The following is a 288,358-nucleotide window of genomic DNA, read 5'->3' on the forward strand; positions in this document are numbered from 1 at the left end:
AACATTGGCACTGACAATATTTTAAGATATGCCAGAGCAAGTTACTTTCAGTTAAAACAGCTCAAACATGCAGTTTAGTCTGGAGGCATTGTCTGTGAAACCAGGGCAAAGGTTATTTTTTCACAAATACACACCTGGAAGGCAAATTTAGAGCGCACTCTGTCTGTGATCTGATGAATAACCTGAGCATTTAGGCTCCCTGTGTTGTCCATGTCACCAACAATGACAGGAAAGGCCTGACAAAAAAAATGAAGGTAAACTATACATATTAGGGTACACAGCACAAATTCATTTTTCAAATCAAAAAGTACAATTGTATATTTATTTATACTGCACGCAAATATGTACCTCTGCTGGTCCTATTTGTTTGGTCCCCACATAGGTCGCTCCAAACCTGTAACTGGAATCTGCTTGAGTGCTTAACAACACTGTGTGGTTCACCTAGGAATTAAAACATGAGTTGATGGCTACAACCAGGGACTGACAGACTTTCTTCAACAACATGACTCCAGAAACGTTCAGCTCCACCAGTGAACACACTTTGACTAACCTGGAAGTGGTTGCTCAAGCCCTTGTTCACTGTTAATCTAACACCCTCCATCTGCATGGGAAAAACCTCTGAGGGACAAATAGACATTAGTGTAAAAACCATGAATTTGTAATCACCGAAATTCAAAGCAAAAGGTACAACTGAAATGAGAATGCCTTTTCAAATTCAAATGGAATAACTGAATTTGAATTGATTTTGAACTGGGGAAGCAGGATATAAAATACAGTTCAAACGGTTTATATTTACGGCCTGTAATATTTTTTAACGTTTTAAAAAAAGTATCTTATGCTCACCAGGGCTGCATTTAATTGATCAAAAATACCGTAAAAACAGCAATTTTGTGAAATAATATTACAATTTTAAAAAATAGTTTTCTATTTTAATATATTTAGAAATTTTATGTATTTCTATGATGGCAAAACTGAATTTTCAGCATCATTACTTGCAGGCTTCAGTTACATGATCCTTCAGAAATTATTCTAAAATGCTGATTTGGTGCTCAAGAAATATTTATTATTATCAATGTTGTGCTGCTTAATAATGTTGTTGAAACCATGATATGTTTTTTTTTCTCTTCTGGATTCTTTGATTAATAGAAGGTTAAAAAAACAGAATTTATAAAAGGTCTTTACTGTCACTTTTGATCAGTTTGATGCATTCTAGCATTATATATAGTGCCGGTCAAACGTTTGGAAACATTACTATTTTTTGCTCATCAAGTCTGCATTTATTTGATCAAAAATACTGAAACAGTAATATTGTGACATATTTTTTACAATTTAAAATAATGGTTTTATATTTTAATACACTTTAAAATATAATTTATTTCTGTGAGGCAAAGCTGGATTTTCATCAGCCATTACTCCAGTCTTCAGTGTCACATGATCCTTCAGAAATCATTCTAATATGATGATTTGATACTCAGTAGTGTATATTGTTACAAAAGATTTCTATTTTAAATAAATGCTGTTCTTTTAAAACGTTTTATTCATTAAATAATCTTTTTCTTTAAAGTATCACAGGTTATAAAAAATATATTAAGCAGCACAACTGTTTCCAACATTGATAATAAATCAGCATATTAGAATATTTCTGTACTTACCATAGTAATAACAGTAAATTATGCATAATTACATGCAACTAACCCTCAACCAAATCTTGATCCTACCCTAAGTCTAACCCTATAGTAAGTGCATGTAGTTGCTTAATATTACTGGGTACTTAAATATATAATTACACTGTAATAATGACACCTTAAAATAAAGTGTAACCGAGACTTCTTTCAAAAACATTAAAAATAGTAATGTTTCCAAACTTTTGACCTGTACCATATGTATACACACACACACACACACACACACACACACACACAGACAATCAACAAATTATAATGTAAATATTTTTGTGCACATACACGATGAACGTGGTACAATTGAAATGGCTTGGTTAAAAGTTTTGATTCCCTGATTAATCTTAGTTTATCAGGGAATAAATAGACAATCTTTTTTCTTTTTTTTTTATTAAGTAATTAATTATGTTTACCTTTGCATTTGCGATGGCACTCTTCAAAGCCACCGGGGTTTGGAAGGGGAGGCTCGGTGTCCTGGAGCCCAGCTGAAGCACTGCCCGGGACAGAGACGGGTGAGACGGACGGCATCGTGAATCCTGGGGGCATTGACACCAAACCTGCTCCACCTGGCCCTGGTGCAGGCGGGCTGGGGGCACTGGCAGCCAAAACACTGCCCATTCTGAGACAGGACACATGAGAAAACAGAGATGGAGAGCACATTCTTTGCTCAAGTGATGAGCTGTAATCAGTAATTTGGGTCTAAACTCAGTAGTATTTATGTGTGGACGATAAACAATGCATGCATGTACGTTAGGGTTAGGCAATAGGCACTTAAATAGTCCTTGAAGGTCTTTTGTATAAGAAAATGACTGAACACTATTGTATTTAAACGATTAGTAGCTGCTGCTGTTTCGAGAAGCATCCAGCTCAAAATGCAACACACGTAACTTAACATCAACCAGTACGGCAACTTAATTCATTGATAAATTAGCTCGAAAGCTAAATGCCACATGCTTTTTGTTATTCGTCAAACACATCTATTGGCGATATAAATGCCGTTTAGATGTGACAAATAAAAGTGTTTCTAGCTGATTTATACATAAGGAGTACACTAGAATTAATAATAAAAAAGAAGCTCAATGACAATGAATCATTGACAACTCACGTTGAGCTTCGCAGTTCGCACTCGCAGAGGACGGTTCTCCTGGTTACAGAACCACGTGTTTCAAGCGAAATCCGATTTGAATCATTCTTTGAGAGTCGGATCTTTTCAATGAATCTGTTCACAATGAATCACAAAACAAGTCTGAGCTAGTCATTTACGAGCATGTTTACGAGTCGGACTGAATGGTTCAAGAAGCGGGCTGAGTTATAGCTGTTTTAGAGTCATTTTTATGCATTTATCCATTTTTTTGGTTGCAATCGACTCTGTGTGTTAATGACTTGAATCTAGGCGGCAACAAACTTAAAATTAAATCATCTTCCTCATTAATAAAATGTAATAGAAAAAAGGTTCTCAAAAGCGAAATTACGCAATTGCGTCAAGACCATAGACTGTAAAGGTCAAGACGTCAAAGAATTGTTTCGTTCAGATGAACTGTTCGAAAGAACCGATTCGCAAACGTAGTCCTCCTACTTTCAGCTCGACAAAACCCAAGCTGAATGGCTATTGGTCTGTTTAACTGTCAATCACTACGTAAACATGATGAAGCAGGTTTGAGAGAGAGGGGCATTTGCGTGAAGGTCATGAAATGTGCGTTGGAGGTCGCTTGTGGTCTTTTCTTTTAACAAGAACTGTGAGCTTTAAGTAAAAGTAAAACCAAATAAAAATAATGTTTAGTCATTCGATTTGTGTAATGAATCGCCTTCTAGTGTCGAAATGAAAGAAATGTTGACAACCCATGACGAGATGAAAGCTGGTTAGTTCAGTTGAACTGTTGAACTAAAAGAATATTCCCTATGACTAATATACATACATACATACTTATGTATTTGGAATATAATAATATAGGAATTTGTATTAACAATTTAATACATTCATGAACACATTTGAGTGGCAAATTTCAGATAAACCACCCGAAAAGACATTTAGATTCATAAAGAGCATTTAAAATATTTTCATTCATTGTTGGCGGAACATAAACTGTAGTATTTCAGGAGTTTAATAATTTAGGAGGAGTTGCCTCTGCAAAATACAGAAATACATCCCCCGGTAGTTACTTAAATCAATATATGGCATATGTAAAGGAACACATGCAGGTAATGGCCTAGGTTTTCACATTGAGTAAAACAAGTAAAAAGCCTGTATGTTATCTCTAATTTGAATGTATTGAATTTTGGGAGAGATTACACATTCATTCTATTCCAAGTCTATACATATAACCTCAAGCTATTTAAATGAAATAAACAATAAAGACAAAACATAAATCAATCAGACAGTCACACACACTGTCATGACCATTAAAGCATTCTTGCATCAATCAGACTTACAAACAGGGTATCATGCATGTCTGCATATTTGTTGGATGGGCATACGGTACATACATATGGTACACACACACACTTTTGGTTTGCTTTAGTTTTTATCCTGAAATCCAATATTAAGTAAACATTTGTCCCCACAAAATCTGCTTCCCCATTTATTTATATAACATATACATTTTTATTTTCAGAAACACCCTCACCATAAACAACAGCAACAAAGAAAAAGAAAACAGAAAAAAAAACAGCTCATCACTGCAGGATGGATAAAGAATTAAAGTTTGTCCATTTTGAAATATGGTAATCTTACAAATTTATTTTTCAACAGCACATCATCATCAGCAGATATTTATAATCTGGCTCAAGGTTTCCTAATTTAACTCTGCAATAAACATTTGCCTGCGCTGTGCTGTTTTAATAGTTAAAGAAACATGCAAACTGAGGTTTCTACACTAAAGCTCCACATATCCCTGCGTAGCAATAACTATTTTTCCACAATAAAGAACAAATCTTGGGTAAAAAAAAAAAAAAAAAAAATCACAGCTGCCTCTGAGAAGATGCTACAATTTTGCTATACAAAAATACTCTGTCTTGATAAAAAAAAAAAAAAAATCATAAATGAAACACAAGGTTATGAAAAGTTCATCTTGCAAACATCCAAATAAAAATAAAACAAGTTACCTCCTTACTGCCAAGTAATATGTGTATATTTATGTACTTATGTATTTTTTTGTATTTGTATCACTAGACAGAATATGAATCAAAGGCAAAATTCAGTAAAAGATAAAAGCAAACATTTTAGCAAAAAAAAAAGAAAAGAAAAAAAAGTTATTATCTGGAAACAGCATAAAGTCCATTCATTAGCCACTTCATACATTCATTAATATCTAAAGAAATGAAAACTGTCAAATATGTAACGTAGAGGGAACAACAAAATGCTCTACTGATCAATCTTTGAATGAATGAAAATAAAATGAACCAAACAGCCCCTTTTGACAAATATTTGACGTATTTGTGCATACAAATGTGAGGATTTGATTTTTAACATCATTTGTGGTGACTTAAATCAACTTTCATGTAGTAGTCTGACATCTTTTACATTATGCCAGTTTTGGCATGCCCATTTAAATTAGGAATAGCTTATATAGTAGTTTCAAAATTATATAAAAATAATATCAAAAGATACAAAAAAAATTCCACAAATTGTCTATCCGGTTAAAAACCATAATTTACCTCCAAGTTTCTTAATGATTTCCAATGAACAATACTGTCAACCATTTGTCAATGACTGCCAATGAAACTTCAAAAAGCACCAATATTAATGCAAAAGATGTTTTTTTTTTCTCAGGCAGTTTAGTGCAATGTTAGTGTTGACACCTCAACCCTGAGCTCTGCAATATTTGAATGGATGCTGGTTTCTAAAGCTGCCTCAGACTGAATATGAATAGAATTTCATGAATTTCTCATGTTAGAAGTAAATCAATACCAATGATTCTTTCACAGAATCAGGTAGCACCGATGTGCTGCAAAACCCTGCGGTTTAGTCTTTGGGAATACTTCAACATAGCAATGACATATACCAGTCTAAGACAGAGACGATATATATTAAGGCACTTGGGTTAAACATGTTTTGTTGAAGGGTTTGAGTATAAATTCTCAACTAATGATGCAAGCATGCTATGCTCTATTTTCACCAATACAGTTTTCGATCAAACAGGAACTGTTCTCTGAATGCTTTGTTTTTATTATTGCAAGTCTCAAATGGAATGTGTAGAGTCATTTATAAAGAGGCATAACTCCCCCAAAATGAACAATGAATGCAAACAAAAGAGCAAAACATAAGCAGGGACTAAAAAAAAAAAAAAAAAAAAAAAAAAATACTGTGGAGGTGGAAAAGATGAGGAGATATATGAGCCGAGTAGTAACTGGTTTGTGCAATAGGAGATGTTTGTGCAAAAGTCAGGTTCAATTTATCCAACTGTCCTAGAAAGAGCAGATGGTAAAGTCACTCCAATGATCTCTGATTCAGATGGAAATAACACACATTGCAATATTAGATATCAGATCAATAAAGTAACTTTAGACTTTAATGAATTTCCCCATTACATGTGCATAATGTTCTTAACATGCCCACCCAACTGTATGCCTTCACCTGCTCTCTAATGTTGCTCCCTAAAGGGCGTCAGACCCTCTGGCAGGCTTAAACACCTCCGCTTCCGCCTCTGCTTCGTCCTCACAGTCAGGGTCCACCGAGTGAAACTCTGCCACATACAGGCTCTTATCGATGCTGCCGGGAATGGGCTTTATGTCCGTCACCAGCTGGTCCTCAATGGTCTTCAGGTTAAAACGATCCTCAGCAGTAATGAGATTGATTGCCAAACCCAGATGTCCATACCTTCCTATAAATTAAACACAGAGACCGTAAAATTATATATTATCAAATAAAAGCAGTTGAATTTGAATTTGAAGTGCTGCCCGCTAATAGATTAAACGTTAGTCGACTAGAAGAGGCTAAGTCGACCAAAATTTAGTAGTAGAAAAAAAAACTTGTAGCCAAGTAAATATTGCTTTCAATGGCAGCGTTCTCTAACGTTAACCTAGATAAATGTGCGCTATTAATAGTTGCATATCGAAGTGTTTGTGTGGAGTGTGGAAGCTAAAGTATAACGCGCTTCATGACATGGAGGCGCAGGCGCGATCCCTTGCATTTTTTCCTGACAACAGCGGAAACAACTTAAAATACTCAATTTTTGGCAATACATCATTCGAAACTGTAAAGGGTCTACTTTTATTTGTGCAGTCCTAACCCTAACAAGAAAACACTGTGCCTTTGTAAAATAAAGATAAACAGGATGCGCTTTCTGCCGTCTCGGTCTCCGTGAACTGGAGCGCATCACACAAAAATGAACCGAAACTCAGCATATAGGCCACTTGCCTCACAGTCACAGACATGAGAAATATATCTATAGAAAGCTTGAAATGTCTACTTTTAAATGAACCAATTCAAATCGAAAACAATTGCTCCCTGCTTAAGTAATCCGTACATACCAGACATAGAAAACACCAGTTTATTAATACATAATTAAAATGTCTCTTTGCTATTTTTTCCGTCACATTAATAATCATTACTTTTGCTGGTGCTTTGCGGCAAGCTTTATGTGCGCTTGAGCTCGGAATAGGCTATATTACACCGATATATATATATTAGTGCTGTCAATCGATTAAAAACTTTAACTAGATTAATCACAAATTTTTTCTGTGATTAATCGCAATTAATCGCAATAAAAAAAGAAATGTTTTTGTACGTTTTTAATATATTTTATAATGTAATAATTTCACAGTTAATCAAATTAATGTAGAAACAACATAAAGACAGTATATTTTAAATACTTGTTTAATGGCATCTTTTTATGAATGAAGGCCAGTATTACTGATATTAATACAGCTAATGATTTTTTTTTTTTTCACATTAATTAGGCTTCAAAAATATAACAGTTTTTAATTTAAGTGAACTTAAAACAATGCTAACATAAACCCATAATAAATGTCATATTTATTCGTGCCCTTCCTGTCTTAACAGTTAGGAAATATACAGAAATTTAATAAAGTTATCAAAGTTATATGCAGTCTGCACTGCATAAACTATAAATTAAATAGTTAATCCTTATTAAAGCTACAAAAGTTATTTAGTCAACAGCAGTGAGTCATTTTCTCTGTTCCCTTTGTTCTTTAACTTTACTGACAGGAAGCTTTATTGGCTGCTGTCCCTTTAAGAGCAGACACACACACACACACACACACACGCGGATCTCACCGTTTATATACTGTCTATGGATCTCACACGCGCCTCATTCTCTCGCAACTCTTTGTTCATTTTAGACTTTATATAAATCATTTAAGACTGCTCTTATGAGGATAATCGACAAAACGGACATTTTGGGATTGTTATTGTTATTGTTAGTTCAAGCGCGAAAGAGAACTGGATTCTGGCGCCCTGTCTATGTGTGTGTGTGTGTGTGTGTGTGTGTGTCACATAAGGACATTCACAGACAGCGCTTTCTCTTTTGTCTTGCCGCGCTTGAAATGTTTAAAAGCATTTAAATTAATAAGAGCGTGATCATAAAATGTAAAGCTAGCCAACGGATGGCAGAAAAGACGGATGCTGCGTTAATTGCGTTAAATATTTTAACACGTTAAACCAGACAAAAATTAATCGCATGCGTTAACGCGTTAACGTTGACAGCACTAATATATATATATATATATATCTTTTTTTTGTTTTTTAAAGGCTCATTATGGTTTAGTATTCCCCTCAGTATATATTTAAGCAATTAAATTGATATAATCGTGCGATTAGTCAACTAATGGCTTAAATAAATGACTACTAGTTGACTAGAAAAATCTTTAGCCAGGGGCAGCCCCTGCGAGAACACATTAAAAACTAAAATTTAATGTTAAAAACATTAAGTGGTATTAAATATATACAAAGTGTTCAAATTTTAAATATAAATGTAAATAATTTAATCCAAAACATTAAGCATTATTTATGCTTGTCAACTTCACCTGAGCGTCCTATGCGATGCAGATACGTTTCTGCATTCCTGGGGAAGTCAAAGTTGATGACCACATTTACTGCCTGGATGTCAATGCCTCTAGTGAATAAATCTGTTTCAAAAGCACACATTCACTGAATTAGGAATAACAAAAATATAATATAATTAGGAAAACAAAATATACATTTTATTTTTATGGTTGGGGTTTATGCAAAAGAAAAGAGATAAACTCACCTGTGCAAACAAGGTTCCTGCAGAGTCCATTTCTGAAGTCGTGGAAAACACGGTTTCTGTATTCCTGCCATGTGAATGAAAGGAAGCACAATATGTTTTGCAGTCACAAATAAAGGTTCAAGCATTTGACTGAAATAAATTAATCACACTGAACAGATCTGAATTAAACTGGAACTAACAACGACAAAAGACGCACCTGCATCATCTTTGCATGAATGTAGAAGCAGGAGTAGCCCAGCTGCGTGATCTTCTTGGCCAAAAGCTCCACTCGCTGAGTAGAGTTACAGAAGATGATGGACTGATTGATCTGCAACTGTGGAGAGAACAAGAGCGTCAGGTCATGTCAACTGTAGAAACAATGCATTTGGTTGTAATTCACTAAATCACAACACCACAACTGACAAACTTAGTTGGGGTCACGTAATATTCAGCAATATTACTGATTTGACTGTACTGGGACTATCAGAGGAGTTGTTATTTATTATTGTTGTACACTTTATTGTTGTTATTGATGCACATGCATCGTCTGTATATTACTTTTACAGTAATATACAGTAGCGATGCTTCATACACTACAATATGTGTTCTAAAATCGACTCAAAATATCAAACGTGTTTTGATATCCTCGGACTGGATGGAAACATAATCTGAAGCTAAAGAAAATGGAGTCTGTGCCTATTATACACTACTCGATTTTCTGTGAAATCTGTCAACTCCAAAATCTGTTTTATCTTGTAAATCTGAAAATTAGGGCAAAAATCTTTGCAAAAGTTGTGTAGTGTAATCCAGTGTTCACACTTGGCAGGTTTGGTCCAATTTAAACGATTGATGTTAATACGGTTAATTTGAATAAGTGTAAACACTGCCATCCAATCCTTGGTGCGCAGACTTCTGAAAATGTGGGTCTCGGTCCGCTTCCAAACTAACTCTGGTGTGTTTTGACTGAAATATGAACGCAACATACATGGACCAAAGGCGGCAACGAAAAAACAGGACGTAATGTCACAAGACGCTACCCTAAAAAGGACTCAAGCATGCCTGTTTTTCCTTGTCGTAGTTGCAATATTGCCCACAGTGCTGTTGTCAGAACTTTGTCTTTCTTCTTGCAGCAGAACTTTGTTTGAATGTGTAACAGAGGAATTTCTGGTGCTGTTTTGACTCCTTGACTCCTACACATTTTATAAGCCCTACATGAGTTCTCAGCTGGTAAAAACTCCATATGTATGTGCATACTAATCCAGCACACAGCAATGTTTTGGAAGTTCGGCCCAGTGCGTTTTTTTTTTTATCTATAGGTTCGGTGTTAAAAATGACAGTGTGAACGCTAAGTGAATCAGGACAAAAATGTATAATTCTATTTTTTAAAACAAACCAAGAGAACAGAACTACGATTGTGAATACGCCCTAAATATATTTATAAAAAAAATAAAACAAATCTAAACCAAGCTACAAAAATGACTCATCAAGGTTGTGACATGACATTTTACCCAGCCTAAATATTACCCAATTATTAAATGTTCTAAAGTGAAATTCACTATTTACCCTGGAGAACAGTGTGTTGAGGCAGTGGACTTTCTGTCTTTCTGTGACGTAAGCATAGTACTGGGTAATGCCCTTTAGGGTCAGTTCCTCCATCAGATTAATCTCATAGGGCTTCTGCAGGTGCTTTGCCTATAGACACACAAAAGCGAATAAATGGAAAATCTTCAGACGTAAAGAGAGAGAAGCAGAATGTAAGCATAAATGTGTTTAAAAGATTTCTCTGACCATGAACGTCTGCACGCTGATGGGGAACGTGGCCGAATAGAGCAGTATCTGTCTGTTCTTCGCAAGGAAACCAATGATGTCCTCAATAAGAACCACAAAGTCCCGAGAGAGCAGCTTATCAGCCTACAATAAAACAGGTAATGAACAGCTTGAACTTTGATATTGGTGGTATTAACATCTAAACACCTAAATAACTATCTTAAGATGTGCAATTATGACAGTGTGCAACAGGGAATAACATTTTATTAAAATTCTGATGGGCATGTAAGCTTGTGCAATGCTCACCTCATCCATAACCATCATCTGAACTTTATCCACTTTGGCTATGCCCTTTTTTATCAAGTCCAAAATTCTGCCAGGTGTTGCTATAACAACATGAACTGCAGAAGAGAGTTTTAAAAATCATGTTTTTATTGCAGAAGATGATCAAACTGTACGATTAGGTATCTTTTATGTGGTTACTGAGCATTACCTGTCTCATCCAGGCGCATAATGTCATCTCGAAGGTTTGTCCCACCTGTGGTTGCCATGACTTTGACACCGCCCAGGTGTTTGCTGATCTGAATACTGATCTGACTGACCTGCAGAGCTAGTTCACGAGTGGGAACCATCACAATGGCTGCAGGCAAAGAGAAAAATATAGCACAGTAAAAAAAAGGGGGATAAAAAATGTATATCTTGTGTAAAAAGTTTTGGGAGAGAGCGATACCCTGAATATGATCCTTTTTCATGTCAATTCTCTCCAGTAGGGGGATCAGGTATGCACCACTCTTTCCTGTCCCGTTTTTGGCACGAGCCAGTATATCACGTCCAGAGAGGGCAATAGGAATACTCTCCTCCTAAAAAAAAAAGATATATATTAATAAATATATATATATATATATTAATTAAGCATAAACACTGAAGATACCAATATTTTTCGGAAAGATTGGTAGGTTGATTAAAAGATTGAAAATAATAATTTGTAATAATACAAATAATAAGTATACATTTTATATACAGGGCTGTCAAGTGAATCAATTTTTTTATCTAATGACATGATGTTTCATTATAATCTGTATTGAGATGAGAAAAGCATCAAATAGACATTACAAAAAGTAGCTTTGGAAAGACAAATTGTATTTGATTCGACATATAATTTATAACACAAACTTTTGGGCTACAACTGCCATGATTTATTTTTTATTTTTTTAGAAGCTGCATCTGAATTAGTATTTAGATACATTTACAGACCGTTTATTGCCGCTCAGAGGTGGCATGCATGAATGCATTTACACTGCAATTACAACTAAATAATGCCAAATAATTAATGGGTTTCAAATGGGATAGTTCACTCAAAAATGAAAATTCTGTCATCATTTAGAATTTAATTTAAAAAATACGTCTCAGTATTGTTGTTGTTCATACAATAGAAGTCAATGGTAACCATAACAGTTTGGTTTCCAACATTCTTCAAAATATCTTCTTTTAAAATCCGCATAAGAAAGTCATACAGATTTGAAACGACATGAGGATGAGTAACTGATCCTTTTTTTTTTTATGAAGTTATACCCTAAATAAGAAACTGAAATTGCTAGTAGGTGGTGGTAAATGTCTTGAGTAAGTTATAGTTATTCATTCATTCAATAGTTCAAAAGGCTGATTCATTCAGGAATTAAGTAAACGGCTCTCTCGTTCAGAACGCTCTTGCTTGGCGACGCACAACAGTTCTGCTCTGGCTTTATAGGTAATATTTTCATTGGCAAAATAGAGCAAAAACAGACAATATTGTGTCTACAAAACACAATATTAACTAATTTATTGAACTGTTGTATAAAATTAATATCCAATTTGCACTCGTGCTATTCAGGACAAATATCATATGTTATAAATATGAGACAAAATCTCATACAGGAGAATCTTTTCCCCAATATCTTGAATTTTAGGGGCATTCTAACTATAGGCTCCATTACGCAGTGAGTTGTTGCCCAGCATCATGTTTGTCACCAATCAGGTCTGGGGTGGGGCGGGCATTCTTTTTCCATAACCAATTAATTCAATTAAGAGCCCTAATAAAAGAGCCCTAAAAACCATGGCGCTATTGACTCCTTGAATCTGATTGGATGACAGATGTTCTACAGTGCTTATTAATATTCTAGATAAAAAAAACAGATAAATAATTTAAAAAGGGAGGGCATTGGTTTTTATCTAGCATATTCTAATGCAAAAATGGTCTACTAGTCTAGGTTTTGCATCTATTACCTGAATGGGGGAGGGCTTTTCCCAACCCATCTCAAAAATGCCCATCAGCAGCTCTCTCTTTAAGCAGTAGTCCTCAAACTCATTTCCTTTGGTTGCAGTCACATCCTTGAGAGAAAGAAAGAGCATGGAATAGTTGGATCATAAGGAGATTGTATCAGCATTACACTATTTGAGGACTCTGATTACACTGTTTTTTTATTTTATTTTCAATTTCACTAAAAGACTTACGGAAGTTTTGACTCTATTGTCCTTAGAGGGAAGCTGTAGGCTTCTTTTCCAGTCGTCACCAAACCTGTATGCAAGTAGTGTATTTTATGAATATATACAGTATACATAAACAGATTGCACACCACTATTTAAAAGTTTATTTTTAAAGAAATTACAACTTTTATTCAGCAAGGACACATTAAATAGGTAAAATTTTGACAGTAAAGACATTTATAATGTTACATAAGATTTCTATTACGAATAAATGCTTTCTAGAAACAATCCCATCAAAGAATCCTAAAAAAAATTGTAGCATGGTTTACTTTCCATGAAACTGCTTTTAATACTGATTTTAAAAAAGAAAGAAATGTTTCTTGAGCAGCAAATTAGCATATTACAAAGATTTCTGAGAGATCATGTGACACTGAAGAAAATTCAGCTTTGCCATCACAGAAATAAATTCTATTTTTAAATATATTAAAATGGAAAACAGTTATTTGAAATGTTAATCATATTTTAACATTACTGTCTTTACTGTCATTTGTCATTTATCAAGAGAGCATAAGAGACTTCTTTTAAAAACATTAAAAGGTTCAAAACTTCTGAAAGGTAGTGTACACAGACACATATATACGAGACACATTCTAGCTAAGCAATCAAGTCTGTTGAATATGACAATGATAAGCTTACCTGATGCCAGGTCCTTCCTGAAATGCATTGGTTTCAGGTTTCTGGGTCCCCATGGGCTGAGGACTTGCAGTTTGGGGTCCTAATTGAGGAGGAGCTTTAGGCTGTCCTACAAACTGCCTGTTGTGTGTGTTCAACCCCATGACAGCTGGGCCAGCATTCTCCATCCTTGTTGCCATTTTATCACTGCTTTGTGGGTGTTTTCAGTTTATATTCTTTTTCACTTTCGAATGGCTTACCAAGGTCTAATAAGATCTAATGAACCATTCAGTGTCCACAAGGTCTCAGTAAAAAGGTTTCACTAAAGAATTTTTTTTTTTTTTTTGATATTTACAAATTCAACATATAGCTTAGGCTCTATTAATAAGAGCAATGCTGCCACCCAAGGTGTTTAACAAGAGCTCTTCCAAAAGAAGAGAAATAAATATTTATTTGCATAAATATTGCACACCTGCACGCAGTATAGAAAATTATACCTGGACAGGTGTGATAAATAACTTGTCTGCTAAGGCAATGGGAAGTACAGAAAGACCTAATGCTCCTAAGCCCAGAACTTTCTTTTTGTTTGTCTACACAATATTTGCACTGTGCAAAACCAGTGCTTTGTGGTCTTTTGGCTGCCGATTTTCACTCTTTCACTCAGTAAAACTCTCAAATGTCCTGATCAGGGAGACCAGTCTCGGTTCATTTATACATTTGCCTGGCAGGTAGAATTCATTCCAGCACATCTGAGAGTAGAATCACACGTTCAAAAAATGTATAGACAAAGTAACACTTCAGGGTGACGCAGTTCAAAAGTCAAACAGCGCTGAATACAAGCCAGTTCTTTGAATAGCCAGTTGAAAGTCTTGTGTATGTCCTTTCCTCTGTGTTGCCCTCCAGTTGTGTCCACACCTGTTCCACCTGCAGGGAAACAATATGGAAATCAAAGACATTTCACTCAGCAAATGACAAATTACCTGGAAATATTCTGGAAGCTTTGAGGGATTCCAAATATAATTTTTTTTAAATGCTTTTACAAAAGTAAATATATCAACTGTTAATTTTGTGGAACAAATGGTTATTTCTGTAATTTTAATTATTATTTAATTGTATTATTATATAATATAATTTTTTTTTTTTTTTTTTATAAAACTGTGAAATGCTTCCCTGACAAAAAGTACTGTGGTGGCAACTTACCGTGGTAAAGTGATGGTAATAAATGGAAATACAATAGTATCTTGATATGCACCATAATGATGATTCCCATATTAAAAAAACATCGTATTTATGTAATACTTAAAGGAACTACATTGAATTAACACGGTAAAAATAAATAAAAACATAAGTAACATTATTGTACTTTTTTGTCAGCGTCATTAACAGTAACGTTACAACTTTCCAGTTAAAATGTCTTACTTTCCAACAGTTGGTAAATAAATGTCACTGGCTTAGAATCATATTTACTTTCCCTTCTTTACAAATAATTAATTTTTATTCAAAACTTTTACATTACCACCTTTAAACGGACAAATACAATAACGGGCAGCGTGTCTCTTCAGTAGTTTTCACAACCATCGAATATTAAATAAAAGTCTGGCTTTAACTTTTTAAACACGAGCATCTCAAACACAGAATGAGACAGATTATTGTTTCCAGGACACAAATAATATAAACATCGCTTTACATTTTAGTTACTTTAAGGCAAATCATTAAAAATCCCGAACAGACTGACATCAAATTGTTTAGTTAGCAGATGACTTGTGCTAAGCTAGGTGGTTAACCTTACAATATTACTTCATAATACACGACAGTAAAAACCAAACATTTACCTTTATTCGTATCAATATCCTATGCTGCCTTACATATTAGGTAAATTACTTGGTTATCAACGTGGTATTTATTTCTCACGTCGCTACAAGCAGCTCGTCTCTTTGTTGTATTTCTGTCAACACGGTCGACATGTATTGAACGTCATTGGGGTTCATATGAGCGCTGCACATGATGTGAAATGCTGCCATCAACGGTACGGAGGCTCTTATGACCCTAACTTTACAGCGTTTCTTTCTTTTTCTCCTTAAAACGACTATGGTAACCATAGAGTATTTCAGGCATTCTTAGTCATAATAAATAATGCACAATAACAATAAACACAATTAAATATAATATTTATTATATTGAAATACAAAAAAATTATATTAATTAATAATGAATGATTTCAGAATCCTACTGTTACTCAAATTTATGGTGACTAATACTTACCAAGTTACCACAGTTAACAATTGCTAAATTTAGCCAAATACACATGCAAAACAGCTCTGGAAACAACGATGCTTTAATGAAAATAGTTTATTTATTACTTAGCCTATATATTTTATTTATTATATATTAAAATATTTATAACTGCATTTGACATTCAATTTATCAAAAACCAGAACAAATATCTAGTTAGGGGGAAAAAAGCATTTAATCTAATTTGGTCATGTCATGAACACCTTTCAGTTGTTTAGTTTACTGCAACAGGAACTGCAACTGGTCACAGCCAAAGTGAACTGTAACTAGTCAGAGCAAAAGTTTCATGTGCATCTGGCCAGTTCTTTTTTGAGGAAATGATAAGGTAACATATATACAGGTTCAACAGTATGAAAGTCTGGGACATAAAGCACATAACCACATCCTTAAAGGATAGTTCACCCAAAAATGAAAATTCTGTAATCATTTACTTATCCTCAAGTTGTTTCAAACCTGTTTTTTCTGCTGAACACAAGCATACATTGTAATTTCATATTAGAGTAGGGGTGTCAGAGAAATTAGGTCATGAGCATTGGACTAAATGGCACCTTATGTGGACCAATTCATATTTTTTTAATTATGTGTAAATCCATGTAGAGTGTATGCGCAATACATGCTCACTAGTGCGGAAGCAACTTCATGCTGCTTTAATAAGCAATTTTAAGGTACAAAGCACAAATCAGAATTGACTCATTTAATTTAAAAAATAAAAGGTTACATTCTGGTTGTGTTTGGGTCATTTTGATGTGTTTGGATTTTTTTCCCAGAAAAATGCTAGTTCCCCAAACATTTTTGAGAATTTTTGTAATTTTATTTAGTAATTTTTTTGCCCCCACTGTTATACTTGTGGTGGTTCTGGTCAAAAATTTCCAGCCTACTTTTTTTTTGTCATTATTCTATATTATCACTAAATATTGGATTCAATCTTTTTGTCAATTTCTTTCAATTAGCACAGGTTTTGTATTTCTTCAGGTCAACTGGGAAAAGTGCAGCGTATAGGCCCTTGCACACGAGTCCGAAATTCGTATCCGAAATTTCCGCACGTTAAAAAATAAATACGACCTCAAGTTATGTCAATCACGCTTGCACACTGCCTCCGAAACTTTCGTCCGTCAAAAAAAAATTCGGATCAGGTTCGATTTTCTGCGTTTTTAGCGTCCATAGCAAGCATTTTGAATGGTGTTTTGACAATTCAGAGCCACCGAATCACGAATATTCACGAATACGAAAAAACGCAGGCGAAAATTTCGGACTCAGTGTGCAAGGATAGGCGTCGATTTCGGGGGGGGTAGCCTACCCACCAGATTTCGTCATGAGTCATTTTGTACCCACCACTTTTAACTTCTGTCTATATTAATTTGACTTTTGGTTCGATTTTTTTGACCGTTTTCAGTGGTTGTGAGGAGCAATATGAGAGAGAAATTTGGTAATCATTGTCTGACCCAACAAAAAAACATTGTAATATTCATTTTATTTTATTTTCCGTGTTTGCATTTATGAGGGAAAAAACAATGTGTCAGTTCTCGGTTATGGACGTGAGCGCTCTGAAAGCGGCACTAAAAGACTGCTTTAAAACTTTAACAGAGATCTCAAACAGAACAGCTGCCTTTCTTTAAAGTGAATTTCGTTTTGTATTAATTATATCTTAATTTTAATCAATGTTTCATGAACCAATTGCCTGGATTTAATAAATATAGCAGAATCACAACATGGAGGCGCCGGCGAGTGAACTGGAGTTCGTCTCATAAATGAACCGAAACTCAGCGTATAATGCACATTCACATTCTTTAGACACATTTAGACGCAGTCATAATCATTACTTTTACTGGTTCTTTGTGGCAAGCTTTATGCGTGAGGTCGTGCGCTTGAGTGCGGCTATATTACATAAGCTCATCCTGTAGGCTATATAAGTAATTAAATTAATATAAAGGGGCGATTTGTCCACAAATGACTTAAATGAACAAGCCTACTAGTCGACTAGGAAAAAAACTTTTAGTCGGAAGCAGCCCTTATTCCACATATTTTCGACCCAGGCAACAGGACATCTGGGTTGAGCGAGCGACCCTGCGTAATGAACGAGTGGAGCGGAATATTCAGAAATGCGCTCTCCACCCACGAGCTCTGATCGGAACAAACCCCCTCACTGTCTGCTGAACTTGCGCAGAAACATCAAAATATAATCTATATAAATATAAAATGGTTTTTAAAACTAAACACTATTTTAGCACAAATTATGAGCTTATTGGCGATTTTTGTACAATTATTGACAAAATTAGAATATAGTAAAAAAAAATTTTTTTTTTTTTAAAGTTTTGGTTTGGCCTGTTGAAAAGTGGGGCCGTGCCTGAGCTACAGGACATCGTCTTTCAAAACATAACCTGCGCGAAAGAGAGAGAAAAAAAGAATGCTTCATTGTACCCAGCACTTCTGAAAATGCACTTCCGAATGCGTCTCTGTCCCCAGCACATTTCAAACCAAACTGACGCCCATGGCAAGGACCTTATCTGCCCTCTGCAGAGTATCAGAGCCATGACAGCACGTCTTTCCTAAGACCGTGCTCAGTTCAAGCAAAAGACAACATTTCCACTGAAATATTTTCAGAGGCTCCTGGGGCATATAGCATCCTCAGCCATGGCCATACCGCTGGTGCTGGTGCATATGAAACTGCTACGAGCATTGATTCAGACTCGATTCCTGAGATTACATTCAGTCCTAGGTCGGACCTTGCATTTCTACGGGTGGGGGTTTCCTTAGAACAAGTGTCCAGGCATGCTGTTGTCACAACAGACACCTTTCAAGACAGGCTGGGGCGCCGTTTGCTATGGCCGTGCAGTTTTAGGGACCTGAACAGGGCTCCGCCTGCACTGGCACATCAACTGCCTAGAGTTTCTGTCTGTGCTATTGGCCTTGAGGAGGCTTCGACCGTTGATTTAGGGCAAGGACATGTTGGTCCGGACAGACAACACTGTGACAGTGACGTATATAAATCTCCAGAGTGGAATCTGCTCTCATCGCATGTCACAACTCGCCTGCCATCTCTTCCTCGCCATTCACACCCCGGATGACCTCAATCGCGCAGCCAACATGCTCTCACTCGGCATAGGTTTCACTCCGTGGAGAATGGAGACTCCACTGGATTGTGGATGCCATTCTCCGTGCTTATCGAGCCCAAAATCTACTGTGCACATTAGGAGGGAGAGCTTACTCCACTCGAGGCATTGCTGCCACTTAGGATTTGTTAAACGGTGCTTCACTAGCAGACATATGTAGAGCTGTGGGCTGGGATATACCCAACATTAATCTCAAAGTGGAACCAGTTTCATCTTGAGTTTTTGGTGACATCAGGGAAGTCTTGAACAAACTGTCTGGGTGTAGTGCTTGCACTATAGGCTCTTTCGGTCTAGTTGAGTTCCCCTTGAATTGTGAACCCTTCTCCATCATTTATCACTCTTACTCTAGTCGAGTTTTGTGGAGGAAACCTTAACAACTAGGTGTACGCAGCTTTTTTCCTAAAATTACTTCCAAAATCAGCAACAGGCCCTACAGTTGCAGTGACCTCTTTGAGGTGAGTTGGAAGCGAGACCTGAGGTAATTTACCCTGGGTGTTAGAAGGTTACGAGTGAGTGTTGTTGCACTTGTCATTTGCACGCAGAGGCTTGCCAACATTTGCACCACTTTATCTCGTGACACAGTACAGCACTTGTGGCGTTTAGTAGAGGGACCCCTTAGTGTTGGTTTGACACCACGTTGAACGTGACCAAGAGAAAGGGAACGTTTGGTTACGAATCCTTGTTCCCTGATGGAGGGATCTCTCCTGCCACAACTCTGTGATGACCGCTGAATGGCCGAGATGCTACCTCGGCTCCTCAGCACAAACCTGAAAGATGTATTGCATTCCAACGGCTTTCTATACTGATATGTCAGGGGGGCATGGCTTGGCATGCAAATTCCACATGCCAATTTTTTGGGCTGATACTCTCAGTGGTGATTGGGGCTCCCAAGGACGACCCCCTTAGTGACTTTCTCAAAAGTTTACAAAACAAGCGGGAACCCAGTGTGCCTGTATCTTTCTCTATTGCTGCTCTATTACATGATAGAAAATCTAAGGCCTTCAATAGCCGTACAGAAAACCCAACTAATCTGGTGCCTATTACACGTCAAACTAAGATTGCTGTGGGGACAAAAAGTAAGACTGTTAAGACAGCTGCAGTGCAACAATCCTCAATGAAACATCCCCTCCTAACTTTACTTTTATGAGTGTCTGCAGAGCATGTAGAAGAGGTGGGGGTGTATCTGCTCTTTTTAAAGATGTCTATCAATGTAAGCAAATATCATTTGGGAATTACCCATCTTTCGAATATCTGGGTATTGTGTTAAAAGGTGCTCCACGCATTTTACTTATCATTAGGCTATTTACAGGCCTCCAAAATACTCTCCAGCCTTTGCTGAGGACTTTACAGAGCTGTTATCAACAATTACCTCAGAGTTTGACTGTTTTGCTATTGCTGGAGATTTTAACATCCACATAGATAATGCAGAAAACGATATGGCAAAAGATATCAAAACTGTTTTAAAAACTTGATCTGACTCAGCATGTACATGGACCCACACACAATCGTGGACACACTCTAGATTTACTTATCAGTAAGGGTCTAAACATTTCATCGATTGTTATTAAGGATGTAGCACTGTCTGATCATTTCTGTATTTTCTTTGATATATTGATCTCAAGAAGAGATGCTTAAATGAGAACACTAGTGTACTATTTATGAAGGCTATATCTTTAACACCAAGCATATCTACTGACTCTGTTGATTTTCTCCTTGTTAAAAGTGTAATTGATGATATTGCTCCTGTGAAAGTCAGGAAGAAGAGTGGCAGACTAAAAGCACCTTGGAGAAACTCAACAGCAAAATATGAAAAGACAATGCAGAAAAGCAAATTCTGAATTTAGGTTTCCTCATAGGTTTCCCCCTCCCAGTAGTTTATCCCCACCTCACTGGTCCATAGGTGTCGAATCAATTAAGATTAGGTTAAGAAAAAAAAAAAAAACACTATACGATCACAATGTTTACTGTAATATAGTTATATGTAAAAACTATATGGTCACAATGTTTACTTTGATAAGAGTTAGACGTAAAACCACTATACGATAAACAGACTTATGGAAGAATGAAGTCTATGCATGAATATTGCTGGTCTGCCGTTTCTTTGTTTTCTTGTGTTACAGGTATGTGTGTATGCCATGATGTCTTCGCAAGCGGCAACCTGGTGTAAAGCATCACCTAAGATTTCCATGAACAAGCCTCATGAGGGACGAGTCATCAGAACGACTCTACGTGGGAAATGGACTCTACAGGAAACAGACTTCACAGCTATTCAGGTGCCATGGACTTTCCAGACTTCCACTCTTATGCTACATGGTTTTCTGTGTAATCATGTAGTTTATACGACATTTTATGTGTCAACTGTTATGGTTTTGAGAAGAACTATGACACTCATGTAAATCAAGGACACAACACAGAATAAGTTATATGTGCCTGTAACTTTTTCAAGTTACAAGAATGAACTTTTAAGTGTCTAAATTTGTATTTTGTAAGAGTTTTTAAGAACTCTCAAACAGGGGACTGAAGGATTACAAATTTAAGAATCTATTTCAGATGCTTCCTTACATAACATCATGGTGAATAATATTGCATTTAGCTTTTAAGGTTAAGATGATGATATCACACGAATGATTCTGCTCAGCAAAGTTGCAATTCCTGTTTTCTCCATTGTCACCTTTTGTTCTGCAAATGGCTTTCGGAGCCCCTGGCCCAGACGTTGAATGGTTGGGCTGATTGGATTAGCATATATGCGTTTGAATAGTTATGCTGATTGGATTGAGACTGGTAACACGCTGGAGTCTAGGAATAAAGTTTCCAACACCGTCATGGGGAAATATCAGAGTCAAAATAAGATACACCGGTGTTTTGCCAGATGAGAAGTTTATTTGCTATTTTAATTCATTTTACTCTAATTTATTGTATAACTGTATCATTTATCTCTTTTAATTCCTTTTATAACTGTTTTAATTTCCCCTTTTTTATTTTGTGTCTATTTTCTATGCAAAGCTCTATGAATTGCTAGTGTGATTATTATAATTCCTTTATGTAAAGCTTTTGAATAACTGAATTTTCCTTGCTTTTATTTTGTGATTATTTTTATTCCTCTCTTTGTAAAGCACTTTGAATTGCCATAGTGTATGAAATGTGCTATATAAATAAACTTGCTTTGCCTTGCCTAGTGTCAGTTTGACACATCTCCATTGCCTCCATTAGGGACGAGGGTTACCATACGTAACCGAGATGTTGTTGTAGATAAACTATTTTGAGGATTACACACTTTATTTTTCAGAGACTGAACTTTGTCCTATTCTGAACTGCATACACGTGCACACACACACATAAACACAAACTCTGTTTGCTCCACAATGACCCCGCCAAGTCTTTATTTCTTGTTCTTCATTTCATCACATCTTCCAGACAAAATATTATAACAATGTGTTTTGGGATTTTCATGTTTCACAATAAAGCTGACAAAAGTAACAGCACAGAGACGGTATATAAATGTCACATAGCACCCTGCTTATTCATTTAGTGCCAGCACAATGGTCAAGACGCTGTCTGTGCATGAGCTTCTTGATCAAAGACATTGCAACAAATGATGAGAACCAATCTTCTGATGTTGACTTTGAAAGAAGGACTTTTCTGTAGCAGGGTCACTGCAGGGCAAAGACAGTTCAAAAGTGTGGTGCCACATGTGTGGTAATGTTGAAAGTATGAATGGATATTGGATGCATTTCAGAATAGGATAAAGTTCATCTCTGTGAAAAGGAAAGAATGTAATAATCAAAATAGCTTGTGTACATGAACGTGTTTTGTGTGCGCACACGTGCTTGCACTTGTGTGTGCCTACAGGTTTGGTAATGTTGGATGGATGAATGGATATTGGATGCAGCTCAGAGTAGGATAAAGTTCATCTCTGTGAAAATACTCAAAATAGTTTGTGCACAAGAACATGTGTGTGTATGTGCATGTGCGGACGTGTGTGTGGTAGCTGGGGTGTGTACGTATCCAGGCCTTTATTGTTGCAAGCACACATGTACATATATGAACATGAATATGAAAACTTTTCTCTTATTTTCAGTCTCCCCCATTGACTTTTCATGGTTGGTCATTTTTGACCAGGAACAAAGTGTGACTGTACCATTTTCTACACAATAATATCATTTAAAAACAAACTTCCTAGTTAAACATTAAAGCACACTAGTGTGATACATTTTGTTCAAATTTTATTCAGTATTGCCAAAATTATCCACAAATACTGCTTTTTCCGGTCAAAAATTGAGGTACATAAGCTCAGATAAACGAGGCCTACGATCCATCAGATCCAAAAAGAAATGCAAAACTTGTGCTAATTGAAAAAAAAAAGACAAGTAGACAAAAAGACTGAATCCAATATTTGGTGATAGAGTAATGAGACACGTAGAAGCAGTTTTAAAAGGCTGGTCATATTTGAACAAGGTTTAAAACACAGAACAAGGGTTAAATTAAATGAGAGAAAGTAAGGCTGTGTGTTTGACACCCCTACGTTTAAACATTCAAACCACTGGATTGTAGCTAAAAACAAGAAAAACAAGCCACAGTGCTTAAAAAAAAATGTGTTGGTTTGCAGTGCAAAAGCAACTTAGATCTTATTGCATCACTACAGGCACAATGGTGAAATTTTGGTGGATGCTTAGACATTCTGTTAGGGCAGAAAAGAACAGTGAATGGTCATTGCGGACATCTAAAAATGAATCGCTTTGATGCAAGACTGCAAATTAAGCTTAGCAGATATGATGATGTTGGTACTGCAAGCTGGATCTACAGTTGTTTCCAGAAGTTTAGATGGTGGATGGACTACCCTAATTTTGGGTTTCGAACCTTTCACTTTATTTATTATTTAGATGTATTCACTGTAATTTCTTAGACCTTTGTGGTCTAATTAAGCCCTGGCTGCCTCTTATCAGCAGGCAGTTCCTCTTGCTGGAAGACTTCTCTGATTCGTTTCACACATAGATCTGCTGCTTCCTGGGTTTCTTTGGAGAACTGAAATAGGCTCAGGAAACCATGAGGGAGGTCTTCAACCACAGTGAGCGTCACTGGCTGGTTCATATTCCTCAGCTTTTTGGCAAACATTACTGAATCATCTAACAGGGCATCCAAAGCAGAGGCCTGAGGAAAACAATCAAGGCATTAAAATAAGAGTTACAGCACTATCTCTGGAAAAGCAGATTCATCATGTCTTACCACTATATGCACTGGAGGAAGGCCCCTGAGAAGATTGTCTGGAGCAAGTAGTGGAGAAACAAATGGGTTCTTCATTATTGGTGTGCGAGGTGTCTGTATATCCGCCAGACATCTAGACCGTAGAGGCTCAAAATTTTCTGGGTAATCTTGGACTTCCTGTGGTCTCTTAAGATAATGTGACTTGGAAGGTGAAGGACCATTTGATGATGTAGTTGCACCATTTGATGTAGTTGCAGAGGATGATGGTGATGATGGTGGTGCCTTTGGATCTATTAAAGTCTGAAGCCAATTTGACGCTCCTTGGGCAAAGTCACTCAACATCTTTACAGTGTCCTGTCCCAAAGCAGTCAGGGTGTCTAAATGCTGAGCTGGCTGGACTGACTGACAATTCGCACCTGAATAAGAGGGCGACAGAGACCAAAAAGACAGTGTAATTATGAAGGTGCTGTAGATAGACAGAAGGTTTAATATTACTGTACATTCTGTACATAGAGCATTTTGGAATTGTCACGACTAGGTGAAACATACAGTGGGGTCTAAAAGTCTGAGATGAAAATCTTTAAGCCAGTAAACCTGTTTTAATGAATTAGAAGCGTTTAAGATTCTTGCACTATTTGACAGTGAGCATATGAACTCAACATGACAACATTGGATCCCATTGACTTTCATTGCAAGCACAAAAACACTGCAGAAGAAATAAAAGTCGTACAGGTTTGAAACAATATGAGGGTGAGTAAATGATGACAGGGTCAATTGTTCCTTTAAAAATAGACAACCCAAATACTAAGACATTCTAAAATTCATGTTAATTTTTCAATTCAAACTTTCACTCAACTACTCAAATTGTCACATTAATAACATAAATTTGAATGAAAATACTTTCGAAAAATATTAAATATCTTCGTAACGCTTTACAACAAGGTTTAATTTGTTAACATTTACATGAGTAAACATGAACTAACAATACTTCTAAAGCATTTATTAATCTTAGTTAATGTTAATCTCAACATTTACCAACACATTACTATTATCAAAAGTTCTATCTGTTTATATTATTTAATGGACCTAAGCTAACATGAACTAACAATTAACTTGTATTTTTTATAAACTAACGTTAACAAAGATGAATAAATAATATTGACACAAATGTATTGCTCAACCAATATTTTGTTCAATTGTGGACTCTATATAGTTCCTATATTTTTTCTCATAAATTTTTTTTTTTCTCGTGAACAAGTGAATTGATTTGACACTATTGTCTAGTGTAAAACTGCTTTATAGTTGAAACTGAAGTTGGAAATACAACCAAATTTATTGTTTCCAATTTGAAGAATATTGCTACATTGATGCTGTTTTTGTTCCTGTTTATTACCGTAAAGCTGCTTTGAAACAATCTGTACTGTATAAAGCGCTGTATAAATACACGACTTGACTTGATCCAAAAGCTCACCAGCGTAGGCATCGATGCACTTGTAGAGCACAATCAGAGGCAGCAGAGGGTCGATTAAAGTGAGTAGTCTGGATGGTGAGGCGTCTGTTGTTAGCAGAGTTGCTGGATACGCTGCCACAATCCCATCAGGAACGCGTACACCATGAGACACTGCCCTCATAGAGACGGTTATGCACAGGTTACCACCTGCACTGTCTCCCACCAAACAAACCCGCTCTGCAGTCGAGCCTGTGTAGCAAGATCAACATTTAGTCCTGAGGCATGGTTGGTATGGATTGCTTGTCATGTCCACACCTATTGTTATGCTCACACACCTAAAAATAAAGTTCAAATGGTTCTTTGAGGCACCTTAAGTTATTAAGGTGCTACCCTGTTATTCATGTCTTGGCTTTAGGTTTCTATGTAGATTAAATTAAAGTTATCCTTCGCATCAACATTTATTTCACTAGCACATAGACTAGAAAGTAATATTCCATAACAGCTATGCCGTATTTTTGTAACCTTAATTTGAGAGTGTCGCATGAGTTATCACTTACAAGTTGATTGGGTTGTAATAACTGGAAAGTCATCAAATTTAAAAATGTAATTGATTCAGCCATCAAATTTGGGGCATATGACATAAAATACTTTTTAAAAAAAATACTTTTGGGAAATTTTGTAGTGTGACGTTGCACCTTATCTAAAAATATTGAAAAATATATTTTATAATTATTATAACTACCTTTCAAAAGTCTGGGGTGAGGACTTTTTTTTAAATGTTTTTGAAAGTCTTTTATGGGTCACCAAGATTGCATTCATCAGTAAAAACAGTAATATTGTGAAATATTATTACAATTTAAAAGAAATGTTTTTTATTTTAACATATTTTAAAATGTAATTTATTTCTATAATGGCAAAGCTGAATTTTCAGCATCATTACTCAAGTATTCAACATTTCTTATTATTACTGCTCAATGTTTTGGTGGAAACCATGATAAAAAAAATTCAGGATTAGAATAGAGATATAGAAAGTTGAACTGTATAGAAAGTTCAAAATCTATTGTAATATTATAAATGTTCTTACTGTCACTTGCATCCTTGCTGAATTAAATCAAATTTATTTACAAAAAAATCGCATTCACCCCAAACATATAAACGGTAGTGTACATGCAGGTTTTTAATGTTTATATTATCATTTACTATTAACAATATTCTCATATTAATTGAGAAACTGTATGGAATGTTTGTATTTTAGATTTAATTTGTCATGACATAGGACAATTTACAATGAAAATGTAAAGACAAAAAGGTGCTTAAAATGGTAAAGAAAAATCCAAAATGCATCTTAATACCAGGTGTCAACAAATTTTTCTCTGTGAAAAATTCATGCAACATCAATTCACTGACAGGAACAAGAGAGTTGCAAAGTCGACAGCATAATTAAACAAGGGCGGCCTATTTAGACGGCATGTCCCCATGTAAAACAATCACTGTCTGTATAATAGTTGCTTCTATCTGGTGAGGGGTGTGTGATACAAACCCAGCAAATGGCAATTCTTCAAGGCCCAACAGTAGGCATAGAAACATTCCTCCAGAGCCCGGGGGAACGGGGCCTCTGGAGCCAATGAGTAATCCACAGAGAGAATAGGCACATTCAGATCCTTTGACCAGCTCTTCAAGTAATTCTACAATAAAAAGAGAAGAGAACAAGAGGGCCTTTAGCAACAACAACAACAACAACAAACATTTATGTGAAACTTTATACAGGGAGGTAAAACTGCCACAGCCATGCCTCATGTGATTTTGAAGTTTGTGCTACAAAGCCTCCTCCGTGGAAGTGTATGATCAGGCAAGGAGAAAGAGGAGCCGTCTGACGATTGAAACTCCCCGGCAGAGACAGCTGAGGCCCCTCAGGACGAGAAAGTGCTAACAGTTCTGCACTGTCCTGTGGGAAGAGATCAAATATGGAGGAAATTCAGCAGAACCGATTATTGAGCGCTAACTTTAGCAGCCGTTCTAACTAATTACAAGATTGCTGAAAACATTTATCATGCTCACCGTACCTGAAAACATACCTCAGAGACTAAGGGATAGCTGCTTGTCCTAAATGTAATTATTTCTTTTTCATAAAAGACACGAACACAAACCTGTCCTTGTCGTAGTGTGTGTGAGATCAAGCGCACGTTGACTGGCCCAGGGCCCCAGTGTGCAAGTGGAGGGTTCACAGCGACTGAGAGATTGGGGTCAGAGGCCAGTGGCAAACTCAGACCTTCAGCTGGCACAGTTAATGTTACATTCACTTGCACCACACTGGAAGAAATCCTTGTCAAACTCTTTAGAGAAATACAGAATAAGAAAATACCATTTGAACTCTTCTGTCTTATTTTGTACACTTCTGTTCAAAAGTTTCGGGTCAGTCAGAAATTGAAACAATACACTGATCAACAGTGACGGTAAATACATTTATATTCTATTTCAAATAAGGATGTTTTCAACATTGATAGAAGCAAATCAGCATATTAGAATGATTTCTGAAGGAAGACAGAGTAATGATGCAGAAAATTCAGCTCTGCCATCACAGGAATAAATTACATTTACATATATATTCAAATAGAAAAACTTACTAGCATAAGAGACATTCAACAACATTAAAAAGCATACTGACCCCAAACAGTACTGCAAATATCATTGTGAACCTACAGTTTAACTTCAAGAACAATATAACATACATACATAAACATACATGTACTTACTGATAATAGCTCAGACTCAGTAAGGTTCCAAAAGGTTTTCCAAAACTGCATATCTAAATTTTGAGTGATGCGCTCAAACTCTTCCCCCCTCAACTCAGGGTCCACCACATATTTGCCCGATGTGAAGAAAGAAAGAGCAGCCATGCCTGTAAATAAATCAAACTTTATTGACAAAAGGGATAAGTAATTGTGTAAAAATTGAAAGAGACTAATTTCCTCATTATTTTATGGGAATAACTATGGAAGCTTGTTTCTAAATAAAATCAGAATTGCGAGAAAAAAGTCTGAATTTCAGAAAGTCTGAGAAAAAAAACAAGATTTGTGAGTTTATATCTTGCAATTCAGACTTTTTTCTCTGAATTTTGATACATAACCTCACAATTCTGAGAAAAAAAGATAAAAAGTTACCTTTTTTATTTATATTATTTTAGATTATTCCGTGGCGAAAACAAAGCTTCTATAAATAACAGACATAAATGCATGAGAAGAATAAATCATGTAGCCCTAATATTATGAGATTTTGATGCAACCCATCGAGTCTACACTTACCAAGCCCAGTCTGCTGTTTCTTGTAGTTTTCACCAAAGGACACCATACTGATGACCACTGTCTGTAGAAAAGGCCTGAGAGAGGGGGGAAACTTGTAGGAGAGACAAAGAAATAGAGACTTTGTGTTTCTGGAACAAATTTGCATAGACATCACAAACTGTGTGCATCAGTGAAACGATAAAAACCTTTATGTGTGCTTGTTAATACTGTTTCAAAAGAAATGTTCACATTATCTCACCTGGAAGCCTAAGCAGCGGCCATAGAAACAAGCTTTGTGCATGGAGATGTACTCTTGCACAAACCTCTTGCTTAAACCCCCTTCGTCCTGTGAATAGAGCTGACCGTGGGCATTGTCATTGAGTAATATCTGTGCCAGGTAAAGTAACGCTCGCAGCTGGCACAGGGCACTACAGTATGCTTCCACTTCTGTCACATTATGGTCCAATCGGAAAAAAGCTCCAGTGCAGTTTGATGCGATGTAACGGGCCTTCTGGATGATGTGGATGACGCAGGAATGGACCACCTATGGAGAAAAGGAAAGTCAATGGCCTCCTTTTGTGGATTTTAAGGCAAATAAATAAATAAAATAAATAAATTATCCTGCTCATACCATGGTCATTTGCCAGCATTGACAAATTAAAGCTGTTATTGATGTTTGAAGAGCAAAATTAGATTTTTACATCAGTTATGGCTTTTTAGATCTAGCATTCAGCCTGCTTTAAATCAGACACAGAGATACAGATGTAAATAGAATTTATGTATTTTTTGTTTATTATTATAGAATTTATTTGAATTAACACTTAAACGCATACCTTGGGTCTTTAGTGACCCGTGACGACATTCACTACCCTACTTCTCATTTTTTTAAGTTAGACATCAACCTTCTTAGTATTCCTCAAACAATATAACAAGAAAAAAATTATAAAATGATAAAAGAATGCCTGTTTTCCAATTCATATTAGATAAAAGTTGTATAGGGTCGCTAACGACCCGAGGTGTACAACAGTGTATACACTGTATATTTTTTTTCTGCACAACAATAATTGAATCTTTGATGACTGAATAAGTAGGGCTGTGCCATATCATACCGTCCACGATAATACCGGTATACTTTTTTAACATGATAAAAATGTAAACGTCATATCGCGATGATAGCGACGCGATGATGTATGGCGCTTTACGTTCCCTAGCGCGCACAACAACACCTGTCTGATAGTAGCAGCATGTCAGCCTCCGAAGACGATTTAGTACATAAAAAGGGAGCCACTTCAATAGAATGGAAGTGGTTTGGTTGGGTTTGGTTTGGTTACAAGTCAGACCTCCAACAAAGCACAATATTTTGCAAAATATGCAAGAAAACCGCTAAAGGTTGAACCGCTAAAGGCTAAAAATACACACAAAAAACTTGTTTCTGATTGAAGCAAAAACACACCGTTCGAGTACAACCAGGCTATGAAGGTACGCGAGGAAGAGATACTAGCACAGGGCTCGAATTTCGGCGCGGGTATTGCACATCATTTTAATAATCCCCCCCCCCCCCCCCCCAGTTGTTTTAGCAGAACCAACACAGATAAAGTTAAATCAATCATTTTCAAACTATCTGAGACGCAATTTCACAAACAGCTTGAGTGTTCTGCGTCTTCTCTCTTTCTCTCTCTCTCTCAAAATCGGTTGAACAAGGCAAGCGTCAAGCACAACAGGCGGCTATACTACACTCTCGCGGGACATGACGGAATTGTCTCTTGCACAATCGGGCCAACATTGCATCGTAACAAAAGTTGATAATTTCCACGTCTTTTTGAGTCTTATCTGTTTAAACATTCAAGCGATTTTAAACTATCCAGTACTAGCGCGCTCTCTGAGAGATGGTTTTCTCTGCGTGCAAACATACAGTAGGCTAAAGCCGAATCACAAACAGCTCGCGAGTAACAAGTTATATTTCGCGGATTATATCGCTTTTACATCAAAATTCCGGTTTTGGTTAGTATTCTCGTAAACACAGTCGGTTATACAACGCACGTGACAGTGTGACAGGCATGAAAACAGTAATGGATCCGTGCACTAGCTCTTAACGTGACAGTTGTGTCTGGCATTAATGTTGTCGTCAAAACAACAAAAGATAGCTTTAATTGTAAGGAATCAGAATAGCAGCATATCTATTTAATTTAGTCAGGACTAAAAGACTATCAGTGTTATTTTACATTTGATTACTTTATTCACTTGCTGTAGTGTTAGACCTACCCCAAATTGTTTTCCCTATTTGCATTTACATTTAGATTTACATAATAATAATAATAAAATACTTTTAATCATTAAAACGATCATTTAAATTAAACTTCAACTGGAATTGATATACCATAATAAAGCATTAACAGGTATAAAGTTACTAAACAACTAAATTACAGCCAAGAGCACTTATCTAGACCGCTTTTTTTATGACATGCCATTATTTGCATCTAACCCCTAATTTGCAAATAAAACATGAGATTTGAAACTTTAAAAAAAATCTCTTTTTTTTATCCACTCATCAGTTTTGCAACCAACTAGCAGTTACCTTGACTAAGGTCCGATATCCATTGCCAGGTGTCTGCGCATCCAGATCAAAATGGTGATAAACAGTAGTAAAGCCAGTGATCAAGGGTTCCACAGCACGACCATGTTCCTGAACCTGCCTCATCACCCCCAACAGACGGTTCGTAGCGTCCACATGTGAAGAACTGCTGACGGATCCATTAAGAGCCAAGATAACATCTGAACATACTGTCTGCAATGCTGCGAATACATCCTTATGGTCCATGTCTGACAAACTGAGAGAGGCGAGAACAGAGACATCAACAATGAAAATGTCAAACAATCCAAAACACCTTCAAAAATATACAACATCATCTCTATGAATGTGAATGGAACAGGTATCAAAGCACAAATAAACAAAACACAAACAATAAAACTGTCAGGCAAAGGCCAAACTATCATGAATATAAACTATTGTGTTCTAGAGAGAGAGCAGAGACCGGCCTTTGTCAACAGACACAAAGACTCAATGTGGGATCACAGCATATTCTTGCAGCATTCAACCCTTGCGTCATCAAAGTCCACAAGAATGTAAAAAACTGGCCACTCTCTGGAAACACATGCTTGGAGGAAGTCCACATTACAGTTGTAATACTTATAAATGATATTTAGTGATGTGTGACACAGACTCCTAAAAGGATTTGATTATCATCTGCGATAATTATTGGAATAGGAGTTCCACGCAGTGCTAATGGATCATGTCATGACACTGGATTTCAGTAGCCAAATAAAAGACCCGCTTGATCATTAGATGCAGTAGACTAATCAGTTGTGACCTGTAATATATCAATTTAAACTCTTTGCCTGAGGAAATGCAAAATTTGTAAAGGAAACCAGACTCAAACACGGCTGGGGAGCATAGCTTAGAAATGAATTATTCACTTACACACTGCAGCCACTGTTACAGTTGAACTGATCCCTATTCAGAACTCTACTCAATAAACACATAAACACTCGGAGATTCCAATTTGCTTTCACTGTTTCACAATAAGATTGTGTGGTGGAGGAAAACAATCACATCTGATCAATAAAAAAAAAAAAAAAAAAAAACTCCCCATTGCACTTTGAACCCACCACCATGAAAGAATTTTCCTTATTTAAAGTATAGGTCTTATTAGTAGATGACCAGAAAGACAAACATACTGCTGCGATGTCATGTGATGTGCAAAATAAGGGATTTTGTCAACATTGTAAAAATCCATGAATAATTATGAAATACTTAAATATTAATCTTTTTTTAATAATTAAAATACAGTATTAGCCTAAAATATTTAAACATTCATTTTTATGAATCGCTTGCTTTGATATAGACAAGGGGAAACAGGTGATTTTTTAGAGAAAATGTCAGAGGTTTCACCTAAAGCATTCAACATGTTCATTTCTTGATTGACAAACGTTTTTCAGTTGTGTCGCCCGTTTTCTTCAGTATTTATCAATAAAGGCTATGGTGTGGCCTATTACAGTAACCAGTCCTGGAAACAGCATGAAATAGAAAAGGATCTGGCAACCCGATTGGCGCGACGCAGCAGCACTTGCCGAACAGCTCCAGTGTGCGATAGGTTGATGCTCATTAACTTTCTATGCGATGAAATTGATATCACGCAACGTTTTTGTAACGTGCCCCACCACAAATTTAGGCGACGAAGGCCAAAACGGCAGCCCGCGCACTTAAAAGTTTTACCTAAGCAAACTGAAATGTTTGTAAAACAACGCTTACCTGCTTACCTGTCACTCAATGAACTGCGCGTTTGCAAGTTGCGTCTGAAAGGCGAGCGATCGCTGACAGCAGCACCGCATATCGAACAGCACACTGTCGCGAAATGCTATTGACACTCGTGCATTTTCATATCCAAATAGTATGGTAAAGGATGTCTTGTGTTTTTGCTTGCTTGTATCCTCTTCCGTGCCTGTCAAAGTTTCGACTGACTCACAGCATCATGGGTACACGAGTTCAGTGCAGAGTCCTGTGTACGCGAGTGACGCGACGCGACCGCTTCCATGGCAATCAAGGGGACTTTGCCACTGACACTGTGCACTATTCCAGTTTAGTCGCATAGATGGCGTGGTATAGACGAATCAAATAATATACAATAATGCTAGTAGGCCTTTATATAAATATATAGTCTTTAGCTAAATACATAGCCTACATAGGCCTAAACATAATCATATATATATTCTTTTATCAGTACAGTGTAGGCCTACTGTTTTCAGCACAAGAGTATTTTACATTCATTTTTGTTTGGGGTTTTATAATCCTATATCTGCATTTGACATATTTGCTATGCCTATTAATAGGCTGTTTAATGTATGTTTAACTTAATAAAATGTTATAAATTAATAATAATTAATTTATAAATTATATTAGTAGATATAATACACTAACAGTACATATACTAATAGCTATGTTAACCTTAAGGTATGTGCATAGAGAAACTGACATCCAGAAAATAGGCCCAGCCTGTGAAATAGGCTATTCACTAAAGTAAAAACTGTCTTACCTTGCATGGAAAATAAACAGAAAAATGAGTCTACAACTATAGTAAAACATTATTTTTTTAAGTAATCAATTAGATAATAATACAATTCTTTAAATGAGTTTTAGCCTACTATTACTGTTGTTATCCCCCCCCCCCCCCCCCCCCCCCCACACCCACACACAGATAAATGGTCACAGTGAGCACAGAGTGGCAGTCATTACCAAGATATTTGATTCCATGTTCAGCCTCATTCTCACGTGACACCCTCTGGTGGTCAAAGAGAAAACTGGCTCCTCTCTGGATGATAAACCAGTGTGTTCTGAATCAACATGCAGAAATATATATTTTATCATTTTGAGACCTTGGATTAAAATACCATGCGAACATAATGTGGTCACATGCATTTCTTACTAGATTACATTTTGCTGTAAGACTTTATTTTCTCCAAGGGGATGAATAAAGTGTTATCTTATCCTTCTTATCTCATCTATAAAGAGGCAGCTTCCATTCTGTGTCTATTTTAGGATTTCTTATAATACTTTAATATCATACAGCCCTCAATGACTGAAATGACCTCAAATTCTTCACATCTTTAATAGCTTCTTTAACAGACAGAAAATACTTCAGGGCCATGAAGCACTCAATCTCTTAATGTCCCACCACTATATATATATATATATATATATGAAGAGTTCAGATGCAAAAGCCTCTAAGTGCCATCTGAAATTTTCTTCTTGAATGATCATTTTTATCAAACTCGTATATTTAAGTTCAGTAATTTCACTTAAATGACAATTAATAGGTCATTTTCATTGCAATTTAAGCGAAATTACTGAACTTAAATATACAAGCTTGATAAAAATGATCATTCAAGAAGAAAATTTCAGATGGCACTTAGAGGCTTTTGCATCTGAACTCTTCATATATATAGTATATGAAATATTATTATGCAAGCCATGTAGTTCTTTAATATAGGCTACTTCCACTTAAATCAGAGCTGAAAGAACTGTATGTCACATCTCTGAGCTTTTAGGTGTGATGCCCTAACATTTTACACTAACATTTGAATCTCTTTACACCTGGCTTAAAGTGTCATTCACCAGCTGTCACCAGCTCAGGCTCTATTCTTTTGTTTCTCATGTTACAGATGACAACTCAGTTTTCATATCCAGCATGCTCTGGCCTGGCATCACCCATACTGATGGCTACCTAAAGAGAGCATCAATAGCATCACTTTGCTGTTCCAGACAGTAGCTTACTTAAAAGTCATGGAAGCTAACTGGATGCTTTAGTAGGGGTTTAGCTGATAAGAGTTCAAACCGAAAATAAAGAGGTTTTCTGCCAGCCCTGTTTGTTAAACAGTTGGTTTTAAAATAGAATTGGAATACAAAAAGAAATGAAATGCAAACTGAAAAGTGGTGGACATTTTTTTATAGATCCTTCATACCTGCTGCTCAAGATGTATAGTAATAACAAGGAAGATATTTAGTAAAATCACTCTTTTCTTTATAATTTACATTTTGTAAAACACATAGGCTACATCTGTAAAGTAACAAGTTTTCTTTTTTTGTTTGTCTTAGTCAAACTGTCTTATCTTATATTTTCTTATCTCATCTTATCTTTAAAGGGGCAACAAATGTCTATTTTTAGTACTTAATACAGTTTCTATTTTTGGCAATTCTTCACTGCTTAAAGTAAACTTTCAATTTCTTAATGCAAATTGCTTTAGTGCTCTGCAATGCAATTATGAGTGAGAAAGGCCTGTGGTTGAATTTAATATGACTGTATGAGAGTTATTGACACCTCTTGCGGAAGGCAAGTATCCAGTTGCAAAGTGAGGTGGTTATTCCAATTATCTAAAGTTTGTTTCTTAGTGTCTGTGGGATAAATGAGTTCAGATTTTGTCACTTATTGAACCAAAATGCAAATCCGAAACAAGGATTCACAGTTTTGATGGATAGCATGACCCCACTACACCTGGTAAAACATCTACAATAATATAATGACATTTTGACAATTTATATGTTGCTTGCAAAATCAGCCTGGACAAGATATTGGTTGGTATAATTACCCTAGGTATAAATAGGTATAATTTACTATTTTAAAGCTACATTTTAGATCCCTTAACCCTACCCCAAAACCCAAACATAACCATTTTTTTTAGAGGATATTAAAAGAATATATAAAAAATAATGGTTGGAAATGAGTAGGAAAATTAAATTTTTAGTAACAATATAGCATTAAAAATATATTTTGAGCTGCTAATCCCCCTCCTACCTCTAAACATACCCATAACCATTTCTTAAAAAATATGTACAGTTTATAAAGAAAAACATAACAGTGTAAAAGTGTAATATATATATAGCCGACTTACCTCTATCCCATGACAGTTTTCCAGCATTTGGCCTTGACCGATTGCTATCATGTCCGAGATTGAAATCTTTTCCTTCGCTGACGAGGCTCACTTCTACTCTGATCCTCCGCCGTAACTAGCTGGCCCGAGGATCACTCTCTGTCTGATTTTGCCCCCGTGCCCCAGGCTTCAGCCTGTTTAAAGATGCCGAGGACTACCCTCACCCCCACCTGCGAGACATCCGCCACACTCCCCGGCGTCCTCTTATACTTCCGCCATCCCAACAATACCTCCCATCGAAAAGTGGACAGTACTAGGAGGCAAGCGTTGATCAGCTCAGAAGTCCATTTCTCATGCAGAATGGATAAAGCTCAGTTTTACAGTCTGTATGTCTCCTTGCAATCAGCCTACCTCTCACCTAAATACAGCCTCCAAGGCAGCCTATAGAGCAAGCAAAGCCCACAGGGCCCCGAACTTGCATCTCTCGACACCACCATGTTCCTCCTGCACAACATCCAGCCAACCTTGAGTGTCATGCCGCAGCGGCAGGGCTTCAGCAAACATTGCTGCAAAACTTGCTCGCCTCCCTCTCCTGCTCAGCACTTGACCGCAGTTCCTCCTGTGGTGGTACCGTACGTAGCAATGCCCGCCGGCCTCCCATTGCAGCCCTGGCTCCTCACCCTCCTAACTCCCTTCTCCAGTCTAAATCACAGTTTACTCTCTTCACTGCAACACTTCTGCCTGTCCCACCCCATCTCGGAGCCACCCACAGTGGCTCACAACATCAGACCGCAGATTCTTGCAGAGATTCAGGGTGCTGGCTCCAGAGGCGGACCCATCCCAAACTCCAGTTCCTCAATATTCAGAGATAATATTCCCATAACCCACCCATTAAAACCCCTCCACGACACATCCATCTCTCGTATAACATGTTGTTTCCCGACTTTTCCCTTCTCTACATCACCTCATTTATCTCATACCTCAACAGTATTAAAGACCTCCAAGTTGGGTCCATCAAATGTTACCTAAGCGGTATCCAATTTTTCACTAGCTGATCTACGGCACTCCCTCCCCCGAGAGATCAATAATCCACAAACCTTCGTCCTAAACAAAGGCATTCAATGATCCAAACCCACCTGCCATGACCCCAGACAACCCATAACCCTAGAAATACTCATCAAATGTATCTCCGCTCTCAGATTAGGATACCATTCCATCAATACTGCCTACACTCTTGACGCTATGATTATTCTTCTCAGATGCTAGGAACTATCAGACGCTTTCAAAAGCTATATCAGATCCAGTCAGATCCATATCAAAAAAGCCCATCAAGCTCATCAGCTAACCAGTCCATGTTTTATGAAACTTCAAACCCACTGTATCTGCCCTCTTCAAACTCCAACATACTCAGCACACCGAACTCCAATAATAACAACAGCAACCGCAAGCTCCTACGTTCAAAGGCTCCCTCAATTACACCCGTGAAGCGCTGGTTGAGCCGTCCTATAAATAGGATGCAATGAGAGCTTGCCCATTCTTGTCACCAGACACCCCCTTCGCAATGCAGTGTGGGCTCCCTGCTCGGAAGCAGTGACGGGGACAGTTAATTACAGACCCAATTTTGCAAAGCCCCTACTTCAAGTAGGTGTCCCATTCGACTGCTGGCAGGGCTTACTGTCCAATGCCGTGAGCCCCAGCTCCAGTCAGATATGACATGTGCCCTCCTGGTCGGGCGGTGAGAATATCATAAGTCCCCTCGTGACCGCCGGCGGGGCCGACCTGCCTGATGCCGTGAGCAGCAAGCTTCCATCGGATGCTGTGTGAGCCCTCCTGGTCGGGTGGTTAAAAGATTTGAAAGCCCCTTTTTGGACTGCTGGTGAGGCCAACCCATCTGATGCTGTCTTCAGGCGGCTGTCCCATATTTATTTGCTTCTTTGGGGGAGTACTCTGAGTTTGGGCCAAATTCCAAGCTCTGAGCCCTCCCCCTGGACACCACGCCAAATATGCATACTTTTTACTATATCTGATTACATGCAAGGATGAACTCATGAAATGATGTTTTATTAACAAAGTTCGGGAGGAGCATGTTCAGATAATCAACCTAATTAGCACGAGAGGAGGTATATGTATAGCCAAATTACCTCTACCCCAAAACAGTTTTTCCAGCATCCCTCCACCACCCCAACTCCTCAGTCTTCAAGCCGTAGGCTTTCGCTCTAGGATTATGGCTGGTGATTCCACCCTGGTTCCTCCTCCTATTAACTCCTCCCTGGTTTCTGCCTCCATTGACTCCTCCCTGGACTCTTCCGTTGTTTGCTTCACCCTGACTCCTGTGTTTCTCCCCTGTGCCTGCCCTGTGCCCACCTCCTAAGCCCCCTCCTGCCCTCCTCTGTTGGACTTTGTTGTTGATGTTGTTTTTGTTAAGGCGTGTAGACGTGCCTTCTTGATGGTGTAGAATAGTAAGGGACTATCTAGATTTTGTGTCTGTTTGGGTGGGTTTTGCACGTGTTTAGTTCTGTTTCCTGTGTTTTCAGTTGGTTACCTTGGTTAATCATTGTTTGATTATCAATTACACCTGTTGTTCATTTCGTTGATTGGTTTGTCCTCTGTATTTAAGACTTGTTTCTTTCTGATTTTTGTCAATTATTAAATGCGACTAAAAACCTGTAATTAATATGACAATTGATTACAATAGAATCAAGATTATGCCACGATTTTAATATTCATAAATAGGGATTCGTACAAATTTGTACATCTGTAAAGTTCTTCATACGTAAATTATTTATGTTTTAGTGCTGTCAATATGCCAATATTTTACATATCAGTGTATATAAAAACGTAAGTAAATGTACGTGAGTAGAACCAAATATATAAGAATACATGGCTACTTTTGAAAGGAAAAGCATTTGCCAGCAGCTAACTAGATCATGCTAACTAAACCTTAACCTTTTCTTGAACATGCTCATCAGAGCCATCAAAGTAGTCCTGCTGACCTCATCTCACTCCTTTTGGCCATACTTTGATGTTGTTGGTAGTTTTGTATATGATTTGTAAATGGGTATTAAGAGCACAGTGGTCTGAATGGCCGAGGTGGGGCAAGGGAGTGGCTTTATGGGCACTGCCCCTGCAAGGTCATTCATCTTTGATCAACTGCACCAAGTTTGGCCATTTGAAGGCAGCACAAAGAGTGATTGTCTGTGATGACCAAATGGAAATTTTCAGTTGCCCATTTGAGTCAGTAGCTTCAGTTTTATCATGGTACTAAAATGCCAGTCATTAGATCCAGTTTAATCACCGCTCTATATTAATATGCTGCTTTAATTGAAGTGAACACACACACATCACTCGCACACAGAGATCGGAGATCACGCTGAAAACATCAATAACAGCTTAAACTTGTCAATGCGTGCAAATGACCAGCCATTTGTTTTTTTCCTGTCATCTTTTGGCTATCATTACATTGTATGATCATGCTCTTATTCATGCAAATGCTTTTAAACCATTTAAGAGTGAAAAGACAAAAGAGGGCTGCACGATTATGACAAAAATCATAATTGCCGATTATTCCCTTGAAATTGTAATTGCAATTATTAATTACGATGATCACAATTGAAGTGAAGCGATACACGGCGCGCGCCTCTGCATTTGCGCGTGCAATTGAAGAGTGTGCGCTACGAGTACAGTATAACGGCTGACAGGACAGGAACGGTCCGTTTTTCTGAGGTGAAATACTTTTTATTTCAGCGTACACATAGGTCACTGCCTGGTAGTTCCTATTGTGCTGGGTTTTCTGAAGTAGTTGTGATTCGCCTCTCATAACATAACATGCTCTAAATGCACGCAGAGTGGATTATTTTTTTTATTTATTTTTTGTAATCGCGGTTTTGAACGATTACGTAATCGTGGCATCCTTAATCGTAATCGCGATTAGAAATTCGATTAATTGTGCAGCCCTAAGAGAACGTGCTGTCTATAAATGTCCTGACTTTTTTTTTATGGTCCTCCTGACACAGACACAGCTCACAGACCTCTCATAAGAGCAGTCTTAAATGAGTTAAATAAAGTCTTAAATTAAGAGTTGTGCAGTAGCGGCAGGTCTTAAAGTGACAGCAGCTACTAATTCTATCTGTCATTAATGTTAATCAAAGAACAAAGGTAACAGAGAAAAGTAACTGCTCAATGACTAAATAAGTTTTGTAGCTTTAATAAAGGTTAATCTATATTCAATTTATAATTTATGCAGATAACTTATTCAATTTCTGTCTATTTCACAGGGCACGCAGGCAAATATGACATTTATTATGGGTTTATGTGAGAATTGTTTAAAGTATTTTTTGAAGTCTAATAAATGTTCAACAATTGATAGCTTTCAATTACACTGTAATGTTGAATGGCTATAATTAAGGTTAAAAAAATAAATTGAGACACCAATTACTGTCTTTATGTTGTTTCTACATTAATTTGGAGATTACTGTGAAGTTAGTACATTACAAAATATTAAAACTTATTAAAAACTTGTTTTTAAAAAATGTGTGATTAATCTAGTTAATTTTTTTTAATCGATTGACAGCACTATATATATATATATAGAGAGAGAGAGAGAAAAGAGACAGTATACTTTGTTACAAAAATAATATATACATAATAATTATTACATGCATGGTTTCATTGTGTTTTTGGTTCAGTCCTGTGTAACCTGATTTTCCTGAGTTGTCATCATTAGTCATCCATTTCACCTGTTGTGTCTTAATGATCTCATTAGCTCCCTTAGTTTGATCCGTCTACTTAAGTTCAATTTTCCTCCCATTCAACATTCGTCTTTGTCAATGTATCACCTGTGTAAGTTTAGTCAATGTATCACCTGTGTAAGTTTATTCTATCTTCTGAGTTTATCCTATTAAAGTTTGTTTCCTTGAACTTTTCCTCGTCGTGCGATTTCTACATTACCACGATTCCTGACAATAATAAAACAACAATTAAATGTTGTTCTTTTGAAAAAAAAAATGCATCACGTTTTCCACAAAAATATCAAGCAGCACAACTGTTTTTTACATTGATAATAAGAATTGTTTCTTTAGCACCAAATCAGCATATTAGAATAATTTCTTAAGGATTATGTGACGCTAAAGTCTGGAGTAATCACTGCTGAAAATTCAGCTTTGCCATCACATGAATAAATTATATTTTAAAATAGAAAACAGGTATTTTATTCTGTAATAATAGTTCACAATATAACACAACCTTGGTAAGCATTAAAAAATTCTTTCAGAAAAATCTCACCGACCCCAGACTTTAGTGTATATATTTAGTTAGGTAGAAGGTGAGTATTAATTAAATTAAACTTTTTATGATTTCCAAGAAAAGGAGAGAAGGTCAGCTTTCATGTTACCAAATTGACTACCCATAGTTCTACAATGACACTATTGCCACAACATGCTTTATTGTGTCAACTTAACTCATCTGATTTACCCCCAAACACGTTTTCATCCTCAAGTTGTCACTTTTAAAATATTTTCTCATCTTAGAAACATCAAAACATTCCCAGTAAGACGTGTGAATGACATTCTGCAGGTGTAAATGTTCAAGTTTATATCACAATCAAAATGTCCTGATTAGGTCCTGTTTGAGATAAGATTTTAAATTGAGCTCATGTTTTGGCAGTGCAATCAAAAGTCAGAGATTTCAATAGGAACTATTGGAATTAAAATTGTTTTAAGAAAATAATAGAAATAAAATCTGATTTGTTAAATCTTTTCCTTAAATAAGATTCTTAGGAGAAACATCAGAGACTAAATTTATTTATTTTTTTACAAAGATGTATTTTTAAAGGTACATTTTTATTTATTTTTACTTATCTGAAAGTCGGCACAACATTGACTGGTTGATAAAAATACTGTTGCAGGAACAACAACGGATGTTGATCCAGGAGCATGTCCTGTTGGTGTAAATCGCATGAAGCTTCAGGCTTAAATGCTCTTCCTATCATAGTGCCTTAAGTTACACATACCATCATTTACACTTAAACAAAACTGTAACTTTTAAGACTACAGTGCCCTCTTAGAAAAAAAGGTTCCATGGGGTTATATGTAGAACCCTATAGTTTTTGACTCAATTAAAAAAATATTTGATGCCAGAAATGTTCAATATAAGGAGAAACGTCTTAAATTGTTTGCATAATACTTTTTGTTTAGCAGATTATTTAGTGTTTGTCAGGTTATAAAGTATGTTCACAAGCTGTTTAATTCATAACATTTAATTGAAATAAAAAAATGTCCTCTCTAAAGCAAAATAAATGCATGTTTGTTCTTTAAAACATTTGTACGCTCATGAATTTTCTGAAAGCACACAGGGAGGAAAATGTCTACGAAAGTGATACACTACTCATCCTTGTGAGTCATCCTTTTATAATCCCATCAACGCATACAGCATACAGCGATGTTTGATTGATTTGATTTTACAATAAAATACACATAACGGGTGTGTCCCCGTGTAAATGCAGGTCAATGCAGGTTCATGGTGTTCTGACCTTCATCTAAATCAGCTGTAAAATGTACTTTCCTGCTAGCTGAGAAGTCCTTCACTGGTAACAGTAAATATTAGCAAGCCACTCAGGAGGCTTGTTAATGGCCAAGCCCTCGTTCCTGTGACACAACCAGTTTCACAAGGCCTGTAAAGCGTGTTCCACCTTGGGGCTGAACATGGGCTGAAAGACATACGCTCAGAGTGCATTGGGGAAACTGCCGGTACTGAAAAAGAGACAGTACATAAAATCTTAAGTTTGTTGCTTTCTTGTTTAAAAAAAAAAGGATAAAGAGTCTAAATCTTTGAGTCTGTGACGGAATTCTCTCTATGCTAAAAAATAAATGATGCGCACATAGATGTATAATTATGTATAGTTTCTTTAAATATAGGTGTATATACACGTATGTATATATTATTACTATGCATCATCAAGGTAATTTTATTCATTCATTTTTGTGTATTTTATTTTTCCTCATGTTTATATATTCATATATTTACGCAGTCTGTCACACACTCATTTAGTTTCTTGGAGTACAATGCGTACTTGTACTTAGAACATCTACGAATGAGGGCGGGGGAGGTTTTGTTTCTGACACTTATTGTAGAACATATTGTGATTGTTATTAATGTTTCCCTGTTTACGAAAAGCTAAATAAAAAATATTTTAAAAAAAAAATTAATTAAAAAAATTATGCTTTATGGGCATGCATGACAAAGCTTTTTCAGGTGCATTTAGCTGTATCATTTTTAACACTTCATATTTCCCTGGTCACACATACTGTGTGTTTATTTTTAAAGCTAATCTGAAACAAGCCTTGAGGTTTATCTGCTTTTCGGGTTGCAGTATCACAAACTCGACGGTCTGTCAATGCATTACCTCTCTTAACTGTTAAATAAAAGATTTCCTCTATATTGAACAGAACAAAAAACAAAGCAGACAATACTGTCTGTGGCCTATGATGTAACACTGTAAAAAGTGAACAGGTGGATCAACTTAAAAAAATCACTTCAGTTGGTAACACCTAAAGAAATTAAGTTTTCTCAACTTAAATTAATTAATTTTTTTAAGTTGATCCAACTGTTCACTTTTACAATGTACACAAATGTTGTCTGGAACAAACAAAACAAATGGGCGGATGCACAAATTATGCCAAATAGTGCATAAAGGTTTGCATCTTTATGCTTTTATTGCAATAACTTTACGTCAAAATTCATATTTTTTTTATATGTGACCCTGGACCACAAAACCAGTCACATGGTAGATTTGTACACCATATGAAATCTGAATAAATAAGCTTTCCATTGATGTATGGTTTGTTAGGATAGGACAATATTTGGCTGAGATACAAATTTGATAATCTGGAATCTGAGGGTGCAAAAAAATGATAATTTTGACCCATACAATGTACTGTTGGCTATTGCCAAACATATATCCGTGCTACTTGTGACTGGTTTTGTGATCCAGGGTCACATATAAGGCATTGTAGAGTAAATCACGCAAAGATGACATCTTCAAAGCGTCTGAGCCAGCATGGAACAACATGTTATACCCTCAAGCCTTATTATTTATGTAAATGTTTTCTACCTCTATCATAGCCAAACCAAAACCTTTGTAAACCCTGAACTCTTGGGATCCCTCTTGCTATTTCATTTTGAGGTGGAAAGATGACACTGCAACACATTACAGCACTTTTGCATAGAAGGATAGACCATTATATTAATTCTGTCTATGAATTTTGGATTTCTATTCTTCATGGACAAATTTGAATTGTGTATTCAGAAAAATAGTGGTTTAGGGACAGAAGTGAATACATTATAGTCTAAATGATGACAATCAAAGTTTCTTTAAAAATGACACATATACTCAATGAATTCATATGGAGTGAATTTAAACAAATAGCCCTAATTTAATAAACATATTTTAATAAAAATAATAAATGTATTTATTAAATAAACCATGAAATACAAATATGTGCAAATGTTTATTTCATAATATATATATAGTGAATATATATGATATTATATTATATACTCTGTGACTAAGAATCAGGCCTTTACAGTATTAAAAATCAAGGATCTAACGTTGGGTACGATTGTACATTTTACTTTGCGATTTGCATTTGGGTTGTAAAAAAAATTATGCTGTTATCAAAAGGTAAATAAAGTGGCACGAAAAGTGGGGGGATTGTGTGTACTTGTCTTAAATGACACTACTTTTAAACAACATACTTTTACATTTTGTGACCTATATTAATAGATTTCTTCAAACAGACCAGTGCATGAATCTATTATATTTGTCTGTCTTTGTCTGAAATCTGTCTTTGGCACAGGATTCACTGTAAAATAGGCCAGAAGAAAAATGTAGGAACAGACAATGAGTATGAATTCCTGATAGCAGAGTCCTATAAACACAGATCCATGGGGGTTATGGAGGCCAGTCAGACATTTCTTCCGGTGTTATGAGGGGAGAAGGTGGTTTTTACCTCAAACACAAACAAATTAACTGGACAATATGAACTTGCCATTATAATGCAATCATTTCTATTTCCACATATCTCCGTCATGAGTTGATGTCTTAATAATAACTTATAACGCAACCACTGTTAATTTGTATCAACAATGATTGCATTTTATAAACAGACAAACTGGAAATAGAAATTAGGTGTTTACAAATAAAAAGTTATAATATTTTTTTTCCCAAAATATTAAAATACATTTGGAGCAAAATTGTTTTAACACTTATTTTCTGATAATATGTCAAATTCTTAACCCTATTAACAATCTATCTAAAAAAATGTTGAGGTTTATGCTTAAAAGAAGGGAAAAAAACTAAATAATCAATTGCCAAATAAACTTAATTCAATTCATTTTATTTAAAAAATGAATCCAGTAAACGTATCTCATTTGACGGTTGTTTAGATATTTCCACTGGAAAACAAAACAATCATAAAGGTCAAATGAATAAATAATCAAAAGTGATAAAACTGAATAAAACCTTAACTCGGGCGTACGTTCCCAAAAGTGATGTCCGGCCTATAGGAAAAATTAGATCTTCAATCTTTAATTTTGTAATCATATTACGCAGTTGTGCATGCATAACGCAATGAAACATGCCAAATTGTGCGGACATAATTTTTGGCCAGGCTGAAATACAAAGAAATTATGAACAGATGCAAAAACAAGAGAGCATGAAATATTAATTGATTATGTTGTAGCCAATGTATACTTTTTCCTGTGAGCTTTTCTATGCATTTTTTATTTTATTTTTTTGTATAGTAAAATAAAACCTGTAGCTGTAGTTTGCATTTTTTGCCAAATATATTAACCAAGTTTAGCGTTTTGTTTTAAAATAAAAAAAAAAAGTCAAAAACTTGTAGGGTCATTTAAAACAAATATACCCTCTGAACATCACTTTCGGCCACTACTGTATTTGCACAGTATAGCTTTCAAGACATTCTGATATTTAGGAGACAATGGTTTGACTGTGTCTTTGCCATACTGTATGTATGGACCTCTGTTATCATCTGACTCTTGACCCAAGGTGTTTGAACCCGCCCCCTTCAATAAAGAAACATGTTGTACAACTCCTTCAGATGAGTCCCACACAAAATAAGTACACACCTGGGAGAGACAACAGGGAGGGGCCACATACTACCTCAAAAAAAGAATCTTTATTTTGTAAAAGGAGGGACAATAAGAGAAGGAATGGACAGCATATTCATGCCAGAGTCAATCTCAGACTGACAGAGCGAGGAGAAAGACACCTTTTGATGATAGGAGCTTAGAAACGCCCGGATTCAGGATTGGCTGCATAGTTACAACATCAATGAGAGCTAATTAATGCAATAGGCATCGGAAAAAATGTCTGCTATGGCGCTTCTACGACGGTTTGCACTTCTTCTAGCATTATTGATCGTTTTCAGTACACCATGCAAGGTTGCAGCATTAGAAGTAGATATTGCTGAAGTAGGCTCTGACTATTCTTCAAAGTCAACAGCCACTGAAACCTCAACCAACGTTACCACTACGACCATCGATACATTACCTATTGTCGTCTGGAAATGGCATCATGTAGAAACCCCATACCTGGTGGCCCTATGGATATTGACCTGCTGGCTCTGTAAATTAGGTAAGCCGAGCTCATTACTGCACTGATACAATGTTAGTATATTACAAATAGCAAAGGAAAATAAGAATCCACCGTAATCACTTTTGTCTGCAAATAAAATTTGACTCTGACTAAGCAAAATCCAACTTGAGGAATGCTGGTTAAGTTAAGGTTTGCTCAAATGTTCGGTATAAAGATAAAGTTACAGAAAGTTTTAAGATATTCCTTGTGAACGTTTTCTTTCCGGGATAATGCGGATATTTTTGCATGCCATCTGGAAGTCTGTATTGTGATGCTACCTGTTCACCCATTGAGTGGCAGCTTATTGTCAAATGGGAATCAGAAAGGTTATCTGATATCTTCAATATCAGATTACGGATTAACATACTTAAAGCCTGTGATAACAAAAATCACAGTCATTTTACGTCAGACGAAAGCTCCTCAAATTAAACCAATGCAGTCTCGACAAATACAAGCATTTTTAAACGGATTTAATACTTTGATGCAGTAACTAACACGAAATCACTTTTACGGATTGTGTTTATTTTTGTTAATGGTAATTAAATGAAAAAAAAAAAAGAAATTGGTAATGTTGAGAAAACAAAGGGGTGAGCTTCAGCTTTTGTCTTTTGGCATGAATTCACAATGAAACCTGGCACAGCTCAAAGACACAATGTGTGTGTATTCTCATAGTAATAGGGAAGGCCTGAAGTTTTTACAGCGTTTGCGCTCTTCTCACTTATCAGGCTATTTGTTTTTCTATAAAATCCTGCCACAAAGATAAAGCAGAACGAATAAAGCTTGCTGGCTTCTTGACACTTTTCTCTTATAAAAGTTAGACATATATGGATGATTCAGAAGGTGGATTTCTTCAAACTGAACAGTTACTCAGTTACTCAGGAATCAGTTTCAAAATAAAGTATGCCTGCCACTTAGAGGCTTCATGGAGGAACTGTAGACTAATACAAATTGAATTCCCTGACACTCATTTTTACATTCATGATTTTTACTGGAGTGAATGAGTATGTGTTTTGTACCTTTTTTTTTCTTTTTTTGATGGACCCTGAAGCACGCAACACGAACAAAGTGCCACTAAGAGCTCCACTGAATGGGTGTTAAATCAGGTGTAGAAGTAGGCGTAGATGGTATTAAGGGGTTTTAATGGCAGAGCTTGAATAGCCTTGTTGAAACACAAAGAACTGGGTGAAGATTTTGCTTTTGATACTGGCATAAAATGACGGCAAAGGACCAGAGATTTTCAAGTGTGAAAAAATGACATCAAAATCTTATAGATTTAAAAGGAGACCGAATGGACAAAAAATTTGCGAGAAATACAAAGTGAAGGTGATGAGTCAAGTTTAGATATAAGCGAGACCGGCTAAATGTTTTAGAGACGGAAAAGGGAAGTGTTATAGTATTTAAGAAGATTTTAACTTTATCAACCACAAAAATAGAATAAACTGCTAAAGAAAACACGCCAATAAAAATCACGCAAACTACAACTTTACACCTGTGATGCATTTCACAATAAAGTAAAATCCTGTTTATCTTGTTTATGTCATAATGACTGACTGACAAAATAAATGATGACTTACAGAACAGTCAATTTATCTTTAGTTTCACAAACTCAACTGTAAAATGTTTGCTAGGCCAATGATAGGCTAAAACAAATATTGACTGCTAAAGCCACATTTTGTAATGTCTTTTCAATAATTAATTAATTATATATATATATATATATATATATATGTACATATATACATATACCCATATTTATATATAATTATATTATATATATATATACACTGTAAGAAAAATCTGTAGAAATTACAGTATTACTGGCAGCTACTTGCCAGTAACTTACTGTAGATTTAAATTGATGTTATTTACTGGCAACAATTTGTTCAAAATTAAATGAACATTAAACATTAACAAGTCTTTATCTTTACAGAATAAAACTAAAATAACAGCCTCATGCAAAGCATTCTGGGAACCAAAATCTGAAGGAAAAAAAAACAGAAAAAGGTTGATGAAGATTTCTGGTTCCCAGAATGCTTTGCATTAGATTGTTATTTTATAGTTTTATTCTGTAAAGACAAAGACTTGTTAATGTTTAATGTTCATTTAACTTTGAACAAACTGTTGCCAGTAAATAACATAAATTTAAATCTACAGTAAGTTACTGGCAAACAGCTGCAAAACTACAGCAAATTTTTTACAGTGTATATATATATATATATATATATATAGCTGCGAGCAGTGATGACGGGCCCAAGACGGTGGCACCGCGACCCCGGTGCCTTTAGGGTAACTAAAGGCACCAGGGTCGCGGTGCCACCGTCTTGGTCCCCTCATCGCTGCTCGCAGCTATATTTATTTTTGTTTTGTTCAAGCAAATATCGAGTTTTGTCGATTAACTCCGAATTGATTAATAAATTGTGCATATCGTGTAATAAATTAAGATTCAAATGTTTCATAAATTGACAGCACTAATTCTAACTCAAAACATGTTAAAGTCTGAAGGTGAGTGATAACTGTATTTCTTCAAGTTTCATGTCAATTTGACCTGCAGTTTTATGTTCACATTCTGCATGTGCAAAGATCCAATGTTCATAAACTCACATAGACTCGGGTAATTGCCTGTTGGCAAGGAGCAAATGAAGTATATAATTCAGATTTAGTTCCAGGACATGATCTGTAACACATGCATTGGCAGTCATGGGTAAAGCTGGAGTGATCTACTCTCTGAGAAATTAGTGTTGAAACAATACCTTACTGCTAGTTAATTATGTACTACATTAAATAATTAATGGCTCACCTGAATCTTTGACTTTCCTCAAAGGCACAGTCTCAGGTCAGCTTAGTGCATGATATTGAAATAAGTCTGAGACTTGACATTAACACAGAATGTTTTATTCTATTTCTGCAATAGTCTAAAGTATAATGCTCATTTATTGATTAAAAATTGCTGTAAACCAGACTAACTTTAACACAGACACACTAAAATAACCAAAAAAAGCTAAAAGACTAAAACATAAAAAATAACTAAATGATATAGTTTAAGAGTTGTCTTACAGGAAATCAGAGCAGTTTTAACTTCATGTTGTCATTAATAAAGTCTCTATACAAACTAACTAAATCATTTGTTCTCATGTGGACAATTTATGTAAGAGTCTGGCTCGCAATTTTCTCAATCTGTTCTGTCCTGATCACCCCATCATTTCCTGCCGTCCCCAAAATTTGTATTATAACAGTGACAAGGCAAAAATATACAATACCTGCCTTTCAATTATTAAAATCCTTGTTTACAGTTAATAATTGCATATAAATCTGAGAGTAAGAGAGCATTATGGCATTTAAAAATGTGTCCCTTAGTTGAAGTGTGCCGTGCAACAATTGCAGCATGCGTCACAGAGGCAGCATAAATGTATTCATAATCGCAGGACATGATGTATCACGTACTCTAAAATGTTGACCATTGATTCGCACACACAGAAAACGATTTAAATTAAAATTCTGGTGTTGTCGAGCCGGTATGAGGACTGCATGCTCATCGTACAGGTTGACAATGATTCGAGACATTGAGAAAGAACGGCATCAATCATTACTTCAGATTTCCATAAAAGATGCATGCTGCTATTTTAGTATTCACAATTGTTAAATCATTTTAGCGCACTCGTAAAAACATCAAGTCAAGGTCACCCACAGCATAATGGATGTGAACGTCCCCCTGAAGCTGTAACTTTCCTGACTATTTTTAACAATGTGTTTAGTAGTTACAGAAACATATACAAGAGAGGGGTCAACAAGGTGCAGAACAGTATACTAGTTTAAGCCAGATCTGTTTAGTAAGCATTATACAGCCCTTAATGCTCAAACTACTCCAGACCCAATATTCCACATAAAAATCGAATGGTATAGTCTATAATTGTTTGTTGGTCAAACAATTGCAGGCTATGTCACGGCTGAATGGACCATGATAAAATAACGCGGATCAAAGTGAAATGATCCTGTTGCATAATATCACTTATATGCTACAAAGACATTGCAAAGTACAGTAATTGTGGACATTCAAAAGCATAATCTCATTGAGAAGAAAGCATGACGGGCCATGTCTGGCAGCGGCAAAGCTTTTAAATGCTGTAGAAATAAACCAGTAAAACGTGATCCCATAGGAAAGGACTCTCCACTGGTTTTCCTCAGTGTTTTGCTTAAGTCTTCTGCTTCTCAGATTTGTCTCCCGAGGATAAAATCCCAGTAATCTCACATCTCAACGAAAGATGCAGAATTTATAAAGCTCAGATTGTGAAGATGAACCAAAGTTTAAGATTTCAGTGTGAGCTTAAAGATTTCTCATCAGATACTTTTAAGATATCCATTGTGGAAGAGAAGATACAAGCAATCCATGAGACATGGTGCACAATATAGAAAATATCTTTAGCCTTACTATATAGTAACCTACCTTAAACATTGAGCAGGATGAGCTCTCCATCTGCCTCTAACTTCCTGTCCTGCGGAAGACGACGAAACACCAATCAGTGGCACAGCTTCACAAAGTGAGCTGTAGTAATTTATGGTCTTAAACATTAATTATTTAGTATTAAATATTAACATGTTTGCCTGTTGATCACTACAATGCTTAAAATGTGTTTCTTCAACTATAGGCAATTTTGGCCCTGTGGTTTTTTATTATACATTTAGAATGTTACTCTTTTGAACTTTATATTCATCAAAGAATCCTGATTCACAGTTCCCACAAAAATATTATGCAGCACAACATTGATATATTAGAATATTTTCTGAAGAATCATGTGACACTGAAGACTGGAGTAATGGCGGCTGAAAATTTAGCTCGTCATCACCTGTTTCTCTATCTTTTCTCTCTTTTTCTAGTGTGTCAACTAAACCATAGTTTCACCAGTGTGATCCCGGAGAGTGGCCTTCTCATCATGATGGGCTTTATTTTGGGAGGAATCGTCTGGGGAGCAGACAAGGCGCAGACTTTCAAACTGATCCCCGTCAATTTCTTCTACTACTTGCTGCCCCAGATCGTCTTGGATGCAAGTTACTGCATGCCAAACAAACTATTCTTCAGCAACCTGGGTGCCATTCTTGTCCATGCCGTTATCGGTACATGTTGGAATGCGGGCACAGTGGGCGTCGCTTTATGGGCTTGCTATGAGTGGGGGGCAATGGGTAAATATGAGATTTCCACCATAGGAATAAATTACATATTAAAATATATCAAAAGAGTTATTTTAAATTGTAATAATATTTCACAATATTACTGTTATTTTTTAATCAAATAAATGAATAAATGCAGCTTTAGCCAGAAGAAGATACATGGTATGAGAGAGAGTGCCATTTAATAAAACAAACAATTTGGCTTACCCTCAGGGGCCCTGAACATCGGCCCTCTGCAGTTCCTGTTGTTTGGTGCTCTGATGTCCGCCGTGGACCCGGTGGCCGTCATTGCCGTGTTTGAGGAAGTGCATGTGAATGAAGTGCTCTACATCCTGGTGTTTGGAGAGTCACTGCTCAATGATGGCGTCACAGTGGTGAGTCTTAGTTTTCCTCAACAACTCTAAATGTCACAGCTCACTTTTTGAGTAACCATGACCTGTTCATTTAGAAATGTACTTGACTGTAAAGAGTCTATTTGATGGCTATTGCATCCATGTAATATAACGCCTCTCTCTCGTTCTCTCGGACACAGGTGCTTTATAATGTGTTTGATGCTTTTGTGTCTCTGGGAGGCCCAAAGATCAATGCTGAAGAGATCATCAAAGGAATAAGTAAGGACACAGACCTTGGGGTCCAAAACTCTCTGATCACTAGTGAAAATGCTTCTGTTTTCTGCTGTTCCTTAAAGGGGACATATCATGCCAAATGCACTTTTTTAGCCCTTAAATGCATTTTGTTGTATATTTGGAGTGTTTAGAAGTACAGAAAATATGAAATTATTCTCTTCAGGTGCTTCGTTGATATCTTTATATTCTGTTTTGGTCATATTTTTCAACTTGTTCCGATTTTTCTGTTATCTATGACGTTTTTTGAACTATTACGTCACAGTATTTGCAGCGGAACTGCCAAATAAGGACATTGACTTCCGGCCCAACACTTCGAGCAATCCGCCATTTTTATTTCTCGCTGCAATTTTGTAGTCCAAGCTAAAGGATGCAGAAGTTACGAGAGGGTAAGTTAAAATGTTCGGTTGTTGGATGTAGTAACCCACACGCTTCATTACACCGTCTAATGTAGATAAACTGCCGCGCTTGTGACAAGGGCGCATGTTTAACTGAAAGAACGAGAAGAGAGAGAGACCCGGTCGCGCGCGCGCGCTCTCTCTCTCTTCAGAGCCAGGCGAAAGTGTAAACAAGACATCACCGTCTCCAAACTAGACGCTGTCTTGCTCTCTCTCCCTCGCACATATTAATCAAAATAAATCGACACGGTGGTAAAAGGTCAGAAGACCAAAGTTTCATGTGTAAATACAGTACACACCAGTGCGATACATCCATATGAAGACGTTGTTCTACAGGTTCGTCGTCTTCATTTTCATCTCGCTCCGGCTCCGACTCTGGCTCGAACATGTAAGGCTGGCTGGACAAGTCTTCCGTTGTTGACATTTTGTTAATAACGTGTGAATAAAAAGTTTCTGTGCCGTTAGATAATCGTACCTCTGCTATCAAACTACAAAAATGGCCGAACGGGGTGGAGTTGAACCTCTGCAACCTGGAGAGGGGGCGGGGTATGAAGTGTCTCAATTGTATTTAAAGAGACCGCACCAAAACGAGTTGCTCTCAGACGCACATCAGAAAAGGGGTAGAAAAGGGGCCTGTGGAGCTATAATAATGAGGAATTCAGACCCAAGCATTGCAGTTCCGCTTTATATAGACTACAAATGTATGATTTATATGTAAAAAGGAACAATTTAAAAGCATGATATGTCTCCTTTAATAAACATCTTGTCATGGCTTTTTATTTTATTTTGAATTTTTTTTTACAAATTGAGCCAACTGATGCAGTGTTATTTTAGGACTTTAAACTAAACTAAACCAAAATGAGAAATTATATTTCAGTGTATGCTTATTTTATTTCAAGTAATGAATATGTTTTTTATGGTTTAAGTTTTCATTTTAGTTAATAATAATAACCCTAATTGACACACACTTTTTTGCTCTCCTAGTTTCGTTCTTTGTGGTGGCATTTGGAGGCTCGCTTGTTGGCGTTGTGTTTGCCATGCTGATATCCATGCTGACCAGGGTCACCAAGAACGTCCAGGTCATCGAAGCCGGCTTCATCATCGTGCTTGGCTACCTGTCTTACTTGACGGCTGAGATGCTCTCCCTCTCTGCTATACTTTCGTAAGGAACTCAATGCTTTCCTGATAAATGCAGATAAATAAATACATTATAAATTAGTAAATGAATGTAAACGATTCCTTATACTGTGGATTTGTGCATTACAGTATCACTTTCTGTGGTGTTTGCTGTCAGAAGTATATCAACGCCAACATGGACGAGAAATCGGTCTTGACGTTACGTTATTCTCTGAAGGTGTTGGCCAACGGCTCTGAGACCATGATATTTGTCTTCCTGGGACTTTCGGCCATTGATAAAAACATCTGGGTTTGGAACACTGGCTTCATCCTCCTTACAATCCTCTTCATCGTTGTATTCAGGTTCATGGGTGAGACATAAATTCCTTGTAAACTCTGCAAAAAACTAGTATTTTGATGAAAACTGATGTTTTTAACTTCTTTTTTGACAGTTTTTATAAATCTTTTTATAAACAGGTGTTTTCTTCCTCAACTGGATCTTAAATATGAATCGACTGATTCCTATTGACATCACTGACCAGATTGTAATGAGCTACGGTGGTCTTCGAGGAGCAGTGGCATATGGGCTCGCAGCTTCTTTGAATGAGGAAAAGATCCCAGAGAAGAATTTGATGCTTGGTACAACGCTCATTGTGGTGTATTTCACAGTCGTTCTTCAGGTAGGCTACGTCCCTTCAACCACTTGTTCTGACTGTAGAGAATGCATGGTATCCCATTGCCATTGCCATCACTCTAATTCATAAGGTCTGCAAGAAATTATGAAAGTGGGCTTTTTGTGATGTTCCCAGTGGTCCCCATCTGACACCAGACATGGATTAACTTGAAGTCATTGTGTGTGTGTGTTTTTAGGGAATCACCATGAAACCATTTGTTCAGTGGTTGAAGGTTAAAAAAGCAACTCTATCAGATCTGACACTGAATGGAAAAATAAACAACAGGGTAAGCAACTGTAATGACACATACTGTATTTTAAATAATTGCATGTATGCAATATGCATATAAATAATTTCATCAAGTCATAATTATATGATATAGTGAGAAAGTCATATTGATAAAATAATAATAATGTGACCTTACCTCACTGCTATACTGTCAAGACAAAACTCCTACAGGATTACATAAAATTGTAGTGTAGGCTATAGGAGAGTCGGGTAGATTGGGGTAAGATGTCCTGGGCCCTGCCTAAACTAATATCTAAATATGTTACAATTGAAAAGTAAATCCACATTGTTATAAGGGTGGCATCTTCCCACATCCTACCACATATGATTCATATGAATTACCTGGCTCATTCATATGATATGAATGAGCCAGGTAATAGGTTATTAAATATCTATAAATAAGCACTTCCATAATAATTCACATAGATTCTTCCTTAAACACAATTAAAATGTATTTGGTGGTTCGTTCTATTTAAATATATGAACATTTTAATCTATATAGCGTGTCAGAAAATAGCTCCGTTTTTGAAGAGTGCGCAATGCGCATGTGCGTAAAATGCCGAGGGAACTCCGGATGGAGCATGACGAATGAGGGAACCCGCGATGAATCAAACATCAAATAAAGCAAAATGACATGGAACAAAAGCAGTGAAGCCATTAGGTGCCATGTTCGTTACAGCAGTAGGCTACATCGAAAATCAATAAGATCCTATTAACAGACTTATTAGCCCATCCCCTGCGGTGACGTCCTTAGCGACAGGCCCAAATTGTTGAACCATGTGATTCAAATAGAGGGTTCAAACCCTTCTTATACTGTCTATGGTTCAAACGACAGAGGTGCGACCATGTTGTACTACGATTTCGGGAAACGGCCATGGCTAGTTGGTAGTTTCTCCAACGATGAATGTATCGTTAGGTTACTAGTTCTGGAAACGCACCCAAACAATTCAAATTAAACTAGGCTAATTCATAAATCGATTCATCGAAAATAACTGATTCAAAAGAGTCATTCAATTCCAAATCGGACATCGCTGATTCTGAATCTGAACTAGCCGACAGAGTACAATCATAGTCTGAAATGTAAATATTTCTGCAAACTACCATGCTTCTTATAAAACAAAACTACTGCGACAGCCTTCTGAAAATATATATGATTTTAAAAATAGCAACACTGGTCTGACCTCAGTGCTGAGAAATTTTATACATCATTTTCTAGCTATACATAATAACACAGTGTACATTTTGTCATTATGGATAGAGTTTATACATTGCAAGTGCATGACAGTAGTTACACTTAGATGGACAACATCTGTAGTGGTAATTTTCAACATAAAAAAAAAATCAAGTATATCATTGTGTATGTCTCTCTATAGACTTTCGAGCACACACTAACAGCGATGGAGGACATCTGTGGCCGAATGGGAGATAACTGGTGGACCAGACAGTGAGCATGTCACTTTATAATATATATACTTTATATTTGAGCACTTTTATTGAGTTTTTTTTTCTCCTTTTTCTTAGTTGGAAAAATTTTGAAGAAAAGTATGTCTGCTGGCTATTAATGAAGAGCGATGCTAGAAAGACCAACGACAGTATATTTGGTGCCTTCCACAAACTCAATGTTGAGGATGCCAAAAACTATGTCACTGTGGTGAGAGCTACTAATTAGCTACTAATTCAGCATAGTACTGTCTATTGTATTAATGTTTAGTTTACTTGCTGAATGTTCTGTTTCCATTTTTACACACAGTAACTCATTTTATTTCATTATTATTTTATCAGCTACTGAATGATATTAAGAATGTACTCAATAGTGTTTTTCACATTTAGGGTGAACGCAAAGGTTCTTTGGCTTTCATTCGCAATGATGACAATGCCTCTGTAGACTTCAAGAAGAAGCTTGCATTAGAGTATGCAGATGTTATGTCTGACATGTCAGAATATGACTTTGGCATTGACAATGTTCCAGTGACCTCTGGCATGTAAGTATTTCATACTGGATGCATTCAACTTTCCCGCCTCACGGATATTGTTGCCCATTCATCATTGTAGTATACTATTGAATACAATTACTCTATGTAAAGAAAAGTGCAAAGGTTTTATGAGTTGAAAACTGCACAAATATCTAGATGGCTAAATGTGTGCTGCTTCTTTCAATCTAGGAAGAACCAGATTCCATCTGTATCCCTGGATATCCATGAGCAAGACCGTAAGAGCATGCCTGACCTCAATGCCCATCATCTACTAGAGCAGCACCTGTACAAGAGCAGAAGATATGTAAGAATTGTCCTGCTCACACAACATGATTATCTTTTTTTACATGGAGTATTGTTTCCTTATCAATATTTGAATCAAGATGTCTGCCTGAATCTATCTGAATCAATCCCATTTGTCCCATTTCTGAACAGAACCGTCCCACGTACAGTCGCAGTCACTATAAAGAATCAGAGAATCCAGACGAAATGCAGGAGATCTTCCAGAGAACCATGAGAAGCCGTCTTGAGTCCTTCAAATCAGCTAAGATGGGTGTCAACCCTGCTAAGAAAATCTCCAAACATCCCAAGAAGGATTCGACTCATAAGGTATTCGACTTTAATGTCCTGCTATCTGCCTTTGGTTAAAGATTTTTTGAAATGGAGGTTTAATGTAGAGTTAAATGTAAATGCAGGTTTTCACAGATTTTCCCCCCCACATTTTACATTATGACATGAAAAAAAAAACATGACAACATGCTAATAATACTTTAAAATGTATGTTAGATACAGAAAAAACGGGTTTAAAAATTTGTGGACTTATTTTTGTTCATAATCATGTATTTTTAGCCTAATGGAAAGCCAGCGGACCCAAACAGAATCTATCCATATGGAGATGAAGGTATATTTATATAATAGCTATCACTTATACATCACTGTTTAGTTTTAGCATTTAGCTTACTTTATTCTGAGTGTATGATTATTTTAGTATTAATATATTGATGATAAATGATTTTTTGTCCTATCAGATTTTGAGTTTTCTGCAGACAGCGCCTCTAGCAGTGAGATTGCTGGTAATTTCCGCAGGAGAAGCACAAACACACCTGCAGGTAAGAATAATACATACTGAATTTACGTGACGTATGAACGTCATAGTGTGGCGGCACAGTGGCTCAGTGGGTAAGGTTAGGTGGATTGGAAATGTCACATTGGCCGTAGGAGTGTGTGAGTGTGTCCCACGATGTAAAACCTGTGCCAAATCCAATGTGTGTGTGTGGATAATTCTGATAACGTATATATATAATAAAATGTACAATATAATCTTACATAAAGTTTGCAAGTGAGTAGAAAAAAACCTATTGTTAGAGGGTTGTTTCCATGGTGTCTCATTTCAACATCATAATTACTCTAATTACTGCAGCTGGTGTAGATAATCCGGCATTCATACCCGAGACGGACACCTCTGCACCCATGCGAAACCCACCCTGGCAAACAGAGACAGCGAACAACACGGCTGTGGCACCTTCCCAGAGAGCTCAGGGACGACTGCCCTGGACGTCCACCAACCTGAGACATCAAGCACCGCTGAGGAGTGACCGCTCCACAGACTCCATCGCGATGGCTAATGCTTCAGTTGATGAGGAGGCATCTGAGGAAAAGCCCGGAAAACATCATACTAGATTGTAATCTGATATATTTTCATTCACCAACATTAACCTGCCAAAAAAGTGATTAGGTTAATCCTTTCATGTCAGGCTGTTATTATGTCATGAGCCCAGAGATTAGGGAATCATAGTGTTGAATCATAACATTTCTCATATATCTTTAAAAGATATATAAACATGAAGGGAAGGAAGAGAATAAATACGGATTAAGCTGAGAAATTGTCACGGAAGTACTTACGTTAGTGGTTATTGAATGTTCTTGTGGGGTTTCTTTATACAAGCCCACATTTTTGTGGAAGCTATTATGGCACTTTATCGTATTTACACCATGCTAGAAAATTAGCAAATGTGAAACTCAAAATACAAAACCATTACTTGTATACATGTTGTGCCAAATCAGAACTGAGTAACAATTGTTCTATGTTCAGGTACATCTTGATATTTTTTGACCTTGGACAATGTTGAAATTCAGCATGTTGTATGGTTATTTATTATTATATGATTATTCTGTGGGTGCTTCTTTGTAGTATCACGATATCTGTTTCTGCATTTCTTTATCTTACAATGATTTATTTTCGAGTTTGACTCAAAGCTATTAATGTTTTATTAGTAGAATGAAGACCATTAAAATGTAAGTCATTAAAAATAATAGTTTAACAGTAACTTATTCATGTATGAATTTCATGCTTTATGAGAATTGGTGAAATCTGTAACTTGTAATCAGTTAATAGTGTCTGATAAAACTTGTAATTGAACTGTAACTCACATGTTGTTTGAGTAATACAATTTTAAATAGTTACAAATTAGCAAATAAAAAAATTGCAAAGAGCACAAGAACAAAATGGTTGGTAGTCCCTTGCATTTAAAGCTGATTTGAATGATATCAATATTATATTCATCATCCATTATTAATATATTCAGAAGTGAAAATGGTTTAATAATGGTTTAATGAAACCGTTTTGAAATGATACATAATATTATTATCGTGTGTACATTGCAGAAATCATGTTTTGTAAATCATTACACAGAAAAAAAGTAAAAATCACAGAGCAGGATTTGAACAAACACCCAAAACACCCATAAACCCTTAAAACGAACAATTTCCCATAAACCCTCACTTATTAACACACAGCAGAACATAAAGGAACGCATAAACTAAGCAACAAAAATGCAGTATTTACTCAGTTTACAGCGACTATAAAGAGTTATTGTGTCAATGACCTTTGTAGATATAAAACATTGTGGAATAATAATAATAATAATACTTTTTATTTCATTTTCATTTCTCTTTCAATAGGGTTCCCATGGGGAGTTGTGTTGTTTTGCCTTTAGCCTTTCCACTTATTTTTCAGTTCAGTAAGTAGTACAGCTGTCTTCTCAGGATCTACGATTAAAGCCAACACACGCATGAGTACAGGCCGTACCGATCACTTCCTTTTTTTTTTTTTACGTCACATTCAGACAGGGCCAAATAAAGTAACAGTTTAACTCAAAATGTGTGGAAACTTTTTTTTTTAACTGCTGTATACTAGAACCGCCAGAAGTCAGCAATATGATTTCACAATGGTTTAACATCCTTATAAATATTAAATTAATTTAGTAAATCTGTATAATGAGGGGGGACTTTAAATTAAGTCTGTCATCATTTACTCACCTTTCTTCTGTGGAACACAAAAGGAGATGTTTAGCAGAAAACCCAAGCTGCTCAATTCCATACAGTACAGGTGGAATTGATTAAAAGAAAATCATACAGGTTTAGAATGAGGGTGAGTAAACAGTGACCTTTTTTCATTTTTGGCTGAACAATCCCTTAAACTGGTCTAAATGACAATATTGTTTTCCTAGGCTATTGATTGAACTATACTTTAATAAAATGTACTCAACAACTTTCAACTTCAAATTCCTGTATGTATTTTAGAAAGTCTCACAATGCAATTTTCAGTGAACAGAATCTGGACAGAATATTTGCACCAAAATGTGCACTAAAAGTCTTCAACATAACAATGCAGCAGTACGGGCTGTTCAGGCTGGCTGAACACTAACCAGTGTAAAACTTTTCAACGGAAGCAGAAAGAGTAATCATCAAAAAACGTGACAGAGTAACAGTCCAGTGACGTAGATCTCAGCCCCCTTTCTATGTAACAAATTAAAGGCTGACTAGAGGTTTCAGCCCTACTCTTATTACGCTCTTACACTACCTAGATTGAACCGCTGCTCTCACCAGGACCACAAACGCAGAGGCACAACTGATGAAAGCACTACCAAGTCTACTTAGAGAGGGATAAACTTTGAAAATGACTGCAGATTTAAAAGAAAACTAACTAAAAGGGGAAACTGCAATACTTTGTTTCTCCGTGGACTTTTCATTTCAGGACAACCAAGCAGAAAGAGCACACTGGGAACCTTTACTTGGACTGGATTGTGAGATTTTGTGAAGGACAACTATAGTACACACAGTCGAATGATACTGTAAGTGCATCTTTAACAGTCATCCGTCACAATGTCGAACTCTTATCTCTGCCTGAGGGCAGTTTTCCTGGTGTGTTTTGTTCACCCTTTAATCCAAGGACTAAGCGCAGATGCAAATGTGGTGCAGAGTCCTCATCATCAACTGGAGACGAATCTCACTGGACTTCCAATTGTCACATTTGAATGGCATCATGTTCAGACCCCATACCTGGTGATAATTTGGATATTTGTGGCTGCACTGGCTAAACTATCAGGTATGTATCTTCCCAGGTAACAGGGAACATTCTCTGAATTTTGGCCAACGTTCTGGGCAAGGTTCTCTCAAAGTTACGAACAAATGTTCTTCCAGTAATAGAATGTTTGTTCAGAGTTATCTGGTCTTTAATAATGTTCTCAAAACTTTAGCACAAAAACTATATTTATGCATTGTTCATGCAACATTTCTCTTTTTCTGAAACATTTTAACTTGATGTCTTTTTATGTTACTTATTTCAGAACGTCCAGAGAACATTCAAAAGTAACATTCCCCTAATGTCTACAAAATGATCAAATGTCTTCCCTTAATGTTCACATAACCGAAAAACATTTTGAACGCTCAGAAAACATTCAGAAATAACATTTTCATTACTTAATCTTAGAACATATTTTTTGTTAGCTGGTTTGAACTATGAAGTAAAAATGTATTGACAGCTAACAAGTAAGAAATCAAATCTGTTGTGTAAGATATTTGAAGACTTGCGTACAATATAATTAGAGACAGTGGTATTCCTCATGAATGAATTAAAGAGTTTGTCCTAAAGTTGATGCCATATTTTAATGAGAGGTTGAATTTCAGCTCAGTTGAGTTCTGAGAAAGGAAGATGATCTCTTGATCTCCTAATACCTTGGAAGTATAGAAACAATACGGTGTAACTTGACAAGTCCTGCGAAAGCTCAGCGATTCACATGAAATAACGTTTTGCTACTCATGTAACGGGTTTATAATGTAGCATGAGCCTTGTGAATTATATGGTTTGTACTGGTATTCTTTCCCTCCTTCTGTTATCAGTATGGAGGGATAGAAACTGTCCACAGATGAAATATGTGTTCTTTCCTTACATGCTGTTAATGTTTGGGATTGGTTCTTCTTCCCTGTTCAATCAATATATGATCTCAAAAGTGTGGAAGAAAGAGGAAAAAGATTAAATAATATGTGCTGTGCACAATTATTATATTAAGAAAAAGATCATTTAAAATAAGTAAATGAAATAAGAATTAAACCCAGACAGCAACATAGTGTTGATACAGACGTGGGCCGGATCTGGGCCGACACTATGTTGCTGTCTGAGAATGGAATTAAATTAAACAGCGTCCAAATACCTGAGTATGAAAATGATAAATCATTTTGTTCAAATGAATTACAGATGATATTCAGCCATTGTCTGAAAATATAGAAAGAAAATGATTGATGCATATAAAGATCATCTGCCAAATGCATAAAAGCAAATGTAACTGTATACATTTTACATAATTTTGAATTGCAAAACCATTTATATAATCTTTGGTCATGGCTCATGATAATTAATTGATTTACATCTTTTAAAATTTAAAGCTCACAGAACATACATATGGACACCATATGAACTCTTGGATAATATGAGGAGACCCCCCAAAATACATAAACTAATTATAATAATACTAATAATATTAACCCAATGCACATCTTGAGCATAGTTGACTAAAAGTTATTTCAAAGCATTCATTTGAAGCATATAAGACTTAAATTTCTCATGCCCAAAACATAAGATCATGAGAAATATAAACTTATCATAAAAAATAATATCTGTCATCTGTTCTCTCTCTGTATCTAGTGATTGAACTAAACCATCATGTCACCAGTGTGATCCCAGAGAGTGGAATGCTCATCATCGTGGGCTTTATTTTGGGAGGAATGGTCTGGGGAGCAGACAAGGCACAGACTTTCAAACTGCTTCCTGCCACTTTCTTCTTCTACTTGCTGCCCCAGATCATTTTGGATGCAAGTTACTTTATGCCCAACAAGCTATTTTTCAGCAACCTGGGTGCCATTCTCATTTACGCCATCTTCGGAACCTGCTGGAACGCAGCCGCAGTAGGCCTGTCGCTTTGGGGCTGCTATGAGGCCGGAGTGATGGGTAAATTCAATTTAATGCACATTGTGTGTCTTTTGCACAGATCAAACCCACATAATTCCTCTTTAAACAAAACAAGGCTGTTGAGCCTCAAGTGCTCTGCCCTGCATTGTCTGCAATTATCAATTCAATAGCTTTTAGTATATATACACCATTATAGAGAATATTGAATTAATTTGACAATTTCTGTAATCATCAGGTAACTTGGACATCGGTCTCCTGCAGTTCCTGTTGTTTGGTAGTTTAATAGCCGCGGTGGACCCAGTGGCTGTGATTGCCGTTTTCGAGGAAGTGCATGTGAATGAGGTGCTCTTTATCTTGGTGTTTGGGGAGTCTCTGCTCAATGATGGCGTCACAGTGGTGAGTATTAATTTCCTAAAACGCTCTAAATGCCAGGTGTGTGTTTTGTTGTCTTGACCTGGTTTCTAGTCTGTGTTTCATTCAGTTCACCTGTTGCTTGTTATTTAACTCATTTGTTCCTTCGTTTAGTTCTGTTATAAATACTCCGTTTTGTTCAGTTCTCTGTCCTGTCTCGTTATTGTTTCTGTAAGAGGTTGTTTTCTGAGTTTCTGTTCTGTTTGGATTAAAAGACTATTTCCTAGAATTCTCCTTCATCATGCGCTTCCTTGCAGTTTTTTTCCCTTTTCTTTTTTCTTCCCCTCATCCTCATTTACCTACCAGCAGTGCTGCTGCTCTGCCTTGAGCAGAAAGACCGCTCACCTTTCTACCACACAAGCCTCAGCGGTCCAAGGCACGCCTTCCAGTGAGCGGACCCAGGGAAGATTTTTCCGCATTTGTAGAGTGGGTGCTGGTCAATAACTGATCAGCTTTCACCATCGTCCCTGAGGAGCCCACCAGCCCCAGAGCCCAGTCAGCCATCACCTAGAAAACACACAGAGCTGAAGCTGAACTCCACCGCAGACACAGAGCCAGCGTCTGCTGCACAGAACGTGCCAGGAAACAAACCTGAGCCATATACCACCCCGGAGCCTTTAGCCCAACAATGCGTCTGGTACGCGAGTACCACCCACACTCCCATTGTGGTGAATGTGCTAAGCCTAACCTCTGGGAATTTAATGTAGGATTTTGGAGAGGTAATTCCCCTGTTTCTCTCGTCCCCTTTGATCCTGCCCAGTCCAGACTGTTTCCTGTGTCTCCCGAGTTTCCTGTTTCTCCCAAATGTATTGTGTCCAGGCTTGGGAGGGTTACTTTAAAAATGTATTCCGTTACAGTTACAAATTACTTCATAAAAAAAGTATTCAGTAACGTAATACAAGTACTATAATATGAAAGTAATGTAACTGATTACTTTTGGATTACTTCAAGGTCACGTATATAAATAAAGTCAAGCAAGAAGAAATATTTTTTTTTTTTTAAACTAAAAAAAACTTTTATTTATTAAGAATTTGGTCCAGTGCACAATATTTGCAAAATATACACACAGGCCTGAATATATATTTATGTAAAGGGATATACAGACATCTAGTGGCTAATGTATGGTATTACAGATTATTTTGTTTTATTTTTAACAAATTTTTAACAAAAAAATAAAAACACAACATTTACATATTAGTTTATTTTAAAATAGGCCTACATGTTGACTAAAGCCGTGATCTTTCTTAATTTGCCTGACTGAACTTGGGGCGTTGGCAGTGGGAGTTCCCCTACGTTACCTAGACAGCAAAATTCCCGTTACATGAGAAAAGATTAAGAAAGGACATTTTGGGTACTAAAAAAGCGACTCTCCTAATTTCTACAAAATAGCAGCGGAATTTCCATGAATTAAAAGCGATTTTACCCGCAGGCAGCATCGTTTCTACGAGCAGCAGTGATTCAATCTGTGTCTGAGGAGATTGTAGAAAGCTGTTATTTGCACATGCACCAGCGCGTGGCACACGTGAGTCATTACTGGCAACAGAACCAGGAACTACTGTATAATCAAGCAGCGCTTAATATAGTGGTATTATGCCAAAATAATTATTTATTTAGTTTTAAATGAAACCATTATAATCCTGAAAGTATTCCCCCTTTTTTCAAAATGTAACTATAATCTGATTACTACTTTTTTTGACGTAACTGTAACGGATTACAGTTACTGGATTTTTGTATCCTGATTACATAACGCCGTTACATGTATTCCGTTACTCCCCAACCCTGAGTTGTGTCCCCAGAGTTTCCTGTGTCTCCCGAGTTTCCTGTTTCTCCCAAATGTATCGTGTCCCCCGAGTTTCCTATTTCTCCCGAGTTTCCTGTGTCTCCCGAGTTTCCTGAATGCCCACCCAGCCTCCCTCAGCCATCTCGCCCGACTCCTATACCAGAGCCAGCCAAGTCCCCAGCTTCGCCTTGGTACAAGGATCCCCTGTCACCGTCTCTAGCCACAGAGCCCCGAACTTCACCTCGGTCCTCCAACCCATCGGCTCCACTTTGGCTCAATGCTTCCTCAGCTCCACCATGACCCGTCATCCCACCAGCTCCACCAGGCTCCCTTGTCCACCTGTCTCTGCCTAGGTCAAACGTCACCCTGGTTCCACCACAGGTTTCCAGGCTGCCGGTTGCACCTCTGCCCTCCATCCCTTCGGCTCCACCGGCCTCCGTCTTCCCTCCGGCTCCAACGTTGTCCTCGGTCCCAGGCATCTTCCGGATCCCCGCCTTCTGCTTCTGGATCCTCCCTCCATCCAGTCCCCCATGGACTGTTTTGTTTGCCCTGGATGTTTTTTTCTCTCTCATGTTCCACATCCTCCTCCCCCATCTCCCCCAGACCTTGTATGGCGCGAGAACGCGCCTTTCCAAAGGGCATACTGTCAGGAGTATGTTTTGTTGCTTTGTGTTTGTTCCTGTTTTAGTACGATGTTCGTCTAATGTTGTTTAAATGTTTTTACTTTGTTTCTAAATGTACAGAGAACATTCAAAAATAACATTCCCATAATGTTAAAAAAAATGATAAAGTGGAATGTTTGCTTAACGAGCGCATAACCAAGAAAAAAAAAAAAAACATGTTGAAAACTGCATGTTTTGAACATTCAGAAATCATTTAGAAATAAAGCTGTAATAACTTTTAGAGAACATTCGCAAAACATTTTCATGTCATTTCATTGTCTTTCTTTTGTAGGTGCTTTACAAAGTATTTGATGCTTTTGTTGAGCTTGGAGGACCAAGGATTGATGCCACAGAGATTTTTAAGGGCATATGTATGAATACTCAACTCCACCCCTCAAACATATTTATGAAAACATAATAATATCCTTTCATTTAACTTGAAACTTATCACTGTTCATTTTTGTGTTCCTACAGTTTCATTTGTTGTGGTGGCATTTGGAGGCTCGTTTCTTGGCGTTGCCTTTGCTATCCTGCTGTCCCTGCTGACCAGATGCACCAAACACATTCAGATCATCGAAGCCGGCTTTGTCTTTGTGGTGGGATACCTGGCTTACCTGACAGCAGAAATGCTCTCTCTCTCTGCTATACTTTCGTAAGAGTCTCTCGAACAATGTAACTAACCGAGAATTTGAAAATATACACTAATAAAACATGAGTACTGCAGGAATTTAGGCTCAATGCATTATGTTTCAAGCAATTAATTTAGCTCATGAAAAAGATTGTCTTTCTGTGTCACAGGATCACTTTCTGTGGTGTCTGCTGTCAGAAATATGTGAACGCCAACATGGACGAGAAATCGGTCACGACGGTTCGTCATGCCATGAAAGTGCTTGCGAATGGCTCCGAAACCATGATCTTTCTATTCTTGGGCATTACAGCCGTTGATACAGAGATATGGGTTTGGAACACAGGCTTCATTCTCCTCACTCTCCTCTTCATGATTGTCTACAGGATCATAGGTGAGTTTTTTTTATTTATTAATTAAGCTTGAGATAGAACAAAGAATGATAGAACAATTAAAATACAGACAAAATAGGACAAGGCATCCTTCCTGTTCTTAAGACAGATTTATAGATTTGTTCTATATTTTCAGGTGTTTTCTTGTTTACCTGGTTGTTAAACAAGTTCAGATTGGTTCCCATCGAGGTCATTGACCAAGTTGTAATGAGCTACGGTGGCCTGCGGGGGGCAGTAGCGTACGGATTAGCAGCCATGCTAGACACAAACAAGATCCCAGAGAAGAATCTGATGATTAGTACCACACTCATTGTGGTGTATTTCACTGTCATTATTCAGGTTAAAAACGCACCCATCACTCTTATAATGATTATGAGACTCTAAATGGTTATATATATTGTGTTACTGTCCTGTAGTTAAATAATGTGTGTTGTTGGTTTTTAGGGAATCACAATGAAGCCATTGGTTCAGTGGCTCAAGGTCAAAAGAGCAGCTCATTCGGATTTGAAACTTGTTGAGAAACTGAACAATAGGGTAACTATGACTGGCAATTATAATAAAAATAACAACTGTAATTTAATATATATATATATATATATATATTATGTATTGTTTAAATATGATTTAAACATGTTTTAAAAAAAAATTTAATATGATTAGTTTGTTTAAATATGATACATTTATTTGCATGTTTAATTATATATTAATATTTACATGTATTTTTTTAAGTTTGTGTACATTCGTCATGTTTTTATTTTTTTTATAGTAAATGTATCTGAATGCTGTTCATAAATATTATTTTCAATATTTAATCTTGAGATAGTACAAAGAGTGATAGAGCAATTAATGCCAACATAATTTATGTATTAGTTTGTTTAAATATGATTTAAATATTTAAATTTAGTTAGAACTAAATTATGTATTTGTTAGAACTAATATAAGTATTTATTTATATATTAATATTTACATGTATTGATTTTTAAATGTGTGTGTGTATATATATATATATATATATATAGATATCATATTTGATAAACTAATACATTTAATATATATATATATATATATATATATATATATATATATATATATATATATATATATAGTACTGTGCAGAAGTCTTAGGCATGTTAATATCCCCCACCCCCCGTCCACCCCAAAAAATGGTTTTAAGTCAGTTATTTATATCTTTTGCTGTAGTGTGTCAGTAGGAAATATCAGTTTACATTTCCAAACATTCTTTTTGCCATTAATTGTAATAATCCAGTGAGATTTCTGAATGCACAAGGAGTCTGACAGCAGCCTGTATGATCTGATCTCACCATCATCGAGTCCGTCTGTGATTACATGAAGAAACAGAAAAAACTGAGACAGACTAAATCCAGAAGAACTGCGGGAACGTCTCCAAGATGCTTGAAGAAACCTTCCTGCAAAGCTACAGTACTGTGAAAAGTTCTGGCACTTGCTGTAAAGTGAGAATGCTTTCAAAAATAAAAATCACAAATTCAATTTATTTATCTTTTAACTTCTATTAACTAATTCAAATCAATATATGGTGTAACGACCCTTTGCGTTTAAAACGGCTTTTGTCCAGGTACACTTGCGCATAGTTTTTCAGGTAGCTTTGCAGGAAGGCTTTTGGGGGGGGACGGGGGGGGGGGATATTAACATGCCTAAGACTTTTGCACAGTACTGTATATATCATGTATTAGTTTGTTTAATATGATTTAAATATAAAAATGTAGTTTATTGGTTATGAGTTTATTGTGTTTATTTAAAACTATGTATGTATATATTTATAAAATTCTATGTATTTTTATTTATTTATTTGTATATGTATATTTTTATATTTTTATTTTATGTGTTCATTTTACAAACTAATTGTTTTATAATTATTATTATTTTTTAATTAGTCATGTTTTATGGTGTCTTTGTAGGCAATGGACCACATCCTAGCAGCAGTGGAGGACATTTGTGGTCGTATTGGAGATAACTGGTGGACCAGAGGGTATGCTTTCTTCCCTTCTGTGAATAACCTCAAATATTTATATAAATTAAATGTGTTAAAATTAAATGTGTTGATACTCACTCTCAGTTGGAAAAGGTTTGAGGAGAAGTATATCTGCAGGATATTGATGAAACCTAAGGCCAGAAAAAACAAAGACTACCTCTTTAATGTCTTCCACAAACTCAATCTGGAGGACGCTATGAACTACGTCAGTGAGGTGAGAGACTGGCTTCATATGTCGCATAATATTGCCTTTTTTTGTTTTGTTATCAGTCATTTTAATTATGCAACAATTTCATATACAAGCATAGTAGATTGCATTGCAATACACCTTTGCTTCAGTACTGTTACTGTCAACAATAAAGAAGATCATGAAAAATGTATGTTACCTCTTTCTTTCTTCGTGTAGGGTGAACGCCAAGGTTCTCTGGCCTTCATTCGTAGTGATGAAGCAGCCAACATAGATTTCAAAAAACAATATGGTTCAGAATTTGCAGATGTGATGCCTGATATAATGGTTGATATGTCAAATTACGAGTTTGGGATCGAAAATGTTTCAGTAACCTCCATTGTGTAAGTGCACTGACTATGTTGAAAACACATTTAAACAATTGCTTAATCAATGTTGATCATAAAACAATCATGACTAATGGAGGAGAGGAATAATCAGATCTAGCTACATGTGGGACTAAGAATCTTTGCCAGGGTTGCACTGCACAACGAGCTGAAATTTGACAATTCAATTCCTAGATGGCGAGACGTGGCAATAATAAAGGTTTGTTTTGCCTCTTGTTGATTAGAAAAGACAATATTCCCTCAATATCCCGGGATATCCATGGGCAAGACAGGAAAAATGCGGTGGATGATATCAACGCCCATCATCTTCTACAGCAGCACCTGTACAGGAGCAGAAAGAATGTATGAATCGCTCTTCACCAACACACATACACAAACACATGCATAAAGTTTGCATCTCATTTGGCCTATCTGATCTTCTCTTTCTGAGCAGCACCGTCACAAATACAGCCGCAGTCACTTCGGCATCAACCAGAGTGAAGACGAGGTGCAGGAGATCTTTCAGAGGACCATGAGGAGCCGCCTCGAGTCCTTCAAATCTGCTAAGATGGGTGTCAACCCTGCTAAAAAGATCACTAAGCACCACAAGAAGGAGCTAACACATCAGGTATCAGACCTCCATGACATCTCTTTCAACCAAATCAGTCAATTATAGGATTGCACCTCAAACTTTATACATATTTTCAGATGCCTAATGGACACCCAGAGGGCAAGGACCATCTATATGGAGATGAAGGTAACAATATTTTATTTATTAGCATCATTTATTAAGATTTATGACACTGAGAAACTGGCTACAATTATATATATATATATATATATATATATATATATATATATATATGTGTGTGTGTGTATATATATATATATATTATTATTATAATTTTTTTACATATTTTTAAATATATAAATTATACTTAAATATAATTATACATATAATTTAAAATATTAATATATACATAAATGTATTTAAATATTTAAATCATATTTAAACAAACAATAAATAAATTGTAAAATAATGTATAATATATAAAGATATTTCATTTAAACAATTATATATTAATATACACATAAATGTAGATATATTAGTATATAAATAAATAGATACATATTGAACATATTTAAATTGCATTATATTCCAGCGCATATATTTGAAAATAAATACATATTTTAAAAATGTTTTATATATATATATATATATATATATATATATATATATATATATATATATATATATATATATATATATATATATATATAACATTTTTAAAATATGTATTTATTTTCAAATATATGCGCTGGAATATAATAACATAAACTGACTAAATAAATAAATATAAAAAAGAAAAAAGAAAAATCTTAATCTTACAAAATACAATAATTAAAAAAAATATGTATGTATTTATTTTCAAATATATGCGCTGGAATATAATAACATAAACTGACTAAATAAACAAATACATCTTTTTTTTAAATAAAAAAATCTTAATTTTACAAAATACAAAACATAAACCTCCTCAACATGGTGTTCACTCAAGTAAAAGGCACTTTATATAAGCAATGGCATTTTCCACTATTTATTTAATTATTTATACTTATTTATTACATTTTTCTTCTCTATTTTTTATTTATATATTTAGTTAAAAGCATGTTTTTGTCTTTTTAGTTGACAGTGCTGTGGGTAGTGACACTGGTGCTGTGAATAGTGCTTTTATGAGAGACACATATACAGCTGGAGGTAAGAAAAGGGTCTGAACAGACGTTGCTTTGTACATAAAGAGCAATAAATCTATACAATAATGTATTGTTAACCATTCTAAGCTATTCGTTTGGGATGTGCTGTTTGGATCTCTAGAGACCCCTGACAATAAAATGTGATTTTGTAACATCATAATGTAATATTTTTAACACAAATGTATATTACTCACTTTATTAATGTTTTTACTCTACATTTGTGCAGTGTTTGTGGGTTTTAAGGTTTTTTTTATTTAATTTTTTTGTTTAATAAATATATATATTTTTTAAATAGGTTGTGTGCATCTTGTGTGTTTTCTGCATTATAACTGATTTTTTTGTTGTTGTTGACAAATTATGTAACAAAAAGCTATTTTTCATAGTCTCCTATTGAAGTCTCTGAAAAAAAAAAATATTTATTTATATAAATTTGAAAAATTCCTTAAATTCACCCAACACTGCACAAGTAGGGTAAAACATTAATAAAGTTAGTGATATTACATTTGTAAAAAAAAAAAAAAAAAAAATTACATTATAATGTTACAAAATCACATTTATTGTGTGGGGTCTCTAGAGACCCTGAACATCCGGAGTGTGACTTTTTTTTTTTTTTTTCATGCTAATGTACAACCAGATATCATTCCAATTTATTTATTTTTGTTTGTAGAGCTAGCAAGTGTCAACCAACATATCAAGTCTCATGCCATTTAGATGAAGGGATTTTTTTTTTAAGACCCCAAATAAACACATTTGCATAAGAAGTTAACGGTTTGTTTATGTTTCCTCCATATCTCATTAAAGCTGGCATAGAGAATCCAGCATTCATGCCAGATATGGACAGTCCTACTCACAGCCCACCCTGGCTAATGGAGACTGAGATGGACATGGCTGTCGCACCCTCCCAGAGGGCCCAGAGACGCCTGCCCTGGACGCCCAACAGACTGCGGCGTTTAGCACCCATGAGGATCAGCACCTGCTCCACAGACTCCTTCCTGATGGCTGATGTTTCTTTAACTCTAGAGGAGCACGAGGAACAGCCCCAAGGAGACAATGAGGACATGTGAGTACACATCCACCTGTTTACCAACACTTATCTGAAAAAATACAGGGGTATTGTTACTGACCATGTTTATTTCTGACTACAGACGACCAGTCTTTGAATAGATACCACAGGACAATTAGGTGGCATGTCACAAAGCACATCCACAGACTTGACTGTTCCTGTACCGTCTACAGTAAGGGTGTCCAAATCCTGCTCATGGAGGGCCACTGTCCTTCAGAGTTCAGATCCAAACCTAATTAAACACACCTGAACCAGTTAAGCAAGGTCTTAGGCATACTAGAAACTTCCAGACAGGCGTGTTTAGCAAACTGGAGCTGAACTCTGCGGGACAGTTTGGACACCCCTGGTCTACAGATTACAGTCCTATCTAAACGAGGTGGAACAGGAGAGTTGCTGCAGGAAATCCCACCGAAACTGCCATATGCCAATGAAATTGCATGAAAAAAAAAAAATCTGGATGTTTCCAGCACTTTTGTAGAATTAATTTAGGGCAATATACTCATGTTGAGTGCATAAAGTAGTAGGAAAAAAGTACAGCTTTTCACGTTTCTTACCTGTGTTGACATATTTCCCACTGAAAAGGGAAGTCTGGGCTTTAAAGGGGTCCTATTATGCTTTTCTTTCTTTAGTGTGTAATGTTGCTGTTTAAGCATGAAGCATGCCTCGATTGTAGTCTTGAGTTTTATTCCGGGAACGGACACGTCACAATATCCCTAATTTAAATGATACCCGCCAAAATCATATGCAAAAATACGCATGTGTTGTTGAAACTTGCGGTTATGGTAACCAAAGCAACATCACCGGCATGACATTTCAGAAACTCGCTGGAAGTGGTTGACCAATCGCAAACCACTGGTCCAGCCGACCAATCAGAGCAGAGCACATGCTTTTTGGAAGGAGGGGCTTAATTGAGACAGGAACTAAGAGTGCTGCTGCAACAGTGAAATATGTATAAGATAAATTTTTTTTTACAAAATTAACATTGAAGTATGAAAACCTTCCAATAGACTCCAAATACAAAATCAAGACTTTGAAACAGGGCATAATAGGTCCCCTTTAAAATAGCCAAAAAACTTCAGTTTACATCCTAGCCATGAACATTATTTGCTTGTTACTTCTAGTCAGTTTTTAAATGCATACTGTAAATTTGCTGTTAGGGTATTCTTGTTAACCTTTACTGTACTACACTAGACTATAGATGGTCTAAAAACAAAATAAAAACTCCAATTTTGATTTCTTTAGAAACTGGTGTGTGGGGGAAAGGTTGAGAAGACGAGGATGTATTTAGTGAGGGCAAAGCCATTTTGTCTTTCTCGAGATCCACCTTGTGGTTTAATTTTTAATGGCACTTTACTGATGTCACCTCTACAAGGCACATTCTTCCCTGCACTGGAATATGAACTTATATGAATATGGATGTTTTAAGTAAATAATTATACAAAGTGAATTTTTCAGTCCTCTGGAAACTTGTGGAAATCAGTGGTGATGTTAGTATTTTAGTCTGAATGTGAGTGAATTGAGGTGTCAATTGTTATATTTGTACATGGAAAAGGTCATATTTTAAATCAGTTGGTTTTATCTTGTCATTTAAATAATGTATTTCTCTGGGCATTTTACTTTCTTTTGTGGGATTAATAAAGAATTTATAAAAAATTTTCTATGCATCTAATACTACGTTAGCCATTCTTGCTTCACTCATCTTAATCTGTTTGATTATATAACAGTTTTATTTACATCTATGAAAGGGAATTACACTGAAAACAATCACACTTCAGCTGTTGTTGCTTTAGTATTATTTATATATTATTATAGCATTTGTAAAACAAATAAATGAGCTTTTAATTTTATATTTTTAGTTTTCAAATAAATATTTAAAACGTTTTAGTTAGAATAGTTTTAAAAAAACAGAATATTTAGCTTTATTTCTATCCAGATTTAGTAATTTTAGTACTTCAACTTATTTCAGTTAGATTTCTAATTTTCATTTAAGTTTACGTTTTTCATCTAATATTTATATTTGATTTGCTCTCAGCCTTATTTAAATGTTAATAACATTGAGATACACACTCCTTCCTTGCACAGTAAACGGAAATGCATGTACATTCAATATTTATTCATATGTATATTTTTTTTGTCCAAGACAAACCATTCAAAAGACATGTCCATCAAAGTTTGCATACATACATTTTAATTGAAATATTGACAATTAAATAGAACAACCAAATAAAAAGACCCAAGGAAAGACCACAATTTGAAGGGTTGAGATAAAATAAAAAGAGACAAATATATATTTTAAAACTGGACAGTTCTGTTATCAATTATTATTTCATCACACTATAACTAAACCATTACATCAGAGCGTTGAATGTGTGTTGAATCACAATGGAGAGAGGGATAAATAGTAAATAGTATTTATTTATTATACAATGCAAGATTAAAGAAGCTTGCATAGCATGATAAATCTGGACGCTGATACTCCTGCTCATCTTTAATGTGCTGTATTTAATCACAGATATAAATATCATTTTATAATCACCAAATCAACCTAATTAAACATGTTAGCAAATGTAACAGTTGTATTCATGAAGTTAATTTATGAAAAGGTGTCTAAAATTGGAATTCAGGCCAAATATTAGTGAAATTACCAATTGCGTTATTGCTATTTCATCATGTATAGAGAACACAGATTTGACACTGGTTGTTAAAAATGGATTGGAGACAAAAATAAAGGGAAAACATCACTTGGGATAAGTTTCCAGGCTTCATACAGTATAGCTTGCATGGTCAGTGCTTGATCTATTAGTTTTGCAGTGCCAAATCTTTATAAAAAGTGTAGAAATTTTGGTCCAGAGACCCTGTAACTGGCAAGCTCTGTGATTTAATGTGTTCTTGGCGAATAAAGAGGCACAATCACACCCACACGTACAGTTTTAACACTCTTAAACACACATTATACAGTATATCATATCAATATAACTTCAATATAGGCTTGTTGGGCCCTTAAAAAGGGATTTTTTTTCTGTCTGAAAACAGCACCATCAGAAAAGGCACATTCCACTAACTCATCTGCCCAAAGGATGAATCTTCACCTCCACAAAGTCAGGAAAATTAAGTCAAGAAGCAAATACTCTAGGCTTGAAGAAAACAGTTTATCACTCATCTATTCAGACACCAATAATGACAAGTTCAAGAGGACCAGTAGCCTACAGGCCTTTTCAAATGTGCTTGTGTGTGAATTGCCATGTTTTTAAATCAACTAAATAGAAATATTTGAGGCGGTACCTTCATGTTTAAGTCAATAAAAGTAACGAAGCATAAGAATAAAAAGAGGACTGAAGGTTCATCCCTTTGCGAACAACATCATTTGTCATAAATACCGTAGGACGATGCAGAGACACTCACAAACGACTTTCGAAAAAATACGAGACGAACCTAATAGTCTATTGCATATTAGCCATTTTTTATATTAGTCACTATCATGATTAACATCTTTTGCTAAATATTTCATAGACTTTGTTAGCAAAAATAATTGATGTGCATTATGCAGTTATGTTATTTAAAAATATACAAATACACTTCTCTGAATTAAAAATGCTTCAAGGTATCCGCAGTCCAGCTTTAAGCCAAGGGGTGGAGAGTGTCGTGTCACAGTTGTAGTGGGAGGGGCCGTTTAAGCCACACCCACTAACTAGAATAGCACCACCCCTATGCAATGCCCCACCTACTTTTTTTTTTTTTGCTATTTATTTCGTGGCAACTTCAAAAGGCTGTATAAGCTGCCATCTAAAGCCAAACATGCATATGGGTGCAGGTTCTACTGATCACTCCCCTTTTTCAAGTAAGTTCAAATGCTGGTAGCGGCAGAGAAGTAACAGTTCTCAGCACACTGAAACAAAAGAAAAAGAGCACCGAAGCAAATTGACATAAGAGCAAGTTTTTTTTCTTTTTCGTACAGACCTAAATTCCAGTTAACTCTCTAAAACAGACATTTTGTAAGAACAACGTGTATGTGGGTCTGGTAATTTGCCAAAATGGAGTATTTTTGTTTAGAAAAATGAGTGAGCTAACCGAATATCACACTCTGAAAAAATACCAATCAAGGCCTGGTGAAACACTCCATGACAAGTATTCACAAGAAAATGTGGAGCAGACAGAGATTAGATAGAGATTAGTGTGGTTAACATCCCCCGAATTACAGCACCACAACCTCTTAGCACCTCGGGCGTTTCGCCAAATCTGAGACTGTAGAGCTTTTTAAGTGCAGCAATATATTTGTCAGTCATTTCTCAGAATCTCTCTTGCTCTTTCTCCACATACAAAAGCAGATGTAATTTGTTATGTAAAATAGCAGCTACACTGGTCAAGACGTATTTGTGGCTATAGGGCAAAAAGACTACAGTGCCATTCACATTAAGGGCGATGTGAAAGTGTGCCAGAGGGTTAAAAATATAACCCTCCACCTACCCCGCTACAATCCAAATGCCTTTACTCAATACTCCCTGCCACCCCTGTTTTCGGAGGCACATTGGTTTGGTCTGTGTGGAATGCAAGTTGAATACACAGGGGCTATGAAAAAGCAGGGACTTTGAAGAAAAGAGATCCAAGTAAAGAGAGTTTTGAAGTTGAAACGAAAGTTTGAAATTTTCAAAAGTTCAAAAGAAAGTTCAAAGAGCTTTTGAAAGTTCAAACAAATGTTTGAAAATTCAAAAAGAGCTTTTGAAAGTTTGAAAATTCAAAAGACAGTTTGAAAGTTCAAATATTTGAAAGAAAGAAAATGATCCGGGACTTTTAGTCAGTTCAACTATTCAAATTGCCCTTAACAACAAAATGACCTTAATAACAACAGTTTCAATAGCTAAATATCTGTCCAACCGTATGTACATGCCACTTACTTTAAATATATATTTCATTAAAACGTACCCCAATAGAATTGCATTTTAGGGATATTTCCTATAAAACAGGCACTTTGTCTCATTTGACTTTTAACATGAAAGGTCTGTCCAAGATCTTAACAGCAAACTGAGCCTTTTCCATTCAACATATCCATGAGAGTAACCATCTCCGCTGCAAACTCAACCCAGCATTCCAGCCATAAAACACATCATTCATTTCAATAAAACCTGCCAAATCCATGGAGTTCGAGTTCACTTACACAATGCCACATACAAAAAAAAAAAAAAACATTTTTAAAATGAAAGCATTCACTCATAAGGTACTGTTTGCATTGTATATGAAAGTCTACGACAGAGCCGTCAATAATTGGCTTATTGCACTAAAAGGCTTATGGGACAGTTTTTGTCAAAGATCACAGGGCTAAAATGCTAAATTAAGAAACTGATAAATTAAATAGATAATTTACAGATGCACTATTGACAATGCAAGTTAAAAGCAACATTATAAATAAGCTCATAGACCAAATGAGAATGAAATGTCCAACAGCTGTAAAGTGAATAATAATGTATAACAGGCCTCTGAGTTGCCTTGGGTGGAATTATATGTGCACACACATCCATCGAGTGTGTTACAGTCACGCTCTGACTGATTCGAACACTTGCGTTGTAAGCGCGCACAAACCGAACGAGGCACAAAGCGTTCAACGCACATACAATGACATATGGTTAACTACGTGGAAACTTTTTTACCGACCCTTGAGTTTCAAAGTTCAAAGTTCCTCTTTTGGTGATTCTGCAGCCCTTAGCTAATCTGTCACCTCTGCTTAATGAGCGAGCCGAGAGGAAAGACGACAGGAACCGCAAGGAGCAACATTTTCCAGGCAGTGCATGGACCAGAAAGTTAATGTATCACAGAGGTATAAAGAATCATTTGAAAGACTGTGGAATTGGAAGAAAAGTGGTGTCTCCAATGTTCAAAAAGCGGAATAAGACATGGACACTTGGTAAATGAGATGTAAAGGGACAAATATGGATCTCCGACTGGTTGGAACAAAATGGAATGACATTTCAGTTGTCTTTTTTGCAGATTATAGAGTAGATTTTTTCTGGAAAAACATGATTTGCTAGTAAGAGTTAGTGGTGAAGTATCAAGACTGGTCACAGATTAGCGCAATAAATGTCCAGAGGAACAGTGCAGGACCAACAGGACCAATGTCATTGCAAACTATTAGCAAAACCTTACACTGCCCTCTAGTGGCATTCCTCCAAAATCCTTCACCAAACCTAATAGAATACTAATCCTAAACCAAAGGTGTTCCAAAGATTAGTTTCAACTCTGTTCGAACACTCTTTTTCATCTGAACCTTAAGACATTGATGTCCAGCTTCATGTGTGTTTGATTAGTTGTGAAACTAAACTCGGCATGAGCAGGGCAAATCACTCCTGTCCTAAAGAAATAACACTGCCTCATTCGCTGATCTAGCACGATTTGATCGAGCAAACCTTTAAGCTTGGTTTTGTGACCTAAGCTGGCAAAATTAAAAGTTAAACAGATCTACAAATCTAATAAATAATGGTATAGCTGCAATCTACATATTAAAAACAATCAGTAAGCGAAGGCAATTGGAAAGATTGGCTGTTTTTCTATTGCATTCCTCCTGTAAGTTCTGTTACATTTGGTTCTCTTTAGCAGCCTGTGATTGGGAGAAGCCTTCCTCCGCTAAGTGCGTGATGACTGGTGATTGACAGGTCTGTGGAGGCGGGGCTAAGCAAAGTACATGGTCCTCAGAGTGTCGTGATGGATCTGCACAGCTTTGGCCAGGGCCTGAGGATCTCGGCCATTACTCTGGCCCGACACATGGCTGCCTTCCGCGCTGTGAAAGAGGAGAAAGCAATGAGCAGACGCCTAAATTTAACACTGTGAAATCATACATTTTCCCTGACATACCAAAGAGATGAAACTTTCCCTGCAGAAAAAGGAAAAACCTCTTGATTTTAGCGCTCAAGAGTTGTGAAAATGTTCCAATGTTCTGGTGTCCAAATAAAAGACTTTTATATGGTATTGCTGCATAAAAACCTGTGACTGACTGTATGAATCTGACTCTGTCTTTTAGGTGGTTAGCTTGAATAACTCAACTTCCTGAATTCAAACCAAGACTTTGAATCTTTGAAATGATGGATATTCTGGCTCACTTTAACAAAAGAGTGCCTATGGCAACCAAGAATATGCAAAGCCTATTCAAATCAAAGTGATTGACAGCTTCTAAAAGCCTTTCATTTAAACAAATAGAACTTCTACTTCTGTGTACCTAGACATCATCAAACTAGTCCAGTAAATCCCTCACCTGTCATGCTCTTTATCCACTAAATGGTAACGGGCTCTAAAGGCCACCAGGTGGGCATAGTAGGCTGGTGCAGGGATGGAGACAGAGCGGGTACAGCGCACGTATGTGTGGCACAGCTGGTAGGTCAAGAGCTGGAACTCGTCGGCTGTAAAGCAGTTGTCGTCCCATAGCACGTGGTAGTGTGAAGGTCGGCTTGTACCCTGGGTAAATGGGGTTAAATAATCATTTTGATGAGATGCAATAGACTCAAGTCTTCTAATTTATGTGATTGTGAATGCAATTAATCACTCAATAATGCCATAAAAAAAGGCCTAAAAATGCACTAATACTGTTGTCCTCATGGCTGTGTGTTCATACCTGTATTCCAGCATGACTGCACAGATAAAAGTCAAATTCATAAGGATGAGTGATATCAGTGTCCACTGTGGTACCTGCTGGAATGTTACCACTGCGGCCCACCTTTAAAAAGAAATAAACGAAAATTACAAAAAAGTGAGTGTGCGAGTTGCAAAAGTGAGAAAGTTTTCAAGAGAACTCTCTCATATTCACCCTCTCAGTACGGTCAGCGCAGAAGAGACGAGTGTGGTGACGTTTCTGTACGACGATGTAGGTGATTCCCGGCTGATATTCCTTCTCAAGGCTGATACAAGCTTCACGTATGGCCAGCAACTCATAGTACAGCACCTAGAAGGAAAGACATAAGATAGAGCAGGGTTGCTGCACATTTTTAAAAATCAAATGTAAAACTTTAAGATCTTTTTTAAGGCTGGGACACACCAAGCGAGTGCCTGTCGGGGTTAGTTTTTGCAGTGTGTTCCACACGTGGGCAGCAGTTTGCCCGATTCAGCATCGGGGCTGTCGGTGAGTGTGAACTCTGATTGGATGTTCAGTTTAGCGAACGAGTCAGTGCTCGAGAATTAAAGCGAAAGTGATGAAAGAGAGCAAGGAAGTCAAGACGGCACAGGCAGAAAGCTGGTCTAATGTTATGTTATTCTATCCGAGCATTCCAAAAAGCGACTAGCAGGTGCTGCTTTTTTTCCGTATATCCTTGTTTCAGTTCCTCTTTTTGAGTGACTAATATAGACTATTGATACCTGCTGATATAGACGGTTAATTCCTTACACGCAAGCGCAGAACGCACGTGCTAGTTTGCAGTCGGCTGTAGGCTGTGCTGTGTGTTCATGCACATCTTTTTGGTCCTGACGCAGCCAACGAGAGGCGACAAGTTCTTTAAAGTCGGCTTGGTGTGTCCCAGGCTTAAAGTGTAATTCACTTTAAAAAATTAACTTTTTTCTTTCAGACGAATACAATCGGATTTATGTAAATTCATCCATCATAAACGAACTCACACGGCTCCGGGGGGTTAAAGCTGCAGTCGGCAAGATTTTTTTGATCATATTCACTGAAACCGACACTATGCTCCAACAGAACAACATAAATCAGCCAGTTTTAGAACAAAACCTGCACTTCTACCTCCACCTAGAGCGTGTTATTTGTTGTGAGATCTGACTGTCAATCACAGTTTGTGCACACGCCACAGATCCCCCCTCGCGCACGTCACAATATCACATGCACACGCCTGAAGTTCACAGGTGTGTTGGATTGTACGAAGCGTGATGGCGGAGAGAAAATCTACTAACACGCTTCCAATTCCTCGGTTAACAACCAGAGCTAGGAGGTCTAAACCAACCAAGGAAAAGAAAATGATGCTTCGATGCTGAAGAGACAGGCGCATTCATAGAAAATCTGGTGCACACGCACTGACGAGCACAAACTCGATGGGAGGGTGCTCTGTGGTAGTGGGGGTAGTATGAGAGTAATGAGAGTAGTAAACATTACAAATTTTGGCTAAGTCCCCTCAATCTGCCAGACTTGCCGACTGCAGCTTTAATAAAAGCCTTCTGAAGCGAAGCGATGAGTTTGTGTAAGAAAAATATTCATATTTAACACTTTACAAAATAAAATTCAAGCTTCCGGCCAAACGGAGTCTACTTACGCCTAAAGCGCAACTTACACAACTTGTGACGTCAGAAGTAGCATAGTGCGTCAATCCGAATGTTCGTTTGCCGGAAGTTAGTTATTTTACTTTATAAAGTTTTAAATATGGATTTTTTTCATACAAAAACTCATCACTTCGCTTCAGAAGGCCTTTATTAACCCCCCAGAACCGTGTGGAGTTCGTTTATGATGGATGAATGCACTTTATTGAGCTTGAACTGTTGGTTGCAATTCACTGCAATTTTAAAGCTGGGAAGAGCCAGGATATTTTTTTTATATAACTCCGATTGTATTCGTCTGAAAGAAGAAAGTAATATACACCTAGGATGGTGAAAACTACTCCTTTAAGACCTGAAGAAATGAAAACGAATACTGTTCATAAGACAGAAACAGTGTAACTGGAGAGCCTCACCTGTCTGAACTGTCCCTCAGACACACCATCCCTGTAGAAGATGATTCTGGTGGGTTTGTAGTGGGTGGACTTGTAGAACTGGATGAGCAGCTCTCGCACCATGGACGCCAGGTCTTGAATCACTTCTTGTCTGGGCCTCTGGACACGGACTGTAGCACAGTACCTGCTGGGGTGAGCGTCCATGCTACCCACCACCTGTTCAGCAACAAATGCGAAGTGAGGAGAGGGAGAAAAATAGCAGTATTTCTTTAGTCACCATGAAATTAAAAATGCCAACTCGTATTTTTATTGCAGTGTTTACTATAAATGATTATTCCGATTATTTATGTGCCCTCATAATCTTTAATCAAAATAATTTCCCTCCCTTTTGCAATGGTCTCTCTTCTCTAATGACAGGACAACCTGTCATTCACATGAGATCATAGCAATAGCAAACCACAATGATCCAATCAAATTTCCGATGGACAAAATCAAGTCATTTCAAGCCATTTCACTCTTCCGACTTTTAAATATCCACATCTGTTCGACAATTTTCAGGTCCCTTATTATTATACGATTTGAGATGTTGCAAATTAGTTTTTTCACCAATGTGTATGATGTAGTGCTGTCAAACGATAAAAAACAAATTAACTAATTAATAGAATATTTTACCCAACATTCAAGTTGTTAATATAATTTTATATTGTAATAATTTCACATTTAAACTCCAAATTAATGTAGAAAGAAACAACATAAAGACAGCAGCCTATATTTAAAATATTTGTTTAATGGCATCTTTTTATGAAAGAAGGCATCACCGATACCAATACTTCTACTGATGTCTCTATGAAATAGATTTTTTCCCCCTCAATTTTAGTCATTTTATAATTTAGGCCCAGAAAGAACAGTTCGGATGTACACTTGCCCTGACAAAATGCACAGAAAGTTATTGTTTTTGACAATCTTGTAAACAGTGTTTTAAGATTTTCAGGTAGGTCTAACAGGTAGGATAAAGAAATTGCATAAAGTTATCAAACACTTTTGAAACACATTCTTCACTGTATAAATGAAAAATTAAACATAGATGAATCCTTATTAAAGCTCTTCTGTTCTTTGATTATTCTTAAATCCTTCATATTTAGCTGTCACTTTAAGACGTGACGCACATCACGTGGATCTGACACGCATCTCTTTACATTCATTTAAGACTTCATTTAACTCATTTAAGACCGCTTGTTAGGATACTCGACAAAACGGTCCTTTTGGCATAATGTTGTGTGTTTTTGTCTGTTCAAGCGCTGTCTGATGCGGCTTTCTGTGCGCTCGAGTTGTGTGTGTCACACAGACAGGAGATTCAGATGTGGCGCACGGCAGTAATGCACTGCGTTCTCTTTTGTGTCTTATCGCGCTTAGATGGTTTAAAAGCATTTGCAAGAATAAGAGCGTGGTCATATAATGTAACACTAGCCAAAGGATGATGGGTAAAAAAACGGCGTATAATTGCGTTAAATATTTTTAACGTGTTAAACTGAGTTAATTTTGATTGCACTAATATGATGTGATGAAATTGTAAAGTATCTGATATGAAAGGTGTGTATATGTGGTCTGTCTTTCTCACAGCTGCAATGGAGGGTTTCTTTCCATCTCCTGCGGGCGGATGAGTGACATCAGCTCCCAGAAAAATGACGGGCTGGTGGAAAACAGATGGGCTAAAAAACAAACAACATAAATGCACACAAACAAGGTGTTTAGTACATTTAAGGAAAGTGTGTCCTAACCAGAGAATTAAGTTTTCAGTGAAATGGAACGGACTTAATTCACTTTCGATTTCTCTTACCGCTGATGGGGTACCAATATGTTGTTGATGCCGCCAAGTTTGACATTGATCTTGAGACACAGGTTGGAGAGGGTCTGAGGGGAGGTCTTCACCACATTCTTCACCTGAACGCACTGAGTTGCCATTCCCAGAAGAGTGTCTCCAACACGTTTCACTTCCGCTGGAGAATGAGAGCACAGACTTCAGTGCAACAGCCAGCAACTCAAAGAATATATCATGGTAAAATAAACACCAAATTTAAATCATTTAATTTGACAAAAACAAAACAAAAACAAGATGGCGCCGAGTATGACTGACGTGTTACAAGTTCCAAACCAGTTTGGCAGTTTTTCGCGCTGGAGGTCAAATTGTATATTGTTTACTACTTGTATATGAGTCCCTTAACATGTATACTGTGTATATTGTAATTTGTATACTGTATATACCATATACTTGTTATCCATACTGATATGCGCTGTGGCGATTGCACACCTGTGTTCAGGGTGTTGTACGAATAATTTGATTTGACACAGGTACAGACTACAATATGTTGCAACTGTTACACACATCTGGGTGTCAATTATACAAACAACACATTTTTTGTGTATCATCCTGTATAATACTGAATCATATTGCATTACAATATATTATTACATATTTTACATATACACTACCATTTAAATGTCTGGGGCTAGTACATTTTTTTAATTAAAAGAAATTGATACTTTAATTCCGCAAAGATGCATTAATTTAATCAAAACTGATAATGATGTAAAAAAAAAAAAAATTCCAATTCAAATAAATGTTGTTCTTTTGAACTTTCTGTTCATTAAATAATCCTGAAAAAATGTATCATGGTTTCAACAAAAATATTAAGCAGCACAACTGTTTTCAAAATTAATAATAATAAGAAATGTTTTTTTGAGCACCAAATCAGGATCATGTGACAATGAAGACTGGATTAATGGCTGCTGAAAACTCAACTTTGCCATCACAGTAACAACAATAAAAAAAAATAAAAAAAATTGTAACAATATTTTACAATATTATTGTACTTTTGATCAAATAAAATCAGCCTCTTTGAGCATAAGAGACTTCTTTCAAAAACACACAAAAAATATGACCAAGACCAACCACAACATTTTGAACAGTAGAGTATCTTTTTTTTGTTGCAACCAGAAATATTTGTTGTAAATATTTTTTTTTTACTAACACGTGCATGAAAAACCCCTTAAATAATGGCGCAAATGCATAGTTGAATCAGAGGTTTGATATTGATTCTCAGTAAAAAGTCATAATTCAAAGAAAGATTCATGCCACTAATCTAATCTAATCACGAGGTCTTTAGGAAGTTGATGACCAAATAAAAAGCACATTAAAAAGTGCCTGCATCTGTCCATATATAGCTACCGTAGACAGGAGTTTTCCCAGGCAGTATGACGATGATGAGTTGTAGGCCAGCGTAGGTGTTTTTCAGGTGACGGAACATGGGCTCCACATTATCTGCTCCCTGAGCGTATTTGCAGAAACATGGCTGGCCTTGTATGGGCATCCCTGCATCCTTAGAGATCTTCCGCAGCTGGTCTGTAAAGCCCCTAAAAAAAAAATATAAAAAAACAATGTCATTTCGTAATCCAGTAATAAGTAGTGCTTTGTTAATGACCAAAAGATGGAGAAAGCTTTACTTGAGAACTTCCTCTCTGCATTGTCTCTGAGTGGCAAAGCAAGCAATGGCCCACATCTTGATCTCCACACCAGTGTGAAACTGCTTGCCTCTCATGTCCCACACGCCATGGCTTGGGGTGGCTACTGTACGATTCTGTAACACATGTATACAAAGGTAATTTACTGATATCAAATAGTGTACAAACGCTATAGGATCTAAATGTTAGGGTGAACTTTAGAGTATATAATGATATAAAAGCTGGCAAAAAAAGTTCTCACTTTGGGATCTTAAAGTGATAGTTCACCTCAAGTTGTTCCAAACCTGTATGAATTTCTTCAATGGGGCTCATCAACTGTTAGGTTACTCATATTCTTCAAAATTTGTCTTTTAGCAGAAGAAAGAATTTCATACAGGTTTGGAACAACTTGAGGGTGAGTAAATGATGAACTATCTCTTTAAAGCAAATGCTAATTGTTAGTTTAGACTGAAAAATATTGAACATTGAAAAATATTTTTTTAGTACCATACAAGTTATATAGTTCAAGCTCGAAGAAGTAATGATCGTTAACTCAAAATCTTGAATTCCCTTCTTCTATGGAACACAAAGGGATTTTGAAAAGGCATGTCAAACTCAAAAAAGGCCAAAATAACACCATAAAAAGTCTATATAACAATATTCTAAGTCTTGCTTGACAGCAATAATCGACTTCCACTGCATGAAAAAAAGCAGCTTAGAAATTCTGTTACATAAAATCATACACTAAATGCTATATTAAAGGAGCCGTATGTAAGATTGTGGCCAAAACTGGTACTGCAATCACTTTCAAATTACTGTAGAGCGGCGTATCCCCTCCTCCTCCCCCCTGACTCGAGGTTGCCAGATAGGCTGCAGGATCCAGCAGGAACGTAGGCTGCTACGTAGCTGTGGTAACTAGAGCAGAGCTGGCAACCCCGATGCCGAAACACTACTGACTTCGTGATTGGTAGATAGGTGGAGGGTGGGGCTTCAGGCCAAAACACAACATGACAACATCAACATCAGTTGAGGGCTGCAACTTCACTTTTTAAGTGACAATATCCTGGCCGGACTATACTGTTGTCAGTGATATAAGTATTTGAAATGAACATGATTTCTTAATGTCAAGTGACATATCAGGGCCATTTTATGATTAATTGAAATACATTTCTTACATACAGCTCCTTTAACATTCCTATAAATAGCTACACATATTCACAATATTTACACTAAATCACACATAACACACAATAAAAACACACATAAGAAAATGAGAAAATAAATTGTATTTTCCAAATGCAAAAGAAAAATGTGGAAACAGAACAAGCAAGCAATTGAACATGAGCAACAAACCTCATTCCATTTAAAGCAACAGACAGAGCAACTAAAGGCTCGTTCACACCAAAGACGATAACGATAAAGATGTAGTTCTAAAAATTGCTCTAAATATAAAGGAATAGCAGAGTCTACACAACTATAACAATAACGGCACAGAGAAACGATATCGTTGGAATCAATTTGAACGATAAAAACATTGACAGCCAATCAGAATCCATTCTGCTTTAAAGAGCTTGAGCATCTCAAGCAGAACACAATGTATCTGCAGTACGTGCTTAAAGTAAAGAGAACGATATCATCCACTGGAGTGGATGCTAATATAGTTATCATTATAGTTATCGTTATTGGTGTGAAAGGGGCTTAACTCTCCTTAAAAATTAGCATACACATTAATTATAATGTTAAATGTTAATTCTAGACACAAACCATACCAAATTTCTAGCCTTCTACTCAAACACAAACAAACATACGGCGCATGAGTGAAAGGGGACGGGTACCATAAAGTGTTCAGAGCTCACCCTGCCGCCGTACTGCAGCATGGGGGCGGGCAGGACGCGACCCGTCACCTCCTCCATCTCGTCCCGCACACGGAACTGGAACTCCTGCACGAAGGGGTCCGAGTTGTAGTTGGCACTGCGCACCTGTGGTTTGAGCAAGAGATTTCTACATGAGAATCGGGCCTTGTGACAGTGTTGGTTTTCCGCCACTGAGGATCTTCGCTCATTGAGACTAGCAGAGATGTTGCGGAGTCTCTTTTCTTTATTGTGTTAGTGCAGCGTTAGATAGCGACATGTTGAACTCACCAGTCTGCTGATCTCCTCTTGTCTGTCCGGTGCCGAGCGGGCCGTGGCTTTGATCATGGTGGAGGTTTGGTTGTCGGTTAATTTCTTAATGCAGCGCTGGCCTGCCACAATGTTGCACACCTGAGTGGTGAAGAGGATGGCCGATATGGGCACCATTAAAAAGGATCAAGACATCAAAAATCTTCTAAAAGGGCCGTTAAGTGTATAGAAATAATGTTCAAAAATCCACAAATCAGGGAAGAGATGACGGCTGCCATCTGAACGTGCGGAAGGAAACGGTAGCCAGCTTCCTGCTAACATACAGTAAGTTATCAGATCTCTTGACTCTCACCTCCAAAGGCAGGTACGTGTGTTTCTGCTCCTGCCCCACTTGCAGGCAGGGCAGATGGGGGTACTTGAGCTGCAAGTTGTACTTTTCCCTGAAATATTGTGCAACTGTTCTCTCTACGGTCTGTCCATTTTCCAGCTGTAGAGGAAACCTGACAAAGTAAAACAAAAAATTAATGGGGCACTGGAAAGAATATCTTTAAACAAAACTGAAAGGATTCTGAGAGAGTTTCTTAAGTGTTCGCTTCTTAACATAACAAACAGGACAGCTTTATTGACCTGTCTGCTTACTGAGACACAACCTCACATTATCATAAGACAAATGAACAATGCATATACTCTTACGTCTGGTGGCTGGCCGGCCGTCGAGTAACATTACACACCCTGTACTTCCTCCGCATGGTGCCACAGTGGGTGACCTCCACCTTTAGACCTGATGAGAGGAGAAGATCAAATTTACACCACTATACAGACACAACTGGTCAGTTTACAGCTCAGCATAATATAGGTCTAAGAGTATTTTCACTATTAAATCCACTACAGTGAACATCATGTATTACTCCAAGTTCCAAAATATAATTTATGCAAAAATCAGAGGAGCAATTTGCAAATAAAGCAGCATTTCTTTCCCATGTATCCAAGAGAACAAAATTGTCACCACTCAACCACTTTGTGTTTCCACTCAACATTTCAAAATGTGCATTAAAATATGTAAGTGGAAACCAGCTACTGATATATAACATTTAATTTAGTTTTTAGCAGTCTGCATTTATCTAATGTAAACAACAACAACAGTAGTATCAGTAATATTGTGAAATATTGTTACAATAACTTATATTTAATATATTTAATAATAATAATAATTTATTCCTGTGATGGCTGAGTTGATTTCCAGCATCATTACTCCAGTGTCACATCATCCTCTAGAAATTATTCAAATTTGCTGCTCTATCAGCTGCTCTATCTATCAAATTTGCTATCAATGTTGAAAACCTTTTAACAAGTTTAAAAAAAACAGCAATTATTTGAAATAGATTTTTTTTTGTAACAATATAAAAGACTTTACTGTCAATTTTGATCAATGTAATGCATCCTTGCTGAATAAAAGTATTAATTAAAAATCGTAATGACCCTAAACTTTTGAATGGTATTGCCTTCACGTGATACATATCATGAACTCCCAGGGAATCAAACCTGCAGTATGACCCATAGTCAAACCATTGGCACAGTGGCACTGCTAGCGTTGCACTCTAATGTTAGAGCTACTATAATTCATACTGGAGTTCTGACTATGGCTTTAGCAGTGGAAATCTATCAACATACAAAGAAAGTTCTATAACTGGCCACCATGTTTCCTATTCACACAAACCTTTGATCTCTTTGGTGAATTTGACTCTGTGGGAATCGGTAAGAGGACGAGGCTGCTCATCGATGTTGTGGATATCCAGAACCTCACACATAAACTGAATCACAGGTTGAGCTTTGTAGAAAGCCGTGGCAGACACTATGGGGAAAATAAAACTCGGTCAACGTTACACCAACAGTTAATTAAATAATTCATTTGAAGGCTGAATCCACCCAAAATGCACTGCGATGCTACTGAAAGTGGGACTTTCTGCTTGTTGGACCAATGACAGAATGATAGGGAAAAACATTTTTATTCGAAAACCATTAATGGCACAGATATTACACGCTTAACATCGCTGAGAGATGGTCATTATTCTATATTCCCCATTTATCTTTAATAACCACATCCAGATCATCTAACTGGATAAATCAAGCGAAACTGTGTTTTTATAATCTTCTCTGACTTACCATCAATGTTCAACATCATCTTCCACATAGCTGGCCGCACTGATTGGTGGAAGCCAAACCACACCTCCCTCCCCCCACCCAGCGGGTGATCATAGCCCTCGGGGGAGGAGAAAAAAGACCGTCCCACTGGGGTGTACCTGAAGCGAGAGAAGACAAATAACACAGATGTTACCTGCAGAACAAACATGTGCACTCCTAAATGATCCTTATCTAACACGCTACACACTAATCCTTAACGAAAACACTAGTCTCATTTGACTAGGTATGCATTGCATCGCTGAAGACATAACAAGCACTTTGTTTCTAATTGTATTAAATGCCCTTTATGATCAAGTAAGAGTACTCATGGGGAACTCTTACCTCATAGAGGGCAGATGGCGCAGAACAACATCTACAGCGTGTATGGGATTGGTGCTGATTGGCTTATCCAGCTCCAGTGGATCAGACGTGCTCCGCCCAGTGAGGACCTCATGCAGCATGTGCCAGCTGACCAGTGACACGAATTTAATGGAGACCTTGAACAGCCTGTCCTTCCCACCTTCACCTGGCAAGGTCACATCCAGGTCCACCTACAGATATTGCACAAATTTACATTGATATGTTTTATTCAGTCATACAGGATAAAACGATCAAGGCATAGTCATGAAAAACGTTCAAAAGTATGAGATGTTCCTTTAAGTTGTTATTTTATATGATTTTTAAATATAAAATTAGTAAAAATGCATTAGTCAGCATTAGGAATGCTAACGGTTAATTGACGATTGATTAATTGTCAATAAAAATGTTATCAATAAAACTTATCGATGTTAATCATTAAAATCGTGCGCCAAAAACACCCCGAAATATCGACTTTATTCAGTCATTTCTTCTCTTCTGAATCAGTCTCCGACACGCGTTCACGAGAGCACCACGACGCATGCCCGTGTTGATGATGCAGGAGCTGGCGTTCTGACATATGGGCCTTTAAAGTGTTCATTAATTAGCTGTCAAGGAGCCATCGGATTTCATCAAAAATATCTTAATTTGTGTTCCGAAGATGAACGAAGGTCTTATGGGTTTGGAAGTAATTAAAGACAGAATTTTCATTTTTGGGTGAACTAACCCTTTAAGACATTCAAGTAGCTTTTATAAAAAAAAACATTACTGGTGTGTATCTTGATTTGTAAAGAACTACATTAGGTATGATAAAAGGAATATCATAATGAACACACATTTGTTCATGACGTATCAAGGTCTAATTTATACTGTAAGGCAGTGTTGTAGTCGAGTCACCAACTGTCGAGTCCGAGTCAAGTCTCGAGTCCCCGTGTTCGAGTCCGAGTCCAAGTCCGAGTCACCAAAGAAGAGACCGAGTCGAGTCCGAGTCGAGTCACCATTACTTGAGTTCGAGTCCGAGTCGAGTCTCGAGTCCCCAGTGTTCGAGTCCGAGTCGAGTCATCAAGGTTGAGTCTGTGTTATATTTCAAGACTGCCTACATTTCTCTACTCTGGCACCTTTAAAGAGCTGATATAATTATAAAAGAGGGTCTACATTAAACAAAAATGACACCACTGTGTTGACAATTATAAATAATAAATACAATATAAATAAATATAAATAAAAACTTTTGATTTCAATAATGTAGGCTATTAGTTGGACAGGTCAGTTGTTTTAACCATTCATTAAAGTGAATCGTTCAAAGGAGTCATTAGTTCGCGAATCGGACGTGTCATTAATGGACGTGTAGCCTATACGGCATGCCGTGTGATTATCTCGGCAGTTTAGGACAGGACAAGATTTGTGTCAACACAGAAAACATTTCATCACTAGATAGGTCTTTTCGTTTATTGAAATTGTGGTTAATGTCAGCTGAAGATAAGATAAGGCAAAAGGTTGTTTTTTTTTTTAGCACAATTCACACCCCGCAGTAATTCAGGAGAAAAAAATCTTTGAATGATCCACGTGAAACTTCGGTCTTCCGACCTTTTACTATCGTGTCAATTGATTTAGATTAATATGCGTGAGGAGGGAGCACCGCTCGTGTTGTTTGAAGACGGTGAGAGCGCGCGCGCGGCTGGGACTTTCTCTCTGCTCGTTCTTATATGCAGGAAAAAAAGAGATCCCGTCCGGTCTTGGAGCCCAAAACAGGAAAAGTGTAACATCTTATATCAAATTTTAAAACCTATTTAGTCAGAAACTTCATCCAACGTCATTCATTTGATGAATGCTCAAGTCCGATTTTATATCCTCGAGTCCGAGTCCAAGAACGAGTCATCAGTCCGCGAGTCCAAGTCAAGTCACGAGTCCTGAGAATAGAGTCTCGAGTCGGACTCGAGTCCAGAGAATAGGGACTCGAGTCGGACTCGAGTCCGAGTCCAGGACTCGAGTACTCCATCACTGCTGTAAGGTACTTCCCACCAACCCTGGTATCCATTTATGTGTCTTACCCCCCCGGAGGCCACTGGTAACGGCTGGGCGGTATAGAGGCTTTTCTTGCCATCATAGACTGGTCTTCTGTCCCCAAAGATTGTCACCTTGAAGTGCTGAACCATGGTATCCACCACCTCCCTACAAGACATAACAGAAAGAGTCAACATGAGTTTAATCAAACCAGTTTTTAATTTGACTGTACATACTGATTAATTCACGAGTCTCTTAGTTGTAAATATGCTGTTTGTAAAATAAATAAGTGATGCAAACAATGTCAAATGATATATTCTCAGTCTTTGGCACCTGTTAACACGCCGTGGACACTTTTCTGGATTGATGTCCACCTCGTACAGGTAGACGTCCATCTTGGGGATGTCCACCTGGAAGCAGTTGGCCAGCAGCTTGATGGGCTTCCCCATGGTGCCATAGCCTGGCCTCCGAGGTACGGAGAACAGGGGCGCAGCCCCAACGGCTCCTGTCACGAAAATCACAGGGGATTTCCATCAATACGGGTTCTCAAAACTTATTAGATTAGCAAGAATTTCAACATCAGTTATTACCACTGAACTAAAAGTGAAAACCTATACAAGCTCCCACAAGAAATTACGTGTAAAAGCATGCAGCCGACACCATCATGATCAAGAAATTCAAGCCACAACCTTTGTATGGACATACAAGCGTTATTTCTCAACTGTCATCATTGACATTTCATGGAAATGAATTAATATCCAATTAATAATAGCACAGCAATCACCCATACATTTCTTGACACTGAGGTTTAAAAAGAGGGGGTGTTATCTGTCTGATCACGAAATTTCCACTAAACGCCTACTCACTGGAAACAACACTCAGCATCATCACACAACACACTACAGATTACCCACACCTTTTTATACATAACATTATAGACCTGCAAAACAAATAAATTCACAGTCGGCTAAGATTTCCAAAGAAATCCACTTTTAGATATTTATCAAATAAAACACAATTTTTTTGAAAGAAAACATGTAAATTGTTATTACCTGCTGCGGTTTTTACTCCACACGTGAACAAATTAGCATTTGCAATCAAATGATGAGACAGAAATTATAAAATTATTGCCATTAGTGTGTGACTTGACTGCACTCACACACACTCAAAAACATTGTGTTTTCATGTTTCATGGGGACATTCCATAGATATAATGATTTTTATACTGTACATAGTATATTCTATCCCCTTACACTAACCCTACCCACCACAGAAAACTTTCTGCATTTTAACATTTTCAAAAAACATCACTAAGTATGATTTATAAGCTGTTTTCCTCATGGGGACCAAAAAATGTCCCCACAAGGACAAGGATTTTGGATATTGCCATCTTTGTGGGGACATTTTTGTCCCATAACATAGGGTTTACCTGAACCAATTACACACACAAATCCTCTTTTTTCTAGGTGAAAAAATTCAGTCCCAGACTGAATACACGCAGTGATGTACATTTTAATCTAAAATATCTAAATAATTAATATTAAGGAATAGAGATGGGACGGAATGAAAATTTCATATCACGATTATAGTGACCAAAATGATCGTGATTATCAATATTATCACGGTTTTGTTAAAACGAGATGAAAGTGTTCAAAAAGAACTGATGCTCACACTAAAAACAGTTTAATATTTGAAAATCAACAAACAACAAATAAAACAAGCAGCTCTATGCACTTTTTTAAGCAGGAATATATTCCGTGGCATTTCCTTCCTGACCGTCGTCAATAGCAACGCATTATAACACAGCGCACATCCATGTATCGCAACCGCGCTCTGTCGTTTCATTCAAATACAACTTGCCGTCTTGCGTCTCCGTTTTTGGACGATTGTTTTGTACGCTGTACAAAATGGATTTATAAACAGGTAAGATTTAAACCATTAATCTTAATTCAATATGTCCGCGTAATTATGTGGTAAAAAAAAAAAAGAAGAAAAAAAAGTGTACAGTGATATACATGATTATCCCTTAAATGTCACTCTTAAAAGTCTTGTTTGAACTTGATCGTTTGTCTTTGGCTCAAACAAAGCCACCTGCTGCGAACATTTCTAAGCGGAAGCTTCACGTTTATTTCAAGTGAGTGAGATCAAATATTTCAACTCAAACCAACATTTTGTGCTCAGACGTAGTTTTGGGAGGTCAAAGTTAACTTGCCTTGCGTTCGCTAAGTTTTAAACAGTGGGTGATGGTCACACAAGACGACTCGGCAGATTTGAAGTGTTTCCCCCCTATTGTAGTGACCATCCTCGATTAAGTTTCACTCAGGACTTTTGTAAAAGCCAAAATATGACCACACCTCAGATTTGGTCCTCTTAAAAGGCTGAAAAATCTCCCGAGCACGGTCACTGCCTTCCGCCATTCCTTCTCGAATAAAAAACAACAACATTGCGCGCTGCGCCTGTGACTGCGACTGTTGTTGGCTTACACAGTGAGTTATTAAAATCGCGATAATCAAACACGGTTTTAATGATAATTAAATTTTAAACGATAATACTAACCGTCAGTACATTTTATCGTGGTTTATAGTGAAACCGGCAATCGTCCCATCCCTATGGAATTATTCACTGTATTTTAAAATGCCCACCATAACAATACCGTACATGTTCATTATCGCGATATATAACCGTATATCGGCACGTCAAGTGTCTATCAGTAGTCTAGTGTTTATACATGGTACTCATATGGTCTACTTTTTTTTAGTACCAACTGGTACAAGTAGTACCGTTTGAAAACCCTAAGTGGGACATTGTGTTATCACATCATGTAACAGTAGGCGAGACTGTTACTGCTTTTGTACAGATGCTTTAGACGGGGGTAACAGAACAAAACTGTAACTGAGAGGTGTGGAAGGGGAATTTGACTGCAACTGCTTCTTACACTTCCCAGTGTGCCGTTGCTATGCCGGTTGCACTCATGTGGCTTCTTTTCGCCATGGCAACCATGACTACACTAACAACCAATTAAAGGAAAAACAGCTGTTTCTATATATAGGCACAGGACCAATTGATCTCATAGGTCACACATGAACGTTTAATCTACAACGTCCATGAAAGACTTGATTGTACTGTTCACACACATTCATGCTCACATGAGTCTTTTTCTCACTTAAGTTGAAATCCCTGAGAGAGTGTGCTTAATATAAGAGTTTCTTGATATCACAGACTAAGAGGAACTGAGGGTTTGACAGTGATGTGGTAACACACTCAGCTCAGTTTGAAAGCCTATTGTGTTGCTTGGAGTGTAACGCTCACTTTACTGGCAAATGGGTGACTGGCACATTTACAGGGGTTTCACTCATTCAGAGAATGAGACACATCTCCTTTCTCATCATTTAATTATTCAAAGCTAGTCAAGCAAACGGATTTAAAGTTGTATGTTACTGTTCAGTCAGACAGTTCTGCACTAGACAACAAATAAGCTTTTAATAATGACATAGCCGAGGGAACATATTTTAGCAGGGGGGTGCTGCGGGTCAGGGTTTGATAATGCAGGGTGGTGGATTTTAAACAAAATCATTATATAAAACAACACTTACAGATGGAACATACAAATGAATGAGGACAGAGTTATGCGAGAATGCTCAGAATTAAATAAATGTTAAAAACACTGCATATTTCACTACATGACAGCACAAAAATCAGCATCTTACCTTATGATACCCAAATGTATTTAGGCGCTCAGGAGTTAGGGCCGGTTCACACAGAGAGCAAAGACTTTCAAAGCAAATACACAAGACGTGGGCAGTGGAATGGGGAAAAAGAAATGCATATTTTAGAGTGCCGCATTTTTAGAAAGCTGTGTCATGTGTGAGACGCTGCAAAAGCGTGCAATGGTTAAACAAGTCCGTCTAGCGCGTTTACATAGAAAAACAATGGTAGAAGTAGCACAGTGGAATGGAAAAAATGTGTTCTGTGTGAACGGCCCCTAATCCCGATGAATGCTTTAATCAAGACCTTAAGATTTAGTTTTTGACAGATGTCTGCGTGAACATGCATAAGTGTCAAATGAGTTCATGCTGGTCCTCAACCAGAGAAGTCACGTCACTCACTCCATGCCAGATCGGCTTTTGAAATAGCCATATACTAATTTCTCAAAGTCATAAGACCATATTCGACAACATATAAAAAAAACCGAAATAATCTTTTGAGTAATTTTATGAATAAAGCTGAAAAATTAAAAACATGTTGAAAAACAAAACTTTATGTTAAGTTGTGTCATCTTAAATTCCAATGTAGTGAAACAGACTGATATATCCACCAGGCCAGTTAGGCTACGTTCAGACTGCAGGTAAATGTGGCCCAAATCTTCTTTTTTTTTTGTGCTCATATGTGACTCAGATCTGTTTTTCTCACGACAGTGTGAACAGCACGAAACACATGGAATCTGATCTTTTCAATTCTGATTTGGGCCACCTCCACGTCATAAATCCAGTACAGCTCAGACGTTTTGCAACGCGACCTCAGTCTGAACAGTCAAATCGGAATTCATCATCATTCATCACAATTCTGCACTCATGGGAGTCACTTCAAAGATTTTACAAACCCAAAGTTCTCAAGACAGTTGCGAATGACAGTGATGTGTCAGAACTCATAACTATTGCAATGACAGCTCTATACAAGCAAAACATGAGGGCGCGTATTAGGGCTGAACGATATGGACAAATTTTCATATCTCGATTTTCATGCCAGATATCTCGATATCGATACAATACGATATGACTACGTAAGTACAAAAAAAACAATACATTTAGAGTTTGTAAAATACACACTGATGTCTATGGAAGAGGTAATAATAATCCTTTCCATTATAATTCGACACGTTTTATTCATATCAGATACACATTGTGTAAGTAACTTCAATGTTTACTCTATTCTATTCCCAGTTCACCAGCCACTTACTTTTAAGTATTTCGGGAGAAGTGGATGAATTCACGTGTTGTAAACATAGAGGTTGTAAATCCAACAGATCCGATTCTCTGAACTGCGTCTGCGGCACAAACTAACACGGCGGCGCCCGTCGCGCATACAGCTCAACTAACGCGATCGTTATAAAGGTGTTTAAACAACAATATACTTCCACTTGCATGTATTTGACAATCGGAATATCAAATATTTCATGCCATAGCTAACACATTTGTGAATATTCTGAATAAAAAAGGAAAAATGACATAAAAGCAGATCATCATTCATTCAGCGCTGTTGCTGCTGCGGTGTGTCACGTGACAAGCAATGACGCGTCACCATGGAAACGCCGCCCCCCCTCTCACAGTATATTTCCCACGTCCCTGGTAGTTTGTGCGCGCTGGCTTTAGCGGTGCATTCAAGGGCACTCGTAAAACTGATGTTTGTTGTGACTGCCAGAGTTGTATGCAGGGCGAGCGCGGAGAGGGGAAATCTATATCGTTGCTTTTTTTCGATAGTAATATCTTGAAAGTTCATTTCTCGATATAGATACGATAACGATATATCGTTCAGCCCTAGCGCGTATCATAATAAATGTTTAAAAACTCTGCTCTCTTTTTTTTCACATCCCCGTCTCTGTTTTTTATATTGCCTGCGCATGTATTCCACTATAAACAAAGAGTAATCGCTTACTTTAATGTCCTCTTGTGTTTATTTCCGTATGACAGTGTGCTGCGTGACGTCTTTTTATCATAATTTTGCGCATGCGGGTCAGTCCAGGACCATGTTCTGTTCAAACTTGAAAATCAACCAAAAGTCAACTATGTTAAAGCACTAACTTTTCTTACAATATTTGTTTATTATAATAAAGTCATAAATAGTCATTTGATAAGCGCTCAAGCAGTACCATTGCTATGGTTACCTTTGCAGGTGAACACCACTGATCTATGTAAATGATTTAATAATTTAAATAGATCAGTGCAGTGAATACCCACCAAGCCCATCCTTCTATAGAGTACAACCATTGGGTTGGCCATGGTATTTGCTTCTGCTGAAGCTGTCAGCACGCATTATTTCAGCTTTTTTTTTAAAATAATCATGTTTAACAGTGGAATTACCCATGATGCTGTTCAGAAAATTACACCAATCAGAGTCGAAACAAGCAACGCGCTCCAAAATAGCTCTTTAGCTCCACCCACTCCGACGAAGCACTGTGAAAGACGTAATTCATGTTGATCTCCCAGCGCTCTCAAAATACTGAAATATTTGTATATGCATATTTTGCAATAAATGTAAAATATATTGTTTTTAAACATATAATCAACATTTTTAACTAAGCCGTTTTATATCTCTATTTTCAAACTGATTATGCTGTTCGCAGTGCTTCATGGGATTGTAGTTCTTTCCCTCACATACGTACCTTTGTCTTTTTGTCCGATTTTCTAAATTTCAAATCAAAGTTTGTAGTGTTGTGATTAACCTTGTAGCTGATAGGCTTGGTTCATGTGGCATAACTCTATAACAAAGACTATTTTAATATACTTATGGGAAACCTTTATGAAAACATACTTGTGGGTGAAAAAATAAAAGTGGGTGGGGGCACTGTTGCACTCTAGACGGGAATCTTTAGAGAGAACAGCCCATTTTGCTTGAATGGTGACATTTGGGTACAAAACACACAGGCATCTCGATCTGTCTCCATAGATTATCGCAGAGCACCGTGATTTGACAAGTGGAGGGAAAATGTGTTATGGGGTGACGTCACATAGGCGACATGTAGTCTTTCTCGTTATGTCTTTTCCACAACTGCTAGCCAAATAATCATACAATATACTGTCAAACTCGTAAAATGAAAAATTATATAAAAAATTCACAGACAACATATGTTCACATTCATGGCACAATTCAAACGGGACCAGAAAATAATTATTTTCTCACATTCACTTGCATTGACGATTTTTCAACCTAGAGATCCAGTGGGGTTAGCGGAAGGGGCGGGACTTACCAGCTCTATAGAGAGCCTAAGTCCCTCCCCTTCCGGTTGACCACCATGGGACCTTACTTCGGAAAAATATTGTATGGTAGTCATTAGTCAATGGCACGGGACAACAAATATTTTGATCTCGTTTGAATTGTGCCCTGAATTACACATATGATATTTGTCAATTTAAAAGATACATTTTAAAGTCAAGAAAGTCGCAGTTTGATGTAAAACTGTTGAGGTATAAGACTGTGAAAATAAGTAATTACAGAGACTACAAACCCAAAAGGCGCACATGTGACGTCATACCTTTTCTCTCAATGAATGAAGCTAACTTTACTGAAGCTAACGTCTGTCATTTTTTCTATAGTCTTACGTTATAATCGTAACGTTACGCCGTCATGCCTGAGTGTTTTGTACCAGACTGCACACATACGAGCAACGGATCTTGTGACGTACATAGTGCGAGACGAGAGATGTAGTTCATTGAGCGATTTTCACATAAAACTAAATGTTGCTCTTCTGTTTTATGACAAACTGCGACTTTCTTGACTTTCATAATTATCTTTTAAATTGACAAACATCATATGTGTAATTCAGGGCACAGTTCAGACGGAATAAAAATAAGTTGTCTCTTGCCACTGACTACCATACATATTTTTTCCGAAGTAAGGTCCCATGAGCCGGAAGCGGAGGGGCGGGACTTAGGCTCTCTATACCAGTCAAGACAAGTGCTGCGTTCCAGTCCACTTTTAGACACGCGCTTGCGAACTTCCCTAAGCACTTCCCCTTGTGGGAATCCCCGCCGCCATTTTGAAGTGCGTTCCACTTCATGAAGTGGACGAGGGAAGTTTAGATGGACAGACCCTTGTTCCCTCGATTTTGACCAAGGGAGCGAGTCTACTTCATATGTACACTTCAGGCACCTATATGTCCCACAATGCAGTACGATTATGACGTCACCACAGATATCGTCTAATCACCGCCACAACAGACAACTCTATGATATATTAATTATATATATATTTTTAATTTAAAACAACCCAAATACACCTATACATTTGGATGCTGAATTAAACAAATTATTAAAGGGAAAAAAAATGTAAATAATAAATCAACTCCACAGCTGATTCCAAGTGATCAAGGGTTTAGGACGTTCCAGTTCAGGCCACCGCAGTTTCCGCCAGTAGTGGACGCACTCGTGCAACGTAAGCAATGACGTACATCCGAGTGAACGAGACGGAGGGAAGTTAACGAGTGAAGGGCATGACAATTTTCGACTGGAACGACTTTTAAAGTGACTTTTGGGCAAAATAATTTCTATAGGGTCTTATATGTACTTATTTATTTAATTAATTATATTTATATAGCACCTTTCAAAAAAAGGTTACAAAGTGCTTTACAATAAGAACATATAATAATACAAAAAAAAAAATTGTATTAGGTCCTCCCAGCACAGTAGTCAACAATGAAAGCCTTTTTTAAAAAACAAACTTTTCTTGAAATTTCCATATATATTCCAACGGACCAACAAAATTTCAACCCCAAACGTCCCAGATACATACATTATATCTGCACTATACATTATGAGTAATCTACAAAAAGTAAAGTTTACTTTGTAAATACAGAACGACTTCCAATTCAAAATCCTACGTGAGATCGTTCAGATTGATAATAAGCAGTGAATCGGTGATTCAATGACAGTCGTTATGGCAACGGACAATCAGAAACTCGCCCCTCCCCCCGGAACCTGACGCACGCCGCACCTGTGCGTGACAGCTGGGGCACAATTGTGTGACGTCAGCAGAGTAAGTGAGTCAGGAGGATCTTCCACACACGGCATATGATCGCAAAAAAAAAAAAAAAACCTACCCAAACTCTCACAAACATGTGGTTGCTACGCCCAGACGTAAATGAGCAGAAAATGGCTAAATCTAAATGCTTATTCATTCTCGAAAAGCAGTTAGTAGCAATTGACCAATAACTTTTGCTAAGCAATGAATGTGTTTTGTACTGACGGTTGACGTAACGCTAACAAAATTACACCGAGTCAATAGTACGGAATCGACAATAATCCTAAATCGGTCTGAAAACCTCAAGAGCGACGTACCTGTAGTTCCGATTTCCATTCATGAGGTCTCTGTCCGGATTCTAGCCGGCTCCGGGGATCAAATGCCGGCTAAAGGGTGTTTGTTTAAAGCCGCTGAATATCCTCCGTAAATCGACCTACAACCCAACTCCTACCGCGGGTGTTGAAGCGGGCCGCTCGAGGCTGTGCTCTGGTCGGAGGTCCACCCAACCAGTAACGTTACGAGTCAATTAACCAAAAGTCACGAACTCCCCCCGTGTCTCCTACCGAGTGTCGCAGATCCGTAAATGCTAACTGTTACCAGCTGACAAGACTCCAAAGAAAATATTTGTAACAGCCGTCGCGAAAACAGAGTTTGTCAGGAGCCTCGAACCCTTCGCTCTGTGTCTTCTAAAGTGAACAATCTCTTATAATTTAAAGACAAACACACATATATGAGGCTTATAGCTTAATATCCTTCACTGAGTCGAAATTGTGTCTTTTATTCCAGTCGCTTTAGACCGAGTTTGCCAGCGGCCGTTGACGTCTCATCGACTCTGTCGGTGTGTTACCGGTTTGCCTTGGTTCTTCTTCTTCTTCTTCTTCATTTGGTGTTTTATGGCGGTTGGCAAACCAACTTCCGGTGCATTGTTTGCCTTGGTTGGGTTTACCATCTCGGTACAGTCGGGCTATGTTGCCAGATCGCTACCTAAACAAGCAAGCTGGTCTGATAAAATCAACTCGGAATAAGCGACTTGCCTCTCCAAAATCAGCCTAAATAAGCTTATTTGTGTTTTGTATAACTGTGTTATGGAAATAAGACAACAAACCCTAATCAACCATTCCTATAAGCGAGTGAAGCAACAAGCATAATGTTACATTAAAATGCGCGGACATGGCAACAACGAATCAGGGAGACCCACAGGAAATACCAAACGCAGGAAACACCGTCACTTCCTAGATAATGCCATATATATTGATTTTATGTCCGTTTTTAAGTATGTTAAGTTTCAAAGTATTTTATAAAATAAAAAAATACTTATTTATTTTCACATTTAGTGTTCATCATTGTGGTAATCTTATTTTTTTGTTTTGTAAAATTTTTTTTATATATTTTTGTATCAGTTTACAAAAAAAGTTGGTCTACAGATGGCAGCAGTGTGCTTAGCATGCATGTCATTACGAGAGAGAGAAGAAGATTGTACTGGGATTTGTTCCGCACTGTAAACGTGAGAGCAGTAAATTAATTACTTTGTTCTATGATCTATAAAATAAAGAGGCATTCATTCAAATATGAAAGATTACATCATTTGGGCACAAAACAATGGCTACATTTCGAAATATGTGAATGCAGCCAGTATTGAGATCAGTATTTAACTCAAACTTTATGTAATGTATTCTCTTCAGGTGAACAAGTGTAATGCAGGTGATAAGTGTTCTTGGTCAATAACTTTTTTTCCATGTTTTTTGTTTATCTTCCGTATTTGCCATCAGTCCATAGGCACTGATTAGATAGACATATTATTTATAGGTGTTTTATTTATTGACATTTTGCATAGGATTAATTATTCTTAATGCATGTCGTAATGTTTCAGAGGGATGGATAAAATCATAACCTGTTTCAACAAGTGCCCAGATGCTTCTGTCCGTCTCATCTGTTTTCCCTGGGCAGGTGGAGGCTCGATCCACTATGCTCGCTGGGCCAAAGTTCTCAACAGCTCTATTGAAGGTAAAGATGAATATATAGCCTAATAGAGATGCAGTGATGCAAAATTTCACCGCCTCTCCGCCGATAGCGAACTTTGAACATTGGATAACTTTCGTGAGGTAAATGCAAAAAACATAGGGCCCATTGTTCACAAACTGTTAAACGATTACATGAGGCATAATACATTTCGGTAAGTTCTACTATATCTTTAAGCATTTTGGTGTTCTTGCATCTACTTTTGTGCTGTAACTCAAGCATTAAAGTGGAAGCTGATCTGCCACGTCACATTTAAGAGCGTCAAAACGCAAATTGCTGTTTGAATTTCGTGATAAAATGGACAGAATTTGAAAGCTGAGACTTTGTTTCTTATCAGAATTAACAAAGATCTTTGCGATTATAAAATGGGAGACAGGCTACAAATAATGTTTGATATAGGGAAAAACAGCGGACCTGGCAACCCTGGCTTGAACATAGTGTCACTTTAAAGGGTTAGTTCACCCACAAATGTAAATTCTTTCAGTTACTCACCCTCATGTCGTTCCAAACCCATAAGAATTTTGTTCATCTTCGTAAGACAAATGAAGATATTTTTAATGAAATCTGAGAGATTTCTGTCCCTCTATTGACAGTCTACGCAACTACCTCTTTTTGATGCTTCAAAAAGTTCACAAAGAGATCTTAAAACGAATCCATATGAATTGAGTGGTTTACTTTACTTCAAATTTTACTTTACGCTATTTCCACATTAGCTTTGACAGTCCTAAATTCAACACAAGGGACACTTCTTCACACACAGAATGACACCCCTTTTGATTAACAGGATATAATCGGCCCTGATCATTGGCTGTTTTTAAATACAGTGAAAGTTAAAATAATAGCTTTTATCAGATGATACTGAGTACTGGCCCGCTACATTGGTGCATTCCATGTATATATAAATATATATATGAATACATTTGTAATACATTGATTTTTAAATGGTTAGTTCACCCAAAATTTTTTATTCTGTCATCATTTACTCACATCAATAACGAGTCGACTCATGTCGTTCCAAACCCGTAAGACTATTGTTCATCTTCGGAACACAAATGAAGATATTTGTAATGAAATTGAGCGATTTCTGTCCCTTCATTGACAGCGGCGCTACTGCCAATATGAATTGAGCGGTTTAGTCCAAATTTTCTGAAGTGACATGATGACTTTATATGGTGAACAGATTGAACTTAGGCTTTGATTCACATATAAACATTCATCAACTCACACATCAGTTGTGATAAACAGAAGCTCAAGCATGTTCGCTTGACGTGTGAGAACCAATGAGGTTCATTCTCGTGTTACGCAGCACGTTTGAGCTTCTGCGAGAACCAATGAGGTTTGTTCTTCTCACGCGTCATCAGGTTCGGTTGAGCTTCTGCTTATGTTCGCTGATCGATGTTTATATGTGAATAAAAGCTTAAATTAAAGGCTTAAAGAAAATTTAAATATCTTCATTTGATGAACTCAAGATGAATGCAAGTCTTACGGGTTTGGAACAACATGAGGGTGAGTAAATGAAGACAGAATTTTCTCTTAACCTAATTTATTTTAATTGTTCACATATTTTCAGTATACTCAGTTAGACTGCCAGGAAGAGAAGGGAGAACCAAAGAACCATTTTTCCAAAATATGCAGGACATCATTGATGAGGTCATAGGCGTGATACTTCCACAACTCAGAGAAAAGCCATTTGCACTCTTCGGACATAGGTATGTGAGACTGTTGCTAAAGTATACAGGAAATGGTGACAGGGTTTAAAAAGGTATATAATGTCCTGATCCTGATGTTTAGGGCCAGGACAGTAACAGCATTATAATGCAAATATATGTATATATATTATTTATTTATTTTTCTGTAGTTTTGGAGCTATGACCTGCTTTGCCTTTGCCGAGCATGTAAAGAAAGTCTACAATCTTGAGCCGATTCACATGTTTCTCTCTGGAGCTTCTGCACCATATGTAAGTGTGATTTGCTCTGTATTGTTATATCTGTCAAATGTGAATGGAATTATGAGAAAACTGCCAGAACCATTTGCCACATGAAAACAAACATGAAGCATGATCACCCCACAGATTATGTGACATACACAGTATCTTAAAAAAACCCAAAATGAACAGATTTCATAAAACAGTTACATAACATTGAGTGGTTAATTTCGTTTGCTTTTTTGTCTTTGTTGATCTTTTCATTTATTAAAATGAACTTTTTCTTTATTAAAAAAGTGTATACTTGTATGTATAAATATATCTAAATGTATTTTTGGTAATAAAATGACATTTTCTGTAAGTCTGAGACTAGACTGAAGGCGCCAAAAAGAAGTGATTTGTCAGATCAAGAGTTTCTTATATGGGTAACTTCTATCGGAGGCACACCACCAGAGATACTGACCAATGCTGAGCTTGCCAAACTCTTCTTGCCTGCGTTGAAAGCAGACATCGGTGTATTGGACAACTATAGGTGGGTTTTTTAGAAGAAACAGACAAACAAAGTACTTCCTTAGTTTAAAAAACATCAGCATATGTGGCATAAGAACTTACATCTTTATAATATAATATGTTCGGCAGGTGCACCAGACCATCAACACCTTTCCTATCATGTCCAGTATCATGCTTTGACGGAAAAGATGATATACCCCACGACTTACAAGGCGAGTCTGGTTCAGTTTTTACAAATTAAACCAATGCCCCAACATGCATGGGTTTGGTTTTATAAAGCCGTCAACTCCAAACTGGTTATTTGTTCAATGTAATAATAATCACATGTCATGAATTTATTATCATTCTACAAGCTTTAGATTTATGTGTAAGTCTTGTATTGTGTCTCTTTTGCTTTATAGCTTGGAAAAACATGACGAGTGGTGACTTCACTGTGCAGATGCTTCCTGGAACTCACTTTTACTTGAAAGAAGCAGCAAATGAAAAATACATACTGGACCACATCACAAAACATCTTGAGACAGCAGAGATGGACTATCTATGAAAACTCGCTTTCATTAATCTGACTGCAACCATGATAAATATATACCATAACTAAATGTACTCTTAATTCATATTCACTAATGGAACACAGTTTGTTGTGATTGTAAAAAAAAAAGAAAAAAAAGAGAGAGAGAACAGACAGAGAGTAAACCAATTGATTCCAGAAGTAATCCATTCCATTAATTAAACACTGAAATGATCATGATTATTATATACTGATAAACCTATGTATACAGATATAGTAATTTTAGAAGATAAAAAGCTGCTATAGGCCTGTGAAAATAATTATCAGGTAATCAACCTCAAACCTGTAAAAATATATAGCTAAATTATTTGTATGAAATAAAACAGACTGAGCCTGCTTCGTGTTTTTTTTTTTTTTTTTTTTTTATAGAGCAGCCAGGGGTTAAAAAATGTTCTCGAAATGTTGGCAAAAAAATAATTGTCTTTTTTATTGTATTTGTATACATTTTCTAAAAAAAAAACGTGAAAAATGCAACAAATGTGGGTGGTAACTTGCCACGGCGTTTTTGAGGTGTTCTGGGTGTTTTTTTTAAGCGTTGCTGTTCTACGGCGTTCACATCGGACCAAACTCCTAAGTGATATTCGGTTCTATTTGCGATTCAGCAAAAGCACTTATTACTTGCAATAGCTGAGACGAGTGGTCGTAGAGTATGTTACGGTCATATGATGACACTGTCTCATTGAGTGAGTAATTGTTGAGCGTTACTATGCTATTTAAATTATTAAAAGAGCTGCGGTTGCGTCTCCCCGTTACCAGGAGACCTGCATACTGTGTTCCTGCACTCACAACAGCAGACAAACAGCACTTCTGGAAGTTTCATCCGTCTCGGTAAGTCAGATAAATGTTTGTGGCAGCTTACAAATGACATGTTGCCTATTAACTTTTTTTTTCTCCAAGATTTTAACTATAAAGTCAAATGGTCATATTGTAGGTGCTGAATTTCTAGGTCTCCACCTAACTTTGTTTTTTTTTTTTTTTTGTGCAGTTTGCTCTGTGACAGTACAAATATTCAATAGTCTCTCAATTACGAGGTCATGCAAAGTATAAGACGTTAGATGAAGTAGACTATATATCATGTCACTTCAGGACACATTTTTAGCCTATATCTATATATAATCTTTAAAATGTGACACTGAAGACGAGTATAATGGCTGATGAATTCAGTTTTGCATCACAGAAATGAATTATATTTTAAAGTATATTCAACTAGAAAACCATTATTTTAAATTGTAATAATATTTCACAATATTAGGCTACTTTTTTCTGTATTTTTGATCAAATAAATGCAGGCTTGATGAGCAAGCCTTCTTTTGAAAAGCTTCTTCTTTCAATAACATAACAAATATTAATGTTTCCAAACTTTTGACCCGCACTGGCTTATGTATAAATGTATTGCTGTGGCCTGGGAAAAATATCACAAAACTTTAAGAGCAAGACATAGCAAAAAAACAGAAGAATTGTTAAAATGTGCTCAAATATCACCAGTTTCACGACATTTTTATTATCATACACATACTTATCACAAGAAATAAACAATTAAATTGGAAAACAATATGTGGGTGTACATTTGTAAAGACTGGAGAAGATAAAAATTTAATGAATGTATCATTTTATGAATGTATTTCATGCATGAATAACCATCAGAATGGTAAAACACAAACAGAACCTAGGTTCAGATGGTTAACCATTTGCCTGTTTGCCAGAACAACTTCTTTTGTGTTTGTCATCTTGTTTCTATGGGACCAGATACCAGCAAACATGGCCACCCTGAGCTCGAAGCCAAGCTTGCGTTACAGTGTGTCTGACTGGGCAACTAGCAATAAACAGATCTCAGATGCTGCTGAGCACAAGCGCAGTATTTCACACGAGATACGGCAGGCAGCAAGAGATCTGCGCAATGAGACGGCCAATAAGGTAATGCATTAAAGATCAGGGTGGGAAGTTGTTTGAGAGGTAAAAAACAACAACTTTATTTTAAGGTGACATAGTTACATTGTACTTACTCAAATAAGTACTAATATTAATTAACTACATGCACTTACTATAGAGTTACCATTAGGGTTTGGTTTAGGGTTAGTTGTAATTATGCATAATTTACTGTTATTAATATAGTGAGTACATGTGGTTACGTGTAACTACATAACCTTAAAATAAAGTGTTACCAAAATTACCAATAATTAACACATTTGTAACTCTTTATTTTACAGTGTCCCCGTTACACATCTTACGTTTACTTACTATAGTAATAACAGTAAATAATGCTTAATTACAAGCAACTACTTAACCAAACCCTAACCCTAATTATGTCGAAAGTAGGCTATATGTAGTTAATTAAAGTCCCCCTGTGGTGAAAATCAAGTTTTTAATGTTGTTTATTATGGAAGCATATGGGTAGCAGTATTCAATTTGAAATGTAATATGCAAAATGGCACTGCAATATGTAAAATGGAAATGCATTTCTGTATTTAAATGTACATTTTCCATTACATTTGTGCAACGTTTGGTGCAAAATGAAAATTCAATTATATAATTTACATTTGCCATTTCATACTCTAGTTTTTATATGTAAATTGAATACATTTTAACGCTTTATAAGTTAAAATGAAAATGTATTACAGAAATTATTAGATATGTTTAACATGTTCAAGCAAAAAATGTAGCAAAATGATCATTTAAATGTTATTTTTCTTAATTGCATTTACACTCACAGTTAAGACACTTGCGATTGCATTTTCATTAAATGTCGCGCAATGAATGTAGCAAAATTCAATGTGCAAATTGAAAATGCATTCCGAGCCGTTAAAATATGTATTCAATTTACATATTGAAACTAGTGTAAGAAAAGGCAAATGTAAGTTGCTTTATTTTCATTTTGCACCAAACGTTGCACAAATGTAATGGAAAACTTACATTTAAATGCAGAAATGCATTGCCATTTTGCATATTACATTTCAAATTGAATATTGCTACCCATATGCTTCCATAGTTTATATGCCTATGTGGTGTTTTTAATGTATTGTCTCCTTAAAACTGCAGTAAAACAAAGACGCGGTTTCTGGACGTCACAAACTACCTTGTAACCAATCACGTCAATATGTGATCATCAATGTGTGGATCTCTGAGCTGGTGTGAGCGAGTGGAGGCAGGGCCAATTTCCATATTCATAGAACCGCATATTAAATGAGGCAGGGGTGTCGTTACATTCAAGCTATTTTAAGGCACAAAGAAATTTTTTTTTCAAGGAAAAAAACGCTTAAATATGTAATTTTGGTGATCAAAGATGAGTTTTAAGGGATAAAATGATTGACAACAGGGGGGCTTTAATATTACTCAGTGCTTAAATATATAATTACACTGTAACAAAGACACCTTAAAATAAAGTTTAACCAACAAATTATTTGTTGTTTTTCTCACTTGATCAGACGAACTGGCAAGAGTACGACAGCAGCCGGCGACTGAGTGACAGAATCAATGACGTCGTACGCTGGAAGGAGAATCTGAAAGCCTGTGCACAGGAAGTGGACACAGAAATGGACGCACTAACCCTGGTGATTAATGTTTCTTTTTTTCCATCTCTTGAAGTTATCTAATATGGCAAGCCGTTTTGACTTTTATTCATTCCAAGGAAATTAGTTCTTGATATCAACAATTACATTTTCAGTAGTTAAAATGCTAATTCTTGATATCAGGAATTAGATTTCTACTAGTAACAATGGCAGTTTTTGATATCAGGAATTACATTTCCATTGCACTGTAAAAATAATAATAAAAAGTATAATCACCTTGGTTGTTTTAAGTCATTTCAACTTAAATTACATTAAAATGAGTTAAAAAAATGAGTTGAATTTTTTTTTTTAAATTGGCTTAACTAATTTTGATGAGTTAAATCGATGTAAAAACATGTTTTCATATCAAACTTATTCAACTTATTGATCATTTTCAGTATATAGTAAAAATGTTAATTCTTGATATCCACAATGACGTCATCACTCGCAGAAATATGAATTCTTGCAAGAATTAAATTTCAATTATAATTCTTCATATCTGTAATTAAATGTCTAGTTAAATGTCACCTTAGGCTGCCATTGAAATTCAATTGTTGATATCAAGAATTGATTTCTTACTAGTTGAAATTCCAATTTCACATAATCAGAAATACAATTCTTACCAGTAAAAATCATCATTTTTGATCTCAAGAATTACGTGGTTACTAGTACAAATGTCTTGCATAATCTTAAGTATCAGACATACCTGGATGTCTTTACAACATTGAAAAAATTTTGGTGAAAATGTAGACACAATTTTCATTCAGAAATTGCTGTAAAGAAACCTCAAGTAACACATTGAATTAAACATGAAACTCTGAAATAGTCTTTTCTTGTAAAATGTACTCCAATAAACGTTTTTTTCACAGTGAAGAAATGTATTGTAAAAAAAATATAATGCAAAATAAATAAATAATGCAATTTAAGAAAAATGTGTCTTCTAAAAAGACACACAAAAAAATCTCAAGTGTATTCATGAAGCCATAAATCATTGCTAAGTCCAAGGAGGAGACAGAACGAGCCCTTGCAGCCACTGTTCTGCCCCTTGAAGTCACTGTGGAGTGCTTGACCCTGAGGGAAGGTCGTTGTGGCAAGGAGCTGGTCAGTGACCCTGTAGAAGCTGAACTTAAGAAGGAAGTAGAGGTGATTGATGGAGCACAACGCAGCCTTCAGCAGTGCATCGATCAGGCCTTTGAACAGCTGTGGTAAGTATAGTACATACATTCAGATAGATATTAATTATTTTGAAGCACTCAATAGCAAAATGACCGTGAAAGTTAGATACATTATTATACATCATATCTCACTTGATATTTGCCTGTTGATATGATGAAGATTAGGTGGTTTCTAATCTCGGCAGATCTTCTCAGTCGTCTACAGGAAGCACGGCAACAGCTGACCATTGACCTTCAGGATAAAATAGAGGCGCTCGATGTGGACATGTCATGCTTGTCTCTCACTATACGGTCACCTGAGATCTCCCTGAAGCCCAACCCCACAAGGGTGCTCCCCGGGTGAGTAAATGTGCTATCTTGGTATAATAATAATAATAATGCCCAGAGAGTATATTATAGGACAAGAAGGGACCTCAAATAGGTATGTAGTTTAAAGTTGGCATAATAAAGATTACGAGGGCACGTGAATTTTAAGAAAATCATGTGCACATAATAAATATTGCAATTTTGTTTTCATGGTGACTTTAAATCTCCATTTTTAAATAAATAAGCATCAATCCTCTATGAAAATAAAATGCAATTATTATTATTATTATTTAAATTATGATGTCATTAAATAAAAAAAATCTGTACTGTTTTTATATTTTAACATACTTAAACTTAAAAATAAACCACTTAAACATTATCAATATATATTTTCCAAATATTAGTAATTTGTAGTTTTTAGCAATTTGATGATGACAAAAAATAAACGATGTACTATTAATACAATAATGTACTATTTTGTCCACTTTGTTTGCAGTTCCACAACTCCTCAGCAGTGGGAGCAGTTCAGCCGATACAATGTTACCCAAGCCAAAGAAGAGATGCAGGCCTCTGTGCAGATACGAGAGAATAACAGCATCACAAGAGCACAGGTGCAACACCTGGACTACAGATTTAATCGTTTAGTGTATTTAAAAGCTCTATTTAATATTTAATATAAGGAACTTACTGACTTGTAGTTGAACAACAGTATTTAGTATGATCACCATTTACTACATATACATGCCTCTTCTCTCTTAGGTGCAGAATGAGCTGGAAGCCCAACGAATGGCCGTGGAGTTTGCTCTCCGTAAGCGAACTCACCACCAGGAACAAGCCCATCATGAAATGCAATGGCAGCTGAAAACTGTGAGGCTTCATCCTTATTCTCCCCCTGTTTTTTTATATTTTTCTGGTGGTTTAGAATATGCAATGAAGCAGCATCTTGGCCACAGCATACTAACCTCATATGAACTGTCATACAAAGTAATAATTGGTTAAAGAAAGTGCTTTACACTCAATTGAAATGTGAATGTGGAAGTTCAGTAATGAAATATAGGTTAGTTGGTCATTATTCCCAAACAAACCCCACAGGGTGATAAAGTGAAGCGTCATCCTGAGTTTATTTTGCGATAATGACCAGCTGACTGCAAAATATTGTCTTATTATATGACTTCCCACCAAAAAAGTCAATACATGGACATTGATTTGAGTGTATACTATTTGATTGTGTGAGAAGACAGACTGTGGCGTGATATGCGCGACATGATCTAGCACAGTGTTGGAAATTGGTTGTTAGGGACAATATAGGCAATTATTCCAAAATATCTGATAGCAGAATGATGCGATTGATCGATCAGAAACAAGTATTCCAGATTGCCATGTGGTAATGGATGAATGGAATGAATAGGGCATTTTTCTTTCCTCCAATTTGTCCCACTGTCTCTCAGACTCAGGATGAGATTGCTGAGCTGGAGAGGGACATTAGTGGCCTGGAGGAGGACATGCATGCCAAGATGGCTCCTCTAAAGCTGGTCCACACCCGTCTGGAGAACAGGATAAAGAGGCCCGGCATGGACTTGTGCCGAGATGAGGTAAACTCCACAACCAGTTGAGTGGAAACCCACATAAAGGTGCAGTCACAGTGAAATTTCACAGGTGAAATGTCCATTGTCTATTGTCAATATGTGGTGATTTATGAAGTACAACCAACAGTCACAGAACAACCCTCATCCTTCCTTCGGGTCATTTTTCTTTGAATTACATTGAGTGTTCATCAGAGTGGTCCAAGACCCTGGACTTTTGTTGCACTTGAACCATGAATAAACACACACACACACACACACATAAAATTGACTGGATTCGAGGAGTTTTGTGGTTGAAATGAAAAAAAGTAACAAATCCTTACCTCGTGGATCAATTTGACCCCCTTAGGAATGAATGGAATGCGAGGAATGCTTCAGTACATATAGAAAAACTTAAAAATGCTAAAACTTTACCAAAAATTTTTTTTATAATGTCTATATGTGTATCTGAATGCATACTGAAGTGAACTGATTTTAGGACCCAATGAAATGTAGAGCTATAAGGCCATCTAATGGCAAGAGTCATGAAATATCATGTTATATAATTTTTTCGAGGTTTAAAGAGGTCGGCAAAGACACCCAATGTTTTCAAAGATATTTTGTGCTGAGTTTTTTTTAATTTAAGTTAAAGGAATGTGATGAATTTGCTTAAATTATTATTTATTGATAATTTATTGATAACATCTAGTAATTTAAACGTTAATAGAATAAAAAAATTGCCAAAATATTATCAAAATGAAATAAGCTTTCTGAAAAAATAAAATAAAAAATATATTCTATTAATGGAAGGGAAGGATGAGGTTTGCAGCAAATCCATTGCAAAACCTTTCGCACTCACACAAAACACCTGAACGTGTGGATTCCTATTGAAATGACTATGTTGGCTGTGAAAATTCGGTGAACATCTCAAACCATGAAATTCCTGATCGCATGGATCCTTATCCACCTTATTTTGCACCGCGGAAAATAATATAATAAAAGAATATTTTCTGTGAATATGTGGACCTTCCGATTTATTAGCTGCAATGGATAAATTACTATAAATAACATAGTGCAGTAAACAGTAAATCTATCTGCGCTACAAATCACTGAGTTTATGAATATGATAATAAATAAATAATAAATACCAGTTTGCAATATCAAGCAGAATAATGGGCTGTTTTTGTACAGCTAAAATATCTGGGATGACACTGGAACCCTCACGCAATCAAGTTACAAATGGCCACGCTTGCAAAATGAACAACAGTAAATCAGACTGCACTTCACGTCATCTGCAATGATGCATGACCTTTGTTCTAGTTAATTAATATCATCCACTGAAAAACAAACACAATCCATCTTAATCTGCTGTTTTGATTGGTTATGTCATAACTTATTACTCCCAGGTACAGTTTGGTTTGGTGGATGAAGCCAAGCAACTGGAAGCCGCCATTCTAGCACTGAAACAGAAGCTAGCACAGGCCCAGTGAGTCCAATTCCTCCTTTCATTTATATAAATAATGCAAATTCAAAAGGAATCTGAACATCTTTGATACTGTGTTTTTGTCCATGACCAGGCACTCTCTGCAGTCTCTTAAGCAGCACGAAGCTCAAATGATAGAGGATCTGTCTCGTAAGCAGGATGCCCTGTCGTTGGAGCAGCGCAGCAGCCAGACCCGCCAGCACCTGACTCTGGGGGTCCAGACTGAGGGTCTGCGTTCAGCTGTGGTGCCGCTCACCAACTCTAGTGGCAGATTCAAGCTGGACCTCGCTTGAGTCGCCGTCCTGATTCTTACCCCATAACTTAAGGTGCGGTCACATTTACCGTTGCTCAGTGAAATTTCACAGGCGAATTCCAGTTATCCCAATAGGAATTTGCGTTTCACGAAAAAGTTCCCCATGCAGATTTCGCTCGTGTAAGTCACGCAAATTCACTACGTTTATAAACAGAAAGCTGTTTGGTTTGAAAGTGACGTCTGTGTGAGTTGTGCTTTTTACATCTCTTCGCAATTGACAATGGACGCCTGCGAAATGATGCTGAAATTTCGCAAATGTGACTGCAACTTTAAAGGGCTACTTCACCTCTGGGAAGATGAATGTGTATTTAAAATCATTTAAGGTCAGGGTCATTTAGGGTCATTTAAGTAGAAGAAATGTGAAGAAATTTTTGAATTTGGAGCTTTCTAGACTGAGAAAAGCCAGAAAAAGTATTTTTGGCTTATGTGGATGAAAGACAACAACTCCCAGAATGCACTTGCTTCGCTGCCTTAGGAGGCCACGCCTACCGGTAAGAGTGCGCAGATGAAAACAACAAAGCTAGCCTACGTGATAAGTTTGCGAGGGATAGATCGTCCAAAATGTCCGGGATTCGGCTTTTGCGTTCTACAGTCGCCATTCATCATGTTTACTGTGGCGAGCAGGATGACCCCCAATTTCCACCAGATGCGGAACGGCTGCGGAACGGCTCCGCTGCGTGACAGCTCCGTGTTCCGTCGTCCGTCAATACCCACCAGGTCCGTATTTGTTGCGGAACGGCTGCGGTCATGACTGACAGCTGAAGTCACAAGGACCCACGAGATCTCGCAAATTCACGTATGATCGCGCGATATAAGCGCTGAATTGCTGCGGAGCTCTCCGGCATCCGGCAAAAATAGAAGCTCTGCGTATCTGCTCCGGAGGGCTGCGGATCGTCGGAGTCGGAACGCAGCTGTACCGCATTCAGTGGAAATACACTCATTGACTTTAATGGAAACCTATTGACTCCGCCGCCGTGCCGGAGCCGTAACGCAGCCGGTGGAAATTGGGGGTTAGGCTGACGGCCGCGGGAGAACGGCGCGAGGCCGGTGGTGTCATTACTAAGACGCGCCGGTCTCGCATCTCACGGAGGAGCGGGAATTTTTCTTAGCAATGGTAAAACGCACATCAACCGATCACTTGTTTAGCGTTCATGTAAACACTACATTCAGATTCACCAATCAGAATGAATTCAGTTAGATTGAAAGGTGTGCATGTAAACAATGAATGGCGACCGCAGAAAGCAAAAGCTGAATCCCGGACATTTTGAACGATCTCGCCCGCCGGACAAGTCCGGGAAAAGGAGGATGGTTACTTACTCAGCTTTCTCCTACTATTCAGCTTTCTCCACAGAACAAGAGCCTGCTAGCTTAGCTTCCACAGAAAGACGGCTGACTGTGTGTACATTCTGTGAGTGAGATCCCACCCTGTATGGGCGGGCTGAAAACATGCGGAACAACGCCATCTACTGGCTGTAGTCTTTAGCCTCTGTCCAGAAAATCCTCCGATGACGCAAAATGACGATTTTTGCGTCATCGAGGATTTTTTCCAGACAAAAAATACATAAATCTCTTGTCTCAGGGGGATATGAGGGTGGAAAGCATGGTAATTTGAAAATACTACAGGTTTTCTACTAACACAAAGCTTAATGCTAAATCCTGAAGTAACCCTTTAATATAAAGCATCAATCAGACGGTCAGTCCAAATCTGAATTTTGTGCATATCCGATTGGAATTTCTCATATTTAGCAAGTGTGAACGGCAAAAAAAATCACATGAAACATTCATATGTGTGCGCATTTCTGGAAATCCGTTTCAGTCTTACCGCTCTAATCGGATTTCACATGGTTTGTGTCACTTTCTCACGCAACGTAAACCGTAAACATAAGTTGCTCCAGAAACAAGGTTGTGTTTATTCATATGCCGGTCGAGCTAAAAAAATTACAATACAATGGAGACATGTTGAATTTTAAGACTGACCGAGATGACAGCACGGAATAAAGCCGCGAAAGCCAGACTCCTACCTTTCTGCCACGGTGGCTACACATTTTCATATTGTATATAAGACAACATCTGTATTGCAAACCCCTCCACATTGCTGTTGTTGTTTTTGGCGTATGCCGACTAATGCAACGTCATTGCCATCGAAACCAATGCAGATATTCTGGAAGGCGAAAGAGAGCCACTGGACACACAAATCAGATTTGAACAGTCGCGACTGTGTGGACAGTCAATAATTTAGATCCAGATACAAAAATGATCAGATTTGGACCAACAGTGTGAACATAGCCTGAGTCAGGTGTGTCAAACTCAGTTATTGGAGGGCCACTGTCCAGCAGTTTGGCTCCAACCCTAATTAAACACACCTGAACCAGAAAATCAAGGTCTTCAGGATTACTAGAAACTTCCAGACAGGTGTTTTAGAGCTGGTTGGAGCAACACTGCTGGACAGTGGCCCTCCAGGAGCAGAGTTTGACACATGTGGTCTAAATTTAATCATAAGAAATCTAATTTTACTTTATCAAAATCATAATTCAAAACTTCCTCATCAGTCCAATGGCTTGTTCGGAACTTCTGCAACTTTTTTGACGTCACACAGATGAGCATATTGACACAGGATCACACACATTTACAAGTCAATGACAGCAGTTTGGTACTAGCCCAGTCCCGGTGAGGTAATAAAGAGGAAGTAGGGTAGATATTACATGTTTGGCATACAGTTTAATCCAAAGCAGTTTACAGTGTGTTCAAAGGATACATTTTTTCAGTACTTGTATTCCTGGGCATCAAACTCAGAACCTTTGAGTCACCAGCACCAATTTTGCTACAGCCAGTGCTGCAAAAATGGCTAGTTTAATTGGTAAGAGAGAGGGTGGAAACTAGTCAGGGACAACTAAATAAGGTAAATCAATACAGTGAATCATTATTTGATAACCTAATGATTACATTTAAAAAAAAAAAAAAAAAAATGTGGTATGACTTTTTTAAATTGCATTTTTTTTATTTTTTTGCTTGATTCCAGTATTTTACATATTTCTATTTCCTCTTCTTATGTCTTTACCAATCTTAATAATTATTATTATTATTATTATTTTTTTTTTGATGTGGTAATGAGTTTTGAGTGTAGTATTTCAAACATTCATTTGATTTTATGATTAAGAGTGGAGCAACCTCATAATACACACTAACAGGTTTTTCTTGTATAAGGTTTATTTTCTCGGCTCGTAAACCACATGTGGATCATTTTGTTGTATTGTTAAATGGTCTTTTTGGTTTCACAGTCCTTTCCAACAATCCGTCTGTCAACAGATTTTTATTTTATGCGAGGGAAGAGAAGCTTATGTCATATGAAAGGCTCCATTTAGACTGGACTTTGACTCTCAGTGATGAACGAGATAAAAGAATGGGTGACACAAAAATCTACGCAAATCCATTGGTGAGGGTTTATCAATTCTGTTGAAGTTAATAGCTACACTAATGTCTCTAAATGGGACCATTTGAGTCTATGTGAAATAACGGGGAGGAAGATATTTCTCTACGAGTTTAAATGCATGGCAAATATTACAGAGCTCAAATCATGGTTGCTCACATTTTATTAAAGCTTGTGATCAGTTCATATTTAAATGCAATAGACTTAGATGCTATGTTTGGTGTTATTATGTATGTTGTTTCATTCTGTTTATTGCTATTCTTGTAAACCTAAAATTGAGGTTGTACTTTGTTGCTGAAACTTTGTTTTGTGTGTTTAAATACATAATTTGATGTGGTTAGGAGTGGGTGGTTTGAGTTTTTTCCCTTTTTTTAATAAAAATATTTAGAATATACAAAATTCACTGTTTTTAATAGTTTAGTTATATATATATATATACAAACACACACACACACAAAGATAAAGATGCATGATATACAGCCAGTATGATCATGCTTAATAAACTGATCCAAAGGCTTTTTGCATGCCGCTATAAAAGTGTCAAGTTAATTCATTGTATGCAGTAGTCAATGCTGAATGATAAAATAAACCCCTAAACAGTCTCCTAGTGAGTTTACAGCTTTAATGGTTTAACCGTCCAGTTCATTTCATGTGACAGAGTCACGGCTGGATGGGCTAGGCTTCCTGTAAAGCCCAATTATTCTGAATCATTTCACTAAAGGGGCCTGATCTGATGTGTGCACCAAGGGCAAATAAGGCAACATGAGACCATATAAATGCCATCTTGCTGCATTAAGTACCCATCCCCTTGCCTCATATCAGACCAATTCAAGCTCTTAGATGCACTAACCACCCATCTTACACCCCTCCCACGCCCCCTTTTTCTCCCCACCCTACTTTGTGCTTTCCAAATAAATACAAACTTCCATGCAAATACGAACTTCTTCATTGTCTTCATCTATTTTTTTCTCTCACACAGATTGGAAGGTTTTTCAGCATTTTATTTGATTCAGGAACGGCAATTCTTCCACATGGAATAACGAGGGAATACTGGAGGCCAATGGAGAGCCTGTAAAAAGGAGGATCTGGTATTTGTTAACTGAGCAACAAATCTAGAAATTGACCTGACATGGAGCTGACTGCGTTCAGCTACGTCTCGATGTTGATCTACTTGTTCACCTTCTTGCTCGGACTTCCCGGCAACCTCCTCGTTCTCTTCGTGTACATCCGTAAGGCTCGAAAACACGGTGCCACTCCCAATGTAGTCTACGCTCTTAACCTGTGTGTGGCAAACCTCGCTCTAGTGTTGTGGATGCCAGTCAAAATGGCAGAGACGCTGCTTCAGGGTTGGGCGCTTCCAGCTGCCATTTGTCCCATTTACAGTTTCTTTCTGTTCTCCTCGGTCTACGGTAGCAGTCTGATCCTCACAGCAGTCGTCGTGGGCCGTTACCTGAGTATCGCCTACCCCATAACTTACAAGCTCTACCGCCGGGCCCGTACTTCTTGCTTAGTGAGCGCCATCTTGTGGGCTTTAGTGCTCTTGCACTTGGGATTTGCTTATCTTGCCGAAGGAGGGGGACATTTTGTGTCTTTATCAGAGCATAATGTCTCTGCATGCTATGAAAACTTCACCCAGAAGCAGTTGGATGTGCTAGTGCCTTTACGCCTAGAGATGGCACTGCTGCTCTTCCTGGTGCCACTTGTTTTGTCAGCTTTCTGCACGCTGCGCTGCCTTGTGCTTGTCAGACACTCTTCTTTGCCCTCTGGTGGGAAAAGAAGGGTATTAGCCATTGCACTCTCCACTTTAGTAGTATTTGTGGTCTGTTATGGACCCTACAATGTTTCCCACGTGGTAGGCTTTGTCTTGTACACTAATGTGGAGTGGAGAAGTGAAGCCATGCTTTCCAGCTCCTGCAATGTCTTTCTAGAGCCCGTGGTTATGTTGATGTTTTCGCCGTGGACGCCGAGGGATTTGGTTGACAGACTGTGCCGTAAGCGAAGAGACGAATCATGCAAGTTGTGGCATCAGCATCACTGCAGTAGGGCTTCCAGGAACCCTCAAACAACAACTACACAGGCAATGTCAATAATAAGCCATGGAGAATCTAAAGATGACAGAGCAAGAGCAAACAAAGCAGATTCGTCCATAAAAGTGACCTGATTAGGGTACTGCCATACACTCATGGAGCAAATGAGAACATGGAATTTTTTTTTATCTATGAGTCACCCAAACAGACCTATTTAGGGGAAGGATATGAGCCGTAAGATAATGTTTTGGTGGTCATTAAAGATATTGGATGAGAAAGTGCACATTCTTTTAAAATTCAGCAATTGTTTTTAGACTCCAGCTGTTTCTGCACATCTTCCCCTATTCACTAATGGTTGCTTCTGTATTACATCATTACATTTTTAGATTTGAATCAAAAATATAAACTACAGTAAATAAATGTAATTAGTAAATATTGTAAAATAGTAATATATAGTAGATCCTTTCAACATGCAAGAAAATGTTAAATACTAATAATGACCTGTACTTAATTTGTACCTATTCTGTAAAACTCTTATTCTGTAATTATTAGTTCTACTATGATTAATAATGTGAATGTATATTATGTTAAACATGGGTACTGTATATATAAATTAAATTGCTCTTACATTCTCTGGGATCATTTCATTTTCAGTGCAGTTTTTGGATATTTTGAATTGTAGGTATGAAATTTAAGTATGTTGTATTATAAATATTTCTTTAATGTGTACACCTCTGCATTTTACAGGTTTTACAGGCTTAACAAAACAAAACAAGTGTCCTCTATTTTCACATTACGGACTAACTGTGGATAAAAACCCATGTGACAGTTTGTGGTTTGCAATTAGGTACGTCCCTTGTGCGACATAATAAACATGCATGTTAAAAGTTAGTCTAAGAACGAAGGAAGCCTAAGCCATAACCTGAAGAGTCTTGGTGAGTATCTTTAAATATATTCAGATGTTTTAGAAAATATGTTGGACTGGAATACATCCGTTTTACTTATCTCTTCCATTGAAAGACTATAAAAACAGTGATAACAGTCAAATTTTGATAGAAGTGCAATAATGTTACTCTGCTGATTTGCATGATTTTCTCACATTTTGCTTTCACATCAACTTTCACCATTAGTTGTCATTTTGTATATGGGCATCAGAATATTATATGTAGTTATTAATTCAAATTGAATCTGAAGAATGCTAATTATTGTTCGCTGTTTGATTAACTCTCAGCTACCAAAACCCCACAACTTTATACCTAAACCTGATTGTATAAAGATTCGAATTAACATTTTCATTTATCTAATTTCATTTATATTTTTGTTTGCACTATGCAATTGATTTGTATTATCAGTACAGCATCTTTTTTCAAAAAGCTCTCAGTACTTTGACCCCAGCACATAGATTAAATTAATATTAAATCATTTTATGCAATAGTCATTTAAAATATATATATATATATATATATATATATATATATATATATATATATATATATATAAAAATAATAATGATAATACTTGTCATTCCCATCTTTTATGCTTTTAACAATATAGGACAAATTCCGATTAATATTTATGCTGCTCTTGCAAACAGTTCATATATCAAAACACTTTGGGAACATTAGGTAACTTTTATTAGGTGTCATTTTGGTTTGATCATTAAGATGATCACACTTGGGAAGAGTTACACAAAATGTGCACAAAGAATACAGGTTTGCAACAACATAGTAATAACAAAAAATCACTTTATTTCAGCCTCCAGACTAAGTAATTGCTCTTTTGCTGATCATAGATCATGGAACATAAACCAGTCTGATGCTGTGTATTTTATTAGTATTAGCTAGGCTTATGAGTATAGCCCTGAGTATATGGACGTGCAGTGAAAAAAAAACAATGGCTCAATTATAAACGTGTTTTCATGAATGCAAATCATATACAGTGTGCTGTACATCCATGCTGTCCAGGTGGTTTGAGTGTCACGAAACTGCATATCAAAGGAGCCCATTGTCTCTTGATTTCATCGAGACTGATATATAAAATATATCTTGGTAAGTCACAAATTAAACCAAAACAGCTTTTTAGTATCTTTCAATAGTTTAAATAATATTGAAAAAAATGAAAGAATACATCTAAATAATAAGTGCATGTATATGTTACAGGTGGTGTCTTTAGAAGAACCCACAGGGCTGTTTACTAAAGTAAAGAACATCACCACAAGCCGACAACAATGTCAGAAGATCCATCTCCGACGGTGTTTCTTGCTATTTATATAATCACATTCCTGATTGGGTTTCCTAACAGTGTGTTGGCGTTCTGCTCATGCATTCGCAAGATTCACAGTAAACCCATCCCCATTGACATATTCATGCTGAACCTCGCTATTTCTGACCTCATCCTCCTCACCTTCCTGCCCATCAAGATGAAAGAGGCCGCAGATAACATGCCCTTTTTTACGTGCCACGCCGATCTGTTTGTCTACTACCTTCCCATCTATTCCAGCAGCCTGTTCTTGACGGCAATAAGTGCTGAGCGCTATGTATGTGTAGCGTTTCCATTTAAGTATAGAAGTCCGAAGAGAATCATTTATACAATTCCTATATGTGTTGCCATCTGGGTGCTTGTTGCAGCAAGTGCTATATTTGTTTACAAGACAGTATACACGGATTCTGGTGTAGCGGACAACACCACAAATCAGCAAACTCAGGTGACTGAATCTCAGAGATGTTACTTCACAGAGAAACAGCTCACAGAACTGCTTCCAGCGCTGCTGAGTATAGCAGTGTTGTTTTTCTTTCTACCCCTCCTTACCTGCTGCTTCTGTTACATCAATTTCATTCGTATTTTGTTAAAGCTTCCACTCATCAAGCGACAACGTAGACTCCGGGCAGTTGGAATGGCTCTGGGGACTCTCCTTGTGTTCGCCAGCAGTTTTGCACCCTACAATATATCACATTTAGTGGGCTTCATCAAAAAAGAAAATCCAAAGTGGAGAGCGACAGCTTTAATCCTGAGCACTATAAATGCATGTTATGATCCTATTATATTTTTCTGTATCTCTAAGGAGATGAGAAGTGCAATCAAGTATGTGCTAAGGCTTTTTTTTCGGTTTTATGCCTATTTAAAGGGTTAGTTCACCCAAAACATCTGAGACATTTCTGTCGCTCCATTGACAGCTACACAACTACCACTTTGACACTTGAAAAACTTCATAAAGAGATCATAAAGCTAATCCATATGAATTGAGCGGTGAAGAGTTCTGAAGAGACACGATCGCTTTATATGCGGAACTGATTTAATTTAGGCTTTTATTTACATATAAACATTGAAATTTGAAGTTATTCACAGGTTCAAAAAAGAACTATGATGAGAGTGAACACCGGTGAAGCTTGAAAACAGATGTTGCGCTTGCTTTTCTGCTGCTTGACAGGTAAAAATACCACGGTAACAGCAATATGCAGGGTGAAAAGAGGGTGATAGCAGCAACTTTAATGAAATATTTTATCATTTTTAAAAATATATATATTAAAAGCTTTTGGTTTTGTATTAACATTTTATTTGACCTCTTTTATTGTTATTATTTTTTTATTTAAGGGGACCACATTTCTGAAATGTAAACCAGGGACATTTCCTAGTTCAGAGGTCAAAATATCTTTGAAATCTCACTTGTAAGTAAAAAGTGGCACTGATCTATCTGCTAGATAAAATAATCAAATACAATATAGCTTGATCTCAGCCAGTGGACCATTTATTCAATCAACATATTTATTCAATCAACCTAATTATTAAATAATTATTATTATTATAAAAAAAAAAATGTTAAAGTATTAAAGGATTAGTTCACTTTCAAAAAATGTTCTTGAACTCTGTTATGGAAATTCTGTATAAACCTTAATTAAGCAATTTTATAATCAATTAAAAAGTAATTTATACCTGTATGATATTAACACTATAGCCACATTGGACCAGCGGATAGATGGATGATTCAGCTGCGGGTGTCATCTCCTCGTCAGATGCGGGAATAGAGCATCACAGTCCCGCCCACAGCCGGTGCCGGAAGTAAAAATTCAATACAATTTCTCCATTGACAGTTGGGATATAAGCCATAAAAACGTAACCATACATGGTAAACTTAAAACCAGCTACGGCTGTACTAAGCGATTGTATATGCTCATATAACCGCCTAAAGTTCATGGGGCACTAACCTTGTTTTGGGATAAATGCCTTTTATTCGCGATGTCTTGGAGAAGTACTTCATTACCCACAATCCTGAACAATCCCACAATCCCACAGTGATGCATCTGATTGGTGGAGCTCGTGTAACTGTCTGGTTAAACCCCGCGAAAGTCCGTGAAGACTGAAGATCATTAAAAAAAAAGACATGTGTTGACCACTGAGCGGTGATTGCAGTCAGGTACACATAGATATAAACACTAGATGTCGCCTTGGGGTTCTAAACATGCGTCAAAACCGCCGCCATCTTTGAACAGGGGTCTTGCCATAGGAAGTAGCTAGGTAACGCTGCTATCTCCGCCTATACTTCAATTTTATGGATGATACCGGACTTTTGTGCTGCGTATGGATGTTCACACGAACGAAATCTAAACCAGACAGCATGGGATTAGATTTACTCTGTGGATGGTAGTAGTCAAGTTGTTTTTTTATAAGTTCAGTGTACATTTCTCTGCTTGGAGGAAGAAAATGAACTGTGATTCTCGCACAGCTAATGAACTGTGAATATTCTTTAGATATTATTTGAAATAACTCTTGTGTTTAAAATGTACAATATGCAGGAGTTGATCCTCAATACCCACTTTTGGCTGTGATGTGCTGTGTTGTTCCTAACTTTTGATTTTTTACCGATTGTACTCAAACCTTTTAATAAAAAAATAAAATAAAAAAAACCTGTAAGTACAGTCCTAATAGTATGCTGGTCCTCTCCCTGTCAATCTTCAAACAGTACATCCATGATTATTATACATAGAATTCCGCAAATCTTGTGTGCGTTTTGCACAAGGACAGTGGGCTCAAGGGCTTGTTTCTTTTCCTTGCAAACTGGGGATGGAGGTGTGGAAGGACACTGAAATTTGTGAAAATGTCAACTGTTTAAATCCTTTCTTTAAAGTGAATTTCGTTTTGTATAAATTGTATCTTAATTTTAATAAATTTTATTCATCAACAAATTGCTTGTTGATATAATCATGGAGGCGTCCGCGCGGTCACTTACTTATTGCACGTTAACTGGAGCGCATCTCATCCTAACTTAACGAAACTCAGCCTATGCCTCACACAGACAAGAGAAATACATCAAATACACAAAGCTTAAATAGTCTTTAAACGAAATAATTTAAAACGAAAGAAAAAAGCTAGGCTACTCTCTGATTATGTAATCCATTATGTGCATTTCTCTCTCTAGGCGCGTTCACTACGGAGATGGCGATCGTCAACTTCATCTCTGCAGCCGAGTCGACACTGTCAGAAGTTTATTAATAAAAATCAATGCACGCGTCACCGGATTTACAAATGCACTTCTTGCTTGTTGCACGCACACATATTATGTCGAAATAACGAGATATTATGTTGAAATAACATTATTCTTAATAAAACATCTTTTAGAATATTTGATTGAATGCTGAATGTTGCGCTTGTTCAATTTAATAAAATTAAAAATTTAATTGTGATCATTAAAATAATTGAATATTAAATATTTAGTGGCCAAGTTTTGCTCATTTATATATGTATTATATAGCAATAGTTTATTCTAAGTTTACTCAAGTGGAAGAATGTGACTAATAAACGTAGGCCTACTAGCACTATGCATTATATTTTGAAAAAGAAGTAATTATCTTAATATCAAAACCTTAAATTTCCTCTGGACTCAATGATAAATACATGACTGACCGTTGGAACGAACCATAAAAACTAGAACATCGCATTCATGACGATTTATGGTGATTTTATTTCCGTTAGACCTTTGCCTACATTGACGCTGATGCATTAAAGAGGAGGGGCTCCCCTGTTCCAAGATGGCGGCTCTATTGACGCATTCGTTCCAATGAACTGCCGTATACAAGGCGACATCTAGTGTTTATATCTATGTCAGGTACAAAGCACTGCACCATGTTGCTAACGTTATCGTTAACCGCTTTTCACACACGCACACAATATAAAATACACGATAAAATACACGATGATAAATATAAAATTCAATACACAATACATATAAAAAACACAATTATTTACACGATTACTACTGAAAGAACTGCTATAAACTGCACAAGAAAAAGTTCGCGTGGCTGTCGTCAGATTTGAAAGTCGCTTTCGCGGTTGTGGCTTCAGTCGACTTCAGTGAGGCGCGGTGGTTTATGGGATGAGTAGTTCCTTCGCTCGGAAATGAAAATATGTACACAGTCTTGTTGTACCTTTGACTTTTTGGGGATTTTCTCGTCGTTTTTTCACTCGAAATAATATGTTGTATGCCTATGAGTTCAGCCGTAGCTGGTTATCCTCAGACATGCTCTAAAACTCTTTAGATACGGATTTTCCAAAACGTCAATGGGAGAAATGAATGGGAAATGTACTTCCGGCACCTCAGCGCTCTCGGGCTGTGGGCGGGACTGTGACTCTCACAGTGCATTATGGGTATTCTTGTTGCGGTGCATTGTGGGATTGAAAGTGTGCACTCGATAATGTCCACTATGGTTTCGGACAACACTACAAATGGCTGTCGCTTCAAATAGTGCCCTATTAAAGGGTATAGGGGCGATATGGTCACTAACCGGTTTACAAGTGCGGAACAAAACTCTGCAGGAAGTTAACTCTCCAAGAATGAGTAACCCTGAGATACAGGAAACAGGCTCTTTTGTGAAAATTGTAAAAAAAATTATCTCATAATGAACCTACTATATTCATTTTATAAATAGCACATACTGCTGCTTTGTTTAACTTTAGATATAGGCCTACTTTAGTCAAGTTGTGAAATGTTGTTGTCTTACCCTTTGTATTTTTTTGTGTGTTTTGTTTAAAAGGACTCACCATATACACATATTACAGACAAAGGAAAAGGTCTAAAATAAATAGCCTATTTCAAATGATTTGCCTGTCAGTCAATTTTCACATTTTAAAGGTATGGTAGGCAATTTATTTTATAAACACTTTTTGTTATACTGATTGAAACTCTCCTCACATCCTGATAGCAATCAATGATAGAAGTGGTCTAAATATATATATATATATATATATGTGTGTGTCTGCAACTCACACTGTGTGTGAAGAAAATCTCTCGTGTTGAGTTAGTTAGGGCAAGTATGTGACCTCAATAAGTACAATAACGCATTAACAGCTAAAAAACAGCTACAAAAAAAGCAGGCTCTTTTCGACCCTATGAATCACCTGTTGTTCAAGCCAGGGTTGCCAGATCTGCAGTTTTTCCCTATACTAAACATCATTTGTAGCGCGCCTCTCACCCAATTAATCGCAAATAGCTCTGTGCTTTGTTACTTCTAAAAAAGAAACAAAGTGTGATCTTTATCACGAAATTCAAACCATAAATGGCGTTTTGACGCTCTTAAATGTGACGTGACAGATCGCTGTAGCGCCTCAGTTCAAGCAGCAGCGTGGAGCGTGAGTCTGTTCTTCCACTTTAATAAAAAATATATCTAGAAAAACATGCATGAATATCAAAAGGTAAGTTGAAAGTTACAGTACAACTTACCGAAATCCGTATCATGTCTCATGTAATCACTCAATCTGTGTTTCAACCGTGGAAAGATGTCAATAAAACTTTTGGTCAATGGCCTCCAAAAAAAGATTGTGAACAATTTCATTTAAAGGTGCATTGCGCGAGAGTCTGAGTTTTCGCAGAACTACGCCCCCTCTGGCGGCAAGCGAAACTGCAACCAGAGGTGTGCACGCTCACGGACCACACGCACACGCACGCTTGCACGAGCTCGAGCTGGTCATAACCCAAGGAGCATCAGCCGCACAAATCTTTTGTTTACAATCATAATGTCTTCAGAGGTAATAAAGTTTTAAATCTGCAAGTAATTTAAAATATGTGAAAGGAAAGGCAATTGAGTAAATAACACACTTATGTGTGAGGGAAAAAATGGGGGTAGTAGAAAAATTCGTTTTTTATTCCCATCTATCTCCATGTTGAACTGTGTTATGTGTTTACTGTATCCACTTATGACTATTATTATGGAAACACGTTCATGAACAATATAAGTTATAACTTTGTAAAAGCTCAAAATTGTAATCATGATACCATACCATACACAGTCGGTCAACAAAGTACACCCAAATGTCTCAAGGTAATAAACAATCAAGTGGCACTATGACGTTACCATAAAAGCCAAACAGGCTAATCCGCCGAAGATTTGCGGGGGTTTAGCCTGTTTTATTGATCAGCTAAGTAGCATATTCCAATAGCAATACATCGTAATTAAGCAGTAATTTGCTCAAAATTTGTGTCTAAGTATCTAACTTATATATCAGCATTTTATATCACAATCATTCTGAACCCTATCACTGACAATGGTAAGTTAGTAAAACCTATTCCGATTGTACATTTATCTAGCTTACGCTAAAGCATTACACATTTTATGGATCGTAATTATTGTCATTATTGGCCGTATCAGACATTAGAGAATGGGATATATCTTACCTTTTTATCAAGAAAAAAGCCAACTGAGGATCCCGTTTGAGCCCTAGAGCAGACCGGAGATCTCTCCATTTGTTGAAAGCCTTCCCTATGTTTACTCTCGTCTTACCCCGACGCCTGTCTGACTCCAATTTGGACCTTTTGGTTGCACTAGACAAAAGTTCTCTTTTTTTATCTTACGTGGAGTTTGCGTTGGTGTTTGAAATGAACTACAAGCCGGTCTCTTAGAATCCATTTTCTACGGAGAATGGCGGCGTCGGCGCATACACAAACCTGCCAGACATATGAGCGTGCCGTGAACGCGCATGACGTCACGCCCAGTCTCAGATTCCGACCCGAATCCCTCTTATTTATTTTACTGTACAGGATTATAGAGGCAATCGCAGTGATCAGAGAAGGGCTCAGTCAGCCCATCAGGCAATTGTTTAAGCATGTATGGGTTAGAAAACGGGTATTTTTAACATGAAAAGTTGCGCAATGCACCTTTAATGTAGCATTTACCTCAGGAAACTGTTAATTATATTGAATAAATTTGCCATGAAGGCAAGTACTTATGAAAACTACCATATATGTGTAACTGAGTTGTTTACAAAACATTTTAGCTTTTATTTGAGTGTAAATATTATATCTGTAAATAAATAGCAGTTGAATATAATAGTTCTGTTGTTAATTTTAACCTCTAATTTTATGGTGTAGCAAATGAGACGGTTATCTGTGTCATTTGCACAATTATTTGGGAGAGATTTTTTATCCATAAGAAAAAAACAATCTATCGGTATCGGCATCGGCCGATATCATTCTGATAATCGGCTATCGGTATCGGTTGAGAAAATTCATATCGGTGCATCTCTAGTGGGATCTCACACTTTCAAAACTAGCTTACTAGTTACTAGCTTACTGCTACCCTCTCTGAAATTGCCGACTCTACCTTTATTTACAGAGAGGCTATCAAAATGTTGTTGCAAGAATCAAATTTGATACACGAATCAACTCAGTATACAATGGCCTATAGCAGATGAATCCTTTCACATTAATACAAAATGTCCATGTACACACACACGCACACAAAACAAATAAAAAACATCACTTAGTATGATTAGCTGTTTTCCTCATGGGGATAAAAAAAATTCCCACAAAGACAAGGATCTCAGATATTGCCATCTATGTGGGGATTGTCACACACACACACTCACACACGCACACGCACACACACACACACACACACACTCTCTCTCTCTCTCTCTCTCTCACACACACACACACACAGAAATAAAACACTTGCTTATTAGTATGTTCCATATGTTCTTGGGGCGCCTCATATACCCCATATGTGGCAGTTATGACAACTTCCTGTGTTCTCACTGACTGTTCCCAGGGGGGTTGCCAAGAGACACTGTTTGATGAGCTTCAGTGTTGAAGATTATGCTCCGAATTGATTAAATTTCCACTCTTTTGAGACGTTGCACACATCACGTAGTCTAATTATGCAGTCGGAATGTCTAGGACAGAGGTGAGGGGAGCTTGCAGACTCTTTGTGAAACTGATGAGACACAAAATGCTGAGGATCCTAATGTTCCTACATTGTAAAGGTGAGTTTTTTTGTTCATTATACTTCTTGAACAGAGAATATTTCCTCAACTGTAGGCACTTTAGGAATGTTGCAAGGATTGATTTTTGACTTTGTAATAGGAAGATCACATAAAACTGGAAACTAAAATTGGAAACTTTTCCAATGCTTTTATAATTAATTGTTGCTACTTTATAAGTGCAACTTTTATGTTAATGTAATATTTTACACAAAGATCTTTTAAAATATAAAAATCAATAACACTTGTTTAAAACTAAGATAATCTTAACCAATTTAGATTTCTATTGTATGAAAATTATTTCTATAAATATTTCAGAAATGATGTCTGTACCCCAGTTGTGGCAGCATTTCCACAACACAGTACAATTTTGTTCTAATAAAGTTAGTAGACTTGTAGCCAAGGATGCAATATGAAGAGCATTAGCAACACGGTACGTGAAGAAAACAAAGTAAAAGCAGAGTAAATTGTCATAATTATTGTGCGGCATTTACTATTAAGCTATGATTTAGCAAAATATATGTAAAAATATGGTTTAATTACAATACATAAATAATGTATTTTACCACTATCATTTCCACTATCATTTCCATCGCAGAATACTATTAAACACAATGCATAATTTAAAATTTAGTGTTAATGACACTAAAAAAGGTGTGAGATGTCAAGACTTTCTGAAAAAGTGTATGTATAGCCTATATTAAATACAAACAAACCAATTAAATTAGTGAGAGTAGGTGTTTTTAAGTCAACAGAGCCAGACCATGCCCATAACTGCAGAAATATCCTGTTATAAAACCATTGTACCATATAATACCATGCAGTATGAGTTGTCACTGTCACCAGGGATTTTTACAGTTCTGTTGGCTGGATTTGTTTCAAAATTTAAGTACATTTAGAGTTAATTTTAACATTATTTTTATTGAAATTGCTTTATCAAACACATTATCAACCACATAAAAGTTGTGGGTTTATTTTCCAATTTGTCTGTTATCACCATATTGTATCTTATTGACTCCTGCTATTCTGTTCTCTGCACAGTGTTTCTACCACCTGTTGACCATCTGTGAGGTACAGACCAATGGCCAAGTTGATCTACCTCACTCTCTTGTTATTCTACATCCTCACCTTCTTGATCGGCCTTCCTGCCAACATCCTGGCGTTCTTCACCTTCTGTCGAAAAGTTAACCGCAAACCCACCCCTATTGACATTCTCCTGCTAAACCTGACCATATCTGACCTCATCTTCCTCGCAGTCCTGCCTTTCAAGATGAAGGAGGCCATTGACAGCTTCAACTGGAGCCTTCCCTATTACCTGTGCTCCATTAGCAGTTTCCTTTTCTTTTCCACCATCTACACCAGCACATTATTTCTGACTGCGATTAGCATAGAGCGCTATCTAGGCGTTGCGTTTCCGATCCGATACGCTTTAGGCCGCCGCCCGCGCAACGCTGTGATCGCAAGCTGCTTCCTCTGGCTTCTAGGATCTCTCAACCTCAGCATCGTGTACATCGTGCCATACATACCCTCGAGTGACAACTCGAGCAACAGCAAGTCACAGCCCAATCCCCACTTGAGAATTTGCTACGATAATTTCACCAAAGAGCAGCTGACAATTCTACTTCCTGTTCGTCTGGAGCTTTTTCTCTTGCTTTTCTGTATACCCCTCCTCATCTGCTGCTTCTGCTACATAAACTTCATTCGAATTCTCTCCAAGCTGCCCCATCTCGGAAGACGTCGTAGACTCAGGGCCATTGGGCTTGCGGTTGGGACGCTGTTGGTTTTCGCCATTTCTTTCAGTCCCTATAACGTCTCGCATGTGGTTGGCTTCATCCACGAAGATAGCGAGGGGTGGCGTAACTTGGCTTTGATCTCCAGCACCCTAAACGCCTGTTTGGACCCCATCATCTTTTATTTTTCCTCGGCTGCCGTTCGCAGTGCCATACGAGCATGCGTTAATGGTCTAAAAGAGAAACTGCACATCGTGACATGCAGAAGATGCTGTCCTTCTGGCCCTTCCAAAACTGAGGCCTACAAGGAGACAAACCCACCTATTGACCTGGGGTGAGCAACGAGACACAGAGAGTATTTCACTTAGGACTATAGAAAGTGTTGTGTGCATGTACTGTGAAGTTTACTTTATGAGAAGTAAATTAAATCCAAAGTTTATCAATTGTTTGGATTAAACTTGGTTTGAAAATGGATTTATTTATGAGAAGAACTGTGATGATCCCCCTCTCCCCCAACATAAATGATCAGAATAAAATGTATATGAATTCACCACTTTGTAAGTTCATTTTGGTTCTGCAGTGGGACTAACTACTTTTTAAAAGTACAAATTTAGTCTTAATTAATATGAGGTCATAAAGGCTGCAAGCATTATAATTATAAAGTAATTCACAAAATAGTCACACCTCAGGATACACTGGGAAAAAATGGGTCTAGAAACTATTTTCACTCAGAAATACATTAACAAAGAATTGCCAAGCAACACTCTGAAGTAAATGTGAAATTTTGATATACAAAACCTGAATTCTGATTGTATTTACAACAGTGTATGTTTTCTTTCCAAATACCCATTAATGGAGGTGACTTTCTTACCACAAGCAAGCATATGCATTCATGGGTTGTGTGTTCACGTGTTAGCATACAACATCAAATTATAAAAAATCACATTATGTAAGTCCCCATAAACTGACTTTCTCTATGGTAATAACTGTAAGCACATGAGTTAAGGAAGGAGCTGATAACCAAAGTTTATATGCAGACTTCATTAAATTGAGCCTTTGGACTCTTTAATGATGGCACAATATTTACATTTGCTGATAACAAATGTCTAATGAATACTTCTTATAATACAGATTGTTTAATTTTATTGTCTTACTGTTACTGAAATCATACTGTTATGTTTGTATTATTTTTTTCATATCTAATTGTTATCACCCCAACCATTTAATACATTTTAATGACCATAAAATGACAAAATGACAATTACAAGATAAATAAATATTTTTTATTAAAGTTATAATATTTATAGTTATAAAAATATATACATATAAATATTATAAATAAATAAACATTATGAAAAGTATAAATTGGGGGGCCCTCTTTGGGAGAGGGTTGCTGCGTGTTCAGCTCCCATACCCTAAAACCCTTAAAGAGCCCCCAAATTTATATTTACATTTTGACATTATCATTGGCTTATATGTAAGGGTTAATGCCCTTCGAGGTGTCCATTGACAGGTATTAATGGACGACGGCGAGGCGTGAACCGTCCGACGCGCAGCGGAGTCCATTAATACCTGACAATGGACACCTCGAAGGGCATTAACCCGCTTATACCATGGTCACTTGCCAAATAACACATTTTTAAAACATTAGTTTATATTTTAATTAGTTTTACAATCGAAATCTAAAGTTTTTACCAACAATAACTTGGTTTCCCTGGTTACGCCTGACGGTTTATTTACTAGGTGTCCTCTATCACTTTTTAATGGACACCCTGCAGCCAATCAGAATCGAGTATTCACCCAGACCATGGTATAAGCACATATAGCAGTCAGCATGAGTGTGTTCTCCAAGGTGCTTCTTCAAACTGTGGAGGTAACTTGGAATAGAGTGTCTCTTCTTCCCTGATTCCTTATCTTATCAGCACAAGACAAAATGTTTTTATCTTTTCTTTCTTCAACCTTGGACTTGACTCTTTTTTTCCCCTGATTTTTCCATGATCCTCCTGTTACCATGGGATGATAGTCACAAAACTCAGTCCATGATTTATAAAGCACCATCATTAAGATGTTGTGGAAAAACATGTCAGGATATCTAATCACTTCTGAGAACAAAATGGCACATATTGCAGTTGCATCCTGAGGGGTCTGTACATAAGATTTAACTTTGTCATGGTTCCCCACCATGTAGTTCCAAACTGTCTCAGAATACTTTTTATTGAACTGTTTTGATGTTTTCATTGTTGCATAATTAAGATTTCTGTCATCTTTCTCATCATTTTGGACTGGACAACAGTACAGATCGCTTGCTTGCAACCGAATTGTGAATCTACCAACTGATAAGATGATATCATGCTTTACCTGTTTATACCAAAATTCAAGTAGAAAAAGTATTATTTTGGCATAGTGGAAAAAATTGATTATCCGGATGGGCGTGCCGTTGTTATCGTTTAAGTCGAAGACTTCGGTGCTCCTGTCAGCAATGTTTTTAATTTTCTGAACCGCACACCCTTCCCAGGACGTACGCACTTCAAATGGTTGGTCAGGTATTTTTGCAGTGGAGTTTTGATTATCTGATTTTTGATCACATGTATCAGGGGTGTCGTTCAAAAACTTCTTCTCGTTCATAACCTCTTGCTCGAATGACAGAATGACTTGTGGCCTGCTTTCACTCCGCTCATGATTAGACTGCTAGTAAATAAAAAATAAATAAAACATGAGTTTGCACAGTCAGTATTGATATTGATATTTAAATGATAATTGCAAAACAGGTCTAACTTACATTGTTCCCACTTTCCTCCAAACATGGGACTATCTCAGGTTCTTCGTAGTCCTCAGGCTGACTGTCACTAAAATGTACAAACACTAGGTTGTGTAGTAGCCTCATACATGGCAAATACAACATGAGAATAATCTTGAACAGTAATGACTAAATAACATATTTAGTGATAATCAATTTCAAGAAAAAAATAATAATAAGAGTCAATAACTATTAAGAGATTATATGGTATGTATGATGAGTAAATCATTTTGAATGTTGATTTTCTTTTTTTGTATCTGGGTAACAGATTAAATGGTATTTTAAAGATTTTTATTTTATTTATTTTTTTTACCTTTTTTGTGAAAGGAAAGCAAGTGTCAATCCCAAATAAAAGTGTTGAGAAACTTTGATTTAGCCTACCCTTTTCTTTTCCTTTTGCCAGTTCCCGCAATGAAAGTTTTGTCTTTAGGTGGACAGTTAAATAAAGGTCTCCTGATTGTAAAAAAAAAAAAAAAAGTTCAGTTTGTAGAAGCAGACAACATTATCATATTGGTTACAACATACATCTGCTATGCATTTACATTATAAACATACAAACATGTGGACAACTACCATATTACTGCCTTGGCAAATTCATTACAGTAAAACTAAACTGAGGTACAATAATGTTTGAGTTTGAAATATAAACCTCCAAGAGAAATTATACTTTAAACTTCATAAAATTACCCAGCTAACAGGGAACGTTCTCAGAACATTGGCTAACGTTCTCTGAAAGTTCTCTAAAAGTTATCAAAAACGTTCTTGTTGTAACGTTTTTATAACTTAATGGGAACGTTATGGAAACGTTCTTATAACCTAAGAATTGAATGTTCCAATAACGTTTGAACAACGTTCTTATAACCAAGCAAGAACGTTAATACAACATTTATATAACAGGAGAATTGAACGTTCTAATAACGTTTTGAATAACGTTCTTATAACTAAGAAATAACGTTAATACAACGTCTAAAAAACTGGACGCTTTGAACGTTCCTAGAACATTCAGAAATAAAGTTTTTATAACTTAATGGGAACGTTATGGAAATGTTCTTATAACCTAAGAATTGAATGTTCCAATAACGTTTGAACAACGTTCTTATAACCAAGCAAGAACGTTAATACAACATTTATATAACAGGAGAATAGAACGTTCTAATAACGTTTCGAATAATATTCTTATAACTAAGAAATAACGTTAATACAACGTCCAAAAAACTGGACACTTTGAACGTTCCTAGAACATTCAGAAATAAAGTTTTTATAACTTAATGAGAACGTTACGGAAACGTTCTTATAACCTAAAATTGTTAGCTGGGTATGTAAATGATTACTATATAATCAAACTGAGGGAGTTAAAGAACCTACTTTGGTGACTTGAGAGATGACAAACATGGCTCCTCTTTATGAGACAGCGATGTGATCTTGTGAACATCTGTTTAACAGGCAAGGAAGAAGTAATTCAAATTCTCTATTGTGTCAAATTTAACCTGTAAGTTCATATTTGTGTCCAGTCTATGATAGCAATGCAGTTGCCATTATCATTTAGCAAGCTTTCATCCAAAGGTACTTGTCAAATATTACACATGCTTTGACAGAGTGCTGAATATAACTTATATGTATCCTCATATAATGCCTTGAAACATTTAGTAACATATGAATAACAATGGACCTCTTTTGTTCTGTTGGGTTGTGTCATCCTCCTCAGATGAAGGCCCAGCATTCAGGTTGATGTCAGGAAAACATGCTTCCTCTGAATCACAGCCCTGATGTTTGATGTCAAAAAGACTAAATGAGTATTTTTTGTTATCATCATCAAACTACAGTTCCATAACTAAATGTTACTTACCTCCAGGCTTTTGGTAGAGGAGTTTTCAACTGGGACTGCATTTTCAGAAGAGGTCTTCACTGCTTTGCTGATGCTGAATAATGAATGATGGTAACTGAAGATCTAAACTAAAAAAAGGAATCTATCACAATCGCACATTATTCTTACCTGGAAATGGTCTTTTTTGTTTGGTCTTTTTTGTTCAATATGCAGAACACTGAAGGCGATGTGGACCTTTGCGTACGTGTGTTCCTCGACGAGTCTTTGTTGCATGTTCTTGAGAACGACAACAAGAACATAGTGAGAAACTGTTCAGAGCCCATGCTGCACTGTGGTCCAGTTTTAATGATGAGGAATCCATGAAGGAAGAAGAGCTGAAGCAGAACATTTTCTCAGAGAAACTGAATCATGAGATGGATCAGTAACACACTTTTAAAAGACGTCAGTTCCTTCTCTTCAAAACAGGAGAAGTATCCCAAATAATTTTGGATAGAAGCTTTTGGATACATGCTGCCATACATGTTGGATACATTTTTGGATGTTGTTGCCAAGTAAAGCATCCCTTTGAGACAGTCAGATTCCACACCATACAATACATTCAGCGATATTAAAGTGGAGATCAAATTGCTTGCAGTTCTTGTCCTTGATAATGTGTTGGCACAGGGTTGGCTAAGCTTTGCTTTTTCAGAAAGCAATCATCTAGTCCTTTTAGTCTTAGTCCATCTTAGTCCTAGTCCATTTGACCAAATAGTGAACTTGTTCTTGCCTACCAAAGCAGGGGATGAGAAGGTGCGTGTCCTCCAGTATAAAGCATACTGATGGGTATTCATTTTTCATTACGTTGCCTGCAAGTTGCTATAGATTCTCCAATATTCGTGATTTCTGGTTAAGGTTCTCATTCCAAATACACATCTCTCACTCCTCTTGCTCTCAAATAACGAATAATGGCCTTATTTCAGAGATGTTTGAAATCTTCTAAGATGATGTGGCTTTTTATTTTAGTTTTTTTGACTGGTGAGTCCATCTTCATTCACCAAAATGATATGGCAGCATGGGCTACTGTGTATTGTCCTTGGTCTCCTAATACGAGTAGAATCGCGCCGAAGGTTGCACTTACATTTTTGCAGTCGCCTTCCCTTGTGAAGCCCCATCTTTGGACTGCTTTTCGTGCGTAACCGACACGTCTTCTGCGGTTCGTGTATCCAAGGAAAAAATGTTTTACTTATTCTTTTAAAAATGTACTCTGGTCATTTGTTGTAGTTTTTTATTCATTTATAGTTTAAAAGGTGGTTCCATTTGAATTATTGGCGCCAAAGAAAGAATTATTACAGTTTGAACAGATTACCTCCAGAGAGTACCACCCTTTTCATATCCATACATCTAGTGCTTGAAGTGAAAAGTGACCTAACGTTTACGCGCTCGCATGTCATGCACGACAGTGAACCTGCAGGTTCAGTGTCAATCACCGGACAGAAGAGTGTATACGCTTAGCAAGAATCATTTCTGGCACTGCATAGCCAGTACCGCATAAATCCCACTTCAAGCACCGACTACATCTTAACATGGCTTGATAAGTATCAACACCTTGGTGACAGTTTGGTTTGTCCATCACTGTATTCCTCATTTAGCTTGGCAAATGTTCCTTAGCAAACTGTTGGGGATCGGAGCGCATCATCATCATTGGTCGTATTGCTGGCACTGGCAGCATGTTATTCGTCAGCGCGGTCGTAAAGGCCTAAAAAAGACCAGAGTTCATCACGAGATCCTGAGAAGGGATGAGTTATAGCCCTGCCTCCTCCAAGACAACGTGGCAGCAAGATTGCTTAGAATGCTTTTTGTTTTTGTTTTCCTCAGACATTGTAGCCGGATTTCGTATATTTTGTAGTTCTTCAAAGCTGTCGGTGACCTCCAGAAAAGTTTTCCAGTTAGCAACCTCAGCTGTCGAGTTTTCAAAAGCAGGAGCCTTGACTATGTTCTCACATGAGCTTTCTGGTGGATGGAATGCAACTTTGAGATGTCAGGTGTCGTGTTCACCTGGTTATGGGAGGAGTGGGTTGAATACTTATCAAGCCATTTCAGTTTGCATTTCAATCTCTTTTTTTTTTATTTCCATGATCTATCTTCATTTGAATTTTTGTATGAATTAATTGATACTTATTTACATTTCAATCCTGTGCTGTAAATAGAATAATTGATTTTTTTTTCTTAAAGAATGATGACTCTCTGTAGGTGCTATGTACTGTATATCTGGCCGCAAAAACCTAATGTTTCCAAGAACATTTGTTCACATTACTAGTAAATATGCTAAGTATTATTGTTAGTATGATCACTTTTGTTTTAAATTCAGCAGCCAGAAATACACCATCTCCATCCAACCAGACTTCACAAAAAGAAACAAATCTCTCTAGAAAAAGCTTGGTTTCTTTCATTAACCCATTGGCAATACTGAGTTATTTGGGGTTTGAAAAATGCATAAATTGTGAATGGATCTTAAAATATATATTTTACAATATATAAAAAATTTTTTTTCCAATATTTCTAAAATATTAATGGTATTATACAATTAAAGTTTTACATCACACTTTAATATTATACCAGTAAAGAAATGAATAGGGTTAGATTTAAGTAGCCCATCTTTTGATCTAAAGTGTAATAAATTGGATGTTCAACCCAGCATTTCTAGAGAGCAGTTGTGGAACCACCCTTGAAACATTTACACAGTATAAAACATATAGTACAAAGATAGCATTCAAACATTTGACAAGACAAAACAAACCCATTGCACTTTTGTTGCTCTTGTTTCCATCCTTGGAGCAACACTGGTTTTGACAGTGGAGTTTTGGATGATGGCACATCTCATCCAATTGTGTTTTTTCTGATTAACAGAAACACATAATGCAAGTTGAATATAGTATAGTACTAGAAGAGTCTTTTTTAGCTATAGAGTAGCTTTTGTTAAACTGCCTATAACTGTGTGAATCTTTTTTTGGTACAGAGCATTGATGATGCTGATATTAATTCAGTTGTGGTTCTGCACTCCTTGCTCTATACCTTCATCATTGATGGGCACCCTCATTTTCTTGCTTCTTTGTGATTCCTGCAAAGGATTAATTCAAGATGGAATGAAGTTAAATTTCATTTGCAAAGAACAGAAAAGGCAAAAGAAACTCTTCCACTTTGACAAAGCATTTGCAATTTCAGTTTTCATGTCTTAAAGTCACCCTGCAGGCTGCAATCAATTATTTTACATCTTAAAACTCATCTTTGATCATCAAAATGACATAATTTAATGTTGTTTTTCCTGGGAAAATTATTTTTTTATGCCTTAAAATAGCTTGAATGTAACTACACCCTTGCTTTCATTCAATATGTGGAGTATAAGTCTCCGCCTCCACTCAGCATGTTGACGGGATTGGTTACATGTTTGTGATGGTAGAAAACGGGGCGGTTCCAAACTACATTTTTGAGACTGTCTTTGGTACGGTTAAAGAGAAAATACTCAGTAACTGACTGATCAATTTGCACATGGTTTGTCTTAAAGCATAAATACTGTATATAAATAAATAAAAACACATAGACATATAAACAACATTAAAAACTGGATTTCCTTTAATAGAATTCATATCAAGCACTGTTACTACTTTTATTGTTCAATTTTGATGGATTTCTGATGTGTCTTTGAAATATTTGTTACATTACATTAAACCACAATGCACATATCTGTCTGATGGATTACTAAAAAAAATGTAAATTATTTATTAATGTTTTACCCTATAATTAATCACTAAGAAATAAAAACTGAAACACTGCATAATGCATTATCACATCATTATACAAGTCAGATCATTTGCATGTTAAATGAAAACTATTTTTTTTTAAATGTGTTAAAAAAAATTACCATTTTTTCTGCCATGTGTGAAGATCTTTCTTTACTGTATCTGTGAAAAGATGTCAGACTGATGTCAGAACATCTTAAATGATGTTATTTGCAAATAGTTCACATTTTGTACATCACCACTGTTTAAATGTATTATTAATGATGGCATCTTTTACTGCTGTAAATGTCATGTAACAGTCAGAAGCATAAAAATGTATCATTGACAATTATCACTAAAGACAAGAAATTATTTTCTCTTTGAATACATATTAATGGCAATATTATACGTCACAGTGATAACATTTACAGTAAAAGTAACAGTTATTGTTTTCTTAAGATATTTTACACATACTAATCTATGAATATACAATCTCTGAAAATGTGACATTTGAACTGTAGAAGGTCATTCCAGTTTATAATTGAAACACTGCATACTTTGCAAGAAATGTTAATCAACTTTCATGCCACACAGTTTTCCATGCACTTAATCATTAGATACTGGTACTCATTCATTAGATACTAGTACTTATTTCTATATACATTTTCATACGATACTAGTATATATTAGTCATTGGAATACATACTAGTCAGAACTGAATGATTGATATCTGAATGACAGATCCCCATAGAAATCAATGGCAAAAATGTTAAATGTGTTAGTAACAAACGAAGAGTTTCTAGTCACTATATAAATAAGTACTAGCCTATAGCATCTAATCATGAACTATCCATTTAATGAACAAGTACCAGTTTCTGTAAATAAGTACTATTATGTAATGAATGTGAACTAAAAATGAGTACTAATGAGTACTAGTATGATCTAATGAATAGGTATATGAATGAATAATGATTAAGTACTAGCATCTAATGAATAAGTATCTTTTAAAAAGCCAACAGCCAGCAGCCATATCACCCTGTAGCCCAAGACTGGTTGCCCACTGAAGCTAAGCAGGGCTGAGCCTGGTTAGCACCTGGATGGGAGACCTCCTGGGAAAAACCAGGTTGCTGCTGGAAGAGGTGTTAGTGAGGCCAGCAGGGGCCGCTCACCCTGTGGTCTGTGTGGGTCCTAATGCCCCAGTATAGTGACGGGGACACTATACTGCCAAAGTGCACCGTCCTTCGGATGAGACGTTAAACCGAGGTTCTGACTCTCTGTGGTCATTAAAAATCCCAGGATGTCTTTCGAAAGAGTAGGGGTTTAACCCCGGCATCCTGGCCAAATTTGCCCCTTGGCCTCTGTCCATCATGGCCTCCTAATCATCCCCATATACTGATTGGCTTCATCACTGTCTCCTCTCCACCAGTAAGCTGGTGTGTGGTGGGCGTTCTGGCGCAATATGGCTGCCGTCACATCATCCAAGTGGATGCTGCACATTGGTGGTGGTTGAGGAGATTCCCCCCTTCTATGTAAAGCGCTTTGAGGTCTCAGAAAAAGTGCTATATAAATGTAACGAATTATTATTATTATTATAAAAAGACACTAGGCAACCTAATTAATAAGCACTAGTACATAACGAATAAGTACTAGTACCTCATGAATAGGTAGTACCATAGGAATAAGTACTAGTAGGCTACCTAATGAATAAGCACTAAGTTAATGGAATAGATACTAGAAGCTAAAAAAATAAGTAGCCTACTAGCAGCATGGAAGTAGATACTAGTAGGTTTTATGGATTACATGTAAAGATGGCTTGCCATACACAGCAACTTTTCGGCATTGCACCAAGCAAAAATCGATTGTAATCATTGCAAAGAGTAGATCAAGCGCAAGTTCTATGTGCGTTAATTCGAATACTTTGTTTTCCAGCATGGCATAAACGGAAACATCCACATAAAAAATAAAAAAAGAATTAAGGTAAGAAAAATAGTCAGTCATAACTTTGCTCATTAATTAGATGTGCAAGGCAAGCAGACACGTTTGTGGGTTGTTATGGACAATTAAAAATGAATATTCACGTTGCACAGTTGTGCGGTGGACTTTCAGCGAGTTAAAACATATATTTTTCAAAGAGCCGTTTGTGAGTCAAAAAGAGCCGGCTCTTTTCAGTGAGCTGAGTCAAACGAGCCGGCTCACGAAAAAGAGCCGGAATGCCCATCACTAGTGAGCAGACGGCTCCGTATGCTTTTGAATCGCTCTCGTGGTACTTTGAAGTCATAAACCGATCGGTCTGTGCAGCCCCGGTTCAAGATGAACAAGCCAATTGGCTTTTAGCCGTCATGTCACGCAGCTACTTCCTCGCCTCTCTTCTGCCATGTTGCCATGTCCGCTTATTATAAGCGACTTTTCCCACTGATACAGTTTTTTTTTCGCTTATTTTGCTGTGTTTTTCAGATTGAACGGCTTATTTCTCTTGTGCAACCTGGCAACACCCCTGTCATGTGATAGACACATTTCCTGTACACTAGCGCTAATACATCAGTGATGCCAGAGTGAAATTGAAACAAATCGTGTCGCTCGTAAAATCCAACACAAGAAAATAAGTAAATAAATAAAAATACCAAAGAAGAAGACCATAAACCACTTAAAAGAAGGACGAGATATGTTATTGATTTGAAACGGACACCTGACGTCTCTTTGTAATGTCTGTTGGTTAGCTGGTCAGTGTTAACCGTGATTTGTTTTGGTTAAATTGCGTTATAATAATCAGCTGTTTACTAAACTATATTTACTTCTTCCTGTAACTATCCGTTACGCAACACTGTTCTGGTCTGTAATTGGTCATCACGGTTAAGTTTAGCCTCTTTTTACATCTTGACCCGGGGGCTGTTCCATAAAAGCCGCTTAGAAAAGCGGGGATTAAACTCCAAAACCGGACTTGAATGAGCCTAACAAATAAGTTGGGGCTAAAGTGGTTCCATAAAAGGTAATTGAAGTTCACGCAATCTCACTAATTTGATCCAGGTTTATCAAGTCTAGATAATTGCGTGTGCACGCGTTTCTGAAGCAGCCCTAGAGGTCGATCGTGGATCAAATCGATCCACCATCAAACAGCCTATATTTTGTGCTGTTTTATGCGTTTGTGACATGTTTTTTCCCCCCTCAGTGCAAAACTTATATTTTACAGTTATATTCTCCATCTGTAAATGTTAGAAAGTCGAGCAAATGTATCCATTTTACTGCTAATCTTCATATTGAACGAGCGGCGCTGCGCGCATGCGCGGCAAATAGGAGCGCAATAATTCTGACTAAAATATACATTTTGCTTGGAAAATTAATATGCGATATTTTATAACACTAGAAATATCTTCTGATTATAATAATTTATCTTTAGGATGTTGGATAAGTTGCAGTGAACTTCTAGCGAACAGAAGTAGCCTAATTCTGGGAAGATTTTTTTTAAGAAACTAAATATATAAAGATACAAAATATAGTTTTGGGTATAGGACCTATGCTACTTAATAAATATGATGTATATTTATTTAGAATGCTGAGAATTACAGCTTTTAATGCAATAATTTTTTGGATAAAGCAAGAATCCCCAGTTTTAAATGAGTGGTTAGATTTAGTTTCTAGAATGTATTTTTTATATATTATACATATAATATAATATATTCTTAATGTACTTTACATTATAAAGAGGATAACATGAAATTAAGAGCAAATGTATACATTTTGAAAAGATATGTGCAACTCTAAAATCAAAGAATATTCCATAAAATAAAGGAATTATTTTATTTATTTGCTTATTTTATATTGGATATTTGATATTCAAATAATATTACTTGAATAACTATTAGGAATTATGTGTCATTATAAGAGTTTGATATAAATATGTGAATGTTAAATTTTTATTAATATTTATTTATTGTTTTTTTGTCTTTTCCCCCTTAAATCATATGTAAAAGTGTCTAACTATGTACTTCTTGGTTATTGTTCTAATCATGTGGGTATTATCACAAAAGAAAAAAAGTAGAAGGAAAAATAAGGAATATTTATTGGGGGAAAATATGATGTCTTTACAGGAACTGTCAATTTGTATAATTGTGTTAAATGTGTTTGAATTGAAAGACATATAAAGTACATAATATATATATATATATATATATATATGCTAAAATATTTGTTATTTGGACATTAGATGTGCCTTATTTAGAGTTTTAAACCTACAAGTGTATTTTTATGATATATTCAAATGTAGGCTAATATACTGTCAATTACTAAGCTCAGATTCGTCTTAGTTAAAATTCATACTGTGCTTTTGTAATTATTTTTTTTTTCATTTTTTTTAGATTGTGTTCTAATGTTCTTCTAATAATCATAAACGTACTACAGCTGCCAAACAAACCAGAGAGAAATGTATTCATAAGTCTATATTGTCTAATTTATCATTGTAGCCTTATTTAAGTTGATTTTCTGTATACTGTGTATTTATTTTTGGACTAATAATGGTTAATAAAGTCCAATAATGGTATGAGAGAGTGTCAGTGGTAATATCATTGTGTTCTTGTCGGTCAGTGTTAGAGGATCTGTGTAACAGCTGAGGCTTAGCCTGACAGTTAGCCTGCCCTGGACCAGGCAAGTTTCCCAGCATAAGTTGCCAGGGTAACTGAGTTTGAACTTTTTAAAGTTTGATTTATGAAACCGAATCTACCAAAAATAAGCCTGACTAACCGAAATAAGCCTGGTTTATACTCTAATCTTGGTTTATGGAACAGCCCCCCGATTTAATTAGCCAAATCAGCACCAGGATGTCAAAATACACCACTTTTCCTGATTCAGCCGATGATCATAATCCATTTCAGGTAATATATTGTTCAGGTTTTTGGAAGTGTACATTAGAAAAAACTGATGGTGTTTTTGTTCTCATTCGTGGCCTTTATTTGTGGGGTACTGTACGTCTTGTGATGCTGTCATAAGACTTTACGGTCATCAGACCAATCATATTAGATTACATGATAATGTTATTGTATGGTTGATCCTTCCACTGGTCCACGATTTGTATCGTTGCATTCTGGTCGTTTTGACCTGCTAGTTGTGGGGAACTTGTTGCTTTAAGTATTAGATGAATTAAGGGTACGTTTACAGGACAATGATGACTAAACCGCTGTATTATGTTGCCAGTAGGGGCGGGCGGATCGATCCTGAAGTATTGATACTATCGATACTGACGTGGTATCGAAAGGATCGATCCTCACATAAAAATATCGATCCAAATGTGTGTGTTTTTTTACCAGTCATTTTTTATTAATTTAGCACGCAATTCAGTGCGTAAAATAAGCTTCTAAGTGGAAAAATAAGCGAATGTTAGCGGCTAATTGTGTAGGATAGAACTTTTTCTCCTAGTCATCTGGATACAAGACGAAACCAATCAATCACAGACAGTGTTTGATGCTGGTGCTTCGCTGAGCTCACACAGGCCCAGTGCGTTTGAGAAACGAAACCTTAGATGACAGAGAAACAATCGGGAGTTATTTCGCAATAAACAAACCAAAAGTGTACATAACGGTTCAAAATGTTGACGTCAGTAAGATTTTTTTTAATGAAATTAATATTTTTATTCAACAAGGATCGATGCATTAAATTCATTAGTCTTTTCTGTCAGTCACTGTTAAAAAAAAATCTACTTCATATAAATGCTGTTCTCTCAACTTTGTTCATCAAATAATTCTGCATAAAATGTATCATGGTTTCCACAAAAATATGAAACTGTTTTCAACATTGATAATAATAAGAAATGTTTCCTGAGCAGCAAATCAGCATATTAAAATGAATTATCATCATGACTGGAGTAATTTCAGGAAAATTCAGCTTTGATCACATGAATAAATTACAGTTTACTATGACATAGAAAACCTATGTTAAATTGTAATATTACAGTTTTTACTGTATTTTTGATCAAATAAATGCAGAAGAGAATTAAAAATCTTACAGACCCCAAACTTTTGAACAGTAGGCTAGTACTATAATTAGGGTAGTTTTGTAAAAGTCACTGACTAATTCAGGCGAGTTGAGAGCACAAATCACAAAATATTTAGTAGGCTAGTCATGATACACCGTCTATACGTCACAATAGGGAAGAAAAGATGAACAGCTTTCATTTCATGCCGATTCAGTTTATGTTTTGCCTGCCTTTTAGTTATCTAGGTAGTTTTCCATTTGTGTTTCTTTGTTTCCTGCCACTAGTTTGTTACCATGGTTATTCATTAAGTAGATCACAACTGTTTGTTTTCTGTTCGTTATCTTGTGTATATAAGCTCTTAATTTCCTTCAGTTCATCATGTGGTGTTGCTTGTGTGTAGACACACTGTTTTGTTGTGTTTTACCTGTGTGGTTTACCTGAGTAATCTTTGTTTAAATAAACCAAACTTAGGGTGCCGAGCGAGGCTTCTGAAGCAGTGAGGCTTTTACAACAAACTGTCGGTTGGTGCGAGTAGTATGAAGCTGCAGACTCGGAGCCTGCTGCATCTACAGTCCCGCACCCAGAGTCCCGCATTCTCAGACCCCTCGTTTTTCGAGACAGCGCCTCCTATCAAATTAGATCGGATAAACATGTGAAGAACTTAAGCCGAAACGTGAGTATCGTCAATTTTATTTAGCGAATCATACCTCATTCGGTTTCTTTTTTTAATCAAACTACTTTATAGCTCATCGATACACCAACATATGAATAGTCCATTTAATATTTGTAAAGTAGTTTGTAACAAAATTTGAGCCGTTAATGTATGTTTTTTCGCCTTTTTTCCCAGAAAATATTTTGATAGCTTATACGTTAGCCTTTAACCTTGGACTTTTGGTAGACAAAATTGTATTAAAATTAGTTGACATTAAAGTAGACCAATTAAATACATTAAGTGTGTTAATATCAAAGAATGTAATCATTAATTATTTAATCAGATTCACCATTTTACCTTTTTTTTTAATTACCGGACCTTTTTTCCTAAAACTATTAAGTTGAATTAATTAATGCCGGAGTAATTATTTTACTTTATATAATTTATGTAGACTACTTAAATTAGTTATTATAAAACGTAGTATTAAAATTAATCAATATTAATTTAACTGATATGAAGTTGTTGCAGCCATTTCCTCCGTGGCCCTACTTATCACCCTAGGTATGCTTGTAATTTGCATTTGCAAAAAAAATATTTATTATTACACAATATTTTTGACAATGGCATTCATCTTTTATTTTAGTGAAGTCGAGGAATTTGACAGAGCGATTGCAAAAAGAAGGAACATTCGCCTACCAGAAATTGTTATACCTCATGCATTTACATTTTACATTTATTCATTTAGCAGACGCTTTTATCCAAAGCGACTTATAAATGAGGAGGTTTTTTTTTTTTATGCAACTGAAGACGAAAAGTAAAGTCACTAACACAATTCTTTCCTTTTTTCTTTCCTTTGTCCTGTTTACAGCAAGATGATGCTTAGGTGATCGTTAAATAAAGTACAGAATTGTTTATTATTGGTGTTTTGTCTATTCTTATTTGAGTTTTGCTTCGCATTCAAAATATCAAAAAACAGGTTTTGTAATGTTAGCAGGTAGCCTATAATGTTAATTAGACCATTATTGAACTGAAAGAAAAATTGGAATTTGAATAAAAAAAAAAAACATTGTAGCAATACAGTATAATATCACATAATATTTTTCAGAAGATAGTTCAATATGCAATTGCGACTTTATTTCTCAGAATTGCGACTTTATATCTCGCAATTCTGAGAAAAAGTCACAACTCAGACTTGATATATTGCAATTGTGAGAAAAAAAAATCAGAATTGTGAGATAAAAAGTCGTTATTATTATTTATTTATTATTCAGTGGCGGAGTCAAGCTTCCATAGTAGCCTAATTGTATCCCTTCCATCAGTAATTTTCTTTCAATTACACCCACGCTCAAAAAATAACTACTGGGTAATTTGTTAGTCAGAGAACACAATGAGTTTTTTTTGGCACATGCATTAAGCAGGGAACACAAATATTTATTTGGATAACTTTAAATAAAACGAGACCGTATTGCATCCTATTGTTTTCAATGGCATTTGAATAAGGGTGTTATACGATTTTCCGACCAGCAGGAGGCGCTGTCTCGAAAAATGAGGGGTCTGAGAATGCGGGACTCTGGGTGCGGGACTGTAGATGCAGGCTCCGAGTCTGCAGCTTCATAATGTTGGTTGGTGCTTCGAAGACACGGTGCTCTACTTCGCCATCTGGTGGTCAATAAAAATTCCTACACCAACTGTGTAATTCAGTTGTTTTGTTCATTGCGATGCCATTGTAAGTTTTATTTGTATATTTAAATATATGTCATTAGCAAGATGGCGCCACGTGTGTGTGCAGCGATAGAGTTTACAAATTTCATTGTATTTTGCACAATGACAGTAAATACTTTCTGTTCTTCATTTTTACTCGCATCAGACTTGTAATTTCACCTTACACACACACACACACACACACACACACACACACACACACACACACACACAATGATATGTTGGCTTTAATTAACTTTTTTATGTCAACAGGTTCCACATAATTGGGTTACGTTAAAATGTATAACGTATAGGTCCTATATATATATTTTTTCAGTGTAGAATGTTTAATACGCCAATAAATTATATGTGATTTTTCATTGCACCATTGTGTGATCCTTACAAAACAACACAAACATGCAACATGCACATATTAAAAAACACAAATGGACAAAAAGAAATGCAATTACATATTTTTATTTAATACACCATGTTAAAAAAAGTTACATATATAGGCTAGGCATGACCGATATAATTTGCACTAACTGGATAGCGGGTATGGGACAGCGCAATCGACTCGCTTTGTATTTCCACACCTGCCTTCGAAGCACTATAGTGTGTCGAAAACTCAAGTCGTGTGTCAAAACTGGGTGTCAAACTACCCGTCCCAACTAAACTATTATTTTGACCTTCGTCGTCAACAGTCTTTATCTTCGGACCCATAACGTGACAGAACACCAGACCTCAAGAAAATGGAAATCGCAGCAATTATTGTTGCGCCAAGAAGCTGTAAGGGACTATTTTTATTTCCCAGGGTGTTAGAAGTATTGAGGACCATGTGAAGGAGTTTCTTAACATCTGCCACCATATAGGTCACCTTATCCTGAACTTCCTATCTGCACGCACCCGTGTGTAATTTTTGGAATCTGATGTCCACCCTTTTGTGTCAATAGCCTACTGAACGTGTGACTGTTTGATTGTTTATTTTAAAATAGATTTTATATAGCGTAGGGGAGAGGCGGGACGGATGAAACACTGAGATTTCCTTGAAAACCACTCACGTCATGTACGTCAAATTTCGTCAGCACGTACAGCACGCAATGCCTACCATACCCGCGAAAACATTGTTTACGTCGTGCCGTTTTTGAGTTAAAGCCGCAGAGCTGTTTTTGAGTGCTGTCGGGACGGTTGAAACAAGTGTTTAAACCATCCCGACCGCGCGTCCTGCACGTTAAACCTGGCCATAGCCTATACTGTTCATAGATTCATACTGTTTCTATTAATTTTCAATTACGCAACACATGCTATCTCTGTAATAATCATCAATTGTCCAATCTTCAATAAATTTCATTTATCGTCTTCTGGTTGACCTCGTTTTCTTCATAATAACAGGCTATTCAACAAGCAAACACTCAATATGACTCAAGGAAGAAATGTAAGAAAATTAATTGTGAACGGATTTGTCTGTCTTCGTCAAAATAGCCTATTAGAAAGATTACAAAATGCGCATAGGCTTCGCCTATTGTTTGTTGGGCGACAGAACAAAAATGGTTAATATGAACCTTTAAAAAATTTTTTTTACAAAATATGTTTGTAACAATATGTAAGTTAGGCTACTTGTCAGGTATTGTTCACAAAAATAAGCACAGGCGGGACGATTGAAACAAAGCACAACTCCCGTTCAAAGTAAAATTTTACTTAAATCATTATACATTTGTACCGAATAACACATGATACTACGAGAACACATATATATGTGAGTTGTTAATCACAAAAAAATAAAAAAATCTATCTGTAACCTTATCTTAGAAAACGACATTTATCTGAAAAGTGTTTCAACTGTCCCGGCTCTCCCCTATCTATTAAAATTCCTCCTAAATATCCATCTTCTAACTGATTAAAAAACAAGAAAAAGACAAATCAACAAATCTGCTTAATCCAAAACTGTAGGAATGACCCATAACTGAAACTTTCAGAGTGCGTAATTTGTCCAAAAAAAAGAATTAAATGGTAAAGTTCTTTGACCTCCTAAATTCCCTTTTAGAGACAAGTTGCAATAGGCTATCGGTGAGATTTGGTGAAAACATTAAATTCCTTAGCACATCTATTTTACAATGCTTTTCAACTCTAAAACACATAAAAAGATCTTTTGATTCCAAATAATATTTAGGTAATAAAGCCAGTAGTTTTGTAGGTCTTACCTGTTCATCGTTTGTGCCTAGTCTGAGGAAGTGACAGGGAAGCCCCGCCTCTTAACATCTTTACTGTCATAGATTATTTACACCGTAGGCTATAGCCAAATCTAAAAGTGTATTGCGTAAAAGTGTATTGTGTAAATTTGTAAATTTTATAGGACATATGAAAACGGCATTTGCTTTAGAATTCCAATGTGAGGCTTAAGTTTCCATTTCTCGAGAAACTTAACTTCACAAACTATGGCAAGCCGCCTTAACATTTAATCCTTAAGACGTATCTATTTTCATGCTACTAGTAAGTTTTTTTTTTAGATATCCTTGTATATCTGACTGTTCCATTTGACTTATTAATTAGTGCTTATTCTTTGTATAGACCTACTACACCTTTTTAAAAGATATAGTAGGCCTACTTATCCATTAGATCCTTCTTATAAATTAGATACAGGTACTCAGTAATTAGATATTAATATTAATGTCCTGATCGGCCCAGTGCTGCATCTTCAAAATTATATCAAGTATAGGCCTACCTATTAAATAGATATTACTTATTCATTAGATATAGTATTTATTTTCACACAGAGCCCTGGCGCCCAGACCGGGCCCAAACTCGCGTCCGAGGTCCATTATAGTAAATTTCCAGCAGTACAGCACCAAGGAGATGGTTATCCAAAAAGCCTGGCGAAAGAAAATCATGATAGATGAGAAACCGCTGTATTTCTACCATGACTATACAGCCACCGTTCTTCATCAGCGTAAGGCGTACAACAATATCAAAAAGGCTCTCAAAGAAAAGGGCATCCGTTTCCAGACGCCTTTCAATCGGATACGCATTTATTGGGAGGACGGTGTGCAGGTGTACGGCAGTGCCTGGGAGGCAGCGCAGGATCTGCATCGGCGGGGTTACAGCGTGGAGGTGCCCGAGAGACCGCCCGGTAAGAGCCACCTGTTGGATCGTCTCCAGCGGGCTACATCGTGGCAGCGAGTGGGATCAACCACAAGTAGGGACACTGCCAGAAGAGCTAAAGAACGCCTACGGGAATTTGAGCATGGACACAGCAGTGTTTAAAAACCTATGTTATAGCGACCCTTTACATAAAGATGTTCAGTGTATATAGCGCCGGCTGGAGGGATGATGAGGTCAGCTGTGCCATCGGACACACGTAAGTGAATTGCGATACGATCTGTAGCGGACTTATTGGGGTGGGGGCCCTTTCCTGGAGAGAGGTTTTCCCCCACCTCAGCTGAAAACTGGAGAATGCTCTTCAGACTTTGGAAGTATACGTATACTTTTTTGTTATAATGCATGTTCTAAGCAGTTCCTGGCTTGTTACCGTGTTACAGTTTATTTTTTTATTTAAAGGGATACTCCACTTTTTTCGGAAATATGCTCATTTTACATCTCCCCCAGAGTTAAACAGATGAGTTTTACCGTTTTAGAATCCATTCAGCCGAACTCCGGGTCTGACGGTACCACTTTTAGCATAGCTTAGCATAGATCATTGATTCAGACGAGTCCAGTAGCATTTCTTTCAAAATGACCAAAGAGTTTCAATATTTTTCCTATTTAAAACTTGACTGTTCTGTAGTTAAACCGTGTACTAAGATCGACGGAAAATGAAAAGTTGCGATTTTCTAAGCCTATATGGCTAGGAACTACTCTCATTCCGGCGTAATAATCAAGGAACTGTGCGGCTGTACCATGAGTGCAGCAGGCGTAATGATATGACGCAGCGCCTGAAAATAGGTCTAATAGGTTAGACAAACTTAGTCCTGGTCACGTTGGAAGAAGTTACCGAGCTGGGGACTATTTTTAGGCGCTGCGTCATATCACTACGCCTGCTGCACCCATGTTACGGCCGCACAGTTCCTTGATTATTACGCCGGAATGAGAGTAGTTCCTAGCCATATAGGCTTAGAAAATCGCAACTTTTCATTTTCCGTCGATCTTAGTACACGGTTTAACTACAGAAGAGTCAAGTTTTAAATAGGAAAAATATTGAAACTCTTTGGTCATTTTGAAAGAAATGCTACTGGACTCGTCTGAATCAATGATCTATGCTAAGCTATGCTAAAAGTGGTACCGTCAGACCCGGAGTTCGGCTGAATGGATTCTAAAACGGTAAAACTCAACTGTTTAACTCTGGGGGAGTTGTAAAATGAGCATATTTCCGAAAAAAGTGGAGTATCCCTTTAAGGTTAGCCTGTGGAAACATAGTGGTGTAAGAATGACTCATTTTGACAGTCTACTGAGGTTAAACTATATGTGAATGGTTTGGGTAACCCAATTAAAAGGTCAAAGGTATTGACCAAATTTAAAAAAGAGAAAGCGGATATAATTTTTATGCAAGAAACACATCTTTCTCAACAAGAGCATGAGAAACTGAAAAGATTTGGCTTTAAAAATACTTACTATAACTCATATGTGCATACGCATAGAAGGGGGATTGCTATTCTTGTCGCTAGTAAATGTAAATTTGAATCATATAAGGAAATAAAAGAAAAGGAGGGGAGATATCTCATTGTTAAGGGTAAAATTGAAGAAGATATAGTAACATTAGTAAATGTGTATGCACCACCCGATACTAGTAAAATGTTCTTCAAAACATTAATGGATGTAATTGTACTGGAGGCAGAGGGTATCTGTATATGTGGTGGAGATTTTAATGTGGTATTAAACCAACATTTAGACACAACTAACAACAAAAGAAATAAAAGCAAAATATCAAAATTGATTAACACAGCCTGGGATGATATAGGATACATGCGATGTCTGGAGACATATTAATCCGTCTCTCAAAAACTACACTCACTTCTCAGCTCCTCACCGTTCTTACTCTAGAATTGATTATTTTTTTATGCCAAAAAGTGACTGTTATAGGGTGAGAGATTGTAGCATTGGAGTAACTGATGTCTCTGATCACAGTGCTCTGTACCTGAATAGAAGGAAGGAAGAGAAGGACAGGTTGGAGGTTGAATGTGGGTCTGTTAAATAACAAAGCAGTTACAGATCAGATAGTATTGAATATCAAAGAATATATGATGATAAACGATAATGGAGAGGTAGACCCGTCTATATTGTGGGATTCATTTAAGCCTGTGATGCGTGGGAATTTGATTGCATTATCAGCACAAAATAAAAAAAAGAGAATTAAGGAGTATAATACCCTGACATCAGATTGATCAAATGTGGAGCAACAACACAAAATCAACAGGGACCCAGAACTACTAACACGTATGCAGCAATTAAGGAAACAGATTAACGACTTGTTAGAACAAGATGTCGAGAAGAAGGCTCGATTCTATAAGCAGACATACTACGAATCCGGCCCTAAAGCAGCAAAATTACTTGCCCGACGCCTACGTAAACAGCAAGTTGATAGTACCATTCATAGGATACGAGACCCACAAACAAATAGTTTGATTCATCATCCACAGAAAATAGAGGCCATTTTTCTAAATTACTATAAACAACTGTATACGGACACCTCTGATTCTAAAATGGAAGCGACAAGAAATTTTCTTAATGAACTGGATTTACCAAGTATAGGCAAAATACAAAACGATTTCATTACAGCAGATTTCACACTAGAAGAAATAAATAAAGTGATTGGGAGTTTAAAAACATCTAAAACACCAGGTAGTGGCGGCTTTCCTGCAGAGTGGTATAAAACCTTTAAAGAACAACTAGCCCCACTCCTGTTAAAAACATTTAACTGGATTAAAAAAGAATGTAAACTTCCACCTTCATGGAATGAGGCAATTATCTCAGTACTTCCAAAGGAGGGTAAGGACAGGGAATTTAGTTGCAATTATAGGCCTATTTCAATTCTTAATGTAGATTATAAGATGTATACAGCAATTATAGCAAAAAGACTAGAGGCTATCCTTCCTGAATTAATAGACGAGGACCAGACTGGATTGATAAAAAGCCGCCAAACACATGATAATATTAGGAGGACTCTACATTTGATAGATAAAATAGAAAGGGAAAATAAGACGGCAGTATTACTAAGCCTTGATGCCGAAAAGGCCTTTGATCGGGTCAATTGGGAATTTCTTTATCAAACTTTCACTGTAAAAAATTAAACCGTGATTTTTACGGTAAAAAACCGGCAGCTGTGGTTGCCAGAACTTTTACCGTCAAAAATACGGTAGCAACTTTATTGGTTTTACAGACTTAACTTACAATTTACAGTAATAAACCGTATTTTATTATCTGATATAATGTGAATTTACCATCCTATTGAACTATTAATATCTGTTTTGTACCATTGTAATACACTGATAACCACCAATCACAGCAGTGATGAGAGTCACATGATCAATCAAAGCTCATCACAAGCAGCTCTTCCACAAGAAAGTTAATACTAATTTATAAAAGCTGCATAGTGTCATTCACACAAACATTAAACACCATCATGGTAACACATGAAATTTAAAAAATGCAATAAACATTAATTTAACAACATTAAATGTAACATAAAACCCTAATGTACATAACTGATTAGAAAAAATGAAAAAAAAAAAAACTATGAAGAAACAGTTATTTCAACAAAAATACATCAAATGTGAAGTGTCACACAGGGAATTGTGGGAATGCCAATTTACGGTTTTTCACTGTAAATTATACAATGAGTTGTTCTTTTTCACTTTCAAAAACTGTAAATTTAACGGTATTTTACAGCAAAATTACATTAAATGTACCGTTAGATCTATCACAGTTATTTACCGTATATAGTACGGAAACTTTCTGTTAACCAATTAACAATTAGCATTTTTACAGTCTTTTACCGTTAAAATTACGATCATTTTTTACAGTGTTGGACAGATTCGGCTTCAATAAACATTTTGTAAATATAATTAGATCTCTATACCAACAACCAACAGCCAAAATAAAAATTAATGGGTCATTATCTCCATCGTTTAATTTACAAAGAGGAACTAGACAGGGTTGTTGCCTCAGTCCCACAATATTTGCTGTTTATATTGAACCCCTGGCCCAGGCAATCCGTCAACATGAACAAATACAAGGCATTACAATAGGACATAATGATCATTTAATTCGTTTATTTGCGGATGACGTATTGATCCATTTAACAGATCCTGAGGCTTCCCTTCCCGTACTGATGGAAATCCTTGATGAATTTAATTTCTTTGCTGGTTACAAACTAAATATCGCGAAGACACAACTTTTGTCTTTTAATTACAAACCGTCTGAGGAAATCAGACAAAGACATAATTTAAGATGGGACCTGGAAGAAATCAAATATTTAGGGGTGATTATTACAAAAAACCTGAGCAGCTTGTATGGCGCTAACTATAATGTGATTAATCAGAATCTTAAAAGCGATATGGAAAGGTGGTCTATATCCATTAGATTTTGCCAGTAAGATTAACGTCATCAAAACAAACATATTACCTAGATTGCTATAGCTATTTCAAGCTTTGCCAGCAGATATACCTAAACACCAGTTTACAATCTGGGATAAACTTATTTCCAGGTTTATTTGGGATGGAAAGAAGCCCAGAATAAGATACACAACACTCCAGTTAGCCAAGCATAAAGGAGGAATGGCCCTGCCGAATCTCAAAGATTACTTTTATGCAGCTCAGTTCCGTCCACTTTTTCTTTGGTGTAACAATAACTATTTTGCTAGATGGAAGGAAATTGAGACATATATGGTGGGTTATCAGATTTAGTCAGTTCTCGGAGAAAAAGAAATCCCTTCAGTAGTCAAAAGTCAATTGGACTCAATAACCTCTGGAGCAGTGGAATTTTGGTTTGAATTTGCTAGACAATTTAAATCAAGCAAAGATCAAAAAGTACTTTGATGGATAGCCTTTGATACTCAATTTAAACCAGGTGAAACTGATGCCACATTTAAGCAATGGGCAACAAAAGGCATTAGAGCAATATGTACAGTAATGCTGGGTACACACCAAAAGATAATCGGGCTGATTTTGGGCCGATTTCCCCCCTTCCGACAATCCTAGCTATGTCCCGATTATCTTGATGGTTTAACAGATTCTTTTATGAGATTTTCCCTTGGTGTGAGGTGTGTTAAGAGTGTCCGAACCTGCTCGGAAGAACGTCGGAGCCACTCCGATCGCGAATCGTAAATATTAAACATGTTTAATATTTACGATCAGAAATCCTGATGTGTGGGGGGAACCCCGAGGACAAATGCGCGCATGTTCTGGAGATTATCACGTGAAACAAAACAATATCCAATCAGAAAGCGAGATGATGGAAGACACGAGGCTTGTTCGACTTGAACCGGCGCTGCACAAACCGATCGGTTTATGACATCAAAGTACCGCGAGAGCAATTCAAAAGCATAAGGAGCCGTCTACTTTCTATTCGCTCTCGCGGTACTTTGATGTCATTCACCGATCGGTCTGTGCAGCGCCGGTTCAAGTCGAACAAGCCTACGGTCATTCTCTCTCACACACACACACACACACACACACACACACACACACACACACACTTGCAGGAAGCTTAATGTTGAGATTAAGTAGGCCTATTCATAAGTGTAAATTTCGAGGAAACAAGCCTTTGTTTTTCATTTTAAGTGCAGAAATTTTACAATACCTAAACACAATATTGAGTTTGAAAAATAAGAAAGCTGCAAAGTGCGTTTCAATCTGTAAACATTTTCAAATTTTTGTTTAACTTTTAAGTTTGTCACTGTTTATGTATATGTCTTTTTATGTTTGTTTATCGGCTTTACTCTTTGTACCCCCTGACTGTAATTGTCATTCTTAAAATCAATAAAAAAAAAGATAAAAAAAAAGAAAGAAGCTGAGTGTTAAGGGTTCAGTGAGGTTCTATAGAGGGATTAAATAACTTTTTCTAAAGAGACAATAAATCCAATAAAGAATAAATAAAGACAATAAAGAATGAATATATTTCTGTATAAAATGTTATATATAATAGTAGGTACAATGTGTGAATTTTCTGTGAAAATCATTCCAAACACTATCGCAATTTCTTCCTGCATGTTGTCCGTCATGCTTATTCTGAAGTCTCACGATATTTTGCGAGATTTCCTGTGTTCATAGTCGAGACTCTGGTTGAAAATCTGTTTGTGTGTGGTGTGCTGTCTTTGTCACATCATGGCACACCACACACTAAAGGAGCAAAACGCTTAAATCTAGGATTTTTTTGTCCTCATGTTTGTGGTCTGTCACATTTTGAAAATCTTATAAGATGTAAAAAATCTTTTGGTGTGTACCCAGCATAATGGAAAACGAGGAATTACTGACTTTCCAAACACTCAAAGAAAAATTTTCTCTTACTAATTGGGACTTATTTAGGTATATACAATTCAGAGATTACTTTAACAGAGAAATAAAAATGGAAATTTCACACGAAATTAATCCAGTTGTGAAGATTATGATGAATGCATACAAATCAAATAGTAAAAGTGTAAAAATAATCTCGCAAGTATTATGGAAAGTAAGGGCAACTCAACATTATACCTTAAATCAAGGTGGGAAAAAGAATTAAATGTAGAAATTCTACCAGGTGTATGGTTTGATATGTGTGAAATTCAACATTCCTCCACAAGCTCGCAACAAATGAGGGTATTCAATTGGAAGAATTTGGTACAATTCTTTATTACACCTAAAATCAGCAGTAAAGCTTCTTCTACACCCCAACAATGTTGGAGACGATGTGGATGCTTAGAAGCACACCATACTCACATTTTTTGGAGCTGTGAAAAACTGAAGCCATTTTGGGAAGATGTGCATCTAACCTTAACAAAGGTGCTTGGGTATGAGATTCCACTGTTATGCATTGTCTTGTACTTGGGTCATATTTCACTGGTTACACTTCAGGAGGACCGATACCTGGTAAAAACACTCCTTACAGCAGCAAGGAAAACCATAACCAGAAGCTGGTATAAGCCTGATTCACCTAAACCACAACAATGGCTTGATATAATTCAGGAAATAAGGGCGTTGGAACATAGGACTGGTGTGTTACGATTGAAGGTGGACTTGTATGCCAAAAGATGGCAAAAATGGAAACTTTACTTTGACAAATCATAAGGTCACTGGCTCTCAGACTGTACTCACCAAAGTTTTGGACATAAATGTCGACTGTGCTCTTATATCCTCCTGGGACCCAGGAAAAAAAAGTTTTTTGAATTTAGTTTTTTTCCATGTCATCACACTGTTTAGAGCACAATAAACAAATGGTAAAAAAACATTTTTGAAAAATAATATTTAATTCATATGTTATGCTATGTCCTCTGTAGTGGACACCAGGACTAAGTTGTTTAAAAAATAAAATGACATGAAATTCTATGTATAGGCAAAAACAATGGGATTATTTTTTCAATCACCAATAAATTTGGGGGTTTCAGGATTTTTTCAACCAAAATTTGTATAAAGATTATTCTCAACTGTGTTATGAAAGAAATAACGGAATTAATTGATACACCATTTTACTTTATGCAATATGTGGGTAAAATGTCCATAAATTAATATTCCCATTCAATGCAATGTATCTATAAACTGTATCTAATTTGCACCTTAATGTGTTCTTGGAGCAACATTTAATGAAAAAAGAAGTGTAATAATTGGAGTAATAATTGGCAACATTTTAATAATAATATCTAATATTTCATAGGAATATTGATGTATAATTTATTTCCATATTCACTTGTTGTGTCTCACAAAATGCCTGATAAACATGATTTAAGTCTTGATGTCCTCTATAGTGGACATGTATGAAATCAATGCCCTGTTCTGTAACAGAAAATATTTTTTTTATTTGAAACCACATAACATTTTCCTGAGATGTTGTTTTATGAAATACAATTTGAAAAGTAGTCCAATTTAAATTATAATTACAATATATTATCATATTTCCATAAGAATGCTACATTTGATCACTAAATTAATGTCAGACATTTTTAAAGACCAAGGAGAAGTTGTTTTCATGGTGAAACCTCCAAATATTTGGTGTCTCTGAAAAGTCCTGAATGTGCTCTTTACAGGACACCCAGGTTGTGTCATGTGACATGTATGATGTCAGAGAAATTCACTAAAATATAATGTCCACTACAGTGGACAAAAGTCTATTCTTGGGTCCCAGGAGGATATACCCAATTGTCTTCCCTTTCGGTATGCACCATGTTTTTACTTTTTCTACAGTATTCTCACCACAGGCTCTGTTTTTATTGTATACTTTTTGCTTTGTTTTGTTTTAGTTATTTGCCTGTTATTGAAATGGCTTATCATGTCTGACTCAAATTAGCCTTTTCTTCTATTTGGAAAGTTGTATTTGATTGTAAACAGTTGTGACATACTAAAAATACAATAAAAATTAAAGTAAAAAAAAAAAAAAAGATATAGTATTTATTTTGATAGTGACTAGTAACTATTCTATTGTTACAAGTAACACATTTCAGATTTTTACCATTGTCTTCAATGGGGATCTGTCAGGTATCAACTATAGCAATGACCCAACAATAACTAAATCAAAAATAGCTGGAATGGTGGTCAAATTAATTTAGCCACTAATATTTTATTACTGGGACAGATGAAGGCGTGGATGAGACATTACAAAAACTGACAAACACATATTGTTTGTTTCCATATCACTGAACATAAGTCCTTGGTAAACAAATTATATGTATTATAAATTGATGGTATACTCATACAATGACACTATAAATGTGAACGGAAACTAATTCGGGTATATGCTATTTATTATTACTCTATTTGACAAATCTGTTCATATTTTCTTCTTTACAAATTATTACTCGTCCATTCCCTCATACAGTTGTAACACTCCCTCTGCTGCTTTGCATTTGCCCCACACGAGTCTCTAAGCCAGTTCTTAAATTTCCACTCATCCTTGTTCAAGACCAGGAATCGCCCCAGGACGTCTCGTGCTCTTATTACACCCCTGTTCTGCAGTCGTCCGCCCAGCACAGGACCAATTCCGGGAAGCTCATATACAAGTTTATCCCCCATTGGCTCAGCACAGAAACGTCTGTGTTTTTGGGACGTGGTCATTGCAGGGTCGACGGTGACATTTGTTGTCAAGTCTGTCTATAGAGAAAATAAACAAGAAAAGTGAGATCTGTATTTTGATAGACCTGTCAAAGGTTCATGATTACTAGATATTAATATGACATAAAGATTAATATTATAGATGTATACCACAGATAAAATGGATTTGTCATTTACATTATTCTGTAAAATATGTTACACATAGATAGTGCAATAGTTCTCATGCAAGAAGGGTGCATTTAATGCTGAATTTTAGTAATGAAGAATATATATAATATATATTAACATAATGATCGATGAAGCATAACATTAAGAGTGCCACTTGTAGTATTCATCCTATAAATATACACCAAACTCAGTACAAGGAGGCCAATGCCTGATATAAGTATTGACAACGCATCCTCCACAGCGCAATACAATTAGTTTTAGCTTTATCTTTAAAAATCTTCCGACTTAGCAATTCTATTACGCACTCACCCAGTCTTTTCCTTTGTATACTCAAGCACAAACATTTATGGCCACGCCTTTACAGAGGTGTTTCCTGCCTGTGCTGCTTTTCATTTCGTTTAGATACGTGAACGGACCATATAAAGAGTTCCTCTAGAAGATCGTATGAGCTAGCAGTGAGAACCAGTGAAACACAATAAAGTTTTCACAATGACTCTACATGCACGTCGTCATGCGCTTGTATTTAAGTGGTGACGTGGAAGATAAAAAAAAAAAAAAAATCAAATTTATTTAATCACTTTTGTTTATTTCAAAGAAAAGAAAAAAAAAACTACATATTGTAATTCTGGTTTTCTCTTTTTTATATAAGTACATACATAAACATCAACAGTCATTAGGTATAAACAAAGCAACTGTGTTGTATAGCTTATAGATATCAAACCAGTGGTAAGAATGCCATGCTAAGTGTTCATCAATTCAACCAGACGTACATGAATAAAAATATTCTCTTACTATACTTTGATTTTAAAAGCAGCAGTGCATTAGACTATGATTCTGGACTCTGTAAATCAACAGTCATTCAAGTTCAGCATTAATACTGTGAAGAGGACAGAGTGTTTAAGGGTTATCTGCGCGCTCTCTGTATTGCTATGTGGAATATTTCAAACATATATTGGTTTCACTGGTTCAACACATGGTTTGCTATGATCACACATCATTTAATGTTTTTTTGAAGATCCGTTTAAAATCTGATGCTCCCCCCCCCCCAAGACCAGAGAGAAGCGAAGATAAATGGGCGCTAGTACAGTCAAAAGTATTTGTATAATCCAGCATTATATCATTCAAGCCTTGCAATAAACCCGTCTGACTTGAAAGGGAAAAACAGGCCTTAAAAACAAGGAGATAAAACAACTAAAAGAAGATCAATAAGTATAAGAAAATAAATTGGTTAGCTTTTAAACTAGGTTTGGTTTCCTTATGCATAGCTCATTAACAATAACTCTCATTGCTGTCTGACATTTATGCTCATACTCTTCTAATTAAGTGGTTTTTCTTCATCTTTATAGTTCAACATGTTGTTGTCGATGAATGTTTAAACTAAATAGAATAAGATGGAAGATTTAGCTACAACAAAAATGAGCCAACACTACAAATAGTAGCATTTCTATCCGCTTCCAATGTGCATCTTCCATTTTATTTGCTGTAGATAAATGAGCCTGGGACTTATATAGGACTTTTAAAGAACATTTCTTTGAATTAAGTAATGACTTCAGAACAACTGGTTGAAACATATGATATATACAGTACATGTTTAGAATCTAGTATGTTAGAGCCAACAGGCAAAAAGTGCAGGGTTACAAGGTTAGCGGGGAGTTCCAGAGCCTCGGCTATTTTCCAGCACCTCAAAACCCTGAGCTACTCGTTCATCCTTCACTAAAATCACAGTGCATTAAATATGATGGACTCTGAAAACTGAAATTCGTAGGTAATGCAGTTTTAGGTATCATATGTCTCTATTTTAAATGAAAACATACACTTTCATTCGCATTCTAAGCATATTCATACTGTAAATTAGTCTTGATGTGCCACACAAGTCAAGTCTCTGATCAGCCTGATGAACGGGTTTCAGAAAGTCTGATATATGGAAAGACTGCAGGACAGAAAGACAAAATCAAATGCAAAGGTTTTGTGTACCTGCTGCTGCGCAATTTCTTGAAAGCTAATAAATACGATATAGACAAACCCTTGAAAAAAGACCTTCTGTCGTGTCAAGAGACAGCGGTAACATTAAAAAAATAAAATACACAAAATGTTTCAAACAGAACAAAAGATGACCATTAGGCATGAGCAGGCATATTACTGGTTCACAATTCCAAGATTCAAACTAAAGACAAAGACCTGTGGCAAGCGGGATACTTCTGGAAGAAGAGGGTTATTCCATACGGATCAGTCAAGGTTGTTGAGTTCTCGCGGGAGTGAAGGAAAAAAACAAACAAAGTGTGCTTTTACAGCAGATCTTATTTTCACAACGGTCAGAGAGTCTCTGTTCAGAAGGGAGTGTTGTCTGTGTATCAAACAAGCATTCATACACTACTTGAGTTGCAGAACATCTTAAGTCTGTGAAGAGGCGTGAGCAAGTGGGTCATTGAGGGGTTATTTCTCCACTTGAGACTGTTTATTCGTGATAATGGGTTGTTTTTTTTTGTCACTGTGATGTAGTTTCACTGATTTCCAGGCCATGCTGTTGTAGTTGAGCTCTGAGCAGTGCGTTGTCATTCTTCAGGTCTTCAATCTGCAGGACGATAGACATTCAACATATTACTATTTGCCCAATCAGACTTGGTCAGCAGAACACACACAGATCTCATAAACTCAAAACCTTCCATAATCTGTCAGAAGTCAAAAGTTAATATCTTAAAGGGATAGTTCACCCAAAAATGAAAATTCTGTCAGTAATTACTCACCCTCATGTTGTTCCAACCCCGTAAGACCTTCGTTCATCTTCGGAACACAAATTAAGATATTTTTGATGAAATCTGAGCCTTGTCTCACTCCTCCATAGGCTGCTAGGTGACCGAAACTTGCTGGCCCAGAAAAGTTATTAAAGAGATCGTTAATATAGTCCAAGTGACTCCAGTGGCTCAATCTTAAGTATATCAAGCGATGAGAATACTTTTTGTGCGCAAAAACAAACAAAAATAACGACTTTATTCCACTATTCATTTCCTTCTCTCTGGGCCTCGTAGTGTTTTTGCGCAGCGCGTCTGTGTTACACGTCACCACATAGGCTCACTATTGGCCGACGCTGGTCATGTGTGTGATGCGTGATGACGTGCAACACAGACGCGCAGCGCAAAAACACTACGAGGCCCAGAGAGAAGGAAATGAATAGTGGAATAATTATAAAGTCGTTATTTTTGTTTGTTTTTGCGCACAAAAAGTATTCTCGTCGCTTGATATACTTAAGATTGAGCCACTGTAGTCACTTGGACTATATTAACGATCTCTTTAATAACTTTTCTGGGCCAGCAAGTTTCGGTCACCTAGCAGCCTATGGAGGAGTGAGACAAGGCTCAGATTTCATCAAAAATATCTTAATTTGTGTTCCGAAGATGAACGAAGGTCTACGGGGTTGGAACAACATGAGGGTGAGTAATTACTGACAGAATTTTCATTTTTGGGTGAACTATCCCTTTAAGATTCAGCATTTATTTATATTTGCATTATTACTTGCATCCATTGAAGCACAAGATCCAACATGATCTAGGGCCCTATGAATTCTACAATGTGGAAAATGTGGATGGAATCACAGAATTTTCTGTATTTTCAGAATTACAAATTTTTTGTATGTAATATTGACAGCTTGCTGTTGAAATGGGTACTGCAGTCCAAATTCTAAATATTGGAGAGAGTCGTTTCCCCTGGTCCTCCTCCTCAGGCTCGACGCTCACTGGTTGCCAGATTGAGGACACTCAACAGGAAGGAGCGCAACTGACAATGGAAAGTGACGAGCCTTACACTGCAAGTTGATCAGTTTGCACTTTTTTTATTGCTGAGGCTTTTTAGGTCGAGTAGAAACTGTGATATCTGACCCAGTTCGTTTGCTGACTTCCACGGCTGCTTTTTTCCGACAACAAGTGTCGGCTGACTCTGGGTGTCGAAATGCTATTGGGTAAATTGGCAGTGGACGGGACCACATGGACCAAAACAAAAACAAACATTCTGACATGAAATGCACATTTCAAAGTAAAATAGCTAGCCGTAGTATTGTTTTTTGGAGAAACGAGTTTTTGTACTTGGCATGTTTCCTAAATCTCAGTATTTTTATGCTTTAGGACAGTAAAAAAAACAAAACATTACATTCAGCACCTTTGATTTAAACTGTAAACCTGCATTGTGCAGCACTTTGCTTGCCAAAAAATGTTTTTGTTCAAAGTTAAAATGAATAACAATGTCAATTTGATAGCATTTTAATTTATTTCATTAAATTATTGAAGGTATGCATTCATTTTATGAATCCACTTTTTTTTTAGCTTAAATCATAAAACACAGAATCCAGAAAAAAGAACAAGAAAACATTTCATGGGGCCCTATTGTTAACATTTTGATTAATTATTAAATTGTTAAAGCTTTATGAAGACAACTGATTAGACAACCTTTTTGAGTATTACAAATAAAATGCAATTTTGAAAAAACAACACTGAGATCATTAGGTTTTTACACAGTTCGTGCAGCTTGAGTGCTGCTCTCATTAAAGCAAAAGGAGTGACAAACTAAATATATGTTCATTTTTAAAGTCAACTAGCACTTATATTGTCATGCTTACAATACACTTGGCAATAAAAAAATATATATCTTACATATTCAGTGTTACCAACAAATATACCTGTTGTCTTAGTAGCTCATTGTCCACTTGTATTCTCTCCACCTCCTTGTAGCTCTCCTGTAGCCTCTGGTTAGTCTGTCGGAGTTCTCTAATGTAATCGCATGCTTTAGACAGGATGCCTCCTTTACTCTACGGGCGAAAGGTGTTCATTAACATTAGCAGGTGAAAAGAGGTTATATCGGTCCAAGAAGTAAAGATCTGGTACTTACTGCTCCTGTTTTCGTATTGTCCATATTGCAGTCTGGGATGATTTTAGACAGTGTGACAATCCAGTTGTTGATTTTGTCTCTTCTTCTCCTTTCCACTGCAGAAAAAAAAAAAAAAACATTTAGCAACAGAGTTACTCAGTGCGTTGCATAAAAGTAGATGTCAATATGAAATTAAACTTTTTTTTTTTGGCTAATACATGTTCTGTGTTTACTGTGAATGATTAATCGGTGCATGTTATTCCAAAGAAAAAAAAAGTCTGTCTTCATAAGGTTTTATTAAAGTGTAATAACTTCCTGTATTAATACTGGTAACACCCACATTACAATCCAATTCCAGATGAATAAAATTCCTATCCTAAATTTTTCTAGCTGCTTTAATTGGACACGTTAGGGTTGCAGAAGTAAGAAAATGCTGCAAATGACGTTTCATGTTGATTTTATATTGTACTGCCATGGTGTGGAGAATAGTTAGAAAGTAAACTGAATATATTCTGAGCTCTAAAAAGACATGCATTAGTTCACCTTCATTGTGCTGTGCTCTCCTCCTCTCATCACGAGGTGCCCGGGGGCCATCAATCTTCCTGCTCAAGCACAGAGAAAGAGAGAGAGAGAGACGAGAAAAAGAGGAGACTTGTGTTAGCTTGCTCTATTACACTATTAAACTACCAAAACCACCAAATGAATCTGCACAACACAACACAGCTGAAGCCTATTTGAAAACAAACATTTCTCCAGCCCGTTTACTGATATCACAACAGATGAAGCACTAATTTCAGTCAGGTCAATTACATTTTTTTTTTTTACCAAAGATTTGCTTAAATCTGGACAAAAAGGTAACAAGCCTGAAAGAAACATGTAACCCTTTTGATTTTTCCTCATTTCGTTTTATTGAGAGGCAAGAATTAATTCAGTTTACAATCGGATGTCTTCCGAACATGAAGAAAACTCAAACACCATCATTGAATTAAAAGCCAGCTGCCCAGTAGTGATTAATGGGCTAGTGCAGTGGAATCTGGAGGAGAAGGACAGGCTGGTGCTTGAAAGGGGGTGGGGATGTAAAAGGTCTTCCTCACCAGTCTGATCTGCTGTGTTGAAGAGTCTCATGTTCACCAAGGTCTCTGGGGATGGCAGGCAAGTGGGACAAATTTTTTGGTTGTTTTTCTGACTGCACTCAAACTGATTGGACAATACTTTGCATATTTGTATTTGAAATCATTGCATTGGACAGTTTTGTCATATTTAAATCAAATTCCACACTCATTGTTTACAGGTGTTCTGCAAACTGAAAAATTTCGAGGGACATAAAAGGGATCAAATTATGTTACGTAAAAAGCATTGGGTTCAAAGGATGGACTGGGCCGTGCAGACTGGGTAAAAGGGAAGGATGTTGACCCGTGATCGATACTTACGTAGAGTAAGTGTGCGTACGAGGGGCGATAGTCCGGGGTGTTCCAGTTTGTAAAACATCTGGCGGACTCATCATCACGTAAAACTGACCTAGAGTAAACAAAAAAGGTTAAAATAATGTTTAACATTGTATGAGCAAGAAAGCAGACAAAATACTACTGATTTTAGCAGCTATTACACATTAATTGCTATGTAATTATACATTATATTACACAATCTTACAGTGTACTAAATGCAAGGCAATGCCAGATGCTAGAGCTAGCACTGGGGCTGCTGACATACTAGAACCAACATTACCTACTAACAGTGTCAATTGCTTTGGCATGTGAAACTGACCTCCAGCCTGTGTGAGGGTTGGATCAGACGTGGCCTGCACTGAGACGGCTGTAGCTGTACCGTCACTGACTGTTGCTGCTGGGAAGTAGGCGAAGCGTGTCTCTCCCCCCACCGTTTCCCCTGCTGGACTGCCTCCATTACTAAAAGGGTTCTGGATGACAGCCTATAGAGATAGATATAGAAATATAAGATGTGTGCAGGCAAATTTGACACTGCACTCATATTACTTTTTGTATACATTGCTTCTTTTTCTCCATATTTCCTTCCAGTCTGATCCACACCTGTGCTACTGCTTGCTGCGCGCCAGCAAAGGCGGCCGTAGACACAACACTGACTGCCGCTTCTCCATCTCCTGCTGCCTCCAAATGGTCCTCTGTTACCTGGACCACGCGATACGTCACCTGTATCAGAAAAGAACACAAAGAACTTTGACGGAAGATTTTGATGGAAGAAGTTATGCAAAAAAGAAAATGCATTAAAGTCAACATGAATTGCCATATTTAAGTTAATCTACGACTTAAACAGGATGTTCAACAACAAAAAAGGCAGGGTGTGTGTGAATTCATCCTATCCATTAGAAATTGACTGCATAATGAACAGTGGGCGTTACATACTTACATACTAAAGCTATTTGCCTTCATCCAATCCATTATCCAATAAAAGCCAATTCGAAATATTAATTGATACTATATTGGATCAATTTCTCCCATTACTGGGAGAAAGTTCTCCAGGTCATGTTTTATTACTGAATGACCCCAGTTTGAACCCCGGAAAGGTCAAAGGTCGCACTGACCTGTCCACCAGAGTTCTCTGTGCGAAACTGGTATTGAACATTGTGGTCTCCAAACGCTGCTGCTTGTTGGACACTCGCTATGGTAACCGCTGCCTGCTCCTCCGCCCCCACCCCCTCTCCTGAGAAATACACAAGAAATGTCTAAATGAACTGCGATATATACATCTTTTTCTTTTAAACTTTCATTTAAGGCATACATCCTTCAGCGATGCATGTTTTACTTACCCTCTTGCAGCTGAACAACCTCCTCAGTTTCCTGTTTCTCGTGGCTGCAAAGAGAGAGAGCAAACGTTTCGGGTCATCTTATGAAACCACTCACATTTCTAAGGAAACTCTAGAGATGCCGATAAAAATCATATAGAATTTTGGCACATTCCATTGATGGAAAGTCAGACCCAACTCTGCCAAATGATTCATTCGAGTAGTTTGTTTTTAAAAAACAGATTCAAAAACAATAATATTGTTTACAATTACAACAATAGTGTTTTTTTGTAATTGTATGTGACTCAGTCTTTTTGTTAAGAACTAGTATGACCAACTAACAGTTAGTTAAAGGTAACTCAATCGCTCTTACTTTTTCTGTATCAAATTAGACCAATCTACGGTTTTATGTAAATGACTAGTTATGAACAGTGTTGAAGAAAATAATTAGATGACTAACTTGTAAGACTAGTCTAAGCAGCCACTAAATATAACTTGAATTCACAATACATTACACTAAAATTAATTTTCATGTCTCAATCACATGTACTGCTATGAAATTCCCTCTTTTTGTTGTTCAAATGCAAAGAAACCGGTTCAATGCAAAGATCCGGTTTAAAGAACGATTCGTTAAAGAATCGGACAACACTAGTAACGTTACATTCTCCAGTCTTTATGCAAAAAATTTGAAGGTATTTGAACGACTTGAAAATCAATTAAAAGCTCAAAATGAACGGAACAAGATGTTTTAGCTATACATCTAACCTCCATCATCTATTCTAGAGAGTCTAGTCAGACCTGTCAACTTGGCGAGGGAACGGTGAACGCCCCCTTCATTAGCATCATTAACTGTTCAGTTTTTAAAGTTAAATAAAAATGACCAACAGCAACGTTTTCTTCAGATAACAAATGTAGCCAAATAAACCGCACGGAACTAAAAAGAAAAGAAAAAAATGCTTCTGAATGCACATAAAGCCTCTGGATGAAAAGACTGGGGGTTGGTTGCAGGTTGAAGGGAATTTAATGCATTAAACTGCTGAAGAGCTTTTGTTCCGACAGCACTAAACGCGACATTTCCACTTAAATCCTTTAAAATGTATACATTTTATTTCAGAAAATATAAATATTGAGGTATCTTGTTAAAATGAAATAAACACCGGCTTGGGGTCGTGCATTTTTAATAACCAAAAATAGACAAAAATCACCAAATTAGCAACCGTGCTAATAGTGATATAAATACGTCGACGATCAATGTTAAAAGGCCTGCGATTTGTTGTTTTTCTTCCTGCTATTCATATCTTACGTTTAATCCACTATATTGATGGCATGCATAAAACTTAATAAAAGTAAAAAAATAAAGTTAAAAGATGATTTCTAACTGCCTAGCTATGAAAACAGAGCAGAAAATGGTTGACTGGGGCCTTGAGAGTGCCCGTGCATAAAGGACGCGCTCTCACCTCGTCGAGGTGTCCAAGCTCTGATCGAGCATATCCATGAAGGCGAGCGGATTTTAAAATGCGATATTCAGCGACACTTGAAATACGGGAGATGGAAGCGCTGATCACGGGGACAAACACACGGGTCATGTGAGAAAGACAGTCCAGGACACGTGAGGTGCAGGCTGGGCGAGGAGTTAAAATGGAGACCGCTGTGGAGGAAGACGGAAGGTGTACCGGTCGCTGTTGCGCTCACTGCGCGGCTTTGTTACTCCTCCCGCCCTTCTATCGAGACGAGCTCTCGACCTGTTGAGTCGCTTATGGTTTCTTTACAGACGATTTGCTTCTAAGTCAACGTTAGGCGTGTTTGTTGGTTCATTCTTAGGCTTTTAAATAATACTTTAAAATCTCATTGTCTCCTTATTTCGGAACCGCGCGCTGTATTGTTTCGCTATCGATCGTTCTAGTATCCTTCCGCGAGCGTTTTAATAGCGGCCACATTTTAACGCTGCCGCTAATAAGATATGGAGTGGAGTGTTTATTATAAACAAGTGTGGGTTAGGTTGAAATAAAAGAATGAAATATTTTTGGTTGACATGTGACAAAACGCTTATGGTTGTGTACGTATTCTGAAACTGGCTGTATTTCGCAGGTAGCCTACGGGACAGAAACATAAGGAACACGTAGATTAAACTGCAGTGATATACTTTCAACGTTGCAACTGGAAATTGAAGTTCAAATGATATATAACTAACTGTTAGCCTATTGCTATTACAACCTCGCTTGTTTCATTTGACACAGTGACATTAATGCTTTTTAGATCGCATTTAATAATTGAGTGAACTTAAAAACTTACATTGTGTCTTCGCCACGATTTAAAGCCTGTCCGTGTGTAAATTCACAACGTATAAAAAGTACTACATATACGTTTTTCCTTTGGTCATTCTCACATCAGCACAAGGAATCGCAAATATGACGAGTGGGGATTTTTCTCAGGTGACCCCTACGATCCAATCCGGGTTTTTGGTCAAACCACATGACACGAATGCAAAAGCAGTGGATAGGAAATAGACATTTATTAATCTCTGACATTAATAAACTGGACAAGAAAAATGGTCTACACTGATGATAAGAAATATGTATTCGATATACATGTGTAACACGTTAGCATTATTAAACATATGAGATTATGTTGCGTAAGAGCGTTGTTTCCCCACTTAGCCTACTATATTTTCCTGAACTTCCCCTGTTCTAACCACGAGGCTGTGCTGCATGGCAAATTGAGCTGTTGAAATCAACACAAACGTCTTTTTTGAGCCTTGTCATAGTTGCCATATTGCCATATATGTGTGTGTGTGTGTGTGTGTGTGTGTGTGTGTGTGTGTGTGTGTGTATATATATTTTTTTTTTTTTTTTTTTTTGAAGAGGTTGATTCTGCAATCCACTGCTGCTTCTATGTAATGAGTGATTAGAATAGAATAGAATGAGGCATTTATATAGCGCTTTCATATGTACTACTGTACACCCAAAACGCTTTACAATCATATCAGGGGATCTCCCCTCAACCACCACCAGTGGTTATATTATCAAGGTCTATATTTTTCCTTCTAAATATCACACAAGTTGAATGACTTCTCTATAGGCTTATAAGATTTTACTTTGTTATAGAAGTTACCAGTGTGATTCCTCAAATGTTATTTCCATGTATTCTCTAATGTCTGCATTTGATATCTGAGAAGTGACTGTGGGTCTAGCTAATGCTAGGAATACAGCAACAGTGCTTGCTTATTTAGCCCAGCTTCCAGAAATGAAATATGGACTTGTTTTGTTTGCGAAAGGTCTTCAAAATGTGTCAATACATACATCTGTTTTGCTGGGGTACCCTGACAGCAATGGTCACAGGGGTCATTGGAACAGAGTTGAGTGACCATTTCTTAAAGTCTTTACTTTACTGTGTTAGATTAAAGTGTCCTCTCACTGAGAGAAAGAACATGTTATCTGGATGTTTTGGGAAGAGTCTCCTGTTGATAGTTAGAGCCCGACCCACTCCAACCTTGAAGAAGCTGTGTGTGTGCGTGTGTGTGTGTGTGTGTGTGTTAGTATTCTTGGTTACAGGTTAAGGAACAAGTGGCATTATTGGAGATTGACTGACTTGTTTTCTTCGACATGTTGTCTACCTGTCTCGGACAGGCCGTGCTGGAGGTGTAGGTACCCCCACTAGCGGAGTGTAGTAACGCGATTGTTGTAGGCCTAAACAATTCTAAGTGTATCTTCGCAAACCTGACTCTCGATCTCTCCCATTTCGGATAGGGGTACCCCGAACTTAGTGATTCAGACAGGTAGGGATTTAGGTAAATTAAATAATAGAGATAGGGTTGTTTGCCAGGGATGCATCGGGAACAATCCAAAGAAAAATAAAAATTGTGACCCAAATTGGCATGGACCAGTTTATGTAACTGTGATTTTGGAGTATACTTTACAGTTTCATCACGCAGAAGCCAAGCTGTGTTGTTCAAAGATCGCCGCCTCCATCTCTGCTGTTATAACTTCAGGTGAGTTTGAACCGTGACTAAGATATGGCTGACGAATTGAGTAACTTGATCAGTAACCCGATCAGTCCTGATACAAATAGTGAGACGGAAGAGAGCGAATGCTGTAAGCAACTCTGAAGCTCTCACTTCAAAGAAATTTGGGTAGTCAGGATTTTTATTACGATTGGCCAGATAAACAACAACTTGTCTGGCTACAAAGTTGTACAAACAAAGAAAGAACCTGAAAAATCCGAATTTTTAGCCTCGTATTGCTTACGATTATTAATTATGGGTCTTACTTATTTTGTTGTTTATTTTTAATTAGACAACCATTGTGTTTTGAACCTAAAGGGTCTATAAGGGAGGTAGTGGAAGGAATGGATTTACCATCTTTGTTTATTATAAAATGAATTGGAAATCATAGTTTTATATAATAATAAAAAAAAAACTGTAAATATCCTGGTATTTATGATTAAAGACAATGTCTGTGTTTAGTATCTGTGTAGTGCTAGGAAGCCCATGCTAGGAAGGAATACAGCTTGTTTTGTACTTGTTTTGTAATCAGTTAAGTCGATGATAAAACCAAATTAGCAAAAATGATCAACAGCTGTGTTATGTCAATAGGTTCTGGAGATAAATAATGTACTATGTGCTATGTGGGATATTTTAATCATGTTAAGTCTTTGAAGGAAAAAAGATATTGTCTGTTTTATCAAAATTATAACCTGACAGGGGAGCATGGGTCAGAAATCTAATATTTTGAAGCAGCCTCTATGGAAAGACCAGATGTGGCGGTATTGGACCCCACATTGGTCTAAAACGGGGGACTGAAGGGGTTGATTCTGGAATCCACTGCTGCTTGTATATCTAATGAGTGATTCAAATCAAGGTATTAATCAATATTTTTCCTTCTAAATATCAAATGAGTTGAATGACTTCTCTAGGCTTGTAAGATTTTACTTTGTTATAGAAGTTACCAGTGTGATTACTGAAATGTTCTTTTCATATATTCTATAATATATTCTGTTTTAGCATTCTTGGTTACAGATTAAGGAACTAGTGGCATTATTGGAGATTGACTGACTTGTTTTCTTAGACATGTTGGCACCCAGCAACCCAGATCTGCGACCTGGAAAGGCACGACGTGCCTAAATTCAGGGTACGAGTGTCAGACGCATAATCAAAGGAGATATGCTTCAGACTATCTGTTTATGTGTGGAAAATGTGTGTTTATCTATTTCTTAGCCAATCAGAATCAATTCAACCTGAAGCAAGGACGTAGCTTAGACCTTGGTGAAGGGTATAACTACTGTGATCTTTGTAACTGTAAGCGGGGCGGCCTACAAACTCCTGTGTGAGTCTTGAAGCTGACTTCTGCCTGATGAAACTGCAAACTATCTTCAGTAAAACTTCTCTTTAATTTATTATAATTCTGTCTCTTGTCTTAAATTGACTGCACTTCTGACTCCGGGTCTTGATTAATCATATCTGGTCCTTGGGTCTTTAACTGTACATCCCCTAACAACAGTAATGTAATTCATAGGAATAAAGTCATCTACACTACACACAGCTGTGATCACACATTCCCCAATAGTTAACCCAAATATGAAAATTCTGTCATTAATTACTCACCCTCATGTCGTTCATCTCGATCGCTTTATATGATGAACAGATTGAATTTAGGCTTTTATTCACATATAAACATTGATCAGCAAACAGAAACCGAAGCCCGACCGAACCTTCATCACATAAAGCGATCGTGTTTCTTCAGAAATGTTGGACTAAACCACTCAATTCATATAGTTTTACAATCTCTTTATGAACTTTTTGAAGTGTCAAAGTGTCAGTTGCGTTGCTGTCAATGGACGGACAGAAAGCTCCTAGATTTCATCAAAAAGATCTTCATGTGTGTTCCGACGATGAACGAAAGTCTTACGGTTTGGAACGACATGATGGTGAGTAATTGATGACAGCATTTTCATTTTGTGATGAACTATCTCTTTAAATACATCTGGGTTCTCTATAGCTTGTTGCCTGGTTCATTCACTTACATTGATAGATTTTTTCAGATCATAATTTAATCCACGTGTAATTTTTCCTCATGTGTGAACTATATCGAAAAACTGATTCAGTAATTCGATTTGGGAATGGGAAACATTGGGTTTATTGCATTTTAAACTATAGGTATGCCTGCGTGTAGCCATGCTGTGGCCCCTGTCAAAGCAACCATGCAACTCAGCATTTTGCATTGACCGCTGCACTAAAGCAATCCATTGAATATGTGCAGCTACAGAACAGTCTACTCTTCAAACAAAAGAAGGACCATTGACATCATGCATACACACAGTGAAAAGTCAGACACACCAGGGCCCCTGCCCTAACCAGTTCAAGTGTATTTGTTTCAGAGACAGAGGAGGTAGCGTTTAAAGGATTTTGCCACCATCAACAAAAAAGGGCAACAGAGGTTGTCCATTTCTCTTTTGCCTCTTAACATCTCTCCCTCCCTCTCCACTCTCTCACTCCCTCTTTCCCGTGAAGATAAGCAAAGAGGGATTTGCCTCAGAAGCAACAAGGTAAGCGATGAAAAACTTCCATGGTTTTTTTATATTTCTGTAAATATCCTTAATATTTGATTCGCTGATTGAGACGTCAATGCAGTGTGAATGGAACTTGTTATTTTATGATGAGCATGTCCATTACGTTACATTGCAGAAATTTCGGTCACATTTTAGAATAGTGTCAGATTTTCACTATTAACTACGACTTTTGCCTCAATAAACTCCTAATAATTGCTTATTAAAAGTTAGTTGGGTAGTTGTTAAGTTTAGGTATTGGGCAGGATTAAGGGATGCAGAATATGGTCATGCAGAATAAGGCATTAATATGTGCTTTACAAGTACTAATAAACAGCTAATATCCTAGTAATAAGCATGTTATTAAGCAACTAGTTAATAGTGAGAATTGGACCCTAAACAAAAGTGTTACCGAAATTTCTTAATGACTATCTAACCTGGAATATCATTAAGTTCATATGTCTCAATGGGACAGGTTTCTTTTTGCAATATATTGAAGTATAATGAGAAGGCCTATAGCATCTGTATTTTTAATCTCCCAGTGCGAAGAAAAATAACGACTTAAGTATAAAGAAAATCGGTAACACTTACAATAAGGTTCATTAGTTAACATTAGTTAATGTATTAACTAACATGAACTAACCATGGGCAATCCATTTGTTACTATTTGTTAATCTTTGTTAATGTTAGTTAATAAAATACAGCTGTTCATTGTTTGTTCATGTTAGTTCACAGTGCATTAACGTTAACACAATTTTAATAAAGTATTAGTAAATGTTGAAATTAACATTAACAAAGATTAAATAAATGCTGTATAAGTGCAGTACATTATTAGTTCATGCTAACTAATGTAGTTAACTAATGTTAACTAACTAAAGGTTTTTTACCTTACAACATGAGTTAACTACATTAGTTAACCATGAAGAAAACTGCTACAACATTTATTATTCTTACTAATACATTTTTAAGATCAAAAGTTATGTTAGTATTAGTTAATGCACTGTGTACTATGAACATTTTTTATTGACTGACACTAACAAAGATTAAATAATGCAGTACAAATATATTCCGTATTGTTAGTTCATGTTAGTCAATGCATTGGCGAATGTTAATAATTGAGATCTTATTGTAAAGCGTTACTAAAATCTTGTTTTTAAGTCCTAAAAATTATTGTGAAGCTTGAGTAATGCTAATTTGCAAATTTATAATGTGTTTAAATTGAGTAACTGTAAAAAACTTGGATATTTAAGTAATTTCAACTTAAATCATTTGATTTAATTAGATGAATCTTGTATAAAATTGTTTTTGTGCCACTTTGTGTGCCATTTATGAATGTGTGTACAGTATAAGCATCTGTATGTGAAAAATCGAAACTTTTTCATGACTCATTTCTCATATCTCTTTAGTGTATATCTCCTTCCTGCATAGTCCCAGCGTGTGTCAGGATGTACAGCTTTATGGGCGGCGGCCTGTTCTGTGCCATTGTGGGGAACATCCTAATAGTGGTCTCCACGGCAACAGATTATTGGATGCAGTATCGCCTCTCAGGCAGCTATGCCCATCAAGGCCTGTGGAGGTACTGCATGGCCAACAAGTGCTACATGCAGACAGCAAGTATAGGTAAACTAATTTTATTCATGCAAACCCCAGAAACATATTTTTGTGTGTCTATGATATGCGCTATCGCTATTTTTAAAGTCCCCTATAACATTATACAAGAATTTTGGCACCTGCATTTGAGCTTTGAGACCATTTTTTGCCTGTAGATGGCAGTGGTTTATTCTTTTTGCTATGCAGAGCTCCTTAGACTGGTTTGTGTTGAACATTCGTATTCTGAACAGGCGCACCAAAGTGGTCTAATAAGATGGCATCTGAGATTACAGGAGCTGTACTGTGGGTCGTTCAAGGTGATTGCGCAGGGACAGTTTTTTAAAGATCAAATGAGAAAAATCAAACAAACAGTGACAATAATTGGTTGGGATTTTTGGGGGGATGATAATAGGAGGATGATACCCTTCTTTAGGATTGGTTTGAGAACATTTCTTGTCTCTTTCCTCAGCATATTGGAATGCCACACGGGCATTCATGATCCTCTCAGGAATAGCATGCTTTGCGGGCATCATGGCAGGCATCCTCTCGTTTGCCCATTTTTCTGCCTTTGAGAGATTCAGTCGTTCCTTTGCTGCAGGAATCATGTTTTTCATCTCCAGTAAGTCATAAACATATGCATATTTAAATGTGGATAAAAGGTCAAGGTCAAATATTGATGGTATTACTCTTCCTCTATACATTTTTTTAACCCATCGCTTTGTTCACACCCAGCCCTGTTTGTGCTGCTGGCTATGGCGATCTACACTGGCGTAACCCTAAGCTTCCTGGGCAAGCGTTTCGGAGACTGGCGCTTCTCCTGGTCCTACATACTAGGATGGGTGGCCATGCTCATGACCTTCTTTGCAGGTGACAGAAAACCTCATAGACTGCTATTTAACGGGCAAAGATTGACCCAGATAAGCTTCTCAAATGGTAGAACAGAGGGAGTGTTAAAAGTTATGCAATTTTCTACTGGTGCATAACGGAAAGAATCAAGGAAATGTGCTTTGATATGCCTCAGGATGTGGTTGAAAGACCTTATAGACATCATGATTAAGTTCTACACCAAAACCATGCAGAACAAACTCCTGAATAAATGGGTAAAACTTTACAAAAAGGTTTAACATTAGTTAGGCCTATAGTTAACATGCACTTCTACAGCATTTATTAATCTTTTGTTAATATTAATTTCAACATTTACTAATACATAATTTAAATCAAAAGTTGTATTTGTTAACATTAGCTAATGCACCGTGAAGTAACATGAACAACCAATGAACGGCTGGATTCAGATACAGTAACAAATGCATTGCTTCATGTTGGTTAATACATTAACTAATGTTAACAAATGAGACCTTATTGTAAAGTGTTACAAAAATGCATAAAATACTAAATAAATGAATCATCCTCATCACTTTTACACACATCTTTATGGTTAGCACAATAAAAATGTGAATGCTCTCTTTATTAAGTCCCATTAATGGTTAAAACTAGCAAAAGAGCTAAGTAAATCTATTTATTTCATTTTTGTCGGTCTCGAAGAAATACTCACACTTGTTTGCATGTTTGTGATTTGGAAATTGTCTGTTGCAGGGATATTCTACATGTGTGCTCACAGAATGTATGAATCCAGAAGAGTGGTTGGAAGTCGCTAACCTGAAGCAATTAAAACTGCAAGCAGCAGAAAGTTTTGGCCCGGAAATCATCAGGACCTTCATCAGATCTATGAGGATTGCTTAACGTTAGGCCTTAAAACACTAAACTTCAAAAATACACCATCTCAATAGCCTAAAACAGCATTAAAGGACTTGCAAATATATTTGTATAATTCTGCACAGATAAATATACCAGTTTTCACAAATGTTTATTTCACTTTTCATAATTTTTTTCAATAAAAAATCGACATCAAATCAAATAATTGTCTGTGTTTAAGTTTCTCTATTGATACACAATATGCATTGGAATATTATTGCATTGCATAAATACTTGCTAGTTATCATGTTTAGAGCATCTGTCCATGCTGTTAGACGTTACAGATTGCACATGCATGTAGTTATGTAATTTGTTTTGCAATATAGTTTCACCTTTAGTAATGCAGCTTCTTTGCGTTTAAGCATTTATTTCACCATATGGTCATAAGTATCAGACTCACAGTTTCACACTTGCAGCTTAATTACATAGTCAGCAAGTGGGGCGCATCCTGTGTTAAACACTGTGCATATGTGAGAGAAAAAGAAGAAAAAAGAAATTTTATATCATGTGTTTTTTTTTTTTTTTTGGTAATTATGCAGTTTTAACAAAGCTTTACTTTAATCATGTCAGCACTTTTTTTAAATACACAAAAAGTTATATATAAATGCATTACCAATTATTTGGTTTTTATTCATAGAAATGAGCTAGGGTCCTTCCTGTTCTGAACAATTCTTTAAATAAAATTGTATACCAAGGAAGGTCAAAAAAGTAGAAGTGGGTTTCAAATACTTAAAAATGCAATTCATTTCCTCCTTTGGGGTTTTTCTGAAGAAGGTCACATGTTTTAATATATCTTGCATCTTTACAAAAATAGTGAAAAACCGACAACTTTAAAAACTCAGTTGTGCTATTAGGACTTGAAAGTTTTGGAGAAATGTTTGTGTATGTTACATTTTATTACAAGAAACATGAATTGGGAGAACATTGATGACAGATAACAGGTGGTGAGATATCAGCAGGAAACATGTTAATTCAGTCCCCACAACAACAAAATGTTCCTGTTTAGGTTATGTTAAGCGAGAAACAAATGAATTCCCCCAAACTAGTCAAACACATTTGAACAAAGAATTTCAAATTGAACAATATTCCTGAAATGTTGTTTAATAATGTAATAGTTTAGTGATCGAACAAATTCAAATTTTCAAAGCAAAGTAATGGTACTAATTATTAAGACAACAGTTGAGAAACTTAAATCTGAATGCATCATATTATAGTTTTAACTTTTGTCAATAATTATTTAATTGTATACAGTAGGTTAAATACTTTTAAGTACAGCTCCTATTTGTATGGGGAAAGGCTGATATTTCCAATCTGACAATATAATGGTAAATGAACTTTGCTTATTTGGATCTGGGTTCATTTTGTAAATATATGTCTTTAGATTGAAACTGCAGAGGACGCAATGCAGGCAGCAAAGAACAATTTTAACGCTATAGATCTCATATAAAAACTAAAACCATAAAAAGCATTTCATATGGAAATTCAATAGGCAGCTTTTTTTCTGATATACATTTTATTTCAAATTTTTCAAAATGCCAAACTGGATAAGGAAAAAGTTTGCTTTAAACAAATTTCTCTTAAACATACGTCATACGCTCATTGCCTGCAGTCTTTGAAAAAGAATTACAGCTTTCGTTCCTTAAGCGTTCCTGGGACTGCAAAAAGTGACTTTCCTCCATAAGAGCTCTATGAAAAATCCCTGACAGGTTTTGGTTACATTGTTGTCTAACATCCAGTCCCATGCAGAAGTACAGCACTGGGTTAACGCAGCTGTTGAAATAGGCTAAGTTTGAAGCCAAACTCCATCCTATATATACTGACGTGTTGTCGTTATGCACCAATTTGACCAGTGCTAGAAAGTGGTAGGGGGCCCAACATAGGAAAAAGGCACAGACCAATACAGCAAGAATCCGCAGAGGCCTCGATTTGCCAGAGAGCCGTGTTCTGCGTATCCCAACAGCAGCTAGCATGTAACTGATAAGGATGACCAGGAAGGGCAACAGGAATCCACAGATGAAACGAATGCAGTTGTAGACATACTTTGTTGAATTGTCACCTGCTTCCGCTGCTCCCTTGTGCTGCAAATGAAATAAAATGATGGCATTAATATATTTACTAAATAAATACTCTTCCTTTCTCCTGTAAATGAAATCACAAATTCATATTCGCATATTTTCTATAGTACATGCAGATGTGAGTAAAAAATCATTTTAGGCATTTGTGAAGACACTCTGACCTGCAGTGAGCACTTGCTGAAGTTGTTCTTGCCAGGGAAGACATGTCGGTACACAAAGAACGGTGAACTAAAGATCACCGCCACAATCCAAACTCCCACACTGACCACACGAGCTGCACATAACGTCCGTCGTTTCCTGGTGAACACTGGGCAGCAAATGCAAAGCGCTCGATCCACACTGATGACAGCCAGAAGGAAAACACTGCAGAACATGTTGGCGTACTTGAAGAAACCATTGAACTTGCAGAGAAACTCTCCAAAAGGCCAGAGGTCAAAGAAAAGATCTCTGATAAGTGGAGTGACTCGTGTCAGGCAGAAGATCAGGTCAGCTACTGCGAGGTTGACCAACCACACATTAGTAACACTGGGCTTCATCCGGAAGCTGGCAACCCAGATGACCACAGAGTTCCCAGTGGTGCCGAAGAGAACGATGATGGAGAGGAAGACAATGTTGACTGCTTTTACAATGGCTTCAGGGTCCACTGTAGTGTTCTCATGGTGGTTTGAGACAGAGGGGGCATAATGTAGAAGAGTTGTATTGGTAGTCATTCTACAGCCAAGAGAGATAAAACCATTAATGTTCCTTCAGTTTTCTGTTTACCAACAGATCTGTTCATTCTTGACGTCAATTTGTAAGCCGACTACTTTGCCACAGGAATTTCAAAAATGGTCAAAGATATATTTAATATCACTATCAATTTTCATAATTTTGCACATAGAAGATGCTGTCAGACAAAATAAAACCCTTTCGTGATTGTTAATGTGAGGGTTCTGTCACTTCTGTTTTTTTATTTCTTGGTTTTGTGACAGAGCTCTGACACTCCTGTTTTGTCTTGTCTTTGTCTGAGCGCGGTATCGAGAGCTCACTTGTAATATCTTACCATGTGCCTCTATAACTCTATTATATGGTGGTTATCAGTGTATTACACAGGTATGAAACAGATTTTATTTAAACGGAATATGAACATTAATTAATTTAATTAAAAGAATGTTTACCATAAGATTAAGTTCAGTCCTCTAAAACCTAAAATGTTCTGGCAACCACAGCTGATGTATTTTTACAGCGAATTACACAGGTTTATTGTTTACAGTGTACAAACATTTAGGATTTCATAAATGTATTCTTTAGTCACAATTATGTTGTAAAACATTGCTTCAGATAAAAAGGTTTGGTAACAATTTACTTAAAGCCTTTATGTATAAATGTATTATAAACGTTTTTAATGCATTTATTATAGCTTGAAATGCACCTTATGATAACCACAGTTATAATATATTATAATACATTGTTACAACTTTATAAAGTATAATACATTATAACACATGACAAACAACCAATTTCAGATGTAATAAAGAATGGGCAAATATTATAATGCATTTTAACTTTGGTTACAATTATTATATATTATGAAACAATATAATTCACTACAGCATATATTATGAAAACATTTATAATGCATTGTACATAAAGGCTTTTAGTAAAGTGTTACCAGTTATAAAAGTAATTAGAAGCAGTTTACAGTAGATTAATAAATAATACAATCTGACACTTTCAGAAAAAGAAAATTCCATATATAATTCTTTCTTGAAAGTGTCAAATTTTATATATACAGTTATACAATATACAATTATATATTGCATGGCCTGGAAAATAAATAAATGAAAAGTTAAGAAATAAATACATAAAATAAAATATTAACTATTAATAAACTGTGAATGATTAGATGTGGGTGTTCTTACCTGTACACAGCATCAAGTGTTTTTTACAAAACTGAAACACTTCTGAAGTAATCCTTCCCGAAGGAGTCAATGGAAGCGTGAGTAATAAAGTTATATTTTGCTATGCTAGTAAATAAATCAGTGGCTGGTTCTTTGACATCACACCAGGGCGTGCTCATCTCTACTTTTCAGTAACTTTTCTGGCTATTAATATGTATATTTTCTGCAGACAAAGATGAGACAAGCAAGCAGGGGGAGGAGACATTGACAAATGTTTAAGTGTTTCTTATCTATCAATCTATCTATCTGTCTGTCACGATTACCCTATGTCTGTGTTTACTTTTTTGTACAATTCTTTTGTCTTGTATTGCCTGTGTTCAGTTCCTGTGTGTTTAGTTCCTGATTCCTTGGTTTCCATTGTTTCATTGATTAGTGTCTCGTTCCTCATCGTGTATTTTCAGACTCTCAGTTATCTTCTGTTCTTTGTCTTGTGTTGAAGTTTGGTGCTGGTATGTGTCTCTGATTTTTCCTGATGTTTATTAAATGTGAGTTCATCGTTCTACTGCAAAAGAAAGGTATGGAAATTGTAGATAAAAGGAGCTGTGCCGAGTAGAAATTTTGTTCCATTTATCAGAATTGGCACCTGATGGAGTATTTTGTGAAGGAGTTCCTGACCTATAGCCATATCATTCCTGGGATGTTTTTACAGTTTTTGGAGTGGCTTGGATTGGGATTTTAGTTGGCTGATGCCAGAGGATTGCAACTGTACCCTGGCACAGTACATAAACTGTTTTTGAGTGGCTCATCATTTACTGTGGGAGATGCAGATGAGGAACCCAGCAACTCCGCAACCTTCACACCATCAGCGTCTTGTCACGTCATGGCTGCCAGTCTGTCTATGTGTCTATCTATCTATCTATCTATCTATCTATCTATCTATCTATCTATCTATATCTGTCTGTCCGTCTGTCAACACTACTATTAGTTGATTCATTTCAGTGTGCTCAGCTCAGCAATGCCATGAGGACCTAAATGTATAGGTTTTTCGATTATCACAGAAGACATTTGAACTGGGACAACATGTTGAGGCCTTTTTGTTATAGAAAAACTGCAGCAGAAGCTTTATTTTCTTAGACATGTATTTATTTCACAGGTAAATATTACAGAAATAAAAGAAACAGAATGATAAGTAAACTCAGATGGATCCAATCATCATGCAGACGTGGTCTAAAATTTTCCACATGTTAGGCCAATAATAATTTCCTATTTCTCTTCCTGCCTCAGGTAATCTTATCCACGTCAGCTTAATATTTAACAAACCTAGACATAGGCTAGCATAAACAATCATTAAAATGTACTGTTGCATTAACATACATAAATTATTACATGTAGGCCTTATACAATACATCAATTATATTACAAGTAATACATTACAAATTATCTTAATTTTCATTTTACAATATTTCATGTAGGCCTCAACTACTGATTTAAGAAGACCACACTGAGGTAGCTACATTAATTTTTCGTTCTGTAAGTTTTTTTTTAATGCATTTAAATGTTAATCTATTTGATAGACCTGATAAATTAACAAAAAAAGAGAATAAAAATTCATAGGGCCCTATCCTACACCCGGCGCAATGCAAGTGTGTTTTGCTAGTTTCAGCCTGACGCAGTTATCATTTTCACGTCATGCGCCACATTGTTTAAATAGCAAATGCATTTGTGCGCCCATGGGCATGCTGGTCTGAAAATGAGGTGTGTTCAGGCGCATTGTTGACGCGTTGCTATTTTGAAGAAACTGAAATAGACTGTGCCGTTTACCAACTGAAACCTGGCCTAAAGTCAATGGCGCTTTTTTTTTTTTTTTTTTTAAAGAGCGTGTTAGTAATGTTCGCCTATAGGCGGGTCCACAACGCGCTTTAACCTCGCTCACAAGCAGGTCCGTTTCCTCGCTAGAGAAGCGTTCTGTTTTTCCACTTGCAAATTCACCCATGTAAATAACAAATCCGCCATCACGCGAGTGGATTGGGAGATAAGACTCTGACTGGTTTATTGCATGTGTAGCAAATTAGCACTATGAAATATTAAAAATCAATAATAACTGGTTATAATTGATTATGAATATTTGGATCAGTTAATATAATTAACTTAATGCTGTAAATTAATATTACAATCAATTAACCTGTTTGTCCTGTGAACACTCAATGTTAATTGTTTATTAATTCTAAGAAATTTACATTTCCGGGGCATGGGAAATGTCTTTCTTACTTTACAGTACTACTAAGAGCAAGTAGTCAAGATCCATGATTAGAGACTCCAGATATGAGCTTGAGACACAGACAACTTTACGTGTGACATGAACAAGACTTTATTAACTAGACTTAACACTTAAACTATTCTAACATACACATACATACATGCATACAGTTTACCAAGGGAAAGAGAATCGAAGCAGAATTCAGGAAAGCAAGAAGTTGTAGCATTGTTTGAAATTCAGCAGATCAACGGCCTTGAGCAAACCATCAGTTTAGTTCTAACACGCCCTTCTTTAAAAGGGGTAAGGATACTTAATGTTTCAAATAATGAGACTAAGTTCGATACTTGCATGTCTCGCCCATTTGAATTAAACTGTCCTGATGCAATTTGTTGAGGCTCCAGTTGATCTTTGCTGATGTTGTCTTGATGAGAGAGAACCAGTGGGAGTCAGAGGATCTTTGGTGAATGGAAAGACAAGACCGCAGCCTGGCACAAGCTTAGGGGTCCTTAGAAAACTTCTAGTTCAGCATCATCTTCACATCAGGATTCCAGAAAAGGACTAAGAGAGGACTAAGAGAGTAAGCGAGCTGATCTTGTGATCAGTGATTTTTAAAGCGTGAAGATGTCACACCCTCTGGGGGTGTGTGAGCCAATAAGAAGTTTTCCCTTTGGAGGGAAATTTTTACGACCCATTGTGTTCTAGCAGGGCATTTGAATATCTAATTTCATTGGGTGTTTAAGAAGAGAATCTTCAAGATTCTTATAATACTAATGCGTCACAAAGTTAGCAAAATGTAATGTAAATTAACAAATGGGGGACGAAGATTGGAGTTTATAGAGACCAAACATGCCACACATATGATTTTGGTTAACCATAGTATGCAAAGTCTGAAACATTAACCCAATAGAGTTTACAAGAAAACAAAGGCCAAACCACATAAAAGGAAAATCATGAGATGGGAAAATTGGATACATGTTTATACATTTCTCAAGTTGTTATATATAGAATATATAGGATTAACAGGGTTTATTTCTCCTTCTCAGTAAGAATTAAGTGAGAGTCACAACTCTCTGGAAATTCCTTTTGGGGTCATAAAACTTCTTATCAGTCTTATCAGTTACAGTTTTGCCAGTGTGTTAGATTAATTTGTGATGTTAGTTTTTGGGGGAAGTTTCATAGACCTTTGTTGGGAGAGTGAGTTTGCTGGATTATTCATTAGATATAATGAATAATTTGTGTGTGTGTCTGATTGGTCCAGACGCTACACATGTTACGCCCAAAACTCATTAGGAGAATAAGGACAACCCTTTTAGACCATGCGCTGTGCCAACCATTTTTCCCTGTTGCAAAAGAGGATTCAGACACGCCCTAAGTGCACTTGTGCCGTGCTCTTAAGGCCATGTGCTTTGATTGTTAAAATAGGGCCCATACTGCCTGCAGTCTTTGGAATGAAATTACATCTTTCGTCCCCAGTGCCCCGTTGGAACAAAGTTTGGCCTTCCTCCATAAAAGCTCTTTGACAAATCCCAGACAGACTTTGGTTGCAATGTTGACTAACATCCAGTCCCATGCAGAAGTACAGCAATGGGTTAATGCAGCTGTTGAAATAGGCTAAGTTTGAAGCCATTCTCCATCCTACTTTTACCACCTTGTTGTTTTTATCAACCAATTTGACCAGTCCTAGAAAGTGGTAGGGGGCCCAACATAGGAAAAAGGCACAGACCAATACAGCAAGAATCCGCAGAGGCCTCGATTTGCCAGAGAGCCGTGTTCTGCGTATCCCAACGGCAGATAGTATGTAACAGATAAGAATGACCAGAAAGGGCAACAGGAATCCACAGATGAAACGAATGCAGTAGTAGGCATACTTTGCTGAATTGTCACCTGCTTCCGCTGCTCCTTTATGCTGCAAATGAAATAAAATGATGGCATTAATATATTTACTAAATAAAATCATTATATAACAATGCATATGCATGATTATTTATATATGTGTGCAGCCATGCTGACCATCAGTGAGCAGTGGCTCAGGTTGTTCTTGCCAGGGTAGACCTGCCGGTACACAAAATACGGTGAACTAAAGATCACCGCCACAATCCAAACTCCCACACTGACCACACGAGCTGCACATAACGTCCGTCGTTTCCTGGTGAACACTGGGCGGCAAATGCAAAGCGCTCGATCCACACTGATGACAGCCAGAAGGAAAACACTGCAGAACATGTTGGCGTACTTGAAGAAACCATTGAACTTGCAGAAAAAGACCCCAAAAGGCCAGTAGTCAAAGAAAAGGCTTGAGATTAGTGATAGGACTCGTGTCAGGCAGAAGATCAGGTCAGCAACTGCAAGGTTGACCAACCATACGTTCATGACGTTGGGCTTCATGCGGAAGCTGGCAACCCAGATGACCACAGAGTTCCCAGTGGTGCCGAAGAGAACGATGATGGCGAGGAAGATAATGCTGACTTCATTCATGATGACTTCGATGTCCACTGTAGTGTTCTCATGGTGGTTTGAGACATCAGAGTGGGCATAATGGAGAAGTGTTGTATTGGAAGTCATTCTATAACCAAGACAGAAAAATCAGTAAATGTTCCTTTAGTTTAAACAATAGATCTGTCTTGACATTAATTTCTAAGACAACTTGGAAGACTAATTTGGCATAGGTTCACTCAGAAAATTCTAAAATGCTCAAATGGATACAATTTTCATAATTTTGTAAGATGCAACCATCAGGCAGTAGAAAATCACTTTTGGTGTTATGAGTGCTGTTAAAAGTACATTAGATCACAAAGTACAAGGGATAGCAATAACAAGGGATGCACCGATGTATCAGCCAATAATTGTATCGGCCGTTTGTTTAAAAACAGCTGATGATCAGGGACAATTGACACAAAACTATCGGAACTATCGTTGGCTATCGTTATCTGTATTGGCAGATGTCATTATAAATAATTGGATATCAGTACTGCCACACAAATTTTATATTGGTGCACCAAAAATAACAAGGTCAGTTATAGATTTTAAATTACTCTGTGAAATCACAGATACAAACATTTAGGTATTATCATAGTTACTTTATCCCAGTGTTGTTGTTGTTTTTAGAAAAACTGTTGCCCTGCTTCAGATATGTTAGCTGTGTTAACTGGAAAACTTGCAGAAGTAAATGTTCAAAATTAACATTAACAAAGATTAACAAATGCTGAAGAAGTGCAATTCATAATTAGTTCATGTTAACTAATCTAATAAACTAATGTTAACTAATGAAACCTTACTGTAAAGTGTCACCATAATAATAATATTAATAAATAAAAAAACTTGGTACAAAATGAGGACAGAAATATATATAATCTTGTGATGAATTGATGTGGATGTTCTTACCTGTACACATCAGTGTTTTCACAAATCAGACCAATCCATCAATCTTGAGGGAAAAAAACTGTGAAATCCTTTGTAAATGAGTCAATAGGAGCTGTGTATGACTGTTAAAATGTCATTTTGCTATGCTTAAAAAATAAATCTGTGGTTAGTTCATTGATATTACTTGTAGTTGCTCTCTTCCTTTTGCTCCTTAGCCGAATAGAACAGGATGTTCATGTGTTTTCCCTAAAGACAGATAAATGGAAAGGGGGAGGAGACTTACACAAAATAAACAAAATTGTTGTAAGTGAAGTGTGGCTTTGGCACATTCATATATTATTTATGTAACTTAATATATAAAAAAAACAAAAACATTATTGATCTGACTGTACTTACGCTGTTAAACGAGAATTGAACTAAACGATGACATCATTTTTTGTAGAACTGCTTCGAGACGAAATTAACTAATTTAATAATTGATGATCTTTACAACAGAACTGAATCAACACTGAACTGACTTCAGCTGAACAGCAGCCGAAATGCATAATTTTCCTGTTATAACTGTACAGCTCTGAAACATTGTATGAACCTTGAAATGTTGTATAAAGCTCTATATAAATAAAGGTGACTTTACCTGACTTGACATTGCATATTTAAGTATTCAAAGACACAAGTCCGAAGTCGGTACTTTTGACAACACTACAGGATAGCCTCAAATCCCAGGTCAGGTGATTATGCTGTCGACTACAACTCAGTGGCAGTTTATACATGACACAGTTTTCAACTAAAAACAGAAAACTTTTTATGCGTTTTGGCTGTTCATAACACGACAATGACATTTTTGGGGCCCGAAAACACAAACCTTTGACAGTAGGATTCAAATTGTAAGTTTTAGGAAACAATATTGGTATCATCTCTGTGTAAACGCATGCGTATTACGTGTTCAGTCCATAGGCGCGTAGTTTTTCTTTACAAAGTGACATCGCCAACTACTGGCCTGGCAGCATAATACAGCGTTTTTAGTAGCTTTCGTGGATTCGTGTGAATGGGGATAGTTTTGACAATGCAAAGAAAAACGTTTCCCATTTTAATACATCAGGGTAGTGTATCCTCAATCAGAGATGGGCATAAATACATGGAAATGTATTTAAAATACAAAATACTGTGTGGAAAAATGTATTTAAATACAAATACAAAATACTGTGTGAAATTTTTTATTTACATGTCTACAGAGACCGCGCTTTTTTACATTGTTTTCAGGGGACAGGCAGCTAGCGGATAGTGAGGAGATGTTTGCTGGATGTGACAAAAAATGTTTTGGCCTAAAAAACGTGTGATATTGCTTAGAGCACCTTTAAATACAAATACAGTGTTTTGTATTTTGAAAATACACAAAATACATGTGAAATTGGCCATCCAGTGCAGGTATAGGTGAATGAAGAAGCTACATAGGCCTACTGACTTTTAATTCCTAACCTTTTCTTTGCCCTCTCTGTCATTCTTTCTTTTCTTTTTCTTTTTCTTTTTTTTTTCTTTTTTTTTTTCTTGCTGGCAATTACAAATAAACTTATGCAAAATAGCAGTCATTTATATACTTATTTCTAACCAGGTTACAATGTAGTATATTACTTGTGGTGAACACTATTAAAAAATCCATACTGTATGTAAAACTGTGGGAACCTTTTCTGCTATTTAGCAAAGAATATAGATGGGTGATATGACCAAAATCTTAATTTTACTTCTCAGTAACAAAATATATCATGGTTTCACAATTCTCAATATCAGGTTTCAAAATTAGAAAGTTTATCTAAATTTTTAATTAGAATTCATTTAAATTAATTTGACACTATTTACCTATATATATATATATATATATATTTTTTTTTTTTACTATATTTACCTATACTATTTACTATTCACTATACAATTTTTTTTTATGAATAAAACTAAACGTTGAAGATGTTTTGTGGCGTAGGCTATCATTCATCGGTGCTTCTTTTGCCACTCTAAAGTTCCAATAAAAGCTGCACGGATAAATTTGCAGCTTAAAATTGCCCCACAAATAGGCCTATCTATGTAAACGATTTAGAAAAAGTTCCATCGATTCACACTTTATATCATCGCTATGATATGTAGTGTCATATCACCCAGCCCTAACATGAAGTAATGGTTTAAACACATTTGACAAACTATAGTTGATAAAAATCAACAACCGATCAAAACGCATTTTCCCCACTTGTCTGTGCTCTTTTATTCTTTCATGATAACTGAAGGCAAATCTGAATAATGCACTAATTTAACTTCAATCAACAAGTAGAATTGATCATGACATCCTCACCTTATTCCAGAAAAATCGCTGATCCAATGCTGAGTTGTACTGCAGCTCACATGCATAAATGTTGGGGTTGGGGGAAGGGGGCGTGTCTGAACTAGTTGATGCACAAAATCGGTAGCCTATAAACTGATAAACAGGTTGACTGGCAAAGGATTTTGCGTATTTTGAAAATACAAAAATACTCATCTTAAATGTATTTAAATACAAATTACATTAGATTTTTTTCCAAAGGCTTTAAAATAAAAAAATAGTATTTTGTATTTCAAATACGGATTTTAAAAACAAGTATCTGAAATACTCCCCATCCCTGCCCTCAATATATCAGTGAGTCCGAGTCGAGTCTCGAGTCCCCAGTGTTCGAGTCCGAGTCCAAGTCCGAGTCACCAAAGAAGAGTCCGAGTCCAGTCACCATTACCTGAGTTCGAGTCCGAATCGAGTCTCAAGTCCCCAGTGTTCGAGTCCGTTTTCTCTCTAATAAGGAAGCATCAATTAGAGTACTAAGAATTGGGTGTCATCTTTTTGCAATATTGCACAACCTTTAATGTTGCAGTGTCACTGCAGATATGTTTTATGTCAGTGTGCTGTGCTCAGTTAGGCTACAAGGACCTAAAGGTTTAGAAGACATTTGAACCAGGAAAAATGTGTTTGCTTTTTTCTGATGAAAAGAAATTGAATCAAAAGCTTTCATCACAGCTTCATACACTGTGCATTTATTGCAATGGTTAATATTAAAGAATCAATGAAAAATGTTCATTCCTTTATATTAGGCCACATATAATTTCCGCTTTCTTTTCCTGCCTCAGGTGGGCTTATCAATGTCGTCCGGTTAACAATCATACACATGTAGACAAGCATAACCGATCATAAAAATGCAGAATTATTTAATAAATTCAAAAACATCAATATTACGAATGATCTTAGTTTGAATATTTTATTCAGAAGACCAGAGGTATGTTCATTTTTCAATGTGTTATATACTAATAATAAAAAAAATGCATAAAAAAAAAATAGTTAGCTGATAAACCTGACAATTGAACAAGAAAAAGAGTAAAAACTCTTAAACTTCAGTGACACACTCAGTCTTTGGAATGGAATAACAGCTTTCCTCCCCAGTGCCTTGCTGTGACAGAATTTGGCCTTCCTCCATAAAAGCTCTGTGACAAATCCCAGACAGACTTTGGTTGCATCGTTGACTAAAATCCAGTCCCATGCAGAAGTACAGCAATGGGTTAATGCAGCTGTTGAAATAGGCTAAGTTTGAAGCCATTCTCCATCCTACTTTTACCACCTTGTTGTTTTTATCAACCAATTTGACCAGTCCTAGAAAGTGGTAGGGGGCCCAACATAGGAAAAAGGCACAGACCAATACAGCAAGAATCCGCAGAGGCCTCGATTTGCCAGAGAGCCGTGTTCTGCGTATCCCAACAGCAGCTAGTATGTAACTGATAAGGATGACCAGGAAGGGCAACAGGAATCCACAGATGAAACGAATGCAGTAGTAGACATACCTTCTACTTGCTTCTGCTGCTCCGTTCTCCTGCAAATTAATTTATAATTATATATTCAAACTAACAAAATCAGATTTTTTTTTATGCAAGGTGGTACATGGAGTAATTTATAAAGCCATTCTGACCTCACTGCACTTGCTGGAGTTGTTCTTACCAGGGTAGACCTGCCGGTACACCAAATAAGGTGAACTAAAGATCACCGCCACAATCCAAACTCCCACACTGACCACACGAGCTGCACATAACGTCCGCCGTTTTCTAGAAACAACTGGGCACCAGATGCAGAGCGCTCGATCCACACTGATGACAGCCAGAAGGAAAACACTGCAGAACATGTTGGCGTACTTGAAGAAAATATTGAACTTGCAGAGAAAGACCCCAAAAGGCCAGTGGTCAAATACAATTTTTTTGAGGAGTGAAGTGAATCGTGTCAGACAGAAGATCAGGTCAGCTACTGCCAGATTGACCAACCAAACGTTAGTGACGTTGGGCTTCATGCGAAAGCAGGCCATCCAGATGACCACAGAGTTCCCAGTGGTGCCGAGGAAAATGATGATGGCGAGGAAGACAGTGTCCCCTGTTGTTTTCTCATAGTGGGTTGTATTCGAGGTCATTCTACAAGCAAGACAGATAAATCTTTAAAATATGCTTTTCCAGGTTTTCTTCTGAAGGTCAACCTACATCCGCTTATGCACTCAACTTTGATCTGCCTACACATTCTGCACAACTTAACCATGCTAGTTTCACGAGCGTCACCACCACACAGTTAAATAAACATGATGAGATTGTCAAACATTGTCTGGCAACCAAGAGGGTATAGATTATTAAACAGATAGGGTTTACTTAGAAGTCATAATAAGAACATTGATTTCAGCTATAGATTTTGAATTACCCTGCTAAATCATAACCAGAACTTATTTGACTGCTCTGCTCCTATTTCATTTAGGATTTGATTCACATGATTCACTTTGATAAATGTATATTATTTATATTCTTATATATTATTTGTTTAAAACAAATTTTTAAAGCTTTTTTCAATATATGCAGTATAGAATATATATTTAATACATCAGATTCTTGCAATAAATTTGATTTAAGCTCATCCTTTATCCTATATTGTTTTCAGAAAATTCTTTCAAAAAGGTGAACTAAATCTAAATGAAAAGGACTAAATGTTCTTACCTGATTTTTTTCTTCTTCTTCTTCTTCCTCTTTTTTTTTTTTTGTACTAACCAGCCCAAACTCTCAGTCTTGGGATAAACAGCTTATAATCTTTTCTGAATATGTTCAGCATGGACTATGTTTAAGAATTAAATAGTCATTGTGCCACCAGTGTGCAGATAAACATACAAGCAACTTCATTGACATCTCTTGCAGTTGCTTTCATTTAATTCTGGACAGGCTTTTTTACGGCATCTTATGCACAGTCATTCTAAAACGTGCTATTTGGCAACAAAAGACAGGCAGGCAGGAAAAGGGAGGAGATGTGCAATTTTTATCTGCAGACACATCAAATTCTATTCTACACTAGATCTCAGTACTACAAAAAGCCATTTAAATAAATTGTTGTGCTAAAGGCTATTCAAGGGAAGCTCAGGAATTTTACTATATGTTTAATATCATAATTCTATGTAAATTGTTAACAGGTTTAACAGAACTAAAGAAAAATAGCAAGCCAATGCAAATTCAAAGTTAACAAGTAAATCATGAAATTGTCAAATTAAGTAAAGAAATAGGCCTAAAACAATCAAAATATAATACATCTAAGACACAAGGCAGTACCTAATAAAACAACAACCATCAGCGTCCAGTTGTCCACACCATAGACCAACAAACACATCTTAACCTCCAACACACTCTTCCCTCCCTCTTTCTGCTCTCAGAGGCAGAAGTCTCCAAACTCACCCTTTCAATCACCTATACGTGTCTGCTTGAGCCTATTAACTTATCTCCTTCAAGCCATTTCTTCTTTAGTTGTACCTGCACTCTTCCCACAGCATTTAAGCAGGCCTGGACAACCCCACTGCTAAAGAAACCCACTCTAAACCCAGACCGGTATCACTTCTTTCATTTATTGCAAAAACAGTTGAGCGAGTCATGTTCAACCTTTGCATTTTTCACACAGAACAACCTCCTGGGCAGCAAACAGTCTGGCTTCAAAAGTGGCCACTCTAAAACTGCCCTGCTCCCGGTTTTTGAAGCTCCGAGACTGGCATGAGCAGCTTCCAAATAATCAGTAATCTATACAATAATCTGTCTCCTGCTTTTGACAACACCTGATACACCAGTTAATCACCAGATCTACCTGTCAACCTTCATGACAAAGGACATCTCAGGAACCGCACTCCCATGGTTCAAGTATTACCTCTCAGGTCGGTACTTCGGGGTGTAATGGAGGGTTGAGGTGTCTAAGTTGCAACAGCTATTGGGGTGCCTCAGGGCTCAGTGCTGGGACCACTTCTCTTCTCTGTTTGATCTGTCATACAAAAACATGGCTTCTCCTATCACTGCTATGCACACAACTCTACCTCTCTAATCACCTACTGCAACTCAACCTTTCCAAGACCGAACTGCTTGTGGTTTTGGCCAACCCAACACTTCATCACAACTTCTCCTTGGAGTTGTGATTGAAGATCAGTTAAAATTCACATACCACCCCAGCAATCATTGGTCCGACGGCAACGTTGTGTCCCTGGCCAAAAATAGTCACGGTAGGATGGCATAAATCGGTATGCATGTAACATAGAACAGATAACATCAAAGACATCCGTTAAATTTTCATTTTGGAACTATTTTTCAACAATGACGGGATGTGACGTCTTTTCAACGGTCATTAAATGTCCAAATGTTTGCTGGGACATTGCTAGAACTGCCCCATTCAGATTTACCTCATACAATATTACGAAGATCCGGACTTCTTATCGGAGCAACTCCTTGTCCAAACTCTTGTTCTTTCCAGGCTGGACTATTGTAATGCTTTCTTGGCAGACCTTCCAGCATGTACTGTCAAACCTCTGCAACTGATCCAGAGCCATTTTCAAGAAACGGCTAAAGACACATCTTTTTAGTCAACACTTGGCCCATTAATACTAACACTTTCTGTTCTCTTTCTATTCTATCATTTCTTTTTTTAATAAAAAAAATTGCTGTGTGAACTGTTAGACCAACTGGGACTTGTCGCAGGACTTACGTACGTTTCCTTTTGTTGGTTTAGCTGCTTCTATTGCTCTCCTCATTTGTAAGTCGCTTTAGATAAAAGCCCCTGCTAAATGACTAAATGTATAATACGCACTGAAGATTTCACAATGAATATGACCAACAAATGAGTGACGTCAGTGGAAATTTAGCAGAGGTGGCCCTCTGGTGGTGAGGAAATGGAGCTACACTCTTAAAAATTAAAGGTTCAATTTGTGAGACATCTAAAACATACTGGTAGGTGGGTCGCCAGGAGTAGAGCTGAAAAACACAGAGTTAGATTAACCCTTTTTATGTGTATTGTGTTGCTAGAATCAAGTGAGACAAGTTTTGCCTGACCCTTTTAACATCTATGGGATATATATATTTTTTTTTAATTGGCATGGTTTCATCTTTACATTTCTTTCTGAGAGAGGTCATTTGTGTAAGCTTGTGGTTTCTCAGTTTCTTTAAAGTCAAGTGTGGTACATCCCATGGTAAATGCTGTGTATCGGTGTCCATGTGTGAGCATACTTGTATCTTTGTGAGAACAATGACCAATGTTTGCAAATAATGCTTTCCAGGGTTCACTTATTCCAGGATATACAGGATAGAAATAGCCAGTGTTTGTGGAAGTGTGTGTGTGGTCCTGGTTTTCCCTACATTTTAAAAAACAGCTTAAAAATCAAGTGAAATTATGTTTTTTGAAAATGTAAAAATGCTGAAAGTTTTCTGTGATGGATAGGTTTAAGGGTAGAGTTAGGGGATATAATATACAGTAAAAAAAATCATGTCTCTGGAAAGTCTCCATAAAAAATGGAAACCCAACAACGTGTGTGTGTGTGTATGTGTGTGAGCATGCATGTTTGTTCAGAAATCTGTCCCTTTTCATTCTTTGTCAGCTTTCAGTTCTCCATGTTTATCAGCTGTGGCAAAGATTTTTAAGAAGATGTTTAAGAAGTCTGATATAACTGCTTTCAAAAACACAATAGAACTTTCCACAAATATGTTGACACACTTATTTTTTTGTTACACACAACTTAAATGCACAAATCCCATGTTCTTTAGAAAGAGACATTTCAACAAGAGTTTGATATTTTAGTTTTTGATATTTATTATTTAACATAAAATTATTGTAGCATGAAAATTACCTTGTTTTAATCTTTACAGTTGACTGGATTCATCAAACTCAGTTCAGTCAAATATTTTACTTTAAATTTACGATAAAAATAGGTTTGTCATTAACTACGAACTAGCCTTTATACTGAGATACAGGTTAATGTAGGCTAAATCGGCAACCATACCCATTCTCCTGATGGATTCTTTTTTTTAAATCTTTTTTCAAATTTTGTTCAATATATATCACTTTTATATTTGGTTGTGGTTTTTTTTTTTTTTTTTGCAATTGCAAGTGCGAAGACAAAAATGGCCACACAAACCACTGTTGAAAAAAATTACCAAATTAGCTCTATGAAATATTAATAATCAATAATAACCTGTTATAATTGATTATTTCCTTTATAACTATATTGTTATAATCACTTTGATTATATTGAGATCAGTCAGATTATATTGATTATAATTGATTATTTGATTATTGATAAGGTAGAGATTGGCATGGTTTTATTTCAGTTAGCCTAATAGCTGGTTTGATTTGCATTGAGAGATGATCTTATGGAAAGTACTCCATGCCAATCTCTAGGTATGGTGAAGGCTATGTGATGATGTGGGGCTATTTTAATTCCAAAGGCCAAGCGAACTTTATCAGGATGCATAGTATCCTGGATCCATTAAGTAACTGGCCTTTAAAAATAAAAATCTGCCTGCCTCTATGGGAATTTAACATAGGGGTGGCCAGACTTATGCACCCTGTATTTTCAGGAAGAACATTTATTTATTTACGATACATTATTCATTCACAAAGAAAATTGGTGTCCTTAAAGGTTGGATTTTTCCTAATTTTTTTAATTAAGGCATTAAGTTCAATTTCCAAAAGATGATTTTTCATTCCTCTTTTTAGTCAACTTTAGCATGGGTGTCTAAACTTATGCATAGCACTGTATGCATGGACTTATCTAACTCTGGGGGGTAAGGTGAATAAGCTAAAGTCCCAAAAAGTCAGCGTGTTCCTTTAACCATAGTATGCAAAGTCTGAAACATTAACCCAATAGAGTTTACAAGAAAACAAAGGCCAAACCACATAAAAGGAAAATCATGAGATGGGAAAATGTGATACATGTTTATACATTTCTCAAGTGGTTATACATAGAATATATAGGATTAACAGGGTTTATTAAGAGAATTAAGTAAGAATTAAGTGAGAGTCACAACCCTCTGGAAATTCCTTTTGGGGTCATAAAACTTCTTATCAGTCTTAATGTGTCCTGTAACAGTTTTGCCAGTGTGTTAGATTCATTTGTGATGTTAGTTTTTTTGGGGGAAGTTTCATAGACCTTTGTTGGGAGAGTGAGTTTGCTGGATTATTGATTAGATATAATGAATAATTTGTGTGTGTGTCTGATTGGTCCAGACGCTACACATGTTATGCCCAAAACTCATTAGGAGAATAGGGACAACCCTTTTAGACCATGCGCTGGGTGCGCCAACCATTTTTCCCTGTTGCAAAAGAGGATTCAGACACGCCCTAAGTGCACTTGTGCCGTGCTCTTTAGGCCATGTGCTTAGATTGTTAAAATAGTATTTATATAATAGTACCCATATTGCCTGCAGTCTTTGGAATGAAAGTACATCTTTCGTCCCCAGTGCCCCGTTGGAACAAAGTTTGGCCTTCCTCCATAAAAGCTCTGTGACAAATCCCAGACAGACTTTGGTTGCAATGTCGACTAACATCCAGCCCCATGCAGAAGTACAGCAATGGGTTAATGCAGCTGTTGAAATAGGCTAAGTTTGAAGCCATACTCCATCCTACTTTTACCACCTTGTTGGATTCATTTACCAATTTGACCAGTCCTAGAAAGTGGTAGGGGGCCCAACATAGGAAAAAGGCACAGACCAATACAGCAAGAATCCGCAGAGGCCTCGATTTGCCAGAGAGCCGTGTTCTGCGTATCCCAACAGCAGCTAGTATGTAACAGATAAGAATGACCAGAAAGGGCAACAGGAATCCACAGATGAAACGAATGCAGTAGACATACTTTGCTGAATTGTCACCTGCTTCCGCTGCTCCTGTGTGCTGCAAATGAAATAAAATGATGGCATAAATATATTTACTAAATATAATCATTATATAAAAATGCATATGCATGATTATTTATATATGTGTGCAGCCATGCTGACCATCAGTGAGCAGTGGCTCAGGTTGTTCTTGCCAGGGCTGACCTGCCGGTACACAAAATACGGTGAACTACAGATCACCGCCACAATCCAAACTCCCACACTGACCACACGAGCTGCACATAACGTCCGTCGTTTCCTGGTGAACACTGGGCGGCAAATGCAAAGCGCTCGATCCACACTGATGACAGCCAGAAGGAAAACACTGCAGAACATGTTGGCGTACTTGAAGAAACCATTGAACTTGCAGAGAAAGACCCCAAAAGGCCAGTAGTCAAAGAAAAGGCTTGAGATTAGTGATAGGACTCGTGTCAGGCAGAAGATCAGGTCAGCAACTGCAAGGTTGACCAACCATACGTTCGTGACGTTGGGCTTTATGCGGAAGCTGGCAACCCAGATGACCACAGAGTTCCCAGTGGTGCCGAAGAGAACGATGATGGCGAGGAAGACAATGCTGACGTCATTCATGATGACTTCGATGTCCACTGTAGTGTTCTCATGGTGGTTTGAGACGTCAGAGTGGGCATAATGGAGAAGTGTTGTATTGAAAGTCATTCTATAACCAAGACAGACAATTCAGTAAATGTTCCTTTAGTTTAAACAATAGATCTGTCTTGACATTCATTTCTAAGACAACTTGGAAGACTAATTTGGCATAGGTTAACTCAGAAAATTCTAAAATGCTCAAATGGATAAAATTTTCATAATTTTGTAAGATGCAACCATCAGGCAGTAGAAAATCACTTTTGGTGTTATGAGTGCTGTTAAAAGTACATTAGATCACAAAGTACAAGGGATAGCAATAACAAGGGATGCACCGATGTATCAGCCAATAATTGTATCGGCCGTTTGTTTAAAAACAGCTGATGATCAGGGACGACTGACACAAAACTATCGGAACTATCGTTGGCTATCGTTATCTGTATTGGCAGATGTCATTATAAATAATTGGATATCAGTACTGCCACACAAATTTTATATTGGTGCACCAAAAATAACAAGGTCAGTTATAGATTTTAAATTACTCTGTGAAATCACAGATACAAACATTTAGGTATTATCATAGTTACTTTATCCCAGTGTTGTTGTTGTTTTTAGAAAAACTGTTGCCTTGATTCAGATATGTTAGCTGTGTTAACTGGAAAACTTGCATAAGTAAATGTTCAAAATTAACATTAACAAAGATTAACAAATGCAAAAGAAGTGCAATTCATAATTAGTTCATGTTAACTAATGTAATAAACTAATGTTAACTAATGAAACCTTATTGTAAATTGTCACCATAATAATAATATTAATCAAATAAAACTGGTACAAAATGAGGACAGAAATATACTCTTGTGATGAATTGATGTGGATGTTCTTACCTGTACACATCAGTGTTTTCACAAATCAGACCAATCCATCAATCTTGAGGGGGAAAAAAACTGCGAAATAAAGTCAATAAATTGTAAATAAGTCAATAGGAGCTGTGTATGACTATTAAAATGTCATTTTGCTATGCTTAAAAAAATAAATCTGTGGTTAGTTCATTGATGTTACTTGTAGTTGCTCTCTTCCTTTTGCTCCTTAGCCGAATAGAACAGGCCGTTCATGTGTTTTCCCTAAAGACAGATAAATGGAAAGGGGGAGGAGACTTACACAAACATAAATCTATCATCTCTGTGTAAACGCATGCGTATTACGTGTTCAGTCCATAGGCGCGTAGTTTTTCTTTACAAAGTGACATCGCCAACTACTGGCCTGGCAGCATAATACAGCGTTTTTAGTAGCTTTCGTGGATTCGTGTGAATGGGGATAGTTTTGACAATGCAAAGAAAAACGTTTCCCATTTTAATACATCAGGGTAGTGTATACCCTCAATCAGAGATGGGCATAAATACATGGAAATGTATTTAAAATACAAAATACTGTGTGGAAAAATGTATTTAATTACAAATACAAAATACTGTGTGAAAAAAATTATTTAAAGGTGCTCTAAGCGATGTTGGGTGATGTCACTTCTTGTTGACGTTCAAAGTATTGTCAAACAAAACTGAGGCTAGCTCGACCCTCCCTCCTCCTCCCCCTCATCCCGTCCCCTCCCTCTCCCTTCCGTGCTTCCTGAAACAGTCATGTCCAGCAAAAACAGAGCCACCTGAATTTCGGATGGGAAGCCATTTTTAACGTTAGGTCGTTGTTGTTGTCTAGGACATCTCTCCTCTAGCTAACTTCCCGTTTCATGCTTCTCTCTCCTCCACTCCCCACACCCCCCTTCATGTGCTCGCGCACTAACCCCCCCAACCCCCACCCCCACCCCCGAATCATTCTTGTCTGTTATTGGCTGGAACACTGTTTGTTATGTTTCGTGGTCCAGGCTGGGCCAGTTTGTTTTTGTTGCCGTTTGTGGAGCCTGGGCGGTCTACAGAGACCACGCTTTTTTACAGTGTTTTCAGGGGACAGGCAGCTAGCGGCTAGTGAGGAGATGTTTGCTGGATGTGACAAAAAATGTTTTGGCCTAAAAAACAGGTGATATTGCTTAGAGCACCTTTAAATACAAATACAGTGACTTGTATTTTGAAAATACACAAAATACATGTGAAATTGGCCATTCAGTGCAGGTCTAGGTGAATGAAGAAGCTACATAGGCCTACTGACTTTTAATTTCTTTGCCCTCGCTGTCATTCTTTCTTTTTTTTTCTTTCTTTCTTGCTGGCAATTACAAATAAACGTATGCAAAATAGCAGCCATTTATATACTTATTTCTAACCAGGTTCCAATGTAGTATATTACTTGTGGTGAACACTATTAAAAAAAATCCATACTGTATGTAAAACTGTGGGAACCTTTTCTGCTATTTAGCAAAGAATATAGATGGGTGATATGACCAAAATCTTAATTTTACTTCTCAGTAACAAAATATATCATGGTTTCACAATTCTTAATATCAGGTTTCAAAATTAGAAAGTTTATCTAAAATTTTTAATTAGAAATCATTTAAATTCATTTGACACTATTTACCTATATTTACTTTTACAAATGTTTACTATATTTACCTATACTATTTACTATTCACTATTTAAAAAAATAAATAAAATATGAATAAAACTAAAAGCTGAAGATTTTTTTGTGGTGTAGGCTATCATTCATCGGTGCTTCTTTTGCCACTCTAAAGTTCCAATAAAAGCTGCACGGATAAATTTGCAGCTTAAAATTACCCCACAAATAGGCCTATCTATGTAAACGATTTAGAAAAAGTTCCATCGATTCACACTTTATATCATCGCTAGTGTCATATCACCCAGCCCTAACATGAAGTAATGGTTTAAACACATTTGACAAACTAGTTGATACAAATCAACAACCGATCAAGACTGGTTGGCTAACGCATTTTCCCCACTTGTCTGTGCTCTTTTATTCTTTCATGTTAACTGAAGGCAAATCTGAATAATGCACTATTTTAACTTTAATCAACAAGTAGAATTGATCATGACATCCTCACCTTATTCCAGAAAAATCGCTGATCCAATGCTGAGTTGTACTGCAGCTCACATGCATAAATGTTGGGGTTGGGGGAAGGGGGCGTGTCTGAACTAGTTGATGCACAAAATCGGTAGGCTAACCTGATAAACAGGTTGACTGGCAAAAAGTATTTTGCGTATTTTGAAAATACAAAAATACTCATCTTAAAAGTATTTCAATACAAATTACATTAGATTTTTTTTCCAAAGGCTTTAAAATACAAAATAGTATTTTGTATTTCAAATAGGGTGAATTGCCCTAATGTGGGACACTGCCTAATGTGGGACACCTAAGGTCTAGTGTTTGTAGGTCCCCCATAAATACATGAATGACAGTGAAACTATGGGTTAGACAAAGCTGTGGTGTCATGTGATCAAAATCACAAGACCTATCAAATGTCCAATAATATTTGAGGGTGGAGCAATCATCAAACAGGAGGCACCTTGTGTGAAGACCATCCGAAGGCCAGTGACATAGAGTTTTAACCAGTTTGATATTAAGGAGTTAAATACATTTTAAACAATGCACTTTTTAGCCTAATATGCTTATGAAATGTTTGTCCATCAAAAAATAGTCTAACTTTGTGCGTATCAACTATATATTTTATATTTTTATCAAATTTCTTAGTGTCCCACATTAGGAAATGTGGTTTCCAAATCCGGGACAGTATGATCAGCCTAATGTGGGACAGTACTTCATTGAGTCAAAAATGTGTGGTGGGGCATGGTTTGTGGGACAAACATGGTTATTTACATGGTTTTAGTCTTGTAATGCAATATTACAATACTGTTAATGCAGATTTTTACAGTCATGTGAATTTTTTATTCTTGGAGGGCGGTTTGAAGGCTCTTTTGTGCGTGTGCATGCCTACATACGTGTGTGTGTCTCTCTCTATCTCTCTTTCTCTCTCTCTCTCTCTCTGTGTGTGTGTGTGTGTGTGTGTGTGTGTCATGTATGTGTCATGTATGTGTAAAAGGTATAGTTGACTTAAAATGAAAAATAGCTCTGAATTTAAAAATGCCGTAGAAAACCAATAAAGCAATTCCACTTTATTTTATGCATCTGATTAATTCAATGAAATGCATTTTAGATCACAATGGTAAAGGTGAGAAAGACAGGGACAGATTGTCAGATGCAGAAAGAGAGGCAGAAACAGGTAAAGGATAAGAGAAAGAAACTTAATCAGTGGAGGCAGGACAGGATGAGAGGAGCCATAGAGGAGTATAGGCAGATTGTTGAGGATGGTGGGGTCCCTCAGCTGAGACTGTTGGCCAGGGCATGGAATGTCCCTAAATCTACTCTCCAGTGAATCTAAAATAAAAGATTTTACTATTCTACATGTATCAATGTGATTTTTTGGTGTTTTATCATAGATTTTTTCACGTTCTGTCCCACATTAGGAAGCTGCAGTTTTTCTCAGACGATTTGCAATAAGAGCACTAATATGTCTATAATTTATCTTATGAATGGGTTATCTGAATTTTCTCTTTTGATTTGATTAGGACACATCCTGGGTTTTTTAAAATGGTATTGGGTGTGGATTTAATGTTTTGGTTACACATCGAAATATGTCACAGAAGTCTGAAGTGCAAAAAATGTCCCACATTAGGGCAATTCACCCTACGTATTTTAAATACATGTATCTGAAATACTGCCCATCCCTGCCCTCAATGTATCAGTGTTGTATTCGAGTCACCAACTGTCGAGTCCGAGTCGAGTCTCGAGTCCCCGCAGTGTTCGAGTCCGAGTCCGAGTCCACCATTACCTGAGTCATACCTGTCAACACTCCCGTTTTCCCCGGGAAATTTCACACCCATCTCCCGCCCCCCTCCCGTTTTGTTATTTCTCCCGTGAAACTCCCGTTATTTGTATGGCCCAAACGTCGTTATATGAATAATCACATCAATATATTATTCCAAGGTTGTCCAGTCGCCAGATCTTGTATGAAACCCATCATACTCGCGCAATCAACACATCATACAAATTTCACCCCGTGAGCTCAACCTGGCAACCTACAACCCAGTTGTGCCGTCGATATCTGCGCAGGTAAAGTTAGTAGACGCGGGAAGTTGAATAAGCATTACTGGTAGGCTATATGGGAAAAGACTCCGTGTTTAGTAAATATTTAACGCAATTAACGCAGCATCCGTTTTTGTCTGTCATCTTGGCTGCATGGCGTTACATATGATGCGCTTTTATTCTTGCTAATGCTTTTAAACCATTCAAGCCATATAGGCTACTTATTTTATAAAACTTTAAAAGCGGAAAGCGCATCACTCATTCCTGGGAATACATTTGACATCGCAGCCTGACCTTGACGGAAATAAATATCCTATGCCAAAAGTAGGCTACCAGAGAAAAAGTCTCAGCTGTGCTCAGATTTGTAAACCGTAGGGTAGACTGTGTACAGTTGAGACACTTTTTGAGTTTTGATTTTTCACACAAAAATACATACTGAAAAGAATTGAATTTTCACATGAAATGACACATGGCATTACATTAGCTTGTAGACTAATATATTATCAATCAATAATAGGCTACCCATAAGTAGGCCTAGTTTATATTTTCCACAATTAGCGAATAAAAATAAGGTGCTTTTTGTGTCAACTCTGTCTCAACTGTACCTATGGGACAGTTGAGACAGTACTATAGTACAGTTGAGACACCCATTTTTAATGAGGGAAATGTAACTAAATGTTCATTGCAAATATAATAAATAAAGACAAATGAAGAAAATAACAATTGGGCAACATGTCTGTTTATTCATCCTTTCTAATTCATTCATTTGATGTAAATTAGCACCGTTAAAATGTATAAAACATGAACAAGATATTTTACAATATTCATTAATAATATACAGTTTAAATATCATAAATATGAAATTGTATTTTTAATTGCATCCTATGCTGGCCAATTATGACGTTTAACCTGTTATCATAACACTGAACAAATAAACAGCGTGTTAATATAACTCTATTGGGGTACGGATGAGACACTTGTGTCTCCACTATCCCCCGCTGGCCACTTCTCACATTTCTCTAGATTTTGCATTGAGCTTGCATGACTCAATACCATGAAATATGCCAGTTTTTAGGGCACGGAATAACGTTTGTAATGGTACCAGTTACGTTTAACAGTCACATAAGGATAATAAGTTATTCATAGTTGAGTGCGCAAAAAACGATGCAAGCCTTACCTTAGAAAAAAAACTTTTGCATATATCTTCTGATCGGAGACGCGTCCAGTCTTCAGATTTTGCAGGATAAAAGAGGACACTATACTCGACGCGTCCGCACGAGCGCGAAGGTGCGCGCGGCAAAAATGACGTCATCGCGGAGTGGGCGGTCGCGCGCGTTGGGTGCGCAAGGGCCCATTTCGCCTGGCGGTGTGCACGGCAGATTTTGTAACAACGCGCGCGGCGCCGCATCCGAAGATGAACGACTTCGAACCGAATCTGGCCGAGCTCGAACTTCTCACCACACTGGCACCCAGTTTGCACGTCTAAATGAGTTGCTTACATTTTAAAAATGAGCATACAATAGCATAAAAAGTATTTTTAAAGAACATAAAGGTCCATGTTTAATAAAAATGTTCACGAAACTTAATGAAATGTTTAGTGAAATTAGAAAATATGTAAGAGATCGTTAATTTAGTTATGTTGTATACACATTCTCATATCCATATATTTTGTTTTATTGTCACTAGCAATAATCTCAGGGTTTACTGGGTTTTACACGATTCTTTTTGTAGTGTGGTATTGGTGGCCGTGTACTAAAATAAACATTGTCACGTGTGTATAGCTTTCTTCTTCTCATCGCTGATTCCTGATGGTTAGAGGATAATTACTGGAGTCGCCCCCTATCGTTTCAAAGAATAGTACAACGGCGAGCGCGTCGAGTATAAACGCCTCGTCCGTTTAGGGAGGTGCGCGCGCAGTCTGCGGGATGTAGGCCAATATTCAGTTCCATTGAAAACCTGTTCCAGTTAATGGAGTAGGCTATACAGGTGATGTGTAATATTCAGTAGCCTACCAGTAAAATCCCGCTGGAGCAGTTTCTTACAGTAACTGAATATTACCCAACATCACCTGTTCAGTTTTGGAAACTGTAGCCTCACAGATTTGTGGCCTGATACCTTATTTTAGAAATCTGTTTTTCTGTAGCCTATGTTGATTTGTTGTGTATTGTTAAGATGAATACAACTGTCTTAACTGATTTTTTCTATGATTTGGCGATGTGTGTAATGTATAGATGACATGAAACCGCATGTGGTTGAACTGAACCCCTCCAGGTTTCCCGTATTTTGGTACCCAAATGTTGACAGGTATGACCTGAGTTCGAGTCCGAATCGAGTCTCAAGTCCCCAGTGTTCGAGTCCGTTTTCTCTCTAATGAGGAAGCATCAATTAGAGTAGGCTACTAAGAAGTGGGTGTCATCATTTTGCAATATTGCACAACCTTTAATGTTGCAGTGTCACTGCAGATGTTTTATGTCAGTGTGCTGTGCTCAGTTAGGCTACAAGGACCTAAAGGTTTAGAAAACATTTGAACCAGGAAAAATTTGTTTGTTTTTTTTCTGATGAAAAGAAATTGAATCAAAAGCTTTCATCACAGCTTCATACACTGTGCATTTATTGCAATGGTTAATAATAAAGAATCAATGAAAAATGTTCATTCCTTTATATTAGGCCACATATAATTTCCGCTTTCTCTTCCTGCCTCAGGTGGGCTTATCAATGTCGTCCTGTTAAAGGGATAGTTCACCCAAAAATTTAAATTCTGTCAGTAATTACTCACCCTCATGTTGTTCCAACCGCGTAAGACCTTCGTTCATCTTCGGAACACAAATTAAGCTATTTTTGATGAAATCTGAGCCATGTTTCACTCCTCCATAGGCTTCTATGTGACCGAAACTTGCTGGCCCAGAAAAGTTATTAAAGAGATCGTTAATATAGTCCAAGTGACTCCAGTGGCTCAATCTTAAGTATATCAAGCGACGAGAATACTTTTTGTGCGCAAAAACAAACAAAAATAACGACTTTATTCCACTATTCATTTCCTTCTCTCTCGACCTCTAGTTGGTTCGCGTAGTGTTTTTGCGCAGCGCGTCTGTGTTACACGTCACCACGTAGGCTCACTATTGGCCGACGCCGGTCATGTGTGTGTTGCGTGATGACGTGCAACACAGACGCGCAGCGCAAAAACACTACGAGGCCCAGAGAGAAGGAAATGAAAAGTGGAATAAAGTCGTTATTTTTGTTTGTTTTTGTGCACAAAAAGTATTCTCGTCGCATGATAAACTTAATGTAGTGCCACTATAGTTACTTGGACTATTTTAACGATGTTTTAATAACTATTCTGGGCCGGTGAGTTTCGGTCACACTGGAAGCCTATGGAGGAGTCAAAATTCTGTCAGATTTCATCAAAAATATCTTAATTTGTGTTCCGAAGATGAACGAAAGACTTACATGGTTGGAACAACATGAGGGTGAGTAATTACTGACAGAATTTTCATTTTTGGGTGAACTAACCCTTTAACAATCATACACATGTGTAGACAAGCATAACCGATCATAAAAATGCAGAATTATTTCATAAACATTTGTATAAATATTACACATATGTGACCCTGGATCACAAAACCAGTCTTAAGTTGCACGGGTATATTTGTGGCAATAGCCAACAAAACATTGTATGGGTCAAAATTATCGATTTTTCTTTTATGCCAAAAATCATTAGGATATTAAGTAAAGATCATGTTCCATGAAGATATTTTGTAAATTTCCCACCTGAAATATATATAAAAAATATTTTTGTGAGTGGATGCAGCACAATCGCCAATATAAATGGACAACTTTAAAGGCAATTTTTTTTAATATTTCGATTTTTCTGCACCCTCAGATTCCAGATTTTCAAATAGTTGTATCTCGGCCAAATATTGTCCTATCCTAACAAACCAAACATCAATGGAAACTTTCCATTGATGTATGGTTTGTTAGGATAGGACAATATTGGAAAGATTATGTGTTCAGCATTCAGATGATGTATAAATCTCAATTTAAAAAAAAATACCCATAAGACCCCATAAGTTTTGTGGTCCAGGGTCACATATTACGAATGATCTTAGTTGGAATATTTTAAGGTATATTTTATATAGGCTCCTATATGAAAGCTAACCAGAAGACCAGACACTGCGGTATGTTCCTTTTTCAATGTGTTACTAATAATAAAAAATGCATAAAAAAAATTTAGCTGATAAACCTGACAATTGAACAAGAAAAAGAGTAAAAACACTTAAACTTTAGTGACACACTCAGTCTTTGGAATGGAATTACAGCTTTCCTCCCCAGTGCCTTGCTGTGACAGAATTTGGCCTTCCTCCATAAAAGCTCTGTGACAAATCCCATACAAACTTTGGTTGCATCGTTGACTAAACTCCAGTCCCATGCAGAAGTACAGCAATGGGTTAATGCAGCTGTTGAAATAGGCTAAGTTTGAAGCCATTCTCCATCCTACTATTACCACCTCGTTGTTTTTATCAACCAATTTGACCAGTCCTAGAAAGTGGTAGGGGGCCCAACATAGGAAAAAGGCACAGACCAATACAGCAAGAATCCGCAGAGGCCTCGATTTGCCAGAGAGCCGTGTTCTGCGTATCCCAACAGCAGCTAGTATGTAACTGATAAGGATGACCAGGAAGGGCAACAGGAATCCACAGATGAAACGAATGCAGTAGTAGACATACCTTCCACTTGCTTCTGCTGCTCCGTTCTCCTGCAAATTAATTTATAATGATATATTCAAACTAACAAAATCAGATTTTTTTTATGCAAGGTGGTACATGGAGTAATTTATAAAGCCATTCTGACCTCACTGCACTTGGTCAAGTTTTTGTCAATAGGGTAGACCTGCCGGTACACCAAATAAGGTGAACTAAAGATCACCGCCACAATCCAAACTCCCACACTGACCACACGAGCTGCACATAACGTCCGCCGTTTTCTAGAAACAACTGGGCACCAGATGCAGAGCGCTCGATCCACACTGATGACAGCCAGAAGGAAAACACTGCAGAACATGTTGGCGTACTTGAAGAAACCATTGAACTTGCAGAGAAAGACCCCAAAAGGCAAGTGGTCAATGAAAACATTTTTGAGGAGCGAAGTGACTCGTGTCAGACAGAAGATCAGGTCAGCTACTGCCAGATTGACCAACCAAACGTTAGTGACGTTGGGCTTCATGCGAAAGCCGGCCACCCAGATGACCACAGAGTTCCCAGTGGTGCCGAGGAAAATGATGATGGCGAGGAAGACAGTGTCCCCTGTTGTTTTCTCATAGTGGGTTGTATTCGAGGTCATTCTACAAGACAGATAAATCTTTAAAATATGCTTTTCCAGGTTTTCTTCTGAAGGTCAACCTACATCCGCTTATGCACTCAACTTTGATCTGCCTACACATTCTGCACAACTTAACCATGCTAGTTTCACGAGCGTCACCACCACACAGTTAAATAAACATGATGAGATTGTCAAACATTGTCTGGCAACCAAGAGGGTCCAGGTTATTAAACTGATAGGGTTTACTTAGAAGTCATAATAAGAACATTGATTTCAGCTATAGATTTTGAATTACCCTGCTAAATCATAACCAGAACTTATTTGACTGCTCTGCTCCTATTTCATTTAGGATTTGATTCACATGATTCACTTTGATAAATGTATATTATTTATATTCTTATATATTATTTGTTTAAAACAAATTTTTAAAGCTTTTTCAATATATATAGAATATATATTTAATACATCAGATTCTTGCAATAAATTAGATTTAAGCTCATCCTTTATCCTATATTGTTTTCAGAAAATTCTTTCAAAAAGGTGAACTAAATCTAAATGAAAAGAACTAAATGTTCTTACCTGTTTTCTTCTTCTTCTTCTTCTTCTTCTTCTTCTTTTTTGTACTAATCAGCCCAAACTGTCAGTCTTGGGATAAACAGCTTATAATATTTTGTGAATATGTTCAGCATGGACTATGTTTAAGAATTAAATAGTCATTGTGCCACCAGTGTGCAGATAAACATACAAGCAACTTCATTGACATCTCTTGCAGTTGCTTTCATTTAATTCTGGACAGGCTTTTTTACGGCATCTTATGCACAGTCATTCTAAAACGTGCTATTTGGCAACAAAAGACAGGCAGGCAGGAAAAGGGAGGAGATGTGCAATTTTTATCTGCAGACACATCAAATTCTATTCTACACTAGATCTCAGTACTACAAAAAGCCATTTAAATAGCTAAATTGTTGTGCTAAAGGCTATTCAAGGGAAGCTCAGGAATTTTACTGTTTAATATCATAATTCTATGTAAATTGTTAACAGGTTTAACAGAACTAAAGAAAAATAGCAAGCCAATGCAAATTCAAAGTTAACAAGTAAATCATGAAATTGTCAAATTAAGTAAAGAAATAGGCCTATAAAACAATCAAAATATAATACATCTAAGACACAAGGCAGTACCTAATAAAACAACAACCATCAGCGTCCAGTTCTCCACACCATAAACCAACAAACACATCTTAACCTCCAACACACTCTTCCCTCCCTCTTTCTGCTCTCAGAGGCAGAAGTCTCCATACTCACCCTTTCAATCACCTATACGTGTCTGCTTGAGCCTATTAACTTATCTCCTTCAAGCCATTTCTTCTTTAGTTGTACCTGCACTCTTCCCACAGCATTTAAGCAGGCCTGGACAACCCCACTGCTAAAGAAACCCACTCTAAACCCAGACCGGTATCACTTCTTTCATTTATTGCAAAAACAGTTGAGCGAGTCATGTTCAACCTTTGCATTTTTCACACAGAACAACCTCCTGGGCAGCAAACAGTCTGGCTTCAAAAGTGGCCACTCTAAAACTGCCCTGCTCCCGGTTTTTGAAGCTCTGAGACTGGCATGAGCAGCTTCCAAATAATCAGTAATCTATACAATAATCTGTCTCCTGCTTTTGACAACACCTGATACACCAGTTAATCACCAGATCTACCTGTCAACCTTCATGACAAAGGACATCTCAGGAACCGCACTCCCGTGGTTCAAGTGTTACCTCTCAGGTCGATACTTCGGGGTGTAATGGAGGGTTGAGGTGTCTAAGTTGCAACAGCTATTGGGGTGCCTCAGGGCTCAGTGCTGGGACCACTTCTCTTCTGTTTGATCTGTCATTCAAAAACATGCCTTTTTCTATCACTGCTATGCTGACACACAACTCTACCTCTCTACTAAGCCTGCCTGCCTGACATTTCTTGCTGGATGAAAGACCATCACCTACTGCAACTCAACCTTTCCAAGACTGAACTGCTTGTGGTTTTGGCCAACCCAACACTTCATCACAACTTCTCCTTGGAGTTGTGATTGAAGATCAGTTAAAATTCACATACCACCCCAGCAATCATTGGTCCGACGGCAACGTTGTGTCCCTGGCCAAAAATAGTCACAATAGGAAGGCATAAATCGGTATGCATGTAACACAGAACAGATAACATCAAAGACATCCGTTAAATTTTCATTTTGGAACTATTTTTCAACAATGACGGGATGTGACGTCTTTTCAACGGTCATTAAATGTCCAAATGTTTGCTGGGACATTGCTAGAACTGCCCCATTCAGATTTACCTCATACAATATTACGAAGATCCAGACTTCTTATCGGAGCAACTCCTTGTCCAAACTCTTGTTCTTTCCAGGCTGGACTATTGTAATGCTTTCTTGGCAGGCCTTCCAGCATGTACTGTCAAACCTCTGCAACTGATCCAGAGCCATTTTCAAGAAACGGCTAAAGACACATCTTTTTAGTCAACACTTGGCCCATTAATACTAAGACTTTTTGTTCTCTTTCTATTCTATCATTTCTTTATATATATATATATATATATATATATAAAAATTGCTGTGTGCACTGTTAGACCAACTGGGACTCAGTTGCTTCTATTGCTCTACTCATTCGTAAGTCGCTTTGGATAAAAGCCCCTGCTAAATGACTAAATGTATAATATGCTCTGAAGATTTCACAATGAATATGACCAACAAATGAGTGACGTCAGTGGAAATTTAGTAGAGGTGGCCCTCTGGTGGTGAGGAAATGGAGCTACACTCTTAAAAATGAAAGGTTCAATTTGTGAGACACCTAAAACATACTGGAAGGTGGGTCGCCAGGAGTAGAGCTGAAGAACACAGAGTTAGATTAACCCTTTTTATGTGCATTGTGTGAGACAAGTTTTGCATGGTTTCATCTTTACATTTCTTTCTGAGAGAGGTCATTTGTGTAAGCTTGTGGTTTCTCAGTTTCTTCATTTGAAGTCAAGTGTGGTACATCCCATGGCAAATGCTGTGTATGCGTGTCCATGTGTGAGCATACTTATATCTTTGTGAGAACAATGACCAATGTTTGCAAATAATGCTTTCCAGGGTTCATTTTTTCCAGGATATACAGGATAGAAATAGCCAGTGTTTGTGGAAGTGTGTGTGTGGTCCTGGTTTCCCCTGCATTATGGGGACAGTTTTTGTTCCCCATTAAGAAAACAGCTTAAAAATCAAGTGAAATTATGTTTTTTGAAAATGTAAAAATGCTGAAAGTTTTCTGTGATGGATAGGTTTAGGGGTAGAGTTAGGGGATATAATATACAGTAAAAAAAATCATGTCTCTGGAAAGTCTCCATAAAAAATGGAAACCCAACAACGTGTGTGTGTGTGTGTGTGTGTGTGTGTGTGTGTGTGTGTGTGTGTGTGTGTGTGTGTGTGTGTGTGTGTGTGTGTGTGTGTATGTGTGTGAGCATGCATGTTTGTTCAGAAATCTGTCCCTTTTCATTCTTTGTCAGCTTTCAGTTCTCCATGTTTATCAGCTGTGGCAAAGATTTTTAAGAAGATGTTTAAGAAGTCTGATATAACTGCTTTCAAAAACACAATAGAACTTTCCACAAATATGTTGACACACTTATTTTTTACACACAACTTAAATGCACAAATCCCAGGTTCTTTAGAAAGAGACATTTCTCAGTTCAGTCAAATATTTTACTTTAAATTTATGATAAAAATAGGTTTGTCAATAACTAGCCTTTATACTGAGATACAGGTTAATGTAGGCTAAATCGGCAACCATACCCATTCTCCTGATGGATTCTTTTTTATTTATTCTTTTTTCAAATTGTGTTCAGTATATATCACTTTTATATTTGTTTGTGTGGTGTTGTTTTGTTTGTTTTTGCAATTGCAAGAGCGAAGACAAAAATGGCCACACAAACCACTGTTAAAAATGTCTTACTTCCTCTTTAGACTTTCTCCGAAGGCCACAAATGTGCATTAAAGCTAGACGTGAATAAACTGGCACGAACTGATACTTTACAAAATATTAGAGCCTCATCGTCATGCGCTAGGGTCTCTTATTCTATGTGACATATTTCTGTATACAGAAAAATTTAAAACGTAATTTTTATAGCTACTATTCAAACTTTTTCATCAACACTACCATCACAGCTCAGCTTATACTTTTAGTTTATACTTTTTTTGGGGGGGGGGGGGGGGGGGGGGGGTATGTATCAATAATGGTATTAAAAATCTGCAGTTCTGAAATTGTAATTAAAGAATACAAACCAGACAGACAAAGGGAAATATTACGCAAGAAAAAAAAAAAAAAAAAAAACATAAACAGAAGTTCTTTCTTCCTCTTTGTATTTGTCATAAGGCTTTGACTTTTTTGTCAAGGGAATTCAGACTGTTGTATTTCAGTTTCTTTATACATCCTGCTGAAAAAAATCCAGCATAGACCATTAATTCCAAGCTAGTCCAGGCTTGTTTATGCAGGTTGCTGGTTTAGAGCTGGTATAGTTCTGGGTTGACGGCTGTTCTCAAGAACTCTTCTCAACAGCTGTTCTCCGGAGCTGGTGAAGCTGGTTTAACAGCATGGTATTGCAGGGTTGAGTGTGAGTAGGCCAGTTGTCTGTATGCAAACAGTGTTTTGGGGATAAGCCTTGTTTTTGCTTGTATATTTCTATGTGTATCGCATTGATGATGTAAATGAAAAACTATAAGATTAAAACACATGATTGATTGTAATATAATTATAACTTTGTCATTTCTTTTTCTTTTTCTTTCTGTTGAAAGTAGAACTGAAAAATATAATTGTTTTAGTTATGATTATATTATTAATCAATGTCAAGTTTTGAATAACAAAGTAAAAATTCAAACTGGTGAAACATTTCAAAGATTTGTCTCCTCTTTCAAAGGAGCTGTACACAAATCAGTTAAAAAGTGCTTGTGTACATTGCAAAACAAAAACACTGAGTTATGAAAACAAAGAAAATGAGATTATGAGAAGAGCTTTTTCAATGGGAAGGGTAATAACAACTTAATAATGAAAGTTAAAAATTAAAAGTTGCTGTGCTTAAAGACTTTCATGCTCATTTAGGAACTCGCGTGTCAAAATTCAGCTGTCAGTCACTGATTGCAACAAGTAAAAGCTGTCATTGCATAAAATATTGTAGACAATAGTGATAGCATGCACTCTTTACATTTTTAAAAGAGAATGAATTCAACCAAAGTCAATAGCCAAGAGCCCAACTAAAGGGAACACTTCACCAACTTCACCAACACCATCTGAAATAAATAAAGCCAAAGTGGTTTATTATAAGTGAACATGGTGATGATGTTTTTGTAGTTGTTTCAAGCATCCTCTGATTAGATTATATATTTTTTTCAATCTAAAGGGCCGTACACACCGGGACGAATATCGGCGCGCGTTATTCGCCAGCGTTTTTCAACGCGTTTTTTGTGTTCACACTTCACACCCAAACGATTTTCGCTGAGGATGAGCCGAGTGAACATGCAAATTCATTCCCTGACATTAGATGGCGCTTAATGTAAAACAGAAATACTCCGCTGTCGCGTTTGTCATATAGTTCTGCATCTTCCTCGTCTTATTTCTTCTCAGCAGTGTAGACCATAGATATCATATATAAACGCTAGATGTCTTATGGCGCAGTCACTTCCGGCATCATCGTTCGGCCATCTTGTGACAGTGCTCTGTGCATTAAGGTGAATGATCAGCACGCACACAAATCCTCTTATCTCGCTGAAATCTTGACGGATTTACAAACGGTTTGGTTTCTTACAAACGTTATTAACGTGGCTATAATTCCGAATGCTTGAAAATGTATGTTATAATTTTTCATATGTATGCAGTGTATGTATACAGTGTCATAACTACATCTCTGACGTTTATAACAAACCAAACCGTTTGAAAATCGGTAGAAAAATGAGCAAGTTATGGTCATTTAAAAGTACATGCACCATTGAAGTAGTGAGCGAGTACACTGTCGCAAGATGGCCGCCACGTGCGGACGTCGACCTCCATTGGCCAGCAGTGCGCACGAGACATCTAGCCTTTATATATGATATCTATGGTGTAGACGCCATAGATATCATATAAAGGCTAGATGTCTTAAGGCGGAGTCACTTCCGGCATCACCGGCGGCCATCTTAGGACAGGGCTCTGTGAATTAAGGTGAGTGAGCAGCACGCACACAAATCCTCTTATCTCGCTGAAATCTGGACGGATTTACAAACGGTTTGGTTTCTTACAAACGTTATTAACGTGGCTATAATTCTGAATGCTTAAACATTTTGAACATAATTATTCATATGTATGCAGTATAATAGCCACATCTCTGACGTTTATAACAAACCAAACCGTTTGAAAATCGGTAGAAAATTGAGCAAGTTATGGTTATTTAAAAGTACATGCACCATGTTATGAGTGAGCAAGCACCCTGTCTTAAGATGGCCGCCGTGTGCGGATGTCGAGCTCCATTGGCCAGCAGCGCGGACGAGACATCTAGCCTTTATATGATATCTATGGTAGACGCTGCTTGGCGTATATCTTCTTCGCCGTTACGTATGTGTGCTCGGCAAGACCGTTTTGTGTTTGAGCGCCCCCAAGTTGTGTTTTACTGTAACTTCAGAAGCTCCAGACACGTGAGCAAAAGCGTCAATCTCATTGGTCAGATAGTTTTTGACGCGGCGCGTCAAACCAAAAAAACGAACCCGAGGCGTTTTTAAAAAAATAAACGCTTTTACGCGTGGCGTTTTTCGCGTCGGTGTGCACACTCACATTGGCGCCCTTTGTTTAGTCACGAGGCGTTAAACGTCGGCGAATATCGCGCGCGAAATTCGTCCCGGTGTGAACAGGCCTTAAGGCTGTGTGGTTATATGAGTCATTTGTAGTTGTGTCTGGTGTCTCTTCTCTGCTTTCTGTTCTTGTTGTTCTCATATCTTATCTGATTCTGCTTGTTAACCGCAGGTGTCTTCATTAATGCTCAATCACTTGTAGAGTGAATCTACTTTATCTCACTTACTGCATGCAACATTAGTGTTATTTTTACTCTCTATAGATTGGGATCATATGAAAACATACTGCGGTTTTTTTATTATAAATTAATTAAAATTTACTTGGAAATGGTCTTTGAAACTCGTTTTTGTGTAAATGAACGACCTTTTGAAACCAGTGTTGTGTAAAAGCCCCCTATAGTCATCAGAGAAGACAATCATGATAATGGGGGTCTGTCAGAGAAGATAACAGACAACAGCTGAGCTTCCATAGAAGGGCATTTAAACGAACCTAACAAATACAATTATAATAGTTTTATTCATTTTCTGCTAATGTGATTATTCAAATGCGTATAATTAAAAAAAGTTTTATAAATGCACGGTTTTAGATAAGAACTTGACAGTACAAAAGATCATCTCTTTTCTAAACTGACCAATCAGAATGGATATTCAAATGGTTGCGTCCGAAAACTGATAAATGCTGCCTTTGGAGGACACATTCCAAGGTCGGAAGGCATCAAGAAACGTCTGAATGCAATGCTATAGTTTCACTTGCTGTCTCCTGAGATACCTTCATCTGATGGATTTTTGAAGGCAGCATAGATGTATCCTTCGCTGTCTTTGATATCCCACAATCCTGTGCTTTCCACTCTGTGACAGTTGAGCTAGAAAAATAAAGATGGCGTCTGAAAGTTGCGGTTGGTCATCAGTTTGTGTGTAAATGTACATTTTTGATCAATGTTTTCCACTTATTATGTAATTTCTAGCGAGAAATCACTATCGGTCTTTGTCAGGTGACGTCACATTCGTGATACACGAAGTGCATTATGGGTGCAGTCGCCATTTGTAAGGTATCGACGCTGGGGTAATCTGTTGATGGAGATTTGTGTTTTTCATTCTTTCTTTTTTTTTTAAGTGATAAAGAAAACAGACAGCTGCAAAGTGACCTTGAGCACATGGATTTTTTTTAGAGACAATGATGATAAAGTACTTCGCAGATCTGCCAAACCTGGGAACCTTCATGGCCTTACTACATTTTTTGGTGTGAACTGTCATTTTTGAAAGACATAGAGACAGGAAAGGGTTGAAAAACATTGGTGTAGAAATGTGTCTGATGTACAAAGTTAAACTCAATTTCAATTTATGCAACTTTGTTTGTACTCCCACTGTGCCCATCTATATTAATCAATACATTGATTTACTTCAGTTACATGTCAGACAGTTTATTTAATGATGATGACTTTGTATTGGAACAATGTTTCTGTTTTATTGTCTTAGGCATTGGTTTGTGTAATAGATACAATACAGAAAGAAAAAGAAATGCACGAAAAGAGGGTAGTATTGGAGCATTCAAAATAATTCCTACTCGCAACACGTTCAAACTAAACAAACCATCCTTAACATGACATTACCATCATCATCATTACAGCAAACCTATCTTTGCTGTTACTACTGTGTTGTCCCAGTCCTACGGTCGGAATGTAAATAAATTCTGTACCCAGCCGTTGGTGAAATGTCCGTGGGCTTCAAGAGATTTATAATTTTTAAACTGTTTACTGGTATATGCGCTTACCATAAACAAGATAGTTGACATTGTCCAAGTATGAGGATGGAGAAAGCAGCTCATATATGGATCTATGTTCTGAATGGAGGACAATTTCTCCAAATAACGGTACCCGGCATCTTTATCGAGTTTATTGTGTTACAGAGTTTTCTCAGTTTTCTTGTGCTTCTCCAGTTTTGCGAGTTATTTACTTGTTATCTCTACTCTTGTAATCTCTTCAATGCTCACAGTCAGTAGCGATACCGCAAAAATGGCGCCGCGATGATGTCACACACAACAAACCCACGTGTCTGACCAAGACCGATTGAAGTCATTAAATATTCACTTAGTTTTCACCAAAGCTCCACAGCAAAATCCCCAGAGTTAAATTAACTCTGCTCAGAGAACATTTGGTCCCGCTCTACAGAGAGTTAAAATAACTCTGAAACAGAGTTAAAGTTAATGAGATACTTAAGTGATTAATTAAGTGATGATTTGGCATTAATGATGAACACCTGCTGTCAACATGCAGAATCGCTGAAGGAAAGAGAAACAAGAACAGAAAAAAAGAGAAACACAAGAACTACAACTGACTTCAGACACAGTCTTCGATGAAATCAACTGAAGACAAAATAAGACATTAAATCTAGATCTCAGCAGAGGAGGATTAAACAACTCCACAAACAGCATTACCAGCTTTACTTATTACTAACCAGATTGACTTTATTTCCGTCATATGTTTACAGAAGTTCTTATTGAGAATTAACAGAGGTTTAGATGTTGACGATTTATTGAAAATGTTTGGTCACCATTATGGTGATGAGTGTTTCCTTTAGTTGGGCAGTTTGACTCTTAGCTTATTTTTTTGTGTGTTTGTGGTTTTTGTAACAACTTTTACCAAAACATGTAATTTGTTGCAAAGAATACCAGAAGCAAAGAAGTTCAGGGGGGTATTCCAGAAAGCTTGGTTAACTTACCATTTCGTCACCTTCCTAAAATAATTGCCTAAGTCATTTTTTGACAAAAATAAAATCCCCACATCCTCAGTTGAACAGTTCATGCAGTTCTTCCCCTGCAGTGTAATGGCCTATGTCAAGAGTGTGACTTAGGCCGTTTTATTTGGTATTAATTATTATATTTATTTTTATTGAGTTTACAAGCAATTTAAAAATTTTAAAAGGCAATTTTACAAGCTTTTCAAGATGGGAGCTGCATCAAGAAGACCGAACCTCTGAAGTTATTTTTCATTTTTTTTGTGTTTTCTGAGAAACCTGAAAAATGACATAGGCAATTATTTTAGGAAGGTGACGATATTCAATTATTGGTTCCAGTTTTGTGTTTTCTGAGAAACCTGAAAAAATGACTTAGGCAATTATTTTAGGAAGGTGACGATTTGGTAAATCATAACCTCTGGGTTGATTTACCCCAAACCCGCATACCATGAGTATGTCGGTTCCAAAACACCTGAGAAGAGTTAGTTTAATCAACCTCCTATTGGTAACCCAGAGTTAATGCGCGCACACGGCGAGTACATAAAGACATTTTCAATGGATCACCGATTTCAGGAGTCACCATGGAAACCCAGGGAGAAAAAAAAGCGAGCTACATATTTCGGTGAAACTGAGTTGGAGGTTTTAATGCTTGCTTATGAAGACTATAAGCCCATTATAACAAAAAAAAAAAAAGCAATACTGCTGCATCAGCAAAAGAAAGAGAGTTGCTTGGCAAAAAAATAACGGACTGAGTAAATGCGTGAGTTTATAAAATTATAAATGGGCAATTTTCCGCTTTTATTGTGACGCAAAAATTCTTTGGGGCATGCAGTAAAAATAGACAAGTATTTACTTGTTGGCCTCCATACATTTCTTAATATTACAGTAGTAATGCACATAATTGGCTAGTATGGTGGCTTCTTGTTTTATCAGGTGTAATCCTTCTGGAGCCAGAAGAAGTGTGAGCTAAGTCAAAATGAAACACAAAAACATTCTCCAGCAATGTAATTTAGTATTTAATGTAGCCTAATTTAGTTTTCTATGTAGCCAATAGAAAGAAGGCTGAGGCCCGTAAAACAGGTGGGGGTCCACCTCCACCTTCCCTCACCCCAGCTGAGGAGCTGGCACTGTCCCTTAATAAAGGGCGACCTGTGGTCGATGGGATTCCAGGGGCAGTTCATCGGACTCAGCAACCAAGACAAGTGGCTTTGTAAAATGTAGGTGTACCATATTAATACTTATGATTTATTGATGTTTTCACTGTTTTTGTCAGTGTTTTAATAAAGAAAATCATCAACATTGTCACCATTTTAAATAGGCATTTTGAATGCATTTTACAGTCATTGATTCACTTGTGCAGTATGCATGCTGCTTTGACTGCATATACTGTGTACTGTATTACTAGTACTCTTAGATGTTCCTAATGTCCTTCTTTATTAGTTGTATTTGTTTAAGAATATACATTGAGTATTGAATATGCATGATTATCATGTTGCTGATGGCCACATTGTATTATTGGATCCTCCTGCAACACCACACTCTGTCACAGTTTCAAGTGATTATTGTCTTTAGGTTTCTGTTTGCTAGACCAAGCATCCTTCCTTATTTTCACTGTAGGATGACGATGAAGAGACCACTTCTGCTGTGACAGAAACAGAAAATGTGGGGAGGCCCATAGAGGTATGATGCATAGAATGCATTCCCCCTTTTTTGCATAAGAGAATAAATACATTGTCATTGTCATTTTACAGAATATGGCAGGAGATTTTAATACAGATGAGGGTCCATCTACCTCCACACAGAATCTTAGCAGTGTAAGAAATGTTCTGCAGTTCTCCTTCCTCATTTAAATATTTGGTCTGTGTTTGTATTACAGACTTTATCAGTCATGTTTAATTATTCTGTCTTTCTAGTTGCCTGCCAAAGAGCTGTATAAGGTCCACCTTCAAAAGCAAATCAGAAAAAGTGACATGGAGATGGACCTCATACAGCATCAAATGGAGGAGAAAATGCTTAACCTAAAAAAGGCCAGACTTGAATTGCTGGAGCACCAGCTTAAGGTGGGAAACAGTATGTGAACATTAATCTGTCATTTGTTGTTGAATGAAATCTAAAGCAATAAATACAAATGTTTTTTGTTACAGGAAATAAAGAAACAATGAACAACACTTGACTGTTAACTGGTTTTAATTAAAGTGATTTTGGCAAATCATGTTTCGTACCACCCTGCCATCTCTTTGGTCTACTGGGTTCACTGGGGGTTCCTCTTGGCCATCTTCAAGAGAAGGGGGGGCCCTCTCACTTCTCAGTGTGGCAATGTTGTGAAGAACAACACAAGCAGCTGTGATGTCACATGACCTTTCTGGGCTGACCCTGAGCCCACGCAGGCACTGAAACCTTGCCTTCAGGATGCCTATGGTCATTTCCACCTTGACCCGTGTTCTGCTGTGGGCCAGGTTAAATTGTGCCTGTGGTCCAGGCTCAGGTTCAGGGTAGGGTGTCATCATATAGGGCAGGGTACCCTCTGTCCCCCAGCAAGTAACCACTGAAGTGTCCTAAAGGTAGTTAAAGTGTATAATTGCATAAAAAACAAAACCATACCCTGTTGAAATTTGTGGCACAATGATGACTCCCTAAACATTCTGGCATCATGTACAGACCCTGGCCATTTGGCTTCAACATTAGGGGTTGCATCACATATTACCTAGTTAGTGGGGACCAGTAATGAGGGTGATTTAATGGTTTAAACACCCAAACATTTAGCACCCAAAAAATCTATTGTCACCTGCACATTGATGCTATGGATTGACTTCCTATTAACATAGTCTCCTTCATTGACTGAATGGGCTTTAAAAGGAATGTGGGTTCCATCAATGCACCCAATCATATTTGGGAACCCTGAAATTGAAAGTTATATAATTAGAAACATTTAAAATTATTGTGACTGTATACAGTATGAATAAATTAAGTAGTGCTATGTAACTAAAATGGTCTTTCATAGAATATCATAGAATGGACAAACCCGCCACTCTGTGGAATTCCTCTTTAATGACCCTCAGTGGTTTATGGCCAGGGAACTGCACAAAAGTGTGTAGGAACCGTTTGAGTGCAATGCATACTGTACGAACAGCCCTACACACAGTTGCCTTTCCCACATGCTCTGCATCGCCTATTGTTTACAAAAAACTCCCCGTCGCAAAAAAGTTAAATAAATGGAGTTAAATATTTAACTCCATTATCTTCGTTTAATAAATTAACGATTCTTTTGAAAAACGGTACATATTCATTTGGATACGAAAACACATCGATACGTGGTTGTATCACCCTCATGGCGGAAAAGATTTCGTATTATCTGTGCTTCCACATCCACTGGATCGTCTTCAAAAGGGCACGCCATGCTCCGTCACCTCTCTGAAACAAACTAACCCTGGAACATAACCTGCTACCGAGCAGGTTATCTTCAGAGAGTAAGTTTCTATGGTTACATACATACCCAGAAAGTTACCTCCGTTTTTGGAACCGAAAGTTGAGGTTATCCACTAACTTACCCTTAAACTTACCCGGGTATGTCACATAACCTGCTTTCTGGAATACCCCCCAGGTTATCTTCAGAGAGTAAGTTCGTATGGTTACATACATACCGAGAAAGTTACCTCCGTTTTTGGAACCGAAAGTTGAGGTTATCCACTAACTTACCCTTAAACTTACCCGGGTATGTCACATAACCTGCTTTCTGGAATACCCCCCAGGTGATCTAGTTTTCAATAACAAAAAGTAGAATGATGCGCTTAAATCTTCACTGTCCAAAAGTGGTCATTTGATGGTAATAGATTATATTCACTAACAATACTGTCTTGCCACAGATTGGACATTTAGAATTTTTTAAAAACATAATGGGGGAATTTTTTTTTCCCTAAGACACAGACATCAAGAATCAGCATATGAATCTCAACAATGGTGACATGTTTCATGCCGCAATGCATCCTGGGAGCCATGAGTTTTATACTATTGTGGCTCCCAGCATGCATTGCAGCATGAAGCATGTCACCATTGTTGAGATTCATATGCTGATTCTTGATGTCTTTGTCTAAAAAAAAAAAAAAAAGTATTTAAAAAATCTAAATTCAGAATGTCCGATCTGTGGCTAGAGAGTATTGTCAGTGAATATAATCTATTAACATTAAATAATCACTTTTAGACAGTCATGAGATAAGTGCATTTTTTTACTATCTGCTGTTAAAAACTATATCACCTGATCATCTTTGTTTTTGGCTTTCTTTGTAATAAATTACATGTTTTGGTAAACACGGTTACAAAAACCACAAACTCACAAGCAGAGTCAAACTGCCCAACTGAAGGAAACACTCATCACCATAATGGTAATCATACATTTTCAATAAATCGTCAACATCTAAACCTCTGTTAATTCTCAATAAGACCTTCTGTAGACGTCAGACAGAAATAAAGTCAGTCTGGGGTGCGTTTCCCGAAAGCATTGTTGGCCAACTATGGTCGCAAGTTCATCGCAATGTCCATTGAACTCTATTGGTAACGACGGAACTTGCGACCATAGTTGGCCAACGATGCTTTCGGGAAACGCACCCCTGGTTAGTAATAAGTGAAGCTGGTAATGCTGTTTATGGAGTTGTTTAATCCTCCTCTGCTGAGAACTTGTTGACAGCAGATGTTTATCATCAATGCCCAATCATCACTGAATTAATCACTTAAGTATCTCATTAACTTTAACTCTGATTCAGAGTTATTTTAACTCTCTGTAGAGAGGGGACCAAATGTTCTCTGAACAGAGTTAATTTAACTCTGGGGATTTTGCTGTGTCGCTCTATCTTGCTGTAGATCGTTAAACCGTAACACTGCCTCAGAAGTCTGTCTGAAATCAGTTTCGTTTTTCGTTGAAGAACCTTTGTCCGCAAATGCTGCCTGCAAAGTCATTGCGTAATAGGGCAGCGAGGCAACAAGTCAGCTGCCTACGTTTTCGGAGCATTTGCTTCATACCAATATGTGGCTAGTGCAAGCTGCTTATTAACACAACAGGTGAAGTGAAGCACTTAATTTGTGTGTTGGTTTGAATATCAAAAAGATAATGCGTTTTTGCTGCATTTAAATAGAATGATCAAATTTCATTCAGTGAAGTAAGTAGTACTGTAGGATGTCTTGGTCAGAAAAGAAGAACAAAAGTCTATGTGTCTTGCACTCTTATACATAAGGCAGAAGTGAATAACACTAAACACTAAATCAAGAGACTTTCTCAGAAAACCTATTACAGTTTATTGGCTTTAGAGCGAGGAAATATATTAGCTGCTAAACAGTGGCTTGCATGTTAATGCTAGAGAGGTCACAGAAACAGACTTGTGAAAAGCACTGTTTCTGAATATAAACAGTTTATCATGTACAAAAACAAAAGTTACATTACAATAAAACTCTTTAAACTTTAGTCATGCCCCTAGGTCTATCTCGAACAAACCTTGAAGTCTTTGGAATGGAATTACAGCTTTCTTCGGCAGTGCCTTCCTGGGATTGCACAGTTTGGGCTTCTTCCATAAATGCTCTGCGATAAATACCTGATATGCTTTGTCTGAAGCTTTGCCTAACATTTAGTCCCATGCAGAAGTACAGCAGGGGGTTCACGCAGCTGTTGAAATACGCAAAGCCCTTAGCAATGGGCAGACCCACTTTGACTGCAAAGCTCTTCTTGTCCACCATCTTGGCGAGCAGTAGGCAGTGGTAGGGTCCCCAGCATAAGAAAAAGGCACAGACCAGTGCAGCGAGAATCCGGAGGGGCCTTGACTTGCCAGAGAGCCGTGTTCTGCGTATCCCAATGCCAGCTAGAATGTAGCAGCACAGGATGACCAGGAAGGGCAACAGGAATCCACATAAGAAGCGAATGCTGTACAAGGCATTCTTTGCTGTATTGTCACCCTTTGATGCTTCTTTCACCTGCACAAATAAATCAGATAAATCAGATTTCAGAGTATTGATAAATTAATCCACATTAACTAGGGTACTAAAAGGTATATATTTTAAGGGATAGTTCACCAAAAAAAAAAAAAAAAAAGAATGTACTCATCCAAAGTAGTGATGCACTGATACGAAAATTTTGGCCGATACCGATAACCGATAATTCTTTATATTTGAAAGCTGATAACCGATATATTGTCCGATACACCTAAATCCAAGTTTTTATATAATATTTGAGAGCCTGATTACAAAAACAGAAGTCTCACCATTAAAATCCATGTCCCAAGCACACAATTATAATGATGTTCTCATTATAATTTTATGTAACCTATATATGACAGTCTTGCACATGTTGCACTTAACAGTGTTTTCCTTTTTTGAAGTGATTCCAATAATATTTCAAGCAATTCAAAACCATCATGGCAAACAGTGAGCATCTGAAGTGTTATTTATCGTCTTTAATATATCGTAAAAAAAAAAAATGTAACGATAACATTCAAAATAAAGATACAGCGGGGAAAATAAGTATTGAACACGTCATCATTTTTCTCAGTAAATATATTTCCAAAGGTGCTATTGACATGGAATTTTCACCAGATGTTGGTAACAACCCAAGTAAGCCATACATACAAAGAAACAAACAAAAATAAGTTCAGAAATGAAGTTATGTGTAATAATGTGAAATGACACAGGGAAAAAGTATTGAACACATGAAGAAAGGGAGGCGCAAAAAGGCATGGAAAGCCAAGACAACAGCTTAAAACTATTAGTAATTAAAAAGCAATCCAGCCCCCTGTCAGTGGAAATTAATAACAGCTGGTTCAGTCCCAAATGATGGCCTACAAAAAGCTCTCATTGCCAAGGTGTCACACAAGACACATCTCATGATGGGTAAAAGCGAAGAGCTGTCTCAAGACCTTCGCAACCTAATTGTTCCAACACATAATGATGGCATTGGTTATAGGCGCCATTCTAAGCTTCTGAATGATCCAGTGAGCACTTTTAAGGCATTAATACGGAAGTGGAAAGACAATCATTTCACCATAAATTTGCCTCGACCAGGTGCTCCTCGCAAGATTTCTGATAGAGGAGTGAAAAGAATAATAAGAAGAGTTGTCCAAGTGCCAAGGACCACTTGTGGAGAGCTTAAAAAAGACCTGCAATTAGCAGGTACTGTTGTCTCAAAGAAAACAGTAAGTAATGCACTCCACCACCATGGCCTGTATGCACGCTCACCACGCAAGACTCCATTACTGAAGAAAAAAGCATGTTGAAGCTCATTTAAAGTTTGCTGCACAACATTTGGAAAAGCCAATGAAATACTGGGAGAATATAGTGTGGTCACATGAGAGCAAAATTGAACTGTTTGGATGCCATAATACACACCATATTTGGAGGAGAAATGGCAGTGCACATTACCCTAAAAACACCATACAACTTGGTGTTGGCTCTTGGACGACTCTTCTGATTATTCTTTTCACTCCTCTATCAGAAATCTTGCGAGGAGCACCTGGTCGAGGCAAATTTATGGTGAAATTATTGTCTTTCCACTTCCGTATTATGGCCCCAAAAGTGCTCACTGGACCATTCAGAAGCTTAGAATGGCGCCTATAACCAATGCCATCATTATGTTTTGCAACAATTAGGTTGCGAAGGTCTTGAGACAGCTCTTAGCTTTTTACCCATCATGAGATGTGTCTTGTGTGACACCTTGGCAATGAGAGCTTTTTGTAGGCCATCATTTGGGACTGAACCAGCTGTTATTAATTTCCACTGACAGGGGGCTGGATTGCTTTTTAATTACTGTAAGTTTTCAGCAGTTGTCTTGGCTTTCCATGCCTTTTTGCGCCGCCCTTTCTTCATGTGTTCAATACTTTTTCCCTGTGTCATTTCACATTATTACACATAACTTAATTTCTGAACTTATTTTTGTTTGTTTCTTTGTATGTATGGCTTACTTGGGTTGTTACCAACATCTGGTGAAAATTCCATGTCAATAGCACCTTTGGAAATATATTTACTGAGAAAAATGATGACGTGTTCAATACTTATTTTCCCCGCTGTATATCGGCTAATATATAATAAATATGGCGGCCGATATATCGTGCATCGCTAATCCAAAGTGTTCAGTTGAGAAATAAAGTCATTATAATAAAATAAAATGTATACATAAAGTCAAGCGGTCCAAGAATGACTTGTGAGTGAGTAAATCATGACAGAATTTAATTGGGTGAATTATTTCTGATAGTATAGCCATATAATATTTGTACCTGTTTTGTCTGCTTATTTATTTTTTATTCAAGATATGCAGTTTAGATTTGTGAATTGGAAACAATTTAGAAATTCAGACAGAATTGCAAAGTTGTGCTGACCTCCAGTGAGCACTTGGTCAAGTTGTTGTCACCAAGGTAGGCCTCCCGGTACACATAATACGGTGAACTAAAGATCCCCGCCACAATCCAGACTCCCACACTGACCACACGAGCTGCACATAACGTCCGTCGTTTTCTAGTAACAACTGGGCACCAGACGCAGAGCACTCGATCCACACTGATGACAGCCAGAAGGAAAACACTGCAGAACATGTTGGCGTACTTGAAGAAACCATTGAACTTGCAGAGAAAGCCCCCAAAAGGCCAGTGGTCATAGAAAAGTTTTTTGAGGAGCGAAGTGACTCGTGTCAGACAGAAGATCAGGTCAGCTACTGCCAGATTGACCAACCAAACGTTAGTGACGTTGGGCTTCAGACGGATACCAGCCACCCAGATCACCATAGAGTTCCCGGTTATGCCAAAGATAATGGTAATGGTGTAGAGGACAATGGTAAGATTATCCATAATGGCATCAATGTCCACTTTAGTTTTCGTATCCGGTTGGGAGACATGCATAAAAAGAGTTGTATTGAAGGTCATTCTGTGAGACAAATAAAAGTTTAAAATAACATAAAAAACATTTATAGAACATTCTTATAACATTATTAATATTTGATATGCATTCTCATTATGATGAGAGAAGACGCTCTTAGAACGTCTTTATGATGGTTTCACTTGATGAAGTTCTTATAATGTTTAGAGAACAACATTTTTCAGAACGTCCTTTTGTATTATTTGAACTAATTTTGAACATGTACTATAGCATTAGTGTGACCTTTTACGTAACATTCTAATCACATCAATAAAACTGGACATTTTAACATTCAGCAAATCACTGTTCCCACAATGTTTTACAACATCAATTTGTTAGTTAGGAATGCACTTTAAGTTGCTTTGGATAAAAGTGTTTGCAATATGCATAATCTTGCAAACTATTCCATTGTCTACTTCTCAAGTTGGATACAATACTGGGAAAAAAAGAAGTCATGTAATGTGTAAAGTATTAAAATAATTATAAGTAAATATGGGTACAAGAATATCAGCATCTACAAGTATTTTCTCTTATTTACCCAAGACATTTTCTTTGTGTATATATGAGGTGGTTGTTAAAATATATTAAAAAATATTTGAAATGTTTATACATAATTTAAATATAGCTTAAACTATACCCATAAAAGTTTGTTCACATGACAGAAGCCACCCAGCTCTTACTCAGAGTCTGTTTTAAAATATCTGTCTGGAAAAAAAAGTGGCGGGGGGGGTGGGGGGGGGGGGGGGGGGGGGGGGGGGGGTTCAAAACTCTGAACCTTTCACCCTTTAACAAAATACAGAAGCGGAATTGAAATCAGTATTTTTAAATAGCATAGATTCTTACATGTCGCCCCGATACCCACCCCCAGAGCATCTCAGTTAACATTTAATAAAACTTGCACTCTGGATGTGTTCCGCTTAACGTTAGCAAACATGCGTAAGAGAAGACACTTTCGGGTACACATGCCATTTAGTGAGCAATTTATCATAAGTCTGTTCAAAGTGTAATATCATGCTCGTATTCTGAGCTGCATATAGTAAGATAAATATGAGTTGTCTGGCAACTAAGAGGTTTCAGCACATAAAACCAGTGTTATATATTTTAAATTGCTTTGCTGAATCATGAGAGGTCACATCTTGTTGTATTATTCCCATAGTCAGCATTTACTGAAACTAAATATGTTCCGGGCTAAAAACCCTTACTTCTTGAAAAATAGCCTGTTGTCTTGCGCCAGAGTTAGTTGTGTTTCTCTTTTTATGTTTCAAAACAAAAAACAGTAGAATATATGAATTTAAAAAAAATGTGAATGAACCATGTTAAAATTCTCATTCAAAATTGCATTGAATGTATATACGATTATTAATGACAAAAATGCAATAAAATTATCACACAACCTGAAAATAAAATTATAAAGACTTACAAACAACTTGATTATGAATTGTTCTTACCTGTAGTCAGTCTCAATGAATCAGTCTTTGAGCAAAAACCACTAATTTGTGAATGTGACTAGCAGGAAGTGGGTATAAGTGTTTAGATGTTATGCTCAGTGTGCAGGCAAATAAATAAGTGAAGGGTTCATTGACATCCGTTCCAGCTGCTCTCCATCTCTCTGAAACCTTTTCTCCCCTTTTTCGTTTTCTCTAGATGAGATAAGCAGGAAGAGGGAGGAGACATTCACACGAACAAACACTGAAACCTAAATATATGTGTGTTTACACCGTTTTGCCTCTGGGAGAGTTAGAGCATATGATGTATATTTAATGTCTATAAAGCACACATTGTAGATAGACAAATGACTGAACATCAAAACATCTGAATTTTGAAAGTAGTGAATTAATAACACCAGTACTACGCCACTACCACTACTACTAACATCAACGACAGTTATTGTAAATGTGTACAATGTTATGCAATATATTTAACAGTGTCTGACCAAGATGTTGTGGTTTCCCTATAGCATCAACCAATGTTTGCATATGTGAATAATTTCCATATTCTCTTTGTCAGTGTTTCTTGTTTTATTGTGTGTCTTTGCCTATCCTGAAATGAATTCCCATGACTTTTGTTTCCAACCACATATCAGAAAAGGAAAATGGGTTGAATGCTGTTTCTGTTTATATTTAATACTCATGTCTACCATACACTAAAATTAAGTTGATTGTTGTGGCATTAGAACCACTAGTCATCAAAAAAAAGGTTGTTGTTGTTGTTGTTATTTTTAAAGGGATAGTTTATCCAAAAATGAAAATTCTGTCATCATTTACACACCATCAATTTCTTCTAAACCCGTATGAGTTTCTTTGTTCTGCTGAAAACAAAAGAAGATATATTTTGAAGAATGTTGGTAACTAAACGGTTTCTGGTCCCCATTGACTTCCATAGTATGACAAAATACTACTATGGATGTCAATGGGGACCAGAAACCGTTTGGTTACCAACATTCTTCAAAAATATCTTCTTTTCTCAACAGGACAAAGAAACTCATACAGGTTTAAAACAACTTGAGGGTGAGTAAATGATGACAGCATTTTCATTTTTGTGTGAACCGTCCATTTAAGTGACTGTTTTTAGGTGAAAGTGGTTTCTTCTTAACGGAAACTAGATGTGAGAAGTTGTGTGAATGTGTGAAGGCGCATCAATATCTTAATGTTGAACTGTGCTGCCACTTACTGCTGAGAGTTAGTATTACAGAAGACAATTCTGAATCTGTGGTTTGACCTATCATAATAATGTGGGCGATAATAGATAGATGGTGGTTTAAGGTAAAAATGAATTGATATACGCAATTAAATGTCATGTGAACTGTAAAGAAAATAATAGCTTCAATGACCAAAATGTCAAAGTAAGCTAAGATGCCCTGAAAGGCAATACATCTTATCAACCGTTGTTTTATTACAATAGCTTGAGGGTTAGTTTGCAAAATTGACATCTTCAGAGCTTAAGGTAAATGTCTAGGTGTGAAAACATTTCAACACAATAAAAAAAAAAAAAAAAAAAAAAAAAAACAGCAACATGTTCAAGAAGGAAAGTGTATATATCCCACATTAATCATCAATGTTGATTTAATTTGCTATATAAATTGAAAGTATTCTGAAGGTTTGTACAGAGGGGTTTGTCTCATTCAAACCTGAGTTTATTCCTAAAATGTCTTTTCTGACTGTCAACAGTATTTTCTTTTTATGGAGTGATTAAAAAGAGATATCCCCTCTATAAAAACTTTAACTCTAATGTCAACTGAATGAAACTTTAACTGGCTTTATCTAATGCTAATATTTTTGTTCGTATGAAAATTAGCACATAGGCCTACTTACTTAGATCGTTTGCATATTTAAACATAACATTTCAGAAAAATTCTACAAAATGATTATATAAATGTACTGAAATGGAGAAGTATGGTGATTATGTATTTCCCTATTCGCCCTGTGGTGAATGTTGTTGTCTTGTTGTTAGCCTGATTGATTTGTATGTTAAAGTGGACTATTTTTTTCTTATTGGAAGCTTTAAAATAATATACAGGTAAGATTATAAAATATACGCACCATATTTCAAATCACACAACTGTATATTTTACATAAAATTCCTTTTAAACATGTTTGACCCAAAAAAAAGGAAGAACAAATGTTTTCCTGTTTCACAATTTTTTTTGTAATAATACATTTTTTTTTATATAAAGTTAATGATGAAACTCTAGTGTTTCCAGTTCCAGTTCCCAGTAATTCATTAAGTTGCTGAGTGAATGTCTGACAGTTCTGCATCAGGTAAAAGTTTCTGATTATTTCTGATTTCAAAACAAAAAATCTGTAGAAATACAGTAAAAATCTGTAATAATCAGTTTTAATCTAATAATTTAAGTTGTTAAGTGTTCCTTTAAAATCTATGTACCAATGTTGGTCTACACAAAGTCAAAAAGACAAAAAAGGAACAAAGCCTAAAAAGCCACATCTGTTTTCTTGACTGTATTTGCTCATTATGCTTGTTTTTTTTCCCCCAGATTTCAGCAGTATGAGTGGACCTAAAATCTTGGTTATCATAATCTGGATATTGAGAGGTGAGAGACTTGGTGTTGTTGATCTGCTAGGTTTGAAATATAAGCCAAGATAGTTTTAGATTAATGAGCAAATACTGAATGAGTGTTTATGTCGAAATGGTGCTATTTAAAAGGATGGGTGACAGTTTAACTCGCACTTCTATTGTGTTGTAAAGTTAAGCAGCTCAATGCTTTGGCATACTGTTTTAAACTAATGTAGAACATGTCCTGTGTGTTTATGTATGAAGGTGCTGAAAGCAACACATGGGAAATTAAGATGCCTCAGAATATAGATGCGATAACTGGCTTCTGTGTTCAAATTCCATGTCAGTTTGAGATCCCTGACTCGTTCAAAAAGTCCCTAAACAACTCTGTAGAGGCAATATGGAGAAAAACAACCACAGAAGGAGCAATCGTGCTCAGTTCGGACTTGTTTCTAAAAGGAAATGTGATTGGCAACATCTTAAACAAAAATTGCACTACAGTGTTTCACAACTTTCCTGCTGGATTCAGTGACATGTATTTCTTCAGACTTCAGGGTCCTGAACCTCTCATGTATACTTTTAAGCAAGGAGTGAACATCACAGTACATAAAGGTTGGAATCCTTACTTTGTTAAAGGATAAATGCCTTTTTTTGGGAGGGAGTGGGTTGGGGCATTATGGGGTGGGTGAACACAGTTAATGTCTTAACTCTCTTCTTAATTCCAAGACGTTCATCCGCCTATCCTGAGCCCACATGTTCAGGTGCTAGAAGTTCTAGAGGGCACCAATTTGACATTGACCTGTTCCACTGTGATCTCATGTCCCTCAATACAACCTCTGATGCAGTGGAACCCGCAACTAGGAGAACAGCTCACACCAGCCCTACAGGTGAAATGTAATGTCAGGCAAATCATGATTATTGTAAATACAGTTCTGCGTCCTGATGCTTTAAACTTTTTCTTTCTTTCTTAAGGAGGATGAATTTGGACAGACAATGATGGTCTCCTCTCAGATGTTCAATGCTACGCCTTTAAATGACCACCTTAAAGTCTCCTGCACTCTTTTGTACTCCCAGGGCGCCAAAAGACCAGTTGAGACCAGCGTTCTCCTCAGAGTGCTTTGTATGTGAAACAGAGAGAAAGGAAAGCCATCATAAAGCATAAAAGCAATTATTTTTATGTATTATATTGGCCCTATCCCAAATGGAACCCTAAATCCCAAAGTATATCCACCTTATTTTGCGGCCATTTGTAATTTTAATGTGTCTTGCTTCCGGTGTCATTCGCTACCAGTTATTTTTTGCTGTACAAAAGAGCTCCTTATGCTGCTTGATATTGCAAACTGGTATTTCTTACCATATTATTAGGCTAGTGTCTCAATTAAACATGCTGGTTTGTAGCGCAAACAGTTTTACAGTTAACTGTACTTTGATATATTCTTTTCCTTATTACCCTGTAGCGGCTCAGAAATTGAAAGTCTCGTGCATTCACAGAAAACACCTTACTTCCGTTTTGAAAAATAAAGTGGATAGGGTGGTAGCTAGTCCGGTTTTTATGTATAGCCTACGCGTGGGTCCACGTACAGTGCGCATGATGCCAATTTCATCACCAGAATAGTATGCCCGTACTGTAAGTAAAAGCGTGTATCAAAGACACATGTCAGCTGCAAAGAGAGCGTCTTTCCACACTCATGACCAAACGACTGTGCTTTGAAAGGCTCGCGCATAGACTTTAAGTCCACAAGACCGCAAGTGCACATGAAGTGAGTAGGCTACATTGCTGTAAAATTTACTTATCCGGTTGATGACCTAGTACAGAATGTTAATTATTATTCAATTAACATCATAGTGTTTTTTTAATTTTTTATTCAAGACATTCTGTTAATTTAAAATTGTATTTTGAATCTCAGTTTTTTTATGTGGTTTCAGACTTGTCTAAGCAAGTATTATGTACAATAAAGGACACAGGTCAATCTTCTCTTTCAGATGCTCCCAAAAACACCATAGCCCTTGTGAGTCCATCTGGTCCAGTGTCTGAAGGCAGTGTGGTGATCCTGAGCTGTCACAGTGATGCCAACCCTGCAGTCAGACGCTATGAGTGGTACAAAGACAGTGGATCCGGGAAGCTAGTGTTGCAGAATCTAGGACAGACTCTAACAATAATAGCCAAAAGTAATGTTCAGGGTCCTTATGTCTGCAAGGTCTACAACAACCACGGGACCGACCAATCGAGGGCTGTCGCTGTGGGCATAAACAGTAAATATCTTGCTTTTAGCAGAACCTTTACTAAGTTAGTAAACTTTACCATTTCTTTTCAGAACCTTGGGTTTTTGCTAGCAAACGAGCTACTTTTTTCAAGGAATATCAGTGTAACATGATAAAAATGAGCGACCTGAGGTAAACAAGTATGCATGGTAAAACGTACTCGGTTACTCACGTAACCTCGGTTCTCTCTAGTAGAGGGAACGAGTACTGCGTAAGAGTATCTTACGCTAGGGGAAAATCCTTTTTCCGCGAGATATTGAAGCCAAAAATTATCCTTAATTTTGAATAATGCAAAACGCGTTGCGGCAGCATACAGACATAGGCAAGACGGCTCGCGCGCCTATTGGCTGTTCTGCGGCAACTGCAGCAGCCTATCGAGCGAGGCCTAGCGTGACGTCAGACCCAATGAGGGTGCTTCGCGCCCGCTGCGTCACGTCCCGCCGAAACGGGCGTGGCCTAGGCCTATAAATATGGCTCGCAGGGTTATGGCCCAGCCTGCCGCCATACAAATATCTTGCAAGGCAATCCCACTTGACCAGGCCCACGATGAAGCCATGCTTCTCGTGGAGTGCGCTCTGACACCCAACGGGCATTGCATGCCCTTGGAAGCGTATGCTAGCGCAATAGCGTCAACTATCCATCTGGATAGGCTTTGTTTCGATGCGGCTAGTCCCTTAGAACGCCCACTGAACGAAACAAAGAGCTGCTCTGTCTGTCTGAAAACAGACGAGCGAGACACATAAGCTCTTAATGCCCTGACTGGGCAAAGGAAGCTCGCGTCTGCCTCCTCATCAGGGACCGGTAGGGCTGACAGGGAAATGACCTGTGCCCTAAACGGTGTGTTGAGGGTTTTTGGAACTTAGCCGTGCTTAGGTTTGAGTATAACTCTTGAGTCATTAGGCCCAAATTCCATGCACGTTGTGCTCACCGAGAGCACGTGTAAGTCCCCTATGCGCTTCACTGAAGCGATAGCCAGGAGAAACGCCGTCTTGAAAGACAGGTGTTTAAGATCAATCGTCTCCAAAGGCTCGAATGGGCCACCTTTCATGGCTTCCAGCACCGTAGAAAGGTCCCATTCAGGGACTGAGGGAGGTCTGGGAGGATTCAGTCTCTTAGCTCCTCTGAGGAAGCGGATAACTAAATCGTTCCTTCCTATTGACTGACCAAGCGTTGTTCTTGAGAACGCTGCTATAGCCGCCACATAGACTTTGAGCATGGAAGGGGTCCTGCCCTTATCCAACAGCTCTTGTAGGAAGGAGAGTACCTCCGCCACCCCGCAGTCTAGGGGTGACACTCCCCGAGCTGCGCACCAGCTGGAAAACACTGACCATTTCGAGGAGTAGAGGCGTCGCGTAGACGGAGCTCTAGCCTGCGTGATCGTGTTTAACACTCCCTTTGGGAGGTCAGCGGGTACCCGTTGATGGCCCAAACGTGAAGAGACCACAGCTCTGGGTGAGGATGCCAAATCGAGCCGTAAGCCTGAGAGAGGAGATCTCTCCTCACCGGCACTGGCCATGGGGCAGTGCTCGCTAGCTGCATCATAACTGGGAACCAAGGTTGGTTTTTCCAGAACGGCGCTACGAGCAGTACTGAGCATCCTTCTTCCCTGATTCGCTCTATCACCTGCGGCAGGAGAGAGACAGGGGGAAAAGCATAGAGCGGGCGGCGGGGCCATACATGAGCCAGCGCGTCCCTGCTCTTGGAGAAAAAATCCAGACAGTGAGCGTTTTCTTGAGACGCAAACAGGTCTACTTCCGCTCTGCCGAATTTCTTCCACAGCAGTTGGACTGTCTGTGGGTGTAGAGACCACTCGCCTGCCGGAACATTGTTCCTGGACAGTCTGTCTGGTCCTATGTTTAGGAGCCCTGGCACATGTGCCGCTCTCAGCGAGCACAGGTTGCGCTGAGCCCACACCAGGAGGCGTTCTGTTAGCCTGTAAAGGTTTCGTGACCTGAGGCCGCCCTGGCGATTTATGTAGGACACCACTGATATGTTGTCCGAGCAGACCAGGACGTGGTGTCCTCGTATTTGGGGACAAAAACGCGTCAGCGCGTTGTCCACTGCCAACATTTCGAGGCAGTTTATGTGCAGAAGCTTCTCCCGTTTTGACCATTGGCCGAAGAACGGTCTGCCCTCGAGCAGCGCTCCCCATCCCGAGGTGGATGCGTCCGTAGACACCACCCTCACCCTCGAGGAAGTCCCCAGGCTTACACCTGATTGGTACCAGTCTTTTGCTTTCCAAGGTTTCAGAGCTGTGATGCAGCGCTGATTTACCTTGAGACGAAGCAGACCGGAGGTCCACGCCCCGCGTGGCACTCTCGTTTTCAGCCAGAACTGCAGTGGGCGCATGCGAAGCAAGCCCAGCTGAAGCACTGATGATGCTGAGACCATGAGACCCAGCATCCTCTGAAACTTCTTGAGCGGGACAGATGCGCCACAGCGGAAAGAGCTCGCTGCGCGCTGAATGTCCAGTGTACGCTGTGGTGATAGGCGTGCTATCATAGACAGCGAGTCCAGCTCTGTGCCCAGAAAAGATATTATCTGCCTGGGGGACAGAGAGCTTTTTGCCCAATTGACTCTGAGACCCAGATTCTCGAGGTGATCGAGTAAAATGGTCCTGTGCTCTATGAGCTCCGAGTGAGATTGAGCTAAAATCAGCCAATCATTCAAGTAGTTCAGTACTCGCATGTCCTGTAGTCTGAGGGGTGCGAGCGCTGCATCCATGCACATCGTAAATGTACAGGGTGCTAGGGATAAGCCGAACGGCAGGACTGTGTACTGATATGCCTGGCCCTCGAAGGCGAATCTAAAAAATCGCCTGTGACGTGAGGCTATCTGTATTTGAAAATACGCGTCTTTCAGATCTATTGACACAAACCAATCTCCTCGGCGAATTTGCGCGAGGATTTTTCTGGTCGTGAGCATTCTGAACTGTCGCTTTGCAAGCACTTTGTTCAGTTGCCTTAGATCTAGTATGGGTCTGAGACCCCTGTCTTTTTTCGGTACCAGGAAGTATCTGCTGTATAGCCCTCCTTCGCTTTGAGCTTGAGAAAGGGGCTCTATGGCCCCTTTGCTCAATAGTTTCACAATTTCGGCTCGAAGTAGATGTGCTACTTCTGTTTTTACCGTGGTTTCGAAACTGTAGCGAATAGCCTCTTTCTATAATGTCTAGCACCCAGTTCGAAACCCCGGGCAGCTTTGCCCATGCATCTGCATGGATAGCTAGGGGTTGAATGCGAAGCGCGCTCTGTTTGGTCAGCGACAGAGGGGCTTCGGTGTGCTGTAACACAAGCATCGCGCTCATGACATTTGAGGCAGGGGGCGCGCTGATAACAGCGGGCAGATTGCCCGCGCTCAACCCTTCTGCGGCCGTCAACCGAGAGGGGGAGGGCTGGGCGATTCCCGTAGGAACTGACATGTCTGTGCGTGGATGTGGGCGCGGGATAGCGGGCACATTTGCAACACTGAGAGCATTGTCCGCCTGAGCAGAGCGAATGCATTTTGGTTTCGTTTTTACTGAAACCTTGGGACATGTAGAACGTAGTGTTTGTGGGCACTGGGTAGTGGGCACATTTTCTACGTTTAATGCGCAATTGATCTGAGTCGATTTCATGTGCGCGAGCGGGACTTGAACACCGTCGTTTTCCTAGGCGTGCTAGGACGACTTCGGAGCCTCGGGCTTCACCGCAATCCTAGGCCGTGGACCACGTGGAGTGGGGCGGCGGCTGGATGAGCGAGAGCGTGGTCTCGCGCTTCGGGCCTGGCGGCGCTGCGAAGTGGCGGCGGTGGGCGGAGGCTAAGGCTGTGAGCTCTGAGCAGACGGTTTCGCACGGCCTGCTGCAGAACTGGAGCGCTTCGGTAAGAAGTGCTTCATGGTGCTTCACACACACACAGCACAGAGTGTAAAGGATATGAGCGCCGGATAGCGCAGCGGGAAGGCGATTGAAGGCAGCGCGGCCAGCGACTTCAGTGACGACCCGCTGAAAAGGCTTCCTCAGACGGTGCGGCTTCACTCCGAATCCAGCGATGCGTATGCTTCGCTTGAAGGATGAAAAAATCAGATATCAGCTGCCTGCGAGCCGTATTTATAGGCCTAGGCCACGCCCGTTTCGGCGGGACGTGACGCAGCGGGCGCGAAGCACCCTCATTGGGTCTGACGTCACGCTAGGCCTCGCTCGATAGGCTGCTGCAGTTGCCGCAGAACAGCCAATAGGCGCGCGAGCCGTCTTGCCTATGTCTGTATGCTGCCGCAACGCGTTTTGCATTATTCAAAATTAAGGATAATTTTTGGCTTCAATATCTCGCGGAAAAAGGATTTTCCCCTAGCGTAAGATACTCTTACGCAGTACGAGAGAGAGAGACCTCTCGTAAGAGAACATCAATTCTTACGCGAAGCATCGGGAGGTCCATTTTAGTGATTTTATTTATTTGGTTTGTTCATTTTATCAATCATTCACAATTTATTTGAATCCCTGAACAGATTGCACTGCATATTATGTCTTCTTTTTTGTAGCGATATATACAAAATGTTGCTAAATAATATAGCTTATAATTAGATTATTTAGCAAGCAAGTGCTGTTGCAGGAATAATTGACTCAGTATCAAACACAAGACATAACATGTCAAATCTTAACGAGCATTGGAGAATTCTAGTAAGTAAAACAGGAAAAAATATGATTTCAATGTGTATTCAATTTAAGGGGCAACGGAAATACTCGCTTAAATCAAAACTTTTTTTTTTTTTTTTGCTTGTTTACATGTCTAAGAGTTTGCTGTATGGTTTCTTTTCATCATCTTGGACATCTTTATGTGTCATTGACCCATAATCACTTTAGAACAGTGATTTCATCTATGCTTCACTAATGATGAATGTGATTCATGACAAATTCTTTGGATGGCAGTGTTGATGTGGCTGCATTGGGAGGAATAACTGGACACATGGTTAGATCTGGGTGTAAACAAGCAATTAAATTAGAAACTACAACCAAACCACATCAAAATACATTTGTATGATTATCAGTGGGCAATTCGTTGATGTGTAAACTTGCTAACCTTAAGAATGTTCATTCTCAGACCATGTGTAACTGCAATGTGGAAGTTTGTGTGAACTTCATGTATCTCCTTGGGTGTTCTTGTGGTATGCAAGGAAATAAGCTGTTTTATATGTCATAATTTAGTGACCTAAAAGCAGATAAACCTTTTTTTTCTCTCTTTCTGTCTGATTCAGGTAGCCAGTGCTCCATTGCACTGTACATTATATGTGGACTTCTGACGCTTTTCTTAATTCTCATTACTGCAGTGGATTTGGTCAAATACAAAAGGTGGGTTTTGAAAAAAGATTGCAAACAGCAAGAACTTTGACATGATGTTCCTGTTTTTAAATATGATTTAGTGTAAGAAGATCAACTTCACTGATATGTAAAGTCCCGGTGGTATGGACGTAGGCCAGTAAGAGCTGTGCGTGTAAACCTCACTCCTCACTTGTAGTTACAGTATCCACCACCAGGGGCTAATGAGCTGATGCTGAATGCTGATGAGGCATTCATCTTGACCCCTTTGGCATTTCTCCAGGTTTATTGACTTAGTTGCAAACATTTTTCATTAAACTCTTATTATACATATATTTTATGTAAAATTCATATTCTAAAATCATCTAAATGATAGTCACACCTAAATGAATCACAAAAATATTGCACTAATGTTGTCACTTGTTTTTTATTCTAATCATTGGAATTTTAATTGTTACTTAAGTTCTATGCAAAGTACTGGAAATGCTTTTAAGGTCTACATTAGTGAATGCATTAGCTAATATGAACTAACAATGAGCAACTTTTTTAAAGTAAAAATCTAGTTATTTGTTGATTGCTCATGTTAGAACTTTGGATTTTTAAAATGTATTAGTAAACGTTGAAATTAGCATTGACTACATGCTCTATCTGTATTGTTCATTGTTAGTTAGTAACTAAAAACTAAAAAGAAACTTATTGTAAACTGTTACCAAATTATTTTATTTCTTCTCTTTTCAGCCTGTTAAAAAGACTTCAAGTAAGTTTGACAGCACCATCATAAATCATCCCAAGGTGTAGAGCAGATAAACAAAGTAGTATTATATCTTTGCACAAACTTTGCTTTCGGGTAAATTTGCAGAGCACAAACTGGGTGTGGAAGATTTATTATCAAAATAATGATATGGAAGAAATTCATGGGTTTAAGATTTTTGTCATTTTCAAAGACCTTGCAATCGCATTTGTCTCTCGTGCTATTAGGAGTTTGAAGACATGAGAGGATCCATGATGTATGCGACCCTCCACAGGACCAGTGACTCTGTTTACAATGTAATACAGGTCAGAGTTTTAGTATTAAAGGTTAATTTTGTTAAACCAGACAAAAAAACAACAACAACATTCTTCTATTTGAACGCGATATGCTTGGCATGCAAGTAGGCCTAAACTTTGAAAGATGCATTGAAGACCTGTTGCAACAGTTGCATTTGTTATTTCTCTGGAAAACAGCAGTTGTATTCCATGTAAGTTGTGTTTAGATACACTATGGGGATTTTCCCCATGACCTAATTCAATCAAATGTCAAATCAAAAAGATTAATGGTTATCAATTTCCTGAGACAGGAAATAGATAGTTATATTTCTCAGAAAACAGTTGTGCAAGCATAATAATCACTGATAGACTGATCACAAGATGCTCTGCTGACATGTGCAAAAGCTTTGGGGTGTGAAGATAGAGGGGCAAAATTTGTCAAGATTTCATATGGATTGCTATATCATATCATTACAAACCATAATGAAGACCCACCCAATTTGTATGAAAGACTAAAATGTTTGTGTAACGATCATCAGTTTTCTCATCTGAAAAATAAGATATCTGCATTGTATACAATGTTAAAAAGTTATGACACACTGTATGTACTATGCATATACATATATTGTATATTTCTCTTTACTGCAGACGAGGGACAGAACTGAAGATGACTACGAAAACAGAAACTTGAGTTAACATCAGCCCAGGTCGGAGAGAAGTTAGCTAGACACAAAATGCTGTGGTGCCCACATTGGAGACAGATTCTAATCTGGTCTGAGTCCTGAACTCTGTCTCATGTGGTTTTCTGCACTACTTGTGTTTCGCATCTCGACTTTTGCTAATAATAAAATGGCAAAAGGCCATACTTTCATTCAACAAGGATGCATTAAATGAATTAAAAGTGACAGCAAAGACATTTATAATGTAGATTTATGAAATAAATACTATTTTAAACTTTCTAATCAAAGACTCCTGGCAAAAATGATCTGTTTCCACAAATATAAGCAGCACAACTGTTTTCAATATTGATAATAATAAGAAATGTTTCTTGAGCACCACATCAGCATATTAGAATGATTTCTGAACGATCATGTGACACTGAATACTGGAGTAGTGTAATGCAGACTTGGAGGTGGTTAAATCGAGATGGTTAATCATACCGATTTATGATAGTGTGTAATATGTATACATCTACATGTTAAAAACATCATGGAATAAAAATTCTAGGCAGATCGGGAGGGTTGTAACTCTGTCCAAAACAAAGACTGAACAAAATGGGGCCATAGTTGTGAGCTGGAAAAACAATAAGAAGGTCTGAAAGACTTTCATTTGTAGCAGACAAAATCTGCTAAGGGGTAAATTAAATGTTACAAATCATGTAAAGATTTGTTATCTTTTATTGGAAAATTAAACAACATTTTATCAAGTTTTGATAACTGCCTTAATCTTTTAAACAACTGAGAAGATATAGCGATCAAGCTAAAATCACGTTTAGTTTATAATATATTAGTCTACTGATTACTGATCAGCATAGAGAGTCAACTTCAAGATTATAGGCTACTCGGTTCACAGTTCATCTACTATTGCCAAAATTATGAAGATCAGTCAAGAATATAAAATTATTGAAAATATTCAAATCAGAATGTAAGAAGGAGAATGGATAGATCGTGCATAACAAATGTGTTCAAAACACGTTGAAAGATGTTCACTAACCCGGCGAGGTTTTTTAAATGGCATGTGTTAAACAACTCTGTTAGTATTTTTATTTCTGTATAGTATTAATATAATTGTTACATTTATTTTATTGCCACACTTTAATATGTGAATTATATTATCAGAAAACTGAACATTTAGCGTTGTCAGGCTTTTATTTGTGCTTAATAATGGATAAAACAACGGCGCTGTGCACTCAGCTGCTCATAAACATGGCTGCTATAAATTGACCTGCTACAAGATGGCGCTGTTTTCGACACTCTTGATGCTACGAATCTTTTCCCGAAACATTATTTCAGGGGAAAGCCTCAGTGCTTCATGAGGCTTTATTTGCCCATCCCTTATCTGCATTATGTATTAGTGTGTTATCATCTCTGACAAACAGATATGTTGAAGCTGCTCAAGCCGCCATGTTCTCCCTCTTCTTGGAAAGCATTGACGTTGTCAAAACATCCGGTAGTGTGGGTTGTGTGTCCTCCCTGGACCTCCGCTTCTCGTAAATACTAGCAGAGCCCGTCTACGGAGAGCCTGTCCACTCCCTATTAAGCCCTATTGTACCGAATTTTGGTTGTAGTACCACCAGAGTTCCACTGGGGGCGCTCGCCATGAGTGCAAAATGAATGGGAGTCAATGGGGCTAGACGGCTAAATTTGTCTCTTTCACCCGATTGCCGTTGAGAAATCTCAGATCTGATTGTAGATTTTGCAAGTTCAACATGGGTTTTAGGTCGAAAGTTGAACGAACGAGTACTTATGTCGTTTTGATTTCTTACAGGTTGAGTTGTTGTTGCCCATAACACGCTAGCATTCTGCTAATGACGTCAGCATTCTGACGTCATTGACACTTTGAAAGACTTTTTTAAAGCAAATAAGTGACTCAAAAAAATCTAACACCCAGCAATGTGTAATTTCTTTGCATCTCCTTTCGAATACAACATTCAAATTACTAGACAAAAAATTATATCCTGAGAAAAGTGGATTTTGAAGGGTATACCGCCATTGACCTCCATTCATTCTGCACTCGTCCTGTGAGCGCCCTCATATGGAATCAGAGTGGAACTGCAACCAGTTCAGAAGCCGGAAGTGTAGTGAGAGTGAAACTTCTCGCCATATTAGACATTCTCTGATACTAGCGTGTATTGTGTACATTATTTTTTGACAGACATCGATGTCATGGCATTCAAATGATTTGAAAACAGGTGGATAAGGTAGGTAATATATTTGTATTTCTTAGCCGCCAATATTCGGTGAAGTGATTGATGCCAATGAGTGTCGATGTTTTTAGTTCTAATATTCCAAATGACAGGCAGTTTTTGACGGACGTGATAACGTGCATAAGGGGTGAACTATTTTGGGGTAATTCTAAAATGTACTGGAGACGTTCAAAATGCTTTTTATATTTTTATGTAGGTCATTATACTTATTTTATGGAATTAAGTTTATTTCATGGCTTAAGTTAGTTCACCCAAAACTGAAAATTCTGTCATTAATTGCTCACTCTGATGTCGTTCCAAACCCGTAAGACTTTTGCTTATCTTCAGAACACAAATGAAGATCTATCCCTCCTTTGACACTTCAAAAAGTTCTGATGTAGGCTGTGATAAACGAATAAACGATGAATAAAAGACTAAATTAAATCTGTTCATCATATAAAGCATTCATGTCTTTTCAGAAAATTTGGACTAAACCGCTCAATTCATATGGAGTAGTCTTATGATCTTTCATGAACCTGTGTGACAACTGTTGCGTATAAAGCTCTCAGATTTCATCAAAAAGATCTTCTTACGGGTTTGGAACGACATGAGGGTATAGAAGCCCGTTTCCGCCACCGTAAAAAAAAAAAAAAAAAGATTCTTTAAGTCATAATAATGAGAAACTTTCTCAGAATTATGACTTAGTATCTCATTATATTGAGAAATGAGATGTTTATATTATGAGATGTTAAGTCATTATTAGCCTACGAGAAAGTTTCTCATTATTATGAGATGTTAAGTCATTATTACGAGATGTTAAGTCATTATTACGAGAAAATTTCTCATTATTATGAGATGTTAAGTCATTATTATGAGAAAGTTTCTCATTATTACGAGATGTTAGTCATACGAGAAAGTTTCTCAATGTAATGAGATACTAAGCCATAATTATGAGAAACTTTCTCATAATTATGACTTACAGAATTATATTTTCTACTCAACCATGGTGGAAACGGGCTTCCATATTATGGAGAGTAATTAATGACAGAATTTTCATTTTTGGGTGAACTATCCCTTTAACCATATTGCATGTTACTCAGAGACAGACATTACATTCAGCTGTCACACATTTGTTGGTTTTTGTAAAAAAAAAAAAAAAAATCCTTCTTTTACTAGGAAATTAGTGGTTTTGATGAACAAAGTTGTTTTTATTGTCTCTTATTACAAAAATCTTTCATTTCAATCTTTCATTGTTCCATTACAACCCCTTGGAAGTTTTTGACTCTGAAATCAAAGTTTGAGACACGTAATACAAAAAACCACAAGTTGCAGACATCAAAAGTGTGTTAAAAAAATCCCTGGGTTAATACAGAAGCATCCTTCTTCATTTTTCACCACTATATTAAGTCCATCATGTTGGTATATCACGAATGTGTATGCTTGTTTCGTGGATTGAAGATTTGTGACGTCTTAACTTTAGGTGAACTCGTAAATAGATGAGAAAACGTTTCCTCTTCCTCTCACTGCCTGTCTGTCTCTCTCCTGCATTCTTTGCATTCCATTAGTCACTGGCAAGCAGATTAGAGATGAAAAACGGTGTGACGAAAACGGAATTCACACTCCCCTCCCGTCAGCTATTTGTGTGCGTCTGTGAGGATGTCGTTGTGTCTGTGCATCACAGGAAAGTCCTCATTTTGAGACTGTGACTGGGGAATTGCACATAAGTAAGAGGTTGACTTTGTATATTTCCATCTGCAAGAAGAAAGATTCATGATTTGAAATAGCTGATTAATATGGCAAACTTTTGACACAAGGCATGGGAGGATGAAGAACAAATACAACATCAACATGTTAAAAAATCTAAATTTAGGCAATAACGTATCGTTTCGTATCGTATTTTTTTATTATTATTTATTTGTTCTTGGCTTAAATAACGTCAAAGTCCATCAGCCAATTAGAATCATCAAGCATTTATGCTGTGCTCTATCTATATATGGTAACATATATACACCTGGAAACTATTAACTAGAGAGGGATGAAAATACTTTACATACATCGTCACTTTTAGTGTCTAGAGACAATACATTTGAATGGGTTAAAGGAATAGTTCTCCCAAAAATGGAAATGTCATCACTTACCCTCAAGAGAGAACACAAAAGATATCTTAAAGAATGTTGGTGTGACGATGTCATAAGTTACCCCTAATTTCTGTGTATGACCTGTGTTTGTTTGGTTTATATTATTTGTATAAATGCTTGTTTGTTTTGGTCACTTTTTCTAGTCTAAGGATTTGATGGACGAAAAGACACCAAGAGTTTTCTTTATTTAGAGTCTCACGGCTGCAGCATGGTCCCGGGGGTTTAAGAGGAAGTGCGGCCTTCCTGTTCCTCATTTTATCCCAAGGAATTCCGGGTAGTGTAGGCATAGTCTACTTCCCAGTGTGAGCAGGGGGGTCATTTTTTTCATTGTGTTTATTTTGATAGTATGTTGTATTGTGTTGTTTATTATTTGTATTTTGTTTTTTATTGATGTTAATGTATTTTGAATTTTATTTTCATTTAAGTTTATCTATTTATGAATGTGTGTGTATATATCATTTCTATTTTCTACTCCCCTATTTCTATAGAATGGTTGAACCGTTGAGTATTAAAGGATTCATCTTGTCTCTCCGAGTCAGTTCTTGAGAGGGTCACCTTTAGTGTCTTTCTTTTATGTTCTTTTTTTTTTTTTTTTTGTAGTCAATAAAACTTTAAATTGACTGCAAGCAGTGTCTCCTGCCTTTGCTCTGGCCATGTCCCCATTGGCATCCATAGTAGGAAGAAAAAAAATACTATTGAAGTCAATGGCTACTGTCAACTGTCTGGTAATTTCTATATATCTCTATATCTATATATCTCTATCTCTATCTCTCTCTCTCTCTCTCTATATCTATATCTATCTATATCTATCTATCTATCTATATCTATATATATCTATATATATCTATATCTATCTATCTATATATATATATATATATCTTTTGTGTTAAAAAAAAAAAGTTTGGACCTCATTCAGGTTTGGAACAACATGAGGGTGAGTAAGTGATGACAGAATTTTCTTTTTTGGGTGGACTATCCCTTTAAGGGTCAATAACAATGGTGTTCACTCTACAGGAAAAGTCTCGTGATGATGTCACAAATGACTGGCGCTTGGTTTAGACTCACTGATAATGACAGATGCTTGGATCATCCCCGAAAAAATGTGCGTGTGAGAGCAAGTCTGAGTGTGTGAGGCCATAGGAAGACATTAAGTCATAGTAAACTGTTATGACTAAAACTATCCTGTCCGGGCATGTTGGCTGATATCACATTTAAAAATAAAATAAAATTAGTATCTGGACATTCTGGTCATTCACTGTTTTCGCAATTTTATTTGCTCGACTGGAAAGAATGTGGTTTTGTCAAACATAACAGTGGTAGGCCACAAAAGAGATTTAGGTCAGCAAGACTGTGAGTTATCCACCGCCTTTTGATTTGTTTTGGGATTCCCCTTTCTTCACTGATCTAGGACTTTTTGGACTGTTATCTGACCCCTTCCTCCCGCGCCAGGGCCTGTGAATTCTATGCTTTTTACCTCTGTGTTGTTTCCTTGTTCAAAAGAATAGAATGAGAAGACAAAATGGCTGTAACCCAATATCCTGTTTTAGTGATTTTTATACTGTCACATGCAGTGTATGGAGCATATTAATACGTATTATATACGAGCCATGTTCATGACATGCAGAGGAAGAAAAAAAACACTGGTAGGTCACATGACAGTGACATGTTGGATGTCTAAATTTCCTTCATACTACCCATATTCATACTTTATAGAACATACTTTTTTAATAGTCATGTAGTAAGTTAAAATTCAAATGTAGTAGCCTACCTACTCAGGGTACGAATACACGACAGTCATGTTCTGAAAACAAAAGATTTTCCTTTGCATTTTTCGCGAAACCATTGTCTAAACAATCCTCGTACATGGATGCGCGAAAAACGTCTTAAAATGATGTATTCTGCTGCCAGGCCAGTAGTGGTGATGTCACTTCGTAAACAAACTCTACCCGCCTATAGACTGAACACGTAACACGCATGCGCATGACGTCACCTTTTTCACAAATCCGTGGCTTTTTTTTTTTTTGTAGTTTACACGGAAACGATAACGGTATTGTTTTCAAAAACATGCACCTTGAAACCCATTTTCAAAAGTTTGCATTGTCAGGCCCCCTAAAAATGTACATTTGTTGTGTAAATGAAGGGCCAAAACGCATAAAAAGCTTTATGTTTTTAGTTAAAAAAATGGTAACCGATCATGTAAACGGCCCCTAAGACAGTATGCGATTTTCGGACGCAAGGGGAAACTTCCTGTTGTGTACCTGTTTGTTCCCATAGTAACCTAATATGCCCACCTGTCCCTTGTTAATTCACTCATTTAGTCTTGTGTATTTATACCCCCTGTTGAGTTCAGTTATTTCTTAATTATTGTCTGTCATGGGACTCTACGTTTTTGTTGTTCTTGTGATCTTTGTTTAACATTAGGAAGAAGATTATGGGAAGTTTAGTTTTGTAAATAAAGTAAAATTGCTGTTCTAGATCCAAGCCTCTGCTCTCTCTGTGACAGTTGCATCAACATGAAATAAAAACATTTGAACTTGTAATTTATTTAAAATAGAACTCGATCTTCTGGTGAAACAAGTTTGCTTTAGATTTTCCTCAATCCAATGAACAGACAATGGATTCTTTTTCGTTAGTCACAATCACAGGAAAAGATCTGTTGCTACTTCCTTTATATTGTGACTTCATGTGGCTTCATCACTCGGTCTCCTCTCTACTAATAAGCTGGTGTGTGGTGAGCGTTCTGGCGCAATATGGCTGCCGTTGCATCATCGAGGTGGATGCTGCGGTGGTTGAGAAGATTCCACTTCTATGTAAAGCGCTATGAGTGCCAAGAAAAGCGCTATATAAATGTAATATATTAATGACACACACATACACACACACATAGTGGCTAGTGGTTTTCCAAAGTTACTAGCCATTCAGCATTTTAACTGGCCACACTTTTAACATCCATACCATAGGGAAAAACTGCCATATAGCTATTTTTAATACACACACACACACACACATACATACACACACACATACATACACACACACATACATACATACATACATACACACATACATACATACACACATACATACATACATACACACACACACATACACACATACATATATATATATATATATATATACACACACACACACACACACATATATACTGTATACACACACCCACAGACATACACATATATATGTATATATATATATATGTATATATATATATATATATATATTATGTGTGTATATATATATTTATTTATTTATTTATTGTGTATATATATATGTCTTTGGGTGTGTGTGTATACAGTATATATGTGTGTATATATACACATACATACATACATACACACATACATAGTGTATAGCACAACTAGGAAAAGCTGAAAAAGGAAGATATAGAATTCAAATTTGGAGCATCCGATTCTCTATGATCAGTTCATTAATAGAGGCAAGGATGTTGTTTCTGCTTGATCATGCATTCCTTTGCAGGAATTTAAACACCTCAAAGAATCCACCCACTTGGGCTAAATGTGGTTTGTCTTTTGCTGTGAACGCATCCGAATATGACACAATGAACTTCTGTCTACTGAGCATTAACAATCCACCTATACCCACCCCTGCTTTATGAAAAGGTTGCTCTGTCACAGAATATGATGCAACTTCTGATACTGCAGAATAATGGATGAATGTTGTGTCTGGACAAAGCATGTTGTTCTAGACGTTCTGTGACATAGAGGTGCATGATTTCAACAAAAGATTAGAATATCCTGTAGTGAGTAAAATTTTTCCCTATTTTCTTTGGGAAGGGCACTAAGGTGTGTTCTCCATCCATTGATTTTTTTTACCTGTTGCATCGGAGAAAATGAGATTAAACATCATCATCATCACCATGACATCAACCAGCCGATTACTACTCACTTTAATCGCAATTACTCATTATTATACACGTTCTCCATGGCCCATAAATGAGTCATGGCTGACTGTGTATAAAATGCCATCAGTCACTAAAAACATTTACTTTTTTGGAGCGCTGCATCCACGCCGCAAGCATCACACAACGTAAAAGCAAAATGACAGTGCATTTTTTAAACTATTTCAAATTAGTGTGAATACAAATGATGGGAATGCACAGTGTGCACTTAATCTATAACTGTATTCTAAGTACACTAGACCACAGAATTCTAGGCTACTCTCACCACTTCCTGAAGAGGTACAGGATATGACCCCACACAGTATTAACAGTCATTATTCTTATCAACATGTCTCTCTTTGCCTTGCCTTGACTTGGGCAAATCAAGAAAAGAAGAAATAAGAATGAGTGGGTGATGGAGAAAATGAAAGAGAGAGAGGGAAGGAATGCATGTATGTGCATGAAGGCATGAAGACACTTGTGCATGCTGGATGTCTGAGTGGAAATTACATCGAGATGTGTCAGAGGAGGCAAAGCCGACGAATGTGGGGGGAAATGGTCAGTCGGGAGACATGGGTAGGGGGCCTTCAGATCTTCTATTAGTGTGCGAGTGTACCGTGACTGTTGTGTCGTGAACTGCATCTAATTTATCAAAAAAAAAAGCCTTCTCACGCCTCATTATGGTCAATCATCTCTGCAGCGTTTAACAATGTTGAACTGTAATCTGATACAGCATACATATATACAGTATAAGTCTCAGTATACATGTATTCTACAAAGACAAACTGGTAACTATCAGATTTGGGGATGAATATGAAGATGTCACTTGAGTATAGAGTCTCCTACATATAGTGGAGATGCTTGACGTAAGGTTGTTTGCGTTAAATCCAAAATTAGGAACATAAGGATCTGGAGACATCAAGTTGTCGGAAATAGCAAAAAAAATTGAGTTCTTCAGAAAAAAGATATGTCTATTGAGAGGGGGTGTGTAGTTCTGGACTTTTTTTTCCCCTGAATGTGAATGAGTCACAGTGTGTGTGTCATGGCCCATACTATAAAGGAGAACACTTTCACTAGTTCCAATGTTAGTAGAGTGATAAAGACAAGTTTGTACACTGTGTTTACTACTTGGGTTTTTTGGGATTATCATGAAACGTAAGTTCTTTCTTCATTTTTTCCCCCCACTTTACAATACAGCCATGGGAATGAGTTTAAGTGAAGGCAGAAATATGTAAACTGTAGAGGGTGGGTCTAAATGGGTGTTTTTGCTGTCTATGAATTTTGTTTTGAAAAGTCTATTCAGTATAGTAGTAGTAATAGTAATAGTGGTCAAGGCTCATTAACCTCAAGGTATATTCAAGGTTAATTACAATAGGTAGATGTTAGAGATGGGTATTGTGTCATTTACATTATTTTAAATATGTAAATCATATTGTGTTTAACTCTTAATTATGATTAATTATTGATTAATTTTTTCAAAAATCTGTTTAGATCTTTATCATAATAGTTATGGGGAGTTAACAACCATAACACTTAATATTCAGATTAGTTGTCAACCAATACGTTTTTTCAGTGTTTACTGTAAATTATTAGTTAAAATACTTTGGTTCCCCAAATCCTGAATAAGCGGTTGAATTCTTAATAAAAGGTCACATTAAGGTCAAAGGTCAGACTGACCATTTGTATCTTTGAAGGTATTTAACCCACTAAAAATACCTGGTCTGGTCTGTTCTGTAATTATATTAATTCAATATCGTTATAATACAATATAATATAATTATAATGTTATAAAATAATAGAATAATGAGATTCATAATATAATAATATTTATGGCAGTGTTATTTTTTGACTAAAACTATTTTCAGTAATTGAAATATAAATATAAATACAATTTAAATATTAGATTAAAAACGTAAAATGAAAATGAGAAAAGATGCCTCGGAGACTAACTGAAATAAGTTTAACTTGAAGTACTAAAACTTAAAAAAATTCAAATTTTAATAAATAGTAGATAATACTAAATATAACACTGTTTCGAGGCTGTAGCGGGATCAGAGTTCTAATCTCAGTCTGTAAACATTCTTACATTGCTTTTGCATGATAATATCCAATTTGAAAACATGCATGCGTATCGACACGGATCAGTATCAAGCTCATAACTGAACAGTTGAGCTATATTAGGGCAACGCTATCTCTAAATTGTGTTGACAGAAGCGAAAAATTTTCCAGCGCTAATGCAGATAGAGGATGTCTGCGAGTGAGTCAACAGCTGTTGAGCCAATAAAGTCAGTGTGATCTTTCCCTTCACAACAGTTTTGATGGAGATCGCCACTATCAAATCTGAAGGGGTTACACGCAGCGGTTATCATTGACCTTAACAATTTCTCCATTTAGAACGTTTTCAAAGGATTCTAATTGCGTAAATAGCCATTAATTTCCTTCTAATGCTTATCAAAGGGTGAAATCACACAGTTATCACATATCTGCTGAATGTATTTGAAGGCCTACGACCTTCAGACAGACTTCGGCTATGGCTCATTGGAGTTTGCTGTGGCTAAAGACTGGCGGAAACATCAAACGGGCCGGGAATTAGCCAATTATTAGCGGTTAAAAGAAAGAACTGCATTAGGCCTAATATATATTTTTCCCTTTAAGAGTCAAGAAATGCATAAAATGCTTCTAAAACTTTGTTTCTATACATGTGTGTATATTCTCTCTCTATTCAGATTCACTAGTTTTACCAGTTTGAAATTTCATGAGCTCAGGCATGCATCCTTTCATCCAAATAGTACATCTCTTAATTTTGTACACTCCAAGAAACCGATTGCAACGCACCCAGCTACAGTTACAAATATGTGTCCAACATGCCTTGGGAATTCCTGTGGGGAGAAATCTTCCTGTGTTCCAAATTTTTGTGTCATCCAGTGCAACCATTACAAACCAAGAGGAAGAGCTCTCCGTGCAAATCCCTCTGCTTAGATATAAGATTTTAGGGAGTAAAACAGCTGTTCAGGACACACATTGAAACACTTGTGACTTTAGCAGCTGTTCCAATTACATTCGATTTGTTTTTATGCCGACAGTGTCAACTGACTTCTCCTTTCCCCTCATCGTCTTGGTGACTTGTGTTGAGCTCTTCGACTTCGTCACAGCCCGTTCTGCTGTACCACAAGGAAAAAATGATCTGCGAATACTTTTCCAAGACATGCGTATGCTATTAAACACAGTATCTAAAGAAAACAAAGAGGTAAGTGTCAGTTTGCTGATACATGTTTATGTAAATGATTTTCTAATTCATTTTAAATGTCCCATGCAGAATAAAATGCACGCACTTTTCGGGTCATTTAGCTTACTGTTTGTCTGATTAATGCTTGACATTTTTCAGAATAAGCTGAAGGACTTTGAACAATCGCTCACATCCCTGCCCGTTCTGGACTTCAGAACAAAAGATCTGAAATCACTCGAGGTAGTACATCAACATCTCTGCCCCTGTCTTATTCATCTCTGTCTTTTGTCTGTCTCAAGAAGACTTTCTTTTCGACTGTATATTTGTTATGAATAACATGTGAAATTAAGACCAAACCGTTCACTGAAAACCCCAAGATTACGTTTATCTTCTCCCAACCAAAAGGACTGACTGAAAACTGAAATTCAGTGCCATTTTAAAGCATGGTTTGCCAAGAAAGAATGACGGATAGACAGAATGATAGATAGAGAGACAGATTGTTATTAGTTTAGAATATATCTAGTTTCAAAAATAAGATGAGTGTAACATCTGTGTCCTTTTGGCCCACAGGTGAGCAGTACCTTAGCACAGCTGTACTCTGGTCTTAAATCCTTCAAGTTCCATCTTAACTGGGTCCAGCAGAAACAAGACCAATTGGGGATTGATTATTCTGAGACAAAGAATACCCATCTTATCCAACTCATCAACAGAGTGCTCCAACAGGTAAGAAGAATCGTGCAGCTCACCTACAGTAGGAAATCAAACAATAACTTACAATCTGTCAAAGCTAAAGTAAGATCATGCCAACTGATGTCATATATAGTATATACACACTACCGTTCAAGTGTTTGGGGTCAGTATGATTTCTTTTTTCTGAAAAACATTTTTCAGCAAAATGACTTTAAAGACAGTAGATTGCTACACAAATTCTATTTCAAATAAAAATTGAAATTAATCATTTCTGGCAAAAAAATAATAATGTATCATGGTTTACACAAAATTATTAAGCAGCACAACTTTTTTCAACATTGATAAAGAGAAATGTTTCTTGAGCAGCAAATCAGCATGTTAGAATGATTTCTGAAGGATCATGTGACAGTGAAGACTGGAGTAATGATGCTGAAAATTCAGCTGTGCATTACAGGAATAAATTACATTTAAAAATATTGTAAAATGGTAATAATATTAAATCATGTTACTTTTTATATCATAATATGTAAAATGTGCCAGATTTAGCCAAATTAGTAAATTTTAGCCCGTAGTCCCTTGGCAGATTGATGTCACATATATATATATATATATATATATATATACACACACACACAAAAATTCTATTTCAAATAAAAAAACATTCTATTAGTCATTTCCGGCAAATATATATGTATATATATATATATATATATATATATATACATATATACACACACATATATATACACACATGTATATAATTTGATGTAGGCTAAACAGTGCAACTTAAGGTAATATTTGTTTAAATTGAAATATAAATTGAAATATATTTACAAAATGTACTTCAAGCAAGTAAGTTTGGGGAAACGCAATAAATATATATTTTATATATACACATGAAAACTTATCAAAAATATATTTGCATAAATATTTTGAAATCTATGACCAATATATTACATTTGGGTACACTTTATTTTGTTGGTCCTCTTTAAATATTCTGTTGACTATAAGTAACGTTGCACCTACATGTCAACTAACTCTCAGAGTATTAGGGTATAGTAAACTGGTAGGGTTAGTAGAATAAGTTGACGATATCTGAATATCTGTTGGGAACCATTACAATAAAGAGTTAGCATATATATATATTCTTTTATAATATAGGTCAGTGTGACGATAGAGGCAAAATCTTGAAACAAATCGATTATTTGATAAATTACACTGGCTGACACAAAGTGAAAGTGAAATAAAAGTGAAAATAGGAAGTGGTTAAACATATCTTCTAAAACTATCTTACAGATTGAGAAGCCAGCTTCTGAGCTCGTCCACCCTTCCCTGCCTCCTCTGAAAACAGCCTGGGACTTGTACCAGGCCAATGTGGAGATCAGAGAAAAACTGTGGAACTTTTGCCACTGGTACACTGGAGCACTGAGAGGCCTGAAAGCGAAACAATCGTGATCATACAACATCATTTGACACCAGTAGCCCTCAGCTCATCTCCATGGTGCAAGTAAACGCAAGATGAGGTCCACAGGCAGCGTGGTAGCATCGTTTGACTTGCCTTAATGTTTGAAGGGATGGAATGAAAGTTCCAGCCTTTAGAAGTCATCTTCCATCAGTTAACGGTTCATTTGTGTGATGTTGTTGTTTAAATATTATTAATAAGTTATGTATTTAATATTTATTTTAATTGAGATTTTTGTTTACAATGAAGGATTTTTTTTATACATCGAGTGAATGAGAAAAACAGCACTTTAAAAAAGTGTCTCATTTTAATAATGAAATTTGTATGCAAAATCAGCTGCAGGCAGTTGCTAATAATGACCAATAGGTGTCGCTATAAGGTGTGTAATAATGACTAAAAAGTGTCGTTACTGTGGTACAACTGTGAAGTATTATTAAATGCAGTTTAGGACCTGCACTCCTTTAATTATTTTTGTAGAAAGTTAGTAATTTTGCGAAGATGATGTAGTGACTTGTTGAACAACATAAGGTTAAGGTTAGACTGTGTTTGACAGGAATGTTGACCAGAAGTTGATCCAGTAACACGGCCTACTCGGGAAAAAATACCATATGATAAAACTGGACATTCAATACAAAACAACTTCCATAGTTTTATTAGGGCTAATGGATGCTATTGTGAACACACTGAAAATACAGTACCTTGAAAAGCACCCACTACCTGAAAGTTGTATTTATTCGCTGCGATTGCATGTTTATTCTAAATGAAATGTAACTTAAGTGCCGACCTATTGCAGAGATGTACTGAAAAGACGCCAAAGCCTTTTTCATTTCAACAGATTATTTATAGAGGGGAGAACAAATATACAGTGTTTACATGATAAAGAAACGGTGTAAATATCTGATAATCATTCAGAACTCAAATTCACATTTTAATTTGACTTTGCAAGCTCAGTCAGATGGATGTAGACTGGGAGAGTCCTGGATGTTATTTTTATTTTCTACATATATCTATGTATTTATTTTTGTATTTATACGTTTTATTTGATTATTGTCATTTGAATAGTCATTTTTCTTTCAATAAACTGATTTTGCATCAAACATTTTTTGCATTTTTTTTTTTTTACTTGATGCACTGCTTCGGCAACAACTGAACCTTTAACAAAACAATCTAACCATCGCATTATTTCCGATGTTCTGAATATAATTATTTATATTTTATATAAAATGTGTGTGTCTTGTCATAGGTTTATAAATAATTCCCCTGCCCTGTCTAGCTGAGCATTTTCACAGATAGTTGAGCTCAACTAGATCCAGACAGATAAAAATTGCCAGCAATAGTGTAATCAACCATGAATGTCAAAATCTTTGTCATGATGAGTAATACCAAACGGTGCAGAACAAGGAACAGGATATGGATAAAGGATATGTCACATGACTGTGTGTGAGTTTAAAACCTGAAAAGTCAGGACTTGGCACGTCCGGCAGAAAGAGAGATCTGTGATGCAAGCGTTTTTGCGTAGCGCTCTCTCACAGCTGTTGGATTTGTCATGCTCCCTGAGAGAGAAATTGATCATGCTGACCAGCATCATAACCATATTTGGTTAATTAACCGCACTAAATTAAACATTACATTGCCAGCCCTACATGAGACGCAAAATGAGTTTGCTATTCAAGATGCAAAATGTGAGAGCGCTAAAGACATCAGAGAAAACACTAAAAGGTTAGGGTTTTTTTCCAGTAGTGACAAATTACCTGTCATACAAACCCAACAGAACATACTGTCAGTGAATAACTCCGTAACATCCAAAAGGAGGGGTAACAGCAGCAAGAGCACATGTGAAAGAACTAGGGTAGATAGAGATAGAGAGGGGTGGGAGAAGGAGAGTACAGATAGACTATTGAACTGTAAGTAGAGGACATGAGAGATCCATTATCAACCAGAATATGCACTCAGCAGAGGCAAAAGAAACCGTAACCTCTAAGTTGATTTATGACTGGTTGACCTGCTGTTGCTCATTTGACCTGCAGCTTTCAGTGACCTGAGTTTATGGACAGGCTGAGCAATAGAGAACAGCACCTCAAAATTCCCTTTCAGTCTTCAACAACAGCAAACATGACAGTAAGTCTATTTCAATCCTTTCGAAGTGTACATTCAGCTGTTGCATAAGCTTATGATCATGTAGGCAATGATTATTGCCCAAGCACACATTTTTAAAAGATTTTCAAATAGCATGTGATGTACAGTCATTTAAATTAAAGGAATTTTAGCCATGCTCCATATTTTACATAGGCTTATACAGTATAAACTACCATTCAAAAGTACAGGGTACAAGTCTCTCATGCTCACCAAGTCTCCGTAAACCAAAACACACATACGTATATTATATAAACACAAACTATTATGTTAGTTATGTATTATGTTCACAAAAAAAGATTGTGATTTTATATTCTGCAATGTGAGAAATAATGTCACAACTAAGACAGTCACAATTAAAGAAACTGTTGCAATTACGAGAAATAAAAGCACATTTTTGAAATTTAAAGTAGCAATGACCTTTTTACTTTTCTTGTTTTAGGTAGAATTGGCTTGCAGTTATATTTATGTACATTAGTGTTTATTTATTAGAAAGTTCAGTCTTGAACTGTAAACTGATTACTTACTACTGGCTACATATCACAATATACCAGAAAGGTATGTACTTTTAATTCAACAATTTACAACATTCACAACTAATCCTAAAGAACTTCGATGTGCTGCCCATTCTGCTGTTCTTGACGAGGGGTTAACCAAAGATGACTTTTGGTGAGCGGTCTGTCCTCACACAACTCATGCCCAACAGGTGCACCTTTTACCTCTCATGCAACACTGTCCCCCTTCTTCATTATCCCAAACCGCTGCTTAACTAAAGAGTGTAAACGGTCTGCTTTTGGGACACCAAAGCATTCACAGGCTAAAAACATCATCCAGTTCAAATGTCTTCAATTCAAATTATGTATGACAGTTTATCGGTTACCAATACTATTGCTGAACAGAACACTTAATCCTATGAAACTCAGCTGATACCACGGGTGTTTAAGGACAGTTAAGATGTGTTGACAGAATAAGCAATCCTCAGAACTGAACCTCAAATCACCCTTTCGCTGTAGTGATCTTATAATAGTATGTAATGACAGACCCCGGGAGTATATCTCTGATCCAGCTAGATCATATTTACTTTCAACATGGCGTTTTGTGGTATTTGGTCCCCTTGTAGACAGCTAGTGAAACATTGTTTGACATGCTACAAGAAAAAAAAACGTATGGGAACTATGCCGTGGACATTAAATAAGACTTTTAGCAAGCTAATTAGTAAATAATGACGCTCTAATGGAAAATGAGTCATGCAAATTCCCTCTCAAATTACATTAGATGTTACATTTTTGCCATGTCCATCTGCAACCGTGAGTGACCATCTAGTTTTGCTTCTTGCAGACTGCCACAAGACTTTTGGATGAGCTGTGTCACTTAACGGTTCAGTCTCTAGAATCACTGGAGCCATCAGATCACTTCCAAGTTATTAAACTTCTTGGAGAGGGTTCGTACGGCAAAGTTATGTTAGCAGTGCACAAGAAGAGAGGTAAGTGATGACAACCCTATTATATGTTGCTTTGTTTTTCTCTCATCTGATCTTATCCACACTACATCAAATTTCTTGGTAGAGTGCTTGATTACTGTTTACTGCTTCCTGCTTCCTTCACGTTTGACAATATCTCAATTTGCATGTAATAGGAACCCCAATGGCCCTTAAATTCTTTCTGCGAGAATCCACATCTGTCCTGTCATTTCTGAGGGAATATAACCTGTCTTTGGCCTTTTGCACCCATCCCTCACTTACCTCAGCTATGGGCATTGCTTTCTCCACTCCTACTCACTACGTGTTCGCCCAGCAACCTTGCCTCTATGGCGACCTCTATGATGTCATCGTTCCTGAGGTTGGTAAAAGCTTGACATCAGTTACATACAGTTGACAGTTTAATGATGATTGTATATGATTAATGAGAATCGCATGCAAGAATTAAACATCTATTTGCATGCCACAACTGACTAGTCCAGTCGAGATCCTCAAAAAGGTACATCTCTAGAGTTGTAATACACATAAAATGTTTAGATCAGGGTTGTACAATCCAGCTCATGGAAGGCCACCTTCCTGCAGTATTTAACTAACCCTAACTCTAACACTAATTAAACTAACCTGAACAAGCTAATCAAGGGCTTTAGAATTCTCAGAAACTTCCAGGCAGTTTCCAAAGGATCCAAGAGGGCCAATATCCTGCAGAGATTAGTTCTAACTGGCCCCAGATCACTTTCCTGGATGTTTCAAGTAATACTGAAGACCTTTATTAGCTGGTTCAGGTGTGTTCGATTATAATTGCATCCAAACTCTGCAGAATAGAGGCCCTCCAGAAGCAGGATTATACAACTAAGGTTTGAATCAGTGGCCTGTACTCCCAACACTGTAAATTTTGGATGTCTCCCTATCAAACACACCCGATTCAACTCATCGACTCATCAGTAGAGACTCCAAGATTATGGAGCCATCCAAAACCACTAGTTTAGATGGAGTGAACAAAGAAAGAACTTGATTGTAAATAACAGGCACAGTAGCTGTTCTACAATGGCTGGTTGCTATTTTACATTAACTAATGTGTGAACCTTTTGCAGCGGAGTCTATTTGACTTATAATATTGTAGAACAGTGGTTTTCAGTTCTGGTCCTGTCGACCCACCAAAACCACTGTTGTAGAACATACAACTTAAGCCTTTAAAGTATGATTAAGTCATGTCCAAACTCCTGGAGGGCCACTATCCTGCACAGTTGGCTCCAATCTTAATAAAGCACACATGAACAAGCTAATCAATGTTTTAGGGCAGGGGTAAGCAACTCTGGCCCTTGAGAACCACTTTCCTGTAAAGCTAATCAAGGACAGGATTAGAAAGGGAGGTGAGTTTGACCATGGTTGGAGATAAACTAGAGGACCAGAGTTGCCCAACCCTGCTTTAATGTTACTAGAAATTTCCAGGTAAGTTTGTTGGGGCAGGTTGGAGCAGGACATTGGCCCTCCAGGAAAGGTATTGGACACCCCTGGCTTAAGTAGTAACTTGATTTCTTGCAGGTTGGTCTGAAAGAGAGCCATGTCCAGGGAGTGGCTTCCCAGATCAGCGGTGCCCTCTCTCACCTTCATTCCCTTGGCTTTGTCCATCGTGATGTCAAACCGGAAAACATCTTCCTGTGTGACAGTGACTGCCGTTGGGTCAAGCTTGGTGATTTCGGCATGGTTAAGGCTGCAGGGACCAGGGTACCATGCGTGTGGTACAGTTCTCCTTACTGCACGCCTGAGGCTGAGATTGCAAGGAAGGGGGAGGAGATTGATTTGGGCAACTCAGAGGTGGATGACAATGGGAACAAGCCAAAAGGGGTCTTCGGAAAGACTCAAAGGATGTTGGTATCTGTTGATCCCAGTACAGACAGCTGGGCATTAGGCATTCTAATCTACGCCATGCTTATGGGGAGCCTTCCATGGTCTGAGACTGTTTCGGACAACACTGCATATAAAAGCTATCTACAGTGGAGCAATTGGGAAGGTTCAGCATTACAAGAGAGAGGGTCAGATCAAACTGAGGACTTCCACCAGGTGGCAACCCAGTTTGCAGCATTCACCCCTCTTGCGACATGTCTTCTCAAGTCCCTGCTCTATCCACAGCCCAGGCTTCGTGGCAGGCCAGATGAGGTGGGAAGGTATCTGGGAGGAGCCTGGCTATTGGACAAGGATGTCAGTAGATGATGCAATGGACTTATGATGGACAGGACTGAGGTTGTTGTCATCTGGACTATTCACTCTTGGCAATCACTTTTTAGGTTCTGATGGTAACAGACAGTTCTAATCATAAGACTGTTGTTTAATACATTTATAATTAGTTGGGAGTTTCTTTTCCTAACTGACCATTACAGATCTTAACTCTAAACATTGAAGCTTTTAGAATACCCCAAAGAGTCATTAGGGTTGATTCAACTGAAGAGAGCTATTAAAAAGCACACATCCATAGTCCAGCAATATTGCTATACTACTCCAAAACAATGTGTGTCCAAAGATACAGCTATATCTGTAAACAAATGGAACAGACATTGAATTGTGTGAATTATGATGGGGGAAAGAAGTCTATTTAAGGCAAATCAGTTCACTCAGCATTTTCATGCAAGTGCATCTACATTGCAACAACAATGGCCTCAACATACTGAATTTGGCAGTTACTTTGACTTGGTCAGTCTTTTCCTCATACTGTCTATGAAACGAAAGTTGTTTTCAAACATCTTATCTCTATTGAGACATACTGTATATCTGAGTGAAACAATTTATCAAACGAGGGAAAAAAAATGTACGGTGGGACTTGATATTGTCCATCGGGAATTAATTGGAACGATGGCTCATTGTCGTTTGCTATTTGCTGTGGTCTCATGTAAGTGACAGGATTATGCTGGAGAGCAGGGATTATAAGTTAATGTTTTTGACAAGAGTTTTTAAAAATGTGCACAGATAAATCATTTATAACAATGCAATATTCCATTAAAAACCTTTAATTGTCAACTTTGATTTCATGGTGACGTTAAAGGATCATAGAGGAGTATTATGATGTATACATAAATAATATATGATAAGGATTTCCAAACTGGAGGATCTTGATGTGTGAACGTATAAATGTCAAATTAATTAAAATAAAGCAATTAAAATGTAATGGTTTGCTTTAATCTTCAATAAAACAAAATGTATATTATCACCAACATTTTAAACTATATTTGTAACTCTTCTTATATAGTTTGCTTAAAATCATAAAGATTGGAATGTTCACTCCAGTCTTAAAAGCATATTTATTTTAACAAACTATGATCATTATGTCATCTTCATGTGGCACACTCTATGTTGTGAGAGTAAGAAGAAGAATATCGTATCTCTCAAATTTCAGCAGATAACATTCAGACACATACAAGCACTCAGACACTATGTGTCCTAGATTTAAAAATAAACCCCCCGACCATTAATAAAACTCTTTCAGCCATCATCACCTCTGTCAGACGCACACACACTTGAAACCACATACACATGCATGCACAAACACACAGAATCTTCCAGATCTTTATCCCGCAGTGTCTCACACTTCTGGGTTTAGGTTTAAACCTGTCCCTCCATTCATCGACGCCATACACACACAACAGGGTGATGTTACATGTAACAGATAAGTCTTTGGCTTGAGTTCAAACTCTTTCAACTGATCCATGAAAACATAACATTGTAAATTACTGAGTAAATATGACAACCATATGTGCAAAATACATGGAATTAATAACATCTTGCAGAAATTCTGATAGATTTATTTACAACCGGACCATCACATAATAATAAAAATAATAATAATAATAAACAGCGGTAAACAAATGAAGACCACCTGACTGTTCACAATAAAAAATAAAAAAAAATATAAATGCAGCTGCAAATATTTGCACCAGATACTAAATGAATCCAATCTAGGCCACTATCACTACATTAAGACATCAAAAGTTAACAGATTTTGCCCTTTCAATCTGAAGTTATTTAGTCACCTTGTTAAGAGATTAACAGCTGAAATAGCTCATTACATGAAGGGAAGAAGACCACGAAGATCATTTAACAGCTCTAGTACTAACTATTCCAGTCGCTGTCTGTATGACCTGTCATTTGATATACAACATTCAAACACATTTATGTGTGCAATTACGCTAGTGTTCAAGTGCTGTCATCTTGCATGTTAATTTGCATGTAAAAGTGCTGTCTACAATATTTGATGCATGTATAGCATGAGGATGCCAGGAATACCAGTATTTTATAGGTAAAATTTCTTCTTTATGCTCAGAAAATTTCAGCCATGTGCCATTTTGCGAACTTCAACCACACACACTCTTTCTACACCCCGTGTTGTGGAATATCCTATCCTTCTTCTGATACTTATCACCATTGAACGCCCAAGCATTAACATTAGATGAGACAACACATTTAATGGGTAGACTTAAAAGAAATACCAAAACAAAAACAAAAAAGTATATTAATTGCATGTAAAATTTCCATTGATTTGGATTACAAAGGTTTAAACTAATAAACAATGGTGTATATTTTTCATACTTAAAAGAAACAAGAAGGAATAACCAGGTTTATATATTGATAAATTCAATTTATTTTACTCAAACCTATCTCTTATATTTTAACTACACTGTAAAAAAAATCTAACCTCTCCAAGTCAAAACTTTCTAGTGACTGGTCACATCTAAATTTTTAAATTGGCCCAAGTGCAATTCTTGTTGCAATAGTCTGTTAACATTGGCTCAATGAGAAATAATATGTCAGACTAATTGAGAAATTTAGATGTGACCAGTCACTAGAAAATTTTGACTTGGGGATGTATTTATTTTTTTTTTTACAGTGTAATTGAATATTGATACTTGTTAACTGATTACATCTAATCATTTTCACAATTAACAGATTAATGACAATTCTATGGAATTTGAATAAAATAATTATTTAAATCAAAATCAAACTGATTCAAAAACCTAAACTATACACCGAGGGAAAAGAAAGGCAGGGAACACGAGGCTTATATACAGTACACAGGGGTTAACAAGACTAACTAGACAAAGATAAAACAATGAGGGACTAATGAAGGGAACCAAAAGAACTACAAGAGGACTACAAACCTACACACAGGAAGCAGGAAAGTAGAACTACAACATAAAAGTCCAAGCAAACAGGCAACATGTAACACTATGCCATGATTAATATGAGTGTACTTAGCAATTAGATAATAAAGAAAAATCGATTCATCATGTTTTAGTCTTAATCATCAAAATTCCATAATTTCCTTTTGAGGATTAATAAAGTAGTATTGTATCGTAAAATGTTAATCATCACATTCCCCAATATGAGAAAAGGGGTGAATTTAGAATATATAGCATACTTCTCTCACTATTTCTGCTATTTAAAGATACTGTATAGCAGAACTAGTATCTGTTCCAAGTTCTTTTTAATGAGCTAGAACAAGATATCTTGATCCACTATGTGTTTGATCAGATATTAAAGGAGAACTTAAGGAGACTCGGTCGAAGTCCACAGTAGTCGATTGCCGAGTTCACGCCCATAGGTTTAGTACCTATGATCACGCGCGTGAACTCGACAATCGACTACTGTGGACTTCGACCGAAAACAGGATGTAAATACAGGTATGAGCGCTGGCTGAATAAACATCATTTTTTATATATTTCTTTCACATCTACTGCAGTCAGATTCCACTCGCGTTCACTCAGAAGGAATCACCCACATGACCTGTGCACTTGTAATGACACATCAAGGATGTTAAGAGGCTAAAAGCAGGTTTAAAACTTGCCCCATTGAAGTCAACAGGGTGCAAATTTTAAAAAGAGGATAACACGGTGTAGGCAACACTGATTTTTGTCGTTGTTCTCTGTACTGACAGCACTCCAAATGTACAAAAAAATTAGCTCAATGTTAAAATTGACCGGAGTTCTCCTTTAAGGAAGGGAGATCTAGCATGATACGAGCCCTCCAAAGACACACCATTAAATCAAAATGTGAAAAATCTGTCTCTGTCTCTCTGCTCACCTTTAATTCACATTAGCAGATCAAGTGTGTGTGTCTGTGTGTGTGTATATGATATGTATATATATATATATGTATATATATATATATATATATATATATATATATATATATATATATATAGAGAGAGAGAGAGAGAGAGAGAGAGAGAGAGAGAGAGAGAGAGAGAGAGAGAGAGAGAGAGAGAGAGAGAGAGAGAGAGAGAGAGAGAGAGAGAGAGAGATATATCATGTTCACAATCTAGACATTTTGATAGCGTGGTTCTGAATAACACTCTTGTTCACACGTCACTCACACATTCAGACTTCTAAATGAGGTCCGATTCAAGCTTGCATCAACGAGTGAACAGCTGATCCTCAAATATGCTCCCTATTTATTAGCCAAGAACATTTCCCCGCAACGTTTCAAAACAGACCTTAACACTGTATCCTAACCAGCCGCTACCACGATGAGAGACAGGACATTTTGTGTAGTCGCTTGGTTTCTATTTCTGTGTATTCACACTGAAGCCCTGACCATTTTGATCCAAATTCTATTACATATAGTATTAAAAGGTTACATAAATAGTGTCCCTCCTTATTAATGAAAGTTCTGTCATGATTTACTCACCCCTCATGTCATTCCAAACTGATGCAACTTTTTTTTCTGTGGAACACAAAAAGAGAAATGATGAATGATGTTTTTAATTTTAGAAAGTAGATGATGTACAGGCCAGTCTTTTCCATAGTAAAAGTGTAAGAGTAACCAGGTTAAGCTCAAAACACAGAAATGTTTCATAAAAGTAATCAAGATGAACCACGCAACCAGTGTTTTAAAGCCATACAATAGTTTTGTATGAAAACAGACCAAAATATTATAGTCATTATTCACTTATATTCATATATAAATTAAAAACAGTCTACACATTTAATGTTTTCCTGGTCAGTTTTATGAACATTAAGAAAATGTGAATATATACATAAAAATAAAAATAAATAGGAGTAGGACCATTGATTGGAAAAAGGTAGCGCATTATTAAATTGTTTTCTATATAAACAACTTGTATTTATACACGTCTTTAGTCAACTGAAAGCAAATAAAAAATTAAGGGCATGCTTACAAGACAACGATGTACTAAAAACAGAAACGTTTTTCCTTCGAATTTTTCACGTACAAACGACAACGCCGTCAAAACGATGAATGGTCACATGGATCCGCGGAAATGACTAAAAACGCTGTATTACGCTGCCAGGCCAGTAGTTGGCGATGCCACTTTTTAAAGAAAATCTACGCGCCTATAAACTAAACACGTAATACGCATTCACAAGACTTCACCATTTTCACAAAATTGTGTTTTTGTAGTTTACACGGAGACAATAATGTTATCATTTTCAAAATTATGCACATCGAAACCTGTTTGCAAAAGTTTACATTTTCAGGCCCCAAAAACCCCATTGTTGAGAAAATGAATGGCTAAAACGCATAAAAAGCTTTCCGTTTTAATTTAAACAGTGTCATGAAAATGGCCCCTAAGTGTCTCAATTCTCGGTTTCACTCATAAATTGTATATAACATAAGACAATCAACAGCTGAAGCATGATTCAATTGCAAGGTAAAAAAATCTCACAAGTCCAAATCCAATAATAGATGTCCCGGTCCAAAGTTCAAAAGCAATCCAATTAATTATGTAAACAAGGTAAATCCACAACCCAATGACAGGAGTCATTGGGTACAAAGCAAACCTTTGTAAGTATGAAAAACTAGCCAATCAGAATTCAAGATTCTGTGAACAAACAAGCTATAACAAAGATTAAGGGAACTACAAAGGGTATTTAAGCAGTCATTACTCTCAACAGACAAGGAGTAGGTGTGCATGTATTATGAAAATACTCAGCACTGGGGTGACAGAGACGTTTGGTGGCCAAACTGAGAAGGACAGGCTGTGAGTGTGATGGTAGATGTTTCTCAACTAATCGAAGCAGCTGAGCTTGGAAAAGTCTGCAAAAAGGAAGCGTACAAGATGTTATCTGAGATAGATATAAGTGACGGAAGACTCTGTTATGTGCCCTAAGGTCATCAGCTGGAAAATGCAGCTTAAGCGCAGCTGCTCGTCGGATTTTTAGCTGGTCCAAGAAAAGAAGAATAAGAAAGAAAAAAAAAATTCACATGGGAGTTGATTTATTGCTGGTCCAAGCTGGTCTTGCACGACTAATGGCCAATCTTAGACCAACTACCATGGTCCACAACAACATTTACAATCTTAAACTGGATTTTCCAGTAGAAACTGCTAGAGATAGATTAACCATCTGTAATTATAGTGATTTTATTTACTTCCAAAATTCAGTAGCTTTCACGTTTCAGTGACATTCGCTGAGTAAACAAAAAGCCATTCTAGGTTAACTCAAAAGCTAAGAGAGTTCAACTCACCTGGACTAGCGCACAATCCCATGCTAAAAGCATTTGAAGAAATATTTACATTAAAACATAAGAAATATTTACTTTAATATACTTGTCAAATATTTAAGAGTGACTGAATACGAAATAAATGTGATATACAGATAATCCCTCAACACACTTGCGCAAGCTAATTACTCAAATCAATGACGCATATGTTAATGCTTAAGGAGACATACTAACATGAGGAAATTATATTTGAATTTTGTATATTTATAATATTTTGGTTAGAAGAATTGTACATTTTTCATGGTAACAATGTTGTCTGCCTACAATTTTTTTTTTATACACTTACTGTAAGGCCATAATAGATTAAAAAGAACATATTTCAGAATATGTATTTCATAAGTGTTGTAATACAGTGCATCCATAATTATAAATCAATATTGTATCAATATATTAACAAATATAACTATTTTTTATATAATCTTTTATAAGTAATATATCATTTTTAACCAGGGCTGAAGTGAAAATTAAGGTTTTCTTTTACAGATAAAATGGGTCAAAATAGAGATTTAACAAGAATTAGATGTGAGACCATCAGGAATCCTTTAGTCTCCAGTGCCACCATTTTCCAGAACACATCCTTGGTGATGTGCTTGGAAAAAAACATACGATTAGAATATCGACTTGCCTAATAATTATGCACACACTGTAACTGTACTATGTTATTATGGTGGAAGACTATGGACATTTTTGTAAGGACAACAAATCAGCAAAATGTTGTACATGGAGCAGAGGGCCTTGAAATCTGGTCACAGACAAAATGAGAAATGATATACATTTGAAATAGCAAATCCTAAATCAAATAACATTGGACCTCATAAACAGTAATATGCTTGTATTTGTTTCCACGCTATAAGCTTTAGGCTAGGGTAGGCTAGGCATTTTAGCTACATTTTAGATATTTTTCATAGACTGGCATGGCAAATCCTAATATTTTTGAGAATAATATTCCACAGAGATTATAAAATAAAAAAAATAAAAAATCACATGTGAAGCAATGTGCATTATAGTTCTTTTGTATATTTTATTTTTGTTTAACACTCAAGTTACTCAAGTAAATGACGATATGGATAAGTAATGGATATCTAGACATAATCCCTATATTTGAGGGACATAATTTTTCTACATTGTGGCCTTCAACCAATATTTATGTAGATTTATACTGTACAGATTTTATATATTCTTATGACACATAGGATGTTAAGCTCTTGACATATCCAGGCCTCATTTCAATTCTACACTTTCAATCCATCTCTGCCTTTTTAAACACTCACACGCATATTCACTCCTTCAAAACCAAAGACAACACATACAAGTTATGACAACAAAGTGGACACATCCAACACTTTGTGGACAAATGTAAAGATACTGAAACAGTCTTCAAAAAAAACATTACCATAAAGTTTCACATAGTACGCCCATCTTTTTATCCAATCTTTTTCATAATTTCAGTTGGCTGATTTGTTTTATAAGACCAACAGAATTCTTAATAGGCTATTTCTCACCTCTGTGCTCTGCTAAGATTAGCAGCTTTACATACAGCTTGCCTCTAATGTTCCATACTAGTATCCAGTATCTTTTAATTGCAGTAGTTCTGATGAAGGAATGGGAACAATAATGGAATGAAAGATGACGAAACTTTTTCAGAACTGGACCCAGTTCCCAGAAGAGGGGTCTTGGCGTGATGCTGGAGGAGGAACAGAGCTGAAAGAAAGAAAGAAAGAAAGAAAGAAAGAAAGAAAGAAAGAAAGAAAGAAAGAAAGAAAGAAAGAAAGAAAGAAAGAAAGAAAGAAAGAAAGAAAGAAAGAAATTATTCCAGCTTTTACATACTTTTGCACACTAACACATGTAGTGGTTTGAAAATATTTAGGGCCAGATTTACTAAACAGCAATTATTAGACTTGAATCTCATAAATGCACAGAAGAGAACGGAACATTCTGTGGGTGATCTACTGACAATGCATCCAGCTCATTTCCATAATGACCAACATAAGCAATCTACCAAGAGCAGCGCAAATTAGCATAGTATTGGCTGAACGTCTGATGCATAAGGCACACAGATTGGGAAACACTTCTGGAGTTTAGAAGTCGTCATCTGATTGGTTGAATTCTCCAGGATTTTTGGGAGATCTTGTTTTATTACGGTCCGCCTAGAAATAAAGCCAAACCGTCGGTTCCCGTCTGAGAGCCGTTTTCCCTTTTTGTATATTAATACGAGACGGAATAATATGATAATCCTTTCGCTACACTGCTCAGCCACACGTCAATTAGTCACTAGCTGAATGTTATTTTGATATGTATGTGCGTGCAATCACGTGTGATGACATAACCCCGCCGCTCTCAATTCGCAGGTGGTCAGAATTAAGGGATTTTCCCCCCGAAATTTAACATTTCCATCACTCGTTTCTCATGCGATATTTCAAAATGCGCATAAAAACAGTGTGATGGAAACATACCTATAGAGCACAGCGCCATTGTTGCAGGAAACTTGCACATCGTTCTTGAATTAATCATTTATTAGATGCACGGAGGTCTGTTATCGTTTCAACTTTACATTTTCATGCCCCTACACATAATGCGGTACAAAACTAACTGTGATTGGTTGCTTTACATGTCGGTCAGACGTTCTCTTGGGCGGTCCTTGGCCAATGAAAGCTGCGATGGAGTCCAGACCTTCTGCCATCAGTCTAAAGGTCTGGCTACGTGAGACTAGGTGTAGGCAATCTACTAATAACACAGGCACAGTAAAAAAAAAAAAAAAAAAAATGGCTTGGAAAAGGATATGTTCGGATAACGTTTTCCTGTGGCATTCCAAATTAATGAACACGAGTGGAGAAAAATCTCTCCCTTCTGCGATGCCTCCTCCTACAGCAACTATCGCAACATGTCAAGCGTAAAACGGGTTAAGACATGCTTTTTTGGGAGTTAAATAATAACGCAAAAAACAGTTAATTGACACAAACCTTAGTAAATCACATTGTGGTATTTATTTAAATATTCTACTCCCATATATTTTGCACCTGAAAGGGAAACTCCAACAAATGCATATGCAATAAGGTCAGCCTCCAAAATACATTTACATTTTACATTTGGCAGACGCTTTTATCTAAACACATTTACCTTACCTTAATTTATCAGTTCTTGCTTTCCCTGGGAATTGAACCCATGACCTTGGAGTTGCAAGCGCCAAAGCTCTACTGTTTGAGCTACAGGAAAGCTGCGTCTATGCCTTTTCATATTTCATTTTTCTCTGCGTGTCTTTAGTAAATCCTGACAGTCGTTTTTAATGCCAAAATAGAGTTTGTGCTAGCGGTGAGTAAATCTGGCCCTTAGTGATTAGTAGTAATATCTGAGTACAGGAACTTATTCAGTGGTCAAGAATCATGTTACCTTGCAGAGCTGGAGAAATCTCCCCATAGGTCAGAGCTGGGGTTTGACTGAACCACTGTATTAGAGTTACTGCTGTCCAGTTCTAATAAACATCCTAAGAGTAGGGAAAGAACAAGAGAAAAACGTTATCAAGGTTATCAAGATATCTGAAAAATGTATTTGTGTGTTTGTCTGCATGTGCATGCATTTAGAGTGGGTGAGATATTTATATTTTACATTTACAGAATTAATATATGGTTACAACACTGATCGAAAGCGTTTTGTCTTCTAAATAAAGGTTTTTTTTTGTAAGAAATATTCTACTATTATGTGTGCGAGCTCCTCTCCTTGTTGAACTCAAAATTAATATATTACATATATACCTTATCCATGGCATCAAAGAAAAGAGGATGCACAAATTAGTTCATATATAAGTAGTAATGAGGTCAAATGATGTACCTGTCTGTGCTCCTCCTGATGGCTGTTCTGTGTTGTGATTGGACGAAGGAGGAGGAGCTATCTTTCCCCCTGGAGGTGGAGGGAGGAGCCCAAAGCCTCCTGAGCTCTGAGGGCGGGGTTTGTCTCTCTTTTTACCTTGCTAAATACAAAGAAACATTTCTCTAATTTAACACAAACTGTATATTTACAATATGTGGACATTCTTCTGGACATGTAGTGATGCAACACTAGAACTATTAAAGCCAAAATCTGACAAAAATAAATAAAAATCATTACAAAAGAAGTTTTCAGCCGTTTTACCCCGATATTCAGTGTGATGGTCTGTCCTTCTTTGAAGCCTAGATCCAGTTTGGGTCCTGAGTCTGCAGACTGAGAACTTTTGCTAAGTTCATCCTCCTGTTTAACCCACCTTACAGAAAGAAAAATGAAGAAAAATTTTTATATTAAAAAAAAGAAAATCAAAAACTGTATCTGCTAAAACTGCTTATTATGCCCAAAGGGAATTAAGTAAAAGCATCAAATGGCATCCAAGGTGTCAATGCAAATACAAAAGCATTTCCAGTCATAATGTCTACATGATTTTTAATAGAAACTCACTTGAAATGATCCTGCAAGGCGACATTGAAGTCAAAAGAATCACCTCTGTCTCCGAATCCAACGCCAATGAACGCACTCCGACCTAAAATGGATAATGCTTATCTAAACTGTAGCATAGCAGTGAAGTATAACCTATTTCCCAGTACGGTAAGATACAGGGTATGTAAAGGAAGATGATACACTCACCATTGTCATCCTGAATACGGAGAACAAAATAGCGACTAGAATCGCTGACAGTCTCCAAGGCAATGCCAGGGTATTCCGTAATCGGTGCTTGAGCAAACAGCTCACCTGAAGACAATGATGAAAGAAGGACATCTAGGAGCTTATTTTGCTGAACAAATGTCTCTGAGAGTCATCCAACCAAACATTCAATTTAGATTTTTTTTCTTTTGCATCAGTACGCAGATTTCTAACCTGAGACTTTGTCCTCCAGTTTGATATAAGCCACCTTCCCCTTTGCTGTTATGCGCAAACGACCTGTCCAATCAGGAGTGTCCAGCTTCCAGTCAGCCGCCCTGCCATTATCACAGCAGAAATGTCATTTCAGATCCATCAAATTGTGTATTTTTCATACTCTAGATGGGTTTTCTATGGAAACATCTTTAGGGGGAGTTTAAAGGGATAGTTAAGTTCACCCAAAAATGAAAATTGGCATCATTTACTCATCCCCAAGTCATTCCAACCCTGTAAGACTTTGCATGCATCACATGCTAGAACAAACTTCATTGGTTCTCGCGCATCACCCACACATGTTTGAGCTTCCGTGTTTACCATGTGTGATGATGTGCTCTATGTATATGTGTTAATCATTGTTAAATTGCCAAATTCAAATCAGTTCATTATATAAAGCTATTCCATCACTTTACAAAACTTGGATAAAATCATCATTCATATGGATTTGTTTTACAATTCCTTTATGCTTTTTAAAGTTTTGGTTACCTGAAGAGGAACACAGAGGCGCAGAAACCTCTCAGGTTTCATTATAAATATCTTAAATTGTGTTTCAAAGTTTAAGTATTATGGGTTTGGAACGACATGAAGGTGAGTATATGATTAAATGTTAATTTTTGTAAAGATTTTGTTGTTATAATCTAACACATTATAGTAGCGAGTACTGGGGAAAAAGTGATTGATTGTCACAACAATGGTGTCACAAAGTTAAATTAATATTCTTCCTACCTATTTTTTAAATGCATGATATTGATCTTATAATTTCAATAATCCTTTATACTCAGATGTACATCACAATATGGAAGAAAAGATCTGTCGCTACTTCAATTTCACGAGACTTTAATGGTTCCAAAATAGGCTTCAATTTTTTTTTTTTTTTTTTTTGGGTCCAAACATGACAGGCTTCATGCGATTCACACAAATAGCAGCTCATTGGGTTCAAGCTTTTAGTTTGGTGGGAACAGAAGACATTTAACCCATTTCCACAGTTTATGGCAAATACATAAGTATAATTGCAATTTCCAGAGCTATTAGAACAACACTACAGGCTCCTACTGAGGGAATACAACTGGTATTTTAGAGGAGGAATGTGTGTCACTGAAGCATCGCATTCTCTGTGGGCAAGAGCTATTAGGACTAATTATACTATAAACTGGAACACATATACGCAGAAAACACACCTCACATTAACACAATACCATATTATTACAACCATAATGATAATAATAACAATTAAAAAAATGACAGATGCTCTATCTACTTCAATGGCATGAAAATGTCATGTAAATGATTATTAATTGTAATGAAATTTTCAGTTGTTTACTCTTGACCAATTCCTATTAAGATGCATGAGCTAGTCTTCAAACAGACCAAGCATCTGACATCACAAGATGTTTTCCCTCTATCAGCAGAACTGTATGGTCAATGTCTCTGCGACATACCAGTCCACAGAATAATAATTAAATGCGATACATGTTTTGTTTATTATAAAATCTTGTTCGAAATAGACGTATGGTGCTGATACAAACAAGACAAAAATGTATTGCGTATTACAACATTATTTACATTACAAACACCTGCCATGGGCACAGGCCCGCACATCCTTTAATTCACCTGTATCCGCGATTCGACGCCCTCGGCGGTATGCGGTAAACACTGACATCTGGTTTTACGCACAGAATTGACTCGTATTCCCCCTCGGACGCCATCTTGAACTGATTTCAATGAATGCGAGTAATATTTCTGTCTTCATCCAATTTGTTATTGCGGGCCAGCCGCTTCTACAGGCATCGGAGCGTCAGTGACGTCAACGATGCCTCAGGCACGAGCTTGAGAATGACGCATCACGCTTCCTCAGATCTGAGAATAAAAGGATGGACTCATTGATATGGAAACCGGGCTCAGTGCAACCGCAAACATGGTGTTGGGATCAGCGGATTTTTCATCGCATGTTCGCATCCCTTTGGTATTCCAAACCAAGTGGCACATTTAACAAACCCTTTACATTCATTATTCATATATTATTTTGTTTGTTGTCTTTTTTATCAAAGGGCTTTCATGCAGAACAACAACAACACAAATCCTGTGTTTGTTTACCCTTGTTGTGGTTTCAATGTAAACCACATAGCCACGCCCACTCATCAATAATCACTAACCAGCGTACGTTCACGCAATGCAAACCGCCACTCCCACCTCATGAATATTCAGTAGGGAGGCTACGTTCGTTTTTTGACAGGTAGCCGTAAACGGAAGCGGAAATTTCCGCTTTTGGAAAAGCCTCTCATCATCACCTCTCCTGTCCATTCTCCCAAAAGGTTGGTATATTACAATATAAATATATATTTATTGTATCCATCAATCTATCCGAAATTTTGTCGCTGAGCTGACGTAAGAAGCGATTCTATATGTAAATCTTTAGCTAAGACGCAGTGTAACGTTATGATCATGCATTATTATCCTCCTGTTTTTAAGGCGATGGCTCTCCATTCCAAACCAATATCAGCTTTTGCAGGCGTCAGATTACAGTCAGGGCACGATCAGACATGATGCGACAGTCTCGCAGTTTATTGTGTATAACAGCGATCTAATTCATGTCATGTCTGTCATAGTGATTGTCATCAAACGATGCTTTCATGCACACATTACTTTAGAGGTGTTTGGTGTTTGGTGTCTGCAGCCAGCATTGGTAGGATGTCTATCTACCCTACTGATAAATAAATCAGGGATCATTTGGATCACATAGCATTTAGGAAATATTCTCAGTAGCCTACAGATTGGATTTGCTGTTGAAAATAGCATAAAATCAAGCATTATATTGATAGCAGGATAATGCTGTTTGAAAGGATATTGGCTGTTGATGTTAACTCTTATAAATTAATAAATAGAATATATACTATATTCTATATACCAGAGAATAGCATATAAATAAAATAATAAAATAAATTAATAATTTTTTGGTCGAAATATTTCATCGAAACACCATAGTTACAGAGTCTATCCTCATATTTATGCTGTATAGGTCCATAAAGTCTCCATAGGGAAAGGCTCATGGACTGAAGTGCCTGTCAGCGATTGAGAAATTCAGTCAACAGCCATTTTTACATCCTTTACTTAGCAGGTAAGTGGAGCAAAATAAGTCAATGATGTATATCATTTTAATTTTATTTGCATGTGTGATATTGTTAATAAACTATTCATAATAGCAGATGTATATCATATCCACTTATTAGGGTTAATTTAATTAATACAGTAACTAAAACTAAAACCATACAAAATTGTGACCTTTAAATACAATAAAATAAAATAAAAAGCTAATAAATAATATTTGTATTTATTTAATAAAATAGAAAAACTGAAACATATTTTATTTCAGCTAATTGCCAAGGCAGCATTTCTCATTTTCATTTAATTTAACTTTAGTTAATAACTTAAAATAAAATAAAAATGAATAACTATATAGATATATAAAATAAAATAAAAATACTAAAACTTTTACTAAAATTGAAAATGAAAACAGAAAATATTAAAATAAAAACCAATTCAAAATATAAATAAAACCTGTAATATTATCTCAATAAAATTAAAATAACACTGGCTCTGATATATAACTTCTATTATAAATAGGCTAGACTAATAACGCAACTAATAGTGCCTGAAGCTGTATTATGAAGGCTCTGTTTCCTAATTATCAAAGTTATCAAACAATGATTATGATTATGATATATGAGAAGCCGTTTTTGATCCTTATGCTGTATTTGCAATGATTAACAATGATAAGCCTACTTGCATTTTTGTTGAACAATGTGTATTTTACAAAAAAAAATCCTTTAAAAGGTCTAGGACAAAACAGCCATCATGACTCACTCAATGCTGCGACGGCAACTGAAGAACCTTGTTCAGAACTTCTCTGAGGCAGAGGTCAAGGTGAGTTTTTCCTCTTACTTTTTTGTCAACCCCATTCAAGTCTTCAATGTGAGACTTTTGTCTGTATCAACTATAAGTCAAGTCACCTTTATTTATGTAGCGCTTTATACAATAAGATTGTTTCAAAGCAGCTTTACGGTGGTAACTGGAAAATAATGATTCAATGATGCAAACAGAGTTCATCTCGGTCTATGATTTCGGCTGTACAGCAGCTCTAAAAGAAAATAGTGTCATTGTTCAGCTGATGTCAGTTCAGTGTTGATTCAGTTCCGTTGTAAAGATAATCAATTATTAAATTAGTTAATTTCAACTTTAAAGCAATTCTGCAGAAAACAGTGATGTCATCGTCCAGCTCAGTTCAGTTTTCATCCGATAGTGTCAGTGAAATCAAATCAATAATATTGTTGAATATTGAGTGTCCCCAACTATGCAAGCCAGAGACGACAGTGGCAAGGAACCCAAACTCCATCAGGTGACAGAGTGGAGAAAAAAATCCTTGGGAAAACCAGGCTCAGTCTGGGGCCCAGTTCTCCTCTGGCCAACGACCGAACACGATCTGACTATGATTCATGCTGAAATCAGATTGCGGATCGATAGCATTTAAATATTCACCCAGTTCCTTTTGCTTGAAGATTGGATTCATCTCGTCGGTGTGGAGCTGAAGCTGGCCGTAGGGTCTGTGCGGAGGACCTGTCTGGTTCTTGTGGTCTCTGCTGACGATCTGTGCGATGGCTGTCATGTCGACCATGCCTTCACAGGGGATTGTCTAGTTGACAGGATCTTTGCTGACGTTCAGGGCTGCGTTGTGGTTGTGTCTTGGTGTAGGTCCACCATCTGATCTGGATATGGACCGGATCCGGCTGACTACGGTAACCTCGGAATAAACAGAGAGACTAATATTAGCATAGATGCTATTCTTGTTACGATGTAACAAGTACATCGAGTGTTATAGGAATTGTTCCCGGTTCCGGTTGACCTCATTTATGCAACCTAACAATCCTTTAACTGGTGCGAATTATAATAATGTTTTATGTGTATGCCTGTCTAAAGAGATGTTTTTAGTCTATATTTAAACTGACAGAGTATGTCTGCTTCCTGAACAAGGTTAGGAAGACTGTTCCAGAGTTTAGGTGCTAAATAGAAAAAGGATCTACCGCCTGCAGTTTATTTTGATATTTTTTGCATATTATCAACTGGTCAGAATTTTTTGATCGCAATAGACGTGAAGGACTATAATGCGTTAATAGCTCGCTCAAGTACTGAGGAGCTAAGCCATTTAGTGCTTTGTAAGTAATTAGCAAGATTTTAAAATGTATGCAGTGTTTAATAGGGAGCCAATGCAATGTTGACAGATCCGGGCTAATATGATCATATTCCTGGTTCTAGTGAGAACTCTAGCTGTTGCGTTTCGGACCAGCTGTAGTTTGTTTATTAAGCGTGCAGGGCAGCCACCCAGTAGAGCATTACAATAATCTAGCCTTGAGGTCATGAACGCATGAACTAACTTTTCTGCATGTGTCGTAATTTTGATATATTTTTAAGATGGAAATATTCAGTTTTACAGATGCTAGAAATGTGGCTTTCAAATGAAAGACACCTACAGAATAATTTAATTTAAAGGTCATTGCATTGTGGGATACATTTTTTATACTATACGTATTTCTATACTGAAATATTTTATTCTTAGATATCTGCCATCCATATATTCAATACTCTATTATAAATAGTAGTAAGCTATTCTAAGTGTATCTTGTACCCAGTGCAGATTAATTTGCTTTGTTGAGACAGGAAACTCTGAGTTATTGGTTAGTGTTTTATGTTTTATACGTTGGATATGTTTTGTAGGTTCGGGAAGCGACCTCTAATGACCCCTGGGGGCCATCGAGCTCCCAGATGGCCGACATCTCGGACCTGACCTACAATGTGGTGGCCTGTAACGAGATTTTGGCCATGCTCTGGAAACGCCTCAATGATGACAAGAATTGGAGGCACGTGTACAAGGTGAGTGAAGGAGAGAACTGAAGAGAACAGTCACCGGGTTTAAGGAACCGGATTCTGAGCTTGCTTGCCTGCTCAGACTGATTGAATATTTATAGCAAGTGATCGTTTTTGTGACTCTATTGCGCACCCGATCATGTTACCCGATTGGTGGCTGGTTTTTTTCTGTCAGCAGGACCATTGATGCTGCCGCTGCAGTGTTTGATTATGTGCAGGCAGGATTTTCCATTCAGCTTCACTGCCATGATGTTTCTTCCTGTGATGTTTACTTACAGGCAGCTTTTGTTTTGTTATTGAGAGAGTGAGAGACAAAGAGAGATTGAGTTACACTATATTTAGTGTATCATGTAGATCATGTAGAATTACATTTTAAAGGGGCCCAAAACACCCTTTATTTTTTATTTTTTATTGTATAAGTAATAATAATAAGTGCTTGAATTACTATTGCCAAGTCCTTCTGACAAGACGGACTGTTTTAATTTGGCAATGGACCTGAGATGTAAAAAGCCTACTTTTATCTACTTATCAAATAAAAAGTCAGAATCTTAGATGACACCCAAGTTTTTAACTCTATCATGCAAGGTTAAACAAACAGAGTACCTAACTGATTTTCAAGGTCAGTGATACACAACAAAGAACCAAAACCAATGGCCTCAGTTTTATTCTCATTAAGCTTGAGGAAATTGTCAGACATCCATAATTTAACTTCCTCAAAACAAGAGATGAGATTACTGATGGAACAACAATCATTTGGCCTGACAGGAAGGTGAAGTTGTGTATCATCAGCATAACAATGATAAGCATCATTGCATCAAAAGCATCAAAACACTGTACTTTTGAAAGCTAGAGCCTAGAGGAAGCATATAGAGAAAACAAAAAAGCAGAGGACCCAAAATAGAGCCTTGTGGGATGCCACATGTAGGCTAATCGGTGTTGACGATAAGGGGTGATTATCAATATTAAAAGAAAAAGTAATTTCATTAAGATATGGGAAAACCAACGTAAAGCAACCTCCTGGATACCATTCAGTGAGGATGCATTAAATTGATCAAAACTCCAAATTTATATTCTAGATAAATGCTGTTCCTTTAAACTTCAGATGAATCAAATAATCCTGGAAATAAATGTATCACAGTTTCCACAAAAAATATTTAACAGTTTTCAACATTAATAATTATAAGAAATTATTCTTAAACAGCAAATCAGCATATTAGAATGATTTCTGAAGGATCATGTGACACTGAAAATTGGAGTAATGGCTAAAATTCATCTTTGACATCATAGGAATAATTTACATTTTAAAATATATACAAATAAAAAAGTTCTTTTAAAATGTAAATTCACTATATATTTTACTGTATTTTTGATCAAATAAATGATTGGTGGCTTGGTGAGCTTAAGAGACTTCTCTCTAAAACATTAAAAACCTATGGAAGGAACTCAAGGAAAGGATTGTCAAAACATCTAACAGATCATGTTTTTCTCTTTTTTTCTTCAACAGTCTTTAACCCTTCTTGAATATCTATTGAAAACGGGCTCTGACCGCATCCCTCAGCAGTGTGTGGAGAACATTCACATTATCAAAATCCTAGTAGAATACCGCTTCACAGACAAGGATGGAAAGGACCAGGTATTGCAAAATATTCGATTCTTCTACACTCATCACATTAATAATCAAGGATAAAGGTCTAAAAGCTTATGGATAATGGATTTGCTCTTTGTAGGGGGTGAATGTGAGAGAAAAGGCTAAGATAGTGATGGTGCTGATTGAGGATGAGGAAAAGAGGAAAGAGGAGAGGGATTCTGCTATGAAGACAAAAGACAAGCTGACAAAGGCTCCCAGTGGTAAGACTCATGAACCCATAAGCACTTGTCTTGCATAAAGGAGCTTCACATCATATTAAATTAGTAGAATTCAAAGCTGACTTTTTTCAAGTCGTCAGTGTCACATGATTCTTCAGAAATTATTCGAATATGCTGATTTGGTACTCAAGAAACATTTCTTATTATTATCAATGTTAAACATTCATGCTGCTTAATATTTCTGTGTAAGCTAGGATAAATGTCTTCAAGATTATTTGATGAATAGAAAGTTTTTGCAACATATTAAATGTCTTGACTGTGACTTTTTATGAACTTAATGCATCCTTGCTGAAATTTATATTTGTTTAACTCTCTTTTTTATGTCAGCATCCTCCGCTACAGGACCAGAAAAAGAAAAGCCAGAGATCCCCCCGTATACAGGGCTGCCCTCCCTGGACAACATCCCATCGGTGGCTGACCTGACCGCTGCCATGGCCAAGAAGAAGGAGGAGCAGAAACGTCTGGAGGCCGAGAGGAAAGAGGCAGAGAGACGGGTAAGACAGACTGATCAATTACTCAGAGATATCACAGTATCTGACTATTATCAGACTGTCTAAGCTGACATGATGGAAATTTGTGGATTCAGGCAAAGGAAGGTGACACGGAGCCAGATCTTTGGGAAAAAGCAGCAACAGCAGCACCTCCGTCCTGCTCGGACCCCTGGGGAGCCCCATCCGACGCATCCAACGAATCCGCCCCTGGTACCAACGACCCGTGGGGGGCATCGTCTGATGATGCAAAGGAATCCAGTTCAGCTTCTAATCCTTGGGGGGAATCTGCTGATGGGAAAAACGGATCTGCACCCACATCCAATGATCCGTGGGGAAGATCTGCCAGTGCCGAGAATGGTTCTCCACCTGCTGCCAGCGACCCATGGGGTGACTCTGCTGGAATTTCAGAGGATAATTCAACAAATGATCCATGGGGTGCTGAAACGGCGAAAGACTCAGCAACGTCAGATCCATGGGGAGCACCGGCGGATAGTGTACAGGATGCAGCACCTGCAAACTCTGACCCGTGGGGGGCATCACCAGTCACGTCTGATCCATTTGGTGATGGTTCAAAAGCAGACAATGACCCTTGGGGCACAGCAGGTAAGAAAGTGACTGGATTGAAGAACAGGTACATCACAAATAATGAGCTTTTTACTGTCCCACTGACAATTGCTTCAAAATTTGGTGAATCTACACTACAGTTCAAAAGTTTGGGTTCAATAACTTTTTTTTTCTTTTTTAAGTAATTAACAACTTTATTTAGCAATGATGCATTCAATTGATCAAAAGTGACAGAAAAGATTGTAATTTCAAATGAATGATGTTCTTTTGAACTGCCTATTCATCAGATAATCCTGAAAAAAAAGTTGCATTGTTTCCAGAAAAACATTGATAATAAGAAGAAATGTTTATTGAGCACCTAATCAGCATATTAGAATGATTTCATCATCAAAGGAATAAACAATAAAACAGAAAACAGTTATGCTGTATAATATTACTATACTATGTATTACTGTTTTACTGTATTTTTGATCAAATATTAATGCTGCTTTGGTGAGCATACCAGATTTAATTCAAAAACACTATAGAATCTTACCGACCTCAAACTTTTGAACAGCAGTGTAAATGTAGATTACAGTTTAAACAAAACACTATTAAGTTAATAGTGATGGTGTTAATGTATGTTAGATGTTCACATGCTCCATTTGATTGTTTAAACTAACAAAATAAATGTACTTTCAGAAGAATATCAAAACAAGCTCACTTTTCCTAGCTAATCATTGTATGTCTTACTCTCAGCAACTTCACCCCCCGCTGCGAGTGATCCCTGGGGTGCCCCATCAGCTGCTATGACAACTGGTGACCCTTTCGGTGATGGTGGTGGATCAGATCCATGGGGAGGTTCCTCTGAAAATGGTACTAATGCTTTCTTTCTCCATTTGTTTCTGCAGTCTCAAATCTTATTTTTCATGGTCAATTTAGTCTTAAAGGAATTGTTCACTTACAAATTACACAAAAGAACAAATTTTGAAGAATGTTGGTAACCAAACAGTTGATGGACCCCATTGACTTCTATAGTATTTTTTTCCTACTATGGAAGTCAGTGGGGTCCATCAACTGTCTGGTTATTGACATTCTTCAAAATATCATTCTTTATGTTCAGCAGAAGAAAGAAACTCATACAGGGTTGAAACAACTTGAGGGTGTGTAATGATTTCAGGATTTAAATGTGAACTATTCCTTTAACCTTAGACTCACTCATTAGTCACAAACTGGCTGATGCATATTGCACACAAAAATGGCAAGAGCTTTCTAAAAATGGCAAGCTCCCATCTAATCTAATTGCTGAGACTGCCATTTGCATGTTATTTATTATTTAAACAAGATATTTCTTTCTTTCATATTTTTCTCTTATAGTTAGAGTTATATCTGATTTTAGATTTCACATCACTAAATATCTAGCACTAAAAATAAAGAGCAAACAGTTGTTGTCGTGATTAACTTTAATCTTATTTTGGTCTTTTGTGTTTTCTGCTAATCTTTTATCTTTGATCAGTTTTAATTTATTTGTATTTGTTTTATTTCTTTATTTTTAATAAATGTTATACTAATAAAATACAGAAAATATACACTACAGTTCAAAGGTTTGGTGTCGATAAGATTGTGTAAATGTTTTTGAAAGAAGTCTCTTAGGCTGCGTTTATTTAATAAAAAATACAATGATAAATGTAATATTGTGAAATATTATTACAATTTAAAAGAACGGTTTAATATATTTTAAAATATAATTTGATGGCAAAGCTGAATTTTCAGCATCATTACTCCAGTCTTTAGTGTCACGTGATCCTTAAGAATTCATTTTAAAATGCTGATTTGCTGCTCAAGAAACATTTCTTAATATTAATGTTGTAAACAGTTGTGCTGCTTAGTGTTTCCTTGAAAACCGAGATACAATAGAACAGCATTTCTATAAAAACAAATCTGTTTAACATAAAGTCTTTACTGTCACTTTTGATCAATTTAATGATTATACTGTACGCGGGCTGATCTGCTTGCAGTCTTCAAGCAATCACATAATTAACACATGGCACAATCTGATGGCCTCTGCTGATCCTGCAGCCAATCAGATCGCTTGCTCAACATTTAAATAGTCAGGCTCATTGTTTGCTGTAAACTGGTTCTTGTAGCACACTATCAGAGTTCCTCTGAACCCGTCCACCTCCCCCAGCTCCACCTGCCTAGATCTGCTACTTATGTATATATGGATTGATGTCTATTTATGCGGCAGCAGCATATTTTACATGCTCACACTTGCAATAATCAACAGCAGCGTAGCACATCAAGACCAAATACATTAAAGGGTTAGTTCACCCAAAAATGAAAATTCTGTCGGTAATTACTCACCCTCATGTTGTTCCAACCCCGTAAGACCTTCGTTTATGTTTGGAACACAAATTAAGATATTTTTGATTAAATCTGAGCGCTGTCTCACTCGTCCATAGGCTTCTAAGACACTATAACTTGCTGGCCCAGAAAATGTATTAAAGACATTGTTAATATAGTCCAAGTGACTCCAGTGGCTCAATCTTAAGTTTATAAAGCGACGAGAATACTTTTTGTGCGCAAAAACAAACAAAAATAACGACTTTATTCCACTTTTCATTTCCTTCTGTCTGGGCCTCGAGTCTTTTCACGTAGTGTTTAAGCGTAGCGCGTCTGTGCACGTCACCACGTACACTCACCTAAAGGATTATTAGGAACACCATACTAATACTGTGTTTGACCCCCTTTCGCCTTCAGAACTGCCTTAATTCTACGTGGCATTGATTCAACAAGGTGCTGAAAGCATTCTTTAGAAATGTTGGCCCATATTGATAGGATAGCATCTTGCAGTTGATGGAGATTTGTGGGATGCACATCCAGGGCACGAAGCTCCCGTTCCACCACATCCCAAAGATGCTCTATTGGGTTGAGATCTGGTGACTGTGGGGGCCATTTTAGTACAGTGAACTCATTGTCATGTTCAAGAAACCAATTTGAAATGATTCGAGCTTTGTGACATGGTGCATTATCCTGCTGGAAGTAGCCATCAGAGGATGGGTACATGGTGGTCATAAAGGGATGGACATGGTCAGAAACAATGCTCAGGTAGGCCGTGGCATTTAAACGATGCCCAATTGGCACTAAGGGGCCTAAAGTGTGCCAAGAAAACATCCCCCACACCATTACACCACCACCACCAGCCTGCACAGTGGTAACAAGGCATGATGGATCCATGTTCTCATTCTGTTTACGCCAAATTCTGACTCTACCATCTGAATGTCTCAACAGAAATCGAGACTCATCAGACCAGGCAACATTTTTCCAGTCTTCAACTGTCCAATTTTGGTGAGCTTGTGCAAATTGTAGCCTCTTTTTCCTATTTGTAGTGGAGATGAGTGGTACCCGGTGGGGTCTTCTGCTGTTGTAGCCCATCCGCCTCAAGGTTGTGCGTGTTGTGGCTTCACAAATGCTTTGCTGCATACCTCGGTTGTAACGATTGGTTATTTCAGTCAAAGTTGCTCTTCTATCAGCTTGAATCAGTCGGCCCATTCTCCTCTGACCTCTAGCATCAACAAGGCATTTTCGCCCACAGGACTGCCGCATACTGGATGTTTTTCCCTTTTCACACCATTCTTTGTAAACCCTAGAAATGGTTGTGCGTGAAAATCCCAGTAACTGAGGAGATTGTGAAATACTCAGACCGGCCCGTCTGGCACCAACAACCATGCCACGCTCAAAATTGCTTAAATCACCTTTTATTTCCCATTCTGACAATCAGTTTTGAGTTCAGGAGATTGTCTTGACCAGGACCACACCCCTAAATGCATTGAAGCAACTGCCATGTGATTGGTTGATTAGATAATTGCATTAATGAGAAATTGAACAGGTGTTCCTAATAATCCTTTAGGTGAGTGTATATGACACACATGACCAGAGTCGGCCAATAGTGAGCCTACGTGGTGACGTGCAACACAGACGCGCTACGCTTAAACACTACGTGAAAAGACTCGAGGCCCAGAGAGAAATGCGTTTTTGCTGAATAAAAATATTATTTAAAAAAATCTTACTGACACACAAACTTTTGAAAAGTAGTGAATAAAATAAGACATATTTTTTCCAAGGGTAAGGAACATCTGAGTGCTTTTCCCTTGTTTCAATAGCACAAGATAGTTTATTTTCTCTGAATTATTTTTCTATCAATAGGTGACACTTCTGCAAAACCTGCTGAGGAGACCAAAAAGCCAGCGTCCTTCCTCGGAGAAGGTGCTTCATTGGTGGACTTGGACTCTCTTATGTCAGTCAAGCCCAAACCGAAACAGCCCCCTCTCAGCTCCATCCCCACTCAAAAAGCCCCGGGTAAGGAGGGCTGAGAGAGAGAGAGAGACACTGACAATAAGAGCGACTGAGAATAAAAGAGAGAAGCACTGTATAGTTATCTGTTTATTTTTGAGTGTTTGTGATGCAATGTTTTACAAGCCTAGAGTTCATATAGTCAGAACATAACCTGTGCTTAGTTGATGTTGATCCCATCTCAACCTTCTTTATCCCTGCTTCTATATGCTATCCATTTCCCTTCTCCCTCCCTCCCTCCCTCACTCCCTCCCCATCATCCCTTTTTGGTTTGCACACTTTCAACTTTCATCCTTCCCAGGTGTTTTGCCAGCCACAGGTTTTACCAGGCCATTGGGCGGCAGCATATCAAATGCAGGCGGTTCTGTTGCACAGCCATCAGTTCCAAATTATTATGGTTTTAATACCATGACGCCCTGTTCCAGTGGCCTCTCCCCCTTAAACTCAGCCTTTGGGGTGCCTGCCGCCCATATGGCATCTCCAACCCAGAATGCAAGCTTTTCAGCTTTGACGATGCCCAACATGGGCTTTCCCATGGCTAACCCTCACACAGCGACTAGAATGGTACAACCCAGCACGGCTGGCCCTCTTATTGGTGAGTTTTCTTCTATGTCTCTCACAGGAACCGTTACCCCACGAGCTCCAGTTCTTCATCGACCTCCATTGGTTTGGGGCACTGGAACTGGGGCAGTTGGGAAAGGAAATAACATTTTTTGAGGTCTCCATCCAGCACCTCCTCCATTCATCCCTAGCCTTCTCCTTGCCCCACCACCTTCATCGATCCTAGTTGATTATGTGTGTGTGTATAAGTGTGTGCAAATATTTAAATATTAATGAGCAACAATATACCGTAAGTTTTCTGTTTTGGGAAAAAAAGCATGCATACCCCTGCCTTTCCAACATGATGGACTGACAGATTGAAGCAGGTGTTTTGTTTATTCACTTGTTGGAGTTTTTCAGTATGTTTTAGAAGATAACTGGCTTATCTACTGGAATATCTGACCTGCCACTGGGCAGATTTTGAATACACTACCATGCAAAAGTTTGGGGCCAGTAAGATATTTTTAAGGAAATGAATGCTTTTATTCAGCAAGGACACTTTTGATTAAATTCATCAGTAAACACATTTATAATGTTACAAAAGATTTGAATTCAAATAAATGCTGTTCTTTGGAACTTTCTATTCATCAAAAAATCCTTAAATGGTTTCCACACAAAAAAAAAATCAGCATATTAGAATGATTTCTGAAGGATCATGTGACACTGAAGACTAATGCTGAAAATTCAGCTTTGCCATCACAGGAATAAATTACATTTTCAAATATATTGGAATAGAATCCTTTCATTTTAAATTGTAATAATATTTCACGTGATTGTTTTTACTGTATGTTTCAGTTTCAGTCTTTGTGAGCCTTTCAAAAACATAAAAAAATCTTAGTGACCCCAAACAGATCTTTGAACAGGAGTGTGCATTTGTCTGATAACATAGCTGGATAAACATCTAACTTGCTGTGAGGAGTAAAAAACAAAAAAAATCTGATATTTATTCCCAAACATACCTGATTAACTAAGGAAGCCAGCAAGTTGGGAGACATAGACGTGCTTTGACATCGTAACCATCATTAAATATATTTGTCTTTTATTGCTATTTTAAGCAGCATTCTGTGTAACACAGGATTTTGCATATTGAAATATCCAGATGTGGCTTGTAGTGATTATTATGATAAGAAACATTCCAGTCATGAACATTTTTATGCTTTAGTTGGTTACGTCAGGTATGGGGTGTATTAAACTTTGAGGGTCCTAAAACTTGAACATTGGATTATGTCATGTGGTTTGAAATTGATCTGTTTTTTAGTCGAAGCAAATCTGCTGAAGGCAACATTGTAAGTGGCGTTCATGCGCAATGTTTGTTGGGAATTGTTGCTTATTTAAGCAAGTTAACGATATGAGAGATTTGATGAAGAGAAAGATATAAAACTTTTGAATACTGATATAAAGAAGATTCATGTTCTTTCTCTTTTTAGTAAGATGCGTCTTCACATTTTTATTTATTTATTTATTATAATTCAGACTTTTTCTTTTGGTCATTTATCTAAAGGAAGATCAAAATCATTATAATTCAATGAAATTCAAAAATGTATGGAAAAAAAACATACTTTTCCATATTGGCTATAATTATAGGTTCAGTTACGGTTTTATTTTGTATTACAAATATATATATTTATTTATTTAACCAGCTATGGTAAACCTGTGGTGTTACCTGTGAAAGTGCACAATTTAAGAATAAAGTGACAGATCATTGAAAAGCATATCCTTCATTCTAGTGACTTTATTATTTGCGTTAAGGAATGTTTCAGGTTCGATACATTGACATTTAAATTGGCTTTTTAAATAAAGAAAAATACAGAACGAGTTAATTCTTGATTGACTACAAGACTTCAAAATCAGGAAAGGAGCTAACAAAACAGATTAAGTTAAATAGCTTGACATTAACTTACTGTAAGCCTTATTGGCGGCATACTATTAATAATTCACAGAAAATCATTTTGAAAACCTTGAGGAAGAGCCCATTTCAGTCATGTTATTGCACTATTGTGTTTTAACCACCAGGGGGAACATGATTCTAGTGGTATCTCCAAGACTCACCATCTCAGGGTTTCAGAAAAAAAAAAAAAAAAACTTCCATATGTTTTTTTTTTTTTTTTTTTTTTACAGTTATTGCATGCCCACTGCCATTTGGTACTGAACCTACCATATTCTTAACCTTAAGGCTACTGCATTCCCTAACTGATGAAAGAAGAGAAATAAAGAATTGTCCGACACCACTGTAGTTACATGGCTCGGTTTTAGATGCAATCCATGAAGATACAATGAAGCTCTTAAGATTATATAATAAACTAAATACATGTGCTTGGGAGGACTTGACACTGTGAACATCTAAAGAGAATCATTTAATTCAACAGTCTTACATGGAGGAGATGAATGTAACCTGGTTGTGGGCGAAGAGAGAGAGATTTAAATGGAACTATAGAAAGAGGCAGAATCGAAGGAACAGATGGACTTGGGCGGATTAAGTGAAATCTGGGTGGGTTTGTCATGAACATTCACTCGGTTGAGAATGAATAAAAGAAAAGAGACAGTGAGATAATAAAAGTGAAACTGCAGAGACAGACGCACATTGGCCGAGGTGGGTTGTATTTCTTTTTTTTTCTGCACTTGTGATCAACATTTGTGTGTAAAAAATGCATTTTTT

General features: G+C 37.1%; 23 protein-coding genes and 1 long non-coding RNA gene across 54 annotated transcripts in view; 12 read left to right on the forward strand and 12 right to left on the reverse strand.

Annotated features, from left to right (window-relative positions):
- Window positions 1-3,264, reverse strand: part of tomm40l (translocase of outer mitochondrial membrane 40 homolog, like) — a 6,605-nt gene extending 3,341 nt beyond the window's left edge. Inside the window, exons 1-5 of the mRNA XM_084423741.1 lie at window positions 2,785-3,264; window positions 2,093-2,298; window positions 551-618; window positions 349-441; window positions 135-236 (exon numbers count right to left, since the gene is read on the reverse strand). Of these exons, the coding sequence (XP_084279867.1) occupies window positions 135-236; window positions 349-441; window positions 551-618; window positions 2,093-2,297 (468 nt within the window). The 5' untranslated portion in view covers window position 2,298; window positions 2,785-3,264. The remainder of the gene's footprint in view (window positions 1-134; window positions 237-348; window positions 442-550; window positions 619-2,092; window positions 2,299-2,784) is intronic.
- A 2,563-nt stretch (window positions 3,265-5,827) lies between these two features.
- Window positions 5,828-15,783, reverse strand: LOC311300085 (putative ATP-dependent RNA helicase DDX6). 3 transcript variants are annotated; one of them, XM_084424189.1, is made up of 14 exons: window positions 15,601-15,783; window positions 13,793-14,692; window positions 13,124-13,187; window positions 12,896-13,000; window positions 11,364-11,493; window positions 11,127-11,273; window positions 10,940-11,034; window positions 10,655-10,777; window positions 10,430-10,558; window positions 9,084-9,200; window positions 8,888-8,951; window positions 8,664-8,765; window positions 6,253-6,499; window positions 5,828-6,083 (listed from the first exon to the last, which is right to left on the reverse strand). In XM_084424189.1, exons 2-13 carry the CDS (start codon window positions 13,966-13,968, stop codon window positions 6,273-6,275), a joined length of 1,479 nt encoding a protein of 492 aa, XP_084280315.1. In that variant the 5' UTR covers window positions 13,969-14,692; window positions 15,601-15,783; the 3' UTR covers window positions 5,828-6,083; window positions 6,253-6,272. The 3 variants fall into 3 exon arrangements, with proteins under 3 accessions (XP_084280315.1, XP_084280314.1, XP_084280313.1); XM_084424188.1 differs by lacking the exon at window positions 15,601-15,783 and having other exon boundaries at window positions 5,943-6,078; window positions 13,793-14,426; XM_084424187.1 differs by lacking the exon at window positions 15,601-15,783 and having other exon boundaries at window positions 5,985-6,120; window positions 13,793-14,426.
- A 7,593-nt stretch (window positions 15,784-23,376) lies between these two features.
- On the reverse strand, window positions 23,377-33,624 carry lipea (lipase, hormone-sensitive a). 2 transcript variants are annotated; one of them, XM_084422655.1, is made up of 11 exons: window positions 33,421-33,624; window positions 31,679-31,931; window positions 29,363-29,647; window positions 29,125-29,215; window positions 28,576-28,721; window positions 27,970-28,155; window positions 27,615-27,767; window positions 27,363-27,507; window positions 25,844-26,071; window positions 24,394-24,788; window positions 23,377-24,318 (listed from the first exon to the last, which is right to left on the reverse strand). In XM_084422655.1, exons 2-11 carry the CDS (start codon window positions 31,919-31,921, stop codon window positions 24,085-24,087), a joined length of 2,106 nt encoding a protein of 701 aa, XP_084278781.1. In that variant the 5' UTR covers window positions 31,922-31,931; window positions 33,421-33,624; the 3' UTR covers window positions 23,377-24,084. The 2 variants fall into 2 exon arrangements, with proteins under 2 accessions (XP_084278781.1, XP_084278782.1); XM_084422656.1 differs by having other exon boundaries at window positions 33,413-33,619.
- A 13,058-nt stretch (window positions 33,625-46,682) lies between these two features.
- slc9a3.1 (solute carrier family 9 member A3, tandem duplicate 1) lies at window positions 46,683-74,558 on the forward strand. Its single transcript, XM_084424259.1, has 34 exons — window positions 46,683-47,176; window positions 52,049-52,351; window positions 52,553-52,713; window positions 52,872-52,950; window positions 54,345-54,522; window positions 54,627-54,847; window positions 54,954-55,156; window positions 55,347-55,436; window positions 56,812-56,882; window positions 56,960-57,089; window positions 57,269-57,420; window positions 57,601-57,715; window positions 57,847-58,020; window positions 58,261-58,312; window positions 58,440-58,520; window positions 58,832-59,093; window positions 61,448-61,496; window positions 61,564-61,798; window positions 63,395-63,697; window positions 63,894-64,054; window positions 66,804-66,882; window positions 66,986-67,163; window positions 67,310-67,530; window positions 67,665-67,867; window positions 67,973-68,062; window positions 69,466-69,536; window positions 69,624-69,753; window positions 69,946-70,109; window positions 70,337-70,454; window positions 70,546-70,719; window positions 70,800-70,848; window positions 71,779-71,850; window positions 72,648-72,906; window positions 72,992-74,558. The coding sequence occupies exons 1-34, from the start codon at window positions 46,909-46,911 to the stop codon at window positions 73,008-73,010; spliced, it is 5,115 nt and encodes a 1,704-aa protein (XP_084280385.1). The 5' UTR covers window positions 46,683-46,908; the 3' UTR covers window positions 73,011-74,558.
- A 449-nt stretch (window positions 74,559-75,007) lies between these two features.
- Window positions 75,008-102,295, reverse strand: ago3b (argonaute RISC catalytic component 3b). 2 transcript variants are annotated; one of them, XM_084423358.1, is made up of 19 exons: window positions 101,746-102,295; window positions 93,029-93,200; window positions 92,743-92,863; window positions 90,677-90,885; window positions 90,317-90,453; window positions 89,871-90,005; window positions 88,847-88,934; window positions 88,506-88,653; window positions 88,175-88,294; window positions 87,890-88,012; window positions 86,037-86,170; window positions 85,762-85,946; window positions 84,373-84,532; window positions 84,154-84,244; window positions 82,557-82,751; window positions 80,696-80,830; window positions 80,504-80,605; window positions 80,147-80,346; window positions 75,008-79,675 (listed from the first exon to the last, which is right to left on the reverse strand). In XM_084423358.1, exons 1-19 carry the CDS (start codon window positions 101,762-101,764, stop codon window positions 79,567-79,569), a joined length of 2,583 nt encoding a protein of 860 aa, XP_084279484.1. In that variant the 5' UTR covers window positions 101,765-102,295; the 3' UTR covers window positions 75,008-79,566. The 2 variants fall into 2 exon arrangements, with proteins under 2 accessions (XP_084279484.1, XP_084279483.1); XM_084423357.1 differs by having other exon boundaries at window positions 87,869-88,012; window positions 101,746-102,294.
- A 548-nt stretch (window positions 102,296-102,843) lies between these two features.
- On the forward strand, window positions 102,844-106,786 carry olah (oleoyl-ACP hydrolase). Of its 2 annotated transcripts, none has more exons than XM_084423361.1 (7): window positions 102,844-102,932; window positions 103,299-103,432; window positions 105,018-105,156; window positions 105,306-105,405; window positions 105,735-105,904; window positions 106,012-106,094; window positions 106,284-106,786. In XM_084423361.1, exons 2-7 carry the CDS (start codon window positions 103,303-103,305, stop codon window positions 106,424-106,426), a joined length of 765 nt encoding a protein of 254 aa, XP_084279487.1. In that variant the 5' UTR covers window positions 102,844-102,932; window positions 103,299-103,302; the 3' UTR covers window positions 106,427-106,786. The 2 variants fall into 2 exon arrangements, with proteins under 2 accessions (XP_084279487.1, XP_084279488.1); XM_084423362.1 differs by having other exon boundaries at window positions 102,885-103,129.
- A 52-nt stretch (window positions 106,787-106,838) lies between these two features.
- Window positions 106,839-115,408, forward strand: tekt2 (tektin 2 (testicular)). Its single transcript, XM_084423360.1, has 10 exons — window positions 106,839-107,278; window positions 108,197-108,364; window positions 109,873-109,998; window positions 110,995-111,200; window positions 111,366-111,509; window positions 111,973-112,087; window positions 112,236-112,343; window positions 112,925-113,068; window positions 114,445-114,524; window positions 114,616-115,408. Exons 2-10 carry the CDS (start codon window positions 108,209-108,211, stop codon window positions 114,812-114,814), a joined length of 1,278 nt encoding a protein of 425 aa, XP_084279486.1. The 5' UTR covers window positions 106,839-107,278; window positions 108,197-108,208; the 3' UTR covers window positions 114,815-115,408.
- A 3,982-nt stretch (window positions 115,409-119,390) lies between these two features.
- On the forward strand, window positions 119,391-124,310 carry LOC311300126 (uncharacterized protein; the record flags this gene model as incomplete). Its single annotated transcript, XM_084424260.1, has 3 exons — window positions 119,391-120,252; window positions 122,523-123,369; window positions 124,241-124,310. 3 exons carry the CDS (start codon window positions 119,391-119,393, stop codon window positions 124,308-124,310), a joined length of 1,779 nt encoding a protein of 592 aa, XP_084280386.1.
- A 7,217-nt stretch (window positions 124,311-131,527) lies between these two features.
- On the forward strand, window positions 131,528-132,601 carry LOC311300201 (free fatty acid receptor 2-like; the record flags this gene model as incomplete). The annotated part of the gene is made up of 1 exon (XM_084424330.1): window positions 131,528-132,601. The coding sequence occupies exon 1, from the start codon at window positions 131,615-131,617 to the stop codon at window positions 132,599-132,601; it is 987 nt and encodes a 328-aa protein (XP_084280456.1). The 5' UTR covers window positions 131,528-131,614.
- An 845-nt stretch (window positions 132,602-133,446) lies between these two features.
- On the reverse strand, window positions 133,447-151,262 carry LOC311299862 (uncharacterized protein). Of its 12 annotated transcripts, none has more exons than XM_084423749.1 (9): window positions 151,157-151,261; window positions 140,784-140,823; window positions 139,937-139,982; window positions 136,907-139,760; window positions 136,730-136,823; window positions 136,426-136,492; window positions 135,442-135,513; window positions 135,043-135,103; window positions 133,519-134,951 (listed from the first exon to the last, which is right to left on the reverse strand). In XM_084423749.1, exon 9 carries the CDS (start codon window positions 134,886-134,888, stop codon window positions 134,124-134,126), a length of 765 nt encoding a protein of 254 aa, XP_084279875.1. In that variant the 5' UTR covers window positions 134,889-134,951; window positions 135,043-135,103; window positions 135,442-135,513; window positions 136,426-136,492; window positions 136,730-136,823; window positions 136,907-139,760; window positions 139,937-139,982; window positions 140,784-140,823; window positions 151,157-151,261; the 3' UTR covers window positions 133,519-134,123. The 12 variants fall into 12 exon arrangements, with proteins under 12 accessions (XP_084279871.1, XP_084279869.1, XP_084279878.1 ...); XM_084423746.1 differs by having other exon boundaries at window positions 133,520-134,951; window positions 135,043-135,109; XM_084423750.1 differs by having other exon boundaries at window positions 133,508-134,948; window positions 136,730-139,760; window positions 151,157-151,262.
- A 10,653-nt stretch (window positions 151,263-161,915) lies between these two features.
- On the reverse strand, window positions 161,916-170,911 carry usf2 (upstream transcription factor 2, c-fos interacting). 2 transcript variants are annotated; one of them, XM_084422949.1, is made up of 11 exons: window positions 170,420-170,911; window positions 168,987-169,030; window positions 168,762-168,880; window positions 168,250-168,369; window positions 167,969-168,131; window positions 167,635-167,722; window positions 167,299-167,343; window positions 166,748-166,806; window positions 166,226-166,320; window positions 166,017-166,145; window positions 161,916-163,922 (listed from the first exon to the last, which is right to left on the reverse strand). In XM_084422949.1, the coding sequence occupies exons 1-11, from the start codon at window positions 170,455-170,457 to the stop codon at window positions 163,836-163,838; spliced, it is 987 nt and encodes a 328-aa protein (XP_084279075.1). In that variant the 5' UTR covers window positions 170,458-170,911; the 3' UTR covers window positions 161,916-163,835. The 2 variants fall into 2 exon arrangements, with proteins under 2 accessions (XP_084279075.1, XP_084279076.1); XM_084422950.1 differs by lacking the exon at window positions 167,299-167,343 and having other exon boundaries at window positions 170,420-170,636.
- A 4,387-nt stretch (window positions 170,912-175,298) lies between these two features.
- Window positions 175,299-179,001, forward strand: lim2.4 (lens intrinsic membrane protein 2.4). Of its 2 annotated transcripts, XM_084422476.1 has the most exons (6): window positions 175,299-175,502; window positions 176,909-177,122; window positions 177,344-177,409; window positions 177,562-177,711; window positions 177,825-177,959; window positions 178,686-179,001. In XM_084422476.1, exons 2-6 carry the CDS (start codon window positions 176,948-176,950, stop codon window positions 178,745-178,747), a joined length of 588 nt encoding a protein of 195 aa, XP_084278602.1. In that variant the 5' UTR covers window positions 175,299-175,502; window positions 176,909-176,947; the 3' UTR covers window positions 178,748-179,001. The 2 variants fall into 2 exon arrangements, with proteins under 2 accessions (XP_084278602.1, XP_084278603.1); XM_084422477.1 differs by lacking the exon at window positions 177,344-177,409 and having other exon boundaries at window positions 175,303-175,502.
- A 1,420-nt stretch (window positions 179,002-180,421) lies between these two features.
- LOC311300127 (fMet-Leu-Phe receptor-like) lies at window positions 180,422-181,629 on the reverse strand (the record flags this gene model as incomplete). Its single annotated transcript, XM_084424261.1, has 2 exons — window positions 180,422-180,922; window positions 181,081-181,629. The coding sequence occupies 2 exons, from the start codon at window positions 181,627-181,629 to the stop codon at window positions 180,422-180,424; spliced, it is 1,050 nt and encodes a 349-aa protein (XP_084280387.1).
- A 3,522-nt stretch (window positions 181,630-185,151) lies between these two features.
- On the reverse strand, window positions 185,152-191,294 carry LOC311300007 (formyl peptide receptor 2-like). 5 transcript variants are annotated; one of them, XM_084424051.1, is made up of 5 exons: window positions 191,167-191,294; window positions 188,601-188,662; window positions 188,438-188,495; window positions 187,067-187,619; window positions 185,152-186,962 (listed from the first exon to the last, which is right to left on the reverse strand). In XM_084424051.1, the coding sequence occupies exons 4-5, from the start codon at window positions 187,616-187,618 to the stop codon at window positions 186,414-186,416; spliced, it is 1,101 nt and encodes a 366-aa protein (XP_084280177.1). In that variant the 5' UTR covers window position 187,619; window positions 188,438-188,495; window positions 188,601-188,662; window positions 191,167-191,294; the 3' UTR covers window positions 185,152-186,413. The 5 variants fall into 5 exon arrangements, with proteins under 5 accessions (XP_084280177.1, XP_084280174.1, XP_084280178.1 ...); XM_084424048.1 differs by adding an exon at window positions 190,755-190,877 and having other exon boundaries at window positions 188,438-188,662; XM_084424052.1 differs by having other exon boundaries at window positions 188,438-188,480; window positions 190,755-191,294.
- Window positions 191,295-191,430: 136 nt separating this feature from the next.
- On the reverse strand, window positions 191,431-195,135 carry LOC311300009 (fMet-Leu-Phe receptor-like). The gene is made up of 3 exons (XM_084424060.1): window positions 193,442-195,135; window positions 192,385-192,874; window positions 191,431-192,288 (listed from the first exon to the last, which is right to left on the reverse strand). Exons 2-3 carry the CDS (start codon window positions 192,871-192,873, stop codon window positions 191,809-191,811), a joined length of 969 nt encoding a protein of 322 aa, XP_084280186.1. The 5' UTR covers window position 192,874; window positions 193,442-195,135; the 3' UTR covers window positions 191,431-191,808.
- A 2,818-nt stretch (window positions 195,136-197,953) lies between these two features.
- On the reverse strand, window positions 197,954-210,436 carry LOC311300008 (formyl peptide receptor 2-like). 7 transcript variants are annotated; one of them, XM_084424057.1, is made up of 5 exons: window positions 202,209-206,535; window positions 200,270-200,331; window positions 200,095-200,154; window positions 198,731-199,283; window positions 197,954-198,626 (listed from the first exon to the last, which is right to left on the reverse strand). In XM_084424057.1, exons 4-5 carry the CDS (start codon window positions 199,280-199,282, stop codon window positions 198,135-198,137), a joined length of 1,044 nt encoding a protein of 347 aa, XP_084280183.1. In that variant the 5' UTR covers window position 199,283; window positions 200,095-200,154; window positions 200,270-200,331; window positions 202,209-206,535; the 3' UTR covers window positions 197,954-198,134. The 7 variants fall into 7 exon arrangements, with proteins under 7 accessions (XP_084280183.1, XP_084280182.1, XP_084280181.1 ...); XM_084424056.1 differs by having other exon boundaries at window positions 200,095-200,163; window positions 200,269-200,331; window positions 202,209-206,534; XM_084424059.1 differs by lacking the exons at window positions 197,954-198,626; window positions 198,731-199,283; window positions 202,209-206,535 and adding exons at window positions 208,972-209,000; window positions 209,096-209,585; window positions 210,143-210,436 and having other exon boundaries at window positions 200,096-200,154.
- Window positions 210,437-220,717: 10,281 nt separating this feature from the next.
- LOC311300417 lies at window positions 220,718-221,160 on the forward strand. The gene is made up of 3 exons (XR_014629309.1): window positions 220,718-220,810; window positions 220,882-220,944; window positions 221,044-221,160. It is a non-coding gene; the product is annotated as an uncharacterized lncRNA (long non-coding RNA).
- A 3,226-nt stretch (window positions 221,161-224,386) lies between these two features.
- On the reverse strand, window positions 224,387-229,635 carry LOC311299731 (C3a anaphylatoxin chemotactic receptor-like). The gene is made up of 3 exons (XM_084423528.1): window positions 229,459-229,635; window positions 227,479-228,019; window positions 224,387-225,085 (listed from the first exon to the last, which is right to left on the reverse strand). Exons 2-3 carry the CDS (start codon window positions 228,016-228,018, stop codon window positions 224,573-224,575), a joined length of 1,053 nt encoding a protein of 350 aa, XP_084279654.1. The 5' UTR covers window position 228,019; window positions 229,459-229,635; the 3' UTR covers window positions 224,387-224,572.
- Window positions 229,636-231,675: 2,040 nt separating this feature from the next.
- Window positions 231,676-241,564, forward strand: LOC311299902 (myelin-associated glycoprotein). 2 transcript variants are annotated; one of them, XM_084423834.1, is made up of 10 exons: window positions 231,676-231,768; window positions 232,002-232,058; window positions 232,286-232,633; window positions 232,748-232,908; window positions 232,994-233,141; window positions 234,005-234,274; window positions 239,511-239,604; window positions 240,310-240,328; window positions 240,550-240,627; window positions 241,246-241,564. In XM_084423834.1, the coding sequence occupies exons 1-10, from the start codon at window positions 231,747-231,749 to the stop codon at window positions 241,291-241,293; spliced, it is 1,245 nt and encodes a 414-aa protein (XP_084279960.1). In that variant the 5' UTR covers window positions 231,676-231,746; the 3' UTR covers window positions 241,294-241,564. The 2 variants fall into 2 exon arrangements, with proteins under 2 accessions (XP_084279960.1, XP_084279961.1); XM_084423835.1 differs by lacking the exon at window positions 240,550-240,627.
- Window positions 241,565-250,676: 9,112 nt separating this feature from the next.
- On the forward strand, window positions 250,677-256,257 carry il11b (interleukin 11b). The gene is made up of 5 exons (XM_084423576.1): window positions 250,677-250,714; window positions 252,643-252,806; window positions 252,945-253,025; window positions 253,356-253,508; window positions 254,772-256,257. The coding sequence occupies exons 1-5, from the start codon at window positions 250,708-250,710 to the stop codon at window positions 254,928-254,930; spliced, it is 564 nt and encodes a 187-aa protein (XP_084279702.1). The 5' UTR covers window positions 250,677-250,707; the 3' UTR covers window positions 254,931-256,257.
- Window positions 256,258-256,741: 484 nt separating this feature from the next.
- LOC311299733 (serine/threonine-protein kinase SBK1) lies at window positions 256,742-261,006 on the forward strand. The gene is made up of 4 exons (XM_084423530.1): window positions 256,742-257,055; window positions 258,409-258,553; window positions 258,706-258,908; window positions 260,090-261,006. Exons 1-4 carry the CDS (start codon window positions 256,984-256,986, stop codon window positions 260,756-260,758), a joined length of 1,089 nt encoding a protein of 362 aa, XP_084279656.1. The 5' UTR covers window positions 256,742-256,983; the 3' UTR covers window positions 260,759-261,006.
- Window positions 261,007-268,052: 7,046 nt separating this feature from the next.
- Window positions 268,053-273,791, reverse strand: necap1 (NECAP endocytosis associated 1). Its single transcript, XM_084423531.1, has 8 exons — window positions 273,545-273,791; window positions 271,895-271,995; window positions 271,664-271,768; window positions 271,478-271,559; window positions 271,181-271,289; window positions 270,881-271,019; window positions 270,443-270,536; window positions 268,053-268,756 (listed from the first exon to the last, which is right to left on the reverse strand). The coding sequence occupies exons 1-8, from the start codon at window positions 273,637-273,639 to the stop codon at window positions 268,696-268,698; spliced, it is 786 nt and encodes a 261-aa protein (XP_084279657.1). The 5' UTR covers window positions 273,640-273,791; the 3' UTR covers window positions 268,053-268,695.
- Window positions 273,792-274,150: 359 nt separating this feature from the next.
- Window positions 274,151-287,132, forward strand: epn1b (epsin 1b). The gene is made up of 10 exons (XM_084423529.1): window positions 274,151-274,245; window positions 274,950-275,048; window positions 275,765-275,854; window positions 277,700-277,855; window positions 279,354-279,482; window positions 279,577-279,697; window positions 280,043-280,209; window positions 280,302-280,809; window positions 281,509-281,625; window positions 284,956-287,132. The coding sequence occupies exons 3-10, from the start codon at window positions 275,786-275,788 to the stop codon at window positions 285,120-285,122; spliced, it is 1,434 nt and encodes a 477-aa protein (XP_084279655.1). The 5' UTR covers window positions 274,151-274,245; window positions 274,950-275,048; window positions 275,765-275,785; the 3' UTR covers window positions 285,123-287,132.
- Window positions 287,133-287,883: 751 nt separating this feature from the next.
- The window catches only part of LOC311299735 (germ cell-specific gene 1-like protein), a 6,704-nt gene continuing 6,229 nt past the window's right edge, over window positions 287,884-288,358 (forward strand). The window contains exon 1 of one of the 2 annotated variants that reach the window (XM_084423532.1): window positions 287,884-288,292. The gene's annotated coding sequence lies outside the window, so the exon portion shown is untranslated. The remainder of the gene's footprint in view (window positions 288,293-288,358) is intronic. The other variant, XM_084423533.1, reaches the window with a different exon arrangement.

This window comes from Rutilus rutilus, assembly GCF_951802725.1.
Source record: "Rutilus rutilus genome assembly, chromosome: 11".
In the NCBI taxonomy this organism is placed as follows: domain Eukaryota; kingdom Metazoa; phylum Chordata; class Actinopteri; order Cypriniformes; family Leuciscidae; genus Rutilus; species Rutilus rutilus.

Excerpts from the sequence above, each read along its gene's own strand:
- lim2.4 (XM_084422476.1), top strand. The coding sequence starts at position 176,948 with ATGTACAGCTTTATGGGCGGCGGCCTGTTCTGTGCCATTGTGGGGAAC. Across the intron at positions 177,123-177,343 it reads CATGCAGACAGCAAGTATAG|GCGCACCAAAGTGGTCTAAT; the intron begins GTAAACTAATTT and ends TATTCTGAACAG. Across the intron at positions 177,960-178,685 it reads GCTCATGACCTTCTTTGCAG|GGATATTCTACATGTGTGCT; the intron begins GTGACAGAAAAC and ends TGTCTGTTGCAG.
- necap1 (XM_084423531.1), bottom strand. The coding sequence starts at position 273,639 with ATGGCGTCCGAGGGGGAATACGAGTCAATTCTGTGCGTAAAACCAGAT. Across the intron at positions 271,996-273,544 it reads GCGTCGAATCGCGGATACAG|GGCGGCTGACTGGAAGCTGG; the intron begins GTGAATTAAAGG and ends TGATAATGGCAG. Across the intron at positions 268,757-270,442 it reads GATTTCTCCAGCTCTGCAAG|CTCTGTTCCTCCTCCAGCAT; the intron begins GTAACATGATTC and ends TCTTTCTTTCAG.
- LOC311300007 (XM_084424051.1), bottom strand. The coding sequence starts at position 187,618 with ATGACTTCCAATACAACACTTCTCCATTATGCCCACTCTGATGTCTCA. Across the intron at positions 186,963-187,066 it reads TGAGCCACTGCTCACTGATG|CATAAAGGAGCAGCGGAAGC; the intron begins GTCAGCATGGCT and ends TTTCATTTGCAG.
- tekt2 (XM_084423360.1), top strand. The coding sequence starts at position 108,209 with ATGGCCACCCTGAGCTCGAAGCCAAGCTTGCGTTACAGTGTGTCTGAC. Across the intron at positions 111,201-111,365 it reads CAGGCCTTTGAACAGCTGTG|TCGTCTACAGGAAGCACGGC; the intron begins GTAAGTATAGTA and ends AGATCTTCTCAG. Across the intron at positions 111,510-111,972 it reads CCCACAAGGGTGCTCCCCGG|TTCCACAACTCCTCAGCAGT; the intron begins GTGAGTAAATGT and ends CTTTGTTTGCAG.
- usf2 (XM_084422949.1), bottom strand. The coding sequence starts at position 170,457 with ATGGATATGCTCGATCAGAGCTTGGACACCTCGACGAG. Across the intron at positions 167,344-167,634 it reads CGTACGCACACTTACTCTAC|AGACCTTGGTGAACATGAGA; the intron begins GTAAGTATCGAT and ends TGCCATCCCCAG. Across the intron at positions 166,807-167,298 it reads CAACACAGCAGATCAGACTG|GAAGATTGATGGCCCCCGGG; the intron begins GTGAGGAAGACC and ends GTGCTTGAGCAG.
- LOC311299862 (XM_084423745.1), bottom strand. The coding sequence starts at position 134,888 with ATGAACGAGAAGAAGTTTTTGAACGACACCCCTGATACATGTGATCAA.
- epn1b (XM_084423529.1), top strand. The coding sequence starts at position 275,786 with ATGACTCACTCAATGCTGCGACGGCAACTGAAGAACCTTGTTCAGAAC. Across the intron at positions 275,855-277,699 it reads TCTCTGAGGCAGAGGTCAAG|GTTCGGGAAGCGACCTCTAA; the intron begins GTGAGTTTTTCC and ends TATGTTTTGTAG. Across the intron at positions 279,483-279,576 it reads ACAAGGATGGAAAGGACCAG|GGGGTGAATGTGAGAGAAAA; the intron begins GTATTGCAAAAT and ends TGCTCTTTGTAG.
- ago3b (XM_084423357.1), bottom strand. Across the intron at positions 92,864-93,028 it reads TGTCCACGGCGTGTTAACAG|GGAGGTGGTGGATACCATGG; the intron begins GTGCCAAAGACT and ends TATGTCTTGTAG. Across the intron at positions 90,886-92,742 it reads TACCAGTGGCCTCCGGGGGG|GTGGACCTGGATGTGACCTT; the intron begins GTAAGACACATA and ends CAATATCTGTAG.
- il11b (XM_084423576.1), top strand. Across the intron at positions 253,026-253,355 it reads AAGATCTGAAATCACTCGAG|GTGAGCAGTACCTTAGCACA; the intron begins GTAGTACATCAA and ends TTTGGCCCACAG. Across the intron at positions 253,509-254,771 it reads TCAACAGAGTGCTCCAACAG|ATTGAGAAGCCAGCTTCTGA; the intron begins GTAAGAAGAATC and ends ACTATCTTACAG.
- LOC311299902 (XM_084423834.1), top strand. The coding sequence starts at position 231,747 with ATGTCTGACAGTTCTGCATCAG. Across the intron at positions 232,634-232,747 it reads GAACATCACAGTACATAAAG|ACGTTCATCCGCCTATCCTG; the intron begins GTTGGAATCCTT and ends CTTAATTCCAAG. Across the intron at positions 240,628-241,245 it reads CTGTTTACAATGTAATACAG|ACGAGGGACAGAACTGAAGA; the intron begins GTCAGAGTTTTA and ends TCTTTACTGCAG.
- LOC311299731 (XM_084423528.1), bottom strand. The coding sequence starts at position 228,018 with ATGACCTTCAATACAACTCTTTTTATGCATGTCTCCCAACCGGATACG. Across the intron at positions 225,086-227,478 it reads TGACCAAGTGCTCACTGGAG|GTGAAAGAAGCATCAAAGGG; the intron begins GTCAGCACAACT and ends TTATTTGTGCAG.
- olah (XM_084423361.1), top strand. The coding sequence starts at position 103,303 with ATGGATAAAATCATAACCTGTTTCAACAAGTGCCCAGATGCTTCTGTC. Across the intron at positions 105,157-105,305 it reads TTTGCACTCTTCGGACATAG|TTTTGGAGCTATGACCTGCT; the intron begins GTATGTGAGACT and ends ATTTTTCTGTAG. Across the intron at positions 105,905-106,011 it reads GGTGTATTGGACAACTATAG|GTGCACCAGACCATCAACAC; the intron begins GTGGGTTTTTTA and ends TATGTTCGGCAG.
- LOC311300085 (XM_084424189.1), bottom strand. The coding sequence starts at position 13,968 with ATGGCAACAAGGATGGAGAATGCTGGCCCAGCTGTCATGGGGTTGAAC. Across the intron at positions 11,035-11,126 it reads TATGCGCCTGGATGAGACAG|TTCATGTTGTTATAGCAACA; the intron begins GTAATGCTCAGT and ends TCTCTTCTGCAG. Across the intron at positions 10,778-10,939 it reads AGATGATGGTTATGGATGAG|GCTGATAAGCTGCTCTCTCG; the intron begins GTGAGCATTGCA and ends GTTTTATTGTAG.
- LOC311299733 (XM_084423530.1), top strand. The coding sequence starts at position 256,984 with ATGGACAGGCTGAGCAATAGAGAACAGCACCTCAAAATTCCCTTTCAG. Across the intron at positions 258,554-258,705 it reads AGCAGTGCACAAGAAGAGAG|GAACCCCAATGGCCCTTAAA; the intron begins GTAAGTGATGAC and ends TGCATGTAATAG. Across the intron at positions 258,909-260,089 it reads ATGATGTCATCGTTCCTGAG|GTTGGTCTGAAAGAGAGCCA; the intron begins GTTGGTAAAAGC and ends GATTTCTTGCAG.
- LOC311300009 (XM_084424060.1), bottom strand. The coding sequence starts at position 192,873 with ATGACCTCGAATACAACCCACTATGAGAAAACAACAGGGGACACTGTC. Across the intron at positions 192,289-192,384 it reads ACTCCAGCAAGTGCAGTGAG|GAGAACGGAGCAGCAGAAGC; the intron begins GTCAGAATGGCT and ends ATTAATTTGCAG.
- lipea (XM_084422655.1), bottom strand. The coding sequence starts at position 31,921 with ATGGACCATAAGGATGTATTCGCAGCATTGCAGACAGTATGTTCAGAT. Across the intron at positions 24,789-25,843 it reads GTGCATCGATGCCTACGCTG|GTGCGAATTGTCAGTCAGTC; the intron begins GTGAGCTTTTGG and ends CCTCTTATTCAG. Across the intron at positions 24,319-24,393 it reads TTCCTCCAGTGCATATAGTG|GCCTCTGCTTTGGATGCCCT; the intron begins GTAAGACATGAT and ends TGTTTTCCTCAG.
- slc9a3.1 (XM_084424259.1), top strand. The coding sequence starts at position 46,909 with ATGTCTGCTATGGCGCTTCTACGACGGTTTGCACTTCTTCTAGCATTA. Across the intron at positions 68,063-69,465 it reads TTGAGAAACTGAACAATAGG|GCAATGGACCACATCCTAGC; the intron begins GTAACTATGACT and ends GTGTCTTTGTAG. Across the intron at positions 70,720-70,799 it reads AGAAGGAGCTAACACATCAG|ATGCCTAATGGACACCCAGA; the intron begins GTATCAGACCTC and ends ACATATTTTCAG.
- LOC311300008 (XM_084424055.1), bottom strand. The coding sequence starts at position 199,282 with ATGACTTTCAATACAACACTTCTCCATTATGCCCACTCTGACGTCTCA. Across the intron at positions 198,627-198,730 it reads TGAGCCACTGCTCACTGATG|CACACAGGAGCAGCGGAAGC; the intron begins GTCAGCATGGCT and ends TTTCATTTGCAG.